This window comes from Schistocerca americana, chromosome 3 (assembly GCF_021461395.2).
Source record: "Schistocerca americana isolate TAMUIC-IGC-003095 chromosome 3, iqSchAmer2.1, whole genome shotgun sequence".
In the NCBI taxonomy this organism is placed as follows: domain Eukaryota; kingdom Metazoa; phylum Arthropoda; class Insecta; order Orthoptera; family Acrididae; genus Schistocerca; species Schistocerca americana.
The window spans coordinates 888,273,217-888,561,574 of NC_060121.1; the positions used below are offsets into that span (position 1 = coordinate 888,273,217).

General features: G+C 40.6%; 2 protein-coding genes across 2 annotated transcripts; one reads left to right on the forward strand and one right to left on the reverse strand.

The window, feature by feature from the left end:
- The first annotated feature begins 47,942 nt into the window (after nucleotides 1-47,942).
- Nucleotides 47,943-183,568, forward strand: LOC124605231. The gene is made up of 10 exons (XM_047136781.1): nucleotides 47,943-48,067; nucleotides 81,492-81,671; nucleotides 86,794-86,950; nucleotides 117,325-117,490; nucleotides 173,183-173,316; nucleotides 173,396-173,555; nucleotides 175,255-175,430; nucleotides 177,154-177,306; nucleotides 179,201-179,379; nucleotides 182,503-183,568. Exons 1-10 carry the CDS (start codon nucleotides 47,958-47,960, stop codon nucleotides 182,684-182,686), a joined length of 1,599 nt encoding a protein of 532 aa, XP_046992737.1. The 5' UTR covers nucleotides 47,943-47,957; the 3' UTR covers nucleotides 182,687-183,568.
- Nucleotides 183,569-208,164: 24,596 nt separating this feature from the next.
- On the reverse strand, nucleotides 208,165-211,901 carry LOC124606842 (striatin-interacting protein 1). Its single transcript, XM_047138918.1, has one exon. It carries the CDS (start codon nucleotides 211,832-211,834, stop codon nucleotides 209,450-209,452), a length of 2,385 nt encoding a protein of 794 aa, XP_046994874.1. The 5' UTR covers nucleotides 211,835-211,901; the 3' UTR covers nucleotides 208,165-209,449.
- Between the last annotated feature and the right edge of the window lie 76,457 nt (nucleotides 211,902-288,358).

Sequence of the window (288,358 nt, forward strand, 5' to 3'; positions counted from 1 at the left end):
ACAAAATGTGCATGCATTTAAAGATGAAGTACATGATGTGAAGTTCTGTGACGAAGATACGAACCCAACACGTTATCGGATTGTTAACTAAGTAAAATCAAATGTTACGTATCGGTTTTTCTTACCAGCTGCTAGGTGTTTGAATCTAAAATAAAGATACAAACTTTTGTGCCTAAGCGACAATCGAACTGCACACCTACCGTGCATCCACGAATATAGCATAAATATCAGTTGCTTACTCGCCAACGGTAAGATATGTGCGTGTTTGACCAGAAATAACGACACCTAATGCGATTGTTGGCAACACATGAAGAGACATTAAAAATGCACGTTAATTTTCACTATCAGGACGGTGTGCACGTGATAGGGCTTGAAATGAAATTATGAAAATTTTTGTATTGGATCAGGATTCGGACCCACATACTTACCTTTGGAGGAGACCTAGAGAATATTGCAGTCTTGGGAAAAGGAACGAAATGATTGAACTATACTGTTCCGAGAGATTCAGATCTTCGAAAGAGGAGATACGAATTCGAATCACAGTCCAGCGCCAAAGTTTTCAACGTCTCTAGTTCAATCAAGTACAAGTAAAATAAGAGCCCTGTTCCTTTAAATGGCTAGCGCTTCATCAAATAAAATAAAATTTTCTAATGTAAGTATTTCTGTTTACCATGACTTCCGCTACGTCATTTCCCAACCTAAACCGGCTCTGCCCAGTTGGTAATGAAGGAACGTGATGTTTAATGCGGATTCTAGATTATAACGTCTTTGTCTTGAGGTTACCAGAGGTAAAGTAAATCTGTTTGTGCCTCTTAAAAGTAAATGCCTGAACCCACCCATTGCACCTGTGATAGTTCGTTCCCCCAGACCATTGTGGTCACATTTCCCAGCCCCAGGAGTGTGCTGTAACGGATGATGTGCTTAGCTTACAAAACTAGTCACGGTGGAAAAAACGCGAGCGTATTAAATGGTTAAGTAGAAGCAAGCTTCTGACGCGGAGATTATGCTATTCTCATGTAAGCAGGATGTAAAGACTCTTATAGGCATCATAGGCTCGATGTGAAGCCATTTTGAAATTTTCACAAATTCAGCAAATTTCTTAGTTCGAGAAAATCCACTGGGAAGTGTGAAGTTACCGGATAATTCGATTATTAACTTCATTATTACTATCATTTTCTTCATACCGCTGCTGGAACACTGTACTTGAAGATCAATTGATGCCTTTTGGTCACTATAGAAGTAGTTTCCCAAGAACAGGTTCTTTCCCTGTCTACGGAATTCTTTTCATGTTAATATCAAACACCAGCAATTACTCATACATTACAGTAAAACTAAAGTAATTGATGGAGATGTTACTTGATAACAAAAACGCGCTGCCTTTCTTCAGTTACTTGCGCCTAGAAATGGCTATCGAGTACTGCCAAACCAAAAGGCAAGAGATCTTACTGCCTGCCGATATACGTCGCTGTCAGTTCTTCCATATGATTTGGTCGACGTGACCTGTTTCAAGTTGTGTATGACAGAGAATGTTTTAGAAAATCAATTTGTTTTCCTTTGCAATAAACAGAAAGATTTTCATTCTAAGCTATCCAAGTACAAAATTTTCGCAATATTAGTTCAAATTTAATATTCGCTTCTATAATGTAGGAAAGTATTTCACAGTTGCAAAACTCGCATCCGACTCACTGACCTTACACTTAGTCGCTGACCATAAATTCCTAGTCAGCACTGAACGCTTCGTCATATTATTTCTAGTTCAAACATGCTCACATGTCGCTGCTGGTGCAACAAACCCATATTTAACGTTCGTTTTCTCTAGAATATAACAGCGATAGGTGCCAGCTTGGAGTCCTGGCAAGGAAAAAAATTAATGTTTCGTCTCGTCATTTCAGTTAAAACATCTAGCTACTGCCGAAAAAAATCCGAAATGTCACAGTTGATTGTGCGTCGATATCTATCCGCTTAGGTTCTGGGTTCGAATCCCTGTCCAACACAAAGCTTTACCTCACGGCAATTCAAGTAAGTTACTTGTTAAGAAGCAATATTTAACATCTCTCGTAGTTCGTTAACAGGGACAATAGGTGCTGGGTAGGAATTCGCGTCCGTTAAAAATGCTTGCGTTATGTAATTTAAAGTTGGTATTTGCTAACTGATACCGTCTAAAATCGATGTATATCACTCTCTGTATTCCTAATCAGGAATGACTGTTAGTTTCCATCAGTCACGAAATCTCTGCTTAGTCTGCATGACCTGGGTTTGAATCCATATGCAGAACGAAACGGTTCGTCGTGTCATTTGAGGTTCATACATATCCTCAACTAGCTACTCGTGAATAACTTAAAATTTTAATCTCATTGTGTGTTAAATAATAAGCACGGTATGTTACTTTGAAGAGAAAATCATGAATACGACGAACTTACTTCGTGCGTTACCTATCTGACGTAATAATGAGAGTGGTAACATTTCAGGTATGTCATTTATTGTAATAAATGTGAGCTTACAAGCCTTAAGGACAGTCTTATCTGTGATAAGGTGTTCCCTGATATTTGTAGTATCGTGGTATTACTTTACATCTTGAGTTATTGCGATACAGAGCAGTGTTTTCTAGTGCTGACTTGTTGGGACCATTTTCAATAGTCAAACGACTGCACCCAGGAGCGATTAGAGGAGCTGCTAGACAGCTGATTTATGTGGGTTGCATGCGAATCAGGCGAAATGCAATACAGGTCGTTCGGATACTTTTGAGCATGACTGTACATCCAGCGGTATATGTGAATACTGTCACCAAAACGTGTTGTGAATAGAGTAAGTAATATAGAAGTAATAAATTAAAAGGTCATGCCTGATGCGGCAGTTTTACTGCATGAACAGCTGAAATGTAGTAAGCTATAAATTTCTTCCTTCGTCATTTCGTGGAGCGTGTCAGCGAGAAAAATTCTCGTAAATGTGAAATTATGTGTAAAGTTACTTGAAAGTAACTATCTTCTCTCATTCTGAAATACTGGATGACTATAGTCTGGCTATCTGTGCGTCGTGAGCTACGCTTCTTTTTCACTCCCACCCCCAGTTCTTTGAGAAGTGAGCAGTCCTTATCCCCGCATTATTTCTGTCCAGATGATAAGTAACATGTGTATTAAGTTTGGTTGACATCAGTCCAGTGGTTTAAGAGGAAATGTGGAACATAGACCCACACACAATGTGTCCCAGTTCCGTTAGAACTGCTGCTACGAATAATAAAAGTTGTGAATTATGTTCATAAAATTACTGTGTTTATTCAAAATAGTCTACCCTGGAATAGATACACAGCTGAAATTGGTATAAAAGTGTTTTGAATCAGTCACTGTAATCCTTTTTAGGAGTTGCATTTAGTACTGCGGTTGAGTTTTCTTGAATTTCCTTAACTGTATCCTTTCATTGCCAAGTTCAATTTGGGTAACGACCAGAATTCGGCTGGTGCCAAAACCAGCGAATTCGGCGGATGATGCAGGACCGTGATCTGTTTGCTGGGCTAAACCTCGTGCATGACTCCATGATCTTCGCATTATGGGCTGGTGCTTTGCCGTGGAGGAGAAACCAAGAACCTGCCTCTCGGTATTCAGGTCAAATTCGACGAATTCTCGCCCACAAACACATAACTTAATACAAAACTGGATGTTGTATCATTGTTCCACCGTCATTTTCTGACGCATCTCAGACACGTACTATTACATTCGTGGTCAGTACGCCTGCTGCAGCGATGTAGCTCTCTGAATTTTCGTATGGCTGTTGTTGGAGCTTCAAAGATCTTAATGCCACAAGTCGCCAAGCATTGCAGTTTGGAATTTCACACAAGCGTTCCTAACGGAATTGTTTACATCCACTTTTATAATATGCATGAATTTTTAACATAAAGAAAATCCCACATGTTGTTTCCATTTCTCAAGTTTCATAGTTTTTTTTTTTACATATGTTCTGAAATTGTTTGTACTTTTTTGATTGGCGGCTGCTTTTGTTTATCTTGCCACATACAGTTTCTGTTGTCTGAGGGACACTGGTTCGAATCTTGTTATTGTTTTATTTAGCTACTCTAGGAAAAGAAATTAATAGTTCGAATGCTTAATCATTAGACACATGACCGCGGTCTGCTAAATTCTAAAAAAGTAATAACGTCAACTGGATTTGTAAAGTCACGCTAAAAACGTAAACAAATTTAGCCTTGTAAGGTCAGCTCTAGGTAATACCAAACCCCCAGAATGATATTAGAACTAAGCACTGGAAACAGCAGAGGACCTATAACAGTTCGTTGGGGAACCCCGGATATCACTTCTGTTTTACTCGATTACTTTCCATGTTACTTCCCACTGCGACAGGAAACCACGAGTCCATTTTGCACAACAGAGACGATACTCCACAGGCACGCAATTTGATTAGAAGCTGCTTGTGAGGACTGTTGTCAAGAGCCTTCCGGAAATCTAGAAAGGTGGAATCAATTTGAGACCCATGTCGAAAGCGCATATTACTTCATAAAATAAAGAGCTAGTTGTGTTTCACAAGAACGATATTTTCTGAATCCCTGTTGACTGTCAATAAATCGTTTCCTTCGAGGCAATTCGTAATGTTAGAACACAGTATATGTTCCGAAACCGTACTGAAAATCGATGTTATGATATAGCTCTGTAATTCAGCGGAATACTCCTGTTTGCCGGCCGAAGTGGCCGCGCGGTTCTGGCGCTGCAGTCTGGAACCGCGAGACCGCTACGGTCGCAGGTTCGAATCCTGCCTCGGGCATGGATGTGTGTGATGTCCTTAGGTTAGTTAGGTTTAACTGGTTCTAAGTTCTAGGGGACTAATGACCTCAGCAGTTGAGTCCCATAGTGCTCAGAGCCATTTGAACCATTTGAATACTCCTGTTTCCTTTCTTGAGTATTGGCGTGACCGGTGCACCAAACGTCGATCGTCTGGATGTTTATGTTTTTACCGCTACAGCTTTCTTGTTGTTTTGCTATATTCAACAGCTTCGTCCGCGAACAGACTCACGGAAGCTCCGAAGCTAACCAAATCATCATTCATATACAGGATGGTCACTAAGTCTTTTTACAGTTTCAAAATTTTATTACAAAGGCAACTGCTGATACATCTTCATCATATTTTTACACTGCAGTCAGTGGTTATCATAATTTTTAATCATATTGCATCTGTTTGTTTCAGGTTCCCTGTTGACGAGTGGAATACTGGAAGGAACACTATACAAAATGGCTACTTGTCAATATAAGGCAGAGTGCAGTGTGTATAATGATTTATTAAGACAAAATCGAGCCTGCAGACTCAGCGACACTGGAACTAAGACGGAAGAGATTCACCGTCTCGACTATCAATTCGTGCATGGCACGAGGTATTTAAGGAGACATGAAATCCACAAATGGAACAGCGGAACAACCGAGAAGCAAAACATTTGAGGAAAAGATCGATAGAATGAGACAAGCCTTCATTTGTTTTTCCACAAATTATATCCAAAGTACTGTCAGAAAGTTTCAACGACCACGTTCAACAGTGCACAAAGTATTACCCCAAAATTTGCGTCTGAAAACTTTATAAATGTGCAATTGTTACAACCACTGTAGCCAAATGACAAAAAAAGACGAAACGAGTTAATGGATAACATAGTGCTACGAACGTCTGGTGATGAAACATTTCTCACCAGAGTTTGTTTTGAAATTACAATGAAATCCAGACCATTTTAGCTGCTTACAAGCGTTGACAAATATCAACGGGGACAGCTGGAAATGTGTGCCTCGACTGGGACTCGAACCTGCGATGTCCTGCTTACCTGGCAGGCGCTCTGTCCGACTAAGCCATCGAGGACACAGAGAATAGTGCGACCCACATTTCCAACTTATTGTCCACGCACTACATTTGTAATGCCCTCTTCATATAGGGTTTGTTTTAGTGATCAGACGACATTTCAGTAATACTGAATACGCACAGTATGAGGATCTGTGGATCAGAAAACCATTATGTGACTACGGAACTTCGGTGAGCAACTCCAAAGGTGAATGACTGGTGCAGAATCATGTGTAATCGCATCTTTGGTCCGTTTCTCTTCGACGACACATCAGAAAGGGCAGATATTTACCTGAACCTTTTGTCGGAATACGTGGAATCACTTTTTCTAGCAAGTTTGTTCAGCGTCAAACGGAGGGACTGCATGTTGGCGAGTTTCTAAATGAAATGCTTCCAGCTCTATGAACTGGAAGGTGTGGTCCAGTTCCCTGGCAGTCTCATTCACCAGATGAAACTCCCCCAAAATTCTTTCTGTGAGGTTTTGTTAAACATATCATCTATCGAACAAAAGTACGGATCATCACCGACCTTAAACAGAGGATTGCTGATGGTATTTCCTATACCAGGGTGAGCAATCTGTGTTCCACTCAGCAAAAGGTGTTCCTTCGGAACTGAATAACTGCTCTGTGGTAAACTATTAATATCATGGCGTTGTTTTCGACTTTTTTTGATATTTAAAAAAATTATTATGGTTCCTGTGTTATTAGTTACGATTTTATGCTGAAGTAAACATTCAATTAAACAAGTTTCTCATTGTTTAAAATTTTATTAATTCAATTAACCTTCAAACAAGATTTTCCATCAAAGTGCCAGAATTTCGAGTGTTGCGTCAGAGGAAGTTTGGGTACACCTGGCCTGCACTGATGTGGGTCTGCCACAGCGAACACAGTAAGTAATTGAGTATCAGTTTGATACGTTTTGTGCATCTAGTTCTGACATATATAAGGGGGCAAAAAATCTTCATTAGATAGGACTAATATAAATGATTCAGTCGTTTTCAAAGCACTATGTTTTCCAGAGTACATTATTACATGTACAAATACGACTGACGCATGAATAGTACTAAAAAGTCACAGAGTATGTATTGCGCCCAGGTCAATTAGTCTTGACGAGATGACGACAAAGCAAGAAAGCAGTTCTGTGTTGGAATGTCCGAGATATGTATCTGTTACAAGTTGCATTCAAGCTATAACACCTCCGATTTTTTTCTCAGAAACGAATCACACGAAGACTTTGAATCTTGTGTCACTTCTATATTGAAATCTCCCACAGTTCCACACATTATTTTTTTTTTCACAAAATCGTCGCAATGATTTCATGGCTTCAAAGGCAGGCTCGGTTCCCCTCGGCACAAAGGCGTCACTGTTTCTGGCCCCGACCTATTTGCTTGCTTGCTTGTTTTCTACACCAATCTCCAGACCCTAGGATTACAAAAACACATCTAATTTCACATGGCTTGCGAGAATATCATAACATTTTCGCGATTTCTCAAGCACATCGCAGTGTGCTACCGATCGCTCTTGCAACATAATTCTGAAGATGTAGACTGGAGATTATTTTTCTAGAAACCCGAAACTTTGGCGACGTGGAGCGTGCTGTAAACCATTGAGTAACAAGAAACTGATCTCGTCTGCGAAGACCTTGTAATAAATAGCGGAAACTGATATTTCCACTTGTGAATACCGATTTACATAGTCAACTAAGGTGTTTCTCATGTCCACAGAACCAGGAAATGTGTCTTCCACCCGTCTTTCACCTGCTAGATGCACACACCACAATCGATGTTCTCTCAACCAAGCAAAGACGGGAAACGTGTAGCAGCAGTCAACCAGACAATTTACGGTTCAAATGGCTCTGAGCACTATGGGACTTAACATCTGTGGTCATCAGTCCCCTAGAACTTAGAACTACTTAAACCTAACTAACCTAAGGACATCACACACATCCATGCCCGAGGCAGGATTCGAACCTGCGACCGTAGCAGTCGTGCGGTTCCGGACTGAGCGCCTAGAACCGCTAGACCACCGCGGCCGGATAGACAATTTATGTGGGAGGGAATAATGGTCCAGCACAAGCACATGTCCATATTGAATCTTTTCAAATTTTCACGCGATCATGAATGCTCTCCAACAAATACCAAGTATTAGTTCGCTATTCCGCCGTGTAGAGGACGACATGGTTAAGTCAACTACATTCCTGCATCCCAACAGGCCTCTCCATTTGGACAGCTCCTGCCGTTAGTGGGAACACTGAACTATTACCGCCACACCACTCAGGGGGCTCATGGTCCCTTCGTGAGTACGTGCGTGGCGAGCACGAGGCCCCGAGCTATTGCAGCCGTCCTTCTTTCCCAGGCTGGATTTCCCTTCGCTTCCCCTCCTTTGCTGTCCTTGCTCCTTTCCCTCCGCCCTCTCCACTCGCTCTCTTGGTGTCCTTGTTTATGTTGACCCCACTATCCTCCTGGTTATGTTGGCTTTGCGATTTGGTTTTGTTGAGTATTTACTCATCCTTTTGGCATTCTCTGGTCCCCCTCTGGGGCTTGACCTCCATTACTAAATTTCTGTTCTGCAGTGTGAGCCATTTGGGGAAGAGCACCTTACCTAGTGTCTTCGGCGTGTGCCCACCTAGTTCCTTCCATCTTTTCCTTCACGTCGTTTTCTGATGCTAGGGTACATAACCAGCATGGTAGCCAGCTTGTGTGGTGGGGTCGCTATGTAGCCTTTTGGTTGAGCCCCCTGAAAATACAACGATCACACTTCTGATACCTGAGCTGTGACCTCCTCATGTAAGTGTAAGAGTAGTTGTTCGTCATCCCGGAACATCGGAACTCCCAAAAATGGCCGCTGTGCCAGACGCACTTGCTGTGGCTGGGTGGTGCCTGTGGGAGGAGCCCCTGATCAGAGTGGGTGGCATCAAGGCAGACGCTATGCAAATGAAACGCATACAGGTCCAGATCTCTGGCCATTCCTCTACAGCCATTTCTTTGAATGAAAATGATTCTTTTCATGCTGCTTCTTCTGCCCCTTCGGCCTTCCCTTCCATGGCTACCCTCTGGGAGGAGGGTCAGGCTTGTTGGCTAGGGAGAGAACCTTTCCCCCACTGGTTTGCATCAGGACTGATTTGGATACTTTCACCAATGCCAAATATTTATTTTTCGTGGAATACATTGAAGACAAGTTTGGCGAAGTGGACTCTCTGAGCCAGATGTGGTTGGATTCATTGTCGATCAAAACTGCTTCAGCTGCCCAATCTGTGGCCTTTTGTGCCTGTGAACATCTGGGAACAATTCCTGTGTCCATTACCCTCACCAGTCTTTGAATATGGTTCAAGGTGTAATTTTTCACAGGACATCATCCTTCAAACTGATGAGGAACTTGGGACAATCTAGGATGGTAGGATGTTCACTTTGTTGGGCGATTTCAGAAGGGCCCGAAGGACAATTGCATTGATACTGGTGCCTTTACCCTGGCCTTTGAAGGGGATACCCTCCCTGAGAAGGTCAAGATTATGGTTTATCGATGTGACATGCAGCTGTACGTCCCACCGCCTATGAGATGTTTTAAGTGCTTGTGTTATGGACACATGTCTTCCCACTGTTCACAGACCCCTCTCTGTGGTGACTGTGGCCGTCCACTCCATGAGGGGAGTTCCTGTGTTCCCCCCCCCCCCCCCTCCTGTGTGTATTAATTGTCATGGCAATCATCCTCCATGTTCACTGGATTGTCCAGTTTATAAGAAGGAAAAGAAGATACAGGAGTATAAGTTCCTTGATCGTCTAACCTATACCGAGGCTCGTAAGAAGTATGCACGTCTCCATCCTGTGTCAGTGATGTCTAGCTATGCTTTAGTTACATCTTCACCCCTTCCTCCCCCTTCCTTATCCCAGCCGCAAACCCCTCTCCTTCCCACCTCTACTGTGGGTCCCACACCTTCCCCTCTGGGTGCTGCTCCCCCTTCCCAGCTGGAGAAGTGTCCCACTTCTTCGGAGTCTGCAGGTCAATGGCGCCCCTCCCGGGACCTCACTTCCTGGCAACTTCCAGGTCAAAGGTCTGCTGCCACCCGACGACCACAAGAACCACGGTCTATGGGCCCCAAGTCGCCCTCTCTCTTTCTGTTCCAGATCTTGCTGCGGCTGGCTCCTCTTTGCAGCACAGCCCTCCTCGATCTCAAACAGAAAAAAAGAAGAAACATAAGACCCAGGAAAAGGAGCCTCTGGTATCGCCAGAGGTCCTGTCCCCACCTTCGCAACCTTACTCAGACCTGCTGTTTATGGATGTTCTTGTCGGTGAAGGATGGTGACCCAGTGGCATGACTGGCTTTAGTCTGTTCAGCCCCCATTTGAATCATCATTCTGTGGTTATCCAATGGAATTGTAACGGATTTTACCGTCAGTTTCTGGAAATCCCTTATTATGTTTTACTCTGCAACTTGTGTGCTCCTACAGGAATCTTATTTTACTGATGATCACTCACCAACCCTCCAGGCGTTCCATGCTTTCTGTAGCAATAGGGTCAGCCAACTGCAGGCCTCTGGTGGTGTTTGTACTTTGGTCCATATGGATGTTGCTAACACATGAATTCCTCTTCAAACTACATTGGAAGCAGTTGCTGTTATGGTCCACCTGGACTCTGGAATCACAGTTTGCAATCTTTATCTACCTCGTGACAGGACTTTTACACCTGTTGCCTTAGTTGCCCTTCTTCAGTAACTTCCTCCTCCCTTCCTCCTTCTTGGGGATTTTAATGCTCATCATCCCTTGTTGGGCTGTCCATACCCATCCGCTGCCTTCTTAATGATGGCTCCCCTACCCATTTCAGTGCTAGTCATGGTACCTTTTCTACCATTGATCTTTCTCTTTCTTCTCCCTCCCTCCTCCTTTCATTACACTGGTCACCACACGACGACCTTCGCGATATTGACCACTTCCTGTTGATTCTCTCGCTCCTTCCCACTCCCCGATGGACAGGTTACCTCGTTGGTCTTTCCAACACGCCGATTGGCCTCTATATATTGCACAGGTCGTTTTTTCTCCCTCTTTGTCGGGTTGTATTGATGACGTCCTACATGACGTGTCTGATGCGATTGTATGCGATGCTAGCCTTGCTATCCAACGCTCATCTGGTCCATTTCGCCGCCTGCAAGTTCCGTGGTGGAGTACGGCCATTGCCGGCCGGAGTGGCCGTGTGGTTCTGGGCGCTACAGTCTGGAGCCGAGCGACCGCTACGGTCGCAGGTTCGAATCCTGCCTTGGACATGGATATGTGTGACGTCCTTAGGTTAGTTAGGTTTAATTAGTTCTAAGTTCTAGGCGACTGATGACCTCAGAAGTTGAGTCGCATAGTGCTCAGAGCCATTTGAACCAGTACGGCCATTGCCGTCCGTGATCCCTGTCGAGCTTAGCAACTCCTTAAGAGGCACTCATCCACTGTCAGTCTTATTATCTTTAAACGCCTTCACGCCAAAGCCGGTTACTTAATAAAACGGAACAAACGGGTGTGTTGGGAATGCTTTGTTTCTTCCCTCAGTTCTACTGTCCCTATGTCATAGTTATGGGCTACACTTCGCTCTCTCCAAGGTTGTCATCAGCAATATACCCTCCCGTGCCTTGCCCTCCCGGATGGCCATTGCACAGACCCGTTGATTCTCATGGAACATCTTACAACCCATTTTGCAACAGCATCAGCATCAACCTCCTATCTGGCTGCTTTCCTTCACCAGATACAGCAGGCCAAAGCTTCCGCCTTATGTTTTACCCCTTGTCAGAATGTTACAATGACCACTTTCTTCTTCTCATGAGATGGCCCCTGGCCCTGACTGCATTCATAACCAATTGCATCAAAATCTCAGTGCTCCACAACGACAACATCTTCTCTGGGTGCTTAACCGTATTTGGCTCCAGGGGTACTTCCCTTCTCAATGGAGGGATAGCATTGTGTTTCCCGTCCTTAAGCCTGGTAATAACCCCCTGTTTGTCGAAAGCTATCGGCCAATTAGTCTGACAAACGTTGTCGGATGGTAGCCCATCAGCTCAATTGGGTCCTCGAATCTAGGGATCTATTGTCCCCTTACCAGTGTGGCTTCCGAGAGGGATGATCTCTGATCGATCATTTACTTCGCTTGGAAACTGCAGCTCGGCAGACTTTTTCGTAGCGCCGCCATTTGGTTGCAGTATTTTTCGATCTTTGCAAGGCCTATGACACGGCTTGGCGCCATCATATCTTACTTACACTTCATGAGTGGGGTCTTTGGGGCCCACTCCCGATTTTTATTCACCAGTTCCTGTTCCATCGGTCGTTCAGGCTTTGGGTTGGTACTGTTTTTAGTTCTCCACAGACCCAGGAGAATGGCATCCCACAGGGTTCTGTACTGAGTGTACTTCTTTTTCTCATTGCTATAGATGGACTCGTGGCCTCCATTGGTCCTTTGGTCACCCCTGCCCTGTATGTGGGTGATTTCTGTATTTGGGTTAGTTCCTCTTCGATGGCCTCAGCATGCCTCTGCATAGACTCTCTCACACGGGTTTCAATTCTCTCCTTTAAAATCGCGGGTGGTCCACTTCTGTCGCCATACTACGGTCCACCCCGATCCGTAGATCTGCCTCGATGCACAACGATTACCTGTGGTCCCACAGTTTCGTTTCCTGGGTCTTCTTTTCGACAACAAGCTCACTTGATTGCCTCATATCATACTTCTGAAGATAGGACGTTTCCATAAACTCAATGTCCTTCGCTTCCTTGCCCATATCTCTTGGGATGCGGATCGTTCCACTCTTCTCTGCCTTTATCGGGCTTTAGTGCTGTCTCCTTTGGACTATGGTTGTCAAGTTTATGGTTCAGCTGCTCCTTCCACACTGCACCTCCTGGATACAATCCACCGTCGTGGTATCTGTTTGCCCACTGGTGCCTTCCCTGCTAGCCCTGTTGATACTCTCCTGGTTGAAGCTGTGATCCTTCTCTTTCTGTCCGGGAATCGTCTGCCAATATTAAAGGTAAAGTGTGTGGAAGTCTGTACTTAGTATGCAGAGCCAAAAGAAGGGGGCATTCCACCAAAATGTGGGCTACTGACTGGAAGGCTCCACAAACACAAAGAGGGGGTGGGCCATTATGCAAAAGAAAACCGTGGGTCAGCCTGGTATGGCCGATGCAGAGACGACACAGGGTGGTCGAGTCCTTTCGGGAGACGCGGAAGGAAGAACGCCACGGGGCAAGTGTCACCTTAATTGCACGAAGTATATTAGGCAGGGAGGTAGCCTCCCAAGAGTTGGTCCATGATTGTGCGAAGTGGGATTTGATATGAAGCCGTAAATCCGCTGCAGGAGGGGTTACAGAGAAGGGAGAGTAAGTGACTGCTCCCCCAGCCAAACGATCAGCAAGCTCATTATCTGGGATACCCAAATGGCCAGGGCCCCAAGGGAGGCAACGGAACAAGCAGCATGGTGAAGATGAGAGATACAACGGTGATGCATGGCCGAAACCAAGGGATGGAGGAGAAAACACCTATCAACAACCTGAAGGCCACTCGTTGAGTCCGTACATAACAAAACGCGGTTGAGTTGGGACTGTTTAATAAAGGAAAAAGCCTGCGAAATTGCCATTAATTCCGCAGTAAACACCCCACATGCAGTTGGCAGGAGATGATTATAGAAGTCAGCCACCACGTAAACAGAGCATTGTACATTGTGTGAAGAGAATGGTTCCTAGAGATTTACTACGACCGTGAATTTGTAATCAGAAAATGTTTAAAGAAAAACAGCACGAAATAAATTAATATTGCATGAACCCTAAGAACCCATTTTACTTCCGGAAACTTCAAATGCAAGCCTATGAAAGAGAAGTATTCCAATCCTATTAAAATTCTGATAGTAAAATATTTTGATAGTGAAAACAGTGAAAAACTCTTAAATCAATCTGATAAATAAGGACACAGTATACTGTAATTTTGCTTACCAGTAACAGTTAAACTCACATAAATTTGCATTTAAACATGAATGGATGGAAATATGACGGTAAGTGGCATGTAAACAGAGATCGCGTAGTTTGACAGCTATTAGATTCAAAGTTCCCTGTAATACGTCAACTTGAATCAATGGCGAGTAAGCTACTTCTTTGTTAAGTGACCGGTGTAAATAACTTTAGTGGCGGATGCCTCAAATTACACGTCTGGCCACATTTCACAGTACAACACCTAAATTCTTCTGCCTAAACTACTGTATATACACGTCGAAGCACACTCTTCCAAAGACACACACAACGCAATAACGATTAGTAAAAATACACTGAAAAGCAAAAAATAAATGATGGCAATAACTACTGTTAGCGGTGGAGTCAACAATCACTGAAGGTGAACAGCATTTCCAATACACACCTATAATTTTATTTGCGGAGAGAAACATTAAGAGACAGTCTATTACAAAGCAGAAAGAAATTAAATTGTTTACAACTGTGAGTTTCTCGAAGAGAGGAATTGGCTTCAAATGGCTCTGAGCACTATGGGACTTAGCTTCTAAGATCATCAGTCCCCTAGAACTTAGAACTACTTAAGCCTAACTAACCTAAGGACATCACACACATCCATGCCCGAGGCAGGATTCGAACCTGCGACCGTAGCGGTCGCGCGGTTCCAGACTGTAGCGCCTAAACCGCTCGGCCAGCCAGGGCGGCGAAGAGAGGAATTGTTTCGATTCTTATCTGTTGTGGGACGGAGTGATGTGGCGACGGCAGGAGAATCAGTTTGAAGTTTCTTATACGAATCATGTAAGTTTATCCAGTCGTGAATGTGAATGTCGTGTGGCTAGGGCCTCCCGTCGGGTAGACCGTTCGCCGGGTGCAAGTCTTTCGATTTGACGCCACTTCGGCGAATTGCGCGTCGATGTCATCCAGCCGTATCCCTGGCATTAATATATCCTCTTTTCTTACATCCTGTTTCGGCTGGCGGTGGTAATAAGTTGCGTAGCAACCATTTGTCGTAGGCCAGAACAAAGCAAACTGTTTATGCAGTACTTGAAGGTCGTATTAGTTCAACTGCAACTTTCACACACGATACTTTGGCACAGTCCATACATCGCGTTTAATTTAACATTCCATTTGCTATAATTTGCCAATTGCAAAGTTAGACAGTCCATCTACTGTTAATATTCACGGTTCACGATAACATTGTTGTCGCGAAAACAGTCATTTACGTAGTATCACAGCTCACAGTTTCCACACTGGCAGTTAGTGTTTTAGCCTACGTCATATATCGCAGTCCAGAAAATGAGCAATATAAAATTCACAGTTCATGTAATGCAGCTCAATTCTAAACCGAGGACAATACTGCATGTTCACGAGTGCACTGTCACTGCCATAAGCATCGTTAAGCAAAAACCAACAGCGTTTAGAATGGCCGTCATGAAGTCAAATTTCAAACTGTGTCTAACACACGAAAGTCTGGTATTAATATCACGTTTAACGCACACCATTACTACACACAACACTTGCTTTCGTACCGTCACGCTCACGCGCCATCCGCAGCTGACTCCCACACACTGTTCGACCTGACAGCTATCGATACCTCTCTCGCTCCACAGTTCTTACAACTCTTCTGGCTATTGCATTCCGTTTAACACAATACATGTAATAAAACTATGTGAAAAATCATCAGAAAAAAATCCAAGTCTTTACATAAGGAACTCGTATAGAAAACAACAAAGTAAACATAATCACACTTCACGTTCTACACTATATAACCAAATGAAAAATATTCTACGTCATCATAATTGAAGTACAAGGTAGTAAAGGAAAGGAAGAAAATATTATATCTCGTTATTAGTCATGCCATCACAGTTGGTATCAGCAGTTCAGGGAGACAGATGCAACGGTGGAGAGGGCTTGTAAAAGTATCGAACGTAGTCCAAAAAACGTGAACGGTGCACGTAAGCCACGAACTAGGAACACCGCAGCAGACTGTATGGAAGATTTTACGACGGCGGTTACATTTCAAACCGTACCGCCTGCAGCTCGTGCAACAATTAAAACCGGAAGATAATGGCCAGTGCTTTCAATCTTGCATAACAACGCAGGAAACAGTTGAAGATGAACACTTCGACTCCAATCCGATATTCGGCGACGAAGCCATCTTCCATTTGTCTGAAAATCTTAATCGCAACAGCGTGAAAGAATGGCGGCACTGAAAATCCTCATGAAAGTGTGACCCACGAACGAGATTCGCTGTAGGCAGAGCAGGCTTTTCCACACGATCGACAAATCACCTGCTGCCCCCCTCCCCTCACCCACACGCTTGTCTCCGATATTAGTCGCATTTCCTTGGATAAATGTACGTCCAGTAATCGTGGAAAGAGTTGATTTTTTCTTTGAAAACATTCATGTGAAACAGAAATGCGTTTCTGGATCTTATTTCAGTGATAAATGTTACAAGAAGAAACAGTACCGTCACGCAATGCGTTTAAAGTAATTACTGAAATCTTTAAAATCTTTTGACGAAAGCAGAAAAAACTAGACCTTCTTTGTTTTTATAGATTCAATAAAAATGCGTTATTGAACAAAGTGGAACGAATGAAAACATAAAATTTCTGTTACTCTTTTAGTTTAATAATGTGACTTTTTAGTTCTGTACATCACTAATACAAGGGGCAGACAAATGAAAACTTGACGGAAGGAAAAAAGGAAGTAACCTCTTTAATATTTTAAAAGTATTCACCATAACTGTTAATACATTTATCACATCGTTAGACAAGACAGTCGATGCCTTTATGGAAAAATATTTTCGATTGCCTGCGGAACTATGATTGAACCAAGGCATACACCTCTTCGTCCGAAACATATCGACGGCCACAAATGTATTTCTTCAGGACTCCAAAAATATGGAAGTCGCATGGGGACATATAAAGTACTGTATGGAAGATGTGTAAGGGCCTTTCAGTGAAAATTCTGTAGCGTACTCCAAACAACCTTGGCAAAATGTGGGCCTACTACATTGCAGAAGTGTCGCTGGAAAGTTCTTACACATTCCCCATACAGTCCTGATACGTCTCCATGCGATTTCCATATACTTGGAGTCCTAAACAATTTGTGGCCATCGATTTGCTTCGGACGAACAGGTGCACGACTTGGTACAACCATAGTTCTGTAAAGTAACCGAAAACATTTATGATCCACACTGGAACAAATGTATTAACAGTTACGGCGCTTACTTTTCAAATAATAAACAGTTTGCTTACTTCTTTTTTATCTGTACAGTTTCCATTTGACTGCCCCTTACAACATCATTTTCCATCAGAAAAACTCTGACAAAATACACACATCAAAAAAAGTTTTGCATCACCTCGGTTCCAAGAGTTCCGGAACGTGCACAGAAAATTGGAATAGCGATGACCATAAACATCATTTCCGCCCTTTTCATTGCTCATGAAAACACACATTGCATGTTGTACCACCATACAACGAAACCTTCAGAGGGGTTGGTCCAGATTGCTGTACACACCGGTACCTCTAATAGCCAGTAGCACTTCCTCTTGCATTGATGCATGCCTGTATTTGTCGTGGCATACTATCCACAACCCCCCCCCCCCCCATGAACCATGGACATTGCCGTTGGTGGGGGGGCTTGCGTGTCTCAGCGATACAGATGGCCGTACCGTAGGTGCAACCACAACGGAGGGGTATCTGTTGAGAGGCCAGACAAACGTGTGGTTCCTGAAGAGGGGCAGCAGCCTTTTCAGTAGTTGCAGGGGCAACAGTCTGGATGATTGACTGATCTGTCCTTGTAACAATAACCAAAACGGCCTTGCTGTGCTGGTACTGCGAACGGCTGAAAGCAAGGGGAAACTACGGCCGTAATTTTTCCCGAGGGCATGCAGCTTTCCTGCATGGTTAAATGATGATGGCGTCCTGTTGGGTAAAATATTCCGGAGGTAAAATAGTCCCCCATTCGGATCTCCGGGCAGGAACTACTCAAGAGGATGTCATTATCAGGAGAAATAAAACTGGCGTTCTACGGATCAAGCGTGGAATGTAAGATCTCTTAATCGGGCAGGTAGGTCAGAAAATTTAAAAAAGGAAATGGATAGGTTAAAGTTAGATATAGTGGGAATTAGTGAAGTTCGGTGGCTGGAGGAACAAGACTTCTGGTCAGGTGACTACAGGGTTATAAACACAAAATCAAATAGGGGTAATGGAGGAGTAGGTTTAATAATGAATAGGAAAATAGGAATGTGGGTAAGCTACTACAAACAGCATAGTGAACGCATTATTGTGGCCAAGATAAATATGAAGCCCACACCTACGACAGTAGCACAAGTTTATATGCCGACTAGCTCTGCAGATGACGAAGAAACTGAAGAAATGTATGATGAAATAAAAGAAATTATTCAGATAGTGAAGGGAGACGAAAATTTAATAGTCATGGGGGACTGGAATTCGTCAGTATGAAAAGGGAGAGAAGGAAATGTAGTAGATGAATATGGATTGGGACTGAGAAATGAAAGAGGAAGCCGCCTGGTAGAATTTTGCACAGAGCATAACTTAATCATAGCTAACACTTGGTTCAAGAATCATGAAAGAGGGTTATATACATCGAAGAAGCCTGGAGGTACTGACAGGTTTCAGATAGATTATATAATGGTAAGACAGAGATTTAGGAACCAGGTTTTAAATTGTAAGACATTTCCAGGGGCAGATGTGGACTCTGACTTACAATCTGTTGGTTATGAACTGTAGATTAAAACTGAAGAAACTGCAAAAAGGTGGTAATTTAAGGAGATGGGACCTGGATAAACTGAAAGAACCAGAGGTTGTACAGAGTTTCAGGGAGAGCATAAGGGAACAATTGACAAGAATGGGGGAAACAAATACAGTAGAAGAAGAATGGGTAGCTTTGAGGGATGAAGTAGTGAAGGCAGCAGAGTATCAAGTAGGTAAAAAGACGAGGGCTAGTAGAAATCCTTGGGTAACAGAAGAATTATTGAATTTAATTTATGAAAGGAGAAAATATAAAAATGCGGTAAATGAAGCAGGCAAAAAGGAATACAAACGTCTGAAAAATGAGATCGACAGGAAGTGAAAAATGGCTAAGCAGGGATGGCTAGAGTACAAATGTAAGGATTTTGAGGCTTATCTCACTAGGGGTAAGATAGATACTGCCTACAGGAAAATTAGATAGACCTTCGGAGAAAAGAGAACCACTTGTATGAATATCAAGAGCTCAGATGGAAACCCAGTTCTAAGCAAAGAAGGGAAAGCAGAAAGGTGGAAGGAGTATATAGAGGGTCTATACAAGGGCGAAGTACTTGAGGACAATATTATGGAAATGGAAGAGAATGTAGATGAAGATGAAATGGGAGATGTGATACTGCGTGAAGAGTTTGACAGAGCACTGAAAGACCTAAGTCGAAACAGTTCCATTAGAACTACTGACAGCCTTGGGAGAGCCAGTCCTGACAAACCTCTACCATCTGGTGAGCAAGATGTATGAGACAGACGAAATACCCTCAAACTTCAAGAAGAATATAATAATTCCAATCCCAAAGAAAGCAAGTGCTGACAGATGTGAAAATTACCGAATTATCAGTTTAATAAGTCACGGCTGCAAAATACTAACGCGAATTCTTTACAGACGAATGGAAAAACTAGTAGAAGCCGACCTCGGGAAGATCAGTTTGGATTCCGTAGAAATATCGGAACACGTGAGGCAATACTGACCCTACGACTTATCTTAGAAGCTAGATTAAGGAAAGACAAACCTACGTTTCTAGCATTTGTAGACTTAGAGAAAGCTTTTGACAATGTTGACTGGAATACTCTCTTTCAAATTCTGAAGGTGGCAGGGGTAAAATACAGGGAGCGTAAAGCTATTTACAATTTGTACAGAAACCAGACGGCCGTTATAAGAGTCGAGGGACATCAAAGGGAAGCAGTGGTTGGGAAGGGAGTGAGACAGGGTTGTAGCCTCTCCCCGATGTTATTCAATCACTATACTGAGCAAGCAGTGAAGGAATAAAAAGAAAAATTCGGAGTAGGTATTAAAATCCATGGAGAAATAAAAACTTTGAGGTTCGCTGATGACATTGTAATTCTGTCAGAGACAGCAAAGGACTTGGAAGAGCAGCTGTACGGAATGGACAGTGTCTTGAAAGGAGGGTATAAGATGAACATCAACAAAAGCAAAACGAGGATAATGGAATGTAGTCGAATTAAGTCGGGTGATGCTGAGGGAATTAGATTAGGAAATGAGACACTTAAAGTAGTAAAGGAATTTTGCTATTTGGGGGGCAAAACAACTGATGATGGTTGAAGTAGAGAGGATATAAAATGTAGACTGGCAATGGCAAGGAAAGCATTTCTGAAGAAGAGAAATTTGTTAACATCGAGTATAGATTTAAGTGTCAGGAAGTCGTTTCTGAAAGTATTTGTATGGAGTGTAGCCATGTATGGAAGTGAAACATGGACGATAAATAGTTTGGACAAGAAGAGAATAGAAGCTTTCGAAATGTGGTGCTACAGAAGAATGCTGAAGATTAGATGGGTAGATCACATAACTAATGAGGAAGTACTGAATAGGATTGGGGAGAAGGGAAGTTTGTGGCACAACTTGACTAGAAGAAGGGATCGGTTGGTAGGACATGTTCTGAGGCATCAAGGGATCACCAATTTGGTATTGGAGGGCAGCGTGGAGGGTAAAAATCGTAGAGGGAGACCATGAGATGAATACACCAAACAGATACAGAAGGATGTAGGTTGCAGTAGGTACTGGGAGATGAAGAAGCTTGCACAGGATAGAGTAGCATGGAGAGCTGCATCAATACAGTCTCAGAACTGAAGACCACGACAACAACTATCCACAAGTTCATCAAGGGACTGTTGGTCCAGATTCTCCTACTCCTCAACGGCGATTCGGCGTAGATCCCTCAGAGTGGTTGGTCGCTCACGTCGTCCATAAACAGCCCTTTTCAATCTATCCCAGGCTCGTTCGAGACGGTTCATGTCTGGAGAACATGCTGGCCACTCTAATCGAGCGATGTCGTTATCCTGAAGGAAGACAAGATGTGCATGAAGGGGCGCGAATTGTCGTCCATGAAGACGAATGTCTCGCCAATATCCTGCCAATATGGTTGTACTATCGGTCGGAGGGCGGCATTCACGTATAGTACAGCCGTTACGGCGCCTTCCATGACCACCAGCGGCGTATATCGGCCCCACGTAACGCTACCCCATAACAGCAGGGAACCGCCACCTTGCTTCACTCGCTGGACAGTGTGTCTAAGGCGTTCAGCCTGACGGGGTGCCTCCAAACACGAGTCCGACGATTGTCTGGTTGAAAGCATATGCGACACTCATCGGTGAAGAGAACGTGATGCCAATCCTGAGCGGTCCATTCGGCATGTTGTTGGGCCCATCTGTACCGCGCTGCATGGTGTCTTGGTTGCAAAGATGGACCTCGCCATGGTCGTCGGGAGTCAAGTTGCGCATCATGCAGCCTATTGAGCACAGGTTGAGTCGTAACACGACGTCCAGTGGCTACCCAAAAAGCATTATTCAACATGATGGCGTTGCTGTCAGGGTTCCTCCGGGACATAATCCGTAGGTAGAGGTCAGAGGTCATCCACTGCAGTCGTAGCCCTTGGGCGGCCTGAGCGACGCGTGTGATCGACAGTTCCAGGCTCTCTGTATCTCCTCCATGTCCGAACAATATCGCTTTGGTTCACTCGGAGACGCCTGGACACTTCCCTTGTTGAGAGCACTTCCTGGCACAAAGTAACAGTGCGGAAGCGATCGATTCGCGTTATTGACCGACTAGGCATGGTTGAACTACAAACAACACGAACCGTGTACCTCCTTCGTGGTGGAATGACTGGAACTGATCGGCTGTCGGACCCCCTCCGTCTAACAGGCACTGCTCATGCACGGTTCTTTACACCTTTAGCCGGTTTTAGTGACATCTCTGAACAGTCAAAGGGACTGGGTCTGTGGTACAATATCCACAGTTAACATCTATCTTCAGCGCTCTGGGAACCGGGATGATGCAATACTTTTTCTGATGTGTGTACAAAAGCTGCGTAAATTGTATGTTTCATGCGAAACAAACTCATCAGTAAGTAGTTAATTTTTGAAAATTTTGCCTGAAGGTAGTTGTAAATTAATACACCTGGTCATAATTTTTGTGTATGCCACTGGAAAAAGAACCCACATACTTGTGTGAGATACGAAAATGAAATTAAGCGGTGAGCCTGGGTTCGACTGCTGATGACATCACCAATTTAAACTGACACGTACATCAGTGAAATGCCGTCAGATGAAAATACTTGTTTCAACCGGTGAACCGCTCTAGATTTTTTATTTATTTATCTGTAAACATTGTAATATTTTTTGTTATGGGATGGATCAAAATAAACAGCGAAAAGAGACACGTGTGAAAATATACGATAACAGAACCATAAATTATGCCATAATTGGTTTATACCATTCATTACGCTGTGAACATTTCCTAGAGCTAAGAACATTTGTACATAGTTATATTGGCCTATGTCTTTTAGAGGTGACATACAGATTAGTACAATGATTTTCATTCATGACATTTATTTGAAGACAAAACAAAGACATGAATAAACGCATCAAATTAATGATATGCAATGTCGCAGAAGTTGGAAAGAAAAACATTGGTGCAAAGAAGGTAACTGAGAAGAAACATGGGTAACAGAAAAATACTTCAGTTGATCGATAAAAGGTCGAAGTACTAAAATGTTTGGGGAAACTCAGGAATACAGAAATACAAGTCGCTGAGGAAAGAAATAAATAGGAAGCGCAGGGAAGCTAAGACGAAATGGCTGCATGGAGAAAGTGAAAAAAATCGAAAAAGCAAAGATTGTCGGAAGGACTGACTCAGCATGCAGGAAAGTCAAAACCACCTTCGGTGACATTAAAAGGAAGGGCGGTAACACTAAGAGTAAAACAGCAATTCCACTGTTAAATCCAGAGGAGAAAGCGGATAGGTGGAAAGAATACATTGAAAGCCTTCTGTGAGGGGGAAGATTTGTCTGATGTGATAGAAGAAGAAACTGGAGTCGATTTAGAAGAGATAGAGGATCCAGTATTAGAACCAGAATTTAAAAGAGCTTTGGAGGACTTAAGATCAAATAAGGCAGATGGGATGGATAACATTCTATCAGAATTTCTAAAATCATTGTGGGAAGTGGCAACAAAACGACTATTGACGTTGGTTTGTAGAATGTATGAGTCTGGTGACATTCCATTTCACTTTCGTAAAAATACCATCCGCACGATTCCGAAGGCTGCATGAGCTGAAAAGCCCGAGAATTATCGTACAATCAGCTTAACAGCTCATACATCCAAGTTGCTGACAAACATAATATACAGAAGAACGGAAAATAAAATTGGGGATGTGCTAGATGACAGATGACAGATGACGACCAGTCTGGCTTTAGAAAAGGTTAAGACACCAGAGAGGCAATTCCGACGTTGCGGTTGATAATGGAAGCTAGACTAAAGAAACATCAAGACACGTTCATAGGATTTGTCGACCTGTAAAAAGCGTTCGACAGTATAAAATGGTGCAAGATGTTCGACATTCTGAGAAAATTAGGGGTAAGCTATCGGGAGAGATGGGTAATAAACAATATATACAAGAGCCAAGAGGGAGTAATAAGAGTGGACGACCAAGAACGAAATGCCAAGATTAAAAAGGGTGTAAGACAGGGATGTAGTCTTTCACCCCTACTGTTCAATCTGTACATCGCAGAAGAAATGATGGAAATAAAAGAAAGATTCAGGAATGGAATTAAAATTCAAGGTGAAAGGTTATCAATGAAACGATTCGCTGATGACACTGCTATCATGAGTGAAAGTGAAGAAGAATTACATGATCTGCTGAATGGAAGCAACAGTCTAATGAGTACAGAATATGGATTGACAGTAAATCGAAGAAAGACGAAAGTAATGAGAAGCAGCAGAAATGAGAACAGCGAGAAACTTAACGTCAGGATAGATGGTCACGAAGTAGACCAGGTTAAGGAATTCTGCTATCTAGGCAGTAAAATAACCAATGACGGACGGAGCAAGGAGGACATCAAAAGCAGACTAGCAATGGCAAAAAGGGCATTCCTGGCCAAGAAACGCCTACTAATACCAAACATAGGCTTTAATTTGAGGAAGAAATTTCTGAGAAAGTATGTCTGGAGTACAGCATTGTATGGTAGTGAAACATGGACTGTGGAAAAGCCGGAACAGAAGAGAATCGAAGTATTTGAGATGTTGTGCTACAGACGTATGTTGAAAATTAGGTGGAATGATAAGGTAAGGAATGAGGAGGTTCTGCGCAGAATTGGAGAGGAAAGGAATATGTGGAAAAAACTGGCAAGAAGAAGGGTCAGGAAGATAAGATGTTTGTTATGGCATTAGGAAATGACATCCATGGTACTGAAGGGGGCTGCACAGTGCAAAAACTGTAGAGGAATACAGAGACTGGAATACATCCAGCAAATATTTGAGGATCTATGTTGCAAGTGCTACTCTAGGATGAAGAGGTTGGGACAGGAGAGGAATTAGTGGCTGGACGCATCAAACCAGTCAGACGACTGATGGCAAAAAAAAAAAAAAAAAAAAAAAAAAAAAAAATTAAATACACTAATTAAATCATTTAAAAATGTTAATTAAGTCTACAAACAACCTTTATTTTAGGTTATTAACGTCGACAGGGACTCCTTCTAGTGAGCAGAGGCAACATGTAACATTAAGTTCTCTCTCTCTCTCTTTCTCACTCACTCCCACTTTTCGTATCCACAAATCTGGCCCAGAGTTGACTTCACCAAACAACTCTCAGTGGCAGCCGTAGCGGGCTCCCCGACAGCACTCATCATGTCATCGATTTCCGAATATTGATGACTGGTGCCTCAATAAGCGTGTGTCTTTTGAGCTGACATACGAGGGCAGTTCAATAAGTAATGCAACACATTTTTTTCTCGGTCAATTTTGGTTGAAAAAACCGGAAATTTCTTGTGGAATATTTTCAAACATTCCCGCTTCGTCTCGTATAGTTTCATTGACTTCCGACAGGTGGCAGCGCTGTACGGAGCTGTTAAAATGGCGTCTGTAACGGATGTGCGTTGCAAACAACAGGCAGTGATCGAGTTTCTTTTGGCGGAAAACCAGGGCATCTCAGATATTCATAGGCGCTTGCAGAATGTCTACGGTGATCTGGCAGTGGACAAAAGCACGGTGAGTCGTTGGGCAAAGCGTGTGTCATCATCGCCGCAAGGTCAAGCAAGACTGTCTGATCTCCCGCGTGCGGGCCGGCCGTGCACAGCTGTGACTCCTGCAATGGCGGAGCGTGCGAACACACTCGTTCGAGATGATCGACGGATCATCATCAAACAACTCAGTGCTCAACTTGACATCTCTGTTGGTAGTGCTGTCACAATTGTTCACCAGTTGGGATATTCAAAGGTTTGTTCCCGCTGGGTCCCTCGTTGTCTAATCGAACACCATAAAGAGCAAAGGAGAACCATCTGTGCGGAATTGCTTGCTCGTCATGTGGCTGAGGGTGACAATTTCTTGTCAAAGATTGTTACAGGCGATGAAACATGGGTTCATCACTTCGAACCTGAAACAAAACGGCAATCAATGGAGTGGCGCCACACCCACTCCCCTACCAAGAAAAAGTTTAAAGTCATACCCTCAGCCGGTAAAGTCATGGTTACAGTCTTCTGGGACGCTGAAGGGGTTATCCTGTCCATGTCCTTCCCCATGGTCAAACGATCAACTCTGCAGTGTATGGTGCTACTCTTCAGAAATTGAAGAAACGACTTCAGCGTGTTCGTAGGCACAAAAATCTGAACGAACTTCTCCTTCTTCATGACAACGCAAGACCTCACACAAGTCTTCGCACCCGAGAGGAGCTCACAAAACTTCAGTGGACTGTTCTTCCTCATGCACCCTACAGCCCTGATCTCGCACCGTCGGATTTCCATATGTTTGGCCCAATGAAGGACGCAATCCGTGGGAGGCACTACGCGGATGATGAAGAAGTTATTGATGCAGTACGACGTTGGCTCCGACATCGACCAGTGGAATGGTACCGTGCAGGCATACAGGCCCTCATTTCAAGGTGGCGTAAGGCCGTAGCATTGAATGGAGATTACGTTGAAAAATAGTGTTGTGTAGCTAAAAGATTGGGGAATAACCTGGTGTATTTCAATGCTGAATAAAACAACCCTTGTTTCAGAAAAAAAATGTGTTGCATTACTTATTGAACTGCCCTCGTATATTAATAGATATAATTTCGCGAGTAAGTTGTGCTTTTACCTCCTCTAAGTGAACGAAATCCTACCCCTATACCTGATTTCCAAACCTGACAACGAAATTATGACTTGTACGACGCATCTAGGCTCCTCTGCGAAAAAAAAACAACAAACATCGCGTATCTTGCTAAATGTTCGAAAATCCCTGTATGTATCGAACACTGGCGTAACAGGATTTCGTGAAAGCACATTGTAGAGACAGTTATCTTCAAATCTGATACTTAATTGTAGCAAAGATATCAAATTAAATTAAAGTTGTTGTGCTACAACGTAATAAAGTGACGAACAATGTTGGATGTGAGGTCCACCAGATATGCAAAACACCGTTTTTTCTCAGTACTCAAACATGTTTCGGCACCACTGTGCCATCATCAGTGGGTTTTCGTTTTTATTTATTCTGCAATGTGAACATTTTTGTTAAATGATTATATAATTGTGTGCATCTTTAGTTCAAACAACATATCGTTTCTTTTTGTAAGTACCTTTACTTTTGATGTGCATGAATTTTCTGGATCACTTGTGTGTTAATTACTATAGGTGACTTGTCATCTGCAATCAAACGATGTTGATGAGAAAGTTTTTTGCTGGGAGTTAACCTATCTTCTAGAATGTAATTTAGTTCGTCGCGATGTTTTCGCGCCTATATTCGTTTTTACCTACGTTTTCATGTGGCAAGCACTTCCATTCTCCGCATTATGCTGAGGTGTTGTGATGCACACGTAACTATAACAAGTATTTTCCATTGCAGAATAAATAAACACGAAAACCCACTGATAATGGCACAGTGGTGCCGAAACATGTTTGGGTACTAAGAAAAAACAGTGTTTTCCATAACTAGTGGACCTCACATCCAACAATTTTAACTGCAAACACGGCCAATGCAAGGAGCTGCAAAACAAAATGATTAATAGACGAACAAATGGCAACTAACGTTAGATGGCTGGGGTTGGCTACAGTTGGATACATAGTGACAATCGACACGATGTGTACCGACCTGTACCTACAAGTACTGATTACAACTAGAGCACCGAGATTGAGCTCTGCACCAAAAGCTATATAAGTTAGTGGAGTGGGACCCATTACAGTTATAAACGATTACCTTCACAAGTAATTACATTGCGTTTTTTTTATAAAGCTCTGGGGAGTTATCCAGAATTGTGAGCGTAAATGTCATCAGAACTCTAGTGCGATTTCGTATGTTTTCTGTAGTGAAAATGGGTTCTTCATTTCGCAATTATTTCATAACCTATTACCTGTATAAGAAAAAAGTCATTAAGTTTTTCTGTAGAATTCTTGGGGAGTTATTCAGAATTGTGATGAGAAATTCATTTCGTACAATGGCAAATAATTTTTTACAGCGTTAAAATTTTGCCAATTACTCGTGCTTTCTTCGTGAAATTCTACAGAACTATATAGCATATCTACTGAGAGCTATATATACAGTTCCCGAAAATCGGGCCCAACTTCACAGCCAGTCAGCTGTGAAATTCTGCAGAACTATATAGCATGTCTACTGAGAACTCTCGACAACACTCTCTCTCTCTCTCTCTCTCTCTCTCTCTCTCTCTCTCTCTATATATATATATATATATATATATATATATATATATATATATATATATATATATAAATAGGGCCCAACTTCACAGCCATTCAGCTAGTCAGAATGTGATCGTAATTTTTTTCACGAAATCCTACAGAAATATTCGAAACCCTAGAATTACAGCACATCATAAAGAACACTGAAAAAATGTATATTATTTCTCGAAAACTGGGATTGCGAACACAATTTTTTTCGTAAAAAATTCTACAGAGCTATTAAAAACATTTACAGAGAACTCTAGAACTACAGCATATCTGCCAAGAATTCTGAAAAAAAAATGTATATTTGTGCACGACGGGGTTGATCTGTTATTCTATTATTCTGCGCAACGGATTAATCTGAGATGTACCCTTTACCCTGTGGCTCCTGCAAGATGCAATTTCCACCCCCACACTACTACAGAAGTCAGACAGATGCTCCTAACGTTCTAAAGAGAAATGCCTGAAAAACTTTCAGCAATAAATACCTTCTGGAGTCGTCCGCTGTAAGGAAATAACACAAAAATTCACAAAATTTGTGACGTAACTAGTGGGATACTTGGGTACTGGAGTAGTGCTAGTTAGTGTAAGAAAAACATGGAACTAATGAAAGTTATTATTTATTTTGCAAAAATTCTGAGAAATCGCAATGACACCTTTAGTTATGAACTGAACAAGTTATATCCTGGTTCTTTTCGGAATGTGAAGTTACCTTTCAGTTATATCCTGGTTCTTTTCGGAATGTGAAGTTACCTTTCAAGGATAGGATTTGCTAATGAAATTTCTACACAAAGTTTAAGATGGTAGTTGCCTTGGCAGAATGGCTGAGAGGCGCACCTACTCAACTTGAATAATTATCCTTTAGAATGTTGCTAGGTACAGTCGAGGCTGTTGCATGTGAAATGCAGTGAAGTGTACTGTTGTGGAGGAAATATGGGGCTCGCAATAGCTGCAGCGCACAATACCGTAAGCTGCGATGACTGCTGTCTGCCCAGCTCGCTGCTGACAAATAAAATAACTCTCGTTCTATCTGGATTGACCTTCGCCAATCAAACTCTCCCTATGCCTTGATGAAGTCAAGGATTCCTATTCGCCCCTAGTCTAACTATTGGCGTGGTACACCAGTCAGATAACCAGTCCACCGCAATGCCACTCAAAATTCTCTCGCAGGCGTTTAACTATAACTCTGTCCGTTCACACTGCACAATAAGTGTGTCGGCCAACACAGTGAACAACGCTTAATTGCAAGGACTCAATATAGAGTCGCACTTCGATTCGCTCTCGACAGAGGTGCTCTCCCAGTGAAGTACTGAGGAGAGACTTGTTCCCCCCCCCCCCCTTTGAGTACACGTACGAGCGCGCACACTCTTGTTATGTGTTCTCGCTCCAAGAGTGACAACGGAACGGCCCCTCTCCACGCCAGATGTGAAGGGGTATATCTTTCGGCCTCTTCCATTATTCCTTCAGCTCAAGGCGTCAGAAATATCGTCTGCCAATCAGCATTGCTCTTCTAAAACGGGAGAATGACGTTTCGTTTAAGGCGACCAATCTGGAAGCTGTAGCTTTGGCGTTTGGCGTTTGCTGTCTCCCTGTGAAAACCTCTGAAACTGCGTGCTATGTGTAAAAAATGCGTAGGCTGGCCGCTCCCACACAATGTAGCGGAATTTGCTTTTAAGCCGAACACGGGGTTGTTCCGCCCTTTCCACTCGGGCCCACGCTGTCCGCTACGGACGGTCACTGGCCGACATGCGCTGGGTCGTCCTCTGAAGGGCCTGGCGTCCCGTTGTGCGGCCTCTCTCCCAAACTAAAAGCCTCTGTGACCGTCATGTCTGGAATGTATGTGTGCACGCCAGCCTCTAGTATTTCAAACACGGTGCGCTCACTTGTCAATTGCATATCGCGTACATGAATTCATAACACATTGACTTTATCTTATCGAGTTTGGGTTCGAATGAAGCGTCTTGATGTGCAGAATATGATTGTGAGGTCGGAATATGTAAGCAATGAAGGTCAGGAGACCGCGACGTCTTAAATATTTCTCGAAAGTCGTGTGCTAACTTCACATGACTGTGGAAATGGGTCCCTCATTATCGCAGTTATCTCATAAACTATTATCTGCACAAAAAAATCTGTAGAACTCATGGGGAGCTATTCAGAACTGTGATTATTATTTTTTTTGCAAACTTGGCAATTAATTTTCATACAAGATTAAAATATTCCCAAGTACTATTGTTTTTGTCACGAAATATTGTACATCTATTTAAATTTTGTACATATAATTCAAGAACTAAACTCTAGAACTATAGCATGCCTATCAAGAACTCTAAAAGAAAATGTATTTTTCTCGAAAGTCAGGTACCAACTTCACATGAATCCGACAGAGTGCATTGCTAACAGCACAACATCGCCTGTAGCGCCTCTCCTGGGTTCGTGACCATATTGGTTGGACTCTAGACGACTGGAAAAACGAAGCATGGTCAGATGAGTGCCGATTTCGGTTGGTAAGGGCTGATGGTATGGTTCGAGTGTGGCGCAGACCCCACAAAATGATGTACCGAAGTTGTCAACAAGGTACTGTGCAAGCCTGTGGTGGCTCTATAAGAGTGGAGGCTGTGTTTACATGAAACAGTCCCTGGTCAAACTGAACCCATCATTAACAGGAAAGCTACGTGGAGACGATATGCAGCCATTCAGGGGCCCCATATTCCCAAACAACGACCGAATTTTTATGTATGACAACTCGCCACGTCACAAGGTCACAACTGTCCGCGATTGGTTTGAAGAGTATTCTGGACAGTTCGAGCGAATGATTTGACCACCCAGATCGCGCGACATGAATGCCATCGAAAATTTACGGGACATAATTTCAGTTCGCGCACAAATACATGCATCGGCAACACTTCCGGTATTACGGACGGCTATAGAGGCAGCAAGGCTCGATATTTCTGCAGGGGACTTCCAGCGACTTGTTGAGTCCATGCCACGGCGAGTTGCTGCTCAAGGCTGGGCATAACGCAGTCTGACACGACATTAGAAGGTGAGCCGTGACTTTCTACATCTACATCTACATTTACACTCCGCAAGCCACCCAACGGTGTGTGGCGGAGGGCACTTTACGTGCCACTGTTATTACCCCCCTTTCCTGTTCCAGTCGCGTATGGTTCGCGCGCTCGAATCTCTCTAATTTTTCATTCGTGATCTCCTCGGGAGGTATAAGTAGGGGGAGCACTACATTCAATACCTCATACAGAAACGCACCCTCTCGAAACCTGGACAGCAAGCTACACCGCGATGCAGAGCGCCTCTGTTGCAGAGTCTGCCACTTGAGTTTGCTAAACATCTCCGTAATGCTATCACGCTTACCAAATAACCCTGTGACGAAATGGGCCGCTCTTCTTTGGATCTTCTCTATCTCCTCTGTCAACCCGACCTGGTATGGATCCCACACTGATGAGCAGTTCTCAAGTACAGGTCGAACGAGTGTTTTGTAAGCCACCTCCTTTGCTGATGGACTACATTTTCTAAGGACTCTCCCAATGAATCTCAACCTGGCACATGCCTTACCAACAGTTAATTTACATTCCACTTCAAATCGTTCCGTACGCATACTCCCAGATATTTTACAGAAGTAACTGCTACCAGTGTTTGTTCCGCTATCATTTAATCATACAATAAAGGATCCTTCTTTCTATGTATTCGCAATACATTACATTTGTCTATGTTAAGGATCAGTTGCCACTCCCTGCACCAAGTGCCTATCTGCTGCAAATCTTCCTGCATTTCGCTGCAATTTTCTAATGCTGCAACTTCTCTGTATACTACAGCATCATCCGCAAAAAGCCGCATGGAACTTCCGACACTATCTACTAGGTCATATATATATTGTGAAAAGCAATGGTCCCATAACACTCCCCTGTGGCACGCCAGAGGTTACTTTAACGTCTGTAGATGGAGCGGTCTAAGGCGCTGCAGTCATGGACTGTGCGGCTGGTCCCGGCAGAGGTTCGAGTCTTCCGTCGGGCATGGGTGTGTGTGTTTGTCCTTGGGATAATTTAGTTTAAGTAGAGTGTATGTTTAGGGACTGATGACCTTAGCAGTTAAGTCCCATAAGATTTCACACAGAATGAATTTTTTTTAACGTCTGTAGACGTCTCTCCATTGAGAACAACATGCTGTGTTCTGTTTGTTAAAAACTCTTCAATCCAGCCACACAACTGGTCTTGTATTTTTTTATCAGGCGACAGTGTGGAACTGTATCGAACGCCTTCCGAAAGTCAAGGAAAATGGCATCTACCTAGGAGCTTCACCTTAGTGTATAAGCCAAGACGATTCTGCTCTATCAGAGTCCATAGAAAACATGGCATCTTTGTACAGCGTAGAAGTTAATAAGCATGATTTGAAACAAGAAATTTTGCACTTAAAAAGATCCATCCAGCTACATTTGGGTCTGAGTCACCTTCCAATCTGCGCCTTCTGAATGCTATTCGTTGGTGCACATTTTAATAACATAGATTGCTTTCAAATATAATGGTAGCCTTACGGATTTTCTGAATTTTGGTTCTTACTGTTGACCAAGTAGAGCGGTCATTCAGCTTTCTTGCAAGAGCAAATTGTTTGAGAACTACAACGAGGCAACGGCAGATCGTTGGATTAGCTCTGGTTCCAACTGAGTCAGAGTTGGCTCAGTCATTAGATCATACCGGGATTATAAGTAGAGTTCAGATTTACGAAAAAAGTAAGAAAGTAAAATTTTGTTAAGTATCGAATTTATGTGAACTGCGAGCATCGTAAAAGGTTATTGAAAATGCATTGTTTGACTTTTTTACATTAATATTTACTGACTTAATCCAGAAAACCAAAGTTTAATGTATAATTTTGGGGAGGAGCTTAAGAACGACTCCCCGGTGCCAGAAAATCGTGGAGCCGGCACTGGACGTAGTATAGTAAGTCAGGTAATGATGGATAGCATAGGAGGTAAGAATTGTAGAGAGAGCAAAAGCAGAATCAAATGGACGTATATTACATGAGTTGTGTGGAGAAATGAAGACACTTGCACAGGATAGACTGGCGTGAGAAACTGCTGCAAAACCAGTCTTCAGACTCAAGACGGCCACAACAACAACAGCAACAACTCATTGTTGATGTTGTTGTCTTCAGTCTGGAGACTTGTCTGATGCCGCTCTCCATGCTACTCTATCTTGTGCAAGCCTGTTCATCTTTGAGATACTATTGCAACCTGCATCCATCTGATTCTGCTTGCTGTATTCATCTCTTTGTCTCCCTCTACCATTTTATCCCCCTCCTCCACCCTCCCCCTCCGCCACTTGCCTCCAGAGTACTACAGTAGATCCCTTGACGTCTCACAATATGTCCTACGAACCGATCCCTTCTTTTAGTCAGGCATTGGCATAAATTTCTTTTCTCATTAATTCTGTTCAGTACATTACCATTAGTTACGTGATCTACCCATTTAATTGTCAGCACTTTAATGTAGCGCCACATATCTAAAGCTTGTATTCTGGTCTTTTCTAAACCGTTTATCGTCTATTTTTCACTTCCATACAAGGTTACGCTAGATACAAATACTTTCAGAAAAATATATCCCGACACTTAAATCTATACTTGATGTCAACAAATTTCTCTTCTTCAGAAGCGCTTTTCTTGTCCTTTTACATCTTCTCTACATTTTAAATCTTCTTTACTTCGGCCAACATCAGCTATTTTGTTGCCCGAATAGCAAAACTCATTTACTACTTTAAGTCTCTCGTTTCGTAATATAATTCTCTTACCATCACCTTATTTAGTTCGACTACATTCCATTAGTCTTGTCTTGCTTTTGCTGATGTTCATCTTATAGCCGGCCGGAGCGGCCGTCCGGTTCTAGGCACTACAGTCTGGAACCGAGCGACCGCTACGGTCGCAGGTTCGAATCCTACCTCGGGCATGGATGTGTGTGATGTCCTTAGGTTAGTTAGGTTTAATTAGTTCTAAGTTCTAGGCGACTGATGGCCTCAGAAGTTAAGTTGCATAGTGCTCAGAGCCATTTGAAGCCATTTCATCTTATACCTTCCTTTCAAGATGCTGTCCGTTCTGTTCAACTGCTCTTCCTGGTCCTTTACTGTCTCTGACAGAATTACAATGTCATCGGCAAACCTCAAAGTTTTCATTTCTCCTCCATGGATTTTAATTCCTACTCCTTATTCTTCTTTTGTTTCCTTTACTGCTTGTTCAGTATACAGCTTGAATAACTACAGGGATAGGCTACAACCCTGTCTCACTCCCTACCCAACCACTGCTTCTCTTTCATGCCCATCGATTCTTGTAACTGCTGTCTGGTTTCTGTACATGTTGTAAATAGCCTTTACCTCCCTGTATTTTACACCTCCTACCCTCAGAATTTCAAACAGAGTGTTCCAGTCGACATTGTCAAACACTTTGTCTAAGTTTACAAATGATATAAACGTAGTTTTGCCTTTCCTTAACCTACAGGGTGACAATTATTGAACTATGTGGAAAAAAACGCAAATTCGTTACAAATTACGGCTTTCGAACACATTATTCAACATGAAAACGTCAGTACAGATACTCGGATTAATGTTACGACATGTTCGATATGCCTGCCATCATTGACGGTGATGTGGCGCAGACGAATAGCGAAATTCTGCATGACCCTTTGAAGTGTCGGAACATCGATGCTGCCGATGACCTCCTGAATGGCTGTTTTCAGCTCAGCAACGGTTTGGGGGGGTTATTGGTGTACACCTTGTCTGTAATAGAACCCCACAAAAAGGAGTCACATATATACAGATCCGGAGAATATGGCGGCCAATCGACGCCCTCGCCAGGGGCCTCTGGGACCCCACAGCCAAAAAACTGTTCCCAGATTGCTCCTCCAGGACATGAAATACTCTCCTGCTTCGATGGGGTCGAGCTCCGTCTTGCGTGAACCACATCTTGTCTAAATCACGGTCGCTTTGGTTAATGGAGATGAAATAATCCTCCCAAACCTTCCTGTACCTTTCGGTAGCCACCGTGCCATCAAGTAATATCGCATCAATTATTCCGTGAATGGACATCTTACAGTCACCCATTGAGGGTGAGGAGACGTTTCTATACAAAATTGGCCACTTGTCGACAAACTGCCTGTTGCCTATTATGTGATCTTCGATCGACATTCGTCCGATGATTTTACTGACGTTTCGCCAGCATGGGTGGCTGGTATTGTCAAAACTTAACCCTCCATTGCTGGTGATGAACTGGAGTGGAGCTCGCGGCCGTAGACTATATGTACCTGACGCATCAATGTCCGAGGGCTTCTCCGCGGTCGTAGAGAAGCCCTTTGGGCGTTGGCTCGCCAGATATATAAAATATCCTGCGGCCGCAAGATCTGCTCCAGTTCACCACTAGCAATGAAGGGTGAAGCTCTGACAATGCCAGCCACTCATGTTGGCGAAACGTTAGAAAAACTATCAGACGAATGTCGGCCGAAGAGCCCGAGGCAGAAGCCAATAGGCAGTTTGTCAGACTCCTCTGACGCGAAGTGCGGATTCTCAGTCCCTCAAATGCACCAATTTTGCTTATCGATGAGACTATCCAAATGAAAGTGGGCTTCATTGCTAAATCAAACCATACACCACATCCTAATTCCCATCATGCCCCACGGCTAACCGTGCAGCTGAATGTCCTAACGCAAGCCGTTCAGAAGTTACGATGCTTTTATTTCATATAGTTCACTAACTGTCACCTTATATCTTTGAAACGTCCCCTTAGAAAAATTATACATGACTGTGCTTAAACTGACACACAGTACTTTTAGCGCAACGCAATCTGACTTTCAATAATCCCCACAAAAGAATGGCCCTGACTAACAATAACCTATACCTTTCATGAATCACTTACCTCACAAAAATCTTCATTACTCTAACTACTGCAATACAGCGAGCGCCACTACTGCCAGCTAAATAAAAAATTCAAACTACTGAAGGCACTAACTACTGATAGGCATAGTTAGCAAATGAAAGATTTGATAGAAAACAAACAATGTATTTACCTTAATGGTGTTCAAAAGTCATAATATATATAGCAGTTCATGACATCCAGTCTTACAAATTTACTGTCTCTGATGGACACATGTCCAGATCATCCGCTCTCAAAACTCCGCCATTTCTCTCCCCACATCCACCACTGCTGGCGGCTCACCTCCAACTGTACAACGCTACACGCTGTTAACAGCCAACTGCCCAACACTACAATAGCAAATTCCAACAATGCCACCCAACCACAGACTGCACACAGCACAGCCAGTGATTTTCATACAGAGCGCTACATGGCGGTGGCGTTACCAATATAAAAACCTAAACAGCCTACTCCCCACAAAAAATTTTACAAATTGTTTTGGGCAGTGGCCAATACAGAATTGAAAAAATTTTTCATAGTTACAATAACAAAGATATAAAATGCACACACTTATTGATACACTGTTGGTCAAAAGCAAAAACTGTCCTCATAAAGACAGTCCTGATCATTTATCACAATAGTAATTACAGTTTTTTTCTCAAAGTCTCATTAGTAAAAGAAATTGCACACAGAAGTAGTGGATTTCCATGTAGTCTTCAAGAAGGAGTGTTGTCCTTCCAATGGAAAGAGAGTGCTGACTCTTGACATGCAGGCAGGCAATAGGCCACAACAGAGAAATCCCACAGCAGAGTCAGTCGAAGTTGAAGAATATTGGTAGGTCATCACAGAGCAGACCACTGTAGTCTTGTTAGAGATTACGGTATTGGTAGGTAGGTCATTTGGTAGGTAGGTCATCACAGAGCAGACCACTGTAATCTTGTTAGAGATTATGGTATTGGTGGGCCACCAGAGGTGCAGACCCACAGCAGTCCTTGTAGAAATAATGGTATTGGTGGGCCATCAAAGATCCTGACCCACTGTAGTCCTTGTAGAAATAATGGTATTGGTGGGCCATCAAAGATGCAGACCCACTGTAGTCCTTGTAGCGACGGCCAGCAGACATATGTTGCGTCTGTGCAGGGGCACAATCACCATCAAAGAGTCTTGCAGATATTATAGCATGTCCATAAACCACCACATGTGCACTCACAAAGTTTTTGGAGTTGACCTTAGAACCAGCAATGCTGTTAACCAGTCCCTTGCTGAATTATCAACACATGTGCAAACACTAACGGTCCCAACTTCTCACATATTGTGCATACACTATGACCAACAGAAACGTGTGCACTGAAATGAATGCTTACAAGTTACTTAATTTGTTGAACTGGTGTCCATTACAATTTTATAACATGAGAATACAATTACAAAGATACAGAAAACATCATTAAAAAAACATAATAATACAGACAACATTTTTAGTAATACAGGCTTTACAAAAGAATAGAAATAAACATATACATCAGTGTTACAAGAATTATGACATAAGTAAACATATAAAATTATGAGAATAGCTTTCAAAACATTAATTTCACACATGAGCATTGAAAGAGAACAGAATTAATAATGTCTATAAACATCTTTACAAAGAAAATAACATATTATTAACGCAAATTATATTTGAGGATAACAGTACTCCTCATCATAGTGAATGTAGCTTAGTACTAGAAAAATTCTACAACATAAATCTTATTAGCTAAACACATAAAGACAGGAAAAACACAAATACACAAGGGTACACAAACACATAGCGGAATAACACAAAAGGAGACTACAGGGTTTATATTACTGCAGTATTTTGCAAACAAAACTTTCTTTTTCTTGGACAAGTCCCTTTGTTCATCATTATTCCCAAAAAGTCCTATCTGAACCTGCTTTCTGTATTCTATTCATCCTCTTTTAAAATAAATATTTCTCATTGTACAATACTCATTTATGCCAAAATCTTTTTCATATAACTTCTCAATGCATTCTTTCCCTATTCTTCATAGTTAGTTTCTTATATAGTCTACCCCCTCTTAAGCTAACTTAAATCTACTTAGCTCAGATGCTAAACTAAGGGATGAGGCAATGCAGCAGTACAAAACAATTAACACAAACAGCAATGACTAAAAATACAATTTGGCAAAGCTAGCAGCAGTAAATCTAAATTAGCAAAGCAAATGCAACATTACAACTAATATGAGCCAATGTGCAGCAACAATAAAAATAAATCAGCAGTAAAACTGGCTTAACAGAGTAATACAAAGTGAAATTCAGTAGCCCTATGCCTGGCAAACAGCAGCAGCAAATGCAATAACTAATATCTAAACATGACAAAGCTCAAGCAGAAAAAATAGTACACTAAAGATGGCCATGTCTAATACATATGTCACATCTTAATACTAGAGTGATGCATCATGATAACTTGCTCTAGCAGACAAGTTACCAAATCATCGACAAAAATTATGTATGCAATTCCTGTGAAGTGGAAATATCTTTTTGTGCTCCCTCTTTTTTTTGGAAGTAGATCATAAAATTATTATTTACTGGATCTGCAGGCATAAAATATCTACATTAGTATATCTATTAAATTTTATTTTAACCAATGTGGCAGTACAGCTAGAAACTAGATATTAAACAAAATTAGTAAATAAATACAAAGCATGAAACATCATTCACTAGGCAAATGGCATCTCCAAAGGCAGTAAAAAAATCTCTCAACTAGAAAGACAATAGATGTAATATGTTTCTCATCATTTCATTAGGCATTTTAGTGAATATCATAAATTAAGAGCTCCACAGTGTAATCATGTTTTCAAGTTTGAGTGTGTCATATTTGGGATGCTTTCTACGAAGAAATGTCAATAGAAAGGATAATGGCCTCTTTTTTTTCTCCACCTAATGGTTTTCTTTTTCAGGTGGCTGGCACAGCTGGACGCTCACAACGCATTACATCAAGGTCACTTACCTTTCTTACCAAAATATTTACGACAGCAGTTTGCACTGCAGTGACAGTCTCATATGAAAAATGTCACAGGTCGAGAATTTGCATTACAAATGTGTAGAAACAAAATCCTATAAATATAACAGTGTCCAAAAAATTTTCGCCAGCATTGTGATACATTCACGCATGTACATACATTTCATAACTCTTAAAGTACGATTCTTGGTTTCCAACAACATTTTTCACAAACCAGAGTCCCTAACCACTACTCATTATTCCTTACCTTATTATACATATACATATTCGTCGACACTTCTTCAATATTTCATCATAACAGATACATAGCATAATCAAATTCCTCATATAGCATCATCTTATTGATCATAAACATACCTCAGCAGCATAATACACATCATCGTCGTAATAATAACATCATAACACCTCAGTCAAATCTTAAAAACGTCGTAGCTTTCTGCAATAATTTCAAAACCTAAAAAAAAATTCTCTCCTCATTTCAACAGTGTCATCTACCTCAAACGTACTTTAAAAATCAACTTGAACGCAATTACTATGCGGTATACGTCAGTAAAGAATACTGGAATTTTTCTCAATGTAGGCGTCTATGTTACTATTTTTCTCTGAGCCAGCCGGCGCACGTGTCTGCCTGCGGTGCGAGTCATTGTCTGTCTCTTCGTTGGCGCGCGTCGTTATTAGGATTAGGAGACCTAACTTCTACAAATTCACCTTGACGTGAAGACCCTGCCCTGTTTGAATCTCGCCAGTTCTGATGAAATTCAGGTCTGTTGTTAAGATTATATCGTCTGTCGTCATGTCGGTAGTTCCTGTAGTTTCTTTCTTGTCGGTTAAGTGGTGGAGAATTTCTCCCTGAATTATCACTGCACGGTGGACCGTTGCGTCTGAAGTTATTCTGTCTCCCTTGATAATAATTGTTTTGGTTCCCATATTGTCTGTTTCTATGGTTATCTCTGTCATATTCATTACTACAGAAATGAGATCTTTCTCTGTAACTATTACTCTGCCAGTGGTTGTCATATGGGTGGTGTCTGTTTTGTTCACGATTTGAATTGTAAGAATAGCCTTGTCGTGTCCAGTTATTATTTCTGTCATCGCGGAATTGTGACAGATGTGACCTGTAATTGTTGTGCTCCTGTTTTCGAGGTCCGCGATTGTCTGTGTCAGTTTCCAATTCTTGTAAGAGTCCCTGAAATGCTTCAATGTCGTCTTTGCAACGTCCTGCCAAAATAATATGTCGTAAATGTTCAGGCAATTTGATTAAACAAATGCGGATGAGTTCTGAGCGGCTGTATGGGTTTGACAGGTACTGATTCTTGTGCAACATGTCTTCAAAAAATTTCACAAGACTGGAAAATTCAGATTGTTCGAAATGTTTCATCATTATGATGCTATGTTTTAGTCGGTCTTGTGTAGCTTGAGACCAATATGCTGAGAGGAAGGCATGATAAAAATCTCCTTCACTGTGACAATCGTGAATGACCGATCGCATTCGGACAGCTGGTTCATTCTCTAAATAGTCTCACATAAATTCTAATCTGTGCTCTAATGACCAGCTGGGAGGAAAACAATGAGAGAATTGATGGAGCCACGCTTGTGGATGAATGTCGTTGCCGGAATTCTTAAATGTTTTGAATTTACGTGTAGTAATAAACAGCATGTAGTCAAAATCATCATGTCGGCAAGTCGCATATCGGTCATTGTTACTTCGTTTTGGCGGTTCCATCTCAAACTTCGGTGTACCTTCCCAATTTCTTTCATAATTTCCGAAGTGCCTCGTGTTATTATTTTGTGGCTGTTCTGTATTTCTATGCCCCTCTTCCCGTATTGGAGCGCGAGTGTCCTCTGAAATATGTAATTCTTGTATTACCTGCGTTAACTGATCTTGGACTTCCCGGATTTCTCTTTTGTACTGTGTATTGATTTGATTTTGTTTGAATTCTCTAATTTGTTCATACTCTTCTGTGTCAGTGAAGGCTACGGGTCTTGTGTCATTCAGATCATCATCTACCTTTGTAGATAAGTTAAGGAACTGATCCGAAAGTTCGGCTACTTTCTCCGATAGTGAACAGATTTCCTCAGTGTGTTTTTCTGAACCAAGTTTCAGAGTGTCCATTTGTGTTGAAATCGTATCTACTGTCTCCTTTAAGTTTTCCTGAGTTTTTGCAAGTTGCATAACCAAATCGGTAGATGCAACTGAGTCAATTTTAGCTTGCAAGGTGTCGTGATTTTCATGAACAATAGTTTGCAGTTCTTTTATGGCTGATTCGTGATTCTGTAATGCATTTTCATGACGCGAAAAAATAGGTTGAAAATGCTCACAAATTTGTGTTTTGCGTCATTACAGACTTTTTGACATTTCGATTCGATTTTAAGTAACTCAGCAGTTAAACCTTCACGTGTTTGTTCCATTGAGTCTAACTTTTGAAGCTGTTGCTGTGTTTGTCTCTGATTTTGTTCCATTGTATCTAACTTTTGAAGATTTTGTCCCATTTGTTTCTGATTTTGTTCAAGCGTTGTGTCTAACTTTTGTAGCCTTTGTCCCATTTGTTGCATTAACTGTAATAACAATGCATTGGTGTCTGAAACATGTTCCTCAGTGCTATTCGGCAGTGCAATTGAACCGGCAATATTCGCATTTTGAAAAGCAGAAAATGTGTCTTGATTTATTTCGAAAACGGTGAGGACGCAAAACCTGAATCTACAGTATTTGCAAGATTGTGTCCTGTTATTTCGGAATCCTGAGGCGAGCTGTTGCCGACCGATCGATCGATAATGCTTCCCTGTTCACTAATTGTTTCACTGCCTACACCATTATTTGCAGCCCGCTCCATTTCCCTACGCAGAATTACCAAATTACTGCTTTGAACATTAGTTAATTCATTACACGGTGGCGCTAACACACTGCTTTCGTCTTCACTGTCCTTTCTTAGTTTACTTTGGAGCCTAGTATTACGTTTTTCACGCGCCATTATTGTCACAATATTTCACACGATAACACAGAAAAGCCCAATTTGAAGAGCAAACTAAGAAAACACATTAGCATAGCACTGAAAATAATATCTAGTTAATTGCAAGTGCAGCTGCGAAATACTTGGTGCAAATCTGCATCCATGCCACAACTGTTTTACTGTACAACAATGAAAAACTACAACTACAAAGAAGATTCCCTATACAATTACGCGCTAGCAATAAACAATAGCTACACTAATCACACAAACTACAAGAAAAAATCAGAAGATTCCAGTGAGGTATCCTCGGCTAAGGATCGACATATGAAACGTCCCCTTAGAAAAATTATACATGACTGTGCTTAAACTGATACACAGTACTTTTAGCGCAACGCAATCTGACTTTCAATAATCCCTACAAAAGAATGGCCCTGACTAACAATAACCTATACCTTTCATGAATCACTTACCTCAAAAGATCTTCATTACCCAAACTGCTGCAATACAGCGAGCGCCACTACTGCCAGCTAAATAAAAGATTCAAACAACTGAAGCCACCAGCTACTGATAGACATAGTTAGCAAATGAAAGATTTGATAGAGAATAAACAATGTATTTACCTTAATAGTGTTCAAAAGTCATAATACACTCCTGGAAATGGAGAAAAGAACACATTGACACCGGTGTGTCAGACCCACCATACTTGCTCCGGACACTGCGAGAGGGCTGTACAAGCAATGATCACACGCACGGCACAGCGGACACACCAGGAACCGCGGTGTTGGACGTCGAATGGCGCTAGCTGCGCAGCATTTGTGCACCGCCGCCGTCAGTGTCAGCCAGTTTGCCGTGGCATACGGAGCTCCATCGCAGTCTTTAACACTGGTAGCATGCCGCGACAGCGTGGACGTGAACCGTATGTGCAGTTGACGGACTTTGAGCGAGGGCGTATAGTGGGCATGCGGGAGGCCAGGTGGACGTACCGCCGAATTGCTCAACACGTGGGGCGTGAGGTCTCCACAGTACATCGATGTTGTCGCCAGTGGTCGGCGGAAGGTGCACGTGCCCCCGTCGACCTGGGACCGTACCGCAGGACGCACGGATGCACGCCAAGACCGTAGGATCCTACGCAGTGCCGTAGGGGACCGCACCGCCACTTCCCAGCAAATTGGGGACACTGTTGCTCCTGGGGTATCGGCGAGGACCATTCGCAACCGTCTCCATGAAGCTGGGCTACGGTCCCGCACACCGTTAGGCCGTCTTCCGCTCACGCACCAACATCGTGCAGCCCGCCTCCAGTGGTGTCGCGACAGGCGTGAATGGAGGGACGAATGGAGACGTGTCGTCTTCAGCGATGAGAGTCGCTTCTGCCTTGGTGCCAATGATGCTCGTATGCGTGTTTGGCGCCGTACGGTGAGCGCCACAATCAGGACTGCATACGATCGAGGCACACAGGGCCAACACCCGGCATCATGGTGTGGGGAGCGATCTCCTACACTGGCCGTACACCACTGGTGATCGTCGAGGGGACACTGAATAGTGCACGGTACATCCAAACAGTCATCGAACCCATCGTTCTACCATTCCTAGACCGGCAAGGGAACTTGCTGTTCCAACAGGACAATGCACGTCCGCATGTATCCCGTGCCACCCAACGTGCTCTAGAAGGTGTAAGTCAACTACCCTGGCCAGCAAGATCTCCGGATCTGTCCCCCATTGAGCATGTTTGGGACTGGGTGAAGCGTCGTCTCACGCGGTCTGCACGTCCAGCACGAACGCTGGTCCAACTGAGGCGCCAGGTGGAAATGGCATGGCAAGCCGTTCCACAGGACTACATCCAGCATCTCTACGATCATCTCCATGGGAGAATAGCAGCCTGCATTGCTGCGAAAGGTGGATATACACTGTACTAGTGCCAACATTGTGCATGCTCTGTTGCCTGTGTCTATGTGCCTGTGGTTCTGTCAGTGTGATCATGTTATGTATCTGACCCCAGGAATGTGTCAATAAAGTTTCCCCTTCCTGGGACAATGAATTCACGGTGTTCTTATTTCAATTTCCAGGAGTGTATATATAGCAGTTAATGACATCCAGTCTTATAAATATACTGTCTCTGATGGACATACGTCCAGATCATCCGCTCTCAAAACTCCGTCATTTCTCTCCGCACATCCACCACGGCTGGCGGCTCACCTCCAACTGTACAACGCTACACGCTGTTAACAGCCAACTGCCCAACACTACAATAGCAAATTCCAACAATGCCACCCAACCACAGACTGCACACAGCACAGCCAGTGATTTTCATACAGAGCGCTACGTGGCGGTGGCGTTACCAATGTAAAAACCTAAACAGCCTACTTACGTCTTCTATAAAGAGTCGTGGTGTCAGTATTGCCTCGCGTGTTCCCACGTTTCTTCAGAATCCAAACTAATCTTCCACGAGGTCGGTTTCTGCCAGATTTTTCCATTCTTCTGTGTTGTTGTTGTGGTCTTCAGTCCAGAGACTGGTTTGATGCAGCTCTCCATGCTACTCTATCCTAATGCAACTTACATCCTTCTGAATCTGCTTAGCGTAGTCATATCTTGGTTTCCCTCTACGATTTTTACCCTCCACGCTTCCCTCCAGTACTAAACTGGTGATCCCTTGATGCCTTAGGAAGTGTCCTACCAACCGATCCCTTCTTCTTGTCAAGTTGTGCCACAAATTCCTCTTCTCCCCAGTTCTATTTAGTACCTGCTCATTAGTTACGTGATCTACGCATCTAATCTTCAGCATTCTTCTGTAGCACCACAGTTTGAAAGCTTCTCTTCTCTTCTTGTCTAAACTGTTTATAGTCCAAAGTTTCACTTCCGTACAAGGCTACACTCCATAAGTTTCACTTCCATACATGGCTACACTCCATATAAATACTTTCAGAAATGACATATTGGCACTTAAATCTATATTCGATGTTAACAAATTTTTCTTGTTCAGAAACGCTTTCCTTGCCGTAGGCAGTCTACATTATATATCATCTCTACTTCGAGCATCCTCAGTTATTTTGCTCCCCGAATAACAAAACTCGTTTACTACTTTAAGTGTGTCATTTCCTAATCTAATTCCCTCGGCATCACCTGATTTAATTCGACTACATTCCATTATCCTCTTTTTGCTTTTGTTGACGTTCATCTTATATCCTCCTTTCAAGACACTGTCCACTCCGCTGAGTTAGTGTTTCAGGCCCTTTGCTGTCTCTTACAATTTAAAATGTCATCGGCAAACCTCAAAGTTTTCATTTCTTGCGCTTGGACTTTAATTCGCACTCCATTTTTTTTTTGTGTTCTTTGCTGCTTGCTTAGTATTCAGACTGAATAACATCGGGGATAGGCTACAACCCTGTCTCTACTTTCTCTACCACTGCTTCCCTTTCGTGCCCCTCAACTCTTATAGCTGCCATCTGGTTTCTGTGCGAACTGTAAATAGCTTTTCACTCCCTGTGATTTACTCCTGCCACCTTTAGAATTTGAAAGAGAGTATTCTAGTCAACATTATCAAACACTTTCTCTAAGTCTACAAATGCTACAAACGTACGTTTGACTTTTCTTAATCTATCTTCGATTAGAAGTCGTAGGGTCAGTATTGCCTCGCGTGTTCCCACATTTCTCCGGAATCCAAACTGTCCTTCCCCGAGGTCGGCTTCTACCAGTTTTTTCATTCGTTTTTAAAGAATTCGTGTTTTTTTGCAACCAAGATTTATTGAAATGATACTTCGGTAATTTTCACACTTGTTGACGCCTGCTTTCTTTTGGATCTGAATTATTATATTCTTGTGGAAGTCCGAAGGTATTTCGCTTGTCTTATACAGGGTGCTTCACTGATAGTGACCGGGCTAAATATCTCACGAAATAAGCATCAAACGAAAAAACTACAAAGAACGAAACTCGTCTAGCTTGAAGGGGGAAACCAGATGGCGCTATGGTTGGCCCGCTAGATGGCGCTGCCATAGGCCAAACGGATATGTACTGCGTCTTTTTTAAAATAGGAACCCCCATTTTTTATTACATATTCGTTTAGTACGTAAAGAAATATGAATGTTTTAGTTGGACCACTTTTTTCGCTTTATGGTAGATGGCGCTGTAATAGTCACAAACGTATAAGTACGTGGTATCACGTAACATTCCGCCCGTGCCGACGGTATTTGCTTCGTGATACCAATTTCGGAAGAGGTCGATATCGTGTTGATGTTTGGCTACTATTATCAAAATCCCCAACGGGCGTGTAATATGTATGCTGCTCGGTATCCCGGACATCATCCAAGTGTCCTGATCGTTCGCCGGATAGTTACGTTATTTAAGGAAACAGGAAGTGTTCAGCCACATGTAAAACATCAACCACGAACTGCAACAAATGATGATGCCCAAGTAGGTGTTTCAGCTGCTGTCGCGGCTAATCCGCATATCAGTAGCAGACAAATTGCGCGATAATCGGGAATCTCAAAAACGTCGGTGTTGAGAATGCCACATCAACATCGATTGCACCCGTACCATATTTCTATGCACCAGGAATTGCATGGCGACGACTTTGAACGTCATGTACAGTTCTGCCACTGGGCACAAGTGATATTACGGGACGATGATAGATTTTTTGCACGCGTTCTATTTGGTGACGAAGTGTCATTCACCAACAGCGGTAACGTAAACCGGCATTATATGCACCACTGGACAACGGAAAAGCCACGATGGCTGCGACAAGTGGAACATCAGCGACGTTGGCGGGTTAATGTATGGTGCGGCATTATGGGAGGAAGGATAATTGGCCCCCATTTTATCGATGGCAGTCTAAATGGTGGAATATATGCTGATTTCCTGCGTAATGTTCTACCGTTGTTACTACAAAAAATGGTTCAAATGGCTCTGAGCACTGTGGGAGTTAACATCTATGGTCATCAGTCCCCTAGAACTTAGAACTACTTAAACCTAACTAACCTAAGGACAGCACACAACACTCAGCCATCACGAGGCAGAGAAAATCCCTGACCCCGCCGGGAATCGAACCCGGGCGTGGGAAGCGAGAACGCTACCGCACGACCACGAGATGCGGGCGTTGTTATTACAAGATGTTTCACTGCATGGTTGAATGGCGATGTACTTCCAACATGATGGATGTCCAGCACATAGCTCGCGTGCGGTTTAAGCTGTATTGAATCGCATATTTCATGACAGGTGGATTGGTCGTCCGCACGTTCACCAGATCTGACGTCCCCGGATTTCTTTCTGTGGGGAAAGTTGAAGGATATTTGCTATCATGATCCACTGACAACGCCTGACAACATGTGTCAGCGCATTGTCAATGCATGTGCGAACATTACGGAAGGCGAACTACTCGCTGTTGAGAGGAATGTCGTTACACGTATTGGAAAATGCACTGAGGTTGACGGACATAATTTTGAGCATTTGTTGCATTAATGTGGTATTTACAGGTAATCACGCTGTAACAGCACGTGTTCTCTGAAATGATAAGTTCACAAAGGTACATGTATCGCATTGGAACAACCGAAATAAAATGTTCAAACGTACCTACGTTCTGTATTTTAATTTTAAAAAAACCTACCTGTTACTAACTGTTCTTCTAAAATTGTGAGCCATATGTTTGTGACAATTACAGCGCCATCTGTCACAAAGCGAAAAAAGTGGTCCAACTAAAATATTTATATTTCTTTTCGTACTACACGAATATGTAATAATAAATTGGGGTTCCTATTTTTAAAAAAACGCAGTTGATATCCGTTTGACCTGTGGCAGCGCCATCTAGTGGGCAAACCATAGCGCCATCTGGTTTCCCCCTTCAGGTGAGACAAGTTTCATTCTTTGTAGTTTTTTCGTTTGACGGTTATTTCGTGAGATATTTGGCCTGGTCACGGTCAATGGTCCACCCTGTACATCTTGCTCACCAGATGGAAGAGATTTGTCATGGCTGGATTAATGTAAAGAGTAACGATCTTGGGTTACTCCCCAGATTGCTTTTACGTCTGTCAGTATCGCCCCGCGATTTAGGAATCCCAGCGGCCCGGACACACACCGTACCCTCCGCCGGCGAGAGCCGCCGGTGAGCAACTGCCCGCCCGCAGTCCCTGCCTCAAGGTCAGCCGGCTGCATGAGGCCCCCTTGTTCGTTTTGGCGCCGCCTCACACGGATGCCAACGTCTGAGCGGCAGCAGAAGTGCATCTCGTAGCCACCGCCCAGGCGGCCACCCCGTACCACGGAAGCGGCTGCCGTAACCCCCCGTCCCCTTTGGAGTTTCCCACCCAGCAGTCTCGAACACCCCCGGCTATAGCCGTTGCCGAAGTCTTTGGACGAGTCGCTGCCGCTCGCAGCGTGCACAGCCGGCCGCCGGGTTGGCACTGCGCATGCGCGGAGCGTTGACCGCGCTCCAGGCAGCGGAGTCCAGCGCAGCGTCCCGCGCCGACGTATCCGCCACCGCCGCCGCCGCCGCTGCTGCCCGTGCCTTCTCAAGCAGGTGAGTGCGTTTGGGTTTCCTCTGCTACCGTAACACGTGGACTGCACGTGCGCACAAATGCCACCGCCTTTGCGCCGGCTGTCTTATGTCGCCTCGGCGGCGAGCACGCACTATTGTGTAGCCGAAGTGCTCAATGACCTGACATAACCGGTGCAGTGGGAACGTCAGACTACAAAGGCTGCCCGACGAGCAGGCCTTTAAATAAGAAAACTGGAGAAGAATTCCGCGTTATGCAAGACACGGGTTTAGTTTTGTTTTACCCAGACGTGTTGCAGTCTTTTAAGTGGTACCTTCAATGGCATTCTTGTTTACTTCCTTTCCGAAAAATTGTTACATGTTAACCTCTTCTGTAAGTTATATGAATATTGGCTCAAAATTATTTACATTTGTAAAAGGAAGCGATCATTACACGTCACATGTCTTCCATTAGTTAAGACACATATCACTGAGTGAGGGAGTGTATGTTGTTCTTTTACAATGTCTTTAAAGGTATTAGTTTTCCATTACATTTAAAAATAGTACGGATACACATTTGTTTACATACCTCAAACGACGTTGTTGCTTGAGTACGACGATTGCTTTAATTCCACCACACGTTCTACAGCCTGTCATCTGCAAACAAGCGAAACGTTTTCTACGTACTGTTTGTCGTTCATTTCCGACTGAGACTCGCTATATATATCGCGTTATTTAACGTGTTACTGGTTTTTTGATGCTGCGGTGTAACTTCACTTGACTGTGCCATGTGGAAGTACTTGTTTATTTTGTTGTTGTAGTTTCTCGTCGTTACACATGCACTTGTCAGTCAAGCGCAAAGTATCTGCCGCCATTTCATATGTTGTTGTAGCTATGTTGTGTTCATTTGTTTCTTTTTGTTTTTGTTACGTTATGGCGCGTGATTTAAAGTGTTGTTGACGTTTGAGATGTTTAGCTTCGCGAGCGCGCGCGCGTGTGTGTGTGAGGGGGAGAGAGAGAGAGAGAGAGAGAGAGAGAGAGAGAGAGAGAGAGAGAGAGAGAGAGAGAGAGAGAGAAGGGGGGAGGGAGAGGGGGTGGGGGTAGTAGAGGGAGAGAGGGAGGGCCAGTGACGAGAAGGGGTGGGGGCGGAGGAGTTACGGAGAGGCATGTAGAATGAGTGGTCTGGACTAAAGGTACAGATTTTGATTTTAGAGTGTGGCCACGTACGGTTTGGGGGAGGTGTTATTTATACACTTCTTTTATTGTCGCAAAGACTGTTTCGTTGCACAGTGATATGCATTTATTTTCCATGTACTTCCTTTCCATGAGCTATTGATTTTCGATGTGACAATTTTCGTCTACTGTTAATTTATGGTAGAGACAGATATTGGCTGTAACAATTTTAAAATCAGTTTCTGATTTCGTGGGGTGGTGATGTGGAATTAGATCACCAGCAAGTGTTGATTAGGTGCTGTTATTTTCCAGTGCTCTGACATGTTCTGTATGTCTGGTTCTAAAATTCCTGCATGTTTGGCCCACGTACTACAGATAGGAGCGACTGTAAATGGGAAATGCCTTTGCGGTCGCTCCCATCTGGCACCGCGCCGAGTGTCAACTTTGTTTGCGCAAACAATTTACAGATTGACAGCAACTGAAGGTTAATTGATGTATACCAGAATGGCTGCATTTATCAGTGTCGATCGTATATCTACCAACCCTGTTTTGTATTGTGTTGCTGGTTCAGTAGGCCTATGTTATAGTGTATTCTTGTGATTTTAGTATCTTGCCCACCCCGTACCTAATGAATACACACCACAGTGTAATAAAACACTCATTGCTACAATGACAGAAGTATATACATAACCTGTCGTCGTCGTCGTCGTCGTCGTCGCCCCCGCCGCCCCCGCCCCCGCCCCCGCCCCCGCCCCCCCCACCGCCATCTCTCTCTCTCTCTCTCTCTCTCTCTCTCTCTCTCTCTAACACACACACGTCAACAACGCTTTCAATCACACGCCACGTCCTCTAAACAAACACGTAACGAAACAAACGAAAATCCTGCTGCTGCAACACGTGAAATGGTGGCAGATACTTTGAGCTTGACGCACAAACTGTGCAAAATGCGCGTGTAACAACAAGAAATTACAATCGCAAAAAAAGTACTTTAACACTAAACAATAAAGTGAAGCAACACTGCAACATCGAAAAACAGGAAGTAGCATGCTAAATAACACGATATACACAGCGATTCTCAGTCGGGAATGGACGACAAACAGAAAATAGAAAACGTTTCACTCGTTTGTAGAAGACATGTTGTTGTATAACTTCCAAATTTAATATACCATAAAGCTAATATCCTTAAACATATTGTAAATGAACAACAAACAATGGCTCAACTCAATGACGTGTGTCGCAATTGTATGCTGTGTGGAAATTAATGTAAAATATGTGACACCTAATGATCGCTTCCTTTTACAAATGCAAATATTCATGTAACGTAAACAAGATGTTAACATGTAACAATAATTTTTCAGAAAAGTGCTGCAACACCTCTTGGGTACAACAGAACTAAGAAGGTGTTTTTCATAACGCGGAATTCCTCTCCAATTTTTCTTAGCAAGTACAGAAAAAAGAGCTACAGTATCCAAAAGACAATTGGGCCTTTTTATCCCGAGACGAGCTCGTGTGTGTTCTGCATATTAAGCAATTTCGTTTTTTGTTTGGCTTGTAGGATGTGTATGTCCACTTCGTTTCTCGTCCAAACATGCTTTTGAAAATAAGTACCATCATTAAGCGTTTATTATTATTGTTATTATTATTATTATTATTATTTACTTTTCATGTTGACCATTGATCAGTAAGTTAGTAGTTTAAATGTCTCGATCGGAAGTGAATTGTTTGGTATTTGTGGGGCTACCTTGATGCAAATACTTAATCCCCAAAGAAGATTCAGCGATATCTACGACAAGTAGGTTGTTACACATCAGAAAAAGAAGATTTAAATATAGTTTTGATTAATTTCATGCATATATTCATATAGTACATTTTATTTATTAATTTTAAATGATAGGGTACTGTGCCTCTTACGTTTTTTCATGAGTAGTGTGACACGTTTCATGAATTTATCATCATTTTGAAGTGCTGTTCCAGTCTGTATCAAAACTAGACAGGATCACTTTGTCAGTGCTGTCCTGCCTGGCTGTTTACCAACAGTCGTCCTTGAGATGCTGCTGTTGTTGTGGTGGTGGTGGTGGTGGTCTTCAGTCCAAACACTGATTTGATGCAGCTCTCCATGCTACTCTATCCTGTGCAAGCCTCATAAATCCGAATAACTTCTGCAACCTGCGTCCTTCTGAATCTGCTTAGCGTATTCATCTCTTGGTCTTCATATACAATTTTTACCCGCCATACTTCCCTTCCGTACCCAATAGGTGATCCCAGGATGTCTCTGAATGTGCCCTATCAACCGATATCTTCTTATGGCCATGTTGTGCCACAAATTTCTTTTTTCCCCAATTCTATTTAGGAGCTCCTCGTTAGTTATTTAATCTACCCATCTAATCTTCAGCATTCTTCTCTAGCTCTACATTTCAAAAACTTCTGTTCCCTTGTTGTCTAAAATGTTTATCGTCCGTTTCACTTCCATACATGGCTACAAAATGGTTCAAATGGCTCTGAGCACTATGGGTACATGGCTACACTACACAATTATAGTAGAACATCGCTAATTCGAACTCGGATGGTCCGACTGCCCGCTTAACCCGACAATCCCACTTCCGGTCTTTATGCACACGGGCCGCCGCTAGTCATGATGCTAAAAGATAAAAGTGCGTTTGATATAGCCCTTCAGTACATCGAATAAAGCTCAACGTTTACATCAACAAACATTTTGTAGATTGGGAAATGGCAAAACATCGCAGCAAAATCGAAGTTGTCGTCTGCTAAGCAAAAGAACATTACAAAATTTTTTTCGTCCTGCTTAAGAGCACAACATTTTCTACCGTGTGATTTCTCATGTTTTAAAAAGTTAAGTGCAAATCAGTTGTGTGTCAGTCCAGCACTGAAATAAGATATGTGGAGTAGTTACACTTTCACCCAGTACCTTACCGTACGATAAAAACCTATTGCACAGTACAGGCACTACTGTATGGTACAGGCATTACTGTTCATAACACTTTCGTGTAAGATATTTTAGTGTGTCGACTTTTCTTTTCGTTTTGTTACCGTTTTAAACTGGAACAATATTTCATACAGTTATTTCCAGTTGAAAATGAAAGTTGTACTGCACTGATTAACAAGTTATGGGTCCATAAAAGTGATCCTCTGATAATCCGATCTTTTTGTGTTCCGATCATGTTCCCGGTCCCATAGGCATTGGATTAGCGTGGTTCTACCGTGCTTTCAGAACAGACTTCCTAACACTTAAATCTATTTTCGATGTTAACAAATTTCTCTTCTTGCGGAACGGTTTTCTTGCCGTTGCCTGTCTTCATTTTATATCCTCTCTGCTTCGGCCATCATCAGTTACCTTGTTGCCTAGGTAACAAAACTCATATGCTACCTTAAGTGTGTTGTGTCTTAATGTAATTTCCTCATCACCACCTGACATATTTCGAGAACATCCCATTATTTTTTGTTGTTGTTGATAGTCATCTAATTCCACCTTTCAACATCATGTCCATTCCATTCAACTGCTCTTCCAAGTCTTTGCTGTCTCTGACAGAATTACAATGTCATCGTTAAACTTCAAGATTTTTATTTCTTTTCCATGAACTTTAATTCTTACCCCTTATTCTTCTTTTGTTTCCTTTACTGCTTGTTCAGTATACAGATCGAACGACATCGACGATTGGTTACAGCTCTATTTCACTCCCTTCTCAACCACTATTTTCCTTTCATGCCCCTCAACTCGTATAGCTCCCATCTGGTTTCTGGACAAGTTGTAAATAGCCGCCGGCCGGAGTGGCCGAGCGGTTCTAGGTGCTACAGTCTGGAACCGCGCGACCGCTACGGTCGCAGGTTCGAATCCTGCTTCGGGCATGGATGTGTGTGATGTCCTTAGGTTGGTTAGGTTTAAGTAGTTCTAAGTTCTAGAGGACTGATGACCACAGCAGTTAAGTCCCATAGTGCTCAGAGCCATTTGAACCATTTTTGTAAATAGCATTTCGCTCCCTGTATTTTATCCCTGCTACTTTCAGAACTTCGAAGAGAGTATCACAGTCAACATTGTCAAAAGCTTTCTCTAGTCTACAAATACTATAAACGTAGATTTGCCTTAATCTATCTTCTAAGATAGGTCGTAGGGTCAATATTACCTCCCGTGTTCCTACATTTCTCTAGAATCCAAACTGATCTTCTCCCAGGTCGACTTCCACAAGTTTTTCCCATTCTCCTGTAAAGAATTCGTGATAGTATTTTGCAACCACTACTTATTAAGCTGATAGTTCGGTAATTTTCACACCTATCAGCAACTGCTTTCTTTCGAATTTTAATTATTACATTCTTCTTGAGCTGTAAGTGCATTCCACCTGCATCTTGCATACCAGGTGGAAGAGTTTTGTCATCGCTGGCTCGCCAAAGACTGACAGTAGTTTTGACTGAATGTCGTGCTTTTGGAGTCTTGTATGGACCATCTATATACTACTCCTACGTTACAGCTTTCCTTTCTTTGCTTAGGACTGGTTTTTCATCAGATCTCTTGATATTTATTGCTGATGCGTGAAAAATGAAAAAAGTAAAAGGTACTATAATGAATGTAAGCATCGAGCTAATCTAGGTAACATTTCAGATGAACGTTTTCCAATGTACAACTCAATTCTTGTGGTTTCAGAGTAATTTAAAAAAATGTAGCTCGAACAGTCCATGGGTGTACTGCCGGTTCATAGTGTCCAACGGGCACAATATTTCGGCGATCAGACATGTCGCCATCGTGCGCTGACGAACTGAGCTCCTGAGGGCGGGCGGCCGATTTAAATCCCATCCCCCCGCGGGCCGCTCTCTTCGCCGTCCGCTCCCGCGCGCCGGCGGTCGCGAAGACGTGGGCGTTGGAATCTGTCGTAGCGTCGATGTGCTTGCTACGTCCGCCCTGGTCGCCAGTTCGTACTTCTTGGTGAGAGTCTTCTTAATTACATTCAGTGCTGGGTCCCAAGCCTTGCTGAGATTGTAGCTGCAGGCTCGGTTGATAATATCTCCCCTGGTGCGAATTTCGATAGCCTCCCTTATAACGCTGTACCAATATTTAGAGGTCTGAGCCAGGATCTTGGTACGCTCATAATCCATCTCGTGTTTCTCGGACAAACAGTGCTCTGCTACCGCCGACTTATTTGGATATTTCAGTCGAGTATGCCTTTGATGTTCTCGGCAACGATCTTCGATGGTGCGTACTGTTTGTCCGATATAAGTCTTCCCACACTCACAGGGAATTTGGTATATGCCGGCCTTCCTCAAACCGAGGTCATCTTTCACACTTCCCAGTAATGCCCGTGTTTTATTGGGCGGGCAAAAGACGGTTTTAAGTCGGTGTTTCTTTAATATACGGCCGATTTTCCCCGATAGTGCGCCATTGTACGGAATAAAGGCAGTGGCTACCTCTTCTTCCGTGACTTCATCCGTCTCCACAGGTTGTGGCTCACCATCACAGATGCAGCTAAAATGTTCTCAATGTTATACTGACATCACATGTCTATGTAAATAAGGGCCAGGTCTATCTCTAAGAAACAGTAAAGTGCTGCAGAAATACTTAACAATCGCTTTTGTAGGAGCTTTTGTGATGTCTCAGCTTATGTACATTGAAATTCTTGCCCTAACAGGAACTGTTTACGAAAATAGCCTGGAATAACACCGATTGTATACTCGCTGATGGTCCTGACGAGGCACCTTGACCGTCACGTGTTACCCTTGCAGGAAATCGCCAAGTCCTGCTTACGTCTTATAAACAGCAAACATTCTCACCACTATGTAGAGGATCCTATGTCCCATTGCAAAGGATGCCTTGTGAATGAATGGAGCATTCTATTCGGCTCTTACCCACCAAACTGCTGCTGCTGCCACTGCCAGTGCGGGGGCACTGTCCGCCATTTTTTTTTCTGCAGATGATAATTTCATCGACAAAAGTATTTTGTGTAGATCGCCATATTACACTGACAGTTAAACCCTACAAAACTGGTCTACAAAGTGCGACAATAAAGTAATGAGACTGATTTTTTTTTGCATGATGCGGCAACCCTGCAGGCTTGCATAGGCACAGTATCTTTGACCTTGGTCTATAAGCTGTTTCTAGTCCAATCGGCACATCGATGCAACTGCTCAGTCGTGAGTTGTGCTGTAATAAGTTAACACGTGTTTGTGTCTCTCTCACGGAAATGGAGCCGCATAATATTGCGAAATGGTAAGCCATTTCTTTTTGCCTTAAATATGGTGAAAACGCAGCGACAACTTACGGTAAGCTTCAGAAGGCTTTTGGAGAGGAGGTTATGTCAAGAGCTCAAGTTTTTCGTTGACATAAAATTTTTAGTGAAGGCAGAACGAATATTGAAGATGAATACCGTAGTGGACGATCATCAATTTCTCAGACGTATGTCAACTTGGTCAGGGTGCGTGAACTCATACAATCTGATCGAAGATTATCCGTGAAAATGATTGCAAAAGAACTGAACATCAATTGAGAAACGGTTCGTCTAGTAATAACATTGCTGATAAATGGATTCTGCATCACGATAATGCACCATCCCATACTGCTCTGTCAGTACAGCAATTTTTAACCTCAAAACAAATTTCAGTACTACCACAGCCACCTTATTCACCAGACTTCGCTCTGTGCGACTTTTTTTTCTATTTCCAAGAGTCAAAACGGCGGTCAAGGGACACCATTTTCAAACAACACAAGATGTCCAAAAAGCTGTGACGAGAGTCTTTGAGGATATTACAGAGGATGAGTTCCAGAAATGTTACCATGAATGGCAGAAGCGCTGGAAAAAGTGTGTGCGATCAGAAGGGAACTGCTTTGAAAGAGACAACACTAAACTTGACTAAAACGGTAAGCAACATTTTTTTTTTCATATCAGTCTCGTTCATTTATTGTCGCACCTCGTACAGATCGTCATATACGGAAAGACACTTGCTCAATTACTTTGCTCTGCCACTTAGGATGGAAGCTTGAATATTACAGCGTGAAACCAATCTTCACGTACCATATCGATGTAGTAAACAAATAATTCGTATCCTGCGCCATACAAGTCACCTCTTCTCCAGCGTCCATATAGCTATCGAGCGCCAGACACTCATACATATACCGCGAAGACATGAACTGTATATACTCCCCTCAGCACTAGATATTTCCCGCTAGGTCGGGCAGTCATCCTTTGTAGCCGACCGTCACAAGTCATCCACTCGCGATGCCTGACCAGAGCGCCCTCAGTGGACCAAAGTCACTTCCGAACTGTTGTACAAAGTCCGGCTCGTTTTTCCTCGGCACAAAGGCGTTGCTGTTTCTGGCCCCGACCTGCTTTCTTGCTTTCTGCACCCATCTCCAGACTCTGGGATTACAAGAAAATATGTAATTTCACATGGTTTGCCAGAACATCATACCATTTTCGCGATACTTCTCGATGTCGAGCACATAGCAATATCGCTTGCATAGTATTGCTTGCGCAGTATAATTCCGAAGATATAGACTGGAAATTATTTCTCTGGAAACCTGACACTTTAGCGAGGTGGAGCGTGATGTAAACTACTGAAAAACTTATCTTGTCTACAAAGACTTTTGCGTGAAAATTCGAAAAAAATAGAGGAAACTGATATTTCCACTCTCGAATACCGATGTCAGTGATATAAGAGATTCCAAATCATCCGTATAATTTACAAAGACAACTGAGGTGTTTCTCTTGCCTCAAGAACCAGCAAATGTGTCCTCCACCTGTCTTTCACCTGCTAGATGCACACACCACAATCGATGTTCTCTCAACTAAATAAATGCACGAACTGTGCAGAAGCAGTCAACTGGACAGTTTAAATGGGAGGGAATAATGGTCCAGCGCAAACACATGTCCATATTGAATCTTCTCAAATTTCCATGCGATCACGAAAGCATTCCAAAACATACTACATAGTAGTTCGCTAGTCGGCTGTCTAGAGAATGACACATTTAAGTCAGCTACATTCCTACATCCCAACAGGCCATTCCGTTTGGACAGCTCCTGCTGTTAGTGGGAAACGTGAATCATTCCCGCCACAGGCCACAGCCGGCGCGCCACGCACTCCTAGACAGAATCGTCCTAGGAAACCATACATATTTGATCGCTATACTTACAATTAAATGTTACGATTGCAGTCCCAATTGAATGGCAAATGCGCGAAGTATCGGAAATACAGCCTGCTGACGGCTGTGGCTCTGGAAATACAAATATCTGTAACATTCTTATGACTTGACACACTCTTCCCTTTACTATCACAGCATTCCACGTCAAATCCATACCTTCCTTATGACTGGACATAGTCATTCCCTTTGCACATGTCGGAACACAAACACGTACTTTACAGGCCTGATGCTCAAGGCGGACCTATCACACATCCCCTATAACTACAGGGTGTCCAGAAAAGGGCTCCCTGATTTCAAAATTAAATATCTCGAAAACAAAGATCGATAGAGGAATGCAGTAAACGGTATGTTTATTGTGAAAGCTGTGAGAAGTTTATACAGCAGTTTGAAATAATAGTTACAAAAGCTGCTAACAGATGGCGCTGCACGCTGTACAGCTCATATCAGCATACATAAGTGAAATAATCGTATGAAAACAATTTTTGCAAACAATCACATCACAAATGTTTTCAAAATGTTCACCATTGGCACTACAGAGGTGGCGCAAACGAAGAATGAAATTCGCCATCACATTTCGTAGTGTCTCAACCGAAATGGATTCACATGCCACAGAGATCGCCGATTCAAGCTCTTCCAGCGTGGCGGGATGCTTCGGGTAGACCATGTCTTTCACTGTGCTCCACAAAAAAAAAAAAAGTCACAGGGAGTCAAATCCGGCGAATATGGAGGCCAATCCATGCCTGCACCAGTAAATTTGGGATATTCCAAAGCAATGACTCGATTCCCGAAGTATTCCTCAAGAAAGCGAACCCTTGTTCGGTCCGATGTGGTCGGGCTCCATCTTGCATAAACCATTCAGTACCTGGTCGATCCTCTAACGCTTGCTGTGTGGCGACAAATTGTTCCAAAATTGCAACGTAACGTGCACCAGTGACCGTTTCTCGAATGAAAAAAGGGCCAATAATGCCTCTGCTGCATACTGCAGCCCACACAGTAACTTCAGGAGAATACAGGGGTTTCGCTTCACACCAATATGGCTTTTCGGAACCCCAAAATCGCCAGTTCTGCTTATTCACGTATCCATTCAGGTGGAAGTGTGCTTCATCTGTAAACCAGATGCAGTCAACATCAAATCCTTCACTATCAATCATTGTGAGCATCTGATTAGCCAAGGCAACCCTTTGTTGCACAGCTCGTACGGGTATGGCCTGGTGCGTTTGAATTTTGAATGGAAACATGTGTAGGCTCTTTCTCAGTATTTTCTGCGTGCTGGAACGCTTCAAACCAGTCTCAGATGCAATTCTACGGACGAATGACATTGGATTTCGCTGAATAATTCCAGAAACTGTGGCGATATTTTCAGGCGTAACTGCGGTTTGCTTGCGGCCAACATGCCCCACTAGATCATCAGTTACGCTGCTTGTTCGTTGAAATTTTGCGAAGAGCGTACGAATGGTTTCCGCATCGGGTCCTTTTGGAACATTAAATCGTGCTTGAAAACATCGCCTTGTTGCCGTAGGACTCTCTTCTAACCTGTGGTACTCTAGCACCAGAAAAACGCGTTGTTCAATGGAGTACATGGTTTTAATCTCTTCCTTCGGTACGCTAACCTCCTTTCACGTTTCAATAGTGGAACTGATCGCTCTGGGCTTCGTATCACTATTTATACTAGGCATTACGTATGGCGATTACAGCGCCATCTGTTAGCAGCTTTTGTAACTATTATTTCAAACTGCTGTATAAACTTCTTACAGCTTTCACAATAAACATACCGTTTACTGCGTTCCTCTATCGATCATTGTTTTCGAGATATTTAATTTTGAAATCAGTATAATACTCTCCCAATAACAGATTGCTAGCGATTTGGCGTAATCGTCTTACAAACCACCAGATGTTAAAAAACACTATTGCAACAACTACTCTGTGTTACTGTGACAAGCGGTCTTGGTTCTACAGGTGCACACAAGTATCCATGTTAAAAGCTATACTGGCGTTATAAATCAAGGTATGGCATTACCTCCGAATGAAGTGGTTTTTCCCAGACAAATACCGTGACACTGAATACAGACGGTGACCGCCAAAGTGTATATGATCAGTGCGGTGCGGTTACACGTCGCCGACGGTAAACCTCGTAATAAAATTACCGAATTTGGGAAGTGGCTCAACTAAGGGACTTAGTATTTGCAACTCCCTCATGCCGCCGATAGATATTTCTTCAGTATTTATAACGCATTCTCTCTTCATGTCATGTCAGAGGTTTGGTGATATATCCACTGAGTTATAGGCGATGGTTGATTGAGAAGGATCACAAACAGTGGATGGTGTGCTGATTGAGGTAGTAAAAAATGTTCTCTAGCTTTTCAGATCTCTAGTACTAAGTTTACCAGTAGAAATGTTGTCAATGATTTGGAATCGAGTCTTTCCATTCAACCACATACTTGCATTTTATCCGATGCAGAAGTCCTTTAATAATTACAGCCAGTAGTGAATCATATTTCTGCCACTTTCATATCTAGAAACGAGTCACCTTCTTCGAACCTGTCTGCTATAGTGAAATTTTAGATAGTCCCTATGCCTCCTGCAGCTGCTGCCATTTCTGCAGCTTTGCGCATGTGATCGTTCCAATTTAAGCCGGGACTGAGCAGAAGTCGGAGAGAGCTGTATCTACCAACTTCTGCAACCCGTGTAGAAACAGAGTGACCTGAATTAGTGTGACAGGACCGTGTTTTGACCATTTGTTGGAATTGGGAACATGTTGTCATAGGTCTGCCAACAGTGTGCTCCCGCAACACAAGGCAGTGTAAACGACAGTACAGGAACCGGGAGGATGAGGGTTTTGCTACTGCATTGTGGTGTTTCTCCAAGCTACATACAAATACTGCAGTCTGAAGCAGATCCGCATCCCTCAGGGACCATTCACGTCTATCACCCTAACATGCTTGCATCGTTATTCTGTACCATCCAACAGAGAAAAATTACGAACTAAAAATTCCACTATACCTGATAGATAACTCCATAAGATTTTTACGGCATCTCTCTCCCCCCGTATATCGAAAACAAATACCGTCTGCATGTTCCCACTGAGCACATGCGACGGTCCTATTAAATATACAGGTATTGATCCACTGCACAGACCAGTTTAAAGGGCCGGGGTGGCCGAGCGGCTCTAGGCGCTACAGTCTCGAACCGCGCGACCGCTACGGTCGCAGGTTCGAATCCTGCCTCGGGCATGGATGTGTGTGATGTTCTTAGGTTAGTTAGGTTTAAGTAGTTCTAAGTTCTAGGGGACTGATGACCTCAGCAGTTAAGTCCCATAGTGCTCAGAGCCATTTGAACCAACCAGTTTAAAGTTATTAAAGGCTATTTTCGTAAACAGCTCCTGTTCTGAGAATTTCCATGCAGATAAGCTGAGATATCACGACAGCTCCTACAAAAGTGATCGTTAACTATTTCTGCAGCACTTTACTGTTTCCAAGAGGTAGACCTAGCTCTTATTTACATAGACATGTGATGACAGTGTAACATTGAGAACCTTTTAGCTGCATGTGCACGGATGAGTTGCTACACAAACATCTCACGCATGGCGATTAGGCCTGCACTGGACCACCAGGTACATATGGTGGCTGACTAACACGTATGCAGCCAGAGGCGTCTCGCATGCCCCATTACGATCGCTAGAGAGAATGCAACCTGTGCTATTCTGGGAAACCTTGAAAACAGATTTCTATAGTGCATTCAGAGGTGAGACTTACCTCTTATTTACAAAGACCTGTGATGTCAGTATAACATTGAGTACCTTTTAGTTGCATCTCCGAGAGTGAGCCGCTATGCAAACATCTCTCTCGGTGCTGGACTGACTGGTACGCCTCAGGCACAGTGGTTTGGTGAACATGTGCGTGCCCAGAGGGTGACTTGGCTCTTATTTGCATAGACATGTGGCGTCAGTATATCACTTGAAGAATTCTAACTGTATACCTGAAAACAGATGCGACTTGCACCTGCTGGCTGTAGGAGGCAGCGGTCTGAGAGCAATGGCGTGCTCACCTGCGTTCGTCCCACTGACAGTGTCGGCGCGTACGCGTGTTGGCACCTTTGTTGGGGGCAGTTTGCTAATATGTTGTGGTTGACGATAGTTCGAAAGCAGTTTTTACGTACAGTGAGTGTTTGTGCACTGCATTATTTTCGTCTGTTTAAGCGTTGTGAGCATGTTGGCGGAGCGTTATATAGCATTATTTCGGTAAATTACGAGTAACTTGCACGTCTGTATGCTGTGTGCTGCATTATTTGGATGGTTTAGAATTAGTGTGCGTGTCTGCAGAGCATCTTACATGCGTTATTTTGACAACTTACGAGTTGTTTTCGTGTCTGCACATCAGTGTACTGCATTATTTCGGTGATTTACGATTAGTTTGCAGGTCTGTAGACTATGTGCTGTGACGCCTAGCATATCAGAGCAAGTGTTTTGTATCATTGTAATAAATTAACTATGTGAAATCCGCCCTAAATAAATTGTTCTGAAATAAATAAAGTACAGTCCTTCCTCTCTCCAGCAGTCCAGAACTGGCTGAGTTCTTTTCCCGCCATTTTCACCCCAGAGCGCCATGGGACGACAGCACCCTCTCGTGGCAGTACTGTGTACTAGGTCAGCTGGACTCTGGACCTCATGGTGAGCACATTGGATGGAGCAGCTAGCTCAAATTGCTTAAATAAAGTCAGCCTGCAAAATAAAGACTTACGTCCATCCCATCCAGCCCAGTGCAGGTTGAGTCCTTTTCCTGCCAATTCCAAGGAAAAGGTGGCAATCGGATGACTTAGATTAGTGGAGGTAGCCCATGTGACATATCTTCCCACCATTTTCTTAGGTTAGTGGAGGTAGCCCAAGTGACCTTTTTTCCGACAAAATTTGAACTTCCCGCCATTTTCTTGGGGAGGGGAGGGGGGAGGGTAGTGAGGGGGGGAGGTTAGGTTAGTGGAGGTAGCCCAATCGACCTATTTTCCCGCCAAAATTTGAACTTCCCACCATGACATCACAACATTGCCATATTTATCGCCACCATCTTGAATAAATTTGGCAAGAATGCAACGTGAGGCTGTATGAACTTTGACCTAGTACTACCATCTCTGTAGAATTGCTCGTGCATTATGAGCCTGATCATGACAATTTTTTGTCGAACATCTTCACAGGCGATGGAACATAGGTTCAAAACACTTCGAACGGGATTCAAACAAGAAAGCCATGGAGTGGCACCATACTGTGTCTCTCCATTCAAGCAGTTCAGAGCCTCATCCTCATCAGGTAAAGTCATTGTGATGGTCTTCTGGGACTCTGGAAGCTTTACTCTGTTTGATGTCGTCTGTCACACTGCAATGATCAACTCTGCACTACACTCCTGGAAATGGAAAAAAGAACACATTGACACCGGTGTGTCAGACCCACCATACTTGCTCCGGACACTGCGAGAGGGCTGTACAAGCAATGATCACACGCACGGCACAGCGGACACACCAGGAACCGCGGTGTTGGCCGTCGAATGGCGCTAGCTGCGCAGCATTTGTGCACCGCCGCCGTCAGTGTCAGCCAGTTTGCTGTGGCATACGGAGCTCCATCGCAGTCTTTAACACTGGTAGTATGCCGCGACAGCGTGGACGTGAACCGTATGTGCAGTTGACGGACTTTGAGCGAGGGCGTATAGTGGGCATGCGGGAGGCCGGGTGGACGTACCGCCGAATTGCTCAACACGTGGGGCGTGAGGTCTCCACAGTACATCGATGTTGTCGCCAGTGGTCGGCGGAAGGTGCACGTGCCCGTCGACCTGGGACCGGACCGCAGCGACGCACGGATGCACGCCAAGACCGTAGGATCCTACGCAGTGCCGTAGGGGACCGCACCGCCACTTCCCAGCAAATTAGGGACACTGTTGCTCCTGGGGTATCGGCGAGGACCATTCGCAACCGTCTCCATGAAGCTGGGCTACGGTCCCGCACACCGTTAGGCCGTCTTCCGCTCACGCCCCAACATCGTGCAGCCCGCCTCCAGTGGTGTCGCGACAGGCGTGAATGGAGGGACGAATGGAGACGTGTCGTCTTCAGCGATGAGAGTCGCTTCTGCCTTGGTGCCAATGATGGTCGTATGCGTGTTTGGCGCCGTGCAGGTGAGCGCCACAATCAGGACTGCATACGACCGAGGCACACAGGGCCAACACCCGGCATCATGGTGTGGGGAGCGATCTCCTACACTGGCCGTACACCACTGGTGATCGTCGAGGGGACACTGAATAGTGCACGGTACATCCAAACCGTCATCGAACCCATCGTTCTACCATTCCTAGACCGGCAAGGGAACTTGCTGTTCCAACAGGACAATGCACGTCCGCATGTACCCCGTGCCACCCAACGTGCTCTAGAAGGTGTAAGTCAACTACCCTGGCCAGCAAGATCTCCGGATCTGTCCCCCATTGAGCATGTTTGGGACTGGATGAAGCGTCGTCTCACGCGGTCTGCACGTCCAGCACGAACGCTGGTCCAACTGAGGCGCCAGGTGGAAATGGCATGGCAAGCCGTTCCACAGGACTACATCCAGCATCTCTACGATCGTCTCCATGGGAGAATAGCAGCCTGCATTGCTGCGAAAGGTGGATATACACTGTACTAGTGCCGACATTGTGCATGCTCTGTTGCCTGTGTCTATGTGCGTGTGGTTCTGTCAGTGTGATCATGTGATGTATCTGACCCCAGGAATGTGTCAATAAAGTTTCCCCTTCCTGGGACAATGAATTCACGGTGTTCTTATTTCAATTTCCAGGAGTGTATATTGTGCTATGCTCAGGAAATGCGTCGCCACAAAAATGGAAACAGACTCCTTCTCCATGACAGCACAAGGCCTCAAACATGTTTGTGCACCTGAGAGGAGCAAACCTTCATTGGACTGCTCTTCCTCATCCAACCTAGAACCTGAATCTCGCAACTTCCGACTTCTATCACTTTGGCCCAATGAAGGATGCATTTTATTGTGCCTCACTGTTTAGAGGCACAAAACGCGTGGGTGTTTTCAGCTCGTTACTAAATGCAAATAAGTAGGAGGTCGAGTTGATAGGAGCTGAAGGAGTCCAGGTTGCAATAATATGCGGTACGGCACACTGAGAAGGATTATTATTCAACAAAGACATAGTACAATGAAATTACTTATCTTCAGTAGTTTGTAGGACTGCAGCTGCGGCTATGAACTGACAATCTCGTAACATGAACTAATACAACATATTCTCAGGGACTAAGCCTGATAGGCCCTCCTCAGAGAATCAATGCAAACATTACAGAACTGGCTGAGGGCCGATTATGAAAGTGCGTCTGCCTAGGTTGAAATCTAGCTAAGAAGTGAACGAGGCACACTCCAGGTCCGTCGAGCTGCACAGCTCGCTAGAGTGCGCTGTGCTTGGCAGACGACAGGCTGCCAACCTTTTGCTGGCGCGGCGTTGTAGTAGTATCTGTGGCAATGTTACTACAGTCTCTGGGGACGTTAACTGGTGCAGCAAGACGTTGGCTCTGGCAACGATAAGTAGAGTGGTCCCAAGCGAGCATACAAGTCCTCCCAGTAAGGTGGTAAGGTGACGTAAGGCGGTCGCACTGAACGGAGATTATCTAGAAAAATAGGGTATTGTAGCCAAAAGAGTGGGAAATAACATGATGTATTGGAATCTTCAACAAAACCAACTGCCTTTCAGAAAAAAAATTGTTGCGTTAATTATAAACGCGCTTTGTAATATCCTTAAATTCGTGTTTCATCACGTAATATGACACGTTTTCAGTAGTAATGCAAACATGTTGACTCCATGTAGTGACTCGCGAGCAGTTTGCATTCGCCACTGCTTTCTTTGAAATTCAGCAATTTTGGAACAAATTTTGCTGTCACACGTTTCATACGCAAAAGAGCGGAAAGTTGATATGGCAGAATCATCAGCGACTTCTATGATTGTGATTCGCTAATCGTGTGTTATCATTACTTTCACTGTTTCCACGATTTCATTGGTTGATAATGTGCTGGGAAGCCCATGGCGCCTCGTCATCTTCAACGTCTCCACATCCTACTTCGAATCGCTTAGACCACTCGCAAACCATGTTTTACTCATAGCAAAAGCAACAATAGCGATATTTCACGTTCATGAAACTTTGCTCCACTTCTTATGGCAAAATTTAATACAAATTTTCTGGTACATTTTTATGTAAAGTAAATAAGACATGTCACCGTTTTAATAGCTAACAACAGATTACACAACCGACACAGCTAAATTGTACAGATACTTTTCAGGCATGTTTACCAACACAACAATTAAAAAGTTCGTGAATCGGATTAATACAACACGCCAGATTAAAAAATTCCCTTTACATTTAGAACACACTTCGTACTCAGCGTTATGGACAGAGGCTATCAGGTTGATTTTCATTTTCTAGCTTTTCTAAACGTTTTTGATTCGGTACCACATCGGCGCATTCTAAAGAAAATATATTCTTATGACATATTTAATCGTTTTGTGAATGATTTGAAAATTTCCTCACAGGCATGATAGCACTCTATCCTGGAGAAGAAAGACATCTACGGATACCTAAGTAATATTTAATGTCCTCCTGGGAAGTGTAATAATACCGTTATTACTGTTCGTAGTAAGGGGCCAAGTTCCTTGAGACGCAGAAACTGTTGGGCATTGTCGTGTGAACAATGCGAGTTTCTACGATTAGAGCGCGCATTTGGTTTTAAGAGTTGAATGTAGCGCATAGAGTCGGGAAAGTGAGACAGATGGTCTAGTCTCAAGGAGCATAGGCGGATACGTGAATGGAATAACGTTATATCGAATACTAGTCACTATTTTAGTGAGGTACGCCGGGTGGGCAAAAACATGGAAACTCAAAACACACAACACGTTATTATTCCTAATACGGTACAGGGTGGCGTTCAAAACAACTTCCAGTCGCCTTGGAAAGGATAAGTACAGGTCCTGTATGGTTTTGTGGGGAATCGTATACCATCCTACCCTCAAAATAGTGGCGAGTTGAGGATGGGGATGGATAGCGATCACGCACCCTTCCCTCTAGAATGGACCACGAAGACTTAATAATATTGAGATCTGGTGACTGTGGCAGCCAGGGAGGACGCCACAATTCATCCTCCCTCTCACGAAACCAAACCTGGGCGATGCATACCAGTTTGTTTATAAGCGCGAGTATTGAATTGAAAATATTACTCAGTTAGTATTGAACTACATATACAGAAAATAGTTTAAATCTTTGCAGAGTTGTATAGATTCTTTGAAAACTGACCTCTTTACCACAATACAAGAATCTTTTAACAATTATGTTCTGGATATTATGTCGACAGTGCGGTGAAAATGGTACGAGGTCGACGGTGCCTGTGTGAACTGGAGCCCCATCGTCGTGCAACACAGCACCACCACTGGGGAACAAATATTGTACATGAGATGGACCTGATGAGCCAAAATGGTCACATAATCCTTGGCTATAACGCGACCTCGCCGAGTAACCATGGGTCCATGGAATACCACGATATGGCTGCCCAATTCATTAGATAATAAATTAGAGGCTACCGGGATTTTCTGTGACCTTTCAAAAGCCTTTGACTGTTTGAACCACACCATTGTCTTAAATAAGACTACTGGGCATTAAAATTGCTACACCACGAAGATGACGTGCTACAGACGCGAAATTTAACCGACAGGAAGAAGATGCTGTGATATGCAAATGATTAGCTTTTCAGAGCATTCACACAAGGTTGGCGCCGCTGGCGACACCTACAACGTGCTGCCATGAGGAAAGTTTCCAACCGATTTTCCATACACAAACAGCAGTTGACCGCCGTTGCCTGGTGAAACGTTGTTGTGATATCTCGTGTAAGGAAGAGAAATGCGTACCATCACGTTTCCGACTTTGATAAAGGTCGGATTGGAGCCTATCGCGATTGCGGTTTATCGTATCGCGACATTGCTGCTCGCATTGGTCGCGATCCAATGACTGTTAGCAGAATATGGAATCGATGGGTTCAGGAGGGTAATACGGAACGCCGTGCTAGATCCCAACGGCCTCGTATCACTAGCACTCGAGATGACAGGCATCTTATCCGCATGGCTGTAACGGATCTTGCAGCCACGTCTCGATCCCTGAGTCAACAGATGGGGACGTTTTCAAGACAACAACCATCTTCACGAACAGTTCGACGACATTTGCTGCAGCATGGACTATCAGCTCGGAGACCATGGCTGCGGTTACGCTTGACGCTGCATCACAGACAGGAGCGTCTGCGATGGTGTACTCAACGACGAACCTGGGTGCACGAATGGCAAAACGTCATTTTTTGGATGAATCCAGGTTCTGTTTACAGCATCGTGATGGTCACATCCGTGTTTGGCGACATCGCGGTGAATGCACATGGGAAGCTTGTATTCGTCATCGCCATACTGGCGCATGGTATGGGGTGCCATTGGTTACACGTCTCGGTCACCTTATCTACATCTACATACATATTCCGCAATCCACCATACGGTGCGTGGCAGAGGGTGCCTCGTACCACAAGTAGCATCTTCTCTCTCTGTTCCACACCCAAACAGAACGAGGGAAAAATGAATGCCTATATGCCTCTGTACGAGCCCTAATCTCTCTTATCTTATCTTTGTGGTCTTTCTGCGAAATATAAGTTGGCGGCAGTAAAATTGTCCTGCAGTCAGCCTCAAATGCTGGTTCTCTGAATTTCCTCAGTAGCGATTCACGAAAAGAACGCCTCCTTTCCTCTAGAGACTCCCACCCAAGTTCCTGAAGCATTTCCGTAACACTCGCATGATGATCAAACCTACCAGTAACAAATCAAGCAGCCCGCCTCTGAATTGCTTCTATGTCCTCCCTCAATCCGACGTGATAGGGATCCAAAACGCTAGAGCAGTACTCAAGAATAGGTCATATTAGTGTTCGCATTGACGGCACTTTGAACAGTGGACGTTAGATTTCAGATGTGTTACGACCCGTGGCTTTACTCTTCATTCAATCCCTGCGAAACCCTACATTTCAGCAGGATAATGAACGACCGCATGTTGCATGTCCAGTGCGGTCCTTTCTGGATACAGAAAATGTTCGACTGCTGCCCTGGCCAGCACATTCTCCAGATCTCTCACCAATTGAAAACGTCTGGTCAATGGTGGCCGAACAACTGGCTCATCACAATACGCCAGTCACCACTCTTGATGAACCGTGGTATCGTGTAGAAACTGCATGGGCAGCTGTACCTCTACACGCCATCCAAGCTCTGTTTGACTCAATGCCCAGGCGTATCAAGGCCGTTTCTACGCCCAGATGTGGTTGTTCTGGGTACTGATTTCTCAGGATCTATACACCCAAATTGCGTGAAAATGTAATAACATGTCAGTTCTAGCGTAATATATTTGTCCAATGAATACACGTTTATCATCTGCATTTCTTCTTGGTGTAGCAATTTTAATGGCCAGTAGTGTAGATTATTACGGTGTCACCGGTGGTGCTGCGAAATGGTTTGGGTTTTATCTAAAGGGTGTTGTTGCGAAATACCTGTGCAGTAAGCAGCCAGTCTTCATCTGATTGGGAATTAATTACGTGTGATGTTCCTCAAGGTTTCATCTTGGGTCCATTGCTTTCCCTTGTGTACATTATTGACCTCTTGTCTGTTACATTGCCAGATGCTCAGTTTGTTTTGTTCACAGATGATACAAACCTTGCAATAAGTAGCAAGTCAATTACAGATTTAGAAAGGGGTACTAATCAAATTTTCACTAACACTTATAAGATGGGTTAAGCTAATTCACTGTCATTAAACTTTAAAAGACCCACTGTATGCAGTTCAGAACGTGTAAGAGACTTCCTTCCAACATGAATATAACATATGAAGACATGCAGATCGAGGAGGTTGACAGTGTTAAATTTCTGGGATTACAACTCGATAATAAATTCAGTTGGTAAGGGCATACCACAGAATTACTTAAGCGCCTAAACAAGTCTGTATTTGCAGTGAGAATGAGATCAGATGTAGGAGATATAAATATAAAAAAGTGGCATAGTTTCTTACTTTCATTCTATTATGTCATACGTATTCATATTCTGGGGTAACTCATCAAACCGAGCAAAAGTTTTTAGTGTACAAAAGCTTGTAGTAAGAATCATTTGTGGTGTAAATTCAAGAACATCATGTGGAAACCTGTTCAAGAAACTTTGTACTGTAACCACTGCTTCTCAGTATATATATTCCGTAATGAAATTAATTGCAAGTAATATATCTCTATTTCCAACCAATAGCTCAATACATAGCGTCAATACTAGGAATAAGAACAATCTACATAAAGACCTCAAATCACCTACCTTGGTCCAAAAAGGGGTCCAATATTCAGGTACACACATTTTCAATAAATTGCCATCAACCATTAAAAACTTGGTTTCAGATAAAGCACGGTTAAAACATAATTCGAAAGACTTTTTGATAGGCAACTCCATCTACTCTATAGATGAATATCTCATCAGGGGCTGTTAGGCTAGCTTAAGTAAAAGTGTCTGTTAAATTTCAGTTTTGACAGCACTTTGCCCCAACAGTCAGTATTAGGTATTTTGTGTATGATAAGTTTATTAATAGTGCTTAACAATGTTTCATTCTGACAGCGTATTAATTCTGTAAATATTAGCGGTTCCAGTTTACTGTATGGTATTCACTTATTTTTACAATCTCCTGACAAATGATCGGGGTAGTAAGTATTATATTCAACACGAGAATCATCTCATGCTCAGGTCTTTGGAATGAAAACTGAATCTAATGTAGTCTAATCTCTTCAAATCCTCACCGAACCCCCACCATGTTTCACTATCGGAATGTGAACTCGGCCAGAAATTGGAAACACCGTGAAACAAGATTCATCTGACCAAATGACTTTCTTCCAGTGGTCCACTGTCCATGTTTTATGGCTTTGACACCCTGTTTTCCTGTTACAAGTATTTGCATCACTGATGTGTGGTTCTGGAATTCCAGGTCGCCCTGCTTTTCGCTGCTTCTAGCGCCCCCTTCGTGTTGTTTTGTTGCTGACAAGGTTCAGGAGTGCGACAGTCATTTCTGCGGTGACTTTTCTGTTTGTCGTCCCCATATTTTTCGTCACATTCTTCTTCAGTGATCGCCCGTCACGATCACTCAACACACGCTTTCGTCCGCATTATAACACAGCTGGTAATGTTTTCCTCGTATCGGTATAAATATTCGATACGGTGCCTCTCGAAACATCAAAACGTCGGCTGTCTTGGTTACGAAAGCACCCACCATACGAGGACAAACAATTTACCCACGTTCGACTTCGTTTAGCGTCGACATAATGCACTCGCTACTACACAGAACACTTTTCTGACCACTGCTGACACACATGGAGCGTACTAAGGGCACTGCACAGGTGCCGTTAGTGGGCAAATACGACAGGGAAACCTGCAGGCTTGACTATCATCAGCATTTATATTCAGGGATGTGTTTCTCGGGTGTTTCCATATTTTTGTCCAACCCCCGTAAATGTCGACAGCAGGTAAGAAATGTAAGTATAATAAAACGAAGAATACAGGGCGTCCCAAAAAGAATGACCCGATTTTAAATAGAATTACTTATTAGGAAGAAGGGCTTAACACCATCAAATTGCATATTAAATTACTCAGAAAAGACAGAAGTTTATAAAAAGCCATCACAAATGTTAAGTATGTCCTCCATTGGGTGCATGGACGACATATAGCCGATAGCCGAATTCATCCCAGACTGAGCATAAGGTGTCTTCTGTCACTGAAGCTACAGCACCTGATATTCCGGTTTTTAGTTCATAAGTGTCACGAGGTAAGGGAGGAACGCAAACACATTGTTTAACATATCCCCACAGGAAGAAATCACATGGTGTTAAGCCAGGGGACCTAGGAGGCCAAGAATGTAACGCCTGGTCTCGCAGTCGTGTATGCACTATCCAATGTTGAGGCACGTTGGCATTGAGGAAACTGTGCATGTTGTTGTGCCAGTGTGGTGGAGCCCCATCTTGCTGACAGATGAAATTGTCAGAGTCAAATTGTGGGAATAACCAGATCTGTAGCATTGCAAGATATGATTGTCCTGTTATGGTTTATCCTCAAAAAAGTGGGGTCCATAAACCCTGCTTTGCGAAACAGCACAAAAACATTCACTTTTGGTAAATCACGTTCATGTTTAATTGTTTCATGAGGATTTTCGAGCCCCCCCCCCCCCCCCCCCATATACACACATTATGACGATGAACCTTACCGCTAATATGGAAAGTTTCCTCATTGTTCCATGTCCGCTAGAATAGCATTGCGAAAGTCCACTCGCTTCACTTTGTCAGTATCTTGAAGAGCTTGTACCAGTTTTAATTGGTATGGTTTGAGGGCGAAACGACACCGTAACACACGCCACACTGCCATGCGCGGTAGCGCAAGTTCTCGGCTAGCACAACGCGTAGACTTGTGGTGGCTCCGCTGAAATGCTCGTCGGATTTGTTCCACCGTTTGTTTAGGAACCTGTGGCCGACCAGGACTTTAGCCTTTGCAGAGACACCTTGTGTTTTCAAATTGTTTATACCACTGTCGAATGTTCTTTTGTGATGGTGGTTTAGCATGAAATCGAATATGAAACGCCCGCGGAACTGCGATCACTGATTGAGTACGACTAAATTCAATAACACAATACGCCTTTGTTGTACGGACGCCATATTATGCGAGATTGGCTGCACGCTCCAGGTCAGCGCTCGTAGCGACATCTAGCAGATTTTTTCTGAACCTCTAGGCCATGCCGTTTACATCTAGCGCTGTTTCAGTTACCTAGTGACATTGTCTCAATATTATTACAAGTTAAAATCAGGTCATTCTTTTTGGGACACCCTGTATTAATAAAAGTATATAGTGGAAAATACAGCATCGGCAGTAAAAAGTCGTTAAGGGAAACGTGTTCGGAATTCATTGTCTCAAGTGTTTAAGGTTTACAGCCACGTATGCTTGATACGAAACTGTAATCGGTCTTTACGAGGTTTCGTCTAAACTTACTCTTTTTGCCCTAACCTATGCTCCCGTAGGGACTGTGAAGACAAAATTGGATGGATAGGAGCAGACAGAGAGGTATTTAAACAGGAATTCTTCCTGTACTCCACATTTGAAAATTTGAAAGTGATTCGACCTTCAAACTTATTTTATATCCAAATGGTTCGTCCCTGGACATGGATCCCTTATGAAAACTTTATCTACCGAGTCCCCTCTACAACGCCTAGAAGCCTGGAATATGAATTGGGAGACACCCTTTGTTGTTATAACTATATACAGAACAATGAATAGAAAGAAGGGGAAAAGAAACCCTAATAAAGCTCTACAAATCATTGGCAATACCGCCTGTACTACATTCCAATGCGACATACACAGTAACAGCTATAAATGAACGAAGAATGCAAGATGTGGGAATGAGGTCTTTGAGAAGAGCTGCCGGCCAGGGTGGCCGAGCGGTTCTAGGCGTAGCCGGCCGAAGTGGCCGTGCGGTTAAAGGCGCTGCAGTCTGGAATCGCAAGACCGCTACGGTCGCAGGTTCGAATCCTGCCTCGGGCATGGATGTTTGTGATGTCCTTAGGTTAGTTAGGTTTAACTAGTTCTAAGTTCTAGGGGACTAATGACCTCAGCAGTTGAGTCCCATAGTGCTCAGAGCCATTTGAACCATTTTGGTTCTAGGCGTTACAGTCTGGAACCGCGCGCCGCTACGGTCGCAGGTTCGAATCATGCCTCGGGCATGGATGTGTGTGATGTCATTAGATTAGTTAGGTTTAAGTAGTTCTAAGTTCTAGGGGACTGATGACCTCAGAAGTTAAGTCCCATAGTGTACAGAGCCATTTGAACCATTTGAGAAGAGCTGCTGGCTATAAGGTGTCTGGTATCACAACAGATACACTCTAAGATTAAAAAAACGAAGCACTAAGAACGAGTTATCCGAATGGGATGGAAATTAGTAAATATGATGTACATATACAGACAAACAAATAATTAAAATTTCAGAAAAACTGGATGATTTATAGAGTTATTGGATGCCCTCCTGAGGGCTATCGTGCTCAATTTTTTTCCAATTTGTGTGTTAGATCGTCAAAATCTCGAGCTAGTTGGAGAGTCCTGTCCATAATGCTCCAAACATTCTCAGGTGGGCAGAGATCCGGCGACTTTGCTGGCCAAGGTAGGGTTTGAAAAACATGAAAACAGGGAGTAGAAACTCTCGCCGTATGCCAATGGGCGTTATCTTGCTGAAATGTCAGGATGGCTTGCCACGAAGGGCAACAAAACTGAGCGTAGAATATCGCCGACGTACAGCTGTGCTGTAAGGGTGCCGCGAATGACAAAGGTGTCCCGCTGTGAAATGAAATCGCACCTCAAACCATCGCTCATGGTTGTCTGGCCATAGAGTGGGCTACAGCCTGGTTGGTATCCCACCGCTGTCCAGGGCGTCTCTTCGCTGGTCATCGGAGGTCAGTTGGAAGCGGGACTCATCACTGAAGACAATTCCACTTCATTCAATGAGATTCCAGCCCGAAGACGCGTCTGGAGACGCCCTGGACAGTCGTTCGATATCAACTTGACTGATCTGAGGAGTTATTTCTTTTCATAGCAGGCCACCTTTGGTTGTCATCAACGGCACACTTACATCACAGCGGTACGTCGATGATGTTCCACGCCCCATCTTATTGCCCTTCATGGCAAGCCATCCTGGGCTTACATTTCAGCAAGATAATGCCCACCTGCACACGTCGAGAGCTTCTAATGTTTGTTTTCATAGTTGCCAAATCCTACTGTGACCAGCACTGTGTGATATCCTGAAGGTTAGTTAGGTTTAAGTAGTTCTATATGATGACCTCAGATGTTAAGTCCCAGAGTGCTTAGAGCCATTTGAACCATTTAGTAGACCCTCAGCTGCATAATCAACAATTCGAGCTGTTGTCAACAGGAATGATGATAAGCATCATTTACGCAATATATATTTAAGCTATTATTCAGTGGCCTCGTGCTGTCCATGAAAACTTCTGGGGTTATTATCCGAATCGTGGTGTCATGTTGTTGCAACGTTTCGACAAATTTCCTTATCATCCTATGGCGAATAGTCGGATTAGGTACATGTCCAGTTTGTTCCTTTACAGCAACTGGACCTTCTGCTGAAGACCCAAAACGGGTGGAGCGGCGCCTGGGCGCTGAGTCCCGGAGCTGTCTGTCTTTTCCCTCCGCCGCTTTCACATCAGAATGTCCTTGACATATACTTGCTAAGGATACATCCCATGTGAAATTCGGATCGAGACTGCTGTCCTGGTTGACAAGATTTCTAAAACAAACATGTGGCATTCCATGAACCTCTGTTCTGTCACTGCAGACTTGTTGGTTTAGCCCACGTGAACGCTCCTCACATGTTCTGAACAGTGCTTCGAGACGTATTGCTATGTCTGATCGATGTAATGGACGCCACACTCGCAACTGATGCTGTAGACACCAGGTGCCCATAGCCCTAGATGGTCTTTGACTAACTTGGAACATAGTCTTGATTTTGATTGTTGACGAGAATTTGACTTTTATGTTCTCCATTATCCTGGCAGTCTTGGTTGTGGCCGATCCTGTGGACGGAAGGAGCGACAGGCGCTTGGTTTCTCCTTTTGGGTTCTTTTGTTTCTTCTTCTTGGTAGGCTGGAGAGTCCATATTATTTGCATCTTCGACCAGCAGAAGCTGTAACTCGTCGTATACGGCTCACGCTCTTTGTACCAGGATTATTAGCACAGATTTGCATTGCATTGGATGGTGGCAGCTATTTGCATTTATGTACACATGCATGTGTGTCCTCTTCCTATAGACAGAATGTCCCAGCTTGAAATCGGGGATCTCTACCACTATGTTTAGGATGACTAGGCGTCCGTCCGTTGCCAAATCCTACTGTGACCAGCACTGTGTGATATCCTGAAGGTTAGTTAGGTTTAAGTAGTTCTATATGATGACCTCAGATGTTAAGTCCCAGAGTGCTTAGAGCCATTTGAACCATTTAGTAGACCCTCAGCTGCATAATCAACAATTCGAGCTGTTGTCAACAGGAATGATGATAAGCATCATTTACGCAATATATATTTAAGCTATTATTCAGTGGCCTCGTGCTGTCCATGAAAACTTCTGGGGTTATTATCCGAATCGTGGTGTCATGTTGTTGCAACGTTTCGACAAATTTCCTTATCATCCTATGGCGAATAGTCGGATTAGGTACATGTCCAGTTTGTTCCTTTACAGCAACTGGACCTTCTGCTGAAGACCCAAAACGGGTGGAGCGGCGCCTGGGCGCTGAGTCCCGGAGCTGTCTGTCTTTTCCCTCCGCCGCTTTCACATCAGAATGTCCTTGACATATACTTGCTAAGGATACATCCCATGTGAAATTCGGATCGAGACTGCTGTCCTGGTTGACAAGATTTCTAAAACAAACATGTGGCATTCCATGAACCTCTGTTCTGTCACTGCAGACTTGTTGGTTTAGCCCACGTGAACGCTCCTCACATGTTCTGAACAGTGCTTCGAGACGTATTGCTATGTCTGATCGATGTAATGGACGCCACACTCGCAACTGATGCTGTAGACACCAGGTGCCCATAGCCCTAGATGGTCTTTGACTAACTTGGAACATAGTCTTGATTTTGATTGTTGACGAGAATTTGACTTTTATGTTCTCCATTATCCTGGCAGTCTTGGTTGTGGCCGATCCTGTGGACGGAAGGAGCGACAGGCGCTTGGTTTCTCCTTTTGGGTTCTTTTGTTTCTTCTTCTTGGTAGGCTGGAGAGTCCATATTATTTGCATCTTCGACCAGCAGAAGCTGTAACTCGTCGTATACGGCTCACGCTCTTTGTACCAGGATTATTAGCACAGATTTGCATTGCATTGGATGGTGGCAGCTATTTGCATTTATGTACACATGCATGTGTGTCCTCTTCCTATAGACAGAATGTCCCAGCTTGAAATCGGGGATCTCTACCACTATGTTTAGGATGACTAGGCGTCCGTTTTTTCTATTTCATGATGAACCTGATGTTTTTGTGTATGCTGTTAGGGAGGCACAGGAATTCTTATTGGTTTCCTTCTTCATGCAGCCAAACCAAGAATGTGACGTCCATATGACTGTAAATCCCTTTGGTGTCAAGTGTGTGATTCTGAAAGCTGTTTCCTCAAGTTGTTCCTTATGTAGGTTATCGATGTCTGGTGCTAGAGGAGATCCCATGGTGACAGCGTCTACCTGTTCATAGAACTTTGTCAAACCGGAAGTAGCTGGTGGTGAATGCATGTTGAAACAGTTTCACCATGTCGCTCTCAAAGTGATTCTAGTAATACAGTAGAATCTTCTAGCTGTACCCACGTGAAGAGAAGTGACGTAGGAGTTGACTAATAGATCATTCACTTTCACTGACGTTTTTTTCGACGTAGAGTGGAAAGTTGTGCATGAGAAGTTTTGGTAGCTGTGCTAGGTGTATGTTTATGCCTTACGTTGGCGAATTTTTAATGTTCAGTATCTGACATAGTGGAATTCCCTCTCTGTGTATTTACGGGAAGCCATAAGGCCATGGTGTTACTGGTGGTCTGGGGTAAACCAGTTGGCCATATCTCCGTGTGGCATCATAGCTAGTTGATACTGTCCAGGGGGCAATCATTCAGGTTCAGAGGTTGGTAATGGGAGATCCACAGTCATCCGACAGGGATAGCGACCAGCGCCAGCCAACCAATAGCCATACTAGTGCCATGTCCCTTGAGCTGAGGCACCTCCGGTGCTAAGGATCATGAGGACAAAGCGATCGCCCAACCGCAGTTGTGTCCAGTTCCTACAGAGTGGAAGACGGTTTCTTGGTGAACTGTTGTGTAGCTGTAGTCTAGATCATTCTAGTATCGACACAGTGTAGTCGCAGCATTCTTTACGAAAGACTTGTATCTGGAAATCATCAAGGAGTCATTTTATTGAAGTTAAGTATAACATAATAATTTCCGAGAGCTTGTATTCTCTCATTCCTTTTATTCTGCATCAGTACCATGCACTGTCCCGACAGGTCATGAGTACTTTTGGCAACGAGATCACATGGTCACTTCACCTTGTCTGGACCTGAGTTGTTGAGGAGTGAGATGGTATTCCTTGTCACATTTGGTGCAGAATACTTCTTCACTTGGTTCTATTCTGGATACTGTAATAGCATCTCAGACGTTTGCCAACATTCCACTGACTGTAACAGCATTGTTGCATTGCCTTTGTCAGCTGCTAGGACGAATGTGTCATTATCCTCAAAAAGGGAATGTATAGCTTGCATTCTGCCACTGAGACAGTATGCTTTGGCGTTTTTGCTTTCTCAAGGGCCCTGCTGGTCTCCCTTCTGAACTGTTCAGTGGTATCAGAGGGAAGACCGCACATGGCTTGCTAGAAGCTGCTGCTAATCTCTCACTTAGGTGATATGATCTTGGACCTAGTGGAAAAATCAGACGTTTTTTCCAGCACGGATGTTGTCACCTTATCCAGTTCTTTTCCCGTCAAACTGATGGTAATCCTCGGCTCACTTGTGTCGACATTCTGCAGGCAAGCACCTGGAAGTCGGCGGAACTTGTATTATTTCAGGGTAGCTTTCTGCTTGCAGATTTCCTTCTGTGTGCAGGCCCACTAACAGCCAGGACTGCTAGGATAATGGAGACACACAACATAAAAACCATTTTCCACTCAGCAGTTAAAACCGAGATTATGCTCGTGTCAGTCGAAGATCAACTAGAGCTATGGGCACTTGGCGTCTGCATCATGTGTTGCGAGTGTGGCATGCGGTACATTGGCCAGATGCAGCGACATAACTCACAGCACAGCTCAGAACATGTGGGGGGCGTTCACCTCAGCTGAACCGACAAGTATGCAGTGCACAGCACACCATCAATGAAGGCCACATGTTTGTTTTTGAACAAACAAAGGTGCAGTGCCACACCAACTGGTTCTGGGGTACGTTCATCAAAGAGGCAATGGAAATAAGAGTACACAACGATCTTGTCAACTGGGATAGTAGTTTCCAATTGAGTTCCACATGGATGTGGTGTTTGTAAAAATACATCAGCAACAGAATGAGATTTTCACTCTGCAGCGGAGTGTGCGCTGATATGAAACTTCCTGGCAGATTAAAACTGTGTGCCGGACCGAGACTCGAACTCGGGACCTTTGCCTTTCGCGGGCAAGTGCTCTACCAACCGAGCTACTCAAGCACGACTCACGCCCCGCCCTCACAAAGGTCCCCAGTTCGAGTCTCGGTCCGGCACACAGTTTTAATCTGCCAGGAAGTTTCACATCAGCAACACTCTGACGTGAAAGCAGCAGAGCCAGTGGCTGGAATATCATCTATCCTGGAGGCATGCGACTGGCCGATCCACTGATCCCTCAGCAGAGGGCCTGTGGACGTACATTGCTATCAATAAACGAACTGGACGTGAACTCAACAGTTATCCTGAAGATGACGAGTAAAATTTTGTTTAAAAATTTCATCACTGAAATTTCGTTTAAAAATTTCGTCACTGAAATTTCGTTTAAAAATTTCATCACTGAAATTCGGTGAGAAAGCCTGCATTCCCATAAAGTTGTGTCTTTAATCCATGGTGTAATTCTGGCTTCTTCTCTTTCTTATACCTTTGTGTCACATCGATGCAGGGTCGGCATGGCTAGTAAGTGATTTGGGATAGTTAATTTAAGTGGTGGCCAGATGCTCTTCCTATTGACACTACATAAGCCCCCCCTTCTCCCATCCCAGGACGGACTTGTGTACCTCAGTTGTGTGCATTTAGTGTTATTCCTGTGAAAGTGTGAGAGAGTTTTCTAAACATTTGTGAACTGTGTAACTGAAGTGGTACTGGGGTATCAGCCCAGTATTCACCCAGTGAGGCGTGGGAAACCGCCCAAACAGCACATCCAGGCTGGCCTGCACACAGACCCTCGTCGTTTATCCGCTGGGTGGATTCAATCTGGGCCCCCACACCTCCCCGTTCCGGAAGCGGCGCTTTAATGCGCGTGGCTATCTGGGTATGTTGTGTGATTATTGTGGCTGTTTGGAGATAATTTATACCTAATTTCCAGATTTCATTAACCATGACAGCAACTACCATATTTGCATTTATTTCACCTGGCAAGATTAGAGGCAACAGAGCCTGGCTTATTTTGGAGCAGGCATCTTTAGAGACACTATAGTGTGTACGGTACATGAGGTGTGCACCACAACGTTGTTCTTGATGTAGACACCGGTTCAAAAACCCGTTTGATGCAAGTCTCTACGCTAGTCTGTCCAGGGCAAGCCCTTTTATTTATGCATAATTTCTGTTTTGCATATTTAATGTATCGTTGACAGTTGAAAAGGTTATACGTGTTTTAGAGAGCTCGGTGAATTTTTGCTTTCGAAAAAGATACATCAAAGATTTGCATTAAATTTTGCTTGAAAAATGGAATAAAGTGCAGTATCGCGTTCGAAACATTGACTGTGGCTTTTGGCGAATTTCCTACGACTAAGACAAGAGTTTACGAGTAGGACAAACGTTTCAACGAGGGTCGAGAAGACGAAAACGACGACCGCCCTGGACGCCCGAACACATCAGTTACTGACCAAAATGTGGAAGAAGTAAAGAAAATGCTTCTGGAAAATAGCCAAATCACCATCAGAGAGGTTGCTGGCGACGTCGGCACTTTCTTTGGCTCGTGCCAAGCAATTTTTTCGGATGTTTTGGGCATGAAACGTGAAGCAGCAAAATTACCAAATATAACGTTGCGTAGACCTCTCCCAGGAACTGCTGAATCAAGTCGACAGCAATCCAGAACTTCTAAAGAAGGTTACAACAGGTGACGAAACATGGGTATATGGGTGCGATGCCGAAACCAAGGCCCAGTTGCCCCAATGAAAAATACCTGAAGAGCCAAGACCGAGACAAATTCGACGAATTCGATCATGTGTGAAGGTTCTTCTCATTCTTCCGTCCGATTGCAACGGGAAAGTGCATCATGAGTTCCTGCCTTTTGGTCGTACGGTCAATAAGGAATTCTACCTGGAAGTTATGCGCCATCTGCCTGAAGCCGTCTGACGAAAACGACCATAATTGTGGCGAAACCACTCATGGAAACTGAATCTCGTTAATTAATGCTTCTGCTCACACCTCATTGCTTATCTGTGATTTTCTGACAAACAAAACAGTTATGATGCCTCAGCGACCATATTCACTGGGCATGGCCCCTTCTGACTTCTATTCATTCCCAAGACTTAAGAGAACCATGAAAGGACATAGTTTTGCCATCATTGATGAAATGATAACAGAATTGCTGAAAGAGATGAACATCGTGATGAAAAGTGAGTTCCAGTTGTGCTTCCAAGATTGGAAAAAGCACTGACACTAGTGTATTATATCTGAGGGGCATTGCTGTGAAGGAGACAAAGTTGATGTTGAATAAATAAAGATTCTTTAAGAAAAACAAAATTTGCTGTTACTTTCTGATTACACCTCATACATAGTTAAGACACAATACACACATTCGTGAAGAAAATGTGCCAGTCTATCAGATAAAAGTGAACCTTTCCAACTAGGCAGCTGAACCTGTCCCTCGGATACTCCCTGCCTACCTCAATATATGGCTTTACTTTGATAACTGTTACTTTTATCTTAAAAATACCTAAATTTATCTGTTAGTGGTAAATTAATGCCTATGTGTGTGCTGACAGAATTATCATGAAGGAAGAACAAGAAGAAGAAAATTTCCATTAAAGGTGCATGGTAAAATGAAACAAGACAATACTGTTTTATGAGTCATTGTGCAGTGTGGTCAGAGAAAACCAGCTTGCATGCCTCCTCAGACTTCTGAAACGCCGGCCGCGGTGGCTGAGCGGTTCTAGGCACTTCAGTCCGGAGCCGTGCGACTGCTGCGTCGCAGGTTCGAATCCTGCCTCGGGCATGGATGTGTGTGATGTCCTTAGGTTAGTCAGGGTTAAGTAGTTCTAAGTTCAAGGGGACTGATGACCTCAAATGTTAAGTCCCATAGTGCTCAGAGCCATTTGAACCATTTGAACTTCTGAAACACTTTAATTCTGTGCAGGATGGGTACCCGTGTAGCAGCTACTGCTGGGCATTTCCCAGACAAGAGCCTATCAGGAGTGCCACGACTACTGGAAGACCTCGCTCGACTTGCTGAGGATCACGATTCTGCAGACATCGTCTTTCTTGTGGGGCGAGAGGAGGTCCCTGTTTATGCTCACAGGCTTATACTCATGGTCAGGTACAGTATATGGACTCTTTTTTATTGTTATATATAGTCTCACCAGTTAGTTGGGAGTTACTAAATACATGTCATATGATGGTGCAATGCCAATCTTTTTTAAAATTAATTTTACAAGGAAACAAAATGGCTGACCAGCACTTACATTCAAAAGCAAATAAAAACAGAAAAAAACTATCCTAAGTTTTGGAATTATTAGTCACTTGCTGAGGGAGGAAACAAGGATCGGTTGACAAAGGTTACTCAGACCCCAAGTTGAGAGGGGTTCCATCCATTGTGAGGGCAAGAGGAGACAAAGATGAAGGGAGAGGTGTAAGAAAGAGTTGGTGCTCAAAGTTAGTACATTGGTGAGCAACTGTGTCAACTTTAGACCACAGACAAAAGAAGTACAGAGAGAGAAGTAAAGATACATTAAGTTCAAGAGAAATGAGAAGTGAAAAGAATAGTGCAACAAAAAACTAGGATAAAAGCAGAATAGGGGGCATTAGAAAACCAAAAGGAGAGAGAGAAAGGGAAACATGAAGATAAAAGAGTAACAGAGCAAATAAATAAATGCTACAAAGCAGCACGTATGTTAATGAAGGTTAAGTGAGGAAGGGTGGTGTCACACATGGATACGAAGTAGGCGAGTGTCAGCACTGTTCAGAACATGTGAGTTTGAACGTGATACTCATGTAAATCATGATAACCTGCCATTGTAGCAGCAGTAACGAATCTGACCATTGCGCCAGACACTTGTCTTATATAGGCTTTGCCAACGACAGCGCTGTATTCTGCCTGTGTACATGTCTCTGTATTTGAATATGAATGCCTATACCAGATTCTTTGGTGCTTCAGTTTGCAGGTAACTGAAAAATACATCATGGAGACTGTGTATTACCAATATTAGTGACTACCTATCCTATTACATTTTTGTATGGATCAAGAAAATGACTGTCTATATGTAATTACTGTAAGGCCTAATCTCTTCTTTTCATATCCTTAAGTGAGTTATATGATGGAGGTAACAGAATTGTTCTAAATTTACCTGATAAGGTTTTTCAAGAACATCATTAACTTTCTTTCCAATATTAGCTTCCTGAACATTTTGTATGAGCAGTGCTGACCTGGTATGATCCTTGCTGTGTGATTTTCAATTCATATTCTGTCTCCAGTCATTCCTATGCGATATGCACTCCAGATGATGGAGAAGTACTCTACATTATTTAGACTAGCTTATTGTGTGCTGTTTCTTTTACAGACGAATTACACTTTCCTAGAACCCTGTAAACAGATCTAAGCCCTATCTTGGCCTTTATTGCCACAGGTTTTTTCCTATTTCATATTGATTCACAGAATTACCTCCTAGATATTTAACCAAACTGATAGCCTCTTCACATCTACCATTGATCTTGTAACTGCATACTGTCTGAGTCTTTCCTTTTGTTACGACCATTACCTTGCATTTATCCACATTTAAAGAGAGCTGCCATTCTGTGCACCAAGTGGAAATGCTGCCTAAGCTTTCAAGTGTTCCCTTACTTCCCTGTAGACAACAGCATGGTCTGTGAACAATCTGACACTGCAGATGACCCAATCTGATAAAACTGTTTGTGTACATCTATAACATTGTATTACTTTCAGCTGCTGAATATCTGGCAACCAGTACAATATTCTAGGTCCTATTCATAAAAAATTATTTGAGATAGCCACATATGTACAATGTTAGTCTGTATGATTGTATCTTTATTATCATTTAATTACCTGGGGCAATAACAAATGATTTTTGGAAATCTAGCAAGGAAAAAATCCCCCTATTCCTACAGCTACTATTTTGCAAGATATCATGTGCAGAAGGTGAACTATATTTCAGATGAGTGTTTTTTTCTGGAAAAGTGCTGGTTAATTGAGAGCAGCTTCCTTATCCCCAGGAGTATCATAATATTCAAGCTTAGAAAATGCTCTAGGAACCTTCAACATCCAGCCGACAGGGATATAGATTTAACATTGTCTGCATAGGAAATTGGAAGCAAGAATGATAAGCATTTAACATCCCACTGATAACTTTCGTAAAAGGTGATCTACAATCAATGTAGGCTCAATCTATTTTATCTATAACAAGATATATACATACAGGATGCTTCTCAGAAACAGTGCAAGCTATTGTAAGTCAATACTCCAAGTTCATTCCATGCAATATCAATGGGTTGTGTGTTACAAGAGAATACAATATAAACACCAATAGCACGCTCACTGCACACTCCACAGATTGCACCACAACTGACCCAGACAGCCTCTGGTCTGGCTTACGTATATGCTGGATGCTCGTGTGGTCTCATTAGAGAGCATTCTTGATGACAAGTGCCCTCTTGAGTAGTAGTGCCACTGCGGTTGACAGTAATGTTATGTCTGCTATTCGGTTTCCATAGTGACATCAGATGATACCACTACAACCCTTCCCACCCCCACCCCTCTCCTCCTCACCGCCACACCAAATCCCGAGCAGTGACCAACTGTCAGGGAGAAGACAAAGTGGTTCGTGATCCAGAATGGGCCAACCCTGGGAAAGGCCCATGCAGATCACTGCAGAAGGCCAGGCCAGGGCGAAGGTCGATGGAAGATTCATGAATCGCCACAGGACTGGAGCATCAGCCCGGGACATCAAAGCAAGTGGCTACTGACCAGAATGGTGAAGGCAAAGTTGATTTCGATGGCAACAAGGAAGTCTGTAGGTGCAAGGGTCAATAAACATCACAGATGGAGATCACCCATGGATCCAGATTGGATGGTGTCTGGAATTACCAGCCCACACCATGGTACCTACCTGGAATTCAGAGAGCTCGGCAATGATGTGCACTGGCAGTTTGTGTTACACATCCAAGACAGTGCTCTTGGAACGACCATTTAGCCCCTATGTCAGTTTGTTGTTGTTTATTGGGGTGGCCCAGTAAGTTGCTAGAAAATGACAGAGGGAATTAGGTGCAGCATTAATGATCATTTCCTTGTGAAGTTAGGTTTTGAAAGGGCAGATATACTATTCCATATGACTGTTGGAGGCGTGGTGAAAAGTGCGATGCAAACGTGTTGAATCTCACTATGGGCATAAATCTGTTTGAAGTCATGTGAGATAAACACTGTCCGATTATCAGAAACAAAGTGCATGGGGTCTCTTCAGGGGTAAAGTTTTTTTCATGGGCAACTGGAGACACATGGAACATAAAAAGAAAGTGAAGAAAGGTGTTGTGTACATAGTTCCGCATAGTCAGCACGTACACAACTTTCCCAATAGAGCGCACCCCGCTAAGCACAACAGCGCAGACGCAGCGCTCGTCCGTCTCCGCACTACGAGATGGCGCTGTCTTAGAGACGGACCAAATTCTGCTTCCGCCGATCCGTGTATTAATATGTAACGCAGCCAATGTGATTCCTACTAATGTAGAACCTTTTCTCCTCGCAGATCACACTCACGCAGTGATACCTGAACGCGCGAGGTATTATAACGAGTGTACAGACCTCCGATTAGTCAGTCTGCATTAGTCTGCCTTAGTCTGCATTAGTCTGTAGTCAAGTTTCAGTCTGCGTCTAATAAGATTATCGTATTCCTGTACATAGCCATGAAGATAAATGTATAGACACTTCGTAAAGTATCAGAGATATGTGAGAATAAGATTAACGTACCAAGACCAAAGGAACTTCAGATTGTCAATTGGAAATAGAATCAAGTTAAGTAAGGTTTATGATTGTTATTATTTTAATAAATGTGTGTGAAAATTAATCAGGTTCTGTTTAAAGTTGGTCACTGTCAATCTGCTACTCTAAGCGTGCAAGTGGCATTTATATCGTCTGACCTAATGGCAGAAGATAAACACGCCACAATAAGACCACGAGACATATTGCTGACACTCGCCTACTTCGTTAGAGCGACAAGTCAAGTAATCTGATGGTGTGTGTACCGAAGGTCTTACAGTATGCACACCATAAAAGGAATCAAGACCAACTATATGGAGAAAAATATGGCAGCAAAATAAAGTGGATATACTCCTATAGCTCCCCAGTGTCAGACCAGGGAGAGGACTGCTAGGCACGTGCAGGTTGATACTCCTAACAGGCGGAACATTGACAAGCCAGTTCTGTGACGATTAAGTCCATATTCGGCCAGAGTACTTGTTGTCACACCAAACTTTTAATTCAGAACAGCCCCCAATGGGCAGCGTGCATGAGACCTAGCACTTGTGAGAGAGGGGAGAATAGAATGCAGTAGCGGTCCTCGTGCAAGACTCCACAACTGAATCTCTTGGTGTAGGTGTAGTTGATACCACTGTGGTCCGTAAGGATGCAATTTGGGTTCGGAAAACACGTCCAACCACCTGTGTCATACAAAGTGAGTGAGACAGCATTGGATTCTTGCAGGCAGTAGCCATGACATCACGTGATGTTAAGGGAAAGACTGACTGGTCGAATACAGATCGCAATCAAGCTGGAAACACACCAATTTAATTGGGTGAAGACTGGTATGGGTTCAAGGGAAATCAAACTGCACATCGGCGTTTGCATGTACCATCACTGCTTGATACTGGATAAAATAATGAAAATTAGATAAGTACAGAAATGGGTGATCCAATCTGCTAAGCAATGCAGAGGACCAAAGTTAGTGAGCAACACATGATGATCCATGGCAAGATGAAATTTTTGTTAAGTGCATAAATGATACCAAGGGTGTCCCACTCTATTTAAAACGTGGGAAAATTGTTGATAGAAAGTTGGTTCAATGGGTAAGACAGTTCAACTGGGTTTGCAATAAATTGTCCATAATAGCATATGCTTTCAACTCTTTTTATTTTCATGGGAGGCGGCATTTTATTTATTGCTGCAACATAATTACTTGTTCGTTTCAGTCCGTTTGCCAAGAATTTGAACCCTAAATATACCAAGACATGTTTCATGGAAGAACACTTGTGCAGATTGCATTTCATCCATGTTTCAAAACATTGCAATCTGGGATTGGTTCACTAAAGTTTAACCGTGTGTTTAAACAGTTACTAATCAATGGCCAACTGAATATGTCACATAAATTTAATATTGTTATAGTATAGTATGAAATTTTCATCATTGTGATAATGATAGACCAAATGTTTGTGCACAGGTGTAAGAGCTTCCAGACGGCCAAGCGTGGTGAAGTGTGCCGCATCCCGGGCTGCTCTGTGTCCCCAGCAGCCCCAGGCACGCCCACCCCAGTGCGGCTGCCACACTTCCAGCCGGACACGTTCCGCAACTTCATGCTTTATGTGTACACCGGAAAGGTATGTGACTGTTTTCTTTCTCTTCTTTTTATTTGCCCTCAGCCCAGCAGTACACCTGTTATAATATGTCTATAAATTACGAGTGAGAAATATATTAGAAAAGAATCATTTTTAACTCTTAGGATGATACCCTCCTGCCCCCTCCCCCCCCCCCCCCCCCCACACACACACAGATGTGCTAAATTACCTCTACACATCACCACTTCGTTTGCAAAGCTTCACAACTCACAGTCCATTTGCCAGGCATTTTTTACCAACTTAATGCCTGTACAAATGCTACTGAAAGAAACAACACAAAAGCAATAGGAGCAATGTTCTTATTTAAAATGAGTCAAGATACATGTGGGAATGTCAATCCGCAGTAAAGCATGATCAATTTTAAAGCCATGCACTTTCTAAAATTGCTAGTCTAATACAAGCGACACTACAAAGAAGGTACCCACTACACAGAGCATCCAACACACTGGCAGGAAAGACAAAGACACAGAATTCAGAAAAAAAGGTACTCAAACTTTTTTTCAGTGACAGCCTTCGACTAATTGTAACTGTTTCATCACACAGCTCCCCCTCTCACAAACCTCGTAGAACAGAGCTCCTGGGATGAAGGGATATTTGTGACATACAATCAAGCCTACCCTTGTGCAGAATGACCCTTTGACTGCTGGGGACGTGTTAACTCGTCATTCCTCGCCGTTCCCCTTTCGCGCCTGACGTGTAGAAGCGCTAAAGCCGTCGGCACACGGACCGTGCATCCGAACGTTGAGCGTGCCGAGTTTCTCACGTCATAGCGTGGAATATCACGTTCGGAAGTCTTCCCAAGCGTGCAGGGCAATATCTAGCAGGTGAGATATTCTGAACGTGCGACTGAGCGTTGACCAATGAGATGTCACAACGCCACCCACGTCACACGCACACCATCTCCCTTCAGTATAGAGTTGTAATGCGCCATATTGGCATTCATTTCAAGCCTATACGTATATATGCCGTTTATGAGCACCAGCAAATTGAGAATCACTCGAAAACCCGTTGTTAACTGTGTGACTCGTTGCAAAAAATGAGAAACATCTTATTCGTGGTAAAAGTATTATTGTAACTTGCGTGTTATGAGAGTATGCCATTTGAAGGCAACGAAACACTGAGGATCCACCAAAAACGCACTTTTCTTGGTACAATTTGTTATAATTAAATTTCAATTAGTAACATAGCTACGATTAGCGCTTTTAGCAACTGGTAATATATTAAGAGGTAGTATACGAGGTTGATATCAGTGTAGTGTAGTGAGTAATATTATGGACTTCTACTTAAACGCAGGAAATGTCGTTGGTTCGCATCTCGCGCTGTCTAATTTTTTTCCCCCCTAACATTCGCGTAATACGTTCTGACGCATTACTATTAGTTTAATATAAGTATATACTTTAGTATTTGTTGTTATGTAAATATAAGTTCACCTATTTTTGAGGAGTGAGTTTGTTCGATTGGCTTAATCTACAGGACAGCTTGCGCTACTTGTATAACGATATTTTGCTCCTTTTTCTTTTACGTTTTGTAATTCACATGTTGCAGAAATTCTGCTACTGGGTAGGAACAGTGAACAAGTAAGAGTGACCTTAGGATTTTACTAAAATGTGGGAATTCTTAAATAATGCTTGTCGTACGTGGAGAACTATTGCAAATTTGTATCACACTGTTTGTAATACAAATTTTATAAGCCTGTGTTCTTACTTATTAGACATGGTACTTTCCTTTTCGTCTTAAAACATTCACATGGATATTGAAGTTTTTATTTGTGTATATTACATATACACTCCTGGAAATGGAAAAAAGAACACATTGACACCGGTGTGTCAGACCCACCATACTTGCTCCGGACACTGCGAGAGGGCTGTACAAGCAATGATCACACGCACGGCACAGCGGACACACCAGGAACCGCGGTGTTGGCCGTCGAATGGCGCTAGCTGCGCAGCATTTGTGCACCGCCGTCGTCAGTGTCAGCCAGTTTGCCGTGGCATACGGAGCTCCATCGCAGTCTTTAACACTGGTAGCATGCCGCGACAGCGTGGACGTGAACCGTATGTGCAGTTGACGGACTTTGAGCGAGGGCGTATAGTGGGCATGCGGGAGGCCGGGTGGACGTACCGCCGAATTGCTCAACACGTGGGGCGTGAGGTCTCCACAGTACATCGATGTTGTCGCCAGTGGTCGGCGGAAGGTGCACGTGCCCGTCGACCTGGGACCGGACCGCAGCGACGCACGGATGCACGCCAAGACCGTAGGATCCTACGCAGTGCCGTAGGGGACCGCACCGCCACTTCCCAGCAAATTAGGGACACTGTTGCTCCTGGGGTATCGGCGAGGACCATTCGCAACCGTCTCCATGAAGCTGGGCTACGGTCCCACACACCGTTAGGCCGTCTTCCGCTCACGCCCCAACATCGTGCAGCCCGACTCCAGTGGTGTCGCGACAGGCGTGAATGGAGGGACGAATGGAGACGTGTCGTCTTCAGCGATGAGAGTCGCTTCTGCCTTGGTGCCAATGATGGCCGTATGCGTGTTTGGCGCCGTGCAGGTGAGCGCCACAATCAGGACTGCATACGACCGAGGCACACAGGGCCAACACCCGGCATCATGGTGTGGGGAGCGATCTCCTACACTGGCCGTACACCACTGGTGATCGTCGAGGGGACACTGAATAGTGCACGGTACATCCAAACCGTCATCGAACCCATCATTCTACCATTCCTAGACCGGCAAGGGAACGTGCTGTTCCAACAGGACAATGCACGTCCGCATGTATCCCGTGCCACCCAACGTGCTCTAGAAGGTGTAAGTCAACTACCCTGGCCAGCAAGCTCTCCGGATCTGTCCCCCATTGAGCATGTTTGGGACTGGATGAAGCGTCGTCTCACGCGGTCTGCACGTCCAGCACGAACGCTGGTCCAACTGAGGCGCCAGGTGGAAATGGCATGGCAAGCCGTTCCACAGGACTACATCCAGCATCTCTACGATCGTCTCCATGGGAGAATGGTAGCCTGCATTGCTGCGAAAGGTGGATATACACTGTACTAGTGCCGACATTGTGCATGCTCTGTTGCCTGTGTCTATGTGCCTGTGGTTCTGTCAGTGTGATCATGTGATGTATCTGACCCCAGGAATGTGTCAATAAAGTTTCCCCTTCCTGGGACAATGAATTCACGGTGTTCTTATTTCAATTTCCAGGAGTGTAGAACAACGCGACTAGCCTACGGGCAATGGAGGAAATGTGCGTTTTGATAGAGTTAATGTGGGAATTTTACGCGCACCCGTTTAAGTCAACAGTGTGATTTACGAGCTAGAAACATCCCGCAACTGCCGCTGGAGTGCGTTGTGACCGCGTATAGCATGTTGGGGCCCACGTGCCGTATGCACAAGTTGCATCGCTCCTGAGCGTTCAGCTGCATGTTGAACTCAGCACGCTCAGCGTTGACGTTCGACAGCACGGTCCGTGTGCCGACGGCTTAAGGACGTGTTGCGTACCCGTGCCACTGCCCTTTCCACTGCTAGGGTCGAGTTTAAGCGCGCTGTTTCACAGCTACCTGAGCGCTATGTACGTGTAAACACGCAGAGCTGTCTGTCCACCCTGCTCTTCCAGTAGCTGTTCAGTGGTCTGACTGTATAATTCGAGAGTGCATATATGTTTGTTGCTGTGTCCCCTCTTTGCAGAATTCGACTTCGATTCCTGTGTTTTCGTCGCAGCTTTCTTGTTTTCTACGTGAGAAATACGTCGCCCTGGTTGCACAGATAAAGAAATCCTGGATATGCTCACAAAGAGAGACAGTGAGCGTGGATTATCCGACGTTGCTAGCAGTGATGAGCCTTCAATAGAATCTCGAAGCTGTAGTCCTCAGCCCTTTACATCAGGGGGGAGAGCAAGAATTACAGTTAGCAGTTTCTCTGAATCCGAGGAATCAGAAAGTGACAGTGAAACGGTTCGGAAAAGAGCGCGCTTAAGTGACACATTTGACTGGAAAGAAACCGATTTCCAGCCGTTAAACCATTACTTCGATGACTCGAGTTCAGGACACAAATGTCAATTAGATACTGACCCAAGCATTCTTTCATTTTATGTCTCAAGAACTGTTGCAATTTCTTGTAGACGAAACAAATCGTTTTTACGTTTACACCAGAGAAAATACTACAGAATCTGTGAATTCTCGACTGTCAAAGTGGAAAGACACTGGATTTGTGGAAGTGTGTTGTTTTGTTGCTATTTGACTTTTAATGGCGCAAGTTAAAAAATTAAAATTAAGTGATTATTGGCCCAGAGATACACTTTGGAGCACACCAGTTTTCAACGAAATTATAACCCGAGGCCGTTTTGTCTGCTTCTGAGAATGATACACTTCAGTGATAACTCTGCGCGTACTGGAGGCGACAGTCTATTTAAAATTAGGACGATTGTTGAAAAAGTTCGTAAGGTGTTTACTAATTCATTTCGCCCTCATCACAAGCTTTGTATAGATGAAAGTCCCTTGCTGTTCAAAGGACGATTATCTTTTAACCAATTTATTCCAACCAAGCGAAGTAGATTCGGAATAAAGACATTTGTACCGAGTGACTGTCAGAGTGGGTATATTTTGGATTTTATCGTATATACAGGCGCAACAACAGAAACTGGGTTCCACAATTTGGGAAAAAGTGGTGACGTAGTGGCAACTCTCATGGGACCGTAGTTGGAACAGGGTCATATTCTATATGTCGATAATTGGTACTCCAGCCCGGTCCTGTCCCTCTGGCTTCACAACCCTGGAACATCCGCATGTGGCACTGTTCGTAAGAATAGGCGCAACATGCTGAAACTGCAAAAGAATTTGAAACGAGGAGAAACTGAGTTTAAGTCCACTGGCAAGGTCATTGCTATCAAGTGGTGCAATAAGAGAGAGGTGTGCATGTTGACCACAAGTCACACAGCACAAATGGTTGAAACAGAGAAGACTGGCAAAAATACTGGCGAAAAAATAAAGAATCCGCAACGTATTGTAGATTACAATTCGAGTATGGGTGCAGTTGACCGTTGTGGTACGTCACTGAGCTCAGTGTGTAAGACTGTGAAAAGGTACAATAATTTATTTATTTATTTATTTTTTGGGTTTGTGCATTCTAAATGCTCATTCTCTCCATCGGTCGGTAAGAGGGCGAAGACTGGCACTCGCAGAGTTTCACCTTTTTCTCGTAAGGGAGAAAAATACGAGGGCGGTTCAGAAAGTAACCTCCGATCGGTCACAGTGCGGGTTGTGGGGGGAGTAGCGACGCCATCTGTGCGTTCACGCACTCAACAGGTCAGTCGGCATCAAGCCGTGGTCGAGTGAACGTCGTACTTGCGCTAGTTTAGTTTTTGTGGCAGTTTGAAATGTGTGCTGCAATAGAAAACCCCGCCAAATGTGAAGTGCGTGCTGTCATAAGGTTTTTTACAGCCAAAGGATATTCTGCAGCAGCTATTCATCGTGAGCTTTGTGCCGTGTACGGACCAAGAGTTATGAGTGAAGGAGTTGTCCGTGAATGGGTACGTTTATTTAAAAGTGGACGAGAAAACGTTCATGATGAAGAGAGGAGTGGTAGACCATCATTGGTGACTGACGAACTCGTTCAGACAGTTGATGCAAAAGTTCGTGAAAATCGACGTTTCTCAATGTTGGAGTTATCTACTGGTTTTCCACAGATTTCTAAGACTCTCTTGTACGAGATAGAGACAGCAAGATTGGGTTACCGTAAGTTCTGTGCACGATGGGTGCCCAAAATTCTTACCGACCACCACAAAACTCAAAGAATGGCCTCTGCATTAGACTTTCTGTCACGTTATGAGGACGAAGGAGAACCATTGTTAAACAGAATAGTGACCAGTGACGAAACCTGGATTAAGTACGTGAACCCTGAGACAAAAGCACAATCAAAGATGTGGGCACATTCAAATTCGCCTACCAAACCAAGAAAAGCCTCGCAAGATTTTTCTGCCAGAAAACTGATGGCAACGATGTTTTGGGATGCCAAAGGGGTGTTGTTGGTTGAATTCATGGAACGTGGTACGACCATTAATCAAGACGTGTACTGTGAAACAATAAAAAAGTTACGACGGGCTATACAGAACAAACGCCGTGGTATGCTGACTTCCGGTATCGTTTTTTTGCACGATAACGCCCGTCCTCACTCTGCTCGCAGAACAATGGCCCTTCTTGAGTCCTTCAAGTGGGACGTTATCAACCATCCACCTTATAGCCCAGACCTGGCGCCAAGTGATTATCACCTCTTCATGCATTAGAAGAAATGGCTCGGGTCACAGCGGTTTGATGACGACGAAGAGCTCAAAGATGCGGTCACAGGCTGGCTCCAGGCACAAGCGGGTGATTTTTATGCAGAAGGAATTTCAAAGCTTGTGAAGAGATACGATAAGTGCCTCAATCGCTATGGAGACTATGTAGAAAAATAGTGCAAAGATGTAGTTGTAAGATGTATATATTAAAATATTTTTATTTAACTTGGTGTATTTTTTTAAATCAACTGGAGGTTACTTTCTGAACGGCCCTCGTATGCTACAGAACGGAAAAAAGCTAGTAGGAGAGGGCACCACGATGAAGAGAATCCTCTGCAATTCACAGGGAGACGTTTTCCGGCTGTTATCGTGAGTTAACATTCGCAGAAAAGTACGCTAAGGCGCAGATGTGTGGTTCACACGAAACAAAAAGTACGCCGGGAGACTAGAAACCAATGCAAAACTTGCAGCGTTCCATTATGTGTTGTACTCTGCTTTGAGACCTATCATACAAAGAAACATTACTAATTATTGGGAACTATATCTGAGGAAATTTATTGACACTTCTGAATGAATTACTAAAAAAATGCAAAAACTAATGTATAACTTCGCCAGTGCCGCTCCAAAGCCCGGATCGAAAAGAAGGATGGGAAACAGATGCAACAGGTGTAAAATTATTCAAAAGAAACGTGACTTCTTCATATGTAGCAGTTTACTGGCAAAAGAACGGACTTCATGATTGAGATGGCGCAATATCTGTGGCAAATGTAATTACGCTTAGTATATTGCGCCAATATAACAAAACCCATATATTAATCTACGTAAGATACATTTAAATTATTAACACGTAACACGGACAGTTATATTATTTTATCTTTAGTAGTACATTTAAATTATTAACACGTAAAAAGGACTGCTATATTCTTTTATCCTCAGTAGTACAAATATAGAGCACATTCGGTCTGCTTGTACAAAACATGTTTTCTATAACTGATTTAAACGCCTTTGATTAACGAGAAACAACATGCCAAAGTTAAAACTCTGTACTCGGTGCGATTTTTCTTGCTACTTTGCCTCTGTTGTTAGCCAATATTGGAAATTAAACTCATTGTTCTTGGGAGTGTGGGGGGCTTAAAATTTGTTGTTCGAATGAGACTGGCTTTGAAGCATTAATAGAAAACGGTATTTGTAAAAGAGGTATCGAATACACCCTGCTCTCATCTTTTCATAAAAATCAACATCTAATCGACTAATTTGTAGATTATTGGAAAATAGTAGGAGAACAAAAACTTTAATTCGTTATCGTTGTGCTGTCAATCTATTGCACTCTAAATTTCATTTTCATCATGTGTTCAGTCTACTAGATATGCGAATCTGAAATTTATATTGTTTTCGGGCCTGGTTTTCAAAAGATGTTCAAATATGTGTGAAATCTTATGGGACTCAACTGCTAAGGTCATCAGTCCCTAAGCTTACACACCACTTAATCTAAATTATCCTAATGGCAAACACACACACACACACACACACACACACACACACACACACACATATATATATACCCATGCCCGAGGGAGGATTCGAACCTCCGCTGAGACCAGCCACAGTCCATGACTGCGGCGCCTTCGACCGCTCGGCTTAGGCTGCGTTCACACTGCCGGCCGGGCCGAGCCGAGCCTGGCCGGGCCGCCGCCCGCTTCGATATCAAACACATGGTTTTGAATTGCGGTGTTCACACCGGCGGCCGGGCCGCGCCGACACGGCGTGAGCCTCCCGGAGCCGAGTCGACGACATTCGGAGTGTTTAATATCGCCGGCGCGAGCCGACCGCAGGCGCGAGCCTGTGGAGCAGCACTACAGCTTCTGCAGTACACGCATCACACGTCTCCCTTCTGCTTTCTTCACAAGTGTGACTGCACACGTCTTATTTTAAGATGTTACCTCACATTTCACAATCAGTGAGGAAAAATTACGTTTATTATGATGATACATGCGAATATACTTTTATTTCATTTATTTAATCTACCGTATTTGCATGCATTTACAACAATAGCTTGCCAGCGATCGCGGCATTGCCGCCGCCACTGAATAGTTCGCATTTACTTGTAAACGGAGACAGATATGAGTGTCACTGAGGGACGGAAAGGTGTCCCTACCAGATGATAATGCATTGTAAAGTCATGCTGTGGCAGTTCCTTATCAGTGGAGATAGAACCACTGAGTCAAAGGGCATTATCTCAAAACTCTTCGCCTATCAATCTGTCTATCTTACAAGGTAATGAAAAGAATTCTGTGAGGTCATCAGTGGCTCCACATGATGAACCATCACCACTGCCAAGCGCTGCATCATGAAGAAAAGAGAAGAAAAAAGTTGGAAAATTCTGAAGGAGTATTTCTGCGATTCTTCGTTGAAGGCACAGCAAGACATTACCCAAAATGACGAAGCTAATTACTTCCTAATGATTCTCAGGAGTCCCATAAACTCTCTTCCCCTCAGAGGTTAGTGTTTGTGAAATTTAAAATACAAAAGCATGACTACAATTAACTGGAGGTAGCGAATGCTGTACAAAGTTCTACTGTAAACCAAAAAGTGTGTACTAACGAATCTTACCTTATCGTTATACACAATTTTTCTTCTGCTGTTATACTTCTGCGAAAATTTGTGTTCTGTTTAGAAATTTTGTCTTGAATGTTCTGCAGCACATACTGAAATGTATGATGATTCATTCTGTAATTTGAATAAAATTTTTCAGGATAGTTTTTAAGTTCTTCATATAAAGAGAAAAACTCTCCTAAATGCAGAGTCAAAACAATACCAATAAAAGAGTGAAGACATTGTTCTACACAGCACAGACTAGGTAAAGGCGAGCAGCTGTTGGCTGCAGCTGCGTTTTCTACTGACTTGCTTGTCAGCTGTCGAAGGGTGGGGATTTTTTAAAATTTATTTATTTGGCCTCCGGCAGCTGACATCCATTTAGCCAAAGAGTGGGTATTACCTTGACAGTGCAGCGCAGCCCGCCAAGGAAGAAAAAAAAAAAAAAACAATGAAGAACAATGAAACGCACATCTGTGTCGATGTACAGTAGTTTCATTAACTCTCCATTATTTTTTCTGTCAAAGTAGACAACGAGACTACAGAATTGCGCTTCAGTTTCTGCAGTAAACGTATCACAAATCTCCAGTTTGTTTTTGTGATTAGTTTTACACCACTGATCACTAGTAGTTAGTTTTTTTCTGTCCTGCATTATATGACTACATTAAACCAAGCTGTAACCGCTCGAACTCCGTGGCTTGCGGACGCGGCACTGACGCCACTGAATATCTCGCATTCCTTGTGACCAGAGACAGATATCAGTGTCATTATCATTTCAAAAACTTTTTGGTACTTTTAGCTACATTTCATTCGCAACAATGTATGGTGTAAAACGCATCTAACAGTAAGCTACCCGCTACATAACTTTTTCACTACAAGATTTGTAAATCAAGTGCACAACGTTGACAAATAGCATCATTTCACAGTGACTGTTAAGAAATATGAAAAGATAAATGATTCAATACGAAGCTAAGATGTTACACTAGCACGTGTACAAAAATCAGATTTTTTAGCCGCATACTTTCTTCAAAATCGGTTGGGAAGCGTTACGAAACTAAGAAATCACGCGAAACGAAAAGTAGACTTTTTCATTTTTCACGACGTAAGTAACGCTTTTAAGGAAAAAATGAGTTCATAAAACGATGTGGCGCAGTCTTATATACCGCTAAGAATTTTTAGAACATGAAAATCGGAGAAGTGGATTTTCCCCCATTTCGCCGACCCGGCTCGGCGCGGCGCGCAGTGTGAATGCACTACTCGTCGGCCTGAGCTGGCTAGGCACGAGCCGAGCCAGCACGCGTCAGCCCGGCCCGGCACGGCCGGCAGTGTGAACGCAGCCTTTTCTGCGCGGCGCCTGGTTTTCACGCCCGACTTTCATTCCAGTTATAAAGCTTGGTATGTTTTACGGAGCATAGTTTTTCAGCAAAATCAGATTGAAAATACCACATTTTTGACGTTTTTACAAAATCTTCAATTTTGCACTTAAATTCATTCAGTACTGGAAAGTGCTACGGAAATGAAACTTTATATTTAAGAACCTTGTGCTGTTAGGTTACAACATGCCAAGTTTCACGTTCGTCATAGCATTAGTTCAGGAGATGCAAGAAGCCAAACTTCGAAATTTCTTCGGGCGCCTATTTTTTTGGTCGATTTACCAACAATTTTCTGGCTCAATATGGCCAGTGAAATTCTTTTCAGTATTATTCTTAAGAGGACGCATAACGTTGTACAAGATGACCAAATTTGATTTCTTTACAAAAACTATTGCCCGAGATATTACAGCTCACAAGCCGCCAAAAATTCACGCTGGCTCTGCGCGAGTCGTAATCAGCCGAGAAGTGTTCAGCACAGGGCGGGTAGCATTCATCTCACGCTAGGTGGGACGTAGGCACGCGTCATCATCAGTTTCACGAGTTGTCCTATCGACTGTTGTGTGCATTCTGTGTATATCGACTGTTGTGTGCGTCTTGAATCTGCATTGTTATTTGTTTATGTGCTTTCATTGTCCTATTGTCCGGTGTTGCTAGCGTGTACGTCATTCTGAACATGGGCTGTAACGGAAATGAGAGAACTTACGAGCAGATCCATGAAGATAGTCTGAAAGATTTCATTATCTTTCTTAGTTGATTTACAACACGAAGGCAAAATTAAATGGAAGTAGATGGTTTAATGTTTCTAGCAACATTCGGAATTATCTTCAGAACCACTTCAATTTCTCAGTTTAACGTTTCTGCCCACATGAATTATGTACAATTCATTGGATTTTATAAAAATACGGAACACTTTAATTTCTTCCTATTTCACGTTTTTACCCACATGATTTATTCAATATTAATCGGATTGAAAACATGACTAGACACTTTTTTAACTTTCTTTGTGGTTATGATTCCTTCATTCAGATATTCGTTACGTTCACGAAACACACAATAACATCCCACATTCTTTGGATTGCAGCTTAATAATTAATTACTTCCCTTTTCCATCCACATGATTTATCCACGATTCGTCGGATTTAAAAAGAATGACAAGCTTTTTTTGATTTCGTTATGGCTCCTTTGCTCAGACATTAATTATGTTCATGAAATACATAATGTTGTGTACATAGTCCCGCATAGTCAGCGCCTACACAACTTTCCCACAAGAGCGCGTCCCGCTAAGCACAACAGCGCAGGTGGAGCGCTCGTCCGTCTCCGCACTACGAGATGGCGCTGTCTTAGAGACGGACCAAATTCTGCTTCCGCCGATCCGCGTATTAATATGTAACGCAGCCAATGAGATTCCTACTAATGTAGAGCCTTTTCTCCTCGCAGATCACACTCGCGCAGTGATACCTGAACATGCGAGGTATTATAACGAGTGTACAGACCTCCGATTAGTCAGTCTGCATTTGTCTGCACCAGTCTGCATTAGCCTGTACCAGTCTATAGTCAAGTTTCAGTCTGCACCTAATAAGATTACCATATTCCTGTTCATAGCCATGAAGATAAATGAATAGACACTTCGTCAAGTATCAGAGATATGTGAGAATAAGATTAACGTACCAAGACCAAAGGAACTTCAGATTGTCAGTTGTAAACAGCATCCAGAATCAAGTTACGTAATGTCTATGCTTTTTATTATTTTAATAAATGTGTGTGAATATTAATCAAATTCTGTTTAAAGTTGGTCGCCGTCAATCTGCTACTCTAAGCGTGCAAGTGGCATTTCTATCATCTGACCTAACGGCAGAAGATAAACACGCCATGATAAGACCACGAGACAAATTGCTGACACTCGCCTACTTCGTTAGAGCGACAAGTCAAATAATCTGATGATGTGTGTACCGAAGGTCTTGCAGTACGCACACCACACATAACATCACAAATTATTGGGATTACATTTAACAATTCATTCAGCTGGGGTGAGCATATCACACAACTCCTGCCACTTCATTTGTACACATGTATTTACATTTGGCTTTGACGTTATCGGTACAACTGCAAAGATCGATATACGTACTCATTTAGTCGACTTAGGTTATTTACGTCACGATGACGTAGCGTTACGTCATTATGACATAGGGTTCTCCTCACCTAGCGTGAGATGAATGCTACCCAGGTTGGGCAGCACGGGCCAATCCGGTCCCGGCAGCGGCTTCGAGGGACAGCCAAGCATGCAGAGCAGGTAGACAGATTACGCCGCAGGCCGCGGCGCTTTAGCGTGCCAAGCAGATGGTGTGCCTCCAGCAGTCAAAGGGATAGATGTGAAGCAGGACAAACTGTATAAGTGTCCTGTGGAGATTAGTCTGGTGATACATAGTCTCATCAGCAGCTACATCAGCTGACATGGGGGTCACATGTGGAGAGTAGTCTGGAGACAGCACAAGCTCATCGACCGCTGTGTGATGAGTTGTAGGTGTCGGGCAGCAATAACAGGGTCCCCAACCTCCAGCGCTGTCAATCTGGAGCAGATAGGCAGGATTGACACATTTGAATGAAATTTTGGTGTGCTTGGCATTAACCAGTATCATCATCGCGTGTTCACTCAATTCCAGTACTGGATGCAGACCCATGTAAGGGATTTGTAAAGGAGCTTTAACAGAGTCTATACATCACATAATGTGAGAGCAAGTACTTAGATCTTTGTGACTGAAAATAAGGGGAACTGAATGGCATGCCACTGTGGATGGACATAAGTTGAAAAAGCAGTTCTTGATTTGTAATAATAAGAATGGAGGCTCTCTTGGGGGTGATCTCATTGCTGGCTGAAAAACTCCATAGGAAATCTGATGGGCTTGCCATATTTTGGGGTAACTCTTCCCACTCTCAAAGGAGATTTTTGGCTCAGAAATGGTTGGTTTGTGCGATACATAGTATAAGTTCGTGAACCTCTTGTCTACCCTTGTTCATTACTCTGGGTATTCTGGCATTGGCCTCTCTCTCTCTCTCTCTCTCTCTCTCTCTCTCTCTCTCTCTCTCTCTCTCTCTCATGCTCATAAATTAAGGATAATTGCAGACTGTGGTGCCACACAACATGGCACTACACAAAACTGGCGCTAATAGCATAGGCACATAGGGAACACACACGACACAGATCTGTAAGTCCACAGTATTAGTGATAAGTAGAGAAAGCCATCCCAGAACACATGTGCTACAAAACGCCACTGTTTCCTGTGCATGTACCTCTACATCAATATGGGATATGATCACCATGCACATGTACATGGCCACACAATGGTTTGGCAAACTCTGGATCAGGTGGTCGAGCAGATGCTGGGGTATAGCCTCTCATTCTTGCAGCAGTGCCTGTCGGAGCTCCTGAAGTGTCCTAGGGGTTTGAAGACATGCAGCGATACTTAGACTGAGAGCATCCCACACGTGTTTGATAAGATTTAGGTCTGGAGAACAGGCAGGTCACTCTATTTGCCTGATATCTTCTGTTTCAAGGTACTCCTCCAAAATGGCAGCTCGGTGGGGCCATGCATTATCATCCATCAGGAAAAAGGTGGGACCCACTGCACCCCTGAGAAGGCACACATACTGGTGCAAAATGATGTCTCGATACACCTGACCTGTTACAGTTCCTCTGTCAAAGACATGCAGGGGTGTATGTGCACCAATCATAATCCCACCCCACCCCACACCATCAAACCATGACCTCCATACAGGTCCCTTTCAAGGACATTAAGGGGTTGGTATGTGGTTCCTGGTTCACGCCAGATGAAAACCTGGCGAATTCACTGTTCGGACTATACCTGGACTCGCCCTTGAACATAACCTGGGACCACTGTTCCAATGACCATGTACCATGTTCTTGGCAGCAGGCTTTAAGGGCTCTCCTGTGACCAGGGGTCAGTGGAATGCACCTTGCAGGTCTCCGGGCAAATGAACCATATCTGTTCAGTCATCTGTAGACTGTGTGTCTGGAAACAACTGTTCCAGTGGCTGCGGTAAGGTCCCAAGCAATGCTGCCTGCTGTACTCCGTGGCCGTCTGCAGGCACTGATGGTGAGATATCGGTCCTCTTGTGGTGTTGTACACTGTGGACGTCACGTACTGTAGCGCCTGGAAACGTTTCCTGTCTGCTGGAATCATTGCCATATGCTTGAGATCACACTTTGTGGCACACAGAGGACCCGTGCTATGACCTACTGTGTTTGACCAGCCTCCAGTCGCCTTCATATTCTACCCCTCATAACGTCATCAATATGTGTTCTTTGAGCCATTTTCAACACACAGTCACCATTAGCACATCTGAAAACGTCTGCACACTTACTCGCTGCACCATACTCTGACATGCACCAACACACCTCTGCATATGTGGACTGCTGCCAGCACCACTGTGCAGTGAGCGCAGGTCAAATGCACCGCATGCTCATACCCTGAGGTGATTTAAACCCGCAAACCGCCCACCAGAGTGTTGTTTCACCATGTATCAACATTATCCTTAATTTATGAGCATGAATGAATGTATTCTTTCCAGTCATTACCTGTTAACAGTATCAGCTTATTCCCAAGATTAGCCACTTTCACTCAGGCCGAAATCCAATCTGCATTTGGATCAGACTTCCCTGTCTCTTGTTCAGAAAGATTTGCAGTATACTGCTGCATTCATTTTCAATAAGCTACCACAATAATTCAAAAATCTTAGCAGTAATCCACACACTTTCAAATCAAAACTGAAGAGCTTCCTCAAGGGTCACTCCTTCTATTCTGTCAAGAAGTTCCTTGGAAAATTAAGCTGATTCCTGTGTTATATTGTTGATTGCATTTACATAAACTTATGGTTGTCATTTTTTGGGTTCATAAACATTTCATTTTATTTGTTATTACTTTTATGTTGTAATGTCATGTGCTGCTACGTTCCATGACCGTGGAGATTTGTTTCTCAATTTGGTGTAAAATAAAAAATAAATAAATAAATAAATATGAATTCTGCTACTGAAACACTAATATTGGGTTTGAATGCAGCACTTAGATCCGCCAGTACTAGACGTAAAGGTAACAAGCAAGATGAATTATCATGCATCAGGGCAGATTCTGAAGTTTGGTGCTAATGTTCCAACATTCCATTACTTGCCAGGTGATATTTAATTGTATGATGATGTGTAAAATCGCATAAGCTTACCCGTTTGTGGAACAAGGTCGACTCAAACTGACAGCCAAACAGAGAGATCCAAGTGATTACAAAGGTCTGTGTGACTGTTGCCACTGGAAAGTAAATGATGGGCACTGCTTAAACCCAGCAGGTAGATTTATCAGTTGCCAAAAAAATATACTTACAGCCTTGAACAGGCATGAGAGGTTTAACCAAGTCAATATGGATATGAGAAAAATGCTGTATAGGTTTCTTGAAAGAACCAATAGATTTTTTGACATGGTGTCCCATCCTGGGCGCCTGGCAAGCCAAACACCTTGCTTGATGCCCAACCATACGAATCTATCAGTCCTCTTTCATATACAGTGGTTGGCTACAGATTGAGCAACACCATAAACGGAGTCAAAGACTTGTTTCCAAAAACCAAATGCAACAAAAAGTCATGGTCTGTTCTAAGAAATATTGCACCGCACTAGGAAATTGTCCATTTGAAGGTTCTGTAGATGCAATCCCATACTTTGGTTCTTGATTAGCTCTTGTGGTTCCAGATCAGCGTCTTCTGCCATGTGAGAATGAGTCTAGTGGGGTTTTGAAATCAAATGAAACTGGTTTGTGATTAATAAAAACTGTGAAGTGGCATGCTTCCAAATTCAGCCTGAAATGCTGAATGGCTTCATACACTGCTAACAGTTCTTAGTCATAGGTGCTCCATTTAGTTCATGACCCCAACAATTTGTGGGGAAAGAACCTGAACAGTTGCCACATACCTCCTATGTGCTGTTGAAGAGCTGCCCCTAGTGCTGTCTGGCTAGCATCAATGACAATAGCCAGGGGTGCAGGAGAGACAGATTGTGTGCTAAACACATGACATCTGTTAAACTGGACTTGACCCTGTTGAACACCAATAACATCTCTGGTGTCCAAGTGACAGGGTGCTGACCCCTTCAAGTTGGTCCTGACAGCATTGCAATGAGCGACACCTACAAAACTGAAGCATGGGGAAGATGGTGTCTGTATAAGTTTGCCATACCCAGAAAGTGACATAATTGTTGGAAGGTATCTGGACAGGCATCAGAATGAATCATGTAAAATCTATTTAATAAAGGCTCGATGCCAAACAGTTAACCCAATGGCCCAAAAATTTCACTTATTTCTGTCTGAGAACGTAATTGTCTTCGTTGATCTGTAAACTGTGCTTTGAAAGTCTATCAAAAGTAATTTGTTGATGTTTATCATGGTCTGATGGAGATTTAGAGAAAACTAACACATCATTCAGATATATGAAACAGCAAGGCAGGCCACAAAGCACTTCATCGATGAAAAACTGCCATGTTTGATATATGTTTCTTAGACCAAATGGCATTCTGACTGAAAGTTGTGATCATTGCCATTTGCGATATATCTGCAAATACCGTGGGGCCAAGTGATAAACTTTCTGGAAATTGATGACAATGAATAGCTGAGCACGTGCTATAGCACACATAAAGTCCTAGAGGTGTGTAATAGCATAACAGCTTGAAGTTATTTGCACATTCAAAGTATGACAGCCCTGTAAGGATGAAATGAACTGTCTTTCTTCTTTACCAAATGTACGGGTAACACCCACAACATGTCTAAACTTCAAATAATACATATGTTTAATAAATCCTCGAATTCTTTCTTCACTGTGTCATACTTTTCAGGTGTCAATCTGTGAGCCCTGAAGGTGACCAGCAGTCCCGACATAATTAAGACAGATGGCTAGTGCTGTGTCCATTCCAGGGAGGGGCATAGGCAGCTAATTCATGTTGAACAAGGACATCCAGGGATGGATGTTTTCATTTAACTTCCTCAGTTCAGTCCATGCTTTTTTTTAGGGCTTCAGTATATTCACCAATTTGAGAACATAACACTTCATTTTCTTTTACTACACTATGTGATCAAAAGAATACGGACACCTCCAAAAACATATGTTTTTCATTAGGTGCTTTGTGCGGCCACCTACTGCCAGGTACTCCATATCAGTGACCTCAGTAGTCATTAGACATTGTGAGAGAGCAGAATGGGGCACTCGACGGAACTCGTGGACTTCAAACGTGGTCAAGTGATTTGTGTTACTTGTGTCACACGTCTGTACACAAGATTTCCAAACTCCTAAACATCCCTAGGTCCACTATTTCCAATGTGATAGTGAAGTGGAAATGTGAAGGGACACGAACAGCACATACAGGCCAACCTCGTCTGTTTGACTGACAGAGACCGCTGACAGTTGAAGAGGGTCGTAATGTGTAATAGGCAGACATCTATCCAGACCATCAGACAGGATTTCCAAACTGCATCAGGATCCACTACAAGTACTATGACAGTTAGACAGAAGGTGAGAAAACTTGGATTTCATGGTCAAGAGGTTGCTCATAAGCCACACATCATGTCAGTAAATACCAAACGACACTTCGCTTGGTGTAAGGAGTGTAAACACTGGACAATTGTACAGTGGAAAAACATTGTGTGGAGTGACAAATCACAGTGATCCAATGGCAGGGTGTGAGTATGATGAATGCTCGGTGAACGTCACCTGCCAATGTGTGTAGTGCCAAGAGTAAAATTCAGAGGCAGTGGTATTATGGTGTGCTCATGTTTTTCACAGAGGGGGCTTGCACCCCTTGCTGTTTTGCATGGCATTACCACAGCACAGGCCTACACTGATGTTTTAAGCACCTTCTTGCTTCCCACTGTTGAAGAGCAATACGGGGATGCTGGCTGCATCTTTCAACATGATCAAGCACCTGTTCGTAATGAACGACCTGTAGTGGAGTGATTACATAACAATAACGTCCCTGTAATGGACTGGCCTTCACAGAGTCCTAACCTGAATCCTACAGAACACCTTTGGGATATTTTGGAACACTGACTTCGTGCCAGGCCTCACCGACCGACATCGATACCTCACCTCAGTGCAACACTCCATGAAGAAAGGGCTGCCATTCCTCAAGAAACCTTGCAGCAACTGATTGGACATGTGCCTGCCAGAGTGGAAGCTGTCATCAAGGCTAAGGGTGGACGAACACCATACTGAATTCCAGCATTACTGATGGAGGGTGCCACGAACTTGTAAGTCATTTACAGCCAGGTGTCCAGATACTTTTGATCATACAGTGTATGTATGCCAAGTTTTCAAACAACTCATTGGCAGTGCTCATTATGGTAAGCAGTTCCTCTTTCAACGAATAACATGTGTTGACATATGAATCCACAAAACTCGATTGGGTTGCTGCTGCACCTAAAACAGAGGTGTGATCCAGTTCATGAGAGTTGTGTGAACAACCTGTATATCTGTAAACAGTCTCACTGTTCAGGCAGAATTGAGCCTTCCATATGGAAACATCAATACAATAATAGCATAGGAAATCAGCTCCAAGAACAGGTTTGGTAGCATCAGCAAATAAGGAAAGTCCACTGCAATTGCTTCTAAAAACTGAAGTTCGCCACATTGATGTGTTTTCCAAAAATATGGATTTTTGTAGTTGCAGTGAGCCAGCAGGTAACAGAAGATAGCTTTTTCAGTTTCACTGGTGCAATACTTACATCTGATCCTGAGTCAATTAATTATATTCACGAAATGCAGGTGTCCTGGACATATAATCAATGTGATGTACCAAAACTGTTAGTAGCAGAGCATCGATTTGACGTGCCAGTGTCAGATTCCTGATACCAGGAAAGAATTCTTCTTGTTGTGTTTGATTGTCATGAACCAGCTTCAGATCATATGAAACAGGAGATGCTTTATTTGCTGTGATGGTGGAGTGTAGGTACTTCATGTAGAGCAACCGGTCATGCCTATAACCAGCAGCTGTTGTCAGCATGGTAGTTGCAGCAGTCATACAAAAATTGAAATGATACCAATGCCAGTTGTGTAACTGCTTGCTGATGTCATGCTGAGAGCTGCATGGCTGGCATGCTAAGGACTGCTGGGGCTCTCTGGGATGGAACTGCTGCTGGAGAGCACACAAGTTGCACTGGAGTGAGCTGCTTCCCTCTAACAGTGTCCACTGTAACCACACCTACAGTGCCACCGCCAGTTTTTGGGGTCCCACATTCATTGTCATAATATAACAAAATATTATGCAACTAGTCAGCAAAGATTAACTGGGGGTCCAAGTTCACAGAGCTATTTGAAACCAGAGCACTTTTGATAGCAAAAGGCAACTGACTGAATCACACATGTTTTAATGTTGCCTCAGAAACTTCAGATTCAGTCACCAGGAATCTAAGATGCCAACAGAACTCAGAAACTGATTTATCACAAACAACCTCACTTGCTGAATTTGAAGGTCTGTTCGTTTGTACACTCGGCAGAGCAAGTTGTCCTTAACACGCATATATTTGCACCCAGATGGCATGGTATGAGCAATGTCAGGCGATAACAAAAGAGTTTGAATGTATCTCACACTGATGGTCAGAATGAATTGTAGGTTGTCATGATAAATACCATATGCAGTAAACAGAGGTTCCAAAAATTGGAACCACAGGTCTTGTTTTGTGGTGTGTATGGCAGAGTGATGAATTTTCTTCCCGATGCAGAAGTTGCAATGGAGCTAACTGACAAATTTTTCATGAGCTACATGTGAGTCAATGTCCTGGGCACTTGTCTGATATTTGTTGCCACTAGAGGAATGGGAATAATTTCTTCTGAACTGCACAATGACTGTTCCAGCAAGTCAACGTCCATAGTAACTTGCTGAGTATCCTCATGTTTAACGTGATTTTGGTCATCCATGACCTTGTTTGGGGTCACCACTGTGGAAAAGTTGACCCACAGTGAAACTCAGATGATATTACAGCCACACACTTATTTAAATTGCCAGCTGAATACATGTGACACTACAAACAAGATACTAATTGAACAGAAGATGGGAAAAACAAAATCATACAGAAATCAGAGTTCAGAAAACAAAGATAATCAGTGATCTGCACTATCATGATTTTATAGAAATTATTTTTTCCACACAATTTTGTTATTGTTTTACAATGGTTTCTTCTATTTCAAATGAGACTGGTGTAGTAGTAATTGATGCTTCCTTCTTTCAGTACTTTGGTTCCAATGGTGAATTTATAAAAACATTCAGTGATATCACAAACCAATGTAAATATCTCCATTGATATCCACAGTTGTTCTCCACAAACAACCACAGAGTGTGAGGCAGAGTCTACTTTTGATACTATCATGCCCCTCCTTTCCTGTTCTAGTCCCAAATAGTATGTGTGACAAACAACTGTCACTAAAGCACCAAATAAACTCTAATTTCTCTTAACATCTTCAACTTTTTTGGTCCTGTCTTCCTCAGTTGCATGTAATATTATGGTATATTGATAATTTTTACTTATGGACCATCTGACAGCAACTGAATAAAACACAATTTTAGTGCCGCAGACACAATAATACATTCCATATCCAACCACCCCCACAGCCAGAAACTTGCAGCAATAAGACACATGTTACATAGATTAAACAGAATCCCACTCAGCAAGAGAAACTATGAACAAGAAATGAGTACAATCATACAAATAGCTAGGAACAATGGATATGAAACACATGTGGTACACAGGCTCAATCAAAAAATAAAAACACAAATACAAAACAAACACAACATTTCCAGAATACAAAAGAACTCACAAGCTGAAAACTTACAAACACACTCAACAAACACATACAATGACAACACCACACAGAAAAGAACCAGATGGTACACCATGCCCTACACACATAAACTAACACACAGGGTTGCAAGTATCCTAAAGAGACAGGGCTTCAAAATAGCATATAAGCCTGGGCAAACCCTCCAATCACACCTAAGCCAGCCAGCTACCAAGAGGGACAAACTCCAACAATCAGGAATATATAAACTTGAATGTCAAAGTTGTGATGCAATATACATAGGCATGACATGCAGGAATTTTGAAACAAGATACAAAGAACATATCAGATGTTGGAAGTATGAAACAAACCAGTCCACATTTGCAGAGCACTTAAAACACAATAACCATAATCCTACAAACATGGAACAAGAAATGAAAATAATGAGAATAAGCAACCATGACAAACATCTTATACAAACACAAGAAAACTTCCACATCCAGAAAGCCATAGCAGAAAACAAACATGTGATAAATGAACACACACACATCAGCACAGGCTCCCTACTACACTTCATAAAGGAAATCATAACATAAAACAAAAAAACTCTTCCCCACACCATCTGGACAAACACACATACACAGCCCACAAAAAAAAAAAAATTATAACACACACACACACACACACACACACACACACACACACACACACACACACACAAATGCATACACGAACACATCACAGATACTTCAATAATTACATTTGATCTTTGGTAAAAACTTTTCCTCATTACGACGAGACGGCGGAAGACTGGTCTGATTACGAAAAATGTCTTCGACAGCACTTCTTGGCATTTCATGTCACGGACGAACAAACATGTAAGTCTCTGTTCCTTTCATGGATTTCACCTCAAATGTATCGGTTGTTGTCGCAATTGGTTCCTTTGAAAGATCCTGCATCTTTGTCCTTTGCTGAAATGTTTTCACTTCTGTCCGTCTATTTTCAAAAGCAAACGCATGTGGTAGCCTCTCGTGTTGCCTTTTATCGTTGTCAAAAACAACCAAATCAATCCTATCGCGCTTGGGCTGCTGAACTTCACACCCTCAGTAGAAAGTGTCAATTTGTTACCGAAGTTCACAAAGAATCCTACGCCGATTCCATGGTACAGGATGCTATTATCTGATCAGCACCTGACAAAGAAGTTAGGCAACGTGCCCTTCAGTTGGCAAATCCGACTCTAGATGAAGTCCTATCCATCGCTCAGTCTTTTGAAATTTCTCACACTGCTGGAGCGCAAATAGAGGCATGGAGCGACGTTGGGGAAATACAACCTCTGTGCGATGTTGACGACGGGTGTGGCATGTCCCTGCCGGCCGATGTGGCCGCAGTACGCTCCCAAGCGCAGCCTCAGCCTAACCATATACAAACCTCTAAGAAACTGCAGCAAAACCCACAGCAACTTCCTTCATGTCCGCGGTGTTTTACAAAACATTCACGAGAAGATTGTCCCCAACATTGGGCCGTGTGTCACAAATGCAAAAAAAAAAGGGTCATGTGTCATCTGTTTGCAAATTCAACCGCACACATGATGTTCATGAACATGAAGCTGACTCTGATTCTGTGTTGTCTGTCAATTGTACTTCTTCCCTTTCAGGGAAGTTATTCCTCACTGTCCAAATACTTGGTTGAGATGTTCGCATGCAGAGGTGGATACTGGTTGTGCTGCCACTATCATCAATTCTCAGATGTATCTTCAGTTGGGTTCTCCAATCCTGTCACCTGTCACTAGGCAATTACAGACTTACAATAAACAGAAGATTCTCTCTTGGGACAATTTGATGCTGTGGTATCTTACAAATATGTCATTTGCACTGTTCCCATATTTGTGGTCGACCATAGTAATGCGGAAAATCTTTTTGGTTTCGATGCCTTTCCTGTTTTTGGGTTCTCCATAGATGACTCTGTCAATATCGTCTCTGATGCTATTCCTTATGCTCAATTGGATTCCTTGTTGGCAACATTTTCGTCCCTTTTATCTCCTGGGTTAGGCTGTGCAAACAGCTTTGAAGCTCATATCATGCTCAAACCCACTGCTCGGCCTAAGTTTTCTCAGGCTCGGCCCGTTCCTTGGGCCCTTCGTGATCAGTTCAAACGGGAGCTGGATCGTCTCACTGCTTCAGGGGTCTTGCTTCCTATCACTTCCAGTGAGTGGTCCTCTCCTGTCGTTGTCGTTGCTAAGCCAAATGGTGATATTCGTCTCTGCAGCGATTTCAAAGCCACTGTAAATGCTCAATGCCTTACCGACACTTACCCTATGCCTCGACCTGAAGAATTGTTCACTAAACTTGCTGGAGGCCAGTATTTTTCTAAACTTGACCTGGCAGAAGCTTATCATCAACTTCCTCTCAATGCTGCTTCCCGGCACTTTCTGGTCCTTAACATGCCTTTCGGCCTCTATCAATACCAACGACTGCCATTCGGCGTTGCCAGCACCCCTGCTCTCGTTCAGCGATTCTTGTAACAATTATTGCTCATTGTCCCTGGGTGTATAAATTACCAGGACAACACTGTAGTCACTGGCTCCACCACTGACAAACATCTTCAAAATCTCCACACACTTTTTCATGTCTTACAGACTGTCAGTCTTAAGTGTAATCTTCAGAAATCAAATTTTTTTCAGGCATCTATCATGTACTTGGGGTTTCAACTCTCTCAGGATGGTATTCATCTGGTTCAGCAAATGGTCACTGCGATTGATGCCCTTCCTCACCCTACATCTGTTAAAGAACTGCAGGCCTTCTTGGGGAAAATAGCACACTATCACAAGTTTTACCGTTTGCTGATTCATGGCTCAGTTGTTGCATCGCCTGTTGCACAAAAACATGCCTTTTCACTGGCCCGCGGCGATTCGGCTTTCCAGAAATTGAAGACTATGCTGAAACAGGCCCCATGCCTGGCTACTTTTCAACCTGGCCAACATCTTGTTCTTGCCATGGACGCCTCTCAATACGGGGTCGGTGCAGTCCTTGCGCACCGTTTTTCTGACGGTTCTGAACAACCCATTGCTTATGCCTCCGAAACGCTCAAGGATGCCCAACAAAAGTATTCTCAAATTGAAAAAGAAGCTTTGGCCATTATTTATGCTCTTCATAAGTTTGGTGTTTTTCTCTATGGACCCAAATTTCATCTTGTTACGGATCACAAACCACTTGTTTCCTTGTTTCATCCATCAATGTCACATCCCGACAAGGCTGCCCACCACCTCCAGCGTTGGGCTCTTTACTTGTCTCATTTCAATTATGAGATTCATTTCTGGCTGATGGCTCAACATGTGAATGCTGATGCACTGTCTCGCCTTCCCATGGGTCCTGATCTGGCATTCGATAGGGACGAACGTTTGTGTTTCCACCTGGATGTTGCCGAACAGCAGGTTGTGGACGGGTTCCCCATCACCAGGGACCGGCTGGCGGCTGCTACGGGTTCTGACCCTACCCTCTCCTGGGTTTTAGGCTGTATTCAGAAGGGTTGGCCAGATCATCCATCCGCTAAGACTTCTGATCCGTTGCGGAACTACTACGCTTTTTGTTACTGCCTCATGGCTAGGGATGGTATTATCCTCCTTTCCACTGAAAATGCTTTCCCGCGTGTTGTGGTACCTGTGTCTTTGCGTGCTTCAGTCTTGCACCTCCTTCACCAAGGGCACTGGGGTGTCTCGCACAAAATCTTTGGCGTGCTGTCATGTGTACTGGCCCGGCATCGACTCTGAAATCGCACACGTGGTCGCTGCCTGCTGCCCTTGTGCGTCACAGGCCACCACCCAGAAGTCATCTTTGTCACCGTGGCCTTTGCCTGAGAAGCCCTGGCAGCATATTCATGCTGACTTCGCTGACCTTTTTTAGGTACTTATTGGCTTCTCGTTATTGACACCTACTCTAACTTTCCTTTCATTGTCCGTTGCATGTCGCCTACCACCGCAGCAACCACCAATGCTCTAGCTCGCATTTTCTCTTTGGAAGACCTTCCCTCTACTTTTGTTACTGATAATGGTCCGCAATTTTCCTCTTCTGATTTTGCAGATTTTTGTGCCCATCATGGCGTCATGCATGTCACAGCCCCTTCGTTCCATCCACAGTCAAACGGTGAGGCTGAACGACTGGTCCGCACATTTAAGGCTCAGATGAGGAAACTCCTGACTTCTTCTGCTGATGATGCGCTTCTCCAATTTCTGGCTTCTTACCGTTTCACCCCCATGGGTGACCACAGCTCGGCTGAGCTCTTACATGGCTGACAGCCCCGCACGCTACTTCATCTTCTACGGCCTTCCACCTCACGGCCGTGGGTGACTTCGCCTGGCCGGTTCACCGCCGGCGACCTTGTATGGGTACGGGGATATGGCAGGCGGCCAAAATGAAGTCCTGGCCACATCTTACGACACTGTGGCTGATGCCTGTATGAAATACAGACGGACACGAGTGTTGCAGTGCGTCATTCGGACCAGCTTCGGCCTTGTGTGCCGGCAACGCCTGTTCCAAATGCCATTACACCACCTTCGGCTCTACCTGACACTCGGGATACGGGAATCTCTCATTACTCACAACACAGTCCTCTCACCATCATATCGGTGCCAGCACAAGAAGTGACTCCACCAGGAGATGTGCCCATGCAGGAAACAGATGACTATCATCTGTCGGAGCAACTCTACTCGCCTCCTTCTCCTATGGACGCAGACATATCGCCCATGTCTCCTGTTATAACAACCTGACTTGCCGCAATGGGCAGATTGGTGCACGGGGCCCCAGCAGATTCGACCCCCACGTCTCCTGTCATCTCGATCAGGGACACTTCTGTTCATACGGGAAGCCTCCTCCTCGAGACTTTATGGCCAGTCAAACGACACCTATGGATGTTAGCAATCTACAGGCCACCTCCATCAAGACCTGTGCAAAAAATTCAAAGGGGGGAAAAGTGTTGTGATTCGCCAATCTTTCAAAGTGCCGCCACGCAGTTACGCGTCTCCTCTACATGCGGTGCTGTCTGCCAGCCATGCAACAGCAGCGCCACCTAAGCGACCAGCCAGCCAGCAGCCACTAGACTTGGACTCGGTTATGATTTGACTGTTAAAGTGTACACACGTCTTACTCTGTTTACTTGATCTGTGACTTTCATGTATTGAGTCTTCCTTGAAATATATTTGTTCAACTTGAAGTTATAACAATTCAATTGCTGTCAAACGGTCCATAAGTAAAAATTATCAATATACTGTAATAGTACAATTTCTCTTATTTTCCTACGGTGGACATATTGCAAGATTTATGTTGAATGGAAGCAATACATTGAGTTTACTCTTACTGGAATACACAATCACAGACTTTAACAGTTAACACATCTGTGATGTAGAGAAACACACAGCTTTTCTTGCAGAGCGTGCTTCTGGAGTTTGATGAAAATCTCTGATACTCTCAAGCTTACTAAGTGAACATATAACAAAATGTGACGCCATTCTTTAGATCTTCACCACCTTCTCTATTAATCCTATCTCCTGAGAGTCCCAGAATGTTGAGTGATACTCAGGAATTGGTTGAACAAGTTTACTAGGACCCATTTCTGTAGTTGATAAATTACCTTCCTTAGGACCATTTCAATGGCTGTCCACTGTGTATCTGTTTTTACTGCCACTAATTTTATGCTGTCATTCCACTTTAATTGATCCTGGACAGCTACCTTTTCATTTTTACAATTATTATTGATCCATTTACTTATCATCAGTTGTGAAATCAAATAATAATGATACTTTACAAATATTTATGCACAATATATTATATTTATTTATGTTTAGGGTCAACTGCCAGTGCGTACACTGAGTATCAATCTTCTGCAGGTCCTCCTGCATTTTGCTACAATTTGCTGGTAATGTAACTTTCCTACACACAACAGCATCATCTGTGAACAGTCTCACAGAACATACAACATTATTCACCAGGTTATTTATAAATATCATGAACAGTAATTACTTGATAATATTTCCAAAGTTAATGTTACATCTGACAGTTTTGCGCTGTTAAGAATGGCATATTGAGTTCTATCTGTTAGATGGTTCTGAATGAAGTCACAAAGCTGGCATGATATTCTGTATTTTGTTCACTGAGTTAACAGTGTGGATGTATTTCAGTTGACAGAGAACATGACCTCAAACTGTGCACCATTATCTATGTCCTCAAGAATCTCATGGATCAACTCAGCAAGCATAGTTCAAGAAGATCTGTATTTTCTCAATTCATGTTCATTTCTATGGCTACCCTCATTCTCAAAAAAGATCAGTAATAATTAGTAGAGCTGAAGCACTTTAATTGCACTGAACACAAATCAACAATGTGTTTAGAGAAACAACACTCTCATCATTAGATGAGATGATGAGAGAATTGTCTCCCAAAAGACATTTTTGATTTGTGTTCAGCACAATTAAAGTGGCTCACTTCTGCTGACTATTATTGATAAAATTATACAAACTGCTACCTTTTATCTGAAAAATGCATACCATTAAATGCAAAAAGATCACAACTTGTAACATGTTTGATAATTCTTCGCAATGGACTGACATCAGCAGTATAGGTCTCTAATTATATGCGTCAGACTGACAACCCCTTTTTAAACAGAAATGACTTGTGTTTTTTTGAACTCATTCTTTGACACTTTATGTATTGTAATTCAAATTAAAATGAGGAAGTTATATGTCATACCTAATGGAAACTCTTGTGCATTTTAATGCAAATATATTTATACCAGAAATACTCATTAATCATCAGCACTATGTGTAAAATTCTACTGGATCTGAATAACATGCTAAAATGCAGCAACCTTGTAGAATAACTAATCAAGAACTTAATTCAGCATTTCTTATACTTAGAAGTGTCTCTCATTACTCAGCTTGAAAAACATCGTGCTAGTTTTTTTTGCATACTTTCACCTGCTGTTGTTTTGACCAGCTATATTCTGAGGTTATGCAGGTAAAGCAAATTACATATCATTCAGAAAAAGAGAGCAACAAGAATACTTTATAAGTACGAAACCAAACATCCTGAAGAGGCCTCTTCCAAGATCTTTGAATTCTTACACTCATTTCCTAGGACATTTATTTGTTGCCGACAGTAAACATTCCAGACTTCAAGAAGAATATAATAATTCCAATCCCAAAGAAAGCAGGTGTTGACAAACGTGAAAATTACCAAACTATCAGTTTAATAAGCCACAGCTGCAAAATACTAACACGAATTCTTTACAGATGAATGGAAAAAGTGGTAGAAACCAACCTCGGGGAAGATCAGTTTGGATTCCGTAGAAATGTTAGAACACATGAGGCAATACTGACGCTACAACTTATCTTAGAAAATAGATTAAGGAAAGGCAAACCTACATTTCTAGCATTTGTAGACTTAGAGAAAGCTGTTGACAATGTTGACTGGAATACTCTCTTTCAAATTCTGAAAGTGGCAGGGGTAAAATAAAGGGAGCAAAAGGCTATTTACAATTTATACAGAAACCAGATAGCAGCTACAAGATTCGAGGGGCATGAAAGGGAAGCAGTGGTTGGGAAGGGAGTGAGACAGGGCTGTAGCCTATCCCCGATGTTATTCAATCTGTATATTGAGCAAGCAGTAAAGGAAACAAAAGAAAAATTCAGAGTAGGTATTAAAATCCATGGAGAAGAAATAAAAACTTTGAGGTTCGCCGATGACATTGTATTTCTGTCAGAGACAGCAAAGGACCTGGAAGTGCAGCTGAATGGAATGGACAGTCTCTGGAAAGGAGGATATAAAACGAACATCAACAAAAGCAAAATGGGGATAATGGAATGTAGTCGAATTAAATTGGGTGATACTGCGGGAATTAGATTAGGAAATGACACGCTTAAAGTAGTAAATGAGTTTTGCTATTTGGGGAGCAAAATAACTGAGGATGGTTGAAGTAGAGAGGATATAAAATGTAGACTGGCAATGGCAAGGAAAGCATTTCTGAAGAAGAGAAATTTGTTAACATTGAGTATAGATTTAAATGTCAGGAAGGTGTTTCTGAAAGTATTTGTCTGGAGTGTAGCTATGTATGGAAGTGAAACGTGGACAATAAATAGTTTAGACAAGAAGAGAATAGAAGCTTTCGAAATGCTGAAGATTAGATGGGTAGATCACATAACTAATGAGGAGGTATTGAATAGAATTGGAGAGAAGAGAAATTTTTGGCACAACTTGACTAGAAGAAGGGATCGGTTGGTAGAACATATTCTGAGGCATCAAGGGAACACCAATTTAGTATTGGAGGGCAGCGTGGAGGGTAAAAATCATAGAAGGAGACCAAGAGATGGATACACTAAGCAGATTCAGAAGGATGTAGGTTGCAGTAGGTATTGGGAGATGAAGAACCTTGCACAGGATAGAGTAGCATGGAGAGCTGCATCAAACCAGCCTCTGGACAGAAGACCACAACGACAACAACAACAGTAAACATTTATTTCAGTTGCACAGAGATATTCGCAACTGTGATAAAAGACAGAGAAATAATTGCTCTGTAGATTTTACTTCCTTATCTAGGTTTACGAGTGGGATTATAGGTCTTCAACAAGCCCCTACCAAACACACAGCAAGAAACTGAGAAACCCTGTAAATTCAAAAGACAATTAAAAAGACATTTTACCACTCACTCACTCCTTCTTCAAATACCTCATATGTAGATTCAGAAAGTGAAGGTGCTCGTTAGCTGCTTGACAAGTGGTGATAATCACTATAAATAGGGGCATCCATTGTTACAGCACAGTCTATCAAGTTACGTGATTTTGTAAATGACATCCACTCAGTGTTGCCAAATTGTATAGATGGCTATTGTTTCCACCTGCAGCCATTAGCACTTTGTAGTTGAAAATTCGCAACAGTGCTGCCAACTGTCAGAGATTAACTTACATGTCTTCACTATAGGAATGTATAAAAGATTTACATTGACTTGCTTTACATCGCTGTAGGTTCTCCTTCATGATGGGCTCTACAGAACACAGTGAAAACAATTGAATTACTGCTTCATGGATGTTTCATTGTTGCAGATAATTGACTGCATTTTTTATTACTTTCCTTTTTATAAAAACTGCATTACTACATTTCACTGTAATGGATTACATATTAGGCTATATTAACGTATAATGTTAAACTAAAAAGTTACCTAATTGATAACAACTGCTCTTTTTCTTAACTAGTGGAATAGTTGTTAATTATTTGAGTTCTCTGGGCCATAAGTGATTAATTAAATTAAACATATGTAATTGCAGATCATACTACAGGACAGTGGTGTGTTTGAGATGTTGACCTTAGCACAAGAATTAGGAGTAGAAGAACTGAAGAAAACTTGTGAAGATCATGTAACATCAACATTGTCAGTCCTGAATGCATGCACATTCTTGGCTGCTGCTATGGAAATACAGGACCAGGCAGCAGGTAATTCATTTATTTCACTTTTGCTCCTGATTATAGATATATATTTTCATTCAGTAGTTCTGAAGACTAAAGCTCCTGAATTGTAGCTGGCACCAAATGGCAAGTAAATATATTTTGCTCTTCATTTGGTTAAATGTAATGTTTGTGATTCATCAACATCAATTGAAATACTTCACATGAAATGTTTGATGATTTCTCATTTTTTTAGTGTAACTACATATTTTCCTTTTATATCGCAATGACTAGCCTGAGGGTGCACAAATTTCTTTCATGTCTCATATTGTACCATTACTAATTATTATTAACAAAGAGATTCCACACACACAGATAATATGAATGTCTCTTACATAATGTGATGAGCTATATTCCCTGATTTTCAATTAATAAATGCAAAACTCTGATCAACAAACTCGGTTCAGCTTATTGTCTTCTTAAAAAAAATTTGCAGTGTCTTGATCTTCTACATCTACACTCCGCAAACCACTGGACGGTGCATGGCAGAAGGTGCCTTCTGCTACTAGTAGTCATATCCTCTCCTATTCCACTTGCAAATAAAGTGAGGGAAAAACGTTTGTCAAAAACCTTTCCACGAGCCCCAATTCCCTGAATCTAATAATCTTCATGGTCCTTAAACAAAATATATGTTGGAGGTGAAAGAATTGTTCTGTATTCGGGCTCAAATGCCAGTTCTCTAAATTTGCACAACAGTGCCTTGTGGAAAGTGCATTGTCTTCCCTCCAGGGATTCTCATTTGAGTTTACAAAGCATCTCCATAATACTTGCATGCTGATCAATCCTAATAGTAATAAATCTTGCAGCCCACATCTGAATTGCTTTGATGTCTTCCTGTAATTCAACATGGTGGGGATCCCAAACACTTGAACAGTACTCAAGAATGGATCTTGCTAGTGTTCTTTATGCCATCCCCTTTATGGATGGGCTCCACTTTCTAAAATTTTCCCAACAAAATAAAGTCAAAAATTTACCTCCCCTCCTACCAATCTGATGTGCTTATTTCATTTTATATCACTTTGGAATGTTATGCCTGTATATTTAATCAATGTGAATGTGTCAAGCTGGACCCTGCTAATGCTGTATTCAAACATTACAGGACACTTTTTTTCTCTATATTCAGAGCAAGTTGCCATTCATCACACCAACTAGAAATTTTGTCCAAGTCATCTTTTATATTCCTACAGTCATCCAATGACAACACCTTCCCCTGCACCACAGCGTCACCAACAAACAGCTGTAAATTGCTGTGCACCCTGTTCATCAGGTCATTTATGTATATAGAGAAAAAAACCAGTCCTGACGCATTTTCCGGGAGGGGGGGGGGGGGGGGCACTCCTGATGATACCCTTGTTTCTGATGAAAACTTGTCACTAAGGACCACATACTGGGTTGTCTTACTTAAAAGTCTTCAAGTCACTCACATATCTGGGAACCTAGACCATATGCTCAGACCTTCATCAACAAGCTGCTGTGAGGTACCATATCAAATGCTCTCTAGAAATCTAGGAATATGGAATCAATCTGTTGCCCTCCATCTGTGGTTTGTAGGATATCACGTGAGAAAAGGGCAAGCTGAGTTTCACATAAGTGATGCTTTCTAAATCCGTGCTGATTCATGGGCAGAGGCTATCCTGTCTCAAGGAAATTTATTTTATTCAAACTCAGAATGTGTTCAGGAATTCTGCAGCAAGTTGATGTTAACAATATTGATATGTAATTATGTGGGTCCATTCTTTTACCCTTCTTATAGACAGGAGACACCTGCACTTCTTTCCACTCACTTGAGTCTTTTTTGGTGGGCGAGAGATTCATGATAAATGCAGGCTAAGTAAGGAGCCAATGCCGCAGATTACTCTCTGTTAAACTGAACTGGGATTCCATCTGGACCTGGCAGCTTGTTTATTTTCAACTCTTTCACTTGCTTCTCCATGCCCCACATGCCATTTCTCATAAAAATACTAGCTTTCATCTCCGAGTGTCACTCATTCTTCTTAGACAATGTAGTTACAGCTAATAATTATGTATTCTACAAAAAATTAACAAAAAAGTATGAATATTGGGCATCAGAGTAAGTTCCTTCAAGAATTTATGAAATCTTATTGTAACTTAATAGTGCATTTACTCTGTAATGTTGTATGTGGCAAAAACATGAATGCAAATTTCAGATGAACCACCAAACAAACTGTATTGGAAAAAATTCAGTGTAGGCTCTGTACTTCTGTTTAGTGCAAAAATTATCATCCTTTACCCTGGTGTAAAATTTTTTCACCACATACACCGAAAATATTTGGAATCTCTAGACATTCAAGACTATATTAAAAGTAAAACTCAATCAAGAAAACTCATAAATTGAGAGACGGAATTGCTGGCCAGTGCTTACCTTCAGAAGGTACATTATATAGTACTGTCAATAGACACGTACAAAAGAAAAAGTGATGACACCATTCTATCTTTTGGAACTGTTGCATCCTTTCTCAGAGATATCCTGTCCCAATTCTTCTCAAAGACCAGTGTCCCAGAGTTTGAATCCTAGACATGAAGACCAGATCCACTTGTTAACTACTATTGTGCTTTGTACTGAAGTTACATAACCTTCAGTTTGCCACAAACTGATGTTAATTACTAGAAGTGCTACCACTAAAGATTTACTGGGAAGTAAGTGTATGTAAATGAAAATTTTTTGAGATATTTAATGGGCTTCTACAAGTTTTTGTCTCATTTACATAATATTCTTATTGCTTTACCATTGTAGATTTCCCATCCACCTGCTTAGCTGAGTGGTAATGTGTTTGCCTACCAAGCAGCAGGCCCGGATTCGATTCCCAACTGCGTTGGAGATTTTCTCCACTCATGGACTGGGTGATGTGTTGTCATCATCATCATCATCAACATTCAAATTATCCAATGTAGCATCACCTGAAATGTGACTTGCAACTCGGCAGCCGAACTTCCTCGGTTGGAACCTCCTGGTCATCAGTGCCTCATGACCATTTCATTTCATTTTGTAGATTTTCTGGGAAATAACTATAAGAAATCTGAGACCTTTAAAAGGCCTTTACAAGAGGCTGTCTTATTTACATACTACTCTTATTGCTGATGTCTGCTTTTGAAGAGTTACTATCCAAGGAGTTAAATTTCTGGGGAAATACAGGATGGAGCTACATAAAATAAGCTAGTACTATTTCTCTGACTTAAGTTAGGCACTGTTTTTTCAATGAAATTGTGTTTATTGAATGTTCATAAGATTAACACAAACAAGTTCCTCTGAACCAGGTGTAGGCCTCTTCAAGTATTACCTGAATTCTGTCCAGTATGGCCTAGTCTGAATTCTTAATTAATATGCGTGTGTCATTAGGAAATAGTACAACTTTGAACAGTGTTTCATAGTCACTAGAAGGCTATTTGCATAAGGGAAGAACAGCTGCACACCCAGTAGTAAACTTTGTGGATCCCATATTTTATGTTCTCCCATTCTGAGTTTAACATTACTCTTGTGTAAAAGTATGTCAATGTGATCCTCTACATTTTCTTATAAAGTTTATGCTCCAACCATGCTAAAAGATAGCATCAATTTTCCAAGCAGAAATTCTACTGGCAGCTTTCATTTTTATATCACTGTGTGAAATAGAGCCTGTTTATGTAAATATTGTACACAACAGTGTCATGACAGTTTATTACAAATGCAGTGCACAGAGTTACCTGTATTTTTTAACAGCTACTTCTCTTTTGATAATGTATACCATGATTAATTCCACATATCTGAAAATTGTCTTTCATGGTGCAATCTGTGGAACAAAATAATTGAACGAATGAGTCAATGAGCTTCTCTAGGCAAAGGTCTTCCTTGATGTGTCATATGGCTTGAAGACTAGACGCGTCTATGAATCATTTATTTTTTCTTATTAAAATACATCTAGATGTACTCTCACATCATCTTACACTAAAGAGCAAAGAAACTGGTACACCTGCCTAATATTGTGTAGGGCCCCTGCGAGCACGCTGCAACACAATGTGGCATGGAGTCAACTAATGTCTGAAGTACTGCTGAAGGGAATTCATGGCATGAATCCTGCAAGCCAGTCCATAAATCCGTAAGAGTATCAGGGAGTGGAGATCTCTTCTGAACAGCACGTTGCAAAGCATCCCACATATGCTCAATAATGTTCATGTCTGGGGAGTTTGGTGGCCAGCAGAAGTGTTTAAACTCAGAAGAGTGTTCCTGGAGCCACTCTGTACCAATTCTGGATGTGTGGGGTGTTGCATTGTTCTGATGGAACTACCCAAGTTCGTCAGAATGCACAATGGACATGTGTGGATGCAAATCAGACAGGATGCTTACATATGTGTCACCTGTCAGAGTCATATCTAGACATATCAGGGGTCCCATATCACTCCAACTGCACATGCCCCACAACATCACAGAGCCTTCACCAGTTTAAACAGTCCCCTGCTGACACGCAGTGTCCATGTATTCATGAGGTTGTCTCCATACCCATATACGTCCATCCACTTGATACAATCTGAAATGAGACTCATCTGACCAGGTAACATGTTTCCAGTCATCAACAGTCCAATGTGAGTGTCGATGGGCCCAAGTGAGGCATAAAGCTTTTTGTCATGCAGTCGTCAAGGATACATGAATGGGTCTTTGGCTCCGAAAGCCCATATCGATGATGTTTCATTGAATGGTTTGCATGCTGACACTTGTTGATGGCCCAGCATTGAAATCTGCACCAATTTGTGGAAGCATTGCACTTCTGTCATGCTGAATGATTCTCTTGAGTCGCCATTGGTACCGTTCTTGCAGGACGTTTTTCCAGCCGCAGTGATGTCAGAGTTTTGATGTTTTACCAGATTCCTGACATTCACAGTACACTCATGAAATGGTTGTATGAAAATATCCAGCCTTTCAGGCATTTTGGAAATAATTTGTAAGATAACATAGCAATACACCCAGAATGATTTTAATAGAATTTACACCATCTGTAGAAACCTACATATTTATATAATTCTTGGTTTGTATTAACACCTAATCAAGTAACCTTAGGTCTGAAAATATGAAACTCCTGTGACAGGCTATCAACAGAAGACAACAGGAGACTGATATGACAATTCCACAAGAAAAATTAGCACAACTCTGCATTGTAGTTCACAGCACTATTGTTATGGTAACTTTAGGAGATGGGGCTAAAAGTCAAGTCTTCCAGATCAATGAAAATATCCAGGAGATGCTGCAAGTCAGATAGCTTCAGTCTAGACATCTCCATTAGTTTCAGTGCTTTGGAGACAATGGCCAAAATTATTCACATGGTTCAACAAGTTCAAAAGCAGTTGGAGAATACAGGGTGTAATGTGCAAGCCAAGGCTAGAAACAAATGAGCGTGAGGACATCAACCACTGAGGTCGAGATGAACAAGTTAAATCAAATGCTAATAATACTGTATGTGTGTAATGTCTTTTCTTTCATCTTGTCTTTGTAGAGTGCTAACTATGCTGATGTAGGTGTTTTGAGTTGCATAATTATTTATGTTACTAAAGTGGTTATATTTTGTGGCATCAGTAAGAACATATTGTTCTGCCTAGACACTGTCATGGATAAAACCACACTAGTGACCCACGAGGAACATGCAATATCTATGGATTTAGGAAATGCATGGCACTTCCTTCCCACCAAACAATGAAAAATTTGAGCAACCAGTGTATTGGGACCTTTTACCTATACTGATTGACCTTTTAGTGGATTGTGTGGTGCAACAAACAATATGGAACAATACAAGTAAAACTCTACACGTGAAAGTGATTTTAACCCTCCTTCTACTCATGTACAAGAGCGTGTGGATTACATGTATCACAATTCTCTGTTTTCTTCTGTGGATCTTATAGGCTTCTTTCTGACAGGAGCAAGAGCAACTTATATCAACAGATGTTACTAGACCTACATCAGATTTTTGCGCCCAAGTCCATCATTGTGTTTATTTACCTCCTGATTTGAAGTGTGCTTTTGTGCTGGTTATCGAGGCAACAAATCTGATTCTGCCACTTTGTGGAACCCAGATGGCTGGGTCACACATGAAGTTATCTACTGTGTCACGATGAATCAATGGAACTGTGTTCAACAAAACCCTCAGAATGAGTCATTCAGTGCCATACTGAACATCTCCAGTTATGTCCACACTGTCCAGCATGTGTTACATTAACTGCCACAGTTTCTTCATCCCATCACCATATGCCTTTTGCAGGTCCAAGATGGCTGGGTTGCCTTATTGCAAAGGTTAAGCAAATCACCTGAACAACAAATCCACCAGACAATTTTCTCAGAGCAGTTGAGTGGACATACTCCTCACAGATATGGTTCCATGTATGAGACTGGTGGATCTGAAGTTAATACCAAACAATACATTAAGGACCATAGGGCTGAGTAAATTGCCTCGTGTTATTCAAGTGTCCTTATCACAAATGAAGGGCTCACACAAGAGACCAAACTACAATTTGCTAATTGTGTTTTTGCATTACAAGATGAATGCTCTTCTTGTTGCCCAGCAGCCACTAACAGACCAACCCATGACAGCCATATAGCATGATAATGTGATGCTCAGTGAAAAAGCTGGGCTGAACATAACTGGTGATTCATGATGCATCCCCACAGGACAACGCCTCCCAACTCCTGAGGCGCAATGCAGTCAGCTGACAATAACAGACCAGCCAACACTGCGTGCTATTCAGAACTCAGAGTTTAACAGCAACTGACAGAGTGTGTTGGTGCTGGTTCCATGCATGTTTCGTGCTGCTGTGCTCAAATGCACCTCCTCATGTGAGCACTGAAATGTACTTGCTATCTCTGATAGATGCCAGAGGTCATGGAATTAAGAAAGTATGCCACAGCACTATATATGTACACCAAATTAGTTTGCTAAACACATCCACACATACCATGGCTGTCTACATTCTTGACATGGGTACCAACCAAAGTTTCTAGTTGACTCAGGTTCCAAGATAAACATGATCTCGAGCACAGCTGCTATCCTCACACTTCAGCACCCTTGGTACAGCATACAGCTATGAATGTTCACATGCAATGATGTATAGTTCCATTACTCGCACTGTTGACTTAGGCATGGCAAGGAAAAACATTTACATGGACTTTTATGTTAGGTAACCTCAACAAATGTGTTAGAAGCTGACTTTTTGCATCAATATCACTAAGGCCCTGATCTAAGAGAGGAACTACTTTTCAACAGAGTGACTGATGCTTGCATTCAAGGTGTGGTCAGAGGACCTCCAGTTTCAGTTGTTCCAGAGCACACAGGGTCCTTAACATCTTCAGAAGATGAACTTCCTACAGTTGAAATGCTCACTAGGCAAACAGCCAACTATGATGACTTAGTTGTACATAGACACCGACAGTAAGCACACAGCACACTCCAAATAGCCAAGGTAGATGACAAAGGTATTAGACATGCCTAATGTTCTTAGTATTCGATTTAACTTGTTCATACTGATGTCAGCTATTGATGTTGCCACAAGGGTCTTTCCACTAGGTAGTAGTTGTGGGAGCACAATGTTAGAACTGGTTTGTAGATGTTTTGGTGGTAACTACCAAGTAATAAAATGATTTCAGAATAAGTGTGGAGCTCAATGAAGTCATCTAGACTTTAGGTTTTTTGGGGAGATTTTTGGGAATGATGAACTTGTAATTACAGTTGGGGATGCAGACAACAGTTTAGGCAAAACCTCAGTTACATAGTCAAAGATTATTTAAGATAAGTCTCATTTATTGTTCCATCTTCAGTGGGGTGGGGTTTGTCATCGTTGTTGTTCGTTCATACTGTCTCACCTTAATTGTCCACCTACCTCAGTATGGCTTCCTTATGATGTCCCTTCACTCTGCAGTAGTAGATACTCACTAGGCCATGTAGAGCAGCATTGATGAAACCACGACCTAATACCTACCACACAGAAGCCGCGTAACTCAAGTTGCGAATCAGTTCCTGTAAATTCATTTTAAGAAATTTCGGGTGGTGGGAAAATGCAGTTTACCTGCAGTAAGCCTTTGCAAATTCTAGTAAACTGGTTTTTTATTCTTAAGGAAGCACATTAATTTGCTATCAAGTCTGAATTTACCATTTTTACTGCTCTATCATTCCAAGTTCACAGTCAATATACCAAAATTCCACACGGAAAAGCAGCCAGAATATCTACCAGTCCGACCTGATTAATGTTCGCTACTACTGTAGCGAGTTGAAACTTTGGTCATATCAGTTGTCTTCAAAGTTAGAAGTGCTCGCCTAAATATTCCATAAAATACTCGGAACATGCCACACAGAATTTCACTGAGACCGAAATATCACACACTCATAATAAATCAATTAATTAATCAAATTGTCCTCAAAATGTTCATAACTTAAACAGCCTAAGTCACAACACTTCCTAACAGCAATGAACTCAACAGTTCTTTATTTTACATGTTATTTTCTCAGTGACATTTAGCATGATGTTACACATACGAAGGTTGGCAAGCGACTCCCTCGATGCCACCCCACTCTCTGCCTATCTAACTTTCTGCATGCAGGAACGGCTTAATTCTGATAGTCTAATGGTCTGAATGACCACTCAGAATGATCCTTCCAGATCATTCTTGCGGCAAAACTTGCCTGAGCCAATCACTAATCATAAAATCATTTACATCATTCCAATTCCATTTTCTAATATAATATTTAATAAAATACACTGAAATACAAAATAATCTTTAAATTAATTTAGAAACTTATTCCACTTCTAACTTTTATTCTGGCTGCTCTCTTACAAAAGCAAGCACGCTTCAACATACGTCATCAGCATCATGGTTGCACCACAATTTTCCCACGATTCAGTTTCATAAGTTTTTACATAAAATAGTATTAAGTTTTTTCATATGTCCCACAGACACTCTCTCATTAATTCTCATGTATACACACAACAAAATGATAAGCACATAATAATTTTGAATGATTTTTTACATTATGAAATGCAGAGTAATTAAAGTTATGAAAATAAAATTCCAGTTAAGTGATTTTATACACTGAGCACTCTGGTTATAACTTTAGATGATGATAAAAGACAAACTGCTATTGTTCCTAACTGAGTTTTGAAACATAAGTGTCGGTTTTATGACTTTTAAGTAATTTTCTCAATTTCAGTAACTGAAACAGATAATAATCTGAGATTTTAACAGGCTCTTCTACTTAATAACAAAAGATGGTATACAAAGTTTGAGCAAAATTTGATGATAATTACTATGGTTTATTTAGATTCATAGGGGATATGAATTTACGTTCCTACTAGATGTTACTGGAGACCATTCTCATGGCCGATAGTGTCAGCTCCGCTGTGAGTCATGGCAGAGAAACAATCCTGCAGCCACCGTGATAAGTGGCTGCATGCTATACTGTACTGAATGTTATTCCGTAATAACTTGCTACATTACAGTCTCAGTTGCACATTTTTAATTATATTATATGTATCAACCACACAGGTTCATCTTCAGATCTAAGTAGTTGCACCAGCAACCTGTCTTGTCCACTCAGAATCACATGTGCTTGACATGTGGTTCTGAGAAGACAAAACAGCTTGCTTCTGAGTGATAAAAACATGGAACCTAATTAAAGATGTGCAACTGAGACAGGAGAATAAATGAGGATTATCTTAAATGTCTATACAGTTGCTGAATATCTCAAGACAAATACACTGGGGCAACAAAAGTTATTAGTATCGCATATACAAGGTATAAAAAGGCAGTGCATTTGTGGAACTATCATTTGTACTCAAGTGATTCATGTGAAAAGGTTTCCGAAGTCATTATGGCTGCACAATAGGAATTAACAGACTTTGAATGCAGAGTGGTAGTTGGAGCTATACATATGGGACATTCCATTTTGGAAATTGTTAGGGAATTCAATATTCTGAAACCCACTGTGTCAACAGTGTGCTGAGAACACCAAATTTCAAGCATTACCTCTCACCACGGACAATGCAGTGGTCGACTGCCTTCACTTAATGACTGAGAGCAGTGGCGGTTGCATAGAGTTAGTTGTCAGTGCCACCAGATAAGCAACAATGTGCAAAATAACTACAGAAAACAATGTGGGCTATATGACGAATGTATCCTTTATGAGAGTGTGTTGAAATTCATCATTAGTGGTCTATGGCAGCAGATGGTTGATGCAAGTCCCTTTGCTAACAACACGACATAACCTGCAGCACCTCTCCTGGGTTCGTGACCATATTGGTTGAACCCTAGATGAATGGGAACCTGTGCCTGGCTAAATGAGTCCCATTTCAGTCAGTAAGAGCTGATGGTAGGGTTTGAGTGTGGTGCAGACCCCATGAAGCCATGGACCCAAGTTGTAAACACGGCACTGTGCTCACTGGTGGTGACTTCATAATGGTGTGGGCTGTATTTACATGGAATAGACTGGGTCCCCTGGTCCAACTGAACTGATCATTGAGCAGAATGGTTATATTTGGATACTTGGAGATCACCTGAATGCATTCATGGACTTCATGTTCCCAAATAACAATGGAATGTTTATAGATGACAATGCACATGCCACCAAACCACAATTGTTCACAATTAGATTGAAGAACATTCTGGACAATTCAAGTGAATGATATGGCCACCATGATCATCTGACATGATCCCATTTATGGGACATAATCAAAAGGCCAGTCCATGCACAAAATCCTGCACCAGCAACACTTCTACACCTACATCTATCCTATGCAAAACACTGTGGGTGTATGGCAGAGGGTATGTCCCACTGTACCAGTTATTATTCTCATGAACCCTATGTGAGTGATAGGTGGGGGGATGTAGTATATTTCTAAAGCAATCATTTAAAGCTGGTTCTTGAAACATTGTTAACAAATGTCCTCAGGAAAGAATACTTCTATTTTCAAAAGTCTTCTAGTTCAGTTCGCTCAGTATCTTCGTGACACTCTCCCACAAACATGTGACCATTTGTGCTGCCCTTCTCTGTATACATTCAATATTCCCTTTTAGTCCTATATGGTTCAGTTTCCACACACTTGAGCAATATTCTAGAACCGGCGACATGAGTGATTTGTAAGCAATCTCCTTTGCAGATTGACTGCACTTCCCCAGTATTCTACCAATAAATTAAAATCTACCACCTGCCATACTCATGAGTGAACCTACACGATCAATCCATTTCATATCCTTGCAAAGTGTTACAATCAGGTATTTGTATGAGTTGGCCGATTACAGCAGTGGCTCACTGATATTATTGTCACAGGACACTACATTTTTCATTTTGTGAAATGCAAAATTTAACATTTCTGAACATTTAAAGCAAGCAGTCAGTCTTTGCACCACTTTGAAATCTTATCCAGATGTGACTGACTATTTATGCAGCCTGTTTCAGATAGTACTTCATTATAGATAACTGCAGCATCTGCAAAATGCCTGATTTTACTATTAATATTGTCTGAAGGGTTATTAATATACAACACGGGCAGCAAGGGTCCCAACACACTTCCTTGGGGCACACACGAAGTTACTTCTACACCTGATGATGACTCTCCATTTAGGATAACATGTGCATCTCTCCTACCACTAAGTCCTCAATCCAGTCTCAAATTTCACTTGATACCCCATATGATTGTACTTTTGACAAAAAGCATGGGTGCGGTACTGAGTCAAATGCTTTTTGGAAATCAAGAAACACTGCATCTACATGAGTGAGTGCCTTGATATAAAGCTTTCAGTAAGTCATGTGACAGAAGTGCGAGTTGGGTTTCACATGATCATTGTTTTCAAAATCCATGCTGGTTGGCCTCAAGGAGGTCATTCTGTTCAAGATACCTCATTATGTTTGAGCTAAGATTATGTTCTATGATCCCACAACAAATTGATGTCAAGGATATTGGATGGTAGTTTTGTGGATCACTTCTACTACCCTTCTTGTAGATGGGTGTGACCTGTGCCTTTTTCCAAGAAATGGGCACTGTTTTTTGTATGAGGATCTACGATAGATAATAGTTAGAAGAGGCGCTAATGCAGCCACAAATTCAGTATAGAAGCTGACAGTGATTCCATCGGGCCCTGGAGCTTGGTTCAATTTTAACGATTTCAGCTGTTCCTCAGCACCACTGACACTAAAACTTATTTCATTCATCTTTTCTTTGGTACAAGGATTATACTGTGGCAATTCTCCTGTGTTTTCCTTTGTAAAGGAACATTTGAAAATAGAGTTAAGCATTCCAATTTTTGCTTTGCTACCATCAATTACAGATCCTGCCTCACTCACTAGGGACTCATTGAGATATGACACTACTGATTTTTTATTTAGTTTACTGAACATGTATAGTTTTCTGCTTGTTTTAGTTGTCCTTTATACTTTGCTAATCATTGTTCCCACAACCACATCATGCTCACTGATACCAGTTTCAATGTGGACATCCTTAAAGAAGTCAGGTCTGTTTGTTGCCATTAGATCCAATACATCTTCATCATTTTTCAGATGTCTTATCATGCCCACCACTAAAAGAAAACTATGATTTTCCTGATTAATTGTTGGATGACTAAAGTCTCCACCAATGATTACACTATGATTGGGGAACTTACATACAAGTGAACTGAGGTTTTCTCTAAAGTTACTTCAGGGGATAAGTCCGGTGGGCAATAGAAGGATCCAAGTATCACTGTATGTCTATCTCCGATACTGAGTCTTGCCCAAACAATATCTCGTGCAGCTTCAATTTCTGTCTTGGTGGATCTGAGTTCCTTGTCTATTGCAAGAAATACACTTCATCCATTTACCATTTGCCTATCCTTTTCACTTAAATTTTCCCCAAAAATCAAAACTCTGACTGCTATCAATTTCGGGTTTCAAACAGCTTTCTGTACCTAGTATTATGTGAGCTTCAACTGCTTTTCACGAGTGCTTCAAACTGTGGCACTTTGTTGTGAATGGTTCAGGAGTTTACCATTTAGCATTTTAATACCTTCACCTGTGGAAGGCATTCATTTTGATCTTACACTGCCACTTAGGGTTTCCTGCAGCTATTGTTATATGGATTGGATGGAGAGTTGCCAAATCTAAAAACCCTTGTGTGCACTCCACTCACAGTCAGCTACCTGAGCAGCAGCCTCTGATGTGTAGTGCACACCTGACCCATTTAGGGAGACCCTACAGTTCTCAGTGCTATGGCGCAAGACCAGGAAGTTGCAGCCCAGCTTGTCACAAACTTCCGAAATTATGGACGGCTATAGAGAAGCAAGGCTCAGTATTTCTACAGGGGACTCTCAATGCCTTGGTGAGCCCATGCGACATTGAGTCGCTGCAGTACTTCGTGCGAAATGAAGTCTGACATGATATTAAGTGGTATTCCATGACTTTTATCACCTCAGTGTATGTTGGCAACAGTGACTCATGAATTACATCAGGCACATAACTGAAAAAGTAGCTCACACTAGTGTGGATATTTTTCACTCTTTGAGTGATGTGACAGGCCTTGGATGAAGCATTCCAGAATGTGTTAATGTTAATGCAGAGCTTGGAAAGTCATTCAGGAGAGTGTGATGGGATGTCCACGTAAGGACGTGACTGATCTATTGCCCCTCAATCAGTCATCCTGTATTATCTATAGCATGATCTGCATCTGAGTGCTTGTGGTAACAGACTTCTTCCATGGCGCACAACATCCAGGCTGACCAAACCAGCATCCTACCTAATTCACTGATTTCCGAGGTTTTCACTGGGTCTGTTTACGGTCAGTTATAATGAAAGATAGCACAGCAGTTGAAACAGCCAACAGTTGTGCAAAATACTACAACTTGGACTAATCTGTGGATCTGAAAGAAAACTCATTCCATGTGCTCCATCAAAACATAAGCCATATGCGCTAAAAGAATTTCCCTCATTGATATTTCAATATACAGGTTGAATAGTAGAGGCTAAAGATCACATTCCTTTTTTTACTCTGTCTCTCAACACTTTCTGTGATGTCTGCGCTGATCCTGCGATATGCTGAAACACACAGAAAACAGCAAAACTTTTTAACATAATCCTGCACGTTCTGAACAACTTTAGCACATCCCATGTTCATAGGCAAAATATCAATATCTGGATTACCTCTAAATCAACATATTGCAGCCCCCTTCTGAAGTTCTTATACTACTGTTGGGTGGACATGCCACAGACAGCACATGAATTGTTCCTCTGTATGATTTGTTATAGTTGATTGAGGTTAGGTTCAGTGTTGGATTTAAAACCTATTTTGCCACATGTTTACTTCCACTTACTTTTTATTCAATGACCATTACTAGGAGCAGACAAATGGAGTTGCGGTGGGAAGCATGATGTCACCTATCATTGCAAATTTGTTTATGGAAGACTTTGAGAAAATGCTTGGAGTAGGTAGCTTCGAAACCAGCGTGTTTTTCAGACATGTAGACAATCCATTTGTGTTTTGGTCTCACGGCAGTGAGAATTTAAATGTCTATTTAGAACACTTGAATGAAATCTACATCTATGTGATTACTCTGCTATTCACAATTAAGTGCCTGGCAGAGGGTTCAATGAACCACATTCAAGCTGTCTCTCTACTGTTCCACTCTCGAATGGCACACAGGAAAAACGAGCAGTTAAAATTTTCTGTATGAGCCCTGATATATCTTATTTTATCATGATGATCATTTCTCCCTATGTTATTGGGAGCCAACAGAATATTTTCGCAATCAGAGGAGAAAACTGGTGATTGAAATTTCATGAGAAGATCCCGTCGCACTGCTAAACACCTTTGTTTTTAATGATTGCCACTCCAATTCATGTATCAAGTCTGTGACACTATCTTCCTATTTCATGATAATACAAAACGAGCTGCCCTTCTTTGAACTTTTTCAGTATAATCCGTCAGTCCCACCTGATACGGATCCCACACCGCACAGCAATACTCTAGAATAGGGCAGACAAGTGTAGTGTAAGCTGTCTCATTAGTAGATCTGTTGCACCTTCTAAGTGTTCTGCCAATGAATCACAGTCTTTGGTTTGCTCTACCCACAACATTATCTATGTTATCGTTCCAACTTAGGTTATTTGTAATTTTAATCCCTAAGTATTTAATTGAATTTACAGCCTTCAGGCTTATCGCGTCGTCAAAATTTAGTGGATTTCTTTTAGTACTCATGTGAATAACTTCACAGTTTTCTTTATTCAGGGTCAATTGCCACGTTTTACACTACACAAATATCTTATCTACATCATTTTGTAATTCATTTTGGTCATCTGATGACTCTACAAGGTGGTAAATGACAGCACCATCTGCAAATAATCTAAGAGGGCTACTCAGATTGTCTCCTATGTCATAAATATAGATCAGGAACAATAAAGGGCCTATAACACTTCCTTGGGGAACGCCAGATATTACTTTTGTTTTACTTGATGACTTTCCATCTATTACTACAAACTGAGACCTTTCTGACAAGAAATCACGAATCCAGCCATACAACTGAGACGATATCCCATAGGCACACAGTTTGGTTAGAATACGCTTGTGAAGAATAGTGTCAAAAGCATTCTGAAAATCTAAAAATATGGAGCCAATTTGACATCCCATGTTGATAGCACTCATTACTTTATGAGTATAAAGAGCTAGTTGTGTTCCGCTACAATGATATTTTCTGAATCCGTGTTGACTGGGTGTCAATAAATTCTTTTCTTTGAGGTACTTCATAATGTTCGAATACAGTATATGTTCCAAAACCCTACTGCAAATCGACGTTAGTGATATGGGCCTGCAATTCAGCAGATTACTCCTATTTCCCTTTTTGGGTATTGGTGTGATTTGAGTAACTTTCCGGTCTTTAGGAACGGAACTTTCTGTGAGAAAGCGGTTGTGTGCAATTGCTCAATGTGGAGCTATTGCATCTGCATACTCTGAAAGGAACCTGACTGGTATACCATCTGGACCGGAAGCCTTGCCTGTATTAAGCAATTTAATCTGCTTTGCTACACTGAGGATGTCTACTTCTATGTTTCACATCTTCGTAGTTGTTCTTGATTGGAATTCGGGAATATTTACTTCGTCTTCTTTGGGGAAGAGGTTTCCGGAAACCGTGATTAATAACTCTGCTTTGGTGGTACTGTCATAAGTGACTTCACAGTTGCTACCGCCCAGTGAAAGTACTGATTGCATCTTGCCACTGGTGTGCTTTATGTATGACCAGAATCTCTTTGGGTTTTCTGCCAGATTCTGAGACACAGTTTCGTTGTGGAAATTATTAAAAGCAATCTCGCATTGGAGCACGCGCTATGTTTCAATCTTCTGCAAAACTTTGCCAATCTTCAGTATTTTGTGTTCTTTGAAATTTGGCATGTTTCTTTCATTGCTTCTGCAACAGCAATCTGACCTGTTTTGTGTACCATGGGGGATCAGTACCATCACTTATTAATTTATGTGGTATATCTCTCTCAATTGCCATCGATACTACTCGTATCTCTTTGAAACCATTCCACATCTTTTCTATGCTTATGTGATCAGATCGGAAGGAGTGGAGACTGTCTCTTAAAAAGCCGCCAAGAGCATTTTTATCAGCTTTTGATGGTTGTCAGTGTTATGGTATTCAGCCTAGCAGTAACTGCCTTGTGGTCGCTAATACCTGTATTCGTCATGATACTCCCTATTTGTCCTGGATTATTTGTTGCTAAGAGGTCAAGTATGCTTTCACAACCATTTACGCTTCAAGTAGGCTCATGAACTAATTGTTCAAAATAATTTTCTGAGAAAGCATTTAGTAAAATTTCAGATGACGCTTTATGCCTGTTGCCGGCTTTAAATGAATAATTTTTCCAGAACATCAAGGGTAGATTGAAGTCACTGCCGACTATAATTGTATTAGTGGGGTACCTATTTGAAATGAGACTCAAATCTTCTTTGAACTATTCAGCAACTATATCTTCTGAGTCGGGGGGGGGGGGGGGGGGCTGTCAGTAAAACGATCCAGTTAATAGTTTAGTCCAATTGTCAAGTATAGCCTCTACCCATACTATTTCGCAGGAAGTATCTACTTCACTTTCACTACAAGGCAAACTACTTCTGATAGCAATAAATACTCCACCACCAACTGTATTTAGTCTATCCTTTCTGAACACTGTTAGATTGTTTGAAAAAATTTTGGCTGAACTTATTTCTGGCTTTAGCCAGCTTTCTGTGCCTTATAACTATTTGAGCTTCAGTGCTTTCTATTAGAGCTTGGAGCTCTGGTTCTTTCCCAATGGAGCTACGACAATTTACAACTACAATACATTTTCTACAACTACCTTACTGTGTTTTACCTGCCCCCTTTTAGACGGACACCCTTTCTGTGGTTTCCTGAGACCCTCTAACCTAAAAAACTGCCCAGTCCCCTTCACACAGCCCTCACTACTCGTGTAGCCACTTTTTGTGTGAAGTGGACTCCTGACCTATTAAGCAGAACCCAGAAACCCACCACTTGGTGGCGCAAGTCAAAGAATCTGCGGCCTACACGGTCACAGAACCGCCTGAGCCTCTGATTCAGATCCTCCACTCGGCTCTGCACCAAAGGATCACAGCCAGTTCTGTCGATGATGCTACAGATCGTGAGCTCCGCCTTAATCTTGGAAGCAAGACTGGCAGTCTTTACCATTTCCACTAGCTACCCGAAACCAGAGAGAATCTCCTCTGATCCAAAGTGACACATGTCATTGGTACCGACATGGGCTACCACCTGCAGTTGGCTGCACCCTGTACTCTTCATGGCATCCGGAAGCACCCTTTCCACATTCAGAATGACTCCCCCCAGTATGCACACGGAGCGCACACTGGCTTCCTTCCACTCCACCTGCCTGAATATTCATTCCATGATGGAGGAATGTTGATGGTACGTTGGGATATGCTTTTATAGGAAGCCTACTCATAGTGACTTGTTTCTCACGGTGTGTCAGCATGAAGGGAAACTGTGTATCTTTTTTCTGAGGGTCCATGTCATTTCAGACACTGAGAGTTTGCCAGCTGAGTGTACCATCTTGGTGTCACCTTTCATCAGAACAGATATAATGAAAGGTAGATCAGATGTGCATTGCACAATCGACCAACTGTGCACCGAGTGAGTGATAATAGCAAGTTGGTACAAGGACTGTGGCCTTTCTGCCTTATGAAGGAAGCAGTCCCATACGATTGGTTATATTTTCTGGAAATATGAAGTGAAATATGTTTTCCATCCTCAACCTAAGATTAGGGTCCTTTTAGATTCCCATTAAGGATTGTGGTGATTGATTGTGATTGATTTGTGTAAGGTGAGTGTCTACTGCAACAAAATAAGCTTAAAAACCAAATTTCTAGCTCCTTTCACAACTATGCTTCTTTATGTATCACCTTGTGAAGAGTCTTCATTGGTAATCTGCTGAGATGACAACTTTTGTCTAGAATGTTGTGGGTACAATAGCTCTTAGTGTACCGATTCTTCTTTCTCAAGTAAAGTCTTAATATAAAACTCAACTACACCATTTTTTGTGGAGTTTAAAGTGTAGTCACTAGATATTTAATTCTCCTTTCTGAAAATTTATCAGTAGTTTCTTTAAAACTCATTTTTGTTGTCTATGCTTGAGGTATAAAGTCTCTTTCAAGTTTGATTTTTTACAGTGTTTAAAACATTTCTGTCATTTGTCCTTTTTTAGGTGTTTATAAGGAAACTTCACTCCAGTAAATGATTTGTGAGGGCAAGGAAGTGTCAAGTTTAATTTAGTTGTTCTCTTGATATTATCGACAAGATTGTCAAGGTATATGCAGCCAGTTTCTTGTAAGGTGTACACTGTTATCTGTTTAGAATACCTTGTGAACTGAGCTTACACTGGCATTACATCTTCATCTACATCTATACTCTGAAAACCACTGTGAGGTGCATGACAGAGGGCATGTCTCACTGTACCAGTTATTCGGGTTTCTTCCTGTTCCATTCACGTATGGAGTGTGGGAAAAATGATTGTTTGAATGCCTCAGGGTGTGCAGTAATTATTCTGATCTTATCTTCATGGTATCGTGATTCACAAGGGTTGTGGTATATTCCTAGAGTAATCATTTACAGCCAGCTCATGATACTTTGTTAATAGACACTCTCAGGATAGTTTACATCTATCTTCAATCTCTGGGACACACTCTCACAGATTAAACAAACTGCGACCATTCGTGCTGCCCTTCTCTGTATACGTTCAATATACCCTTTTAGTCCTATTTGGTTGGGTCCCACACACTTAAGCAATATTCTAGAAATGGTCACACGAATGCTTTGTAAGCAGTCTCCTTTATAGATTGATTTCACTTCCCCAATATTCTGTAAGTAAACCGAAGTCTATGATCCACTTTACCCATGACTGAACTTATGTGATCATTACATTTCATATCCTTGCAAATGTTACACTCAGGTATTTATCAGTAGGCTGATTCCTACTGTTACTCATTGATATTATAGTCATAGGATACTATGTTTTTTTTTTTTTTTTTTTTTTTTTGTGAAGTGCAAATCTGTACATTTCTAAACATTTAAAGCAAGTGTCTAATCTCTGCACCACTTTGAAATCTTATCAAGACCTGTTTCAGTAGTAATCTCTGCCTTGCATATTACCCTGTTTTCCACCTTCAAGCTCTCAGGTTTTCAAATCTCGTCCAGTGCAGACCCCAACAATCAGTCTTTCCTTCTCATCCCATAAGTCTCCCCTGGCCTGGCATTCTGGGTAACTTTTCTGCACTGTACCCCTTTCCCTAAACTTCTCCAATCCTTTTCCTTCACCCCTCTTCCATCTCCTTCAACTCCTCTTCTGCAAGAAGAAGGAGGAAGAAGGAGCCACTGGCTCCGATATGTTGTAAATGTTAAATCCTTTTGTGTGTGTGTGTGTGTGTGTGTGTGTGTGTGTGTGTGTGTGTGTGTGTTTTCCCCCACTGCCACTTGGTGAGTAGATTTTTTATCTATCCATTTACATTTATACTACAAATTTATGGAGCTTCTTTCATGTAGTACTTCATTATAGATAACTGCAGCATCTGCAAAATGCCTGATTTTACTATTAAACGTCAAGGTCATTAATATAGAAAATGAGCAGCAAGGGTCCCAACTCAATACCCTATGGCACACCCATAGTTACTTCTACATCTGATGATAACTCCCCATCCAAGATAACATGTTATGTCCTCCTTACCAAAAAGTCCTCAGCCTTCATAAATTTCACTTGATACCCCACATGATTGTGCTTTTGGCAGGAAGCATTGGTGTGGTACTGAGTCAAATGCTTTTTGGAAATCAAGAAATACTGCAACTATCTGAGTGCCTTGATCCAAAGGTTTCAGTATGTCATGTTAGAAAATTGTGAGTTGGGTTTCACACGATCAACATTTTTGAAACCCATGCTGGTGGGCATTGAGGAGGTCATTCTATTCGAGATACCTCGTTATGCTTGAGCTCAGAATATGTTCTATGAACCTACAACAAATTGTTGTCAAGGATATTGGATGGTAGATTTGTGGATCACTTCTACTACCCTTCTTGTAGACAGGTGTGACCTGTGCATTTTCCAAGAACTGGGTATGGTTTTTTGTTCGAGGGATCTACGACAGACTATAGTTAGTACAGAGGCTAACACAGCCACAAATTCAGTATGGAACCTGACAGGCACTCCATCGGGCCCTTGAGCTTTGTTCAATTGGCCGGCCGCGGTGGTCTCGTGGTTCTAGGCACGCAGTCCGGAACCGCGCGACTGCTACGGTCGCAGGTTCGAATCCTGCCTCGGGCATGGATGTGTGTGATGTCCTTAGGTTAGTTAGGTTTAAGTAGTTCTAAGTTCTAGGGGACTGATGACCACAGCTGTTAAGTCCCATAGTGCTCAGGGCCATTTGAACCATTTTTCTTTGTTCAATTTTAACGATTTTTGCTGTTCCTGAGCACCATTGACACTAACACTTACTTCATTCATCGTTCAGTGGTACAAGGATTAAATTAGGGCAGTTCTTCTTGGTTCTCCTTTGTAAAAGAACATTTGAAAATGGAGTTAAGCATTTTAGCTTTTGTTTTGCTACCCTCAATTTCAGATCAGCCTCATTCACTAGGAACTGGACAGCAACTTTGGTGTCTCTAACAGCCTTTACATATGACCAGAATTTCTTTGGGTTTTGTGAAAGATCACTTGACAATATTCTGCTATGGTAGTTGCTGAAGGTATTATGCTTTGCCCTCTTGGCAACCAAATGCGTTTCACTCAGCATCTCTCTATTTATAGCCCTATGGTTTGTTTTACACCTATTATGCAGTAATCTCTGTTTCTTTAGAAGTTTCTTTGCAATTACTGCATAACATGGAGGTTCCTTCCCATTATGAACTGTTCTACAGGGTACATATCTATCCAGCGCATGGTCAACTAATCTTTTAAACTTGAGCCAGAGTTCCTCTACATGCTCCAGCCCTGTACTGATACTTCCAAATTCCTCACTGATATATGACACTACTGATTTTTTTAAATCTAGTTTACTGAACATCTATATCTTTCTGCTTGTTTTATTCATCCTTTGTACTTTGCTAATCATTGTTGCTCCAACTGTGTCATGGTCACTGATACTAGTTTTGATGCAGACAATCTCAGAGAGGTCATATCTGTTTGTTACTATTAGATCCAATATATTTTGATCATGAGTGGGGTTCCTAACTATCTGCTCTAGGTAGCTAACAGGCAAGAATTTTTGTAAGGTTTCAAGGATATCTTATACCGCCCACACTGACAAAACTGTACCTGGTCACACACAAGTTGATTTGAGCAATGGGCTACAGATTTTTCCTACAGATTCTGCAAAATGTGTAACACCTACTTGTACATTAGCAGAGCCACAATCTGTAGGCTGGTACCTGCTGGTGTTCGCACCATCCCAGCTGAGCACAGAAAGTCTTGAGAGTTTCCTTTGGTTTTCAGGCATCAGCAAGTTTTAGTTGCTACAAGTATAGTGAAGGATTGGACTAATAACCACTTGGGAAAGCTTAAACAATTACACTATGAAAGACCTTGTGTGTGGAAACTGACCCATGAGCATAACATGAACAAGAATGTAAACAACACGATGTACAAACAGATGGTTGAAACATTTCTAGACGGTATTCCAACTGTGAGCCAAAGTGTTTTATCTACACTGCAGAATTTCAAATATGGTTTCAGAAAATAAATTCTTTGTTTGTGTGGCCATGTACTTTTTAGTTACACTATAATTATTGAAGGTATTTTAATTATGTCTTTGCATCTACAAGGACATGAGTATTTTGTCACTAAATACATTTCGTTTTATTCAAATAAAATATGAAACATGTTTGGCTTGCTTTCTAGATTTAAACACAGTTTGTTACAAAAGATGTTGATTTTACTTATGATATTTTATGGCCGATTGATATTTTGTGTCCGATTTTTGCTCACAGCAGGAAACACTGTCTGCTTGCACTTTTTTCTAGAGTTCTCATGTTTGGTACTACTGTTTTTCCCATAATCCCACACTGTTTTGCAGAACTATGCATTTCTTGATGTTAGACATGTCATGTTACACTCCAGAAACTGTTCGATACAAATCAGAAGATGAAAGTCAGACAAAAAATACCGTAACTAAAATCAACATCTTTTGTAACAAACTGTTTTTATATCTAGAAAGCGAGCCAAATAGTGAATACATTTCATTATAGGTTACTGATTAGGCCTTAACTTCAATAACACAAACTGTATTTTGTGACAAAAATACACTTTATCTTGTAGTTGGGAAGACAGATGTAAAATATCTGCAGTAACTTCAGAACAAAGCTCAGGAAGGCGTGCGCTCCTTTAAAGAAGCTGAAATGGGGGAGGGGAATGAATTGTATAAACCAACACTATGGTGAGTGTCTATAAAAAAAGTTGCTTGTACTATGTTAATTATTGTATTAACCATTACAGTGTTGAGTCCAGTATTTTACAGATATTACAAATTACTATTCTTTACAAATAGGGAACAAAGGATGGTGTTGTGAAATACCTGTGCAGTAAGCAGTCTGTCTTCATCTGACTGGGAATTAATTACATGTGGTGTTCCTCAAGGTTCCAACTTGGCTCCATTGCTTTTTCTTGTGTACATTAATGACCTCTCGTCTGTTACAATGCCAGATGCTAAGTTTGTTTTGTTTGCATATGATACAAACATTGCAATAAATAGCAAGTCCAGTACACATTTGAAAATGTGTGCTAATCAGATTTTCACTGACACTAATAAATGGTTTAGAGCTAATTCACTGTCATTAATCTTTAAAAGATCCATTATACGCAGTTCAGAACCTGTGAGACATTTCCTTCCAACATGGGTATAACATACAAAGACATGCAGATCAAACAGGTTGACAGTGTTAAATTTCTGGGATTACAATTCGATAACAGGATCAGTTGGTAAGGGAATACCACAGAACTGCTGAAGCACCTAAACAAGTCTGTATAGCAGGTCAGCAACTGGAAGCAGTTAATTCCATAAATTATCTGGGAGTAGGAATTAGGAGTGATTTAAAATGGAATGATCATATAAAGTTGATCGTCAGTAAAGCAGGTGCCAGACTGAGATTCGTTGGAAGAATCCTAAGGAAATGCAATCCGAAAACAAAGGAAGTAGGTTACAGTACACTTGTTCGCCCACTGCTTGAATACTGCTCAGCAGTGTGGGATCCGTACCAGATAGGGTTGATAGAGAGGATCCAACGGAGAGCAGCGCACTTCGTTACAGGATCGTTTGGTAGTCGCAAAAGCGTTATGGAGATGATAGATAAACTCCAGTGGAAGACTCTGCAGGAGAGACGCTCAGTAGCTTGGTACGGGCTTCTGTTGAAGTTTCGAGAACACACTTTCTCTGAGGAGTCAAGCAGTATATTGCTCCCTCCTATGTATATCTCGCAAAGAGACCATGAGGATAAACTCAGAGAGATTAGAGACCACACAGAGGCATACCGACAATCTTTCTTTCCACGAACAGTACGAGACTGGAATAGAAGGGAGAACCGATAGAGGTACTCAAGGTACCCTCCGCCACACGCCGTCAGGTGGCTTGCGGAGTATGGATGTAGATGTAGATTTGCAGTGAGAATGATGTCAGATGTGGGGGGTATAAATATATATTTAAAAATGCATACTTTGCTTACTTTCATTCAGTTATGTGATACGGCGGTCATGTTGTTGTTGTTGTGGTCTTCAGTCCTGAGACTGGTTTGATGCAGCTCTCCATGCTACTCTATCCTGTGCAAGCTTTTTCATCTCCCAGTACCTACTGCAACCTACATCCTTCTGAATCTGCTTAGTGTATCCATCTCTTGGTCTCCTTCTATGATTTTTACCCTCCACGCTGCCCTCCAATACTAAATTGGTGATCCCTTGATGCCTCAGAACATGTCCTACTAACCGATCCCTTCTTCTGGTCAAGTTGTGCCACAAACTTCTCTTCTCCCCAATCCTATTCAATACTTCCTCATTAGTTATGTGATCTACCCATCTAATCTTCAGCATTCTTCTGTAGCACCACATTTCGAAAGCTTCTATTCTCTTCTTGTCCAAACTATTTATCGTCCATGTTTCACTTCCATACATGGCTACACTCCATACGAATACTTTCAGAAATGACTTCCTGACACTTAAATCAATACTGGATGTTAACAAATTTCTCTTCTTCAGAAACGCTTTCCTTGCCATTGCCAGCCTACATTTTATATCCTCTCTACTTCGACCATCATCAGTTATTTTGCTCCCCAAATAGCAAAACTCCTTTACTACTTTAAGTGCCTCATTTCCTAATCTAATTCCCTCAGCATCACCCGACTTAATTAGACTACATTCCATTATCCTTGTTTTGCTTTTGTTGATGTTCATCTTATATCCTCCTTTCAAGACACTGTCCATTCCATTCAACTGCTCTTCCAAGTCCTTTGCTGTCTCTGACAGAATTACAATGTCATCGGCGAACCTCAAAGTTTTTATTTCTTCTCCATGAATTTTAATACCTACTCCGAATTTTTCTTTTGTTTCCTTTACTGCTTGCTCAATATACAGATTGAACAACATCGGGGAGAGGCTACAACCCTGTCTTACTCCCTTCCCAACCACTGCTTCCCTTTCATGTCCCTCGACTCTTATAACTGCCATCTGGTTTCTGTACAAATTGTAAATAGCCTTTCGCTCCCTGTATTTTACCCCTGCCACCTTTAGAATTTGAAAGAGAGTATTCCAGTCAACATTGTCAAAAGCTTTCTCTAAGTCTACAAATGCTAGAAACGTAGGTTTGTCTTTCCTTAATCTTTCTTCTAAGATAAGTCGTAAGGTCAGTATTGCCTCACGTGTTCCAGTGTTTCTACGGAATCCAAACTGATCTTCCCCGAGGTTGGCTTCTACTAGTTTTTCCATTCGTCTGTAAAGAATTCGTTTTAGTATTTTGCAGCTGTGTCTTATTAAGCTGATAGTTCGGTAATTTTCACATCTGTCAACACCTGCTTTCTTTGGGATTGGAATTATTATATTCTTCTTGAAGTCTGAGGGTATTTCGCCTGTTTCATACATCTTGCTCACCAGATGGTAGAGTTTTGTCAGGACTGGCTCTCCCACGGCCGTCAGTAGTTCCAATGGAATATTGTCTACTCCGGGGGCCTTGTTTCGACTCAGGTCTTTCAGTGCTCTGTCAAACTCTTCACGCAGTATCATATCTCCCATTTCATCTTCATCTACATCCTCTTCCATTTCCATAATATTGTCCTCAAGTACATCGCCCTTGTATAGACCCTCTATATACTCCTTCCACCTTTCTGCTTTCCCTTCTTTGCTTAGAACTGGGTTTCCATCTGAGCTCTTGATATTCATACAAGTCGTTCTCTTATCTCCAAAGGTCTCTTTAATTTTCCTGTAGGCGGTATCTATCTTACCCCTAGTGAGATAGGCCTCTACATCCTTACATTTGTCCTCTAGCCATCCCTGCTTAGCCATTTTGCACTTCCTGTCGATCTCATTTTTGAGACGTTTGTATTCCTTTTTGCCTGTTTCACTTACTGCATTTTTATATTTTCTCCTTTCATCAATTAAATTCAATATTTCTTCTGTTACCCAAGGATTTCTACTAGCCCTCGTCTTTTTATCTACTTGATCCTCTGCTGCCTTCACTACTTCATCCCTCAAAGCTACCCATTCTTCTTCTACTGTATTTATTTCCCCCATTCCTGTCAATTGCTCCCTTATGCTCTCCCTGAATCTCTGTACAACCTCTGGTTCTTTTAGTTTATCCAGGTCCCATCTTCTTAAATTCCCACCTTTTTGCAGTTTCTTCAGTTTTAATCTACAGGTCATAACCAATAGATTGTGGTCAGAGTCCACATCTGCCCCTGGAAATGTCTTACAATTTAAAACCTGGTTCCTAAATCTCTGTCTTACCATTATATAATCTATCTGATACCTTTTAGTATATCCAGGGTTCTTCCATGTATACAACCTTCTTTCATGATTCTTAAACCAAGTGTTATTTATGATTATGTTGTGCTCTGTGCAATATTCGACCAGGCGGCTTCCTCTTTCATTTCTGTCCCTCAATCCATATTCACCTACTATGTTTCCTTCTCTCCCTTTTCCTACACTCGAATTCCAGTCACCCATGACTATTAAATTTTCATCTCCCTTCACAATCTGAATAATTTATTTTATTTCATCATACATTTCTTCAATTTCTTCATCATCTGCAGAGCTAGTTGGCATATAAACTTGTACTACTGTAGTAGGCGTGGGCTTCGTATCTATCTTGGCCACAATAATGCGTTCACTATGCTGTTTGTAGTAGCTTACCCGCATTCCTATTTTCCTATTCATTATTAAACCTACTCCTGCATTACCCCTATTTGATTTTGTGTTTATAACCCTGCAGTCACCTGACCAGAAGTCTTGTTCCTCCTGCCACCGAACTTCACTAATTCCCACTATATCTAACTTCAACCTATCCATTTCCCTTTTTAAATTTTCTAGCCTACCTGCCCGATTAAGGGATCTGACATTCCACGCTCCGATCCGTAGAACGCCAGTTTTCTTTCTCCTGATAACGACATCCTCTTGAGTAGTCCCCGCCCGGAGATCCGAATGGGGGACTATTTTACCTCCGGAATATTTTACCCAAGAGGACGCCATCATCATGTAATCATACAGTAAAGCTGCATGCCCTCGGGAAAAATTACGGCTGTAGTTTCCCCTTGCTTTCAGCCGTTCACAGTACCAGCACAGCAAGGCCGTTTTGGTTATTGTTACAAGGCCAGATCAGTCAATCATCCAGACTGTTGCCCTTGCAACTACTGAAAAGGCTGCTGCCCCTCTTCAGGAACCACACGTTTGTCTGGCCTCTCAACAGATACCCCTCCGTTGTGGTTGCACCTACAGTACGGCTATCTGTATCACTGAGGCACGCAAGCCTCCCCACCAACGGCAAGGTCCATGGTTCATGGGGGGTCATATTCTGGGGTAATTCATCAAAACGAGCAAAAGTTTTTTTTAGTATGCAAAAGCGTGTAATAAGCCTCATTTGAGGTAAATGTAAATTCAAGAACGTCATGTAGAAACCTGTTCAAGGAACTCTGTACTGTAACCACTGCTTCTCTGTATAGTTATTCCTTAATTAAATTTGTTGCAAGCAATGTAGCTCTGTTTCCAACCAATAGCTCAATACATAGTATAAACACAGGGAATAAGAACAGTCCTGGTACAAAAAAGGGTCCAGTATTCAGGAACAAACATTGTCAATAAATTGCCAGCAACCATTAGAACCTTGCTTTCAGAGAAAGCAAAGTTTAAACAGAATTTGAAAGACTTTTTGATGGGCAACTCCTTCTACGCTATAGGCGAATATCTTAACAGGGACTGTTATACAAGCTTAAGTACAAATGTCTGTTAGATTTCAGTTTTGACAACACGTGGTCATAGCAGTCAAGATTAGGGATTTTGTGTATGAAAAATGTATTAAAAGTGCTAACTGTGTTTCATTCTGACAGTGTATTAATTCTGTAAGTATTAGGAGTACTATTTTGGTAACCTCCTGACAAATGATCATGGTTGTGAGTATTATATTCAAATGTTTTTTTATGTTATTCTTTCTGACTTGTTCCGCACGTACGAGAATCATCTCATTTTTTGGGTCTATGCAACGAAAACGCAATCTAATCGAATCTGCCGAAGGATGTCCTCACCCTACCGTATTGTACGTTCGCAGTTCTCAGAGCAATGTCCACTATTCTGCATGAAATCCATATATCTGGTATGTTGTGTTCCGACACTCCAGCTTGTGCGACTTTTCTTTCGAGAAACATATCAATGCATAGCGCACAAATCGCCAGCGACAGCCGCGGTTTTTCTTCCTAATATCGACCATACTAATTTCCTATCGACGATATAAATGCTTTCTAAAATTCAAAAATGAACAACAATAAAGTAAGACCTAAAAACGTCACACTGTACAACGTAATGTCGCTCAGAAAAAGTCACAAGTACCGAAATCCGTCGACTGTGGCCTTTGACCTGTCGAGCATTCACCGCATTTCGTGGTCTGGATCCAAGGATAGATATCGAAAATCTGCCAATTAACGCCACACACGAAGTGATCCGGCTTCCAGGCAGATCTCCGACACTAGATCCGATGGGCAGGACCTGCACATTAGTGGACAACGACAGAACTGAGATCGGTGGGCCGTCATCAGTCAAAAATATCCGCGAAACCTGTCCGTGGTTCGGACGTGGCACATAAATCTGGCAGTTTGTCGCCAGGTATTCTCTGGTGCTCTGGCGCTAATCAGGTCATATCTGCTGCTGCTCTGTTGTTGGCTTGCCGTTCAAAAATGGTTCAAATGGCTCTGAGCGCTATCGGACTTAACATTTGAGGTCATCAGTTCCCTAGAACTTAGAACTACTTAAACCTAACTAACCTAAGGACATCACACACATCCATGCCCGAGGCAGGATTCGAACCTGCGACCGTAGCGGTCATGCGGTTCCAGACTGTAGCGCTTAGAACCGCACAGCCACACTGGCCGGCCTGGCTTGCAGATCCTCTCTGTTTCGTTCTTTGCTAAATGACTACCACAGCATGATTTTCAGGAAATAATGTCACTTACTTCTTGCAATAACTATTTCTCAAACAAAACTCTTGTGACAGGAATAATGAATTTTGTAAGTGTGGCTTGTACTCATTAGGTAAACTGGTGAGTAGAACGGAACCAATCGATTCGTCTTCTCTCAAACTGAAGCCACTCAATTATATTTAATAATTCTGTCCCACAGGTGAGAAATTTTCTAGATATGTCACTAAAAGGGTTGTCAGAATGCCTGTTCCTCTTCATAGCTGGTCCTAATAGACTTCTCTCAGTCTGTTGCATCCTGTTGTGTATTTGTACGCTGAAAAGCCAAAGAAACTAGCACACCTGACTAATATGGTGTAGGGCCCCCATGAGCACGCATGAGTTCCACAACACAACATGGCATGGACTCGACTAGAATATGAAGTAGTGCTGGAGGGAACTGACACCATGAATCCTGCAGGGCTGTCCATAAATCTGTAAGAGTACGCGGGGATGGAGGTCTCTTCTGAACAGCACATTGTGAGGCATCCTAGATATGCTCAATAATGTTCATGTCTGGGGAGTTTGGTGGCGGAAGTGTTTAAAGTCGGAAGAGTGATCCTGGAAGCACTCAATAGCAATTCTGGACGTGTGGCCTATCGCATTGTGCAGCTGGAATGGCCGAAGTACGTTGGAATGCACAATGTACATGGATGGATGCAGGTGATCAGACAGGATGCTTACGTATGTGTCACTTGTTGGAGTCATATCTAGACGTATCATGGGTCCCATATAACTCCAGCTGCACACGCCCCACACCATTACAAATCCTCCATCAGCTTCAACAGTCCCCTGCTGACATGCAGGGTCCATGGATTCATAAGGTTGTCTCCATACCCATCACGTTCATCTAGTCGATACAATTTGAAATAGACTCATCCGAGCAGGGGATATTTTTCCTGCCATCAGCAGTCCAGTGTCAGTGTCAGTGTTGAGCCGCCCAGGGAAGGCGTAAAGCTTTGTGCCATGCAGTCATCAATGGTTCATGAGCAGGCCGTTGGCTCCAAAAGCCCATATCAATGATGTTTCGTTGAATGGTTCACACATAGACATAGACATGGCCTAGCATTGAAATGTGCAGCAATTTGCAGAAGGGTTGCACTTCTGTCACGTTTAGCGATTCTCTTCAGTCGTCGTTAGTCCCATTTTTGCAGGATCTTTTTCCTGCCGCAACGTGGCGGAGATCTGATGTTTTACAGGATTCCTGATATTCATGGTACACTCTTGAAAAGGTCGTATGTAAAAATCGCCACTTCATTGCTACCTCAGAGATGCTGCATCTCGTCGCTCATGCTCCGATTATAACACCACCTTCAGACTCACTTAAATCTTGATAACCTGCCATTGTAGCAGCAGTAACCCATCCAACAACTGTGCAAGGCACTTGTCTTATATTGACGTTGCCGAACACAGCGCCATATTCTGCCTGTTTATACAATTCTTTATTTGAATACACATGCCTATACCAGTTTCTTTGGCGCTTCAGTGTAGTATTTGAATGGTGCACATAAATTGTCAGATAAAATTATCTTTCCTTTTATGGTACACGCATTGATTTCATTTGTTTGTCTATCCATATTTAATGTCCTATGTTTCGACGAGATGTTAATCACTAATGTTCTTCCCTTTTTCCATAACTGTCCACTGAAGATGTAATGTGATTTAATGCTATCTTTCCATAAATATCTCGCTCAGTGTGTGTCACTAAGGGGGTTAAAGTAAAACTTATTAATAAAAATGGGCTTTGCTTCTGTTCATCTAGGGGCAGATTTATTTACCTGAAATGCGTCACTGTAATATACAGTAAAACTGCAGAATGGTTGCTGACAGCTGGTCAGAATTCCACAAACTGCTAATTTGAAACATATGCGCAGGTTTTTAATGTTCAAATGTGTGTGAAATCTTATGGGACGTAACTGCTAAGGTCATCAGTCCCTAAGCGTACACACTACTTAAATTAAATTATCCTAAGGACAAACACACACACACCCATGTCCAAGGGACGACTCGAACCTGCGCCGGGACCAGCTGCACAGTCCATGCAGATTTTTAATCATTAAGTGATTTCAGTTTTCACAAGTCAAATTTATTGTCCAATCAACTCACGGTTCTGGTGAGCAACACAAGCTATTGTGCAGCAAGAAATGATGTGACTGGAGTTCCAAATGGTGGATAACAACACACCACAATTTTAATAAACTAATAAACTAGCTGTAAAAACACCAGACTGTGTTCAAGATACAAATTCTGACAAAATATCCTCACTCAAACCGACACAACTATTAATCGCCCTGTAAGTCGATCGGATATGGAATTCAAATGACGTTTCCACTAACTGCTGTGGCACGGTCCAAACTGCGTCCAAATAATTCTTAGTCCTGTGATTGCACCAGAAACTAAGTCGAAAACTGCACAAAATTCGTCAGTCCACACGAAACGCGAAGTATTTTCAAACACCTATGTCGCAGTTGGACCACCGCTCATACTGACCTAAAGAACTCAAAACCAGATGGATCAACCACGAGGCTCTGACAGCCAGACAGCCACTTGGATCCGATAGACAAACTATGTGGAACCTGGCCGCAGACGTTTCAAAGCCTCTGTCACCCCTCCAAAGACTAACCCCTTCTCTAACTGAAACTTTCCTAGCAGATCAAAACTGTGTACCAGACCAAGACTCGAACTTGGGACCTTTGCCTTTTGCAGGTAAGTGCTCTATCATCTGAGCTACCCAAGCACGACTCGCGCCCTGTCCTCACAGCTTTACTTCCTCCAGTACCTCCCTGCTCTAACTCTCAGCATCTCCCACCTATTTTCGTAATTTTTAGGTAATACCGTGATACTTCTGAAGAGCATAATCATAGTAGTACCGAAACCTGGCCCAGATTTATTTATTAAAGCTTCTGGGAACTGATTGGTTGTTTACTAACAGTTGAAAATAAAAAATGTTGGGTATATAAAAGGAGTTCTCAGAAAAACAATTTAGGTTTGTCCAATACCAGCAATGAAGTAATTGTATCACTATGAGTCATTTGTAAATCGTTATTGAACGATAAAATTAATTTAGAGTACTTTTGCAGATTATTTGAACATGAAAATGTGCATTGAGATGAACAGTACTTAAAATATTAAATAGCAAGCATTCCTGGGGTGCAAATAAATCTTCTCTTACTACTATTATAAAATTTAAATTCAGTTATCATAGCAAAAATTTATAATTAAGAGTGTATTCTATGCAATTTCTCATAAAGCTTGTGGAATGAGACTGGATTCTGTAAATGATGTTACGTTAATAATACTCGCAAATTAGAGGAACTGTCAAAGTTTAGGGTTGAGATTACCGTTACTTAGAAAGTTTAACTATATATTGTCATTTTCAGTAAAACTTTTTCAGGTATTTGACCGCATGATCATGTTATTACGCATAGCAACGTTTGGACAATTGCAGTAGTAACCAAATAACAGTAGGGCGAGGGTGTCACACATCTCTTAAAGTTTAACTGGAAATGACTTAGCTGTGATAGCCTTCCCAGTACGTTTTGACACTTTACAAAATGTTTATATATATTTTATACATGTGAAACAAGTAGAAGACTGAGATGAAAGCAGTAAAAAGTGAAAGATTGTGATTATTTTCAATCCCTGATATATTTTCTCGCATGACGTCTCCTATTTCCTTTCCTCTTCCTATATGAAAATCAATAACTAAGACCAAGTTCTCTTCTTTGCCACAGTAACTATTTAAGCGAATAAACATGAAGAAAACAGAATGAACAATTTTTCATGTGGAAACACCTGTAGGCAACTGTGGAATATGATTTGGGATGGTGAGTGAAAATATATAATGGCAAGAAATGCTTGACAATGCATGCTTCTCGCCATATGCTAAGTGTCATTTATCTTTTCTGAATGGCCCGTATCGAGAATGATGGTAATTTGCAAATTTTCAATGCACTCAGAAAAGCAACTGCAATACATACCTTTTCCATTCAATCTTTGACGCCCAACATTTTATCTTTGATAAATATAGGTTATGATCTTTGGACGTTCACGCTTGCCGGTGGAAGTTTGTTGGAGGGAATAGAAAGTGTGCGTTGTCTTATTATACGTTTCTTGTGTGGTGTCTGGTAGTGAGGTTTACCCTACCTGTGAAGATGTCGTACAAAGGGCCACAAAAAGTCCAGAAGGTGATGGTGCAGCCCATCAACCTTATCTTCCGATATTTGCAAAACCGATCGCGAGTGCAAGTATGGTTGTTCGAGAACGTCTCTCTTCGTATAGAAGGCCATATTGTGGGATTCGATGAGTACATGAACTTGGTGCTAGACGACGCCGAAGAGTATCATACGAAGACGAAGGCAAGAAAAAGTCTTGGAAGAATAATGATGAAAGGCGATAATATTACCTTGATTCAAAATGTCAACCCACAGTCTATGGGGGCAATGTGAAAGACAAACTGCCTGTTGCCAAAATCGGCGTCCGTGTGGATTGCTGCCGATACAGTGCATAGTGTGTGTTTGTGGAACTGTCACACTTCCAGTGTGGAACTAAAGTTTGTGTTTTTTCAAGCGCTTATTATTTAATTACATTTCCATTACCAGAGACTGAAAATGTGGACCAACCTTGTCAAAGGCAATTCGAAGTCTTATCATACGCATAATACTTGTCGAAATATATAATTATTGTGATTTGTTTGATCGGAGGTGTGATGTTTCCGTATCTTCTTTTTTTCTTAGTACAGTTTTTCTAACGAGTGATTAAATGTGGATTAAAATACTTTAATAAGCTTCACAGCAAATTAATATTATAATTCACAATCAATAAGGCCCACAAGAACCATAGTTTTTTTAAGATTAAATTTATTTAGATAATAGTAACATTGTAACATTCTGGAAATCTTTCGGAGCTGAACTAATTCGAAAGTGACTTGATGTGTAGAGTGCAGTGCAGGGTACAAGACAACCTCTTTCTTTTTTTTTAATAAAAAAAAACTTCCACTAAATGTTACAAACATTATGATTAGATGTTTGTATTCTGTATGCTACAGTGTATGTACTTCCTGGGTCATTATACTGCTGAATGTACAGAGAGTAGGCTTTCCCTTTGCTTTAGCCAATTTAAACTATAGTTGTTATGCAACTAGTAAAACAAGCAGCCACATGCACCTCTCAGAACTTACATTTATGTGTAACAATGTGTGAATAATAGTTCGTTTGGAATATGATGTTCACTGCATAGTTTACCTGATAACTGGTGCACATTCACTTTTAAAACATTTCTGTGCTGTCACCCATTTTATTTTGTGTGTGTGTGTGTGTGTGTGTGTGTGTGTGTGTGCGTGCGTGCGTGCGTGCGTGCGAGAGAGAGAGAGAGAGAGAGAGACACTTGCGAATAGTTTCTTTAGCTGTGAGACCAATGTTTGTCTTGTGGAGAGATAAAGATCTACTCAGTTATTTTTTGCATGTCTCTGAAAACAAACTTTAATAAACATGAGAAAGCTATTGTTGAAGGTTAAATGAATATCCTTCTTTCATTTTTTGATGTAGGAATTTTTTCGCCATGCTTCAGGTGTAGTAAGTATATAGATCTGCTTAGCTAGGGGTGTATATTTAGTTTAATGTTGTCACCATCTGTATGTCAAAAAGTGTGTGCATGCACACAGTTTTTATTTACAGACAAGGCAGAATCATGTCCGAACAAATTTAAGTAAGAATTGATTTTTGTAAGTCGATAAAACTAATTAGTGAGCAAAAGATTGTGGTATAAACAATTGCTAAATTCTCCCTTCATTTTTCTAAGGTGGGGTCTGAACATCAGATAACCAAGTGGTTTCCAGTCATTTTCATCTTGGCACATCCTTTCCACATTGGAATGATAAGTACTCCAATCCTAATTTCTTGTCGCCATCCATCGTGACTATCACAAGTCTTCCTAATTTAAACACAAAGTAAATTGAATTAGTGTAGTAATTGTATCACTTGCTGTGCACTCTTGTAATCACATCTGAGGAAAAAGGGAAATTCTTATAAGTTATTGTAAATGAGGATAAATTTAATTATATTAGAATTTTCAAAGTTTATCTTGTAATCATAACTATTTATTTCATAGTACAGTTATTTTTATAAAATTTGAGATTTTTAACAAATTAGTTTTTTTATGGAAGTGGCCAAAAAGGCATTCTATAGTTGGATGAAAAATTTAGTTGTGGATAGAGTAATATTTACATTCTAATAAGAAAGACATTTAAAGAAGAGAATTTTAACTGTAATTACTATTTGGTGGAAGCTGTGTGTATGATGATGCACTAGCTCATGGCAGAAACTTTGTTTTTGTGAAGAAATAAAATGAAACCATTGACATAGTTAAGACAGGTGTAGTTTGAACACATGATGCTGGTAATCAGTTTAAACATAGGTACAAAAGAAATAAGTGATCTTAAAAAGTATTATTGAGGTGTCTGTTATTCTAGAGGTAGTGCCTATTACACCAATGATGACCGTAACACATGGTGAGGAAAAAATAACTGGATTGGAAATGTCAAAATGGAATAATGTTAGGATTTAAGAGAGAGTGTGTTCATTGCTCAATAACCTGCTAGAAGATGATGTGGTGCACCCACAGTCGTCTTGCAGGTACATCTGTTTTGAGTTAGGTATTTTGATTACTTTTCACAGTATATTACCATGTAAATTTGTTGTAAATAACCCACTACAGTTTAAAAGGGACAGTGATGTAAATAATTACAAAACCAGATGAAAATGACATTCATTAGTCCACATTATGGTTGTCTTAAGCACAATGTTGCAGCTAAAATTTTTAATCGGTTAACAGTGATGTAAAATGTCTTAAATATACCAAAGTTAAATTTGAAAACAAATTGAAAAATTTCTATTTCACTACTATTTGTATTACATGGAAGAACTTACTTTGTGATTGTAGGCATAATTAACCGTCAACAGTACTTTTAAAAAGTGTAAGTGATGAGCATGTAACCATAGTTACTATGAATGTGTAATAAGAATGTAAAATAACTCGTTTTACATTATCAGAAACTATAGTCTTATACAGGACACTAGCTGCCCAAAATCACGGACAGCAGTGCTTTATGGGGCAGAATAATTAATAGCCCCATTGGAAATTAACACATGAAATGCTGAACTACATTCATGGAAAAGAAATGCTGTAAATCTAGGTATATGCCACGGTCCCCTACACATAATTCACATAGGCATCATGAAGACAAGATTAGACTAATTATAACATGCGCATTGGTATTTAAGCAATTATTCTTCCTGTGATCTATATGTGAACAGAAAAGGAGAAAGGCCTAATAATTAGTACCATGAGACATACCCTTAGCCATGCAGATCACAGTTGATTGTAGATGTGGAAGTATGATTGTGGCACTTGTTTGCAGAACTACACAACAAGAAAATGGTAAGTTTAACCTAGTCTCTCCCAAACCCATTTGCATTTTTCGTAATTGGTGTTTGTGATATGAACGCACCTAATAGGCACCAGAGATTTGTTTATTTAAGCAGATTATCTGACTAGTGTATCGTTTTTGTAACAAAGTTGCATTAAACATGGTTGGGTCATACGACAGATGAATCTGTTACTAAAATTTGAATTTTGCATTGCCATTCATTGGCTTCACCAGCTCTATCAAACTGTCACTTTCCAACGTAACCTACACCTTGTGCAATGCTACAGATGAGGCCACACTACATCTCTGGTTTTGAGGGAGACCACTATCACACACCAGTTATACATTTTGAATGCCAGAGCTTGGTCAGAAGTAACACTTTCTTGATTCTAGGAGTCCAGTAGTTTGTGCCTATCACAACACTTTCCCTCTGACAGTCTGTGTGGTTTGTCAGTTTGTTTGCTGCACTCTTATTTCCTTTGGTGACAAGAAATTGGATTAGGTCAGAAGTCCTTGTCTCCAAGCATTAGATGTTAAATTGTGCTGTGTATGGGATACTTGTATACAATGAATTACGACATGTGCAAACATAGTTGACACTGGGCATGGTGGCTGATGGAAGCGACAGTACAGGCATTTCCAATTTATAGTTGTTCCCAAAAGCAAACACGCTGAGTGTCAACTTTTTCTGCGTGAATAGTAATCTCAAGTTGGTTATTTAATATTTTTCATGAGTGACTTGAACTACAATGACTTTCGCTTTGTTGAAGTAATTACATGATTCTCAGTCTTTTCTCTTTAAATCTAGCAGAGATCTCTTTGTTTATCCATTTCATTGTTTTTCTTCCTCTCCTAGAAATTTTGTACATGTATCTCTCCATTTTTGCAGAACCACTCTTGGTTTTTAAACAGAATTTGCATTGGGAGACCATGTATTACTGTCATAAACCAAACTATTAATACACGCTAATTGTAAACATTCCATTTTAGACACATCACGCAAAGTTGTGTGAAATTTTTGGTTTTTAAAATTCAGTCTTAATCACACCACATATGTTACAAGAACATGATGACCGGTTTCGGTCATATCACACGACCATCATCAGACCCATGGCATCCTTTGAAGATGAAGATGGTAGGTGGAGCACTCTTCTCTGTTGCTGTGATGTTAACTGGTCGACATCACAGCAACTGAGAGGAGTGCTCCACCTACCATCTTCAAAGGATGCCATGGGTCTGATGATGGTCATGTGATATGACCGAAACCGGTCACCTATGTTCTTGTAACATACGTGGTGGGATTAAGACTGAATTTTAAAAACAAAAAAATTTAATCACTGTTCCAAAAATGTTTATTAAAATTGTTCAAAGTTGTGTGAATTGTTCCTGGCCATTTTATATTTTTATTGCTTATTTCTGTTCGTATCCATTCAGTAGTTGAGGCAAATAATGTCATCAGCATCAGTGGGTCACCACATAAATACATTTATCAAATGTTCACCTGAGAAAGGTGAAGTGTATTATATTATTTCTACACTATTTTCAGGCATGACAATGTATTGACTCTGAATTCTGCTCATTGCTACATCTTGTACAGCAGCCAAAATGAATACAGCTTGCCAGTTATTTGGCTTTTTCTGTACACCACAATTACAACCTCTTGTTATAATATGGAACGTGTCAGTTTTACGAATGTATAGTACGAGGTTTGCCCAGAAAATAATGCACCACATTTTTTTCTTCACCAATTCTTTATTGATCATAATGAGAATTACACACACCAAAAGAATGGTGTTTTATCTACACACATTTTTCCATGTAATCTCCATCCATTTCTATGGCCTTCCTCCAGCATGAAACAAGGGCGTGTATGTCCTGTAGGTACTAATCCTTGTCCTGGTGGCGGAGTCAGTGCTTCACTGTGTGAATCACCTCCTCACCATCCTCAAAATGTCTCCTACAAATGGCATCCTTTAATGGTGAATGACATCAGCTCACTGTAACATGTCAGGTGTGACAGCCTTGGATGGACTTCCCGACCGCTGCAAATCGTGGAGCTCTGTCGAACCGCCTTCCACTGAACTCACCCTCCGTGCCAAGCGACTAACTGATGCTATCTGTCAAAAGTGACGGAAACTTGGCGCACTCACTCAGGAGATTTCAAATAATATATACGTAACCTTTCGCATTAATAGCATTGTTTTCAGCCGAAAAAAAGTACATTACTTTCTGGGTGGCCCTTGTATATTGTCTCACTGTAACATACTGATCATTCAAATAATATTTATCATGCTTGCAGTGTTTTATACTTAACTATTCTCGATGTCTTTCTTTTTTCATAAGCCTTCAGAAATTGTTCTGTGGAGGAGATTGATTTGCCAAGCAGATAGGCATTTGGTCTGTGTTTGAAGTTAATTTTGTTTGGGAATTCACAGTTCAAAAGTTGTCCTATTGAGTAATCTACTGAAGTGCATAAGCAGTTATGGTTGCAGTTAAATTCTGAACATTTGAGGGTTCCTGCTTTATAAGTGCAAGGAAACAAACGTAACTCACTGGAAATTAGTCCCATCACTTGTTAACGTTATAAGTGTGTTAACTTTACAGGGTGTCACAAAAAGGTACGGTCAAACTTTCAGGAAACATTCCTCACACACAAATAAAGAAAATATGTTACGTGGACATGTGTCCGGAAATGCTTACTTTCCATGTTAGAGCTCATTTTATTACTTCTCTTCAAATCACACTAATCATGGAATGGAAACACACAGCAACAGAATGTACGAGCGTGACTTCAAGCACTTTGTTACAGGAAATGTTCAAAATGTCCTCCGTTAGCGAGGATACATGCATCCACCCTCCATCACATGGAATCCCTGATGCGCTGATGCAGCCCTGGAGAATGGCGTATTGTATCACAGCCATCCACAATACAAGCACGAAGAGTCTATACATTTGGTACCAGGGTTGCGTAGACAAGAGCTTTCAAATGCCCCCGTAAATGAAAGTCAAGAGGGTTGAGGTCAGAAGAGCGTGGAGGCCATGTAATTGGTCCGCCTCTACCAATCCATCAGTTACCGAATCTGTTGTTGAGAAACGTACGAACACTTCGACTGAAATGTGCAGGAGCTCCATCGTGCATGAACCGCATGTTGTGTCGTACTTGTAAAGGCACATGTTCTAGCAGCACAGGTAGAGTATCCCATATGAAATCATGATAACGTGCTCCATTGAGTGTAGGTAGAAGAACGAAACTAAAATGAGCTCTAACATGGAAATTAAGCGTTTCCGGACACATGTCCACATAACATCTTTTCTTTATTTGTGTGTGAGGAATGTTTCCTGAAAGTTTGGCTGTACCTTTTTGTAACACCCTGTATATCACAGCTTCATCATAACCCACACACCCCCAGCAAAAAAAATCGATTGTGTGTGCACGCCATAGAGGTGGCTGAATGATACACCGCCCATTGTTACAGTGTATTTCCCCACCACTCGTCTTCTTATTTGCACACCATCCTAATAGAAATAAATACAAATAAAGAGTAAGTATACGTCAGTTTGAAAGTAAGAATGCCAAATGAGAACGTATGTCTAGTTCCCACTTGACACGATATCCGTTACGGCTTTCTCATAGTCAGTGTGCTCACTAACGGGACATCCATGGGTAAGTGATTATCTTCAAATAAGGTTCATAGTTTCTTATGTACAGATGCTCCAGAATCCATCTTCTTGTAGCCATTCCATTCTCCCTATACATTTCTCACTTTTGCTTAGTAATGTGGTATAGTACGATTGCTGTATTGTGCAAAACAGTTTTGTCACTTCTCACAATGACAAGTAAAAGTTATGTTGCAGTTTAATCATTGGATATGTAGCCAAATATACAACCGAATGCAAAGCTGTTTGTCTTGGGATGGTACAGACGTAAGTCCTATACAGTTTGTCATTTTAAATTTGTTCTCAAAACTGCTATTAAATGTTGTGCAGCTGTTTCCGCACCCACATCTATGTTGTGAAACATTGAAGCAATTTGTTCCTGTATGTGTGGATATAGTTGTCACCACAGTACAACTGTGACAAACCGTAAACACCCTCACAAAGTTGTTGTAGAAACCAAGGCGTAAATGGATATCTAATACCAACTAGGAAATATTTAATAGCAGAAAACTCAGTATTTTTCAGTGGAATAATTTACTGAAGACTCTGATATACTTGATGACCTGCTTTGTCATCACATAACAGATGAAAATAACTTTGAATGGGGTAGCAAACATCTGTTAAGACATTTTGAACATATCATAAAAAGAAGTATCTCCCAGAGTAGGTCTGTGTTTCATGCTCAACTTTTAAGAGATTCTGCTCAGGGCTTACGTTGCGCTTTCAACCATTTCTTGTCATAATAACTGTCTCCCCGCTACCAAATTTCTCCAGTGCACACTCATACTGTTTCTTACTATAGCCACGCCATTTGTAAACCCTAAATTTATTATTTACGTGTACAGCCACGTGAGGGATAACCCATGTAAACCAGCATGTAAATATTGTTCATCATACTGTATTGGTACTTCGTCTCAACACTCAGTAGACGCAATGGTACCGACCAACCGCCATGTCGTCATCAGCCGATAGGCGTCACTAGATGTGAATATGGAGGTGTATGTGTTCAGCACACTGCTCTCTTGGTTGTTGTCAGTTTTCATGATCAGAGCTGCTACTTCTCAGTTGGTGTCACAAGGGCTGAGTGCATCCTACTAGCGAACAGCACTCAGCAGACCCGGACAGTCACCCATCCAGGTGCTAGCCTAGCCTGACACGACAGCGCGTAACTTGGATGATTTGACAAGAACGCTGTTGGCACTATAGTGATACAGTGATTACTAAATCAGTCAGTGAAGATGAATGGATTATTGGCGTCTGTAAGTCATTTAGAATGGAAGCTGTCTGCTGTGAACCAGTCATAAGTCAATTCCACAAATCCCCTTGCAATGTCTAGTAAGTACCTATCTGGACACTCAATCAGTAGACCTGTGTCATCTGGGGAGAAAAAAGAAAAAAAAAGTTTCTTAGGAGACCTCCGGTGCCTGTGGTAAATCAGTTATGTAGGTCAAGAACATGAAGGGACCAAGAACTGAACTTTCTGGGGCTTGTTATTTAATGTTTTTTCACTCTGACTTTGCGTTTCATAGTATCTTTTGTTAATGAGACCCCTCTGTCTTATAATGCAAGGGGAATATCTGTAATGCCACATTATGTTTTCATCTAGAGTTTTATGATATGCACAGTCAAAAGCCTGGGCAAAGTCACTGTAAATGCCAAGCGAATAGTTTTACTTGTTTGGTTCTACCTATAACAGATAGTTCAGAAGCCCACTCATGGAGAAAATATATCAAATGGCAAGAAACGGAGCTGACTTTTTTGAGGATGGTGATGTTGAAATTGGTATCATGTCAATGGTGTAATTGTGGCATCATTGATCACCCAAGTACTAAAGGCAACTAAATCAAGTAGAAAGATTGACTAGATATACAGTGGTACTACATCCCAGAAAGGAACTTTGAAACATTTAGCTCTGAGCAGGAGAATGTAGAGGAACTGGGCCTCAACATTAGAAGAATAATTGATGAAGCACTGGAGAGATATGTTACTAGATGAATAGTTCAACAATAACCATCAATAACAAAATTATGTAATTGGCTAGCTAAAAGATCTACTCACCAAGCAGCGGCAGAACACACACATAAAAGATGTTGTGATAGGTAAGCTTTCGGAGCCAGTGGCTCCTTCTTCACGCAGAAGGGGAAGGAAAAGGGGTAGATTTGAGGAAAGTCACCTGTAACCGTGGGGAGACACTGTCTTTCCTTCTCATTCCGTATGGTAAGTCTCCCCTGACCCATGGTTCTGGGTGACTTCCCCAAAATCTATCCCTTTTCCTAGACCTCTCCAGTCCTTTTCCTTCACCCTTCTTCCTCCCCCTTCTACCTGAGGAAGAAGCCACTGGCTCTGAAAAGCTTGCCTATCACAACAGTCTTTTATGTGTGTGTTCTGCTGCTGCTTGGTAAGCAGATTTTTTATCTATCCAGTTAAATAATTTTAGAAGAATAGTTTGTAATTGAAAGGACTCATCCTTGGTATACTGTCTCTGTAATGAAACTCTAATGAAATTGTGACTACTGCATAACAGATGAAAAACAAAGCAAAGGGCCATAGGGAGAAATGCTGAATTAAACATATTTGAACACGGGGAAGTACATGATGCCTTCAGTTACTACTGTAGCCAAGTCACAAGGCCACTCACAAAACGGTGAATCTGAAAGCTATTGATGGCGCCAAAGTTAGTGTCCAAGACAGTTGTGGACAGCACAGGAACCAAATGTGATGGCAGAGAAATAAATTGAAATCCTGAAGTACTAACCCAGTTTCATTCTCACGCCACTGCAAAAACGAGTGATTTAGATATTAGTGTCTGCAGCATTGAAAAACAGCTGAAATTGCTAAATTTGAACAAAGCTCCATGGCACAATGGGATCCCCATCAGATTCAACACAGAATTTGTGTCAGAGTTAGCCTCTCTTTGAACCATAAAAAACAGTATATGCCTTGAACAAAATAAATAAGTTTGTGCAGTGGCTGGAAGGAAGCATAGGTGATACCCATTTACAAGAAGGGCAGCAGAATCAATTCAGAAACCGCCTTCCAACATCTTTGACATACACATGTTGTAGAAGTTTAGAACATATTCTGAGGGTCAAATGTGATAACATATCTTGAATGGGATGACTTCCTCCATGTAAACCAGCATGAATTCCGAAAATATCCACACAAAACAATGGTAGATGCAGTAATATTTGACTTCCAAAAAGCATTTTACTCAGTACCATACTACCACTTATCAGTGTAAGTATGGTTGCATGGGTTATCACACAAAATTTGTGACTGGATTGAGGGTTCTTGTCTGGGAGGACAAAGCATGTATCATGGATCGAGGGCCATTGACAGATCTAGATATAATTCAATATATGCCCCAGGCGTGTTGATAGTCTCTCTCTCTCTCTCTCTCTCTCTCTCTCTCTCTCTCTCTCTCTCTCTCTCTCTCTCTCTCTCTCTATGTGTGTGTTATTTGTGTTAATCTTGTGAGAGGTGTTCTGATAAAACTGTGGAAAATATTAATAGTAACCTACAAACTTTTGCAATGGTGCACTTGTGTATGATGAAGTACTTTTCTGAAAATGCTGCAGAAATATTTCGTCAGGTCTTGGTTGCATTCTAAAGGACACAATAACTGGCACGTGATTTTAAATGTTCAGAAATGTAAAATTCTGCACTTCATGAAACACAAATCTGGAGTATGCTGTAACTACAGTATCAGCGAGTCGGAATGGGAATCACTCAACTCTCACAAATTCCTGTGTATCAATCTGCAGTGATAAGTAGAATCATCACAGAGGCTCAGCTGTTGGTAGAGAAAGTGATAGACATAGGTTCATTGGTAGAATACTGGGAAAATTCAATCAGTCTGCAAAGAAGAGTGCATAAAAAAACACACGTGTAATTCAGCCTAGAATTTTGCTGAAGCGTTTGAGGCTGACAGGATATTGATCAACAAAATGTGTATGATATTATAATGATGATAAAAGAGGCTAAAGCAGTTTACGAATAATTTTTTTATATCGAAGCAATCACAACCCTTAACAAGCTGTCCCAGTATGGATGCCATGATGCCGTATTTGTTATATGTACAAAGAAGAGAAACACGAAAGGTAACAGGTTCATTTTACTACAAAAGATGCTGAAAAAGCTGAACAGGTAGACATGTCCAAGACAGCCACCACGTAACATGTAAAAGCTTCTAACAAAGCTTCAAGAGCCATTATTAAGTGAGAAGTATAAAAATGTACAAAATACTCTATGTATCTTGTTTAAGGGACCATGAAGACAAGATTACACTAATTACATTGTGCACAGAGTCCTTCCTGCACTCCATACTCAGATCAAATGGGAAGAACCTCTAATACATGGTGCAATTTGAAGTACATTTTGCCATTTACTTCATATTGGAGTGCAAAGTATAATTGTAGGTGCTGCTCTATATGTTATGGCAGACACTCAACACATGCCATAGGTATACTTCTCCTTCTTAGGCAAAAAGGTTGCACTTGTTGAGTCGCACTTAAGTCCTGCTCCTTGTAAACATGAAAATGCAATTCATTGCATGTCTTTTGTATAGGCGAAGATACCAGTACAATACAAGGCATATTTTTATCATCATGAATTGTTGGATTCTCCATCTAGAGGTAGCTGTAAAATCTCCTGAATCCTCCTCGGAGAAACGTGTGCCAAATACTAATATAGATAGTCATTCTTTTGGCTGGCATATGGGATGTGAATGTCTTGATTATTACTATAGATGTAGCTGCATCACTTAATGGTATTTATTCAAAGACCTTTAAAGCCTGAAGGAAAGGTATTTCATCTTTCAAAGCAGGTTTCATGGAACAAGCACAGTAAAACTTCAGATTGGCCAAGGGCTTAAAAATAATATGTACCTCAAAATTTGTCACCTACCTGAGACCAGTTATAAACAAGAACTAGAATTCCTGGCACAAATCTTCCAGTGTATGAAGTGGAATGCCTGCACCAATTAAAGTTACAGTTTTGTGGTTCTAAAAAATCCACCCCAAAAAAGTTTGAGACTGACAGTTACAGGACCACCAGGATATGAATTTTGTGACATACTTGTTGATTGTTTGCTTGTTAAACATGCATTTAACTAAACTAGCTTGCTTGATTTATGAAACTGGGCAGTGTTGTACACATGAGGAAGGTTGATCTTTAAAAGTTTGTAAGGTTAATTTGGTGGCTGTACTGGATCCACTTGATAAGAAACTAGTCACTGACTTACATATTCATTATATGACTTCCCTGTACTCAGTCTATGAACAGTATTGTGCTATGATGCTGAGAGGGCTTGGTCCTGTGTGTGAACAACAGCAGCAGAGCTGGTACTGCTGTTGTGTAAAAGAAACACAGCTTTGGTTTGCTGTGTCCATGGGTGTTGACTGTCATTGGACTCCATGGTTCATGCAGCACACTACTTCAGTCTTCTGATCTATTGGCATATTGGGCCTATGTGTAATCTGAAAAGCTTGAATGATTTCAAGAATTTGTCTAACAATGGGTCTACTAATTTTAATTCCTAATGAAACATTTCCTGGTCTGGTTTGTACCGAACAACGACTTCTGCATATAAAGGTTACGCAAGGGAGTGTAAAGGTGGCTGGTATTACAGATCTTCCCATGAAGATCAGCTACCCAAACTTAACAAGATTGCACTGGTTTCTTCAACAGCTGGTGAAACACTAGTTAAGATGTCCCTAAGTGTGTTTGCTTATCATAATATATTGTAAGCAAATCATAAATTTTGGAGAAAGAAATTACATCTGAGACTGCTGATTGGGCAAGTTTTTCAAAACAGCTGATACACATCAGTGCCTGATTAAGCTGCAGCCAGTCTTTGTTTGAATCACAAAATACAGGAAATAATGGTAGAGGCAATGTAGTGAACACAATGTTAGGGGCAGTTGCTTGGTTGCCATAGATTTTGTCTGTTGACACAGCATCACCTGTTCCAGTAATTGTTTCTGTTCTGCCTGCTGTTTGTAGCATGCTTCTGGTTGTAGCTTCTGCTGCTGTTATTGTTCTGTGATGTCTGTTCACACTATCATGCTGTGGTATAGTTTACGTTGTTGTCTGATGGTCCTCATTGTTAACATTCTGTTAGCAACAGTTTTGGTATTTATGGATCTCAATAAAAAACTCAAAAAGTAGGAAGCAGAGGAACTACTGTGACCGTGCAGTGATCAGTTGTGACATGCAAGTCCCCAATAAAGACAATCCACTCATTTTTAAGTGCTATCTGGCATTCTGCCAGATAGCTCCTTATTTGTGGGCAAGTTGTTATAGTAGATATCTATCTGAGGAAACAATGTGAGAAGCAGTTTAGGTTAGATTAGATTTACTTTCATTCCAATTGATCCGTAGTGAGGAGGTCCTCCAGGATGTGGAACATGTCAGAAAAACAACAATACACGACAAAAATTTACAACTAAAACAAGTAAGCTAATGTACCATTCCACAGGTCCCAAGTGGAATGATTGTCATGTTTTAATGAACACTAAGAGTCATTTTACAAATAATAATGCACTGAATTTAAAATAAAAAAGTGTTTTATTTATTTATGAGGTAATAAACATGTAATACAACTACTGTAATACTTATTTACAATGAACACATTACTGCACTGAAATGGTGCAGAAGTTAGATTATACTTACACACACACACAAATTTTCAATGAACACATTACTGCACTGAAATTGTGCAGAAGTTATGTTGTACTCATATACAAATCAGTTGGTTTTACTAAGAAATTCATCAATGGAGTAGGAGGAGTCGGCCACCAATAAATCCTTTAGGCTTCTCTTAAACTGAATTTCATTGGTTGTTAAGCTTTTTATGGCTGCTGGCAAGTTATTGAAAATGTGTGTTCCTGAATAATGCACACCTTTTTGTACAAGACTAAGTGACTTTAAATCCTTGTGAAGATTATTCTTATTTCTAGTATTGATTCCATGAATTGAGCTGTTGGTTTGAAAAAGTGATATATTTTTAATGGCAAATTTCATTAAGGAATAAATATATTGGGAAGCAGTAGTTAGTATCCCTAGTTCCCTAAACAGGCTTCTGCGGGATGTTCTTGAGTTCACACCACATATAACTCTTACTGCACGTTTTTGTGCCCGGAAAACTTTAGCTTGGCTTGATGAATTACCCCAAAAAATAATCCCATATGACATTATGGAATGAAAGTAAGCACAGTATGCCAGCTTTTTCATTTTTATATCCCCTATGTCTGACAAAATTCGCATTGCAAACAGAGATTTGTTAAGAAGCTTCAGCAGTTCTGTGGTGTGCTCCTCCCAGTTGAATTTATTATCAAGCTGTAATCCCAAGAATTTAACACTGTCCACTTCTTCTATCTTCTTGTCATCATATGTTAGACATATACTCTTGGGACACTCCTTACAAGTTCTGAACTGCATGTAGTGTGTTTTTTCAAAGTTTAGTGACAGAGAATTGGCTAGGAACCAGTGATTAATGTCCACAAATATTTTATTGGCTGATCTTTCTAAGACTACACTTGATTTGCTATTTATTGCAATGTTTGTATCATCGGCAAACAAAACAAACTTGGCATCTGGTAATGTTACTGATGAAAGGTCATTGATATACACAAGAAAAAGTAAGGGCCCCAAAATGGAACCTTGTGGGACCCCACATGTAATTAGTTCCCAGTTGGATAGCTTGATACATGTCTCTTTCCTAATAACACCCTTTGTTTCCTGCCAGAGATATAAGATTTGAACCATTTTGCAGCATTTCCCGTTACACTATAATATTCTAGTTTACTTAAAAGGATATTGTGATTTACACAGTCAAATGCCTTTGACAGATCACAAAATATACCAGTTGCCTGCAAATTTTTGTCTAATGAATTAAGCACATTTTCACTGTAAATGTAGATAGCCTTCTCAATATCAGAACCTTTTAGAAATCCAAACTGTGACTTTGACAGTATGTTATTTGAGATAAGATGGTTATAAAGATGACTGTACATTACTTTTTCGAAAATTTTTGAGAATGCTGGCAACAGTGAAATTGGACGGAAATTTGATGCTATTTCTTTATCTCCCTTCTTAAACAGTGGCTTAACTTCAGCATATTTCAGCCACTCAGGAAATATTCCACTGATAAACGACTGGTTACACAGATAGCTTAATATGTTACTTAGCTCAGAATCACATTCTTTAATTAACTTTGTTGATATTTCATCATACCCACTAGATGTTTTTGATTTTAAAGATTTTATGATGGACATTATTTCTGTTGGGGTAGTGAGGGTCAAATTCATATTATGGAAGTTACTTGAAATGTCTGGTCTAAGGTAATCCATAGCAGCATCTACCGAACCTGACAACCCCATCTTTTCAGTAACAGCTATAAAATGTTTGTTAAAAAGTTCTGCAACACTATACACATCTGTCAGCAATGTATCATTTACTCTTAATGCTATTTGTTCCTCTTCATGTCTGGTTCTACCGGTCTCCTCTTTCACTATATCTCATATTGCCTTTATTTTGTTATCTGATATGACTATCTTTTCCTTATAATATATTTGCTTTGACATCCGTGTTACAGTCTTTAATATTTTGCAGTATTTCTTATAATGTGCTATAGCATCAACATTGGAAATGTTTCGGATTGACAGATACAGTTTTCTTTTTGTTTTACAAGATACCCCTATTCCTCGAGTAATCCATGGCTTCTTTGTAGACTTTGCTCTAACCTTGGTAAGTTTTGGGGGGAAGCAGTGTTCGAATAAGGTAAGCACTTTATTAGCAAAAATGTTATATTTTTCATTCATGCCATGAGCACTGTAAACATCAGTCCAGTGAATGTCTCTGAGGAGTGTCCTAAAATAATCAATTTTTGGCTTACTGATTACCCTCTTGAGCTCAGATTTAACAGATTTTATATCCTGTTCAGTATTAATATTTAACAGAAGAAACTGCATGTCATGGTCTGAGAGGCCATTGAATATTGGTTTTGTAATATAATTTTGTTCATTGGACTTTTCTATAAAGATATTATCAATGGCTGTTTGTGAGCAAGTGGCTATCCTAGTGGGGAACTTTACAGTGGGAATTAAGTTGAATGATAGTGTTACTAACTCAGATAAGTTCTTATTGGGAGAGTCTTTAAGGAAATCTACATTGAAATCACCAGCAACCACTATTTCTTTGTTTTTGGTTGTTAAATGGGCCAGTACAGCTTCAAGGTGGTTTACAAACAGATTAAAGTTACCTGCAGGTGCTCGATATACACTTAATATTATGAAGGATTTTTTGTGAAATTCTAATTCTGTTGCACATGCTTCCATATGCTGTTCTAGGCAAAATTTATGAATGTCTATGTTCTTAAATTTATGACAGTTGCTGATGAATGTGGCAACTCCTCCTTTCTCCATTTCTGATCTACAAAAGTGAGATGCTAACCTAAATCCTGTAACACTTAAAAGTTCTATACCAGTGGTCACATGATGTTCAGAGAGGCAGATTATGTCAGCTGGGTTTGAAGACTCTAATTCATCTATGCAGATAGTTAATTCATTAATTTTATTTCTCAGTCCTCGAATATTTTGATGCAATAAAGATAGCTGACATTTCACATTGACTGAGTTAAAATTGGGTGGAGTTAAAATATCTGCTGGCAGTTGAAAATTCTTAACCAATGGCTGTTTATGCTGATGTAATAAGCTGGAATTATGTTTTTTGATTTCTTTCTCAAACTGAAGGTTTGTCTCAGTTCTAACCTCTCTTAAAATTTGCTTTCTCTCTGTCCTCCCTACCCTAAAAAAGGGTCTTTTCTGAATCCTATAACCACTGGTATTTTACCACTCATGACAGTGCCTCCCCTCTTTAACTTTCCTGCTATTTCCTGAGCCAATTTACCCTTGCCCTTCCTGTTGAGGTGAAGGCCATGCCTAGTATAATCCCACCTACTGAGAGAATCAACATGAACCACACCAATGTGTGAGCCCGCACCCGACATGAGCAGCCGTTCCAGCTCCAAATTAACTCTCTTGACAGAAGAGTTCAAATGAGGTCGGTCATGGCACCCAAGAACAGATACAAACTCAACACTAGTATGCTCCGATGCTGGTGCAATCTTCACCAGGTCACACTCTATACTGTACCCAGGATCTCTGTCAATACTGTTACCTGCCCCACCCACTATAACCGCGGTGTCTTCCTTAGTGAAATCTTTGCAAAGTGATCCTAAATCCTCTGTCACCTGCTCCAGACCAGCACTAGGTTTAAAAAAATTGGTGACCTGGTATTCTGATCCTAGTTCATCCTGCAAAAGTTGGCCAACACCTCTTCCATGAGAACTACCTAACAACAACACTTTCTTTCTCTTTACTGATTTCCCTACATTCTTACTTTTCAATTTGCTGCTGAAAGTTTGTTGTGTCCTGTCTACACCTGCAACTGCTTGAGGCTCACCAGCTTCTAACTGAAGCAACAGGTCAAATCTATTTTCCACATTCACCATAAAGCTGTCAGACAAAGTTCTAGGCCTGTTCCTCCTGTTGCCTGTTGCCACTTCCCACCTCTCTTTACCCTTCTCCCTCCTTAACCTGTCAAGATCTGCCCTGGCCTTGTCTAACTCAGCCTGAAGGGCGGCAATTTTCCCCTCCTGCTCTAGTATCTTCCTATCTCTACTACAAATCCTACAAAACCACTGATGAGTCTCTTTTACTTCCCCTATTCCCACGCCACTACAGTCACCCACATGGAAAAAACTACAGCACCCATCACACCAAAGCCCCGACCTAACAATTCTATGGCAAGTCAAGCACTTTTTGCTCATGATAAACGTAATAGTTTGTTAAGAATAAGTCAGTTAAATTACAGATAAACACGAAAATATGGTAACACAAATTTGGCCTATACGCAACTGTGTGTAAACAAAAACAAAAGTGCAAAGTTTCTGAAACAACAACTTAAACTTTACGCTACTTTCCGGAAATGCTAGTTAAATAATGAAGAGGTACGCTAAGTTAAATTGCTGGAGAGAGCAAGGAACAACTAAACGAAATTCTATAGATTTGCTACAGCAGAACGTAAACAGAAAATACGACTGTACGGTCTTTTCGCGTTTTCTGCTATATTACGTAAAGAAAAATGAAACCTTTATCGGTACACTTAAACGGCACACTAATACACCTATTTACCATGTAATCAGTACTAATCTATATGTTTTATAATCTAAAATGACTTATCTTTACGAGAACACCAAAACTCGCGCTAGTCGCCTGGCTGCAGGGCTTTAGTGGTAAAGACAACCAATCACTGCTGATGTTTTGTGGCTGATGACTTACAACCTTGGCAGGGGAAGGACTTAGCCCAGGTATCTGTCAAGCAATTGGCAGCTGAGGCACACTTTGCTCTACCCTGCCCCTGGTAAGAACGTGCCCTAGTAGCAAAAGAGTCTCTGGCCACTGAATGATACTAAGATCTCTGTTAGATACTAAACTGCTTATTAAAGAAATTCATCATCCACAATGTTAATTTTTGAAAAGGGTGGTAGTGTGCACACCTACAACAAATTTAAGCCACAACTCTATTTATATTTAGTAATCTATAAGGGCCAGAAACTATACATAATTACAAAAAAATCATGTATATACAGCCCGCAAAATTACTGGTTTTGCATTGATAAATATTGTGACAATGATGTATGGAACATATAACTAATTAGCAATGTGTGTGAACTTTTGAATACCACCCACTGATTAAGTGTTTGGATGGTACCAGGGACTACAAGGATGGAAAAAACCAACACAAACAAAATTGTTACCTGGCACTTGCAGATAAGTTCAATATGGCCTCAAGGTGATAACCAAGAAAAATACGGAGAATCGTGTGCTTGTCTCGCGAGAACTGTTGAAGCACGTTCAAAATTACTGTGAGTTTTGGAGCCATATGGTAGCTTGAAAACAGATCTGTGTGATTCCAAATCAAATTTCTGAAATTAAGAGGAGACAAGCTGGTCTCTCCTCACCTAGGACAGGTGTAAGCAAACAAGACAAAGGCAAAAGTGATGTTCATTATTGCTTTCATGATATGAGGTTGTGATGTTTTGAGTGGCAAGTCTTAAACAGAGATTTTATAGTGAAACCCATATTTTACATTTTCGTTTGGTCCAGACTTAAAAAACGCAAAATTGAGGACAGTGCAGAAATGACGAAAATGAAGAAAAAAAAAAACACACACACAAGCAGAAACACACGTGATTGGCATGTATGGTTAAAAATCACAATCACAATCCTCTCCAATGCTTTGTATAAAATCTGTCTAAGTAAAGGAAATTAATTGTACAATACAGTGTTTAGACAATAATTTGTGGCAATGAATTTCATTACTTCTTATAAATCACAGATGTGTAACAGCAAGTAAACATTTATCAAAAAAATTGAAATTGGTATCTGGGTATGGGGTAATCAAGCTATTTTCAGACATGCTATGGCCACAAATTGTGTGTTCAAAACACTATTTTTTAAAGACTATTCTTTGTGCTCCCCCAGAAAAAAAGCTAAAGTTGATGATGTTGAATTAAACGAAACACATCAGAGCAGCGAAGTGGTTAAACCATAACATAAATGCGGACATCTGCTTAGTGACAAACTTTGTCGCCATTGCTATTACTGTTTAATGCTTTTCTTATGAGCTGCACTTCATATGCCCACCACCATTTAAAGCGTTATTTTAGAAACTTCCTGACAGATTAAAACTAAATTCCAGACTCAGGAGTTCGAGTCTCGGTCCGGCACACAGTTTTAATCTGCCAGGAAGTTTCATATCAGCGCACACTCTGCTGCAGAGTGAAAATTTCATTCTGGTGTTATTTCTGGCTTGATGAGAGAAACAGAGACGTGAAAAAATGAGTTTACTTCCCCAGTTGACAATACGAGCTTATCCGAAGTTGGCTCAGTGAATTTCTGTACATGGCATAAAATATAAATTTTACACTGCATAAAATATAAATTAAAAAAAAAATCTCAGGTGCTACAATTTCGCTTCATGCTCTCTGCCACTGCTGCCAGTCTTTATGATGGTGCAGAGTATATAAGTGAGTAGTGTATGTAGTTGTTGCAACTGTATCATGTCAAATTTGAACATGAAAGTCTTTAAAATGTGCTGTCTCAAAACCTTTGCTCTATTTTCATGTAACATCTCTGTCATAGCACATCATCTACACGAAAAGTATATTTTCAGCAATTTACAAAATGCCTTTGCCCCTCCCTGCTCTGCCATTGTTGAAGTGCCACTCTCCCTCTCCACACATCCAGTAAGTGAGCTCATTGTATTTGTGTCAGTGTGGTATGGTGGCTGTGTTGCCTATTGGGTGACTTAACAAGCTGCCAGCCAATAAGAGTTCACTAGCCAGAAATGGGTGAAGGGTTGACAATTGATATTGTTGCTGAATACAGTACATCAGAAATACATGCAAAAAGATGAGACTGAGTTATAAGTGACACAAGAAAAGGTGGTGACTGGGCCCCCTTCGTCATGTATTTTCTCCATTCAGAACACTTCATCTTGACTGTCTTGCTTTTCCGTTACCGCTACAACCTAGCACTACTTGTATCATAATGGCACAGTGAAGCTGAATGTTGCAAGTTTTTTAACACCGATAACGGATCAGATCAGCATTTCCTCTTTCACATCTCCCCTCTCCACAACAGCCTAAAATATTCCCTTAAACTCCGCCACCACCCGTAGTGCGAACCATCTGTCATTTGTGGCACTTATAACTTGTTTAGTCATATCAGATGTCAATAGGAAGATAACGGGGTGAACTCAAGCAAGAGGTCGAGTAAGAACTTAAAATTAAGGAAAACCTTACTAAGAAGAAATGTAAAATCGGGGAATTTTATAGCATTGGTCTTGCGGGTTTTTCAAAGGGGCTACGAATTTATGGTGTAGAATTGTGAGAAATGTAAAATCGGAGAACATAAAATCAAAGTTCCACTGTATTTTGATGTGCTTAAAATACTGAAGCAAAAGGCCAGCTGAAAAAAGATTTTACCATTGACTGGTGTCTGCACCATGACAACACTCCTTGCAACAACTGTGTGCTACTCAGTAAGCATCTGACCAAGAACATTGTAGCAATGCTGCTCCAAACCTGCCTTCTGATGACACACATTCAGACAAGCACAACCCACACACACTTGACCTGTGTGTTGTCTACTTTAGAAAAAGGCCTTTTGGTCGAAAGCTCAACATGTGTGGCAGTGTTTTTGTTATGTCTGTGTATGACTCAACATCTCTTCTACATGGTGAGTAGCAATCTTTCCTTTTCATAATATTGTTGTTGTTCCAACCGGGAAATAATACAAAATAGATACACTACATAACTATAAAATTTTGAGATAGAATTGTCGGTCATTAGTCACCTACAGGAGACAAAATGGACTGTATAGAAGGATATGATACCATCCTAGCCTTTGGAGCTACTAGTTCCTTCCTTGGGGGGAGGGGGGGGGGGGGGTAGACGACTGACAACCCAGTGTGCAAGGGACCCACCTGTAATGAGGACGAGAGGAGACAGAGATCAATACATAACATGGTAAATGATTAATGGTATTACATAATTAAATAAATGACTGTAAAAACCAGAAAAATGCAAAGTTGAGGCACTGCATGAATTATCTGCCTCATACTATTCTATCAGAGAAAAGGCTACCTGTGAAAGCACCATTTCATATACCTGCAATAATTTTTCTGTAATTTTATGTGGACATGGTTGCCATCCAGCTGTCTACCCTAATGAATGATCACAGCTGAACTGTGGCTGGGAGCAGAGTTTACCACCCAGGGGCAGAACATAGTGCTATGCACAATATGCTCAATTTCAGTGGCTGCCTCACAAATTATGCTATCTGGCTTCCAACCCCCCCCCCCCCCCACTCCCCCCACCCCACTCCCCCCCCCCCACCCCCCCCACCCCACCCCCCCTCCCCCCCAGTTTCTGTTCTGTCCACTGACCAGCTTTTCAGAACTACATATGGGAGTTGTCCTTGAAACACACCCTTCGATGTTGTATTCCTCCTGTCATCAAGCTCTGTTAGTCCCCGGCCCACATGCACCTCCAGCCCTGCACCAGGTCTCTAAGTTTAATCATCTGGCACCCACATTCTCTTTCCTAAATTGTATGGCCCACAAATTTGCATGTAATAGGAGTTCTTTATTGAACCAGTTTCTCTGCTTGCACAGCAGACAGATCATGTGAGCTACATAACTTTCCTCACTAGGGCTTTTGGTCTATGATAAATCTTAATAGTTTCTCTGTTTTATTATGGTAACTGGGAGTATTTACACTGGGTAGGAGCTGATCATTTGCTTCACATTCTGTTTAGCTTCATAAATTATTTTCATTTTCTACCCTCTGTTGCAGGTGGCAAGTGTACCAAATCATTTGTGGAACGATGCATTTCATACATCGGAGAAAATGCCACAGGGTGTGTTAAGACCAATTCATTTCTTAATTTGCCAAAGGAAGCCCTTATTAAGTTGATTTCTTCAGATTATGTAAGAATACTAAATCTGCATCCAAATATAGCACCAATTCTGTTCACTACAAACTGACTGATAGTCTTCTGTTATCCAGCTTGCACTTGAAGAAGAAGATGTGTGGCGAGCTGTGTTAAACTGGGCCAAATATCAAGCAGGTGTTACACAACCAACAGCCCACTGGACTGAGGAGGAAAGAGCACGAGTATGCCAGCACCTTGCTGGAGTCATCAACCACGTTCGACTTTTACTTATAGGTAAATGGCCCTATTCATAAAGGTAAATTTATGGTTATTGCTGTATTACATGGAGGCAGAGGAATTCTATGCTTGTAAAGTGTACCTGGACAAGCTCCTCATGGATGGTTCAAATGGAGCTTTCACTTTGAATGGATGAATTCAAGAAAGACTACTTTGAGTTGAGTTTGTTACAAGTGCTGGAAAAGCAGAAATTTGTATTGCTTACACAAAATTTTAAGAGCAAATTTATTATTTTGGTGCGGCACAAGAGGATGCTGTAAAATTGTTATTGAGATACTAGTGAGCATTAATTCAAAAATAGCCAGTAACTAATAAAATTAATCAGAAACATGGACACCTTCAAAATAAGCACATCACTCTGGCTATGTAAATAAGTACTTATTTGAATTCAGCTCACTGACATGAAATGGCTATTAAAGCAATTAAGATACAATTACACCAAATGGCACGAATGAAATAATGATCAGAAAAACTGGACAGCAACACAATGAATATGCCATGATTAATGAAAATTTATGCTTACAAAAAGCAGGAAATATGGTTTCAAGATCTGATCGGGCATAAATTTTCATTAGTCAGAACATCCTCATGTGATAAAGGTTCCAATTTAGTAGGAAATACATGGCAATAAAAACAGGGATGAACAACTTTTCATATGAAAATTCATTTTGAAGTGGAATAAGATCTTAAGATAATGGCAAGAGAGGGAGAGAAAAAGGTTGAAAGAGAAGTTCTCATACAGTGTCAAGGCAGGATATGAAGACACGTAAAGAAAAACGGGCTAACCCTCAAATGTAAAAAAACTAGAGATAAGTGTAGCCATCTGTTGTTGGGTACAGGAACCATCAAATTGACATTGGTCTCACATCTAAATATCACTTAGGGTTGAGATCAGTGTCAGTTTTAACAGTTCCCGTACCCAGCAACAGATGGCAACGCTTCCCTCTAAGCTTTTACATTTGAGGGTTATCCCATTTTTTCTGCGCATGTCTTCATATGCTCTTGTACATATTGTACATTATCTGTCATTCCCTAACATATACTAATTTTTCTAAGGATTTAATCATCTTGCATCAAATTATGTTTTGTACACTCTTCTATGGCAGCAAATTCAAATAAAGTGCCTTGATTTTTCTCAAGTTTTGCTTCCATTATAAAGCATAATGTCAGAACTGTCACCTTTGTGTCACCTTTACTTTTTGTGTAGCAAATTGATCATCATCTAACATGCCCTCAGTTCTCTTTCCTATTCTACTGTACATTATTCCAGACATACAGGCCAATACAGTAATAGCTCTCAAGAGAGTGGAGACAACACTTTGGAGTTGCTGAGATAGTGTCACTATGTTGTCAAGTCATTGTCATCCTCAGATGTTTGCTCAAAGGTTTACATATAGAGATGTAACTCATTATTATATTAGACAAACCTTTTTTGCTGTTATTGAATCCTGTATTATTTGACTGAATCCAGTTGGTATTAATTATTTTTACTTACTGTGTGCCATAATCTTTGTTTGTCACTTGTTTGCAAAATATGATATCTTGATGTAAATTTTTACATCCTCTCTCTCTCTCTCTCTCTCTCTCTCTCTCTCTCTCTCTAACGTTATTATTATCATCATCTTTTCAAAATTATTGTTTTGTTTGCCACTGCTGTTACATCCTGGTCAGTTAACATGAGCTATCTGCTTTACAGACAGCCAGGTTTTTGCAGAAGAGGTGGAGCCCACAGGAGCTGTGCCAATGGAACTCTCTTTGGAAAGATACCGCTATGCAGCTCTTCCAAACAAATTCCGTGAGAACTGTGAAGATAAACGTCTGCAGCCAAGAGTTTTTCTCAAGTTCTTCCCAGATTCACAGATCCTTGTGCAGGTGAAACACTCATGTGCAGATTATGCTTACTGCTACAAATACTGGTCATGTATCAAATATTATATGGCTTTGTACAAGAGCGAGTAAATAAATAAGTCAAAAACACAGTAGTGACATAAGTGCTGTGAGTACCAGATTAAAATTTATTTTATTTTCCAATGCACTCCCATAGTGACTTTAAAAAATTATCCCATCATTTGACTAGGCTCCAAAACCTACAGTTCAGAATTTTAGTGAAAACTATAGCACCCAAAGAGTGATCTCTTGGCCTACAGTCTCATTGTCTTGAAAGTGCTGCCCACTCAGGTTTATAAGGGGCCTAAATGGCTGAAACTCAATGGAAGCTGTGTGGTGGATGTTTGAACTATTCTCAATGAAATGTTTGCATTTGTCTTGCTCTATGAGAACAGGCATTGTTGTACAGATGATTCATGTCCCATATCATGAGTCCAGGTTGTTTGTATTTTGTGGCCTCTCAGATTTCTTGCAGAATGGCACGATAGGATGTGGCAGCAATAGTCTGACCTTAGGGTTGTAATTTCACCAATATGACATTTAGTATGTCCAAAAACACTGTCACGATAGCCCTGAATGCCAATGGTAGCCTTCAGAATGTAGATAAAGATGTGTGCGTGAATGTCAGCAGTGTTAGAAGATGGGTGAAATGCTTAAAAGGTGGGAACACGGGCATCCAAGATGAGCACTGTGGCAATCACAGTGTAACTGCTTCCATGTAACTTCTTGCATGTAACTGCTTCCACTGTGCACAACAAGAAAAGAGTTGAATTCATTAAGAAGACAGATGTATCACATGGACAAATCACTTGCAACAGGATATAGTGCAGTGCACGAAATATTTCAAAACATGGGTTATCAAAAATTTGGTGCCTGTTGGGTCCCACATGCATTGACAGAAAGCCACAAAGTTCAGAGAACAACTGTCACTCAATATCTTCTTAAGTTCTTTGAAGATTTCAAAAAGGAAGGGGAAGACTTTTTGACTAATATTAAACCAGCAATGAAAATTAGACTAATATTGTACCCAGCAATGAAAACTAGTTCCACCATTATGAGCCTTATACAAAAGACTGGAGTATGGAATAGCAGCAACCATTTGTCGGAGGAAGTTATGGGCAGTGTCTTCAGGGATGCAGGAGGTTGCATTGTGGTTGATCTTGTTCAACCTGGATGGACCAGAAATGCTGTTCACTTTGTGCAGACACTTGTAAAGCTTCTTCATTCATCACATGGTAAGTGGAAGATTATCCTACAGCACAGTACTCTGTGGCTTCACAGTGCTTGCATCACTGTGAAGAAATTAGATCAGTTGGGTGGGGGAATAGTGAAAAATTGAGAGAAAAATTTCTGGATTAAGATTATGTATATGGTTAATCTATAAACTATAAATTAATATTCATAAGAATGGCATGGTCATGACTTTCATAACGGCCCTGACATTTGCAGTGTATTGTTTCATACTGCCGATGCCCAGTAGCAGTTGTTTTTCTAGTTTTAGATTGTAATTTAATTTTGAATTCTATTTCCTATGCAAATATTTCCAGAATATATGTGTTGTTTTACTTCTGTAAGTATTCTCATTGCAATCACAATTTTTTTCATTATGAAAATGTCATGTCACTGATTTATTTTCCATGTCATTTTGGTTTCTTTGATGGGTTCCTTTCAAAGTTTCCACTAGTTTTATACAAAATTATATCTTCAGGACAAGACATCTTATCACAGAGTGTTAAACAATTGGTATGGCTCTGCAAAGCAAGTGTGGAGACTGGTGTATCGTGCATCCACGCACGGCTATTCTGCAGAAGCATTCCACCGCCATTGTGATGGGATAGCGCCAACGTATGTGATTGCATTGGTGAGTTATCAGTCCATCATTTTATCAACAAGAATTATACTTTTGTAGACAAGAAGTTACTAATATGAAAATTAATATCTAAATATTTGAATATGTTGTGGTTTATGTCATAACCTGATTTTATAGTGCTACGTAAATAGTGCAGCTGGATCATTGTAAGTTTTTCATTTAATGGAGGGAGTGAACGTAGCCACCCGCTACATAGTTCAGAGATTGAGCAGTCAAAAGGCACATTAATAAAACTGAAATTGTTGCTAAAGTTTCAAACATTGCTCTTTGTCAGAGCTAACTAACAAAAACACTAAACAGCTGCATTGTCCCAACTTAGTAGCTTGGTTGTGATGTTGTGGTTGTATGAGGTGGAGTGACTGAAAGGAGAAAGGAGGTGAAGGGCATAGGGAATAATTGCTGGTGGGTGGGTGGGAGAGGTCACAAGAGGACTGGATAGGAATGTGGCACTGGTGGACTTGTCCTGTCACTGGCATGGAGAATTGTCTACAGCACACAGTGAGGTGGAGGAATGGGGTATGAAGGGGGGGACAGAACAGATGAACTATGGAGAGGAAAATGTGAGAGTAAATAAATGGAATGAAGAGCAAGGGACAGATGTGAGTATGGGGCAGGGGCTAGTGAAAATTAAAGGCAGCAGGATTGCAGGTTGTGAAGCAGCCATTCAAGTCAAGCATGTTAGGCTCAATAGCTTGTTCTGCCACTGGATATCAACTCTGCTCTCAACCAGTTTGGTGGTCACCATTCATTCAGGTGCGCAACTGCTCTGTGGTCATTCCCAGACAAAAGGCTGGGCAGAAGTTACAGTAGAGCTGATGTATAACGTGGCAGCTTTCACAGGTGACTCTGCTTATGACAGGTTAAGATACATAGCACAGGTCTTGCATCTGGGTTTTCCACAAGGATACCATCCATGGGGCAAGAGGCTGGGAGTACAATTGATATAAGAATGGTTCAGGATATTTCATATATATATAGCATAGAAATTTCATAGGTATATCATAGATACTTTGTTAATATATCATTATTATTTTGTAGAAAATAAAAGGTACCTGCCAACTTTCTGACCCTTCTACATACATCCCCATAGTGACCCCATTATAGATGTCCAGCACAACCTCCAATTCCTCCTCAAATTTCTAGGCCTGTCCCAAAACCTCTTTCTTGAATCCCTCTTCCTCCTCAAGCCAACTATGGAATTAACCATCCAGTTGTAGAAAATGCCGCCGAGTGTAAAATGCTCAAGTTGAATGGCTGCTGCACCATCTATGTCATCTGGACTCTATCCTCTCCCCCACAAGACCAGCTTCTCTGAATTACTTAGATGGGAATTGTCCTTACATTACATGCTCCGATCGCACAGTCTTCCTGGCCTTCATCTCTGCTAGCCTCCTGCCCCACACTCACGTCCACCCCATCCCAGGACCCAATTTCTTTCAGCCCGTACACACACTCTCTTCCTAGCATCTTATCTTCCCCTATTCTGTCTTCCTCTCCCGGTTCACTCCTCCATATCCTCATGTGCTCCATGAGCTCACCAGTGATACTGCCAAGGTCACATTCCTGTACTGTACACCTGCTGCTTCTTCCTTTCATATTCATATCCAGTACAACTGTTGCTTCACTTTCTCAACTATCAGCCACTATCCCAACCCTCCCTCCCACTCCTTGCCTCCTTACACCCCTTGTCCATCCAACACAATTCCTCAACCCAGTCGAGCTGCAAACCTGTATAGAAGTTTTCACTTTAAGCACAAAGTTGCAAAAATTCACAGGAATTATTTTATTGACAATTTTTTGATTCTTTAGCTGTCACATTTCATTGACATTATTTTTCAGCATGTGGCTTATCTGAAAATATGAAAGTTATTTTCTTTGTTACTAGGGTGCAACATCAGAGATTTGTGGCGGTTTCAGTGATGTCCCATGGGAGAAGACAAACATTACAGGCCACTACATTCCTTCACAAAAGGCTTTTCTTTTTACACTGCCAAATAATCCAGATTTATCACCAACCAAATTTAACATAGTAAAGAAGATGTTTGCAATATGCTACCATCCAGAGTAAGTAACAAATGATCACAGTTATTCAGTTTGTATGATGAATAAGATGTGATTTTAAAATATGACAAAATGTAGATTGGATTTTCAGCAGTCTCCATTGTGAGTGATTATCAACTTCTTTTAACAGGCATCACTAAGGAGGGTAGCATCATTCTGTTTTCTCATATCTCTGAGCTATACCATGAAAATTTTAATTTGACATGAATTCTTGCTCCCATAACTCCTTAAAGTAAAAATATGGTTCTGGCTCCTTTCTTTCCTGTCTTATGTCTCCCCAGCTTTACTATGTCCACAGTGGGGCCAGTATTTTGTTACAACTACCTAAAAGTTGTGTTTTGGATCAACATCTCATTTGATTAAGTTTTAGCCTAAATTGATTGTTACTTGTGCACACAAGAAATAATTAGGGTTTATTCCAACACTGGTATGGTAAATTCACAACATTCATCAGTTATTATTATCTGTGCCTGGGTCACCTTGAGTCACTTTGGCTGGTGTTCAATGTGTGAATGTCTTCTGGAACAGTAGTTGCCAGAGTGAAGCAATCTCTCAGCTAACAGCCACAAATTTTAGTGCTGCAATTATCTCACAAATTAATGGAGTGAATGAAGATGTAGATAAAATATTAAAATATAGATAAAATTTTAAAAAGAATGTCCTCATAAAAAAGAAAATGACAAGATGGAATCTTCAGCATGAGGGACGACAAGGACAAGATTAGACAGATTACTGCACGCACAGAGGCATTTAAGCTACAATTCTTCCTGTGTTGCATATGTAAATGGAATGGGAAGAAGCCCTTGTAACTGGTACGATGAGAAGTACTCTTGTTTATGGACTTCATAGTGATTTGAAGAGTATGGATGTAGATGGAGGGATATGTAGACATCTCTTTTCATGGAACTGTAGTTTATTCATCTCATGTCACACATTTGCAGTCCATTTGGTTTGTGTACAGGAGAAATGTAAAAAAATTGGAATACAGTTACAGTAATTTTTACACTAATATATACTAAAATATTTCTTGGAACATGTTACACATTATATCCAGCTCAAATTTCCTGTTTGTTGTGCATAAATTCGCCCACTGAGTAATAACATTTCAGTGTTAGTGCCTCATACAGCTTTCTTTTAAGAGGACCTAAATTCATTTGCATTAACTTCTTCCTTTTTAATTTATTATAAACTTTCATTCCCACGTACAGAGGTACCGGTACCTCAAAATTTTCTTTGTCTCTTGTGTCACATGAGTGAACAAAATGGTTTCCCTCAAATAATTCATCTCGGATATATGAAAAGAGAGAATAATCTCAAGTGGTTGATAATATTTGCACTGCAAATGCAAAGCTACTCCATTTGTTTGCCAGGTACTCAACATGTGCCTGCCAGCTCAAATTTTTATCCGGGTTTAATCCTACGAATTTGACTGAGTCAACTTCTTCTATATCTTGGGGGTTGTGAATAATCTTAATCTGCTCATATTTTGACTGTTTGGTTTTGAATTGCATCACATGAATCTTAAATATGTTGAGATCCATCCCATCTAGCTGGAACTATGTTTCTAAGGTACTGAGGGTACTGGTGGACGATTAGGGGATTTTTTCCAAATCTCGATTTTTCAACTAACACAGAAGTATCATCTGTGAACAGAACTGGAGGGAGCTGATGCTTAACGGTAAGTCATTAACATAGAAGAGAAACAGGACTGGACCTTGAGGAACATGCTGAGATACTTTTTTCCATTCAGAATGATAATGTGCTTTCTGTTTGATAAAGAGGATTTAAGCTGATGCAAGATACTTTCCCTAATGCCATACTTTCCAAACTTGTAAGTGAGCAATGCATGGCTTACAGAATCAAATGCCTTTGTGAAGTCACACAAAACTCCTGCTGCCTTATTACTCTTGTCTAATTGTCTTATTTTCTCTGTAAAACTGTTCACTGCACCTATGGTGTTTATCCCTTGTTGGAAACCAAATTGATTGTTTAAATAATAGAATATTTTGCAGTTAACTTTTGGATTTGAGCACCAGCAACTTTTTCAAATATTTTAGATATGACTGGGAAAATTGAGATAGGACAATAATCTCCCATGACCTCTCTTTCTCCCTTTTTAAAAGTGGTTTGACTTCATCATATTTCAGTACCTCTCGAAAGCAGCCGTTTTCAAAACATTGATTTATCATTTGAGCTAGTGGGTTTGCAATTTTGTTGTGTACTTCTAATAACTTTCATGGATGATATGATACTAATTCTGATATTGCTGGATGAAAATAATTTCTGAGCAACAAATGTGGAATATATAATTTCTTTCTCTGTTATAGTACTGCTCATCAGTTTGTTTATACTCTGCCCCATCTACTGATGAAGTTCCAGCTTTGTGACATCTGAAATAGTAATTTAAAGCTGCCCTCAGCTTGAAGATTGTTTTAAGCTCTGTAGGGCATTACTAGGTTACATACATTAAATATCTAGCAGTATGGATACAGAGTGATTTAGCTGAAGAAAAGGCTGATGCTAGACTCACTGGAAGAATTCTGACGATGCTTAGTCTACCCAGAAAGGAAGTATGGCTGATACTTGAGTATTGCTCCTCAGTCTGCACTTCTCACCAGGTAGAACTGATAGAAGAAAGAGAAAGAACCAAAGAAAAGTAACATATTTTGCTGCTGTTACATTTAATAAATGTGAAAGTGTCATGGAGATGCTCATTCAGTTCCAGTGGTGCATCATGGGGGGGGGGGGGGGGGGTTTACTGTTAAACTTCTCAGTGTCTGTGTTCTTAGAAGAGCCAGCCAACATGTTACTTCCTGTTACATATCTCTCATTACAGACCAAGAATATAAAGTCAGAAGTTTAAGCTCCTAAAGAAGCTTACCAACAATCCTTCCTGTGCACAATTAATCAGTGGAACAGGAAATGGGGATTGTGATGGTGACGCATGAATAATTCATTGCCATAAACAGTACAGTAGGTCATGGAATATGGGTGCAGATGTTCTGTATTATGTTGATATCATTTTCTCTTTCTTTTTTTAATCCTGCGTACTGCAGACGAGCCATAAGTCATGCCTATGCCATAAGTCCTCTTTGTGGGTGCTGCAGTAAGGTTTTTTTGTTTCAGCTGTGGCCCCATCTTTGGAGCTGGAGCAGATCTGCTTATTTCGAGCAACTGCAACAACAACATGGACAGTTATTCCAATTTGCCACATTCCTACGATGGAGAAAATGCCTCGTGTCTTGCTCTTATGGGAGATTACAATTTTACCGTGCGTGATTATGAGGTTTTTACACCTGCTGGAAAATAAACTGCACACTTCAAGTCAGGTTGTGGCATTTATGTGTATTTATAGGTAACGAAGTTTCCTGTTTACTTAATTTCATTCATATAAACAATGTTTCCCGCACTGTGAAAGTACTTGGGGACTACAGTCAAAATCTGGATATGAGGGCCACAATTAAAATCATGAACAATCCACTTTTATGAGTGTTAATTATTAGACAAACTATGTACATAATCTTAATCTACAGACTTCTCTGTCTCTTATTATTATAATCTCAATTTCTTTGCACACAATTTACATGTGATTCTGTAAATTCGAAAATGTTTTTGCAGTAGAAGTCAATTATGGTTATTTGAATACCCTTATGCACCACTTTCAGGATGCCCTCTTCAGTAAGAAACTGACTGACAACACACTGTCAAAACAGAACACCGATGTCAACCATTTTGTAAACGTAGCCTATGATCACTTGATAGAAGTTATTGGTGTCACAGTGTTTCAACTCATAGTGTAAAATCTGTATATTTAGATAATACTTTCATTTTTATTACATTGGTTCAGTTGCTGATGAGACAGATTGTTGCTCAGGCCTTTCAGTATAGCATTCATATCTGCATATTGCAATCAAGAAATCAATAAGATGAGTCCACGTGTCATTTTTAGACTGTTTGCCATAGTGCTTGTAGAAGTATACATATGAATTCCTTTATTTCTTTTACTGAATGCAAATACTATTGACAGTAATGTGTTATCCTCAGAAAGTTATCTCAGTTTTAGGCATTAAACCTGTAATAATCATCTTGAAGACAACAGATGATCAACGACTGAAAACCTGAATAATCTGAATACTAGTATTGTTCCTACTGGTACAGAGAGTTGCAATAAAGGTTTCTTTTTTAAAAACTTCTTTTTATGTACTTCATTTTCATTTGTTCATAGTGGGCCCCCTCTCCCTCTTTATGCACATATGAACTGTACCTTAAAAATAAAATGTGAACTTTTAGAGGCATGAAACCAGCTCTTTAATAAGAGCAAGGATATAAAAATATTAGGAATATGACTTATTGTGAGAACATTTTTCTACAGTAGGTGGGTGTTATCTTCTATTATGAATTCCAATAGGGTACAGGTGCAATGGATTTTTCAAATATAACAACATACTTAACTACAAGGTTGTATGTTTTTATACGTTTAAGTGGTCATACCAGTACATCATTCAAAAGTTTAAAAACTTCTCATCATAGAGAGAGCTTATTTTAAATGTCTCAGTGGCTATGCTCCAACTAAGTAAAATTCATGTCATCTCTAACATGTCAGGAGTTCCATTTCTCAGAAAAGTCCATAGTCATGACATGCATAACTGAATTGTGCCTATATTGGGTAGTGAGGATTGTGGTCTGGTTTGAGATACAGCCTCAGTTACCATATCAGTCGAGCCACATCACTGATGATTATCCCTTACTTAAGTGGCTGACAATACTGGAACATTATTATTAAAATGTAGCATTTAACAGATAGCATACATTGACACCATGTTATTCAGATAAGTAGGGAATCTCACTAAATAACCACAGAAATTTACCCAAGAAGGGGCAACATTGTACAGTTGTAATTTTTGATATAGTTGATTCAGTGAGTATGGAAACATGTTAATCCCTAACAGTGAAATTTGACAGGAAGCACAGAAAAAGTTATAGTGTGTCAAAAGATGAATAGTGAATCATTCAATACATTTGAGGTAGATTATTTTCTTACATAAACGGAAAAGAATTTTGCTATTTGAAGAAGCCTCTGTGTGAGTTGTGGTGGGGATACTGATGTGGAGGGGGTATTGATCAATAGTGGTGTATGTGCCATTTTCAGTAGGTGCAAAGGCTTGGCTAACTGAGCATGATACATCTGTTGTGAAGGAGTGTATTTGTAATGGTGATTCTGTGATTACTACTCAGTGAGCATTTCGCATTAGGTTCGAACCTGGCTGACATGATTCTGTTCTTTATAGAAAAGCAATTTCAGTTTGAATATCAGACTTTAGAGGATCAGGTTCTGCACTGAAAAGAAAACCTGCTGGCTGACCTCAGACTATAACAACACCAGAAAATGTGATGCGTGTGAGAGCTTCCATCCAGCAATCTCCAAAGTGTTCAGCACTTAAACATGCAGCTGTCCTGCGATTGTCTGACAGGAGTGTAAGGAGAATCCTGCACAGAGATCTTCATATCCATCTGTACAGAATGACAGTTACCCATGAATTAAATGTGAGATAGTTTGAAACTCACAGAACTGTGTGTGGGGACATTCTTCAGAACATTCCCTGTCACACTGTTTTGATTTTTTCTGATCGGGCCCTCTTCCAGTTGTAAGGTACTGTAAATAAACAAAATACCCACTACTAGGTAGCAGAAAACCCTCAGGAACATCACCACTGACCACTTCACAGGCATTGTGTGACAGTTTGGTGCACCAATACTTAATTTTGTGTGTGGGGTCCATATTTTTTTGAAGAAGATGGTGTAATGGTTAATTCAAATCACTACTGTCATATGATAGAGACCTCCCTCTGACCTAAGTTAGCCAGTTTATTGGGGATGATGAGGAGGGAGAAATTTGGTTCCAACAAGGTGGAGCCACGTCACACTTCTTGATGTTCTTGAGAAATTTTGAGAAAGTTGTTAACTGAATACCTTCTCCCTTCATGGGGAGACATCACCTGCCTCCCTCCCCCCTCCCCCCAAGATCACCCAATTTATCACTTCATGATTTTTTTTCTTTGGGGGCACATAGAGGCTCAAGTGTACAAATATCACTTCGCAACCCTGTCTGCACGTAAGGAGGCAATCACCCAGGTAGTGGCTGGTGTTCCAGAAATAACATGAAGAACTGTGGAAAACTTCCAGGAAATGCTTTGACAGGGTGTCAACAGGGACACCATTTACTGGACATATTTTTTTACAACCAGCTAGTGTAAAATGACGTAGTGTTCATTGTTCACAAATAAATGTAAATTCTCTGTATCTTTCTTTGTTTCTTTCTAACCACCTTTTGACATTTGGTAGGTCTTTTTGCTAGACCCTCTATATGATGCTAGTGCATGTTTTTATATTAATAATATGATTACACATGAATACTTTTTGAGTTAATTATGTGTCATATGATTAAATACAGTTATATGCACCAAGTTCAGAAATAAAACAAGAAAATATTTTTAAAAAACTGTGTGTTGTTGTCTTCAGTCAGAAGACTGGCTTGATGCAGCTCTCCATGCTACTGTATCCTGTGCACATCTGTTCATCTCCAAATAAGTACTGTAACTTACACTCTTCTTAATCTGCTTATTGTATTCATTTCTTGGTCTCCCTGTCCAATTTTTACCCCCCCCCCCCCCCCCTCACCCCACCCCCCACTTTCTTCCCTCCAGTACATAATTTGTGCCCTCTTGATGTCTCGGAATGTGTCCTATCAACCAGTCAAGTTGTGCCACAAATTTCCTGTCTCCCCAATTCCATTCAGTACCTCTTCATTAGTTATGCAATCTACCCATCTAATCTTCAGCATTCTTTTGTAGCACCAAATTTCAAAAGTTTCTCTTCTCTCCAGACAAAAACCTTCAGAAAAGACTTTCTAGCACTTAATTCTATATTCGATGATAATTTTCTTCTTTAGAAATGCTTTTCTTGTCATTTACAGTCTACATTTTATATTCTCTCTACTTTGGCCATCATCAGTTATTTTGCTGCCCAAATAACAAAACTCAGCTACTACTTTGTGTGTTTCATTTCTTAATCTAATTCCCTTAGCATCACCTGATTTAATGTGACTACATTCCATTATCCTTGTTTTGTGTTTGTTGTTGTTCATCTTACATGTCCTATCAAGACACTATTCAATTCATTCAACTGCTCTTCCAAGTCCTGACAGAATTACAATGTCATTGGCAAACCTCAAAGTTTTTATTTCTTCTGCCTGGACTGTAACTCCTACTCCAAATTTTTCTTTGGTTTCATTTACTGCTAGCTCAATGTATGTATTGAATAACTTCAGGGATAGGCTACAACCCTGTCTCACTCCCTTCTCAACCACTGCTTCCATTTCATGCCCTACAACTTATAAGTGCCGTCTGGTTTCTGTATATGTTGAAATAGCCTTTTGCTATGTGCATTTTACCCATGCTACATTCAGAATTTTGAAATATAGTGTTCCAGTCATGTTGTCAAAACCTTTCTCTAAGTCCACAAATGCTATTAACGTAGGTTTGCCTTAACCTATCTTCTGAGGTAAGTCGCAGGGTCAGTATAGCTCTTTGCATGTTCCTACATTCCTCCAGAATCCAAACTGATCTTCCTTGAGATCAGCATCTAGCAGTTCTCACAATCTCCTGTAAAAATTTCGAGTTTATATTTTGCAACCATGATTTATTAAACTGATTGCTCAGTAATATTTGCACCTGTCAGCATCTAGTTTCTTTAGAATTCTAATTATTACATTCTTCTTGAAGTCTGAGGGAATTTCACCTGTCTCATACATCTTGCACGCCACACAGAAGAGTTATGTCATGGCTGCCTCTCCCAAGGCTATCACTAGTTCTGACAGAATGTCGTCTACTCCCAAGGCCTTGTTTCAACTTAGGTCTTTCAGCACTCTGTTGGATTCTTATCGCAGTATCATATCTCCCATATCATCTTCATCTACGCCCTCTTGAAGTTCTATAATATTACCATCAAGTTCATCTCCCTTGTATAGACTCTCTATATACTCCTCCCACCTTTCGGCTTCCCCTTCTTTGCTTAGCACTGGTTTTCCATCCGATCTCTTGATCTCTGAGCTGTGTCTCTTTCCTCCAAAGGTATCTTTAATTTTCTTGTAGGCAGTATCTATCTTTCATGTAGTGAAACATGCTTCTAAATCCTTAAATTTGTGCTCTAGCCATTCCTCCTTAGCCATTTTGAACTTCCTGTCAATCACATTTTGTACATGTTTGCTTTCAATTTCACCTGCTTCATATGCTGAATTGTTATATTTTCTCCTTTCATCATTTAAATTCCATATCTCCTGTGTTATCCAAGGATTTTTACTAGGTCTTGTCCATTTACGTATTAGATCTTGTGCTGCCTTCACTATTTCATCTCTTTGAGCTACCCATTCATCTTCTATTGTACTCCTTTCCCCTGTTCGAGTCAACTGTTGCCTAATGCTCTCTCTGAAACTCCCAACAATCTCTTGTTCTTTAAACTTATCCAGATCCCATCTCCTTAATTTCCTATTTTTTTGCAATTTATTTAGTTTTAATCTCCAGTTCATAACCAATAAATTGTGGACAGAGTCCACATCTGCCCCTGGCAATGTCTTGCAGTTTAAAATCTGGTTCCGGTATCTCTGCATCAAAAGAAAATTTCACTCAAGAAACTTATAAAGTAATGACAGAATTTCTGATAGCTACTTACCTTCAAGAGACTGAATTTCAGTTCTGCTGATTACCAAATACTAAAATACATGACACCGTCCTAGCTTTCGAAACCCCTGGGATTGGAGTGACCTGCCCCTTCTTTTTAAACTTCCCCCAACCTACCCTCCTGTCCTTCCCGAGGAATGAACTATTAGTTCCAAACTATTGATAGTACTGAAATTTTGCCTTCTGAAGGTAAGTAATGGCTAGAAATTCTATCTGAAGATTTTTAAATTTTCACAAAGTATGTTTTATTCATACATCCATAATGTTAGAATAACACTGAAAATAATTATCTGAAATGGGGAAAATCAGAGCTGAGAAAATTGTTATGGATATCAACCAAAATAATCAGCATGAAATGTCGAGAATGAGGAAATTAACTTGTGAACACTTTTTCAACTCTGATGGTGTTGTAACACTTTTCTACATAAAAAGCTCCATATGTACTCATGTTACTGGATTTATTGAATAGTTTCCTCCCTTGTCTTTTTTAAAGATGACTGGAATAATGCAAATTGAAAAATGTGTGTACAGTGTAACCTAGGCCCAATATCTGACTAGATGAATATTGGAAACAACCCTCAAATTAGTCAATAGTGCTGGCACTTGAACAGCATAGAACTGAAACCAAGATGGGCCTCACTACCCCAGTTTGATACTTCATTATGCAGTGATGCTAACTGAATATGCAACTTTGTTTACTCTATACCTCCATGTTGCACACTCTGACAACTGAACAAAGCTCCAGGGCCCCATGGAATGCCTGTCAGATTCTGTACTGAATTTGCAGTTGAGTTAGCCCCTCTTGCAATTATAATCCATTGTAGATCCCTCAAAAATCCATGTCCAATAATTGGAAGAAAGCACAGGTCACAGCCATCTACAAGAAGGACAGTAGACGTGATCCACAAAACTACCATCCAGTACCTTTGACACTGATTTGCTGCAGAATCTTAGAACTTGTTCCGACTCCAAACATAATGAGGTATCTCAAACAGAGTGATTTCCTGCATGTTAACCAGCACTGATTCTGAAAAAATCTATCATCCAAAACCCAACCACACTTTTCTCACATGACATACTGAAAGCTTTGGATCAAGGCAGTCAGGTAGGTGCAATGTTCCTTGATTGCTGAAAACCATTTGACTCAGTACCACCATCTACGCGTATTGTCAAAATTACAAGATTTGTGACTGGATTGAGGATTTTTTGGTAGGGAGGATGCAGCACATTATTTTGGATGGAGAATCATTGTCAGGTGTAGAAGTAACTTCAAGGGTGTCCCAGGGATGTTTGTTGGGACTCTTGCTGCTCGTTCACAACAGTATCCTGTCACATTTGGAATCAACCAACTCATACAAATACCTGACTGTGACAGCTTGTAGGGATATGAAATGGAATGATCACATAGGCTTTGTTAGGAGTAGAGCAGGCGGTAAAGTGCCATGTATTGGTAGAATACTGGGGAAATGCATCAGTCAACAAAGGAGATTGCTTAAAATCCACACCAAATAGGGCTAACTGGGGATATTGAATGTATACAGAGAAGGGCAGCCTGAATGTTCACAAGTTTGTTTGATCTGCAGAAGAGTGTCACAGATATGCTGAAGAAAATGAACTGGCAGACTCCTGAAGGTAGGTGTAAACTATCCCAAGAAAGCTTACTTAACAAAGTTTCAAGAGCCATCTTTAAATGATGACTTTAGGAATATACTACAACCTCCTTTGTGTTGCTCACATGGGGATTGTGAGGATAAGGTTAGATTAATTATGGTACACACAAGGAATTTAAACAACCATTCTTTGCACACTCCATACATGAGTGAAATTTGGCGGAAATCCTAATAACCAGTACAGTGGGATGTACTCTCCGCCATGTACTTCAGTTGTCTGCAGAGTATAGATATAGCTGTAAGGAGTGAAAAGATGCCGATAGCTGGAGAGCATGTCTTTTCAACCACAAAATTTCACACTTTTTTTTTTTTTGTTCTAAATAAAAATGGCATTTTCTTTTTCTGAATGATGCACTTGGGTCCACAAATATAGCTTAGTTGACTGCAAGTACAGAGTAAATTGATCACTTTCTTCAGGTTTAGCTACAAGCAGTTTATGAATAAAACTGAATATGGTCAAGTGAGCCACCACAATCATTGCGTCTTCACAGATAAAAGGTAAGCTCCAGTGTTGATTAAGCTGTGCAACATGGAGAGGAGGTATCCTTGAGTAAACTGAGGCTGGGTGATGGTCAAGTAAATTGCTGCCATTTACTTGTGTTACTGAGGGAACACAAAAATGTCACAGAATTTCTGACCAACTCTGCACAACAGTGTATTGGACTGATCCTTCACTGTAGCTCATGCAGTGTCCAGGAAGGGATCTTGGTAGAAAGTTTGGGAAAAGTTATGAAAATTCTTTCGCCCCTTCATCATCTGCTACCAGTCCTACCATGTGAACATGAATTCTGATTAGTTATTCCTGTTCTTTTATTCAGTGTTTTACATTCACTGGTTGTTCTGAAAAAAGTGCTAATTTTGATGTGTCTTACTAGTGGTAATGTGTTGCAGGATGATGGTGGTTTGAGGAGTGGAAGTAAAGTGACAAAACTGAAAAAAAAATTTTGGACGCATGTTATAAAGTAAGTTAAAAGACGGGTTAACAGTGCTCACCTAAGGAGTCAACATTAGCAACAGTATATAACAAAATTCACAATCAACATATCAATGAAAAGTAGATTATACTGCAAATGTAAAAGGGATTCACCCAAGAGATTAGGGCCAACAGTTCTGCTCATCTATATCTGATATTGCAGTCAACACTAGCTTTTGTGTAGTTTGGCAATAATACTGCAGTTTCTGGATGATCAGAGTCAGCTCCATACAGTTAAAAGTGATTTAATGTATAGTGTTTGGAAAATGAAAGTGTAGAATAACATACTGGAACAAGTGTTGCACAGCAGATCCAATTCCCAGGTGCACATACAGCAAAGAATCAGATCCGGTCCATACCATGTGACAATCAATATGTGGGGCACAAAAAGAATGCCACTGTCAAAGAAGGCACGGTGCTGCTCGTGACATATTACCACACCAAGCTGATCCATAATCAAGGAATGCAAATTGTGCAGTATGACAGTACCTAATATATCATTCTGTGAGCCTTGCAATTCAGAGCCATAACATGTAGCATCCAAACTCACCTGTCCCACAGCATTCTAGCAATGACAGGAAATGTGAAGGCAAGGGGAGCACTACAGTGGGTAAAAGCCCAGGATGACATTATATCCAGCTTGATTACCCCCATTTCAAAAGCTTCAGTCTCAGTGTCTGGTCATCCCATCTGCATCTCTGCTTCCAACAGAATGACAGCTTTGCTAATTACACGATAATGTGGCTGGCGAATCGTGATGTGCTGCCTGTTCCAAAGAAAAGACTTCACCTCTGAACACACAGCCAGCTGCCTGTGATAGAACTTAGCCACTTCAAGTTGCCACTGCTGTTTGGTCACCTCTGTGAATCATAGAAAATGTGGACCCATGGTTAAGAGCCATACCAAGTGACCCAAACTACCACCTAGAACCTGTTGGGTGAGACATGTTTGTACCGTCTCCCCTGCTGAACATAGTACCACCACCTTGGCTGTACACTGTGTCATTGATTGGGATCCTGGACTTCCACCTTCAAGATGACTGCCATCTGCAATATGCTGTCGGCACCTGCTTAAGTGCACATCTGTCTTTGAGAGTGCTGGGGCAGGTCACACAAGTTATTGCTGAGCCATGGAAGGCTTGGCACCTACACACTCCTTTTGAGAGAGTATGAGATTTTATGCTATTTTATCAGTAAGAGTTAAAAAAAAGCCATTTTATTAATAGAAAAATTCCATACTAGCTTGATGTATGACAGTTAGTTATTCAGGAACTAAGATCCAAATCGCTGTACCTATAGTTAATGGAATGTTGTATCAACATTCAAACACAGATGTGGACAGACTCCCAGCATGCCTTGCCCATGAAACAAAACTAATTTCACTGGTATGTCGCAGCATGCTATTTACAGTGTCAGTTCAAAATCTTTGAAACAACTGACTAGCCCACCAACTGTGAAATACAGTCAGCGATTCTGTTTTTGACAGCAAGGAATGTTGCAGCACCAGAAATTCCTACAGATAAGTGAGGTGTATGATCCCAACGTGATGAGTACAGCAAACTGCTTATAAGCTTCCAGGGATGGACAGGAAATGTCAATGATGAAATGCAATCAGGCCAACCACCAGTAACCTCAGAAGATTCGGTCAAAGCAATGGACGAAAAGATTTGTGAAGACCGGTGATTCACAGTTTCAACTTTAGTGCTGGAATTTCCCAATCTGGTAGAACAACTTTGTGTAAAAGTGTTTCTGAAAAGTTGTAATTTCGCAAATTATCAGCATGGTGGGTTCCCAGGCTGCTTACTGAGAGACGTAAAATGTAAACAATGGCTTGTGCTCTTGATTTTTTAGACTGATATCATAAGGAAGAGGATAAATTTTTAGAGAACATTGTCACAGGGGATGACAGGCGTTTCTCACATGACTTCAGAGTGTAAACACCACTCAGTCGAATGCTGCCACACGACTCACCGTCAGTTTCACGGCCAAGCACACAATCTCAACAAACAAGGTAATGGTAGCCATGTTTTTGGATAGACATGGTGTCTTGTTAGTCAATTTTATACAGCAAGGCACAACAATAAATGCAACTGCTTACGACACAACCCTGACTAAACTTTGATGTTCAATACAGAATAAGCGACATGGCTTTCTGAAACCTGGAGTTTTGTTGCTGCACGACAATGCCAGATGCTGTTCTGCCATTCACACCCAAAATCTGATCTGATCTACTAGATGGGAATAGACTGTCCCCAACCGTACAGTTCAGACTTGGTGCCGAGTGATTTTCACTTGTTCTACTACCTAAAGCAATTTCTCAGCAGCAAGTGATTCGCAACAGATGTCGAGGCAAAAAAAAGCAGTTAAAAGACTGGTTATCCTCACAGGCTGCAGATGTCTATGACTTGGGGTATAGAAGCTTGTACAATGTTATGGTAAATGTTTAAACAAATATGGAAACTATGTCAAGAAATAGAGAAACATGCAAGAAATTAAATTAAAATAGTGTTTTGAAAAAATCTGTGGTAGTTTATATTTTATAATAAATCAGACCGTATTATCCGAATAACCCTAGTATAAATGGAGAAGTGTACATTGTTGTCCATTTTGGGGAAGCTGAACAGACAGGTCATTTTGATGGTTAGAACTATATTTATTATATACAAAGTTTTGTCATGGAGCACTTTCTGTTGTGGTTGTTCTATTAATTTGCCTAAGGTATTCCTCATGGGCTTTGTGTGACATGAGAGCTGTAGTGCTGCACTTGACATCATTGCAAGTGCTACAAAGAAACTGCTGTGCCATATGCAGCTCCAGGGAGTATCAGTGACTGAAACATGATATATTGCAATAATGTCAATATGCAGGGTGTTCAGAAATTCCCATTACAAACTTCTAGGTCTTATAGAGGGGAATGAATACATTAAATTTTGAATAGGAACCCATGTCCAGAAACACTGTTTCCATTCTACAATGGTTGCATTTCAGATTTTTAACCCATCCACTCCTTCCTGAGAAACTGAATTAGACATTATGCAGTACAATTATTAGGTAACAAATTGAAAGCAAACATAACAAAATAATGTTGGTGGTCACCACACCGAGGTGCTGTTGTAATGCATCAGTACTGTTCTGTACTTACAGTGTGCTGGGTTTTTTTTTTGTTTTGGAATAATGTAAACAAATAATGTTTAAGAGTTAATACAAACAAATGAGCTTAAGTAATGGATGTTTTGTTATGTTTCCTTCTGAATTGTTACCTAATAATTGTACTGTGTCATGCCTAATTCAGTTCCTCAAACAGAACTGGATGAGTTAAACATCTGAATTCAAACCATCATAGAACAGAAATGGTACATTTCCAGACATGGGTTCCTATTCAAAATATTATGTACTCACTCCCCTCTACAAGTCCTAGAAGTTTCTAATGGGAATTTCTGAACACCCTGTATATTCAATCTTTTTGTGATAGCATTTAACTTACTTGGTGGAACATCTGAGTCTGAACTGGAACATGAAGACAGAGAGGCTAATGACTAATCTCTTGTTTGATGTATAGTGAATATATAATAAATTCTGACTGTAACTCCATGTTGTTGGAATACGGATTTAGTAGATGTCGGTATTGAATTAAGATTTAAAAAGATTTTATTTAGTCAGGAGTTTGAAAATTATTACAGAGCAGATGTTTACTAGTGACACACATATTGACTGAACTCTTGCATGTGGTGACCCACAAGGCTGCAGCTGACAAAGTGCTGCGTTGACACTCCTTATCGACATTCCCTATTGAGTGTGCGAATCAGCACGCCTTCTGCCACACTGAAGAAGACAATCCATATTGCAAAAGCATAAGTAATAAATATATTTGCGGACAACACTGTTTCACTGATGCCTTAGGGTGCATGACAGCCACCTGCACCAGGTCCTGAGATCGGCTTCCTGCACCTGCAGTATGACCACCTCACCTGCTCAGCCTCCAAGCTCACTAAAAATCCTGACCCAAGGGGTGACCACAACAGGTGAGTTTAGACGAGCCATAATACATGTTAACCTGTTTGGATGTTTATAGAATCAAATGGGAAGTATTATTTTTGGAAAAAAAAGCCTTTATAGTCAAATACAGGGTAAAGAGAGAAAAGAAACTAGACCTCTTGGAAATGAAACTGAAGCAGATATTAATTTTTCTTCTCTCAAAAACAATGGCAAAAGTGTTAATTATCATTGGACAAACAGATGGGCACAATTAAAGAAGACCTTCATCCATGCATAAAAACTCTGAAAGCCCAGATTCATAAAAAGTGTGAAAGTAACATACTGGAATCCAAAAGTTGAACAAAACTATCAGTTGAATTCCTGATACCAGGAAAAATCTTCATGTCAGTTCAGAAGGCATCTGAGACTATTGTTCAAGACACAGTCTCATGTTTTCACTCACAAACAATATCCACTATGTGATCATTATTTTAGTACACAGGGAAGATGTTCTTGGCATTCTTTGATACTGCTGTGCAAAAGAAAAAGCATAGGGACATCGACAAATGGAAGAAAAATTCAATCACTGTTCAATGCAGGTTTATGCATGATATGAAAATTCATTTCCTTCTTTGGATTTTGTTCAACTTACAATAAAGTTTTATGCTTTGAGCCATCAGCTACCATAAGTCACTCTGCAAGCTGAAAGGTAAAAACTTCTCTCAATTTGTGTACAGTAGTGTGGCCTATCACAACAAAGTGTGATTAAATCAACCAGTGGCTGCAGTCATGTGTGTGTGTGTGTGTGTGTGTGTGTGTGTGTGTGTGTGTGTGTGTGTGTGTGTGTTGTGTGTGTGTTTTTAACAAAGGCCTTATTGGCCAAAAGCTTGTATTGTGACAGTCTTTTGGTTGTACCTATCTGCGATTCAGCATCTCCGCTATATGGTGAGTAGCAAATTTCCTTTTCATAATATTGTTACATTCCATCCTGGATTTTCCATTGTTTGAAAAATCAAGATACATTCAGAGGATGTGTTGACCTGAAAAAAGCATTCAACAGTGTAAAATGGTGCAAGATGTTCGAAATCCTGAGTAAAATAGGGGGAAACTATAGGGAGAGACGGGTAATATACAATATGTACAAGAGTCAAGAGGGATCAATAAGAGTGGACGACCAAGAACGAAGTGCTCAGATTAAAAATGGTGTTCAATCTGTACATCGAAGAAGCAATGATAGAAATAAAAGAGAGGTTCAGGAGGGGAATTAAAATTCAATGTGAAAGGATATCAATGACAAGATTCGCAGATGACATTGCTATCCTGAGTGAAAGTGAAGAAGAATCACATGATCTGCTGAATGGAATGAACAGTCTAATGAGTACTTCTGCACATCAGGTTGGACTAAGCAGTGACAACATAACTAAATGTATAAAAAATAATTGAGAAACCCCTCAACACTTAACAGTGTTACTGAAACTTGTGCCTTTCCAGCTATACTAAACATAGCCCAGCGAATCTCAATTCTTAAGACAGCTGCCACACAGGAAATAGAAGTTTCAGGCTGATCTTCAATCTTATCCAATATAACAGAAAAGGTGATCCACAATATAGCAAAAATTTTCTGAACCACCAGTTTTTTTCTTGAAAACAAAATAGCTTGTAAACTATTATGTCCATCAGTGTAGCAGCTGTAAAGGGAAAAAGTTACAACAGGACTTGAAGCCAGCAATGGAGTGCCAGGTCACAGTGGAGTCAATCCACTCCAGAAAGCAACACTCATGCTTAACGGATCAACATCTCTTTCACGTCACAGTCTTCTGTGTCATAAGACCAAGCCAGTCACCAGGATGAACGACAGCTGATCCGCTGCCAGTTACAACCTTGTGGTGTGACACACAATCACCATGACAAAACCCTGCCAAACCAACCCGTCGACATTCAAATAGCTGAGCTGTTATGAGATGCTAAGCCTGTGCTGTTCAGCGATATGTCGATCATGCGGATGCATTTACCTCTGCCAGCAAGCGAACTGCTGCCTGCCGCCTAAACCTCTGGATGCCTGGGCAGCCCTGCACTTTGTCACTGCCCCGGGCGTATGACGTGGGGGTCCAGCCAACCCTGCCCTCGCAAGATATTGACAGAAGACTTCCACATTCTGGACACTGGAGTATGATGCAGCCAGAACTTCTGGCAGCAACCACAGCCGGTCAAAATGTGGACTCCAACAATGCATCAGCATCAGCAGGGTGTGTGGTCAGCAGCCGGGCACCAATGCTTTGGGAAAATCCATGATATTCAGTTTGCTCGCTATTGTTACTGGCAGTTCTGAGCCAACGATTGTAAACAAACTGCAATAAAGGAGATATTGTAACTTTGACTGAACCTTCTTTGGCTGCATACACCATCCTTCCTCAGCAGAGAACGTCAGCCCACAACTAGCCATCCTGGAAACCTCACTGTAACTGATGGTGCAGGAGCCAACCACCCTCAGCACTGTTATAGTGTTTAGTTCCTTAAGAAGTGAAAAGTGCTATGGAAAACGAGGAACATGTCATAGATATACAACAGATAAATTATGAAATATTGGGTTTACAGGTACTGTTGCGACTTAATAAAATATTGCCTAGTTAATAGGATAGTATGTAGTTCTTAAAACTGAAATTGACTTATATAGATCTGATACCACTAACTTTAAACATGATAGGCCTTAACACCTGATACCGAGACCATGCCTCTTTCTTATTTTACTACCATGTTATTCAAGGCTGTTGTAATTTCCAAAACAGCTTTGCATAAAGATGGTATGTCTGCTGTTTGCAAATACAAATACAATGACTTATGAAATCTGCAGTTTGTGTTGTAAGTCAGAACAGTACTTTACTGAAAGCCATACCAGAGTACACAGCAACCTCTTATCTTGAACTTAAAAATAAAAACACACAAAGGCACTGTGAGGAAGTATACATAGGCAGTGGAATTATACTAAAGGAATAGAGTGTAAAATTTACGGGAATAACTACTTAAGACAACCTGAAGTATGACCTGCTGGAAGATTCTTTGACAGAAAACTATCTGAGAGCATATATTTTTTTAATAACTACATTATGTAAATAGAGTAAAACCTCTGTTATACTTAAGACTTCATGTTATTCTCTTCACTTTTCTCAAGTTATAATTAGAAGACAGAACACAAATACTGTGTAGGCTACAACAAACTGTGATAGCTTAAATATACCACTGGTTCTCCAAAAAAAGAGCTATGAGAATTATCAGTGGAGTGGAACCCAAAGAGTTTTGCCAAAGTTTATTCTTGGAAACTGATATTTCCACAGTAATAAACATGAACATACATTGTAAGACAAAAGAAAAAAAATGATGCACCATGAAGGATTCATCCAAATGGGACATAAATCAGTAGATGTCATGTACATGTACAGACAGAAATGATACAGTTTCAGAAAAAACTGGATGGTTTGTTCAAGAGAAACAGCCTCACAAATTGAGCAAGTCAATAATGTGTTAGTCCACATCTGGCCCTCATGCAAGCAGTTATTTGGTTGTTACTGAGTGATAAGAGTTGTTGGATGTCGTCAAGAGGCATATCATGCCAAATTCTGTCCACTTGACATTTTAGATCATCAAAATCCTGAACTGGTTTGAGGGCCCTGCCCATAATGCTCCAAACATTCTCAATTGACAAGAGATCCAGCGATCTTGCTGACCAAGGTTGGCTTTGGCAAGCATGAAGACAACCAGTAAAAACTCTCACAGAGTGCAGGCAGACATTACCTTGCTGAAATGGAACTCCAAGGTGGCCTGCCGTGAAGAATATTGTTCATTTACTGCTGCGATGTAATGGTGCCGTGGATGACAACTGGTCATGCTAGGAAAAGAAATGGGACCTCACATCATTACTCATGGCTGTCAGGCCATATGACCAGTGACAGTGAGGTTGATATTCTACAGCTGTCCAAGGCATCTGCACACACATCTTTGGCCTGGAGTCTCATTTACTGGAATGGAATTGTCTTCAGCGATGAGCCCCACGTTGAACTGTGACCCGATGACCACCAAACATATCTGGAGATGCCCCAGACAACAGTGGGATACCATGCTGACTGTCACCTGCCATATGGCCCGACATTCGGGAGTGGTGAGCTGGGGTACCATTTCTTTTCACAGCAAGACCCCTTTAGTTGTCATCCACAGCAACCTTACAGCACAGTGGTACATCCATGATGTGCCGTTTTAGTGCCCTTCACAGCAAGCCATCCTGGGCTCACATTTCAGTAAGATAATAGCCTCCCGCACACAGTGAGAGTTTCTACTCCCTGTCTTCGTGCTGGACAAACCCTACCTTGGCCAGCAAGATCACCAGATTTCTCCCCAACTGATAATGTTTGGAGCTTTATGGGCAGGGCCTAGAACTATCTCAAGATTTTGAGACAATACCAGAGAAGGAAAGTTGCTACTCACTATATAGCGGAGATGCTGAGTCGCGATAGGCACAACAAAAAGATTCACACAATTATAGCTTTCGGCCATTAAGGCCGAGAATTTAACATCCCAATTGGACAGAATTTGGTATGATACCCCATCAGGCGAACATCCAACAACTCTGTCAATCAATGCCAAGCAAAACAGCTGCTTTCATAAGAGCCAGAGGTGGATCAATGCGTTACTAACTAGCTCAATTTGTTCAGCTCTTTCTCTTGAATACCTCATCCAATTTTGTCTGAAATTGCAATCATTCATTTCTCAGTACATGTACATTATCACATCAACCAATTTCTGTCCCATTTCGATAAAATGTGAACTCCAGTCTACACCAACATTACCTTATAATATTAAGTGCCTTATTAATAGTACAGGACAGCACTGCAAAATTAGAATAGCAAATATACAACAACAGAAATACTATTTATCAGTGAACCTTTTTACCCTGTTGATAAGTATTATTATTTAATTCACAGTAAATAAAAGTATCTTACGAAGTAAAATGTGTCATTTTATTACAACAATAAAAAATAACAATAAATCGTACATTTATGAAATAAATTAAAAGAGAAATTTTAAGTAAATTAAAAATAACACTTTTAAGAAATGTACTGGTATTCAGAAAAGCAGCTTCTAATGTGTATGTTTCAATGTGTCCATCATATTTTCTGCTTTTGGGCATAATCAGATACATTATTTGTTTAATAAAGCATTATTATTATTATTTCTTTCTTTTCTCAGACGTTATGTCTCATCAAAAATGGAAAGTGACGCGGACCTTGATCAAGTGTTACTTCCTTTTAACTGTACGGTATATGTTATATTGCATTTAGGAAATTTCGGGTAATTGAACATGTATCAATAATTACGGATTTCTGTAGTTGTATATATAAGTTTGGAAGTAGCTGTATTGCGTTGATGTACTGGTGGATATTGTGTGGTATGACTCCTGTAGTTGATAGTATAATTGGTTTGATGTACTGGTGGATATTGTGTGGTATGACTCCTGTAGTTGATAGTATAATTGGTATAATGTCAACTTTATCCTGATGCCACATGTCCTTGACTTCCTCAGCCAGTTGGATGTATTTTTCAATTTTTTCTCCTGTTTTCTTTTGTATATTTGTAGTATTGGGTATGGATATTTCGATTAGTTGTGTTAATTTCTTCTTTTTATTGGTGAGTATGATGTCAGGTTTGTTATGTGGCGTTGTTTTATCTGTTATAATGGTTCTGTTCCAGTATAATTTGTATTCATCATTCTCCAGTACATTTTGTGGTGCATACGTGTATGTGGGAACGTGTTGTTTTATAAGTTTATGTTGTAAGGCAAGCTGTTGATGTATTATTTTTGCTACATTGTCATGTCTTCTGGGGAATTCTGTATTTGCTAGTATTGTACATCCGCTTGTGATGTGATCTACTGTTTCTATTTGTTGTTTGCAAAGTCTGCATTTATCTGTTGTGGTATTGGGATCTTTAATAATATGCTTGCTGTAATATCTGGTGTTTATTGTTTGATCCTGTATTGCAATCATGAATCCTTTTCTTAGCCATGTGTTGGATGCGTCTTGATCGATGTGTGGCTGTGTTAGATGATACGGGTGCTTGCCATGTAGTGTTTTCTTTTTCCAATTTACTTTCTTCGTATCTGTTGATTTTATGTGATCTAAAGGGTTGTAGAAGTGGTTATGAAATTGCAGTGGTGTAGCCGATGTATTTATATGAGTGATTGCTTTGTGTATTTTGCTAGTTTCTGCTCATACTAGAAAAAATTTTCTTAAATTGTCTACCTGTCCATAATGTAGGTTTTTTATGTCGATAAATCCCCTCTCCTTCCTTTCTGCTTAATGTGAATCTTTCTGTTGCTGAATGTATGTGATGTATTCTATATTTGTGGTATTGTGATCATGCAAGTGTATTGAGTGCTTCTAGGTCTGTGTTACTCCATTTCACTACTCCAAATGAGTAGGTCAATATTGGTATAGCATAAGTATTTATAGCTTTTGTCTTGTTTCTTGCTGTCAATTCTGTTTTCAGTATTTTTGTTAGTCTTTGTCTATATTTTTCTTTTAGTTCTTCTTTAATATTTTTATTATCTATTCCTATTTTTTGTCTGTATCCTAGATATTTATAGGCATCTGTTTTTTCCATCGCTTCTATGCAGTCGCTGTGGTTATCCAATATGTAATCTTCTTGTTTAGTGTGTTTTCCCTTGACTGTGCTATTTTTCTTACATTTGTCTGTTCCAAAAGCCATATTTATATCTTTTGGAACAGATATTATTATTATTATTATTATCAACATCATCACAATCATTATTGTTATATGACTGTTATTGTGGGGAAAATAAATTTGCAGATTCCAAAGTAATCTCTTGCTAATGGCACAAACACACATGCACATTTTATCTCACTAACACCCAACATAATCACTGGCAACAAAAACACAGCTGATCAACAATGTTCACAACTTGAGAGTTTAGTATTTTTTGCATCACATTGTACTCCAGGTTATGTTAGAATGTTATGATGTTAGGAGAAAAGTTCATCAATTACTCATTTCTTGCCTAGACAACAGAAAATACAAAGCTGTGGTTCAGGATCAACAAATGAGGGACTAATTAGATTTGTAGATACGCCCCTTTGATATCATGGGATGAAATTTAAATGATTAAGAAAATGAGCTGGAGGGAATCCAGTAAACAGATTAGCACTGAATTGCAACAGCAACATATGCTACTTTTCATACAAAGCTCTTATAAAAACAACATATTACTATTATAAGTTGATCATAATCTGTGACTTTAAGTATTTTAAATTCCTGATCATGTGGATAACTGGAAAACATCCCTGCACCTAAAATGTTCTGAGTCATGGACAGAAACCAAGTGCTTCAGCAAAAAATTATCTCCTCTAGCACAGGTGCTGATACCTAAAAATTAAAGGTTGAATTCAATAACACATCTAGGATGAGATAATAAGAGATTGTGGCCCATAGAACTTTTATGGACAAAAAAATGGTTCAAATGGCTCTGAGCACTACGGGACTTAACATCGGAGGTCATCAGTCCCCTAGAACTACTTAAACCGAACTAACCTAAGGACATCACACACATCCATGCCCAAGGCAGGATTCGAACCTGCGATCGTAGCGGTTCCAGACTGAAGTGCCTAGAACCGCTCGGCCACACCGGCCGGCTTTTGTGGACAGAGATTGCATGTGGCGAAGCCACTCAGAATGCTCTTTCAACCAAACAAAGAATGTGAGTGGACTAAAATTAATATAGTAAATCCAGTTACGAAGTTCATAATGCTGACGAGGTGATGAATTTATTGGTACTGAGCTCCAAGCTGCTAACTGCATAATTAAATATCTCACACCAATTAAATCAATCAATTTGAGTATCAAAACTAAACTGCTTCAGCCAATGAATGCCTGTTAGGTAGACTATCAGCTGGAGGGGGATAAACATTGTTCAGGTTCACCATTCAATCAATATTAATATCACTCAAGATGGCAAAGTTTCTTAAAGTTGGAGCCATTACTTTCAAATCAAGCATACAGGTGCTTAAGGGCACCAACTGTCCATGAGTTGGAAGAATTCGTGCCCAGACTAACTTCAAATGGCCGAGCCACTCTGCCGGTCTGGGGCGACAAGAATCATTAGTGCCTCCTCTTCAAGTTATTTTGGTATCAGGCACCTCTTTGCCTCTCACAGAAGTATACTGTGAAGTGGCACCCAAAGTAACAAAAGAACTAAGAACCATTCTCCGGGTCTCAGTTGTATGCAGTTGCTAGAAGATGTATGACACATCTCTCCATTAAGTAGCCACAATGTGGAAGTTACTGCTACCTGAACATGACTGTCTCTCCATAGCCTTGGAAGCAGCAATGTGTGTGGAGCAACTAGCAGCTTGGTAACAATGTAGGTGCTCAGGAACTTTAGTAACTACAGTAAAGCAGTGAGCTCCAACGTGCTGCCCCTGTTTCTGGTATCTTTGATTCCCGTGGTTTACACTTCTCATTTTCAAGATTCAACTCCTGACGTAACTTCTCTCTCCCTCTCTCTCTCTCTCTAGGTATTGATTTTCAATTTCATTGAACCTTTGAAGTTTTATTTTCCATTGGGCTTGCAGCATAGTATATGTTAGTGTACAACATAATGTAAAGGAAAGCTCCACAACTAGCTGCAATAAGGGAATATTTTTTTGGCCTGTTTCAGCTGATTGCCATTGTTAAGTCAAATACTATTCTTACAAAGATTTGACAGAAAAAAATTACTATAAATTCAATATGGTCATCATTTCCGATTAGACGTAAGTACCAATGCAAATGTAAACATAAAACAGCCACCATCTATGTGTGGATAACCTTACCAATGTTATTTTCGCAGGTCAGTTGATAGTGGCAATTAGTCAAAACGGGTCTGTCATGTAAAATATTAAAAATATATTACCTTATTGCAGCTGCTTTTGGAGCTTTCATTTTCAACCTTTGATCTGTTAGTCTGATGGTGGTGGTGGTTAGTGTTTAACGTCCCGTCGACAACGAGGTCATTAGAGACGGAGCCCAAGCTCGGGTTAGGGAAGGATTGGGAAGGAAATCGGCCGTGCCCTTTCAAAGGAACCATCCCGGCATTTGCCTGAAACGATTTAGGGAAATCACGGAAAACCGAAATCAGGATGGTTGGAGACGGGACTGAACCGTCGTCCTCCCGAATGCGAGTCCAGTGTGCTAATGTTAGTCTGATGTACTACCTGGTCTACAGTAGGGAGACACCTCACCTAACATGGTAAATGCTAGTAGACAAGTATAGATGTGTGGCAGGGCAACCTCTATTTGTCTTTTTTTGTGTTTACAATACACTTTCATGATGATGATTTTGGTTTGTTGGATGCTCAATGGCATGATTATCAGCCCCCGTACAAATTCCCAATCTTTTCACTGTCCAGTCTTGCCATTTTCCTGAACCCCACATGAAAACCTAGTCATTTGACTTAAGCTGTTGGAAATTATGAGCACATCATCAAAATTATGTCCTTTCATTAGCTACTGATGTCTTATGTCACTAGGCCTCACTGCAACAATTCGAGTTCATCAAGTGAAGCTATGGAACGGATTTAAAAGGCTCTTGGGCTAGGTGTAGGATTGTGTATGTCTGCAATTATCAGGCTCTAATGCAATTACTTTTGCAAATTATTGTTCAGACTCTTTTGTGGATATGCAAGCACACCAATAAGATTGTTTCTAATATGTCAGTTAGAGAATGTTCACCTGTGTCTAATGCATGTTCACATGCAGTTTATGACCTGCTGAAAGAACTATCAATACTAGCTAAAGCTGTCATGTCATTCCTTAAGGCAAGCTGTTATTTTAAGCAGAATCCCAAGCTTTGACAAGGTTAAAGCCCAAATCCGGCTAAAAAACGATATCCACATTACATATTTCAACATCTTCAAAAAAATAACCTCACAATGTTTTGGTTTATTCCAGAGTTCTAGTTCTATTACATTCTACTGTATGATCCACTTGCATTGTAAAAGCAACGTTACTGTCCCAACATGTGCCTACGCATCCCTGAATGTGTTTGAACAGTAATGTGTAGCAGCTCAACAGTTATGTCACCATCTGATAATGGCAGATGGATGATCCTGTGAAATATTGAGCAGTGTTTACAATAACATCCTAGGTTTAACCAAGAATCTTTATATAACTGGTTCATCAGGGAGAATTACACCCAATAAAAACACAAGTAGGTATTATTACAATACAAATTTCAATCCCATGGTGTCCTAAATGTAAGATTTATTTCCACTCAACACGAGGCAGCATTTAATTGAAATTCTTTATTCATTTACTACATCTCTGCAGATTGTGGTATGTTATTTGCACCTGACCATGCACACTGGTGTGCCTTGCATGTGTGTGCCTCCCCCCCCCCCCCCCCACACACACACACAAGCACTAAATTAGAATAAATTTCCTTTATTTCTGTCAATGATCACAAAACATTTGGTCCTTACACTACCAGTTTTGGTCAGCAGTGACCATCTTCAGATCTGCAGCAAAACATCAGAAATGAAATACAACTGGTAGACAAATTACATCTTAAAACAATGAAGTATATCATAACAAAAAATTATTACTTTCATGGGGGTGGAAAATTAGATAAAATAAACAAAATAGTTACACATAACATCAAAATGTACTGTAATGGCACAATAAATTAATTATTTTAGATTTTGCTTTATGAGCAGTGGTAGTTTTTGCTTCAAGTATGGTGTACTTCACTTAAAAGAACCAGTGATCTAATAAGAATGCCCCTAGAGATTATTGAAACAATGAAGAGTAGGAAATAACTTTTAGATTATGTGACAGATCATTGTACATTTATATAGCACTATCTGTAATGGAGGTTTTAAAGCTGTTGTCCTTACTGACTGGACATAGAGTTCCTCTCTTTGTCTGGTACCATGCTCATGAGGCTTCTGAAAGAGAGGCCTGCAGGAATCTGTTTGTCATGCATGGTGCATTGCTCTTTCTTGGTTCAAGATGATGACTGAGCTAGCAGTTGTTCTAGCCCAGCATACAATACCATACTACAGAGTGATGTGCAAATGTGCAAAGTCTGCAGTTCCAACACTGTGGAAGCTTGCTTTGTGTGCAGGTTAATGTACCCTGTAGCATACTTTCTTCAGTGTTGCATTTGTTTTTGTAATGTGTGTCTGCCATTCAAAATCATGTTGAAGTCATATGCCTAAAAATTGTTTCCAGTCAGGCTGCTAATAATGCTGCAGTTTATTGTCATGGAGATGTTGGAGGCTTCCCCCTTTAAACAGAATTTTAGAGAACTTTTTTCGGATTATTTATTACTAGCTTATTTCCTTCAACCAGTCATTTAGCTGGTCTGTAGCTTTATTTACCTCTGCTTGTAGTTGTCCTGAGGTTCTCCCTGTACAAAGGATGCTCTTGTCACCTGCAAAAAAGTATTTATTTGTGACTCAGTGCTTAGATCTTGTTTGATCACATACAGGAGGAAAAGAATATGCTGAACAATGGATCCTTGAGGGACTTCACTTTTTATTATTCCTGAATCTGAAAAAAAGGTTCTAGTGCTATCATTTAGTTCATGTCTTATTACTACTTTCTGTTTCTGATTTGTTAAGTATGAAGAGATCCATGTTAATGCAGTCTTAAATGCCATACTTTTGGAGCTTTTCCAAGAGGGTTCTGTAGTACAAGATGTCAAAAGCTTTGCTTAGATTTTGTCCACTGCTTCTATAGCATTTTGAAAATTGTAGATGGCACAAGTCAGATTTATTTTTCTAGAAACTATCAGTGAGGATTTTGCTCTTGGCCAGGAATTTCATTAATCTGCTGAACATGACTCCTTCAATATTTTGGCAAAACCTGATAATAAAGTGACTGATCTATAGTTTTTAAACTTTGTTTTTCACCTTTTTTATGAACAGGGATCACTCTGGCAATTTTAAAACAGTCTGGAAAGGTTCCTGTTGAAAAGAATGAACTTATTGCCCGTGCAATGTGTTCTGTAATATTTATAATTATTTCTTTATGATGAAGTTTGGAATACCACCCATTCACCATTTACTACTTTAACCAATAATTCTGGATGAAGAACTTTCCCCTCAACATGTATGATTCATAAGACAATAAAACAAAGAGCAATGTAAGTTGTGCTGCTTTAATGCTTGTCAATAAATTAAATCTCAATCTTACAAATATATTACAATCTTGAATACAACAGTTACAATTACTTCAGTAACATGAGATTCCATCTATACATATAAAACATCATTACAAGGATTACAGTTAGGATCTCAGATTATTTTCTATAGTTCTCCATGGTGTAAATTTTAGCTTATTTCAGCTGATTTTTTTTAAAGTGAAAAGTAAAATTTTTCCACAAATTTAAGATTTTATATAATAGGAGAAATTTTATAACAGAGAAATTTAGAAAACATTACGAAACTGATACATTTGCCCCTGCAGGTATGGTGGACACATCCTTACATCCTTTAAAAATACTTTTTTGCTCACCAGTGAGCTACTGTGTTTTGCCTATGATACACTTAAAAAATCATATAAGCAACGAAGAAGTCTACATATGCTACCTGCAAATGTTTGTTGATTTAAAGAGTAAAACAGACGGTTTGTATATGGTCCTTCAAGAGTGTAAGATATTAATCTCCATGTGCATGAAAGTGTTGGTCTTAACAATGTTTATTAAATGTATTTTGTACTCTATTTTTTGCATACTTTCTAATGTCATTTATGACCCATATAAAATGGTTTAAATTAGAGTCTACTAAAATGTAAATTCAATTACAACAAATGTGAGGCAATAAACACAGAATTTTGCTTAAAATACAAAGGAACCTGTATTGAAATTTGTATCAAGTACTTTTTTTAACAGAAACTATACATAGTTTTCGTTTTTTACATGTTTTCTAAATAGTGATACTATTAAAAACATACAGTGGTCAATATCTCCTCATACCAGCTGGAGATGTAAAATCAACACAGTCCCAGGAAAAAGATAACAGAAAGTTGATAGCGAGTACAGCTTGTGCATTGTGGCTGCTTCACATATGCATTACGTCTTCCTTTTTGTTGTTCATTAGCACCCCATCGTTTGACATTCTCACCATTTTGTTGTATTTCTTATATGTAGTCTTCCAATCATAATGTCTTCATTCCGAAGATATATCAGTTATAAATGCTGTTGAGGAGGCCTATGTCCCTGCCAGGTACATTCATGAGTATCACTTATGTGATTTTTGTGCACTTTTGTATTTATATCTGAGAAACAAATGGCTAAATAAAGTAATGCAATAAAGTGAAGAAGTTCCAGACACATGCTTTACTGCTAGACCACTTGGTCCGACAGAGATCAATATATAAAAAAGAAAAAAGAAATAAAAAAAAAAAAAAAAATCAGGAAACCCAAAAGTAAGACTTAGAAGCTACGTTACAGGAATAAAACAGGAATACAGCCACACAAAATGCAAAGAAAAAAATTATTGGCTTGAATGTGGTATAGTTTCACACATCTACACTTTTCTGTTGCCACCAGATAATAAATAATCATGTTATAGGAAAACTTGCTGTTCAATTACTGCTGTCTGAGACTGTAGTGTACTGAGACTGCAGCGTAAGAAATGGAAAGAGAGAAACGTACAACATGTGTTCCACAATTTCATGTGATGAGGTTTTTGTGTGGGGGGGGGGGGAGGGGTGGGGGGGGGGGGGGGGGGTGGAGGAGGAGGAAGGGGAAGAGTTTCATGTGGCATCATGGTCATCAGGCTACACCTATGTCTGCATTTCACATTATGTTTTGTGGATGTGATCAGACTCAAATCAAACTTGATCCTGCACAAAACAATGACTTAAAGAGTAGGTCAGAGAGTGAAATATAACTGCTCTAATGATCTTAATATAATCCTTACCATGTTACATGACAGGGTTTAATTCATCATAAAACCACAGTCAGGTAAAATTACGACAAAGGAAAACAAATACTTCCTTTTGTGGTTAGCCTCAATAGCCATTCGTAAGAAAATATTTATGGTTTCCAAGGGGGGCAATCAATCATCAACTGTTAAGTGGTATTTGGAGAATACTGCATTACAGTATCATGAATGGGTATCTAGAGATCACTGCATGTGTCACTTATTCACTGATTAATAAAAGTAAAACAGTGTCAGTATTATTTCAGTTTTGTTCACAGTTACATTATCAAAAAAAAGTTTGATCTAAATGCACATGTCATGCATCCAAAAGAAAGCTTGGTAGTATGAACTATTGCAAGGAAGTGCCCATGAGTAATAAATTTAATCACTATTATTATTCAATGAATTTCCAATAATATTAAAACATTTTCTGAATCTTCTCCAGATGGCACATGTGAATGAACATGTCGAATGCGAGAGCAGAAGAAACAGATATAACCTACCTGAGAAGCAGTATAACAGACATGGAAAACTTGATATGAATATCAGTGCAATAAGATTGCAGATTTTGGAATCCATCACTGGTATTCATTTCCCTCATTTCAAAAAGAAATTTGAAAACTAATTACCATACTTCTTCCAAACACATAACGACATATGAATGGAAAAATGAATGTATATTTTTTTAACATGATGTTTCAATTTCATTCATTTTGATACTATTATGACACAGAATAAATCTTTGCTGTCAGAAGAAATCTCCGAATGATCTGTCAAAAACTTCACTCTGTAGCCACACTTCGTAATGCTGCTTAAAATAGTCAGTGAGTTCAAAGGGCTGTCCAAGCACACTTGTTACACAGTGATCCATGGGTTCAAATTCAGGGTCACTTGATCCTGAGCCATATCGTCTACTATTAAACCTGTCAACACAAGAGCGTAAAGCACATTCTTCTGCTTGGAAGTCCCAGGGACGTGCATCTTGATCATTCCCATATGCCCAATCATCATTTAACCGATGTCGAACTTTCTGATAAATTGCACTCATTGTTTTCATGTTTGACTTTCTCCACTGTCTACCCAGATATTTTGTTTGCATCTTCAGTAATTTTAAAACATACAGCTGCATCATTGCATGGCGAACTTTTAGGGTGCGCCTTAAGATTGGTGCTGATTTAAACACGACAAGCATCATGATACGCGAGTGTTTCCATTTTGTTAGTTTATTAAGTATCCTGAGGAGATTGATGCACGAAAATATATTGCGCCATGAATACTGCTGATTCTCTCCAATTTCAAGACTCTCTATAGTCAATTCTGGTTGGTCGCCAATGACACATGCTGGAAAGTCCAAAATAGGAATTGAATTTCTTGCACTTACATACGCGATAATGTTTTGGTTAAAAAATTTCAATACGAGAGGTATACAGTTGGCAAAAACTAAATGCTGTGACATAAATTCAAACTGGTAGATATGATTGATTTTAAAATGTTTTAATAACAAAAGGAGTACTGCTGAAACAGCTTTTACTATGATCTCTTTGTGTCTACTAACATCCATGCCAAGTTTCATGGATTGTAACACAGTCATTGGCATCTCTTCTGGAAGAACATCTGCTAAAATATTTATAGAGTCAGTTTTGGTTTTTGATGTTGGAGCTGCAGCGAGCAGAATTTTAAGTAATGCAATCATGTACTGGGGCAAATTTGGTAACATTCCTTGATATAATACCTCCGTTGGTGTCATTGGAATAGGGGGTTCCACAGTTGATAAAGGATTTCTTGCAATTTCTTCTTCTTTCTGTATCTGTATCTCCGCCAGCGAAGTATACATGTTATGTTTCAGAACCTCAACACCTTCGTGTATTGGATGGGGCAGTCCAGCTAGTGATTCTCTATCGCCTTGTAATGGGAAACCTACAAATTTAACTCTTGTATTTTCAAGAAACATATCGAGATCCTTCTGCCGAGCTTTTGGTGCCCACGGAAGGCCCTTGTTCTTTGATGGAATTGGTGTGCTCGGTCTTGGGCTTGGTGGTTGTGGAACTTCTCCTGCTTCTTCCATTGCCTGTCTTTCTTCAAAGTCACGTACTTCCTCGTCTGCTTGATATGAGGATTCAAATTCCATCCCAGATATTTCATCAAGTGAACTCTGTTTCATTAGACTCCTGCGGAATGGTCGATTGTTTCTTTTTTGATTCTGTGCTTCCAGCAAGTCTGCAGCACTAGCAGGTGGTGACGATGCCCTCATTGTGCGAACTACTTCCATTGTATCTTGTGTTGCACTTAGGCCAGCCTGCTCACGATACTGCTGTTTAAGTTGCCTTAATGTGTCCATACCACCCAACGAAACTAGTATTGTTTTCCACAGCACCAGGAGTACTTTCTTCATAGGAAAATGTGGTGCAGAGCCACTACAGAAACGTGTCACCATACCAAGAAGTTTTACAACCAGCAGCTCGTCCCCCAGGGGATTTCCCAACTCACCTCTGAATGCTTCACGATTTATTTTCCACTGTTCACAATCGTCATCTTGATCCACACGCATAACTTCTATCATTAAATACAAAACGCTTAGTATAATTCTCAAATCTGTTGAATCCGCTAAACTTACTGTAAGTTTTCTGGAGTCCGTTGCAGCCGAAGTACAGTTTTCTATTTCTATATTTAATAGTTCCACAAACGTGCTTAAAACCCCACATTCATAGAGTAACATGATGTTCTTCAAAGACCACTCTTGCTGTTCAGCGTCTGACTGTAGCTCTGCCCAGCAACCCTGCGCCAAATACAGTATACATCGTGCAGCCTTCATACGCAAAGATTTATTTGACACTTCCAACTGGTCTAGCAATTTCATTACAACAGATCTTTGCTGGACTTCCGATAGCTTCTGCCAAAATGGAGCTAACTTATATTCCTTCATTTGATCTTCAAACGCCTTGAGATTATGTTGAAATTCAGGTTGTTCTGTGTAGCTGTACAGTTCCGCGATTTCGTTGATCATATTATCCGCATCGTCGTACACAAAATCAAGATCTGGACATTCAGGACCACCCTCTGAATCTTGCCGTTGTCTATTTAGCAAGTCTCTAAACTTCGTAACTATGCGTTTTCCATTACCGTTTGCATCCATAGCCTCGATTAATACATACAAACAATCACAATCACAATTCAAAACATTAACTTAGGATCTTGACACTCCATAACACTTCAAAACATTGCCAAAGATTTTGACTGTCGAGCAATCGACTTTTCATAAGAGACTTTAAATTTAGAATAGAAATAACGTAAGATATTTAGTAAAATTTTCACCATACCGACGTAAATACTACTGATTTAATTCAACAGAAAACTGTCAAAACCTATTTAAGTGTACAGCTTTCTTTTTCACAGAAGCGTAGAATTCATTATTATCACAGAAAAATATTTGTGTCGAAAAGTTGTGCAACGGCTAACAATTAATAAACTGATGGCATATTTTAATTGTTTACTGTTCTCTGTCATCACCAGGTTTGAATAAAATTAGGGAACCGTACATTAATAAGACGAATTACTGGTCTTCTGTTGTACGTATTTAAGTGCCATGGCGCCACTGATGTCTTCCAGTTCTTTACCAGAAACGTTTACGTTTTTGTATAACTTAAAATATGATTATGTTGCATTTATACTGTAACATCTGCTTTTAGCAGCACAGTCACAGTGTAAAATATCAAACTGCGTTCTATGTGCTGGTCAAAACTGAAAAAAAGCTCACAGTGTCACATGTTTCAACATAAGCTTATGACGAGAGAGGCGCTTTTAGTCCTGTGACTGCGCTGGTAAAAGGCAGTTACTACACTGAAAAGGCCAAGTATTACGTAGCGTGATCTGTTGAAAAAATAATTTTCAAGTAGATTTCACTGACAATAATTCTTCATATTAGTGTCCTGCAGCCATTTGATTCCGATAGTCTCGCACAGCACTGGTTTTGGCAAATAACGATATAGTTTTTAAAGATGTCAATATAGTGGCTGATAGCTATCGTACCATACAACCACAGTATCCTCATCATGACTTCCATTGACAAAATAGACGCATTTGTGTGCACTACATACAGGATCTACAGTACTTATGACTCTGAAATTCACAATTAAGTGCCTGGCAGGGGGTTCATCGAACCACTTCCAAGCTACTTCTCTACCGTTCCACTCTCGAAGAACGCGCGGGGACACAAACGTTTATATATTTCTTTGAGAACTCTGATTCCTCTTATTTTATTATAATGATCATTCCTTCTTATGAACGTGGGCGCCAACAAAACATTTTCACACTCTGAAGAGAAAACTGGTGATCAAAATTTCATGAGAAAGTTCTGCCAGAACAAAAAACGCCTTTGTCTTAATGATTGTCAAGCCAATTGGCTTATCATATTCGTGGCACTGTCTATGCTGTTTCACGATAGCACAAAACGAGTTGCCTCCCTTTGAACTTTTTTTATGTCCTCTGTCGATCCTAACTGAGGCGGATCCCACACCATACAGCCATACTACACAAGAGGGCGGACAAGCGTAGTGTAAGCAGTCTGTTTAGTGGACCTGTTGCATTTTCTAAGTGTTCTGCTAATGAATTGCAGTCTTTGGTTTGCTTTCCCCTGCAACATTACCCATGCGATCGTTCCAATTTAAGTTAATCATAATTGCAGTCCTCAAATATTTAGTTGAATTTACATCCATTAGATCTGGGTGATTTATTCTGTAAATTATATGTAGATATAGATAAACCTGTGTTGACTGTTTGTCAATAAATCATTTTCTTCAATATTTTTCACAATGTTTGGGCACAGTATATTTTCCAAATCCTACTGCAGATTAAATTAGATTAGATTTACTTTCATTCCAATTGATCCGTAGTGAGGAGGTACTCCAGGATGTAGAACATGTCAGAAAAATAACAATACATGACAAATATTTACAACAATACATGGCAAATATTTACAACAGCAAATCGACATTAGCGATAAGGGTCCGAAATTCAGCGAATTACTCCTATTACCTTCCTTCCTGTTGCGCACTGTGCAAATTTCAGGAACTTCCAACGAGCAAGCAGTTGTATATGATTGACAAATATGGAGCTATCGCATCAGTGTATGCTGAAAGAAACCGGAGTGGTATACCACTTGGACTGGAGGCCCTGTCTTTATTAAGTGCTTTAAGCCGCTGTAGAGGACAAGGGGTTATTTTTAGAAAATATGGTGAGAAATTGTGATTTAGTGTGTTTCAGTGCACGATGCGCCAGCCTTACGGCAGATGGCGGCAAAGGCTGGCCGGCGCGTTATGCAGGTGACACAGTTTTGCAACGAGCGTCGGTATGTGTGTACGTGCGCGACAGCCATCAACAGCCAGAACGCGGCATTAGCAGAATTACGCAGGCGCGGGCCGCGTGTGACGCGGTTGCATTAGACAATTCTTCGAGAACCTTCTAATAAATACAGCGCTGCGTAACCGGCGGATTCAGCAGTGGTCTGCACTATTTAAGGGCATCAGAGGTGGGCGTCGGCATTCGGTTCGCCCGATTGGGCGTTTCGTCGCTGTTACATCGACGTCATCAGTGACGCTGTCCCCGAGGGCTGGCCGGCGGAGGGCATTGCTCGCCGCTGCACCGGCGACTCCCGGCGTCGTCACGAGCAGCAGCGTCTGGAGGAGCCGTGCTAGGTCGGGCCTCATGCTGCTAAACTTCTACCGCCTGTGCAGCCGCTGACCGAGCATGGCGTCGCGTTCCACGGGCTGCGTGCATCAGCAAGTCTCCACCATGACACGAGCGGTGGGGCTGAGCTACCGGAAATTGTATAGGAAGAACGAACAATAAAGAGGAAGATTGCTAAAAACAGCCACCTTCTTCTACCCAGCCACGCCTTACAACCCCGACCACATCAGCCGCTCCGGTCATTCAATTACGAGTGGTGTCAGTCGGACAACCTGCATATCACACACTCCTGTTACAATTGGTGACAGTAGTGGTCTTCTCCCTGGATTTGGAGGAAACTGTGGCTGGTAATCGACGAGGATATGTGGCACCTGAGAAGGGCGACAATGGATTACCAACTCCTGCAACATGACACATAAGTGCCAATTTTTCGTTTGGTGGTTTGTCTGAACCTGTAGCATAGTCCATCTTCCCTTCCTGTTCTTCTTTCTGGGCTTACTGCAGTCTTGATTTGATAGCTGGTAGTGATGGAACAGTCTGTGTCAGCCGACGTGGCTATTCAACAGCTACTTGAGCGAGTGTCAGAATTAGAGATAGAGCTTGCTCGGTCTAAAGAAGCGAGCAAGAAACGGTTTCCTGTTATTGCAGTAATTCTTGACACTAACGCTGCGTCTTTGGTCATCCCTTTCTCGGGAAAAGCTTGGGAGGATGGTATGATTTTTTTTTGAGAACCTTAGCACAGCTTCTAAATTGGGAAATTGGGGTGCATAAACACTTTTGCATGTGGCTAAGTTGAAAGCAACTGGGGATGCCAGAGCGTACGTTACATGCCATGAAGAATTGAGGGATGCTTGGACATTTGAAGTATTCAAAACAGGGTAGCTGGAAAGATATCAGAGGAAAAATACGTCTACATATTATCGGGAACAATTGAATAGAATATATCAAAAGAATTCATAAAATTAATGTTAATACCTGTGAGCTAACAGATTCCGATAGGGTTAATGAAACCATTCTGCAGGAAGCTGAGCAGAGGGCACTAGACCCATTTTTGCGGGGAATACAACCCGAAACCTCCCGCAAGATTAGGATGGAATTCCCTAAAACTCTCAATGAGGCAGTCGGAATCGCTGTGGCGTTAGAGGAAGTTGAAGCAGTAACAAAGACGCAGGACAGGAAAGCAGTGTTTAATACAGAAATAAAATGTTTCAGATGTGGTCGGATGGGACACATTAGACGCGATTGCAAGGAAGTGCAGTGCAGGAAATGCAGACGTTGGGGTCATCGGGAGAGTAATTGCAATGGGTCCTGGCAGAAACATGATAGGAAACCGCAAGGTGGTCCTCATCCCCCTCAGTTAAATGGGGCAGGGGGTGGTGTGTCCACTGTGCAACACCTCCAGTAAGGATTAATGCTAGTGCAGAATCAGTGGCAGACTTTTTTCTGACCACTTGGTGAGGGGCAGACCGTGCAAATTTTTTTTGGATACCTGGTCTCAGGTACCCGTGGTGAATAGAAATGTACTCGGTAAAGTGGAATTAAAATCACCATGGTGGGCGTTAAGTGGTGTGGGTGGGGGACAGGTGAAGTCACTTGGATCAGTGGTGTTAAACTTCCGAGTGGAAATGAGGAATTTCTAGGTGAAGGTAGAAGTTCTTCCAGTTGTTGGCAGCAGCTATGATTTCATACTCGGATCGGATTTCCTGGTTGCACATCATGCAAAAGTTAACCTGGAACGGCGTACAGTAGAAGTGGGTGGAATTCTATTTCATCTAGGTTCTACGGCCTAAAAACCATTGCTGTCGCAAGGAACCGCCCAGACGTCAGGTGGGCCACCTAAACTGTGTACAAGGTCCCTTAGGGTTAACTAGCAGGGTACTATACAGAAGGGTACAGGGAAAATAATCTGGGTAGATGTTGGAGCTAGCGTGCTGGTAAATTCGTTGTGTGTCGTTGAACCTTTGTCTGAGAATGAGCCGCTGGATAAAATCAAGTGTTTTACGCGCCATAGAGTGTCCTACATGCGGGAGATAGAATGAAAAAAGGATGTGCCTTTCAGTATTGATAATTTTGGCCTTGAAGAGGTGCAGTTAGCATGAGGTACCATAATAACGAATCTGGAGATAATAGGGGAAGATGAACTGGATAAGGATTTCGCAGCAGATTACACAATGCCGGGAGGGTCTGTCAGCTGGTCCGCACTGAGGGGTAAAGGAACACATTTAGAAGGGCAAGACAGAGAAGTCATGGAGAACCATTTGATGGAATACAAAGAGTTATTTAATTTTCAACGTCCACTGCCCGCCACACCGTTAGTTCAACATTACATTCCAACTGGGAATGAAGCACCAGTGTATAAATGTCCGTATCGTGATCCAGAAAGTTTACAGCCTGTCATGGAAGAATTTATTAATCAACAGCTTAGGGATGGAATAATAGAAACCAGTAGTAGTCCCTGGTCCGCTCCTGTCGTAATAGTGGGTAAAAAATCACCTGATGGGGGCTAGGCATATCGTTTTTGTTGTGATTATCGTTTCCTGAATCAAAAAACTATATTGGATGCATACCCAATGACTAATATCACTGAAGCTCTGGATAATTTGGGTCAGTGTCGGTACTTCACGACCTTGGGTCTTCGAAGTGGCTACCACCAGTTGGAGGTCGCCCCGGATGACCGACCGAAGACAGCTTTTTCAACACCTACAGATCATTTTCAGTATCGGCGAATGCCTGTCGGACTCAAAAATGCTCCGGCATTTATTTTATTTTATTTGGATGACATAATTGTTTTCTCAAAGTAAATGCAAGAACATGTGCGCCGTTTGCGCAAAGTTTTCGATCGTCTGAAAGCAGCGCAGTTACCTCTTCATATGGAAAAATGTCATTTTTTGTTGCAAGAAGTTCGTTATTTAGGTCATATTATAAGGCAGGAGGGTGCCTGCACGGATCCAAAACTTGTAGACGCGGTAATCAATTTTCCGACACCTACAAAAGTAAAAGTGTAGCAGTCTTATTTAGGCCTCACCAATTTTTACAGGAGGTATATTCTAAAATTTGCGGAAATTGGAAGGCCCCTCATGCAGTTGTTGAAGAAGGGAGCAAAATTTCACTAGTCAGCAGAATGCAAAGAGGCTTTTCAAAAGTTAAAAAATTTGTTAACATCTAGTCCAGTTTTGGCTTTTCCAGACTTTAGTAAACAGTTTATATTATCTTGTGACTCTAGCAATTTTGCTTTGGTTATTGTATTATCTCAGGAAATAGATGGGCGGTAACACCCAATAGCATATGTTTCCAGACAGCTAAACAATGCAGAAAACAACTACTCAACAACCGAAAAGGAGTTATTGGCATTAATTTTCGGAATAACCTATTTCCGGTGTTATTTGTATGGACGACGTTTCAAGGTTATTACTGACCATGCACCACTGAAGTGGCTGTTAGGGCTTAAATACCCAATGAGTAGATTAACTAATTGGGTTTTCCATCTTAGTGAGAACGATTTTGAAGTGATTCATCGACCGGGTAAATCGCACGGAAACGCAGATGGTCTGAGTCATAAAGTATGCACCATGGAATGCACAGGAATAAGTGAGAACAAATGGAAGGAGGCACAAACCACTGACGCAGATTGTCAACGATTTACCTCGCAGCAACAGTTCATCGTGGAAGATGGGGTATTGTACCGTAAAACTAGGAACGGTCCACGCATAGTCGTACCAGAAATATTGCGATGCGAAATTTTAAGGCAAGCACATGATTCAATGTTTTCTTGTCATTTGGGTCGAAGACCAACGGAAAGGAGGGCAGCACAGAGTTATTGGTGGTCAACGTGTAGGCAAGATGTCGATCAGGATGTAAAGAATTGCATTCCGTGTGCTCAATGGGCGGAATTGAGTCATCAGAAAATTGCGTTGCAATGACTACCGGAAGTGGATAGACCTCTCCAATTACTTGGCGTAGATGTCTTGGGACCGTTTGTGCAAACACCAGTGGGTGATTGCTGTGTTTAAACAATAATAGATCATTTTCGCGCTATGTGTCTATGACAGCTATTACGGACCTTCAAGCCGGATCAGTGGCTCACGGCATGGTACATCAATGGATATCGAAATTCGGAACACCTGTAACTACAAACTTTATGTCCGATTTGATGAAACAGTTAAGCAAGTTGTTGCATGTAAAGAAATTGAGAACGAGTGCGTCACACGTACAGGCTAATGGTCGGACCGAGAGAGTTCATTGTACAATAGCCAAGATGTTAAGTTATGTAAATTCGCAACACAACAATTGGGATACCCTATTGGCGTTTGTAACAGCGGCGTATAACTCAAAAGTGCATGAAAGTACTGGATTGTCTCTGTATGAAGTACTGTTCGGTCAGAAGATGCCATCTCTGTTTGAATTGCTCCAGACCCCCACCAGGAACCGATATTTTGGCTGTTAAGGATTTATCCACAAAGTTGAAAACAATCTGGCGGCAGGTGAAAAACATGAACACTAAAGCATTAGAGAGACAGGACAAAGTTCACAATAGAAAGGCAGCTTTACCCAAATATCATGTAGGACAATGGGTGATGATGACTAATCCGTATGTGCCAAAAGGCAAAACGAAAAAATTTGTATCCTGTTACCAAGGTCCTTTCCAGGTGATCGAGATGACATCGCCGGTGAATGTAAAATTACAGCTTCCAACTCGCTCTACTATTGTGCGTGTGAGCTGAATTAGGCCTTTCAAGGGGAATTTTGAGGAATTTCCTTCATTGTCTGCAGTAACTTCTAGTGGAGAGAAAGATGAATCTAGGAAAAAGAATAAGAAAGGAGTAGATAAACAAGAGAAGCGATCAGACATGCTATTATGCTCTTAGGCCACGCGTAAAAAGGAAGAGCTAATGTGAGTTGTTTTTCTTTTGTTTCTCAGGAGGCGTGACGTTCTGGTAAGACCAGTAGTTCCAGCATCATGGTTTGCGCTGAAGGGGGAAGAGGGAAGGTGTGCACTATCTCTCAGCATAGTTATTCTGTTTTGCTGTTGCAACTTAGCTGAAGCCTTGAAGGCACGTCCAATATGAAGTGGTGTTTTGTTCTCGCGACAAGCGGACGTAATTATGTCCAGACGTCAATGGACCTTAACGGTGGACTGTAATATTTGGGCGGTTGAAGACGAAATCTGTAAATTAGAGGATATATTTAATGAACTTCATTCCAGGGTGGCTAATTAGTCAAGGTTTAATGACACACAGGGGGAATATCAGCTACTACGATCAGCTTTTGCACACTTACAAGCTCAGTTGCGGCAAACTGCAGGGTTAATCTCGCATGTCCGTAGGAAAAGAGGATGGTTAGACACAGGTGGCCGTATCCTAAAAACTGTTTTTGGGACAGCTGATGCGGAAGATATTAGAAGTATTAATGAAACGCTACGGCAGGTACAGGATAATGTGAATAGCAACCAGGGAATGCTAGATCTTCACACAATCCAACTAGAGAGTTTGGAGAAAGATGTAGTTAATAATGCGTGCCCATTGCGAGCTTTGGCCGTGACCTTGATGTCCCACATTAAGGCCACAGCCGACAACCAATCACGACCTGGGTATAATCAAGTACCGGTTGGATAACATCGATTCACAGCTGGTAATCGCTAAGCTGCTCCGTTTTCTTGCTGATAGTATTACAGAAGCACACATAGAAGACACGGAACTACAGGAGGTTTTGTTGCACGCAATGTGCGGTCACCTAACCATGGTACTGTTACCTTCCGAACAACTTCGGGAAGGACTACGGAAAGTTTAATCGGAACTGCCCGCATCCCTGGAGCTACTGACGACATTAACAGACGAACACTTATCTCTGTACTACAAAATGGCCACTGTTACCAGTATACGGATAGGTACCCTGCTGAGAATTCGTATAATAATACCATTAACATGTAAGGATTGCAAATTTGAATGTTACTCCTAACATACGTATCCAGTGAAGTGGGAAATTTTGCAGAAATTCGTACAATTAACCGTATAGGAAATACTGTTAGTGGCACGTAACAGACAAGCTCACGCGTTCCTCACTGCACAAGACTTGCTGCGTTGTCGAACAGGTTCAGTTACCATCTGCCCCGCGAAATTGTTACACACTGTTCCCAAATCTTGTGAGTATTCTCTATTCCGCTCTCAAGAACCAGTCGCGGAATGCCCTAAGGATATTATAGCAGGCGCGGTGCAGTTCTTTCAGCAAGTGGGTCCACATTGTATATTTTCGGTAATGGGAAACACGATCGTTATTTGCGTTTGTTACGAGCAGGGTAAGCAAGGGAGTACGCAAAGAATAGAATTACAGGGGCAGGGACTGTTAATTAGCGGCACACAGTGTGACATTTCAGAGCCAACTTTTCGTTTACCAGCCGCCATTACTGGAACTACAATCATGAACGTAGCACGCACATTGATCTACGTACCCGACGAACCGGTGCAACTCGTCACGAAAGAAAATCTCACTCTTTTGAATAGCACATTAGACCCGACTTTGCTCGCCTCTTTGGACCGGATGCTAGCAGCTCAGGATGGACGTATAACTATGGAACATCTTTTTCAACGAGTGCATGAGTACCATAATGAGCATAAGCAACGCTTACTAGTTATTGGATCATCAACCACCGCCACCTGCATTTTTATCTTTGTCGTAGGATTAGTGTACTATCGGCTCAAGAGGAAGGTAGCCCAAATGCCGCCCCTTCCAACCTTTAACCTAAGGGTCCAGATAAAATCACTGAACAGTTGTGAGGCACTGCAGCAGAACACTGAGTAATGTTTATGAGAGAACAGAAGTGAATGAACACAGTGTAAATAGTGAATCAATCGCATTTTGTGGTGTTTGTGAAATGAACCGTATTTGTTATTGACTTTTTGCTTGAATTCTGGGACGAATTCTTTTCGTACGAGGGAGGTATTCTAGAGAACAAGGGGTTATTTTTAGGAAATATGGTGCGAAATCGTGATTTAGTGTGTTTCAGTGCGCGATGCGCCAACGTTACGGCAGACGGTGGACGAAGGCTGGCCGACGCGTTATGCAGGTGACACAGTTTTGCAACGAGCGTCGGTATGTGTGTACGCGCGCGGCAGTCATCAACAGCCAGAACGCAGCATTAGCAGAATTACGCAGGCGCGGGCCGCGTGTAGCGCGGTTGCATTAGCCAACTCTTCGAAAACCTTCTAATAAACACGGCGCCGCGTAACTGGCGGATTCAGCAGCGGTCTGCACGATTTAAGGGCATCAGAGGTAGGCGTCGGCATTCTGTTCGACCGATTGGGCGTTCGGTCGCTGTTACGTCGTCGTCATCAGCGACGCTATCCCCGAGGACCGGCCGGCGGAGGGCGTTAATTCATTTCATAGACTGCATTAATCAGATAATGTGGATCATGCGCTGTTACGGAATTTTATGATTATTTTCTTGCAACGGAGTGCCGCAGGGTACGAAGGGCTCTCTGCCGGTCACGTTCCTCCAACCACTTCCCGCCTGTGCGGAATACTGGCGTTAGCGCTTACAGAGGGCGCTGATTATGTGCAGCACTGTTTTCTTTCATTTGTGGCTCCTTTAGCGATTTGTTTTATGGTTGTTTAATATTACCAGATGCACTGTCAACAGTGTTTAATATTTACCTCATTATCTAGAACATTGGCAGTTGACCACATGACAACCACTGTTTCTTAACTCTTCCTCTTTTTAACAATACTACTCTTGTCATGTTCTTCTTTTTATTGCTGTATTGTGTACATAGTTCCGCGTAGTCAGCGCGTACACAACTTTCCCACTAGAGCGCACCCACTAAGCACAACAGCGTAGGCGCAGCGCTCGTCCGTCTCCGCACTACGAGATGGCGCTGTCTTAGAGACGGACCAAATTCTGCTTCCGCCGATCCGCGTATTGATATGTAACGCAGCCAATGAGATTGCTGCTAACGTAGAACCATTTCTCCTCGCGGATCACACTCGCGCAGTGATACCTGAACGCTCGAGGTATTATAACGAGTGTACAGACCTCCGACTAGTCAGTCTGCATTAGCCTGCATCAGCCTGCATTAGTCTGTAGTTAAGTTTCAGTCTGCGCCTAATAAGATTACCATATTCCTGTACATCGCCATGAAGCGAAATGTATTGACACTTTGTCAAGTATCAGAGATATGTGAGAATAAGATTAACGTACCAAGACCAAAGGAACTTCAGATTGTCCACTGCAAATAGCATCCAGAACCATGTTAAGTTATTTTTATGCTTGTTATTATTTTAATAAATGTGTGTGAAAATTAATCAAGTTCTGTTTAAAGTTGGTCACCGTCAATCTGCTACTCTAAGCGTGCAAGTGGCATTTCTATCGTCTGACCTAACGGCAGAAGATAAACACGCCACGATAAGACCACGAGACATATTGCTGACACTTGCCTACTTCATTAGAGCAACAAGTCAAATAATCTGGTGGTGTGTGTACCGAAGGTCTTACAGTACGCACACCACATGCTGTAAGGCCTTTTATACGTTATAAGGTTATTACAGACTTCAACTATTGTACCCCCCTTTATTTCCACTGTTTCAATTAATCATTGAAAACTACTGTATGCCGACATTAGCGATATCTGGTGAACGTACAACACAAACATATTGTGGCTACTGTGTGGCAACTTCTTTTAAACAGTAGTACTACTGACAACACGACTCGTGCATGTGATGTTATTTATATGTATTTGACGATGCTGGTGGTGATTCCGCATTTAACATTTGACGATGCCACTATGGCTGCAGTACATTAGGACTTTGTTTTCATGAAACAGGTATGCCTCTTCATATTTAAAGCGCAGGAATGTAAATTTTGTCAGTACCACTTTTCATTATGGTCTATGTATTGTTCTTAAGCTGTATACAGTTTGCCAGTGTATTTATGTTCTTCCTATTTTTTCTGCAAATCTGATGATGGTCATTAAAGACCGAAACCGGTAATCTGTTAACAAAAATGTGTGACCATAGACGTAAATTAAAGGAAACTTATGCTTGTAGTCCGCAGCTCGTGGTCGTGCGGTAGCGTTCTCGCTTCCCACGCCTGGGTTCCCGGGTTCGATTTCCGGTGGGGTCAGGGATTTTCTCTGCCTCGTGATGACTGGGTGTTGTGTGTTGTCCTTAGGTTCATTAGGTTTAAGTAGTTCTAAGTTCTAGGGGACTGATGACCATAGATGTTAAGTCCCATAGTGCTCAGAGCCATTTTATGCTTATAAATTCCCTTATTTTGCGCTACAGTATATCTGAAGCTTGCAGCGGAAGTGGTCAGGAAAGTGTGGCTGCTAAACGGAATGTTGAGCGACCTGATTGTGTTTTTCGTGGTCAGGCATGCCAGTTTTTGTGCTCGGTGCTCGAGGATTTCGAGAAGGAGAGACACAAAGTGCGACTCTATTGCCTGTAACGAAGGTAGCTGAAAGAACTGCAAACGTTTTGAAGATACAAAGAAAAAAGAACACTATCGTCAATGTTTGTAAGGAAAAATACTGTGCGCAAGAGGTAGATCCTGGTTCGTTTAAGCTACAGAATCCTGGGAAAAAGAGGACATAACTACGAATAATGAACTTGGACTCATTCCAACAAGATGTGCTTCGTCGCCACGTATATGGATATTACGAGAGAAAAGAACATCCAACCATAAAAAACTGTGTGTAACTCTTTGTGAGGCGGAATTATTCAGTGGCATCAAGACTTCGTTGTTAAAAGTTCTCAGAGACCTCGGTTTTCGATTTAAAAAAAATTAGTGGATGAAAAATTATAGTGTAGAGATTGTGGCGTTGTCGATTTTCAAGAAAAATTCTTAACGTGATGACTTAAGACATTGTGTGGCTCGACGAAACGTGGATAAATGCCGGTCATTACGCCAGATAAGACTGGACAGATGATAGTATATCTAGAATTTTTGCTGTTTCCATGGGAAAGTGCACAAGAATTATTGGCTAGCATGCTGGAATTTCATATGGTTTCGTACCTAACTGTCTCCTCGTTTACAGATCGATGAAAACATTCGATTACCACAAGGAAATGAACCATGATAGCTCTCCAAAGAGGCTCAAATTGCAAGTATTAGAAAACTTAACTAGGTCGTCCGCCATGGAAATGGATAATACTCTACACCATTTAGTTATTAAAAATGAAGCTCCGACGATGGCGAACGTAAAAGCCGACGTTACTAATTTGCTGAAACGCCATAATGTGGAAGTTCAGGGCGATTTATGTAAGGTGGAGCTCATGTAAATAGCGAAGAAATGAGTTACAGTTGCAACAGTATGTAGCATGTGACGTGGGTAAAGAACATGGCCACATGGTCCTTAAGCTTTAGTCATACCACTGCCACTTCAATGCTATTGAAATGATTTGGGCGCAGATCAGATATCATGTGGAAGTAAACAATGAAAGCTTCACAGTGATAGAAATTAAAGAACTCTTAGAGGAAACAATGGCACAAATATTGCCAGCGAAGTGGAGTAATACTGTATACCCCACAGAAACGGTTCTTAAAAAAGCATGGAGAAGTGAAGCGGGTGTAGAAAGTAATCCCGATAAAATAGTTACATCTTTGGGAAATTCCAGTGACTTTTCTACTGACTAGAGAACAGTAACGACAGTGTCAAGGAAGAAGGTGTCTCGGAAGTAAATGACATTTGCTTTTCTCCATAATTCGCCTTTATTTTTATGTTTGTGTGTCACATTTATGATTGAATGGTGTCTACCACTTTCCACAATAAATGTCGTCTTGTTATTAACGAATACCCTTCTGCACAAGTATGATGATCTACAAGCACACTGCAGGAGTTGGTAAGTTGTTATGAAGTCTGTATTGTTTTAATGTTGTGTGAAACTGTATTTACCTGAACGATTCATATCCATTTCAGCTCACTTTTCGTAAGAAATGCGTCAACTAAATGTAAGTCTGATTATTGTAAAAGATAGTGCGTGCCTTGTTGCTCTTGTTGACATACATAAATAACAGAAACACGGTTCATTAGATAAACAGGAGTGCGCCCATCAAGCGACAAGGACAATACAGTCCTGTAAAAGGAATTCAATACTGCACATTGAAAGGCAGCAGAGAACGACATGCAGAAGTGGGGCGCTGTTGCTGTTGCAACCATACTGTGTTGGCACGTAACGGCGAACTGTCAACATCGCCCCCTTCCACACCCAGCTGTGGTTCCCTGTCAATCACTTTATTTTTCTGAACCAGGAATAAGTGTTCAAAAATGGTTCAAATGGCTCCAAGCACTATGGGACTCAATATCTGAGGTCATCAGTCCCCTAGACTTAGAACTACTTAAACCTAACTAACCTAAGGACATCACACACATCCGTGCCCGAGGCAAGATTCGAATTTGTAATTCCTAGGTATTCAGCTGTACTGATAACCTATAGATTTATGTGATTTATAATTTGCCCGAAATTTAACGAATTTTTTTTCAGCTCTTATGTGGATCACCTCACAGTTTTCCTTATTTAGAATCAACTGCCACTTATAGCACTTTGCAGGTCTCTTGTCTAAATCACTTTGCAATTGGATTTGATCTTCTGATGAGTTTACTAAATGGTAAACGATAACATCAAGCTGCTTGTGGGAAATGGTATCAAAAATCTTTTGGAAATCTAGAAATAGGGAATCAATCTGAGACCCCTGTCGATAGCTCTCGTTACTTTGTGAGAATAAAGAGCGAGTTGCGCTTCACGAGGACGATATTTTGTGAATCCATGTTGTGTGTCAACAGATCATTTTCTTCGAGGTAATTCACAGCGCTCAGGCACGGTACATGTTCCAAAATTCTGCTGCAAATCGACGTCAGTGGTATGGATCTGTAATCTGTCGGATAACTCGTACAGTAGAACCTTAATTAACCATCACTTGTGGGACCTGGGGGTATTCGGAACTCTAAAAAGATCGGTTAATCAAAGGAGAAGGAAAAACTAATTTACAGAGCCAAAAGCAACGTAGTAAATCAAACTTAAATAAGAAAATTACAGTTCTAATAAAGAAAAAGGAAAAAGAAAATTTCAGCACCGGAACTCTATTTAAAAATGAGTAAAATGTCTTTTTACTTCAGTTTCGTAAACCTTGACTTTGTAGTTGCATCACGCCATTTCTTTTCACCATAGTTATAGCGGCTGGCTGTTCCAAATAACTATCTATATCAATGAAATTCTCCAGCAGCCATGTAATTGAGATGTTATTTTATTTTATTTTATTCCGACTACTAGTTTCGGCATTCCACTATGCCATCTTCAGGCCCCATATACATTTCTCAAAAATAAACGACATTGTCATACAGTGCCATATATTCATGTATGTCGTAAATTCAAAACCGTTTCACAAGTGAAATCAGCTGATTATGGATCAATAGAGGTTGTTCCAAATATTTGAGGTCAGTTTCGAACACATCGTTTGTTGCAGAGTGGCTGATCTTTTCGTCTTCTTTCTTTTATTCATCATCTGATTCCTCTCATTTAACACTATAGTGTTGCAAAACAAGGTTGATGATCTGGTCAGTTTCAAGTTCTTCACTGGTAACAGCAGCAACGTCAAATTCTGCTAGCCACTCCTCTACACCAGCAGGCTGCAAATCACTGATTAAACCTGCAGTGTCTGTCATTAATTTCTGGAATTTCTTGCTCTTGGTTTAGGCCAGGACAAACCTTCTTCCATGATTTTTGTACAGTGCTTTTGTTAAGTTCTTCCCAAGCTTGAGGAACCGTGTAAATTTCCTTTTTTATGTTGACGCCTTAAATTGCTTTAAAAAGATCACAACCTTCTTCTGCTTTCTCCAACAAAGCGTCTTTTTCACCCCCTCCCCCCCCATCCAGCTTTTGGTACATGAGTGAAAAGCTTTATCTTTTACGATAGAGCATGAAAGTGCCATCCCTTACGCCTTTCCTGACGAAATATAACCCACACAGCGTCATCAGGGAGCTTAAGTTCGCGGTTCTTCAATGCTTTTTCAGTTATTAAAGCATTATTTCCGTCTAAAGTTAATTAAAAACCTTTACGATCTTTTTGGTTCTTTATGCAGTCCTTACTGGTTGTCATTCCAACACCTATTTCAGATGCTAATTTAGGAACTGACTCTCCTCTGTCAGGTCTTAGTCTCTATTCGATTGTGAGTACAGTACGTTTCCTTTTCTGATTTGTAGCCAGTTTTAGAATCCCTTACACTTCTTAATCGCAACTTAATGAACAGTTGAAAAATATACTGCAGTTTTATAGTTTACGGGAATACAGTGATAAACAGAAAAAGTACAGTAGGTTAATGAGTACAGTAAACCAGACTCTCCAGCAGTACAGTAGCCTGTCAACTGAGCATGCGTGAGGAACGTGACTCAGATGGACACCTGTATGACAGCAGTAAAATCGACCATTAATGCTGCCATGCTCTTCAGCATGGAGTGCAGACAATTGGTCTGACATGTGGTTGGGTACTCTGAGGACTCAATTAATTGAAGACTGGATAATCGAGGTTCTACTGTACTTCATTTCTTGAGTATTGAAGTTATCGCAACATCTTCATTTTATTTCTAGTAATGTCTTTTCTTTGATTAATGAAATTCTTGTTCTGTATATGTACATGGATGGAAATGTTAATGTATTTAGATATGGAAGGCCGTTCTGCATGAGTATTATTGCTACTGGAATAATTCCATACTGTAAGTATGGTTCTAAAAGAGGCAAGTACAGTGCACACATGGTATTGTGCACTGTACATATATAGTATCTACTAAAATAATGAAGAATTTCTACTAAACGTTTAATAATCCTGTTAGAGTTCTTGACAACATTTAGGAAATGTATCAGTAAAGGAACAACTTTCACGTATAATATTTTATTAATAGTTGCATCTATATGATCTAAAAATCTGTGTGAATTGCCTGACAGAACACGCCATTGTCTTTCGTTTAATACAGTCACGTATGGAGAACACACAATAATAAGCTATAGTTTCGTATGTGTGGTGCAGTTTCTTTTTTCTCACTTCACAATACTTTTTATTCTTTCTGCCTGTTGTTTCACCTGTTTTCAGCGAAGTACTTTTGTGCTTGCTTTTTCTTTTCTCTTTAAACTATCAAAGTTCTTAGTGTTAATCTTGAAATTTTGTCTGTTTTGGATAGCTTCTTCAGACACTCATTTCTTTTAGGACTCTTAAGATTCAGAAATACAATTGTTTTATTGTTGAAGTATTGAATCTTTGTTTAGTTAGTCTGCTTTTCTCTATTCTTTATACGTGCCCAAAAACAGCTCACATCTGTTTGTAGGAAATGCATCTGAAGCTTTTTGCGGTGTTTTATAGAATTCCTTCTAGTTCATTAGTACTATTTCCTACTTACATTTGTTTTAGCCCTAGAATTTCTTAAAGGATTTTCCACTTTATCTGTGTATCCCCTCCCTTACTTTGAATAAAGCAATGCATTCTGCTGTGGAGCATGTTTGGAGTCTGTAATATCAAGTGAAGAATTTCATGATCTGTGATAATAGCAGTAATCCATGCTCTTGCTAATGTAAGCATCCAGAGATACTTTGCATGTGTAATTTGAATCTTTCTGGCACTTCTTTTTTCACCCGCTCCTGATGTCTGTATGAGAAAAAACTAGTAGATCTACATATATCTCATGTATAATAATAAATCATGGATGATTAGTGAGCTTATTACAGTTAAACATTTTGTTATTACTTTAGTCTCTTCGAATAACTACCGATCGAAGTGGCGCAGTGGTTAGTATACTGGACTCGCATTCGGCAGGTCGATGGTTCAACTCTGCGTCCAGCTGTCCTGATTTTGGTTTCCAGTGACTTCACTAAATCATCTCAGGCAAATACTGGGATGGTCCCTTTGACAGGGCATGGCCAACTTTCTTCCCCATGCTTCCCTAATCCGATTGGATCAATGGCCTCACTGTTTGATCCCCTGCTCCAACCAACTGACCAACCTGAAATAACTAATCAAAGTTATCACTTTTTATCGTTAAGACACTAGGAGGGTTGTTTTATTTGTAATGTATTAATGTGTCTATCTGACAGCGCAGCTAACTGAAATGGTGATCGCTCATTTTCTTTTGACAGTTCATTAGTGACATGTTCACCATAAGTTGTACATTCATTCCTCTTCATTGTTTGTTATAATAGAGTGTAGGCTTCTTCTTAATGTTTAGAATAAAGTGAAGCAGGTGCATATCTCTTAGCACTCTTCTTGGATGAAAGAAATTGCTGTAAGCTTTCTTCACTACTTGACAAGTTTGTAACATCATCAGACTGAACTTGTTGGCTGGGAATTGGTGGGGTACCAAGCTGGCACCCAGATAGATCAGACACCAAATCGTTTTCTTTCTGAAAAACAAGTAAGAAATAAAGACACAAGCTAATCTGTTTCCATAAAATAATGCAGTGCTATTTTTTATTTATGTTACAGATTCCAACAATGAAGATGAATGGAAAGTAACAGCTAACCATTTTGACAAAACCTGCAACTATTCACATTGTATTGGTGCTGTGGATGGAAAACACACAGTACTTCAGAGGTGAAAGAATGGTGGCAGTTTTTTCTTTAATTGCAAGGGGTCATGCAGCATTGTTTTTATATGTATTGCAGACACTAACTATTGTTTGTAGTATGCTAATACTGGTTGTCAAGGGAAGCTTTCTAATGGAGGAGTGTTTCGCCAAACTTCATTTTAACAAACACTAATGAAAAAAGAAGTCCCATTATTGACTCATCAACATCTCCCTGGGAGTGAAGTGTTATCTCATTACGTTTTAGTGATTGATGATGCATTTCCACTACACGTACATGATACGAAGCCTTATCCAGAACATCAAGAGAAAGGTTCTAGAATATAATTTACATTTGTATACAGGCACATGCATGAAATGTAGTGGAAAATATCATCAAATTATTAGCACCAGTATATGGTGTGTTGTGAAAACCTTTAATGGTAAATGTTGAAAAAGCAGACACTATCACTGCTGCATGTGTATATCTACACAATTTTTTAAAGAAAAGCAATAATTCAAGAACTCAATGGGCACCTTATGGAGCATTACATACTGATACACAAATGGAACTGTTATTCCAAGATCATGGAGGACAGTCTTTGAGGATGAAGCAGGTTTGGTGACTTTATAGTGCAAACCCCAAAAATCAGGAGAAGATGTAAAATACAATTGGAGTGATTTCTTGATATATTGTGGATTGGGGGAGGGAAAAATATCTTGGCAAGATAGATACTAAGAGACAAAACATAAACTCCATGAATGTAAAATAATATTTTCTGGCTTAATTTCTCCTTGTCACACACAAGTATAAAAAATAAGTCTGCCCCATTAGCTGAGTGATCAGCAAGGCGGAATGCCACGCCAAGTGACCCAGATTCGATTCCTGGCTGGGGCAGGAAATTTTTCTCTGTTCAGGGACTGGGTGTTGTGTTGTCCTCATCATTATTTCTTCCCCATCTCCAATGCTCAAGTCGCCCAATGTGGAGTCGAATGCAAAAGTACTTGCCCTTGGTGGCCGAACTTCCCCAAATGGGGGACCCAGCCCAGAATTCTGTATGCTCATTTTCATCAAAAATGGAAGGTCAATTCAAGAAAAGTTTTTTTAATTTTTATTTACTAGAATCTAAATTGGGAAACACTTTTGTATGCAAGCTGTAAACATATATTAATTACACCTTTTGGTGAAGTTTTTATTTAAATAATTTTTAATATAGTGAAACTGCATTTATTCGCTTCTCACCTCTGCGTTTTCCACGTTTATGGAGCTTGTTTCCAATCAGGTACCAAATCCAACGGGCCAAATTTTTTAGTGAAGCAGAAAAATTCCCTCCAGTCACAAATCCCTCCAGCAGCTATGCAAGCCATAGTTGATAAACAGTTTGCCTGGGGCTCTATGATATATCTTTTAGAAAAATTTAAGGTATTGCTCAATTCTGTTGTACTAGTATTGGCAATTTGAGTTTGGATTTGTTACTTTTTGACATAAAATTATTTTAAATATGTACAAATTATGGTTCATCAACAAATAACACTCAACACTAATAAATTTTGTGATATTTATTGGAAATGATTTTAGAGGACATGTTTAGCAATCAAAAATTTAAAATGTAACCTATCTTTGTCCTACTTTGAGCATAACTTTACATTTATTAATTCTCCTCTGGATCTTCTAGAATGGGATTTAATTTAATTCGTACATAATTATTTTGTTTGAGTTGTTTGAGACACTATGTAGGTAATGATTATGCTTATTGGGACAAATTCCTTATATTACCGATATTTGGTTCAAAACATCAATCATCATAATGAATGTCTCATTAACCACTTATATATCATCATCCTTTACCACATGTTTGTAGAAAGGAATTTTTTTCAGTTCATACCCCATTGCAGAAGGTAAGGATAACAAGCCATTTTCTTTATATGTTGCTCATGACTACTATTTGGTAAGTCTTTTATTGAGTCAAAATACTTTTATACCTTACCCTACTTCTGATCATTTTGCGTTTGCACACTGATGTCATTGCATATGCATCATGCTGACCAAAGAGTGCTGGTGTATGATAAATAGTGAGGCATTTAGCTTCATTAATGTTGAAAGTTTTTGGCATGGAACTGATGCTTGACTGAGTTCATCCCACTTGACACAGGAGAAATCATGAGTCAGAGAATGTTTGCTCTTGTACTGTTGACTGTCTACTGTGTACTGCCCCTGGTCGCTGAATAGTCATCATGATGGATAGTCAATCCTCTGGGCCTGGGTTCGATTCCCAGCTGGGCCCGGGAATTTTCTCTGCTCAGGGACTGGGTGCTGTGCTGTCCTCATCATTATCCTATCATCCTCATCGACTGCAGGTCGCCAAAGTGGCGTCAAATTGAAAGACTGGCACCTGGCGAATGGTCTGCCTGATGTGGGGCCCTAGCCATATGATTAAAAAAAAATTAAACTATCGCATTTCTCTGAGAGCATTACAGTTTTCAGAGTTTCTTTTCTATAATAGCAGTAGACATATCGGCAGACATGTACAAATGACCACAAACAGGCAAGAACCACTCCATCTGAAATCCATATTGTGATGGAATCATAAAGAATGGAAATAAAATAAATAATTTTTATTTTGAAGTGCACAACTGTCACAAAGTAATCAAGTACACTGAATGTAATTTTCATCACAGTATACTTTTAAGTTGACTTGAAAAAAATTCCCCAGACTAGTTTTGCTCTCCTCATAAATAACTATTCTCAGCACATGATACCATAACTGACGCAAATAATATTGCCTATTAATTTGTGTCTTTGGTAAAGGCTTATTCTGCATCAAATCAAAGTAACACTGCCATCCGTAAATTTAGTAAGGTTCTAAATGAAAGCCTTTGTTTATAGTTTATGGACAAATCTTTCCACAGCAAACAGTTTCTTGATATCCTCCCCAGTAGCAGCTTTACAATGAACTTTGAACGCTGGCAGTCATTGTAGATATCCTGTTTTATATTCCCACACGCCAGATTGATTTTTGGCGACAAAAATTTGAAGAAAATAAAAAAGGTATAATTAGAAAAGGCTTTTTAGCATGTAGTGATCTTAATAGAAATTTTACACATAATGTGAATCTAAATGTTTACAATCCATTGATCATACTGTATCTGCTAGATAATTAATTTATTGCTCATCTTATAATACACTCTGTAAGTAGATTGTTTTGGAGTTGTACTGCAAGCTGCTGTCTCTTCGCAAAATATATTCCACATCTTACGAATGGTTAATTCTGGAGGCAAGTATTTTCTTAATGGTGTTCTTTTTCTCCCCCAGTGCTGTTCTCTACGTTACAGTCTTGGTATGTGAGCTATAATTTCAGCCTGTAGTTTCTTCATATTATCACCAAGCCTTGCACTACCTCTTGTTTAAGAAACTACAGCTCCAATATTTATTTTCTCATCAGCTGCATGCTCAACCTTCCTTTTCCCACTGTTAAATAAACCTAGGAATGTAGACTACAAATGGGGACCTTTCCCTGAAGAGCAATTTGTATGCTACAGCTTACAGTTTTCTTTTTGCTTGAACATTCTTACTTACCATGATTTGGGCTTCTACGTTTTTGTATAATTCACTTAATACACACCATTAAAAAGTTTTCCTGATTCACAGGATCTGTATTGTTCAAATATCGGATATTTTCATAAATCACGTCATCTTCAGATATGCATAATGCTTTACAAAAGCTTTCATTATGTTTGTACATGATTTGAGGCTTTTCACTTGGAGCAGCATTATATTTATTGTATTTTAAAACACTCCTTTCATGTGTTTACAGAATTGTTACTTTTCCTTGGCTTTTCTGTAAATTCAGGTACAGTGGCACATTCATCAGACATATAATAATTCATTTTAAGTGTCCTCCATAAACAAACACAATCGAAAGTACAAGAATATTATATGAAATAATACAATAACAAACTGAAGACATCCAATACTGAAACCGTTACCATGTGATTGCACAGACGCTCTATATTGGTTCACCGTGTTTGTGACGGAACAGAACTTAGCTAGATCAATGCAAGAGGACTTGGTACATCTTGCTTTGAAATTTTAAAGGGATTTGGTATATTTTGGTGTAAAATGATGGATCCAACGACTTTTATACAAGAGGTTTGGTACTTTCTGCAAGAAAATATTTACTTGTTGGATCCAACAAGCTATGTATGGGATGCCATCTCTAAATCATTTTTTGAATTATTGAGATTTGGAACCGTTTGGAAACGAGCTCCATATTTGTACGTTATCTATAGTGAACTTTTCCTATTTCTGACGCAAAGTTACTCCACTTTCGCGTTTTCTATTTATTTTTTTAATTTTTTTACTCCCCCACAGTCATTTTCGTCGCATTTATACATCATAAAGACCAAGAAGTCGTCACGAAACATTTTGTATATGGGGCAGCCAGTGATGGTTGGTTTTCTCCCTACATGCAAACTTGGTCATTGTTATTGACCATAGCTGTAGTACACATGATGGCACTATTGTTCATGACCTGATAGTGGTCAGTTCAGAGATGAGAAGGAGGAATGTGGTCTGTGATCCAACATTAACAATACAGAGCGGTGTTGTGTAGTGCTTTCTTTTTGTTTTACATATTTAAGCAATGCAATACATAAGGACAGCTTGGCATCACCTGCAGTGAAACAGCATAAGATAGTGATTTCAAAATGCTGATGCCACAAAAAATGAAACTGAAGCTGAACCCAAAAATGTTGTCGTATATTTCTGTGTACCATAAGACAATGACTAAACTTGTATTTCAAATGGAACTGATCTTGATGATTTTGTTGACTGTGATGCTGATACTGTCTTGTGTTGTATGCAAAATCATGATGAAACGATTAAAGAACTTGTTCCACTACCAGAAGAAAACAACAGCTCTGAGGAACCAGAAGAAACGGGTGGTGAATTTGTGGACCATCTGAGGCTATCAGAAGTATTTACTGCACTGAGTGTGACACAACACTACATAAGTTTGAGAAACATTAGTGATGATAGATTGAGCACAGTAACTGCATATGAACACTTGGTCTATGAATGCAGCGTTTCTTCCCAAAAACAGCCCATGATTGGTTAACTCTTTAGGCCTAAGTAAATTTAATTATCCGTAATTTAGGCATAAACCTGTTTGAACTACCATGATCTACCTACTACTGTGTAGTGTGCTACATTTCAACATGACATCAGCTGAGCAACGCATGGCATCACCTGCCATATGACTTCTAATAAATGAAATTTTCTCGCATTCCGACCAAACTGATGGAAATACATCTTCAAAATCGTTCGAGAAATCTAGTGTATGGATGTTTTTGTCTGGATCGAACTGTAAGAAATGCCGACACCCGATGAAAGTGGGGTTTGCAGCTACAGCTTGTTGTACACTACCATTACCAGAAGCTATTGAAGCTAATTTACTCTCATTTTTAGCAGTGTTGGTGCTAATAGTTTATACTTTCATTTCAACATTACCTACTCTTTGCACAACATGAGCAGTATCAGTCTTAATTGCTTCTACCTCTGCTTGACATATGTTCACTTTTACATTAATATCTTTAAATCTATCCGAGCACAGTTCAGATTCCTCCTCTATCTTTTCTGTTAACTTTTGCTCCAGTTTCGCATCTTACTTTTGGAAGTCTTTGCGAACCTCAGCAACTTCGGATTTTACCGTTTTATGCATCTCAGATAATTGCTGAGCAACCTATCCCTTAATGTAAGCATGGTTGGAATCAATCTTATAATTTAAACTGTCCAGATCAGCTTTGAGCTCAGCTTTCAAATCCTCTTTCAACTTATTGCAGCCAGTCTTGCAGGTATTGTCCATTACCTCAAACATTTTATTAAAATTTGTTTGGCTGGCCAAAATTCTGTTATTTAAATCCTCTTTCAACTTATTGCAGCCAGTCTTGAAGGAAGTTTCTAATTCTGCTTTAGTGGATTCTAATTTATTGTCCATTACTTCAGACCGTTTATTAAAATTAGTTTGGCTGGCCACAATCCTGTTATTTACCTCAGTTATATCAGATTTTAATTCAGCCACAATTTTAGCATTATTGGGTGACATTTTAGCATTACTGTCTGACATTGCCTGCAATGTTACATTCAAATTAATTGCCCCAGTATCTTTGAGTTGCTCATTAGCTGCTTTCTTATCACACTCGGGTGACGAAAGACTAGACCCAATACCAGAATTATCAAAACAAAATGAAACATCTGATTGATCTGTCATATCCAACTTCTCCTTTTTAAACATTACCATCTCTGATGACTGTTTCATTGTTAAATCATCAGAGAAACTCTCATCCAGTAAATTAACAATCTGATTTCTGCTTTACTACAGGGCTTCAGTTATTGAATCATTGCCTCTTTTTAGATTATTGTCAGGGGACAATGGTTCGGATTTCACTTTAACATCACTATTTTCAAGCAGATTTATATTCGACCTGTTGTCTGGTTTCCACTTTCTTCATCAGACATTGGTTCTGATTTAATTTTAACCTCAGATTCTTTTGGTGGTTCCATTGCCGACACTCTTGTAGCGAAGGTTAGTAAAACGTTGAACAGCTTTTCACTTAACTTAGTTCCTTCTGCACGACGTATGGCGATGCCGGTGCAGCGTACCAGGATTACTGATGTGGCGTGGCGAGTTGAACTGCAGACGGCACCTCGACAGCTGCTGTGTGTGTGTGTGTGTGTGTGTGTGTGTGTGTGTGTGTGTGTGTGAGTGTGTGCGTGTGTGTGTGGCCCGCAACAGCAGGCGCGGGTCCGGCCGCAATGGCCGACTGTAGGAGCAAGACTGGCTTCTTGCGATGCCGGCGGCACAGCTAGATTCAGCGCCAACTTCCGTCAGTCCAGATGTGTTGTAATCCAAGGCGTCGTTAATCCAATTGCGTCGTCAATGTGCGCATGTAACACTGTTCATCACTCTCCCATTGTTCAGTTGCGTGTCGCATTTCACTCCCGAATTCGGTTAATTAAAATCACTTTCACTCAGTTTAACAGTGTTTTTCCCGGCCGATGCACCATATGTGGGGTGGTAGGTGGAAAATAATGTATTATTATTCCTATCATTCGTTGCTGTTCTCAACACAGGCTCTCTAACTACAATGTTGGCAACCAGAAAGTGATTAGCAAAAACGTGATGCCTGTAATTAGAGTTCACTGTGACCACTCTGATGGAGAATTAGAGTTATTGATTATTGTAGTTCATTACTCTGAGGATTTAGGATGATGTCTCGGATTAATAGAAAACGCAGTTTACTATAACAATTTTCACTGTATTCCGAAAACGATAAAGCGTAAAATTCCAGACAAACGATTACCCACATCAGCTATTGTACTATAAGAGTCTATTGTGCGGATCCTATTATCCCTAGATAAAGAAACTGTTAAATAACTGTTATCGATGTAAATGTTCAAAGTGAATGCTCGCCAAAATTTGATATTAATACTGATCAAACTTGGAAGAGCAGTTGAATGGAATGGACAGTGTCTTGAAAGGAGGATATAAGATGAACATCAACAAAAGCAAAACAAGGATAATGGAATGTAGTCTAATTAAGTCGGGTGATGCTGCGGGAATTAGACTAGGAAATGAGGCACTTAAAGTAGTAAAGGAGTTTTGCTATTTGGGGAGCAAAATAACTGATGATGGTCGAAGTAGAGAGGATATAAAATGTAGGCTGGCAATGGCAAGGAAAGCGTTTCTGAAGAAGAGAAATTTGTTAACATCCAGTATTGATATAAGTGTCAGGAAGTCATTTCTGAAAGTATTCGTATGGAGTGTAGCCATGTATGGAAGTGAAACATGGACGATAAATAGTTTGGACAAGAAGAGAATAGAAGCTTTCGAAATGTGGTGCTACAGAAGAATGCTGAAGATTAGATGGGTAGATCACATAACTAATGAGGAAGTATTGAATAGGATTGGGGAGAAGAGAAGTTTGTGGCACAACTTGACCAGAAGAAGGGATCGGTTGGTAGGACATGTTCTGAGGCATCAAGGGATCACCAATTTAGTATTGGAGGGCAGCGTGGAGGGTAAAAATCGTAGAGGGAGACCAAGAGATGAATACACTAAACAGATTCAGAAGGATGTAGGTTGCAGTAGGTACTGGGAGATGAAAAAGCTTGCACAGGATAGAGTAGCATGGAGAGCTGCATCAAACCAGTCTCAGGACTGAAGACCACAACAACAACAACTGATCAAACGCCACACTAGTAATGGTAGAAAGTCTGTCCTGCGTTGACACGTGAAAATACGACATAAACAAACTGAGAAAAAATCACTGGAGTCATTCTGCTATTAACTCTTTACCCCAATGCGAACTCATTGTTAAGTGCATATCGAGTTACATAATATGGCATCCAAGGCTGTTCCTGACAACTGCACAAACGTGACGTGGCTTCCGACACAGAGTGCGCACTGATATGAATATAGAAGAAAACTGGGCCTTACTCTAGCTCCCACGCTCTCATTTATATAGCCGCGGTGCGGACCGCCGAAGGCGCGGCCGATAATATTTGCCTTCCTGGCTAGCAGCTGGGCTAACAAAACACCGCTTCAATTTCCTAAATAATTAATTGCTTCATTCGCTGAAGGACAATGAAGTTCTCAATTTAATTGTGCGATCAGCACATAGGTAAGTATCTATAATAAAATTCTAATGTGGCTAGGTTAAATACTTTTGGCGAGAGAATTATTTTAGTTGTACTGCACGCAGTAGATGAGACCTGAACTTGCCCTTTGGAGAGACACTACAGCTACGGTTTTATAGCTCCCTTTTTGAAACTTCTCACATCTTATTATAGCGTATCTCCATTCTACCTAAATCTAAACATCCTAGCTTTATCTGATCACTTACTTAATCTATCTTGATTCCGAACTTTTAGGACACAAAAACAGAAAATCATGAATTTCAACCACGATATTGCTTTGTGAGATCCAGCATGTTGTTTCCATTAAATTGAAATGAAAAAGGAATCTGAATACAATTTTGAAGTTTCTAGCTCCTTCCTGTTGCGCCAATGATTTTTACATAAAATGTCAAAATTTCGAAACCAGTTGAAGTTACTAAACTGAAACTTAACACATTATCATTTTAGCATCACTCTTGACATGCTATTAACTTTTCAGATTATTTTATTTTTAAGGTATTGCACAGTATTCGTGATGTCATACTTAGTTACAGCGGACTAGGCTGGCACACAATGGAAAGCATGCAAATTCTATATGGCGTGTGTAGGCTGCTTCCCTACAAGAGTGCTTTTATTTTAAAACTTTGTGTATTTTTGTTATCTTCACTCCTAGAGATATATACTGTTCAAGATTTCTATAGTGAACTGTACACTAGTTGTTGTCTTCCAGACTAAACAATAACTTGTTTTCTTCAGTTCCAGGCATAATTTTGTTTTCAGGAGCACGTGGTAAATCGTTATCTAAATCATGTAAATTTTTTGGATATTCGAGATCTAATTCAAATATGTATCCAAGTGATGCTGTGTTCGAGACTTCAGTTATTTTTTTAGAATTAAATGAATCTGAATCACCCCTTTCAAACCCTCCAGATATTAGATATTGACTCATAGCCCAGCCATATAAATTACCTGTGTCTGATTATACTAAATAATTCAACACCTTTCTTACACCACAACCTTTATATATTTATTACTTGGTTTCATGTATCTTTTTACAGCATTTGGATATACCCCCTGCAGTTCCCTTTTCAGTCATTAAAATCATACTGCAGTTATGTAAAATTCAAGTGGTTGCATAATCATTTTTAGTATACCAGCAAAAGATAATCCAGGGCAGTAAAATACCAAGCTGTAATTAAATTACAAGCTTTTATATAAGATTTTCTAAAATTTGCCAATACATCAGCCAATAACATCGTTTCTAAGATATAAATTAAGATATTCACCAAGATTTTCTATATTAAATTTTTCCTCAACTAACTGTCCATGTTTATAATCCTCATCACTGATTTCACAGTCATCCAGTTTATTGTAACACACCTGCCTTGAAGGAAGCTTTGTTTTTTCGAATTTCTTCCACCTATTTATGTAATCATAGGAAAAGACACATTTCTTGATTACTAGATTTACTATAGTTTCTGAAAAAACTCTTTAATGTTTTTCGTTTGATCCTTTTTCAAATATGATGGAACCCTATCAGAACTTGCAGCCACAAATCTAAATATGTTAATAAACCTCATCTTCAAATTTTCTGTCTTCTTTCCTAAACTAACACTCTATCTTCATTATTTGATGTTAAATATATATCGTTTTGACCATAAACAAGTTCTTTTACAAAAAAATGTGACACCTATCGCGATTAATTATGCAGATATATAGGTACAAAATTTGTGTATTTTAATTGTAAATTACAGTAATTACACAAAGAATTTGTGTATTTTCGAGCCAAATGATCATCATGATGAAGTTATTTGTTTGTTCATGAATAATGACATCTCATAATGAACAAATTTTTGATCTTGGGCGTCTTGATTGGTTTCCAGATGTTAATGGTCTCATTTCTTCAATTTCAGAAGAGCTCCTCCTCATTTCTTCAGTCTCTCCTTTCATACATTCGATAAGTTTTTATGACAAGTTGGCCCATAGTAAATAACTGGATCTTTATAGTGCCTATTCATATATTTAATATAATAACAGAAAACACTTGGCTCAAGACTTTGATATTTTATTGTATATGATATTTTGGATCAGGTTGTGTAGTATCCATCTATAATAGCAATAGCAGCATAAATAACGAATTGAAGTGTCTGTGTACGCTATTATTTTTAAAACTCATGTATTTACCTTCCTATGGCAATTTGACTTTTAATGGTTTATTGCGTGATATCTAACTTTTCTTTACTGCTGAAGAAGTGTAAACACATACCACAAATAAATTTTACTTCTTCATATTTTGTAATTTGACTCAAAACAACCCTAGACAAACTTATTACATAAGAGTTGTGTGAATTAGTTTCTTTCTTACAATGAAGGAGATTTCCTGATTTTCTCTTTTAGATTTTGTTATTTTTAATGGATACACTTGGTATTTTTCGTCAAATGAAACATTAATTTCATTTTCAATTGTTGTAATGTTGTCAAGCACTACAGGAAATTAAAAATTTCGTGTTTCTGATCAAGATCAAGACCAATATCTCTGTATTTTATGATCATATCCACATCTTTGTTTACAGATTTTATAGCTGATATAAAATATTATTGATCATTATTGTTTACATTAATATAAGCTTTCATATTTTTTATTGTTTCTTTCAACACAAGATGACACTCTTAATGGTACATATCCATTAATTACTAATAAAAATCTGATAATTCTGTTTATGACCAACCAGCCCTACAAACGTGAAAATTAGAAATTTGTTATAAAGCATTTTGTTTATGATTCTTACATTTTTCAATAAACTCTATCTCTCTAGTAATTCTATAGTTTTCTGTTTGAAATATAAATTCTGTAATATTATGATTTACCTGAATTCTGTACTTGTGAAACAACTAAAATTAAAATTTTTTGTCCTTTTAGATAATACTTCAGGATTTTCGTAATTTTTGGAATGAAACCATTCAAAAAGAAGTTTGGGTCAAAAAATTATCGATTGCTATCAAAATTTGTAGTTTTTAGTGTATTTGCAAACGTTTTTCAACCAGACAGCCTTTAATTGTTCTTCTGTTAATTTCTCAAATACATTATTAGAAAAAGGAAATATTTCTTTCAGTGATTCACCTCATTCTTTTGAAAAAGATCATATTTTCTAGTTTTAAAATAAGGTAATTGTTTCCAGAGATTTCCACCCTATCGTCTAATAATGAATACAAATAAACAAGCATCATTTAATGTACTATATCCAGCGAACTTATTTCTTCCACAATAACCACAAAGTTGGGAATATGTGAATCGCTCCAATTTAGCCTATTATCTAATATAAATGTTTCTTTATAGGAATTTCAAAAAAAGCTCAGCCAGATTTCTTGTTTTTGATATATTTCTTACATTTACTTGTAAGTTTGTCTTTACAAGATGGATTTGAGTAAAAATATTTTATTTCTTTAATCTTCTGAGAACACATTTTTGTGTGCTATCTGCCTCCTCACTTGTAATTCATTGTAAATGTCTTGTATAATAAGCTAAAGATTTTTCCACATGCATACAAAGAATTCATCTACTATTGTATACTCTTACATAACATTCATTTATACCATCTGCACATTGTCCTATAACCATCTTTTTTGTATTTCTGTGATGTAAAATTATCAACAAATTTCTTGGTTTTATAATATTTACACAGCTAAGACTTCCACTTATATATAAAAAAATTTTATTATGAAAAGGTAAAATTTTTTAGTTTTGGGAAGCAATTCATTATTTACTGTTTGAATTTCGAAAAATTCTAATAAAAATTATTTTTTAAATTGAGTCAGTCAACGATCTTGTCAACAAAAATCTTGCTTGTAATAATAAGCAAGTGTTTATGATTATTGATATAATTACTAATCTAAAGTTTTATGCAAATCAAGTTGCTGATCGTTTAGAATATGCTTGACCTAGGAAAGCAATTACTGTTAATGTAGGTAATGAAGATAAAAAGTATAGTCAATTGAAAACTGTCACACATTTAGAAGAAATATTCAAACGGATACAGCCATCATTAGCAAAAATGTGTTGACTTCACTAGTACAAAAACGGAGAACAATTTTGTCAAAAAGAGACATTGAAAACCTTATGAATAATTTTGATTTAAAATTAATCACATAAACAAAGGAACAAGAATTTATTGGCATCATCATCAATTGTCTGAAGACTGAAAAATACTGTCCTCTGTTGGAAAGTATAAGACTGATCTATATTTCAGAGAATACAGAGCTGCAGCTGAATGTGCAGAAAGTGGTCATAATGATCAAAATATAACAGAAGAAATTAAAAGATTGAAATTTACAGAACAGGAACTAGCTTGTAAATTTATTCACCTTAATCATTTTTAGGAAACATTTAATATCTATGAAGCCACCAATAGAATACATTAAGTATTTCAAAACGAGTAGAGATGAATAAATAATATTTCTAACATAAATTTATTCTATTAAATGGAGTCAGTCATAGATCTCATCAACAACAAGCTTACATACAATAATAATCAAGTGTTTGTGGTTATTGATGAAAAGAATAATTCATGGTATTATGCAAATCAAGTAGGTGATGTTTTAGGATGTGAATGTCCTTGGAATGCAATTAAAAACCATGTTAAGGAAAAATATTGAACAATGTATGAAAATTTGAGTAGCAGCAAAACGATGATACTTAAATATATATATATATATATATATATATATATATATATATATATATATATATATATATATATAGATCATCAAAATTTATCAGTGTGCCTGACCCATACACTTTAGTTACGAGTTCCAAAATGATTTTTGCAGAAAAATTCCAATATTGGGTTAATGAAGAGGTTTTACCATCCTTTCGTAAACATGGAGAACGAATATTAAAAATGAAGTAAAAGAGATGTATCAAGGTAAAATTATTCACTTGGAAAAGATAAACAAAATTAACGATTAACATACAGAAAATTTAAAAGGAATCATTGACAATGCTATAAAAATAGAAAAAGAAAGTAAAATAGAAATAGATACTTTATTGCCTCATGTTGTTCCTCAGACATTCGATCATAAATTAAGACCAATTTTTGTACTAGTAAAATTATTTGATGAAGACGTTGAATATCATTATTATGTCTCTAGAGCAAAATGAAAAAAATTACAGAGGCAAATGTATAGAAACAAGGATAGAAAACCGAATTATGAATAAATGTTAAGACTTAACTATAATGATAATTCAGTAATTTTATACCAAAGAATGAAAGAAACTTTAAAAATTGTTTGTTCGCATAATTATTTCAATACTTTTAATATATTGTTGTGGCTACTTCTGCCACCAAAATATCAGGACGACCAACTATAGTGGGAAGACACCAAATGTAATATGTGGGTGCCAGGAGGTGCCATATTAAAACTTGGTGAGAACTTTCCAAATGATTTATTCATTCCCACTACAGTGCTTCGTTCACCTCAGTCCGCATTGCAGAGTCCCACAATGTTGAGGCCACAACCCCAGTGACACAGTGCAACGAGATGCTGTGTGTCGGCCTTGTAGGACCGTGTCATCAGGGCTCTGCCTGCAGGCTGCTCAGCAATCTTCTTTGCCATTGAATCGGCGCTGGTAAAAACCCTTCCTTTAACTGCTTAAACTGCCCTGCCTTCCTTAAGGCCTCAGAACACCTTACATATGTTTTCGCTTCACTCATTAATCTAATCTTGGCGATATGTAACAACTGCTCATCAGACCGACTATTCATCACTGCTGAAGTCTTCAAGTCCTCCACAAACAATCGCACGTCCTCAGTTACCTTGCCAGAAAACGGAATAATCAGACTCGCAGCAGCTGGATCAATCTCCTGCACACTAGGCAACAACGACTGATAAGATGCTGTTTCCGGCTCACTTTTAGATGTTAATTCATTTCTCAACTGCTTATCGTCTGCTGCCAATTGTGCTACGTTTTCCAACAAAATGAGCACTGCTTCTGGTTCCGACACTCCTCACGTCCCTGACTCTGCCATTGTGTTGCTTTCGTTCCCAGTTAGTCGTTTTGTTTCGGGATTAAGTACAAGAACAACCTGACTTCCTACAGCTCCGTATCATGATGCTCAGTATCATCATAAACCAATACAAAAGTAATTAAACGCTACGAAAAAATACTAAATTTTACTGCCCCGAACATACTAACACTTAACCTGACAACAAAAAAAACTATACCCATGCAAAACATCTACAATGTGGCTTTTGACACTTCATACTCAAAACACAATCAAACAAGAAAGAAAACATCCAACACTCAAAAGAACAATTTTGACAGCACTCACCACATATTGTGACTGTACTGCAGGTGGTGGGATTGAACGTCCTACTGGGCAGACGACGTCCGCTATTCTGACACCAAATGTAGACGTATCAGACACCAAATGTGGCGTATTGAAACTCAGTGAGAACTTTCCAAATGATTTATTCGTTCCCACTACAGTGCTCCATTCACCTCGGTCCACATCACAGGGTCCCGCAATGCTGAGGCCACTGCCCCAGCGACCCAGTGCAACGCTCTGCTGTGTGTTGGCCTTGTAGGACCATGTTGTCAGGGCTGAGTCTCAGCGGTCTTCTTCCCCACTGACTCAGCGCTGCTCCGCTGGGGGCCGCCGAGCGGCCTGCTGCTTCCTTCCTCGCTGATGTAGCTGGGAATGCGACGTCAAACAAGTGCCCGCTATCCGCGCCCGAATCTGTGGCCCTCACCTTGGGAAGTCTCCAGTATGTATCGGGGGCCGAGACGACTGCCTGCGGTAGTGAGCCAAAGAGTGGCCCGCCCTGCTGGCATCAGACTCCACGTTGGGTCTGAGAGGGTCGAACCAACGACCTGACGTGGACTGGGAGACTGATGCCCCATCTGTTGCTGTGTGTAGCCCGGCAGTGTGACATGGCCCGCCGTTCTAGGAGAGCTGCCACACTTGAATGACTACCATTAGAAAACAAGACGTATTTATACTTGGCTGCATGCCTCTGTTTCGCTAACGCACTGCTTCGCATCAGGTATGCATAACGCTTAGGTTGGCCTCTGTTTCGCTAATGCACCGCTTCGCGTCAGGTACACATAACACTTAGGTTGGCTAATGGCCCTCTTCTGCCTGTGACTTGCGCCATGGAAACTGCTGTGTGCTCCTTCTCGGGCAGTTCTATGCCCCTGTGGCCTGTATTTGCCTTCACTGGTATCCATAGTTCAAATGGCTCTGAGCACTATGGGACTTAACTTCTAAGGGCATCAGTCCCCTAGAACTTAGAACTACTTAAACCTAACTAACCTAAGGACATCACACACATCCATGCCCGAGGCAGGATTCGAACCTGCGACCGTAGCGGCCACGCGGTTCCAGACTGTAGCGCCTTTAACCATTTGGCCACCGCGGCCGGCCTCACTGGTATCCATAACTTACTGCAATCCGGCCCGCACCTGGCTGTAATTCATGCTCCAGATATCGCACAAAACTAACTTTCCCTATTCAAAACGGTGGTGGCACTACAAAATATACACAAGAACAATTAATTAATTATATAATTAGCCTTTATCACATACAATTTTTTTAATATCATTTCTACACAATGGACAAGTAAACTGATCTTGTTCTGCTAACCATTTATTAATATATTCTTTATTAAAAACATGATTAAATTTAATTTTTAAGAATTGACAATCTTGAACAGTTAAGCATATAGTATAATCTTGTTCCGTAGTAGATAATATTTCACAAGGGTTAATTTTTTTTGTATGAATGATTCAGATAATTTCTGACAACTTAAAGTATTTCCCAGTTACCTTTAGCTTTAAATTCAATTAAAAATCTTCAGATATTTTTTGTGTATGTGATACAACATCCCAGATTAATTTATCCTGAAAGTTTCTCAGAAAATCTACAGATAAATTGTGAGTGTATACTATATTATCCCATTCTAATTTATTTTGATATTGTCACATTAAATCTTCAGTCTTGATCAACTGACATGTATTCCCTATTTAATTCATCTTGAAATCCTTACATAAAGTCTTTGGGTTATTCTTGATATGTTTCTGTATTATTCCAGTCTACTTTACTCTGATATTGTCTTATACATTTTTCAGATAATATTTGTTTCCTAGTTATATAAGACAAATCTAATTTACATTGAAATATTCATGTGAAACTTTTTGTCAATTTATGTTCTGGTATTTTATTTCAATTTATCCTATCGTGCAATTCTCTAATAACATTTATAGATAAATTTTTCTTTATGTAATGTAATATTCCATTTAATTTTGTCTTGAAATTCTCTTCTACTATCTACAGATAATTTTTTTTATTTGATGTAATACTCCAATCTAACTTATCTCGAAATCCTCTCATGAAATTTTCATTTAAGTTTCGTTATAATATTGTTTTCCAATCTAATTTATCTTGAAGTTCTCTCATAAAACCTTCAGATAAATTTTGCGTGGATGATAAAGCATGCCAATTTATTTTAACTTGAACTTCTCTAATAAAATCTTCAAATATATCACAGAGTAGTATTAATATAAATTCTGAACCTATTTCATTTTCGGATTCTCTAACAAAAACTTCAATTAATGGAAAATGTCCCAATATCTATTTCCATTCTGTATTATTACATGGATATTCTTTTTAATATAATCAAGAGATTTATTACCGTATGTTTCAGTTGTTGTTAAACATAATTCCTCAAAAGACAAATTTTCGAAATTATAATTAATGACTGAATTACTTTTTTCCTCTCCTAGTTTAAAATATCCTTCAATTCCTAGTTCTCTCGCTTCAGCTTTTACTTCCTTTATGTTAGAAACTGTCTCTGCAATGTGTGCAAACTCTGGACTGTTAATGTTACCGTGGATAAGATATATAAGTGGTTGTTTCCTAAATTTAGAATTACCTTTTATTCTTAATTTTTTGCTTTAGCTTTTAATTCACTTACTTTTATGTTGGGCATATGTAATAAATATTTTTTTCAGAAAAACATAAAACTGTTCATTTCTTATTTGGGGAATAATGTATTAATTACTAATGATAAATAGACATTCCATTTGATTAAAGGAATGTTTGAGAAAAGAGTTGAACATAAATATTAGTTATGATTTTTAAAGTATCCATATACAATACATATTTCTCCTCTATTTGGATTTTATAAATAATTCCCATTCCCATCAGGTAATTGGTCTAGGAATTCAGATACATCATCATGAGGATAAATACAAATCGAAAATACGAAAATGTTAATTTTCCCATTCGTATTCCATGATATATATATATATATATATATATATATATATATATATATATATATATATATATATATAAAGAAATTCTATTAAACAATGTTTTTTATTAGATGGAACACATCCCAAACACATCTGCTTCAGCTGTCACCCTATTAATGAATGCATTTAACAGAATTGTTTATATAGTTGGGAAGTGTTTGTGATAGCTGAAAAAGAGAATATTCCATGGTTTAAAGCAAGTATTTTGCAGTGTTATAGCAATGTGCAAATCCGCAAAAAGCAATTCTTGACCACACTGGACGAAAACATTGTAATATTTATAGATATTTAAAGGTGAACAATTCATTCACCTTATCAAATTTGCATCCTCATACAGTTTTTATTAATGAATCAGGTTTACATTCGTTGATCATGAAATCAAAAATGGCTCAAAGTGAGCAGTTCCTAGATAGAGTAACCAAACAAGTTTTACCATGGCTTAGAAAACATGGTCAATAGAAACTAAAGCAAGAATTGAAAGTTTACTAGAACAGATTGAAGATTTAGAAATTAATAAGGAAATGGATATGTGTGTGCTGAAGGAAAGAAGTGAATAAATTCAAAACTTAAGAAGAAAAGAGAATTGCTTGAAGAACAAATTCTCAAAATGCAACAACATTTTGTTGCATCAACTGAATATTCTGATTTGAAAAATATGTTTGTTATTTTACGATACTTATAGTGAATTTCTGTATCATTGCTATGTGACCAGATGTGACAGAAGAGAGCTACAGACTCCATTATATGTACTTGACAACATCCAAATTATGAAAAACTAAGAGATTAAGGGGAGATGGTGACAGAAATAATGAAAAATTTACAAATTATTTTTATTTGCTTATTTGATAGTAAATATAATTGAGATTATTATCCCAATTTTTTTCCTTGAAATTCGAACTACAAATGGCATAAAAAAATTAAAACCCTAAGCAGTGTAATGAGCCAAGCTCGCTTTTCAATGTACCAAATGGAGGAAAAATTTTATTGCAGAACTTTGCCTGTGAACCTAGAAATTATAGCTTTAGGAGGCTGTGATTTTTTGTATACATAACAGCAGTATTGTAAAGAAGGCTGTGGAGCCACTCTCTGGTTCAATCAGTGTGGTATAGAAGGCTGAGGAGTGTTGTAAACAAGTTTTATGCTGTTCTGTGGAATTCGAGTGACACTTGATATATTGTGCCATTCTTTGTGCAAGGTTGAATCGGTTGATCACTTTTTACAATGCCTAGGCCTGGTAAAGTATTTAAAAATATAGTAAGTACCATATTTCCAATATAAAGCGAAAAACTGACATTGAGACTAGGGTCAGGCCTGTAGATGCAATCATTAACTTCTCTCAAAGTGCATCTAAAATAAAACTTGGGACAGGGATTGTGTCAGAAGAAACAAGTCATGACAGAAATACAGGTTTCAGAAATGTGGATCTGGAATGGTGGCAGAAGCGCTTACAAAAGGATGCAAGTGCTCTGTTTGTGGAAGAAACGTGGATTTGGATGATGATGGAAAGAGAGAAGGTTTGGTTTGCACATTGCACATTTTGTCTCAAAACTGTGATGCTGACAGACCATTCACGACATCAAAGGTCAGTAATAGAATCTATGATGCCAATATGAGATTTGCTTATGGACTAAGATGTATAGGGATTGGATGAGATGGTGTAAACCTTTTATGTGGTATTATGAACATGCCTGGTCCTCCCCTAAAATTTTCTGCAATGAACACTGCTCTCCTCAATACAGTTGCTGAAGTAAGTGAAGAGAGCATGAAAATGGCAGTCCTGGGGGCAATTCAAGAACATTTTGAAGCAACTAATAGCAACGATATAGCAGTTTCCTGTGACAGTTCCTGGATGAAGAGAGGGCATACTTCAGTGCATGAAGTTTCAACAATCATTAGTGTCGACACTGGAAAAGTATTAGACTTAGAGGTGATGTCTAAATATTGCTCTGCATGTTCCTTGCACAAGAAATATATTGATGCAGGTAAAGAAACAGAATGGCTAGAAGCTTATAAAGCTGTTTGTAGCAGAAATTATGCAGGCTCCAGTGGTGGGATGGAAGCTGCAGGTATGAAATTCATTTTCCATATATCTTTGCAAACGTATGGAGTAAGATACGTATAGTATTTAGGAGATGGACACTCTAGTGCTTTCAGGAATGTAGTTGAAAGTCAGTCCTATGGAAAAGATTGCACTATTGAGAAACTGGAGTGCTTAGGCCATTTTCAGAAGAGGATGGGTGGACGACTCCGCAGACTTGTTGCAGACAATAAAGGCAAGCTACTAGAGGGTGGGAAGCCACTGAGAGGTAAAAACAGACTAACAAAGAAGAGCATTGACAGCCTACAAGTCTATTATGGTGCTGCAATTAGAAGTAACCTCACAAGTTTGGACAGTATGAGGAAGGCAGTACGGGCCATTTGGTTTCATTACTTGTTGACAAACATGACACCTCAACATGGCCTCTGTTCTAATGAATGTCGCAAATTTTTGAAAAGTAAGGAAAGTGGGGAAGCTTATACCCATAAAAATAACTTTCCTTATGAGGTTTCAATGACCATTAAACCAACTTTGAGAGCACTGGCTTCACCAGAACCGGTAGAAAAATGTCTGTATGGAAAAACACAGAACCCAAATGAAAGTTTCAATGCTCTTATTTGGAAAAGATGTCCAAAGACTGTGTTTGTTTACAATTTTGTGGTGAAGATTTCTGCTTTGGAAGCTGCAGCAGTGTTTAATGATGGGAATGTGGCAAGACTTCACAGCCTCAGCAAGTTGGGCTTTACACCTGGAGTCTTCACTGAACAGATACTGCAGATCATCGATAAGCAAAGAATCGTGAAGGCAGAGACTTTAGTCCAGAACATACAAAAAATGATGCCATAATAAACGCCATTTCTTTACTTCAAATCTGTGACAGTCTTGATTTATTCAGGTTTTGTAACAGGATTAGCTCTCTCATTTTCTAAATATTGTTTATAACTGCAGCATAACTATCTACAGGACCTTTTAGTCTACCACTCTTCTAATCTTTAAAATCCATATAACCTTTAGAAGCTTTAAAAATGTTACTTAACTCACTTTCAAATTGCTTAATTACACTCTCTGCTTTTCAGTCTACTAATTATTTTAATTCTGCACATATATTATAAACACCACTTAGATTGTTGGTGAAGTGTTAAATTAAATTGTCGTTTCTTGAATTTCTTTTGATTCTAATATTTGATTGAAATATAGTCTTTGATTACAATTCATTTCTGATTCATTTCTAAGTATATTTAAACATTGATATTGCAGCTGTCTTGGTCTGAGCCTTAGTTCAAAAAATATTCATTTATTAGATTCAAAATATAATTACTTTTGTGATTATCTGACAAGAGATTTAAAACAAATGTACACAAAACGCCACAAATGACTTCATTAAAATTTAGTATTTGTTGTCTATTACAGTGCAACTCCCTTGAGCCAGGATATTTAAGCCATTGCTGAGGAATGTTTCCTCCAAATGCAACAAACACAATTTTTTATCTCTATTCTCGTAACAACAGATTCAATGTGAGCCAGCATTATCAGATATATCAAAATTAACTATTCTAGATTCATACTCTTTAGGATGATTAGGTAGTTCATCATAAAAACATCATGAAAGTATTTGAATTGTTTAGCAAGTTTTTGTATATGAAAATTACATAATTTATTAGGATACATATGAATTAATTTTTGAATTTTTTTTATTCTAGTGTCAGCTTCCTTATCCATTGCTTTATGTCTTTCTTGTTCTTCTGATTCTGCATCACCTTTTATCTTGTCCACTACTGCTGTTGCAGTACCAGCTGCTCAACCAGTTAGTGAACTAATAGTTGCTAAATATGGTGATGGTGCCAATAATAAAGGAAGAAATCCTCATTCATGTTTTGTTAGTCCTGGACTGTCTTTCTTTTTGTAGGTGTTTGATAATTTTTTCACAACCGATGTACCTAATGTTATGAGTAAATTATTACCACTTTTTTAACCTCTCTGTCTTACAAATCTACATCTATCTGATTACTCTGCTGTTCACAATAAAATGACTGGCAGAGGGTTCAATGAACCACCTTCAAACTGTCTCTCTACTGTGACACTCTCGAACAGCGTGCTGGAAAAATGAGCACTTAAATTTTCTATGCGAGCCCTGATTTTTCTTATTTTACTGTGATGATTGTTCGTCTCTATGTAGGTGGGTGCCAACAGAATGTTTACGGAATTGGGCATTCAAGATGGTGGATACAGGATGGTGGTGATAGATATGGTAACATCGCAATGATGCCATGGCGGGAAGTTCAAATTTGGGCGGGAAAATAGGTCAATTAGCCTACCTCCACTATCCTAACCCATTCTCCTTCCCCTACACTCCCCAAGAAAATGGCGGGAAGTTCAATCTTTTGGCGGAAAAAAGGTCACTTGGGCTACCTCCACTAACCTAAGACAATGGCTGGAAAATAGGTCACTTGGGCTACGTCCACTAACCTAAGTGTTCTGCCTACCATCTGTTCCTTGGAATTGGTGGGAAAAGGACTTAGCTGGTGCTGGGCTGCTGGATATGATGGACATAAGTCTTTATTTTGCAGGCAGTCTTTGTTTTAACAATTTGAGGCAGTAGCTCCATCCAGTGTGTTCACCATGAGGTCCAGAGTCTGTGATGTTACAAAATAAAAGTGATGTTGTTATTCAATGGAAAGTTGGAAATTGAGATTTAGCTTACTGTTTTATCAATGACAATTGGCGTAAGAATCATGGATTGACCATTGTCATAAAATATTGCATTATGAGATGTGAATAGTTTTTACTTGCAGTTTCGCGTGGCTTGAGGCAGTCACAACTAGCGTGCTATTGATTAAGAAATTGCGTTATCGTCTTTCTGATTACTTCATGATCGTAGATACGATCATAGCCGGTTGTGAAGTTATTGTTATGACAAAACAATTTCCTAAGGGACCAGAAAGTTCTTAAGGGCGAAAAAACAACTGTAACATCACACTAAAGGGAAATTCAATATTAAAGCTGATGCAAGAAGACGATAAAACAGTTTTCTTTTTATCAATGTAACACGCACATTGGACTGCTGATCTTGGTGTCTGTAATATTAGCAAAATGCATAATTAAAATGAAAATAATACTGAGGAGATAATAGGAATGAGCACTGCTAAATGATTCAGTATTCCCAGAACAAATATTTATTATAACTAAAGCCTATATCGTCCCTTAAGCTTAGTACTACAATGACGGTAGATTTCTATGTCCGTATCATGTCCATTGAGCGCTCTTTTATATAGCCATTGTCTTCTTTGAGTCGCTCGTGCGTCGTCACGGTAAGTTATAACAGTTCTTTACACTTCACTCAAACTTAGACATAACACATTTTTATACATTTAGTAAAAATTAGATCAGACTGCCACAAATCTGCGTCCGTCTTACTTGAGAAAAACAGTACAAGTCTTTAGCGCTCAAGGCTTCATTTGTTCTCCAGCGAACAAAATAGTGAAGGATCGCATATCTATCCATATTTTTCTGTTTATATTGCCGCCCAAAGACGACGAATTACATTATTTAGAAAATTCCACCGTCGCCATGCGACGCCTCATTATACATTAATCATTATTTATAAACAAGTATTTGCCTTCTGGCTGAAAGTATTAACTACTCGTATTTGCTGTTTTAATGAAGTCAAAAATAGCGAATATCACAAGTCCAACTGACCTAGTACACAGTACTGCCATCAGAGGGCACTGTCGTCCCATGGTGGTTTGGGGGAAAAATGGCGGGAAACGGACTCAGCCTGTTGAGGGCTCTTGGATAGAGGAAGGACTGTACTTGATATAATTTCGAATAATTTATTTAGTGACGGATTTCACATAGTTCATTATTACACTGGTACAAAACACTCGCCCTGACGTGCTTCGGGTCACAATACACAGCATACAGACCTGCAAACTACTCGTAAATCATCGAAATAATGCAATACACTGATGTGCAAACACACAAGCAACTCGTATATTACAGAAATAATGCATTGCACACCCAACAGACCTGCAAACTACCCGTGGATAAACTATCTAATGCATGTAAAACTCTCTGCAGACCCACTCACTAGTTGTAAACTGACGAAATAATGTAGTACATAGCCTGCAGACCTGCAAACTACTCGTAAATCACCGAAATAATGCAGTACACTGAAGTACAGACACGCAAACAGCTCGTAAATCGTCAAAAAATAGTGCGTGTAAATGGCTCTGCAAACACGCTCACAACGCTTAAACAATCGAAAACAATGCAGTGCACAAACACTCAGTGCACATAAAAAACGCTTTCGAACTATCGTCAACTGCAAAATATCAGAGGCTCCAACGCACGCACATGCCTACACCGCCGACATCACACTGGTGCTTGACAGCCCGCAGTCAGCAGGTGAAAGTCACATCTATTTTCGGGTGTACCAGGGCGCCCTCAGCGGACCGAAGTCAGTCTCTGAACTGTTGTACAAAGTCCGTTTCCCCTCGGCACAAAGGCGTTACTGTTTGTGACTCTGACCTACTTCTTTGCTTGCTTTCTACACCCATCTCCAGACTCTGGGTTTACAAGAACATACGTAATTTCACGTAGTTTGCCAGAATATCATACAATTTCGTGATACTTCTCGATATCAAGTACATAGAAATATCGTTTGCTTAGCAGTATCGCTTGCACAGTATAATTTTGAAGATACAGACCGGAAATTATTTCTCTAGAAACTCGAAACATTAGCGAGGTGGAGCTTGCTGTAAACCACTGAGTAACTAGAAACTGATCTCATCTGCGAAGGCCTTTATGTGAAACATCGAAAAATGTAGAGGAAACTGATATTTCCATTCACAAATACTGATGTTGGTGATATAACAGATCCCAAATCATCCTTATAATTTACAAATTCAAATAAGGTGTTTCTTATGTCTAGAGAACCTGCAAATATGTCCTTCATCCATCTTTCAAACTGTTCAAATGTGTGTGAAATCTTATGGGGCTTAACTGCTAAGGTCATCAGTCCCTAAGCTTACACACTACTTAACCTAAATTATCCTAAGGACAAACACACACACCCATGCCCGAGGGAGGACTCGAATCTCCACCGGGACCACCCGCGGAGTCCATGACTGCAGCGCCTTACACCACTCGGCTGATCCTGCATGGCTTCACCCATCTTTCAAATGCTAGATGCACACACCACAATCGATGTCCCCTCAAATAAATAAAGGCACAAAATGCATAGAAGCAGTCAACTGGACACTTTACAGGGGAGGGAATAATGCTCCCTCGCAAACACACGTCCATATTGAATCTTCTCAAATTTCCACGCGATGTCGCGATGTCGAAAGCTAACCAACACATACTACGTATTAGTTTGCTATTTTGCCGTCCAGACGACGACACAGTTAAGTCAGCTACATTCCTGCATCCCAACAGGCCCCTCCATTTGGACAGCTGCTACCGTTACTCGGAAATGAAATCATTCCAGCCACATGCCACCAGCACAGACAGAATCATCCTAGGAAACAGGCCATATACATATATATCACTGTACTTACAATTAAATATTACGATCGCGGTCTCAATCGGACGACATTCGACAATGAGCGAAGTATCAGAAATACACCCTCCTGATGGCTGTGGCTCTGCAAATAGCAAGATCGGTACCATTCTTATGACTTGACATGTTTCTCCTTTGTTATCACAGTTCCCATGTCAAATCCATACCTTCCTTACGACTGGACACAGTCATTCCCTTTATACATTTTGGAATACACACACACACACACACACACATACTTTATAAGCCTGATGCTCAAGGCGAACTGCTCCTGCATCCCCTACTACTAAGTATAATACTCCACCAACAACTGATTGCAGGCGATACGAAATAATACAGAGAGAAAATCAGCTATGGGTGGAAATGGCTCATAAATTTTTCTTGCGAGTGATACCATTGTGTCTTAGAAAGATAGGCATAAATGCCTTAGAAACCACAATACGTCAAAAAATGGTATGATACTCTGGCAAACCATGTGAAATTACATATATTCTTTTAATCCTAGTGTCTAGAGATCTGTGTAGAAAGCAAGCAAGCAAGCAGGTCAGGGCCACAAACAGTAACATCTTTGCGACAAGGGAAAACAAGCCCAACTTTGTACAACAGTTTGGAGACTGACTTGCTCCGCTGAGGGCACTCTGGTCATGCATCGGGAATGGTTGACTTGTGACCATTGGCTGCGAAGGATGACTGCCCAACCTTGTGGGAAAATATCTAGTGCAACGAGGAGTATACTTATGGCACAAATGGTTATGCTGTCTGTCTTTGTGGTATACATACGAGTGTCTGGTGGTCGATAGCTATATGACTGATGCAAAAGGGGCGAGTTTGTATGGCGCAGGATACGAATTGTATGTTTACTTCATCGACATGGTATGCAGTGATATATTGCTGGGTTGGATATCAGTTTCACACTCTAATATTCGAGCTTCCTTCCTCAGTGGCAGAGAAGTGTAACTAAGTAAGAGTCTTTCCATATCTGACGATCTGTAGGCCACTTTCGCAGGGTTTAACTGTCAGTACAGTATAGCGATCTGCACAAAATAATTTGGCCGCTGAAAGTCTCATTTTTAGAGGACAAGGGGTTATTTTTAGGAAATATGGTGCGAAATTGTGATTTAGTGTGTTTCAGTGCGTGATGCGCCAGCCTCACAGCAGACGGCAGACGACGGCTGGCCAGCGCGTTATGCAGGTAACACCGTTTTGCAACGAGCGTTGGTATGTGGGTACATGCGTGGCAGCCATCAGAACGCAGCATTAGCAGAATTACACAGACGTAGGCCGCGTGTGGCGTGGATGCGTTGCCCAGCTCATTGAGAACCTTCTAATAAACACGCCGCCAAGTAACCAGCAGATTCAGCAGCGGTCTGCACGATTTAAGGGCATCAGAGGTGGGCATCGGCATTCGGTTCGACCGATTGGACATTCGGTCGCTGTTACATGGTCGTCATCAGTGACGCTGTCTCTGAGGACCGGCAGGCGGAGGGCGTTGCCCGCTGCTGCACCGGCGACTCCCGGCGTCGTCACGAGCCGCAGGGTCTGCAAGCCTGGCTGGGCCTTGTGCCACTAACCTCCTACCGCCTGTGCAGCTGCTGACCAAGCACAGTGGCACGTTCCCCGCACTGCGTGCATCAGCATGTCTTCACCACGACACAAGCAGTGGGGCTGAGCTACCAGAAAATGTATTGCAAGAACCAACAATAAAGAGGAAGATTGCCTAAAACTGCCACCTACCTCTACCCAACCACGCCCTACAACCCCAACCACGTCACCTGCTCTGGTCATCCTATTACACGTGTCGTCAGTTTGGCAACCTGTGCATCACACACTCCTGTTACAATTGGTGACAATAGTGGTCTTCTCCCTGGATTTGGAAGTAATTGTCACTGGTAATCGACGAGGATATGTGGCACCTGAGAAGGGCAACAATGGATCAGCAACTCCTGCAACATGAGAAGTAAGTGCCAATTTTTAGTTTGGTGGGTTGTCTGAACCTTTGGCATAGTCTGTCTTCCATTCCTGTTCTTCTTTCTGGGCTTACTGTAGTCTTGATTCGATAGCTGGTAGTGATGGAGCAGTCTGTGTCAGCCGATGTAGCTATTCAGCAGCTAATTCAGCGAGTGTCGGAATTAGAGATAGAGCTTGCTCGGTCTAAAGAAGAGAGCAAAGAACGGTTTCCTGTTGACACTAAGGCTGCGTCTTTGGTGACCCCTTTCTCGGGAAAATCTGGAGAGGATGTTATGATTTTTTTTGAGAATCTTAGCACAGCCGCTAAATTGGGAAATTGGGGTGCAGAAACACTTTTGCATGTGGCTAAGTTGAAAGTAACTGGGGATGCCAGAGCATACGTTACATGCCATGAAGAATTAAGGTATGCTTGGACATTTGAAGTATTCAAAAAAGGGTTGCTGGAAAGATATCGGAGGAAAAATACGTCTAGATATTATCGGGAACAATTGAATAGAATGTATCAAAAGAATGGGGAATCAATAGAAGCTTTTGTAGATCGAATTCGAAAAGTTAATGTTAATACCTGTGAACTAACAGATTCCGATAGGGTTAATGAAGCCATTCTGCAGGAAACTGAGCAGAGGGCACTAGACCCATTTTTGCGGTGAATACAACCCGAAGCCTCCCGCAAGATTAGGATGGAATTCCCTAAGACTCTCAACGAGGCAGTCGGAATCGCTGTGGCGTTAGAGGAAGTTAAAGCAGTAACAAAGACGCGGGATAGGAAAGCAGTATTTAATGCAAAAATAAGATGTTTCACATGTGGTCGGATGGGATACATTAGACGCGATTGCAAGGAAGTGCAGTGCAGGAAATGCAGACGTTGGGGTCATCGGGAGTGTAATTGCAAGGGGTCCTGGCAGAAACATGATAGGAAACCCCAAGGTGGGCCTCACCCCACTTATTTAAATGGGGCAGGGGGTGGTGAGTCCACTGCGCAACAGCCCCAGTAAGGATTAATGCTAGTGCAGAATCAGTGGCAGACTTTTTTCTGACCAGCTTGGTGAGGGCAGACTGTGCAAATTTTTATTGTATACCGGGTCTCAGGTATCTGTGGCAAGTGGAAATGTACCCGGTGAAGTAGAATTAAAACCACCACACTGGGCGTTAAGTGGCGTGGATGGGAGACAGGTGAAGTCACTCGGATTAGCGGTGTTAAACTTCCGAGTGGAAATGAGGATCTTCCAGGTGAAGGTACAAGTTCTTTCAGTTGTTTTGCAGCAGCTATGATGTCATACTCGGACTGGATTTCCTGGTTGCGCATCACGCAAAAGTTAACCTGGAACGGCCTACAGTAGAACTGGACAGAATACAATTTCGCCTAGTTTCTACGGCCGAAAAACCATTACTGTCGCAAGGAACCGCCCAGACGTCAGGTGGGCCACCTAAACTCTGTACAAGGTCCCTTAGGGTTAACTCCCGGGATACTATACCGAAGGGTACAGGGAAAATAATCTGGGCAGATGTTGGAGCTAGCGTGCCGGTAAATTCGTGGTGTGTTTGAACCTTTGTCTGAGAATGAGCCGCTGGATTAAATGAAGTGTTTTACGCGCCGTAGCGAGTCCTACGTGCGGGAGATAAAAGGAAAAATGGTTGTGCCTGTCAGTATAGATAATTTTGGCCTTGAAGTGGTGCAGTTAGCACAGGGTACCGTAATAGCGAATTTGGAGAAAATACGGGAAGATGAACTGGATAAGGATTTCGCAGCAGATTACACAATGCCGGAAGAGTCTGTCAGCTGGTCCGCACTGAGGGGTAAAGGAACACATTTAGAAGGGCAAGACAGAGAAGTCATGGAGAACCTTTTGACGGAATACAAAGAGTTATTTAATTCTCATGGTCCACTGCCCGCCACACCGTTAGTTCAGCATTACATCCCACTGGGAATGAAGCACCGGTGCATAAACGTCCATATCGTGTTCCAGAAAGTTTACAGCCTGTTATGGAAGAATTTATTAATCAACAGCTTGTTGTTGTTGTTGTGGTCTTCAGTCCTGAGACTGGTTTGATGCAGCTCTCCATGCTACTCTATCCTGTGCAAGCTTTTTCATCTCCCAGTACCTACTGCAACCTACATCCTTCTGAATCTGCTTAGTGTATTCATCTCTTGGTCTCCCTCTACGATTTTTACCCTCCACGCTGCCCTCCAATACTAAATTGGTGATCCCTTGATGCCTCAGAACATGTCCTACCAACTGATCCCTTCTTCTGGTCAAGTTGTGCCACAAACTTCTCTTCTCCCCAATCATATTCAATACTTCCTCATTAGTTATGTGATCTACCCATCTAATCTTCAGCATTCTTCTGTAGCACCACATTTCGAAAGCTTCTATTCTCTTCTTGTCCAAACTATTTATCGTCCATGTTTCACTTCCATACATGGCTACACTCCATACAAATACTTTCAGAAATGACTTCCTGACACTTAAATCAATACTGGATGTTAACAAATTTCTCTTCTTCAGAAACGCTTTCCTTGCCATTGCCAGCCTACATTTTATATCCTCTCTACTTCGACCATCATCAGTTATTTTGCTCCCCAAATAGCAAAACTCCTTTACTACTTTAAGTGCCTCATTTCCTAATCTAATTCCCTCAGCATCACCCGACTTAATTAGACTACATTCCATTATCCTTGTTTTGCTTTTGTTGATGTTCATCTTATATCCTCCTTTCAAGACACTGTCCATTCCATTCAACTGCTCTTCCAAGTCCTTTGCTGTCTCTGACAGAATTACAATGTCATCGGCGAACCTCAAAGTTTTTATTTCTTCTCCATGAATTTTAATACCTACTCCGAATTTTTCTTTCGTTTCCTTTACTGCTTGCTCAATATACAGATTGAACAACATCGGGGAGAGGCTACAACCCTGTCTTACTCCCTTCCCAACCACTGGATGGGATAATCGAAACCAGTAGTAGTCCCTGGTCGGCTCCTGTCGTAACAGTGGGTAAAAAAATCACCTGATGGGGGCTAGGCATATCGTTTTTGTTGTGATTATCGTTTCCTGAACCAAAAAACTGTATCGGATGCATACCCAATACCTAATATCACTGAAGCTCTGGATAATTTGGGTCAGTGTCGGTACTTCACGACCTTGGATCTTCGAAGCGGGTACCACCAGTTGGAGGTCGCCCCGGAAGACCGACCGAAGACGGCTTTTTCAACACCTACAGGTCATTTTCAGTATCGGCGAATGCCTTTCAGACTCAAAAATGCTCCGGCAACCTTCCAACGGTTACTAGATAGCGTGTTATGAGGGCTGAAACCTAATCAGTGTATGGTATATTTGGATGACATAATTGTTTTCTCAAAGGACATGCAAGAACATGTGCGCCGTTTGCGCGAAGTTTTCGACCGTCTGAAAGCAGCGCAGTTAACTCTTCATATGGAAAAATGTCATTTTATGTTGCAAGAAGTTCGTTATTTAGGTCATATTACAGAACAGGAGGGTGTCCGCACGGATCCAAAACTTGTAGAGGCTGTAATGAATTTTCGGACGCCTACAAAAGTAAAAGAGTTGCAGTCTTATTTAGGTTCAAATGGTTCAAATGGCTCTGAGCACTATGGGACTCAACATCTTAGGTCATAAGTCCCCTAGAACTTAGAACTACTTAAACCTAACTAACCTAAGGACATGACACACGTCCATGCCCGAGGCAGGATTCGAACCTGCGACCGTAGCAGTCCCGCGGTTCCGGACTGCAGCGCCAGAACCGCTAGACCACCGCGGCCGGCCTTATTTAGGTCTCGCCATTTTTTACAGGAGGTATATTCCAAAATTTGCGGAAATTGCAAGTCCCCTCACGCAGTTGTTGAAGAAGGGAGCAAAATTTCACTGGTCAGCAGAATGCGAAGAGGCTTTTCAAAAGTTAAAAAACTTGTTAACATCTAGTCCGGTTTTGGCTTTTCCAGATTTTAGTAAACAGTTTATATTATCTCGTGACTCTAGCAATTTTGCTTTGGGTATTAAATTATCTGAGGAAATAGATGGGCAGGGACACCCTATAGCAAATGCTTCCAGACAGCTAACCAATGCAGAAAAAAATTAGTCAACAACCGAAAATGCGTTATTGGCATTAATTTTCAGAATGACCAATTTCCGGTGTTGTTTCTATGGACGACGTTTCAAGGTTATTAGTGACCATGCAGCACTGAAGTGGTTGTTAGGGCTTAAAGACCCAGTGAGTAGATTAAGTAAGTGGTCTTTGCGTCTTAGTGAGTACGATTTTGGAGTGATTCATCGACCAGGTAAATCGCACGGAAAAGCGGATGGTCTGAGTCGTAAAGTATGCACCACGGAATGCACAGGAATAAATGAGAATGAATGGGTGGAGGGGTAAACCGCCGACACAGATTGTCAACGATTTACCTCGCAGCGACAGTTCGTCGTGGAAGACGGGATATTGTGTCGTAAAACTAGGAACTACATCAATGGATATTGAATTCGGAACACCTGAAACTATAATTACAGATCAAGTGTCAAACTTTATGTCCGATTTGATGACACAGTTATGCAAGTTATTGCATGTAAAGAAATTGAGAACGAGCGCGTTACACCCACAGGCTAATGGTCGGACTGAGAGAGTTCATCGTACAATAGCTAAGATGTTAAGTTATTATGTAAATTCGCAACACAATTGGGATGCCCTATTGGCGTTTGCAACTGCGGCGTATAACTCAAAAGTGCATGAAAACGCAGGATTATCTCCGTATGAAGTATTGTTCGGTCGGAAGATGCCATCTCCGTTTGAATTGCTCAAGACCCCACCAGGAACCGATATTTCGGCTGTTGAGGATTTATCCACAGTTCAAAACGAATCTGGCCGCAGGTGAAAAAAATGAATAGTAAAGCGTTAGAGAGACAGGACAAAGTTCACAACAGAAAGGCGGCTTTGCCCAAATATCGTGTAAGACAATGGGTGATGATGACTAATCCGTATGTGCCAAAAGGCACAACGAAAAAATTTATATACCTTTAATAAGGTCCTTTCCAGGTGATCGAGGTGACGTCGTCGGTGAATGTAAAATTAAAGCTTCCAACTCGCCCTACTATTGTCCATGTGAGCCGAATTAGGCCTTTCAAGGGGAATTTTGAGGAACGTCCTTCATTGTCTGCAGTAACGTCTAGTGGAGAGAAAGATGAATCTAAGAAAAAGAATAAGAAAGGAGTAGATAAACAAGAGAACCAAGTTAATTGTGGAAGTGATCAGACATGCTATTACGCTCTTAGGCCATGCATAAAAAGGAAGAGCTAATGTGAGTTGTTTTTCTTTTGTTTCTCAGGAGGTGTGACGTTCTGGTAAGACCAGTAGTTCCAGCGTCATGGGTTGCGCTGAAGAGGGAAGAGGGAAGGTGTGCACTATCTCTCAGCATAGTTATTTTGTTTTGCTGTTGCAACTTAGCTGAAGCCTTAAAGGTACATCCTATATCAAGTCGTGCTTTGTTCTCGCGACAAGGGGACGTAATTATATCTGGACATCAATGGACCTTAAGGGTGGACTGTAATATTTGGGCGGTTGAAGACGAAATCTGTAAATTAGAGGATACATTTGATGAACTTCATTCCATGGTGGCTAATCAGTCAAGGTTTAATGACACACAGGAGGAATATCATCTACTACGATCAGCTTTTGCACGCTTACAAGCTGAGTTGCGGCAAACTGCAGGGTTAATCTCGCATGTCCATAGGAAAAGAGGATGGTTAGACACAGGTGGCCGTATCCTAAAAACTGTTTTTGGGACTGATGACGCGGAAGATATTAAAAGTATTAATGAAACGCTATGGCAGGTACAGGATAATGTGAATAGCAAATAGGGAATGCTAGATCTTCACACAACCCAACTAGAGAGTTTGGAGAAAGATGTAGTTAATAATACGCGCCCATTGCGAGCTTTGGCCACGACCTTGATATCCCACATTAAGTCCACAGCTGACACAACCAATCAATCCTTGGGTATAATCAAGTGCCGGTTGGATAACATCGATTCACAGCTGATAATCGCTAAGCTGCTCCATTTTCTTGCTGATAGTATTACGGAAGCACGCATAGAAGCCGTGGAACTACAGGAGGCTTTGTTGCACGCAATGCGCCGGCACCTAACCCCGGTACTGTTACCTTCGGAACAACTTCGGGAAGGATTACGGAAAGTTCAATCGGAACTGCCCGCATCGCTGGAGCTACTGACGACATTAACAGACGAACACTTATCTCTGTACTACAAAATGGCCAATGTTACCAGTATGCGGACAGGTACCCTGCTGAGAATTCATAATACCATTAACATGTAACGATTGTAAATTTGAATGTTATGCCTTGCATACGTATCCAGCGAAGTGGGAAATTTTGCAGAAATTCATACAATTAACCGTATGGGAAATACTGTTAGTGGCACGTAACAGACAAGCTCATGCGTTCCTCACTGCACAAGACTTGCTGCGTTGTCGAACAGGCCCAGTTACCATCTGCCCCACGAAATTGTTACGCAGTGTTCCCAAATCTTGTGAATATTCTCTATTCCACTCTCAAGATCCAGTCTCGGAGTGCCCTAAGGAAATTATAGCAGGCATGGTGCAGTTCTTTCAGCAAGTGGGTCCACATTGGGTATTTTCAGCAATGGAAAACGCAGTCGTTATTTGCGTTTGTTACGAGCAGGGTAAGCAAGGGAGTACGCAAAGAATAGAATTGCAGGGGCAGGGACTGTTAATTAACAGCACACAGAGTGACATTTCAAGGCCAACTTTCCGTTTACCAGCCGTGATTACTGGAGCTACAGTCATGAACATATCACACACATTGATCTACGTACCCGACCAGCCGGTGCAATTCGTCAAGAAAGAAAACCTTTGAATAGCACATTAAACCCGACTTTGCTCGCCTCTTTGGACCAGATGCTAGCAACTCAGGATGGACGTTTAAGTATGGAACTTCTTTATCAACGAGTGCATGAGTACCGTAATGAGCATAAGCAACGCTTAGTAGTTATTGCATCATCAACCACCGCCAACTGTATTTTTATCTTTGTCGTATGCTTAGTGTACTATCGGCTCAAGAGGAAGGTAGCCCAAATTCCGCCCATTCCAATCTTTAACCTAAGGGTCCAGACAAAATCACTGAACAGTTGTGAGGCACTGCAGCAGAACATTGAGTAATGTTTATGGACAAAGATTAGACTGAGGGTAGGAGCGAATGAACACAGTGTAAATAGTGAGTCAATCGCATTTTGTGGTGTTTGTGAAGTGAACTGTAGTTGTTTTGACTTTTTGATTGAATTCTGGGACGATTTCGTTTCGTACGAGGGCGGAATTGTAGAGAACAAGGGGTTATTTTTAGGAAATGCGGTGCGAAATTGTGATTTAGTGTGTTTCAGTGCGCGATGCGCCAGCCTCAAGGCAGACGGCGGACGAAGGCTCGCCGGCGCGTTATGCAGGTGACACAGTTTTGCAACGAGCGTCGGAATGTGGGTACGTGCGCGGCAGCCATCAGAACGCTGCAATAGCAGAATTACGCAAGCGCGGGCCGCGTGTGGCGGGGTTGCGTTAGCCAACTCATCGAGAACCTTCTAATAAACATGCCGCCGCGTAACTGGCGGATTCAGCAGCGGTCTGCACGATTTAAGGGCATCGGAGGTGGGCGTCGGCATTCGGTTCGACCGATTGGGCGTTTGGTGGCTGTTACGTTGTCGTCATCAGTGACGCTGTCTCTGAGGACTGGCCGGCGGAGTTTGTTGCCCTCTGCTGCACCGGCGACTCCCGGCGTCGTCTAAAGCCGCCGTGTCTGCGAGCCTGGCCGGGCCTCGTGCCGCTACCTCCTACCGCCTGCACACCTGCTGACCAAGCACAGCGCCACGTTCCCCACAATGCATGCATCAGCATGTCTCCACCACGACACGAACGGTGGGGCTGAGCTACCGGAAAATGTATTGGAAGAACCAACAATAAAGAGGAAGATTGCCGAAAACAGCCACCTTCTTCTACCCAGCCATGCCCTACAACCCCGACCACGTCACCCACTTCAGTCATCCTATTACACATTTGCAGGAACAAAAATTTTTGGACAGTGCTTCCACACCAGCAGCAGCAACAGTTCAGTAAGGCAGTATAATATTGAAAACGTTTTATATGCACCTGCGATGGTGAGTCGCTATGTGAACGTTTCACGGTGTTGTGTCAGCCATGTTGGGCAGGTGAATGCATGCACGGCTAGATGCAGGTCGCATATTATGTTAGGCTCACTAGGAACAATGCACCCTCTTCTGTCCTGGGAAGCACTACAATACATTTATACAGGGCGTTACAAAAAGGTACGGCCAAACTTTCAGGAAACATTCCTCACACACAAAGAAAAAAAATACGCGACATGTGTCCGGAAACGCTTAATTTCCATGTTAGAGCTCATTTTATTACTTCTCTTCAAATCACATTAATCATGGAATGGAAACACACAGCAACAGAAAGTACCAGCGTGACTTCAAACACTTTGTTACAGGAAATGTTCAAAATGTCCTCCGTTAGCGAGGATACATGCATCCACCCTCCATTGCATGGAACCCCTGATGCGATGATGCAGCCCTGGAGAATGGCGTATTGTATCACAGCCGTCCACAATACGAGCATGAAGAGTCTCTACATTTGGTACCGGGGTTGCGTAGACAAGAGCTTTCAAATGCCCCCATGAATGAAAGTCAAGAGGGTTGAGGTCAGGAGAGCGTGGAGGCCATGGAGTTGGTCCGCCTCTACCAATCCATCAGTCACCGAATCTGTAGCTGAGAAGCATACGAACACTTCGACTGAAATATGCAGGAGCTCCATCGTGCATGAACCACATGTTGTGTCGTACTTGTAAAGGCACATGTTCTAGCAGCACAGGTAGAGTATCCCGTATGAAATCATGATAACGTGCTCCATTGAGCGTAGGTGGAAGAACATGGGGCCCAATCAAGACATCACCAACAATGTCTGCCCAAACGTTCACAGAAAATCTGTGTTGATGACGTGATTGCACAATTGCGTGCGGATTCTCGTCAGCCCACACATGTTGCTTGTGAAAATTTGCAATATGATCACGTTGGAATGAAGCCTCATCCGCAAAGAGAACATTTGCACTGAAATGAGGATTGACACATTGTTGGATGAGCCATTTGCAGAAGTGTACCCGAGGAGGCCAATCAGCTGCTGATAGTGCCTGCACACGCTGTACATGTTACGGAAACAACTGGTTCTCCCGTAGCACTCTCCATACAGTGACGTGGTCAACATTATCTTGTACAGCAGCAACTTCTCTGACGCTGACATTAGGGTTATCGTCAACTGCACGAAGAATTTCCTCGTCCATTGCAGGTGTCCTCGTCGTTCTAGGTCTTCCCCAGTCGCGAGTCATAGGCTGGAATCTCCCGTGCTCCCTAAGACGCCGATCAATTGCTTCGAACGTCTTCCTGTCGGGACACCTTCATTCTGGAAATCTGTCTCGATAGAAACGTACCGCGCCACGGCTATTGCCCCGTGCTAATCCATACATCAAATGGGCATCTGCCAACTCCGCATCTGTAAACATTGCACTGACTGCAAAACCACATTCGTGATGAACACTAACCTGTTGATGCTACGTACTGATGTGCTTGATGCTAGTACTGTAGAGCAATGAGTCGCATGTCAACACAAGCACCGAAGTCAACATTATCTTCCTTCAATTGGGCCAACTGGCGGTGAATCGAGGAAGTACAGTACATACTGACGAAACTAAAATGAGCTCTAACATGGAAATTAAGCGTTTCCGGACACATGTCCACATAACATCTTTTCTTTATTTGGGTGTGTGAGGAATGTTTCCTGAAAGTTTAGCGGTATCTTTTTGTAACACCCTGTATAGCGCGACCTGTGATGTAAGTATAACATTGAGAACCTTTTAGCTGCGTTTGCAAGGGTGAGTTGCTCAGCAATTAAGTCTTCGCTGGATCGCAGGTAGAGAGGCATCGCGCCTGCAACGGTATATACGTACGCGTCCAGAGGGTTACTTGGCTCTTACTTACATAGACAAATGATGTCAGTATAATACTCAAAGAACTCTAACTGTATACTTAAAAATAGACGTAACTTACTCTTGCTGGCTGCAAAGTGCTTGTGCGATGTTGGCGGAGTCAGCATGTGCATGGGTTGGAGCCTCTGATATGTTGCAGTTGACGATAGTTCGAAAGCGTTTCTTATGTGCGTTGAGTGTTTGTGCACAGTATTATTTTCGATTGTTTAAGCATTGTGAGCATGTTTCCAGAGCCTTTTACACGCACTATTTTCTGACAATTTACGAGTTATTTGTGTGTCTGTACATCAGTGTTCTGCATTATTTCGGTGATTTACGAGTAGTTTGCAGGTCTGTAGGGTGTGAAATGCTTTATTTCGGGAATTTGCGAGTTGTTTATGTGTCTGCACATCAGTGTATTGCATTATTTCGGTGATTCACGAGTAGTTTTCAGCTCTCTGTACTGTGCATTGTGAACCAAAGCACGTCAGGTCGAGAGTTTTGTATCAGTGTAATAAATGAACCACGTGAAATCCATCCCTAAATAAATTGTTCGAAATTAAACAAAGTGCACTCCTTCCTCTCTCCAGCAGCCAAGAACACGCTGAGTCCGTTTCCTGCCATTTTTCCCCCAAACCACCATGGGACGACAGTGCCCTCTGATGGCAGTACTATGTACTAGGTCAGTTGTAATCCGGTCCTCATGGTGAACACACTGGATGGAGCTACTGCCTCAAACTGTTTAAATAAAGAGTGTCTGCAAAATAAAGACTTAGGTCCATCATATCTAGCAGCCCAGCACAGGCTGAGTCCTTTTCCCACCAATTCCAAGGAACTGGTGGCGGGTGGAAGACTTAAGTTAGTGGAGGTAGCCAAGTGACCTATTTTCCAGCCATTGTCTTAGGTTAGTGGAGGTAGCCCGAGTGACCTTTTTCCGCCAAAATTTGAACTTCTCGCAATTTTCTGGGGGAGTGGGGAGGGGGAAGAAGGGGGTTAGGATAGTGGAGGTAGCCCAACTGACCTATTTTCCCGTCAAAATGTGAACTTCCCGCCATGACGTCATTGTGACATTTTAATATCTATGGCCGCCATCCTGGATACGCCGTCTTGAATAAATGTAGCAACAATGCAGAGGTGGTGTTACCGCCCTTGTCCCCCCACTTGTGTTCATTTCAATTCTGCGTATTTGTAATTGAAATCCCTAAGTATTTATTTGAATTTACAGCCTTCAGATTTGTGTGAGTCATCCTGTAATCGATATTTTGCGGATTTCTTTTAGTACTCATGTGAATAACTTCACATTTTTCTTTATTCAGGGTCAATTTCCACTTTCACCACGGTACAGATATCTTATCTAAATCGTTTTCCAATTCGTTTTGGCCATCTGATGACTTTAGAAGCCGGTAAATGACAGCATCATCTGCAAACAGCCTAAGATGGCTACTGAAATTGTCTCCTATGTCGTCAATATAGATTAGGAACAATAGAGGGCCTATAAGACGTCCTTGGGGAACGCTGCATGTTACTTCTGTTTTACTCGATGACGTTCCGTCTATTACTACGAACTATGTCCTTTCTGACAGAAAATCACAAATCAAGTCGCACAACTGAGGCGATATTCCATAGGCATGCAGTTTGGTTAGAAGACACATGTGAAGAACGGTGTCGGAAGCCTTTTGGAAATGTAAATATATGGAATCAATTTGATATCCCCTGTCGATAGCACTCATACTTCATGAGTAGTTGTGTTTCTCAAGAATGATATTTTCTGAATCTGTTCCGACTATGTGTCAATAAATCGTTTTCTTCAAGGTACTTCATAATGTTCAAATATAGTATATGTTCCAAAACCCTACTGCAAATCGACGTTAGTGATATGGGCCCTTAATTCAGCTCCCCTTTTTGGGTATTGGTGTGACTTGAGCAATTTTCCAGTCTTTAGGTACGGAGCGAACGCTTGTATATAAGTGCTAAATATGCAGCTATTGTATCAGCATTCTGTGAATGGAACCTGACAAGTATACAATCTGGACTGGAGGCCTTGTCTTTATGGGTGATTTAAGCTGCTTTGCTATGTCATGGGTATATAGCTCTATTTTCTTATTTTGGCAATTGTTGTTGATTGGAATTCAGAATTATTTACTTTGTCTTCTTTGGTGAAGGAGATTTGGAAAACCGTGTTTACTAACTCTGATTTAATGGCACTGTCATCAGTGACATCACCGTTGTTATCGCCCAGTTAAGGTATTGATTGTGTCTTGCCACTGGTGTGCTTTATGTGGTTTCTACCAGATTCAGACACAGAATCTCATTGTGGAAATTAACAAAAGCATCTCGCATTGAAGTACACACTACATTTCGAACTTCCACAAAACTTTGCCAATCTTGGGGATTTTGTGTTCTTTTAAATTTGGCATGCTTTTTTCGTTGCTTCTGCAACAGCGATCTGATCCGTTTTGTGTGTCTTGGGGGATCAGTACTATCACTTATTAAATTATGTGGTATATATCTCTCAACAGCCGTCGATCTATCTCTTTGAAATCATTCCACATCTTTTCTACACTTACATGACTAGATTGGAAGGGGTGAAGACTGTCTCTTTAAAAGGCGTTAAGATCATTTTTATCAGCTTTCTTAAAGAGATATACTTTGTGTTTCTTTTTGATGGCTGTAGGTGTTACGGTATTCAGCCTAGCAGCAATTGCCTTGTGGTCGCTAATTCCTGTATTTGTCAGAATACTCCCTATTTGTCCAAGATTATTTGTTGCTAAGAGGTCAAGTATGTTTTCGCAACCATTTACACTTCGAGTGGACTCATCAGCTAATTGTTCAAAATAATTTTTTGATAAGTATTCAGTACAATTTTGGATGACCTTTTATGCCTGCCACTGGTTTTAAATGTATAATTTTTTCATCATATCGAGGGTAGATTGAAGTCACCACCAACTATAATTGTATGAGTGGGGTACCTATTTGTAATGATACTCAAGTTTTCTTTGAACTGTAGAGCAACTATCTCTTCTGAGTTGGGGGAGGGGGGGGGGGGGCGTAAATAGATCCAATTGATAGTTTAGTCTGACTGTCAAGTACAAACTCTACAAATACTATTTTACAGGAGCTATCTACTGCAATTTCACTGCTGCATGGGATAGCTGCGTTGTCTAAGGCATCTTATCACGGTCCACGGGGCTACCCCTGTCAGAGGTTCGAGTCCTCCCTTGGGCATGGGTGTGTGTGTTGTCTGTAGTGTAAGTTAGTTTAAATAGTGTGTGAGCTTAGGGACTGATGACCAAACTAGTTTGGTCCCATAAGACCTTGCCATAAATTAATAAATTTCAATTTCACTATAAGGTAAAATACTTCTGACAGCACCAGATAAAAAATTATCAATACTATGTAAGTGATCGATATTGAGCTTCATTTTAATTGATCTTGATTTAGTTTTGCCACTAGGTAGTGAAGTATAATCAGTGGTGAAGTTATTCATTTATATAGATAAAAACTTTAAAAGGAATAATATTTTTATAGTCACCAACAATTATCATCAACATCTAAACACATACCTAATTTTCTCTTTCCATACATTATGCCCCCAAGTGCAGATGCTGCTAATTTTTCTCCAACTGAATTATCAGAATCTTGCATTCTTTCTTTTGCAACTAAATAAAATTCTTGATCTGCTCCATACCTTTTATCTAAATCTTTATTATCTCTATAACCATTATCTCGTTTTTTGCAAGCTTCATCAAATGGATTTCTATCTAATCTTTCTTCTAATGTTATTCCTGGACCACAATAATTATAATCAGAGAGAAGTATTTCTTATATTAATTTATTAATTAAAGTATTAAGTAATACTTTTCCATATTTTTCAGTTTACCAAAACATCTGTGGCAAGTTATTAAAAATCTGATCAAATACTGAATTCTTTTAGGATTGTTTATAATAGAAACACTCTGTGTTATTCCCTCTTTTCCATAATGGTAATTTTTTATATGTCCAGCCAATTTTCCCATGAATAACTGATAATCTACCAACTAAATTTAATGTCATTCATCCAAATATATTCAGCTGGGTTTTCTGTATATTTTTATTCAGCCTACACATCTTTTCATCCTCATTTTTCAGTGAGTCTGGTAGATTTCTTTGCCTCAATGCTGGAAAAAATCATCAACGATTTCTTTTATAAAATGTTTATATTTGTCACCATACCTTGATTTTACTTTATTTTGAGTATTATCAGATTATAATGTGCTGAATGGTACGATATATCCTCATAATTTCATAAATCAGTACAAGTAAATCTTGTATTCATGTCATCTACAGTGATCTGTTTTAGTTAAGAGATTCATTATTCATCTGATCCTTCACATGTCTTATTACAAACTGTTAATTATGTTTATCAAATTTTACTGGCACTTTACTAACAAATATCAAGGCACCAACTGGTATTAGCTCAAGAACTCTGTCTTCACTGTTATTGATATATAATAGCATTCTTTCACTTTTATTTATTGTTCTAACATCACCCTCCTTTATTTTCTTAGCAGCTCCCTAGCTTGAGTATCTCTTTCTATCTTTAACCTCTTATTCACATCTTGTCAATAAATCTTGCATTTATGATTCACTTAATGTATAGTCATGTTGAAGACTATCACATTGTTTAATTTGTGGCATATTCTCAATTCGACTTGATAATGATGAATGTATGGAACAATCTCTTTTTCAGCTTTTCTATTTTAGTCCAAAGCTTTCAGGATACTATCTCCTACTCTTTCAGTTCCTTCTTTAGCTTTTTTAGTTGCATCAATAACAGTATGTTCTTCTTGTTTATATTTTTCATATTATGTTATTGGTTGTTTTTTCAAAATGTTAACCTTTCTTTCAATTCTTAAAATATTTTTCCATTTTTGGTTAGCATTTTTGCAACCTCTGGATAATATTTACAAAATATTCATTATAAACAAAAATCATTGATGAAATTTAATTTTTATGAAGGATTTATAATAATTAATAATTCTACTTTTACACTAATTTAAAAAGTGGCAACCAAAACTATCTGGTCCACATATAACTTCAGCACTAGACCATGAAAAATTTGTATAATGTTGACCATACTTGGGTTCAAATATTTCAAATTTTTCATATTTTTTCAAGTAGTGAAGAGCTTCTTTAAATTCATTTATATGTTGAGGTGAAATAACATCATTCATAGTCTAATAGATCTACAATATCATCTTTTAAAGAACTCATTTAATATGGAAATCTTTTATACAATATCTGTATTTCCCTTCATTAGAATTCCTAGTCATATCTGTTGCAAAATATCCAAACTGATCATTCAACATTTACTACAAATTTCTTTAGAATCATCAAGTTTTAAATCACTACCAAGAAAATCATTGTAGGTATGGCTTAAATTTGTAACATCTTGTCTAAAAATATTTAAAAAGTTTAGATTAGCCCTTAGTAACTATTTGGTATTTTTGAATATATCTGAGCCCAATGAAAACAATTTACTCCCTTATGTCTTCCTCTTGTAACATATTCTCTAACTAGATGATTTGAGAGTGAGGTCATCGAATACTACAAGTGAACTATCTTGGCATTGGTCTAGTAGTACGATATCATCATTGTTTCCAATAAATCTAATAACCCCCTCATTATTTTTATCTTGAATGTTTTTCACATTTTATACAGTCTTGAAGATTTTTTTGATCTAAACTTTTTGAATAACGTTACAAGTGATTTGTTTTCTTTCAGTTTAAACATCCTGAAGCTGGAATAACATTGTCAGTCATTAATAATGTTTTTCGACAACCATTTGGACTATTATAGGACATTAAACAGACTTAGTTAAAAGCTTACCATGTTTATTTTTTATTTATTCTCTGGAATTCTTATTTTTGGTTCCCTTCTTTCACTTTATTAAATAAAATTTTGTTGATAGTAAATCGGTTGCTTATTTTAGTTGAGTGAGAAGTCATCTGTTCTCAAAAAAATTGACTGTACCTATTTGAGAAAGTTTCAATAATGTTGCACTAGTTGGTTTTTATAGATTTCTTACTCCAAATGTTTCACAGAAAATAGGGTAGATATTTCTGCTCATCAATATAGCTGAAAAGGTTGGAAAAATTCATCGATTCAGAAAGGTCAATTCTTCACATTAAAGCAAAGAAAATTTAGTATTGCAGACGCTGTGAACTATATGTGGGCATCTAAGAGCTGTTACTGTATTAATAGCTTTAGTATTGTATTACTTATTGTTCCTCATATATTTGTTTGGGAACATGGCATTCTGTTGAATGCAAGTATTGACACTCACAAATAATGAAATAGGCATAATATTCTCAAGAAGGACACTAAGCGCCTGAAACCAATGAAGAAATTAAATTTCTTTCATGCAACAGGTTGCTTATTATTTTATTATAGTTAAAATTTAAATAGAATTATTATTGAGAGTGATGTTCTAAGCATTCTGCGTGGTGTCTGTTTGTTCTATATCGTGTCTCCCTACCACTTTTGTGCAACAACGCTCTGAGGGTTTTTTAGGGAATTGAATAGTTTGAACCTGGGACCTGTTGCTGGTAAGGAGACGCCAGACCACACAGGACATGTAGAATTCAGAAGAGTTAAGTGAGAATAGCGATGATATAACCAAATACTTAATGATTTCAGTGTCAGCCCCGCTGCACTCCCTGTAAAAGAATCTTAATACTAACTAAATTTAGTGGAAGGGGTTCAAGGATTTCTTATTTTTAGTTAGCTGGTAAAATAACGTCGAAAAAGCAGTTAAGTTTACCATTGGAAATTGTATTCTACTCACAAAACATTGTTTATAAATTGCACTATTGATAAAAGGAAATGTTTTAATACAGGATGGTAAAAACCAACTGTGTTCAACAAAATTTTGAACGAATATTCCCTGAATAGGTTTCCAAGTTCTACAGCGGATCGAAGGATGACCTATGCCATATCACATCTATAATCTAGGTTTAAATTAAGTTTCACAAAAGAGAAAACTATCAAAATGGTCTACAGTGACCCTCAATTATCTTTAATTACTTATCTAACTTGTCGTAAATTACAGTGGCTGATGTGGCTTCTCGATAACTATATAACAGAAAAATCATCGCTTTTCAGATTTTTACTTCAAGTGGCAAATGTGAACACCATGAGCTTTAATTGACGATCGACACTAGTATTACGCAAAAAGGGGTTGTAACAGATGAGACTTCTGCAGTTCTGAGTGAAGCCTTATGCGCTCAGACATGCGGCATTGCGTGTGTTCATTACCTTGTCGGTGTTCGTCAGGGGGCGGCGGCCGGCGCAGCTCCGGCCAGCTCGCCCTCTCGGAAGCAACTCTCTTTTAGCTTCTCCTTACTACAATTTACCGAAGTTGGTTTAAAAAAACTATCTGCCTGTGTTTTCATCTGACCAGTCAGGGTCTCAATGTTAACCTTAAGCTCCGGCTACAAAAATTCTGTCTATCTAATGAGAAACGTTATACTTTTCGTGGTGGGGCAACGTTTTTAAAGTTTGCAACGTAACAGAGAAGCGAAAAAGTCTCACGCTAAAACTTGCAGCTGGTGTGGTCCTTTTAGCATTATCGTAAGATCTGTACTGTTCTTCTGGAGGGCTCTAGCTTTTAACATGGGCTGGGGGGTGGTCCTAACGTAGCAGAGACGCGAAAAAGTCTCACGCTAAAACTTGCGGGTGGTGTAGCCCTTTTTGTGTTATCGTAAGATCTATACTGTTCTTCTGGAGGGCTCTAGCTTTTAACATGGGCTGGGGGGTGGTCCTAACGTAACAGAGACAGGAAAAAGTCTCACGCTAAAACTTTCAGGTGGTGTGGTCCTAGCAGCTGGCGACGTGGGTGTCCATCCGTCCCATATCGTAGGGCCTTCCAGCTTAACACGGTTCTGCTCTCGGCTTCTGTTCTCGTTTCTGCCCTCGGAACTGCGTCTGTCTCACGGTGGGAAGGTATGACATGCATTTAGGCATTCTTGTGTTAGTCTGTGGTATTCCATTTGCTCACTCGTTACTCGTATTACTTTGGTTAATTTAATGTCACGATTTATTTGGGGCTATGTGACATACTACTGGATTTGCTTATCTTGTCAGGGTTTCATGGAAGGTGTTGGATTTGCCTGACACCTTACATATTACCACCCTTCAAACTTAATATTTGCACTAAAGTTAGGCAATGATTGAAGCGTTGTCTAAGTCAGTCAAAAATTATTGCTTTATCTAAATTTTGTTGCCTACTGTTCAGCCACGTTATTCTGGTTCTATGCTAGTTTGTATTACTAATTTATATTTTTATATTCTTCCACATTATTCTTAATAATGACAAGAGAAGAATATTTTATGCTATTATTAATTTTTAATTATTTTCTTTATTTATTTAAGTGTGAAGTTTGTTTTTTAAGAAGTTTGTTATCGAAAGTGAGGAGTCTTTCACATCGATTTGCTTAGAAATATATTTTTTTATAAATGTAGTAATTAAGTAAAATCTATTCCTAACACATTTTCTAAATACTATGTACAAGTAGAATGTTTTTGTTTCTAGACACTCATTTCAACATTGTTACACTAACAAATAAGAATTATTTCCAAGAATTGCTTTGACAAAGAAATATACATACACAAGTATTGAGATATTATCCTAACAAATGGTAGAAATGTTAAAAAAAAGGGAAAACATCCAACAAGATAATTTTTTATTCTTTGTTTTTATAAGGAGAAAATAAGTAAAATATAGTTATTCTTTTATTTTTATGAGGTGAAAATAAGTGGCATATAGTTTTAGTGTTTATTATGCCTTACTTTTGTTCTTTATATACTGTCCATTGCAGAATTAATGACTTATTTTTATCGATAGTCTATTGTTTTATTTAAGTCCATAGTCAATGACTGTTATTTTGTAGTTTATTAGCTGTCTGGTGTGCTTAACTTATTTAGTTTTTCACACGTTTCTTTTGCACAATTCCTACATCACATAATTTGATTTTACACATTCGCACAATCCTATGAATGTTTAAGCATGAGGTTGGCGAATGTTTTTTTACAAAGGTGATGGACTTGAGCGAGATGGATGTGGCAAGTATTTGATGTACAGCTTCGTTCGTCGTTCCTTGTTGGCTTTGCAAGTGTGTGTTGCTGTTGTGGAGGTCCCATAATGGAATTGAGCTGTGAGTGCAGAATCTTGTGGTTTACTGGCTTTGTATGCGTGAAAGTCATCGTTATGTGTCGCTGAAAGCGGTCGTTTTTCGTTGTAATACTTCGCAGACGACTAGTTTACAATAGGATAGGGATTTGGGAAGGTATGTCGTCTATTCTTCACCCATCTTCTTTCTTGATCTCAATCTTGCGAATCTTCAACTTCTGTTCTTCCTGCTTTTTCTCTGCTTCTTACTTGATTCTTGGTTCTTCTCTGGGCAGGATATGGAAATATTTATTGATAACTAGTCGCTTTGAAGTTCTCCTCTTTGTAACTGTTTGATAAATTGTTTGGGCGTGTCATTTTTACTTTGTGGACGTTTTCTTCCATTTCGTGCATCAGTGTGCTGATTAATAGCAGTAGTGTGACTTTTACACATATATTTTGCCAGTGGTGGCTTGCCCAAGCGGTCTTCTCGTCGGGCCGTTTTTTGCTTGCTCCGTTCATTCGGGGATCTCGGAGACCCGGCGTTCGGCGTCCTGTCGAGTCACTGCAGGGTGTTCCGTCCCAGCAGGGTTCCGCCTAGCGGTTATCTTTATTGCCCACTTCAGTTACAAGGGCCTTCTGTTGGTCTCGCTGTCCTTTCCCTTCTCGCGACGCTTCTGCCTTGTATGAATCGTGTCTTGCTAATTACGTCCTATTCTTCCTTGATACTTCTCGCATTGCAACTTGTGGATTGTTGCATCTGGTCTTTGCTGGAGTTTTTACAATGGTTCTTACAAAAAGTTTTACTTATAATCATCTGACATATGTCTATTACCTACATTATTTTACGCCTTCTTAAAAAGCTTTACAAATTTTGGCGTCCTTTCCATGTTACAATTCTAAGATATTTTGAGTCTTAACTTATACAAGAAACCTCAAATTCGTTTTTTATTTTTGTGTAGTGTCATGGTGTATAGCATTTTAGTATTTCATGCTTTTAGACTATCTACACTTTATCCCTTCACCTTAATCTATGGTACTATTGGTGTTATTATTGAAACTACCTTCTTTTTCCCACCTTCCTCTCTCTTCATTCTTCTCTCTCCTGACGATCTCTTCTGCAACATAATCTTGAAATATTGTGCTGATTATTTACCAGTAATAAAATTAATCTTCAAACTTTTTGATATGGCTCACATGGTGATGTCCTAAGGTTTTGCCTGTTTTTGTGTTCATTAGTTCCACAGCATTATCATGAGCAATTCGGCTAATTATGACAGGTCCTTTGTATGCAGCGTAAAACTTATGTATTTTGTGTTTCTGTTTGCTGGAGAGATGGTGTGTTTTTACAAATACTTTGTGGCCTACTGAGAATGTTCTTTTAATTGCTGTTCTATCTCCTCTTTCTTTTCTTTTAATGGCTGCCTTTCTGATGTTGGAGAGTGCTGTTGCTATTACTTGTTTGTGCTGTCTATGTGGTACAATAGGAAATCTAACATTTTTCTGGTTATGTTTGGGGGTTCAATATTTTTAAGAACAGTAACTGGAGGTAGTAGTGTAGTGCTATGTGGCATTTCATTTATTACTTCTTGAAAATCTTTAAGGTATATATCCCAAGTGTTGTGTCTTTTGCTTGCATATAATCGACATAAAATGCCTATGTCCCTCATAGATCTTTCTGCTGGATTTACGCTAGGTTTGTACTTAGATATGTAGATGGGTTTTATTTTGTGTTGTTTTAACGTGTTCTGCCATTGCACTGATTTGTATTGTGGGCCATTATCCGAAATTATTCGTTCCACTCGACCTACTTGTCTGAGAAATTCTTGTCTAAATGTTTTACTTATAGTACTTATAGTACAGGATTTATAATATGTAGTAGTATATTTACATTGATGTCAGTGCAGTTAGCACATGAAGAGAAGGATAGTGGTGGAGGGAGCATTGAAGGGGGCAGGGAGTTGGTTGACTGATTAGCTGTTTTGAACTAGTGCAACTCTTCGAAATTCTGAAGGGAAAATTTGTTTTTCAGTTTAATCTGGTCATTGAATAGGTAGTCATTGCTGTGTTTGTTATTTTTGAACATTCATGTAAATGCTAGATTTGATTAAAATATTTGCCCATACATCGAGTTTATTACATCTAAACAAAAGCAAATAATGGAGGAGGAGGAGATTAGTGTTTAACGTCCCATCGACAACGAGGTCATTAGAGACGGAGCACAAGCTCAGGTTAGGGAAGGATGGGGAAGGAAATCGGCCATGCCCTTTCAAAGGAACCATCCCGGCATTTGCCTGAAGTGATATAGGGAAATCACGGAAAACCTAAATCAGGATGGCCGGACGCGGGATTGAACCGTCGTCCTTCCGAATGCGAGTGCAAATAATGCTTCTGAACAATACAGACATGTGCTGGATCCTGGCAAAGTTTCATAATTATGGAGTGTATACATACATATCCTGCGAAAATTAGGCAATATGTTACCAATTGTCCATATGTATGAACAGAATTCATTTTTGGATCGAAAGTGCAATATCAACAATATGCAGAGTGATACATTAAAACGTATTCCCTCTTCTTGTCACAGAGCCAGCACCTAGCATTTCACTTTGAAACAGTCATATAACCTCCGGTATGCCAACTGAAGATGACTCTGAAGACATTCAGAAACTGGTTTATGCAACACACAACCATTTTGAAGAACTGACTCATGGCAGTTTTCTGTATTTATATTGCGAAAACAGTCATGGGATCTTAAACACCTATAATGGCTATTCAGAAAAATAATAATGAGTAAAATCAGACAATATTTGATACTAAATTTTTCAGTTTAAAAATTCTTGGTTAATATTCTGTGTTGCACATGAGATGTGAGATTGTTCTTTCCATACATAATTACATAGGTGGTTGTGTCCTTCAGTATATTATCGTTGAATATAGCTTATAATTTCTTGGTAGTCTTCTTAGTGGCAACAAGATTCTTTCTATAAGTCACGTTAATCATACAGATATGATAGTTCATTACAAAATTAAAGAGAGTGATATTTACATGGGCCTTCAACTGCGTATCTCTTTTTAAATGAAGATACAAATCATATGCCTTCAGATAATTATTTGGTGGATCGAAATTCCAAATTTCTTGAGGAAATATTCATTCATTCCCTTTTTCATTAAATATTATATAACGTAGAATCACTTAACTTATTACTTTTTCGATTGGTTTGAAACATAACAAATATAAAAGAAGGCATATCAAACAGTAGTGAATTACAGTAATTTTTTGTTTCTAGCTCTAAATTTTCTGCCCTCTTAATACTGCTACCTGCAACTGTTTGTAGTTCATAGAACAATAATGGAATTTTAGGATTTTTCAGTATATTTTCTAGTTTTTCAAGCTCACAATTAAGTTCATATTTAACAAAAGGTACATGAGGTTCCATACATTCTACTACAATTTTACCTTCTTTTGGAAGTGTATCTTTTACTTCAACTTCGGCATTATTGTAGTCAGGTCATCTAAGAAGAGCATCTCCATCACTTATACTCCAAGTAAAAATTATAGTAAGATGCCCTTCCCATAAAATTTCTTTTTGGCCCTACTGAAACCACCAAGCATATTCAGTGGAGAAAGCACATCACCTTACTTGCTCTTTACTTTACCATTATTAAGTACATTTTTCCTAACATTGTAAGGTGTCAGGCAAATCCAACACCTTCCATGAAAACCCTGACATGATAAGCAAATCCAGTAGTATGTCACATAGCTCCAAATAAATCGTGACATTAAATTAACCAAAGTAATATGAGTAACGAGTGAGCAAATGGAATACCACAGACTAACACAAGAATGCCTAAATGCATGTCATACCTTCCCACCGTGAGACAGACGCAGTTCCGAGGGCAGAAACGAGAACAGAAGCCGAGAGCAAAACCGTGTTAAGCTGGAAGGCCCTATGATATGGGACGGACAGACACCATCGTCGCCAGCTAACTGCTAGGACCACACCACCTGAAAGCTTTAGCATGAGACATTTTCCTGTCTCTGTTACGTTAGGACCACCCCCCAGCCCATGTTGAAAGCTAGAGCCCTCCAGAAGAACAGTATAGATCTTACGATAACACAAAAAGGGCTACACCACCCGCAAGTTTTAGTGTGAGACTTTTTCGCGTCTCTGTTACATTAGGACCACCCCCCAGCCCATGTTAAAAGCTAGAGCCCTCCAGAAGAACAGTATAGATCTTACGATAACGCTAAAGGGACCACACCCGCTGCAAGTTTTAGCATGAGACTTTTTAGCTTCTCTGTTATGTTGCAAACTTTAAAAACGTTAAAGGCGCTGCAGTCTGGAACCGCAAGACCGCTACGGTCGCAGGTTCGAATCCTGCCTCGGGCATGGATGTTTGTGATGTCCTTAGGTTAAACTAGTTCTAAGTTCTAGGGGACTAATGACCTCAGCAGTTGAGTCCCATAGTGCTCAGAGCCATTTAAAAACGTTGCCCCACCACAAAAAGTATAACGTTTCTCATTGGATAGACAGAATTTTTGTAGGCGGAGCTTAAGGTTAACATTGAGACCCTGATTGGTCAGATGAAAACACAGCCAGATAGTTTTTTTTTTTAAACCAACTTCGGTAAATTGTAGTAAGGAGAAGTTAAGAGGGAGTTGCTTCCGAGAGGGCGAGCTGGACGGAGCTGCGCCGGCCGCCACCCCCTGACGAACACCGACAAGGTAATGAATGCACGCAATGCCGCATGTTTGAGCGCATAAGGCTTCACTCAGAACTGCAGAAGTATCATCTGTTACAACCCCTTTTTGCATAATACTAGTGTCGATCGTCAATTAAAGCTCATGGTGTACACATTTGCCACTTGAAGTAAAAATCTGAAAAGCGATGATTTTTCTGTTATATAGTTATTGAGAAGCCACATCAGCCACTGTAATTTACGACAAGTTAGATAAGTAATTAAAGATAATTGTGGGTCACTGTAGACCATTTTGATAGTTTTCTCTTTTGTGAAACTTAATTTAAACCAGATTATAGATGTGATATGGCATAGGTCATCCTTCGATCCATTGTAGAACTTGGAAACCTATTCAGGGAATATTTGTTCACATTTTTGTTGAATGCAGTTGGTTTTTACCATCCTGTATTAAAACATTTCCTTTTATCAATAGTGCAATTTATAAACGATGCTTTGTGAGTAGAATAAAATTTCCAATGGTAAACTTAACTGCTTTTTCGACGTTATTTTACCAGGTAACTAAAAATAGGAAAGCCTTGAACCCCTTCCACAAAATTTAGTTAGTATTAAGATTCTTTTACAGGGAGTGCAGCGGAGCTGACGCTGAAACCATTAAGTATTTGGCTATATCACTTCTAGTCCCACTGAACTCTTCTGAATTCTACATGTCCTGTGTGGTCTGGCGTCTCCTTACCAGCAACAGGTCCCAGGTTCAAACTATTCAATTCCCTAAAAAACACCCTCAGAGCGTCGTTGCGCGAAAGTGGTAGGGAGACATGATATAGAACAAACAGACACCATGCAGAATGTTTAGAAAATGGCGACCCTGCCAGGATGGTAAAATACCATGATTGAAGGTCGACCACATGCCTAACTAGGTCAGATAAATATCCTGTTGAAAAATTTTCGTGGTAAAAAATTTATTTTTCCTAAAGTTTTAAATACTCGAAAACAGTAGCTGCAGTGAGAGATAGTAAGAAAGTGTCAGAGACAATAGCATAATTAAGTTGTGAGTTTTAATATTGTTAGAATTAAGTTTTCTCCTCAATGCAAGCGCACAGGTGGCGTATACATCGTTGACAAGTTGGTTCTGACCCAACAAGTAAGTGAATGGATTGTCAGTCTTGGTAGTGTCAAGTTGTGTGAACAAAAAGTTTATGAAACGCGTGAGAACGTATGAGCGCATGTTGACTCGAAGTAGGGCGCGTGAATTGCTTTTAAAACAGAAAATAAGGGATTTGGAAAAATTAGCAATGGCAGATCGAGACCTTGACCGAATTGAGGTAGAGACCCAGCATGAGAATGGACAGAGAATAGAGGACAGTACAACAGACGATGCAGTATCGCGAGAAATAGGACATATAACGCACCATAACAAGGATAATGTACGCCAAGGCATAGAAAAGGTAAGTCAGCATACGACAGAGGAGCAGGAAAGTAGAGAGACAGTCGATGAGGATTCTAACTTGCGTCTTGAATACGTAGAACCCATAGTACAAGTAATCAGAGCTTCCTCAACACAGAGTACAAGGAATGCGAGCAGAAACGTGTCACCACACAGTTCAATGCAATCGGTTGCAAACCAACAATTGGGCGAAAACACAGAGCGTAGGACGTCGGAAGAAAACGCAATAGGACCCACCAATCTGGCAGAATTACTACAACAAATTACGGAAACCATGACAAGACAAAATAAAGACATAGCGAACCAAATTCAAATTCAGAATGCAGAAACCACGAGACAAATGCGTGAGATTAAAGAACAAAACAAAAAAATTCAGTTACACCTAAGTCATATTGAAGACGAGGCAAAAGAATCTCGAGAGGTGATAGGAAACTTAATAACAGGTTACAATCAATTGAGAACAGACATTGACAAGGTACAAGTGGACGTACAAACATTGCCTAATGACACTCAGGAGGAGATCAAAACATTACGTAACAACATCCAGGGAGAAGTCAAGAAACTAGAGAAACAGATAAACGAAATTACTAGACAAGCAGCAGGTACAGAGCGTGAAATTGTTGAAAACAGTGTGTTACACAAACGTATCACAAAAGCAGCGCTGAAAAGATATGATAACCGCATAGTCAAAACAGAAGCGCAAACGAAGCGACAGTTTCAGAAATTGCGAACAGAGTTGTTGCAAACCATTGAAGAGCGTAGTGAACAGGAGCGAACAAGCACAGAGTCTGCAACCACATCCGTATCTGTAACAGCACCGGAAAAACAAGCAGTTAACGAAGATATCATGCATTTGCGTTTTCAGTCACAGGCGGAAAGTAACATACGTGACAATGGAAAGCCAGGTCGCGAAGAGTACAGTGCAATGCATTCAGCTACACGTTCACAACCGATGGAAGAAAATTATTGCGTACCACTCCAACGATACTACGCAAGGGTAGGCGAAAGTTACAGTGGACAATATCCAATGGATCTACCACAACCGGAAAGAACGACGGGAGAAATGATCAGAAACAAAAGTGGCGAAGAATCGCGAATTTCATATGGAACTATGACTAAGTACGACAACGATCATTTCCTCACAGTCAGAAAATTTCAACACTTTCGAGAAGGAAACTCATTACATCCACGAACTTTTATTGAACAATTCCGAGTAGGATTACCAGAACACTGGACGCTAGCACACAAGTTAGATTTTAAATGTGCACACATGTCAGGAACAGTCGCAGAAACCATGCAAAATGTTGCAGCGACACGCCGATCGTACGAAGATTTCAGAGAGAAGTTTCTCTCACGATATTGGTCCAGCGAAGCACAGAACAGAGTGAAGTACGAATTATTACAGAACCCATATTTTGAAAATTCAGGAGAGAAGAGTCCCGTGAAAGTTTTCGAATTAATGGCAAAGAAAAATCAATGCTTAGATGTACCATACAGTGACGGAGAGTTGATTAAATTATGCGCGATGAAGCTACCATTGAAATACCAGCAATCATTAGTAGGTCGCGGAGGCAATGACGTCGAAGCATTTAAATGTATTCTAAGGGAACTAGAGTTCATATTTTCGGAAGATGACGCAAGAAAAAGACGAAGCGCACGTGAAAACGAAAGCAAAAAGCAGTGGAATCCACAAAACACAGTACGAAGAAACAATAATTACGAACCATGTGATAATTTCGCACCAAGAAACGACAATAGATTTCAACAAAGAACCGGTTATGGATTTAGAAGAGAATATGGCAATAACTATAATTCACCCAGGAATGGCAACAATTATTACAGAGGGAATAACGACAACCGGAACAGGTACTGGAGAACCAATAGACCGAGAAATTATCAACAAAGAAACCACTATCAACAAGCTGAACAAGAAAAGAGAATAAAGATAGAAGAGGTGGAGGTAAGACCACCAAACCCCGATAAACGTTCGAATTGACAGCTAAGCGCCCACGCCAAAGAGAATGACGCACTGACCCAGGACAATTGCAGCACCTTGAACAGAGAAGTAAAAACCTTATCACGAGAAGAGAAGGAAGAAACAAATCCACAGGGACCAGATGAAAACGAAGACAAGAAAATAACAATATCGTGTTGGGATGAAATTAATTGGGAGAATACTGACAAGGAAGATGAATTACCAGAAGCATGCACAACGAATGTAGGAGGAAAGGACGAAATAATGAGTATTGCAGAGCTATTTGAGATGGAAACCAGGGAAAGCGAATTCAATGAGGATAATGCGCAGTCGACAGAAGTTGAAAATAAGTTACGAGTGGGCACACAACCCAACGTATATAATGAAGGAAGTTATGAAGCGATAATTAGAGCATTTAGATGCGATTATGTGGAAGTAGCGACGAAGAAGGAGAAGATAGACGAGGATGAGAAAAAAGTAGAGGATGTTGAAGAAAGCGTAAATGAAGGAAGAAATAGAGAAGAGGAAATAAAAGAGAGAGAAGTAGCTGTCGAAGCTTATCCTACAGAAAGTTCGAATTCACAAGGGAAATTCCTAAAAAGACTCATGTATGATTCAGTGGAGGATTCGTTGATGCAAGAAGAAGAAGAACAGAACCAACCCTTTCAAATTCAACCAATTGTGAAGGCCATGGTAAAGCATATCCCACTCAATATTGTAACTGATAGCGGAAGTGAACTGACTGCGATCTCAGAAAATTTATTCATGCAGTGTAATCCCAATGAGGAATTGCCAGTTCTGAAAACACGTAAGATTAAAGTAAGAGGTCCTATTAGAAACAATGCTGCGGAAGTTACGAGACAAACAAGGTTAACTCTTTCGTGCCAAGGTCAAAACATCGAAGCCAACTTCGTGATTATACCTAAACTAACTGTAGGTTTGGTTATAGGTGCAGATTTTTTAAATGAGAGACGAGCGATAATAGATATGGGGAAAGGTAGCGTAACATTCGGGAATGTCATACTTCTCTTTGAGCAAAAGCTAAAATTAGAAGAAATACCAGTTATAAACAAACAATTAAGAATGACGTGAGATAAAGAGGATGAAGAATTAGAATGGTATACACATTTAAGTAATGGCCACTTTGGACCAAAGAAATGCTTTTTAAAATTAAAACAAACAAGCCATTTTCCTAATATGGAAAGACGAATTAGAACAGTATTAGTCAAATGCAAAAAATGTTTGAGGGCTAAACACGTCACTTTCCAAACCAAACCACCTATGTTTCCAAACCAAAGCACCTATGTTTCCAATAATCGCTAAAAGATTAAAACAAATAGCTGCAACAGATTTGATGGGGCCCCTGCCACACACAAAAAATGGATATATTTTCATATTTGTCGTTTTGCAACTCACTTCTAAATATGTTACCTTGACACCATTAAAACGGGCAACAGGTCGTACTATAAGTAAAGCATTTGGACTAGATTTTCTCAGACAAGTAGGTCGAGTGGAACGAATAATTTCGGATAATGGCCCACAATACAAATCAGTGCAATGGCAGAACACGTTAAAACAACACAAAATAAAACCCATCTACATATCTAAGTACAAACCTAGCGTAAATCCAGCAGAAAGATCTATGAGGGACATAGGCACTTTATGTCGATTATATGCAAGCAAAAGACACAACACTTGGGATATATACCTTAAAGATTTTCAAGAAGTAATAAATGAAATGCCACATAGCACTACACTACTACCTCCAGTTACTGTTCTTAAAAATATTGAACCCCCAGCCCATGTTAAAAGCTAGAGCCCTCCAGAAGAACAGTATAGATCTTACGATAACACAAAAAGGGCTACACCACCCGCAAGTTTTAGTGTGAGACTTTTTCGCGTCTCTGTTACATTAGGACCACCCCCAGCCCATGTTAAAAGCTAGAGCCCTCCAGAAGAACAGTATAGATCTTACGATAACACAAAAAGGGCTACACCACCCGCAAGTTTTAGCGTGAGACTTTTTCGCGTCTCTGTTACGTTAGGACCACCCCCCAGCCCATGTTAAAAGCTAGAGCCCTCCAGAAGAACAGTATAGATCTTACGATAATGCTAAAAGGACCACACCAGCTGCAAGTTTTAGCGTGAGACTTTTTCGCTTCTCTGTTACGTTGCAAACTTTAAAAACGTTGCCCCACCACGAAAAGTATAACGTTTCTCATTGGATAGACAGAATTTTTGTAGGCGGAGCTTAAGGTTAACATTGAGACCCTGACTGGTCAGATGAAAACACAGCCAGATAGTTTTTTTAAACCAACTTCGGTAAATTGTAGTAAGGAGAAGCTAAGAGAGAGTTGCTTCCGAGAGGGCGAGCTGGACGGAGCTGCGCCGGCCGCCGCCCCCTGACGAACACTGACAAGGTAATGAACACACGCAATGCCGCATGTCTGAGCGCATAAGGCTTCACTCAGAACTGCAGAAGTCTCATCTGTTACAACCCCTTTTTGCGTAATACTAGTGTCGATCGTCAATTAAAGCTCATGGTGTTCACATTTGCCACTTGAAGTAAAAATCTGAAAAGCGATGATTTTTCTGTTATATAGTTATCGAGAAGCCACATCAGCCACTGTAATTTACGACAAGTTAGATAAGTAATTAAAGATAATTGAGGGTGGCTGTAGACCATTTTGATAGTTTTCTCTTTTGTGAAACTTAATTTAAACCTAGATTATAGATGTGATATGGCATAGGTCATCCTTCGATCCGCTGTAGAACTTGGAAACCTATTCAGGGAATATTCGTTCAAAATTTTGTTGAACACAGTTGGTTTTTACCATCCTGTATTAAAACATTTCCTTTTATCAATAGTGCAATTTATAAACAATGTTTTGTGAGTAGAATAAAATTTCCAATGGTAAACTTAACTGCTTTTTCGACGTTATTTTACCAGCTAACTAAAAATAAGAAATCCTTGAACCCCTTCCACTAAATTTAGTTATTATTAAGATTCTTTTACAGGGAGTGCAGCGGGGCTGACACTGAAATCATTAAGTATTTGGTTATATCATCGCTATTCTCACTTAACTCTTCTGAATTCTACATGTCCTGTGTGGTCTGGCGACGCCTTAGCAGCAACAGGTCCCAGGTTCAAACTATTCAATTCCCTAAAAAACCCTCAGAGTGTCGTTGCACAAAAGTGGTAGGGAGACACGATATAGAACAAACAGACACCACGCAGAATGCTTAGAACATCACTCTCAATAATAATTCTATTTAAATTTTAACTATAATAAAATAATAAGCAACCAGTTGCATGAAAGAAATTTAATTTCTTCATTGGTTTCAGGCACTTAGTGTCCTTCTTGAGAATATTATGCCTATTTCATTATTTGTGAGTGTCAATACTTGCATTCAACAGAATGCCATGTTCCCAAACAAATATATGAGGAACAATAAGTAATACAATACTAAAGCTATTAATACAGTAACAGCTCTTAGATGCCCACATATAGTTCACAGCGTCTGCAATACTAAATTTTCTTTGCTTTAAT

Bases quoted from the DNA above. Each gene is read 5' to 3' on its own strand.
- LOC124605231 (XM_047136781.1), top strand. From the start codon at position 47,958: ATGCGCGGAGCGTTGACCGCGCTCCAGGCAGCGGAGTCCAGCGCAGCG. The intron at 48,068-81,491 runs GTGAGTGCGTTT...AATTCTGTGCAG, and splicing joins GCCCGTGCCTTCTCAAGCAG to GATGGGTACCCGTGTAGCAG. The intron at 179,380-182,502 runs GTAAGTAACAAA...TTTTTGTTTCAG, and splicing joins GCAATATGCTACCATCCAGA to CTGTGGCCCCATCTTTGGAG.
- LOC124606842 (XM_047138918.1), bottom strand. From the start codon at position 211,834: ATGGATGCAAACGGTAATGGAAAACGCATAGTTACGAAGTTTAGAGAC.